The sequence below is a fragment of the Halichoerus grypus genome, chromosome 1 (assembly GCF_964656455.1).
Source record: "Halichoerus grypus chromosome 1, mHalGry1.hap1.1, whole genome shotgun sequence".
Taxonomy (NCBI): Eukaryota; Metazoa; Chordata; class Mammalia; order Carnivora; family Phocidae; genus Halichoerus; species Halichoerus grypus.
Window position 1 is genome coordinate 23,711,869 of NC_135712.1, and position 285,985 is coordinate 23,997,853.

The 285,985-nt window shown below is 35.1% G+C and overlaps 2 long non-coding RNA genes across 2 annotated transcripts; both read right to left on the minus strand.

The window, feature by feature from the left end:
* Nucleotides 1-23,821: 23,821 nt before the first annotated feature.
* LOC144379262 (uncharacterized) lies at nucleotides 23,822-242,428 on the minus strand. Its single transcript, XR_013441969.1, has 4 exons — nucleotides 241,802-242,428; nucleotides 134,043-134,153; nucleotides 28,189-28,287; nucleotides 23,822-23,939 (listed from the first exon to the last, which is right to left on the minus strand). It is a non-coding gene; the product is annotated as an uncharacterized LOC144379262 (long non-coding RNA).
* LOC118530270 (uncharacterized) lies at nucleotides 226,391-236,820 on the minus strand. The gene is made up of 6 exons (XR_013441963.1): nucleotides 236,667-236,820; nucleotides 235,189-235,290; nucleotides 231,090-231,264; nucleotides 230,318-230,387; nucleotides 226,752-226,836; nucleotides 226,391-226,464 (listed from the first exon to the last, which is right to left on the minus strand). It is a non-coding gene; the product is annotated as an uncharacterized LOC118530270 (long non-coding RNA).
* Nucleotides 242,429-285,985: the final 43,557 nt, after the last annotated feature.

Sequence of the window (285,985 nt, forward strand, 5' to 3'; positions counted from 1 at the left end):
TTTTTCAGTTAAAGATGCAGCCTCAAATTTACTTATAAGGAAGTCTAAACAGAATTATTTACAGTGATGCTCAAAAGTTAGAAAAGGTTATTCTTATGGGAAATAGCACATGATTTGTGTCTGAAAATATGTTTACAAGTACTTTCTTTTTTGAATATTTTTGATAGATCAATCCAGAGGTTAAAAAAAATAATGCTGAACAATCAGTGGAATGCATAAAAAGAGGAGACATTTATACTTTTGTCTGTATTATGCATAATACCTATTGAACTTGATACAAGCTAAAAACATGTATGTCAGTCTCATAATTGAGTATCATTATTCCTTTTTATGTTGAATCTCAACTATTATTTTCATGACAAATAAATGATTTTAAAAGCAAACAATACCATTCAACTAATGGTAAAGAGTAAGAAAAAACATAACTGTCCACATTACCAAAGTCGTTTTCAAGTAACAAATAATATGCTTTTATTTTTTTACATTTATAGTAATTATAGTTTTGATAACTTCATCATATTTTAACATGTGTCAAAACCCCCATATTATTAAAATTATTAATTTTTCATTCAATACTTAGAAAATTCTCTCTTTCATACACACACGAACACACATTCCAAATAACCAGCCCCAGGAACAAAAGCACTGCTTTTGCACTACTTTGAAAAAATGAATTTACTATTTATGTTTTAGTAAACTAAATTTGCTGCCCCCAAGCTAAAAACATTCCCTTAGTCAAATAAAAGTACAAAAAGCAATAGTTAGATCAAGGAGCAGACTAAGTTATTGTTTAAATAAATTAATCATATATTAATTTCTATCTTTAAAAATTGAACACATAAGAGCTTTGGGTGTCTGGATGGCCTGGAATTAACACTCAACTAATTGGTGGAAGCAAGGCTCAAATCCATGGCTCCTTCTCACTTCAATGTTTGCTTTGCAAGAATTTTTGCCTCTGTCAAGAAATCTGGCAGCTAAAGTCATGATTAACAGGGGCATGGAGGGGCGCCTGGGTGGCACAGTTCAGTTGAGCTTCTGACTCTTGGTTTTGGCTCAGGTCGTGATCTCAGGGTCATGAGATCTGACCTCAAGTTGGGCTCCGCACTCAGTGTGGAGTCCATTTGAGACACTCCTTCTCCCTCTGTCCCTCCCCCTTGCTCTTTCTCCCTCTCTCAAATAAATAAATAAATAAATCTTTAAAAAAAAATAGCGGCATGGAAATGTATTTGTCTTTCTGGGTTTTTCTTCCTTTGATTAGTGGACTTCAATTCTTAAAGCAGTTTAGTTTACTATACAGTACAGTTTGTTTATTTAGTGATTGAAAGACATCTTGGTTGCATCAATATGGGACAATTATGAATAAAGTGGCTATAAACATTTGTGTGCAGGTCTTTGTGTGGATATGTGTTCAACTCATGTGGGTAAATACCTGGGAGCGTGATTGCTGGATTGCATGGCAAGAATATATTCATTTTGTAAGAAACCACCAAACTTTCTGTCAAAGTGTCTGTGTTATTTTGCGTTCTTACCAGCAATGAATGATAGTTCCTGTTGCTCCACATTCTTGTCAGCATTTGGTATTGTCAGTGTTGTGATTTTAGTCATTCTAACAGGTGTAGCATGGTTATCTCATTATTGTTTTACTTTGCAAATCTCTAATGACATGATGCTGATCATGTTTGCATATGCTTCTTTGTCATCTGAGTATCTTCTTCGGCAAGCTATCTGTTCAGATCTTTTGCCCAGTTTTACAAAATTAAATTTCAGAGAACTAGACATGCAAGCAGATGAATTAAAGAAAAATTATGTTATAAAATCACATGTGTTTTACTTAAAAACTCACCATAGATATACTTTAATGAAGTGCTTTAGAAAATTCTAAATATTATCTGATTTATACACGTGTAAAACCTATCAGTAGCACAAAACAAGATGCAACTATATTACAAATTTAGACAAAATGCTCAGAAAATGTACCATTTCCTACTATGTTCTTCAAGAAAAACACAGTTATTAATTTTATGTTTGGTATTTGATATCCTAATATAATTCTTGATTTAATATTTACAAAGAAAATCACTTTGATTGTCCTCTTCTAGCCTGATTATCTCCTTATAGGGAAACATGAAGAGAAGATCCAGGGCTGGTCTTACTTCTAAGCTTACCCTTAATGACAAAAAGCTTTCTTTTTCTTTTTTAAAATTTTATTATGTTTAAATTCAATTAATTAAGATATAGTATATCATTATTTTCAGAGGTAGAGTTTAGGTATTCATCCATTGCATATAACACCCAGTGCTCATTACATCATATGCTCTCCTTAATGCCCATCACCCAGTTACCCTTTCCCCCCAGTCACCTCCCCTCTAGCATCCCTCAGTTTATTTCCTATTGTTAAGAGTTTCATGGTTTTTCTCCCTCTCTGATTTTGTCTTATTTTATTTTTCCCTCCCTTCCTCTATGATCCTCTGTTTTGTTTCTTAATTTCCACATATGAGCAAAATCAAAAGATAATTGTCTTCCTCTGATTGACTTATTTTGCTTAGCATAATACCCTCTAGTTCCATCCAAATCGTTGCAAGTGGTAAGATTTCATTTTTTGATGCCTGAGTAATATTCCATTGTATATATATGCCACCCCTTCTTTATCCATTCATCTGTCGGTGAACATCTAACATTGGGGTGCAGGTGCCCCTTTGGATCACTATGTTTGTATCCTTTGGGCAAATACCTACTAGAGCAATTGCTGGGTCATAGGGTAGCTCTATTTTTAACTTTTTGAGGAACCTCCATACTGTTTTCCAGAGTGGCTGTACCAGCTTGCATTCCTATCAACAGTGTAAGAGGGTTCCTCTTTCTCTGCATACTTGCCAACATTTTTTGTTTTTTGTCTTGTTAATTTTAGCAATTCTGACTGGTGTGAGAAACCACTCATTGTGATTTTGATTTGTATGTCCCTGATGCTGAGTGATGTTAAGCACTTTTCATGTGTCTGTTGACCATTTGTGTGTCTTCTTTGGAGAAATGTCTGTTCATGTTTTCTGCCCATTTCTTGATGGGATTCAAGATCTATAAAGAACTTATCAAACTCAACACCCAAAAAACAAATAATCCAGCATTTATTTTTCTTATGTGAGGATCATGTCTCAAGCCACCACAAACACCAAGCTTAGAAATGGGAGATTGGAGAAATACCTCCCATCCCTAGGGAATTCCTGAGAAGTATACAAGAGAGCCAAAGAGCAGAGGATTAAACTTAAAATCAGAAAACCAAGTTCAGGCCCTGCTATGTTTTAGTCATATAATCATGTTCATATTTACTCATATATGTTCATTGTAATCATATAACTGTGCTCATTTTGATGCTCTGGCTACCATTCCCTTATCATTCCCTGCCAGTTAAACTAGCAAGTATGTTCAATGCTTTCTAAGGTTTGCTAGCTGGTATTCTGAGATTCAAAATTCTTGGAGAGCTGCCCATATATAAACTGAGCCTTTTACTCACACTGTGGAAAATAAAAATATATGGAAATATGTGAAATATATATATATATCGTAATATGTGTGACTTTTTAGTATTGTGATTTAAAATATGATTTTTTTTTTATTTTTTTTATTTTTTTTAAAGATTTTATTTATTTATTTGACAGAGAGACGCAGCGAGAGAGGGAACACAGGCAGGGGGAGCGGGAGAAGCAGGCTTCCCGCCGAGCAAGGAGCCCGATGCGGGGCTCGATCCCAGGACCTGGAATCATGACCTGAGCCGAAGGCAGACGCTTAACGACTGAGCCACCCAGGCGCCCCTAAAATATGATTATTTTAATGCAATCTCTGGTATCACTTTTTCTGAGAAAAGAAAGCATAAAAATCAAGAAAAAATAAATTATAAAATACAGAATTATCACCAGATTATTCACAATGTGATCAGTAAATTGAGAGATGTTTTGAATATGGATAAAATCATTTCTCAAAAAATCATATACACACAAATATAAAGGTAAATGCACACCTCAGGCTTAACCAGTTCAATAAACGGTATCAAAAATAAACCCAACAGCTAAACATAGAAGCAACTCAAGTGTCCATAAACATATGAATAAATAAGTAAAATATGCTATATGTATACAATGAGATATTATTCAGCCTTAAAAAGGAAAGAAATTCTGGCACATGTTACAACACAGATGAAACTTGAGGACGTTATGTTAAATAAAATAAGCCAGACACAAAAAGACAAATGCTGTTTGATTCCACTTAAATGAGGTACTTAATGTAGTAAAAATCATAGAGAGAGAAAAAAGTAGAATATTGTTTGCCAGCGACTGGGGAGAGGGAGGAATGAAGAGTTATTTTGTAATGGGTATAAAGTTTCAGTTGCATAAGAAGAAAAAAATTATGGAGGCGGATTGTGGTGATATTTGCACAGCATTCTGAATATACACTGAACTGTTCACTTAAAAATGATTAGGATGAGGGGCACCTGGGTGACTCAGTTGGTTAAGCAGCAGCCTTCAGCTCAGGTCATGATCCCAGGGTCCTGATTGAGCCCCAAGTCGGGCTCCTTGCTCACTGAGAAGCCTGCTTCTCCCTCTCTCTCTGCTCCTCCCCCTGCTCATGCTCTTTCAAATAATAAATAAATAAAATCTTTAAAAAATGGTTAAGATGATACATTTTATGTTGTGTGTATTTTACTACAATAAAAAAATTGGAAGAAAAAAACAATCAACATATCCATTAAACTACTATATAGTAGTAGTTCAAAATCAAAATCACCAGAAACCCAGAATTTGAATTTATGTTCATAAATGTAGTCATGCATTGTTTCCTTTTCTTATTGCCTTTTCCGCCCATTATGTTTGTGGATTCAAGCATGCTGTTGTGTGTACCTATAGTTTGGTCATTTTATTGCTCTAAAGTAATTCACTGTATGATACTATACTACCACTGCTTACCCATTTTATTATTGATAGAAATAAATTTGCACTACATAGCTTTGTAAGTAATGCACTATCAGTGTTTAAGTTCATGACTTTGTGCACATTTTTGTTGGGCATACTCCTAGGAATAAAATTACTGTATAATTTGGCACGTCTATGTTCAGGTTTCATAGTTAATACCAATGAAGCTTCCAAAGGGCTTTTGTTCTGTATTAAGATTGACTTGTATTATTTTATTATTTAGAGAATGATAGTATATAATCTGAGACTACATATTTGATGATTAAATATGTGGGAAATGTAGGCCACCGCCATGTCCTGTATTTCACAGATCAATGATAGCTATTGATAATAACATGTCCTAATTTAGACATTGTATAATTTCTTCATGTTTAGCTCTTTTTATCCTGGTCAAGAAATGTTACCTTATTCCAAGTTCATGAAACTTTTTTATTAAGTTATCTGCCGGAAACTTTTTCGTATTATCCCGTAGAGTTACTTCTTCTACTTCCACCCTCCACCTGGAGTGGGTTTTTGTATATGATATAAAACGGAGTTCAGAGTCATGATTATTCATTGGTCTGTAGTGCCCTTTGTGTCATAATCAAAGAGTCTATATGAGTGTAGGCCTGTTTCTGGACAATCTTATCCCACTGAATTATTTTTCAATCCTTGTACTTAAGGACATTGTTGTAATTAGCCATGCTATTTTAATTAGGATAAATTTATAAGTATGTCATCTTGCAATGTGAGTACTTCAAATTTTGCTGCTATTTGTGATTGCAAATCACTTTTAAGATCAATTTGTATGATTTTACACACCTATACATGCACATGCGCACTCAGACGATGCTGAGATTTTGTCTGAGATTATAATGAATTGATATCGATTTGGGTATATATAGAGAGAAGCAATATCTTAAAATATTGAGTATACCAATCCATGAACAAAGTATATATCAAATTACTTTCAGGACTACTCTCAATTATTTATTTATATTTTTCTGTACAGAGATTTTGTATACTTCTTAAAATAATTTTAAGCATTTAGATGATTGTTGATTTATTAGAAATTATAATTTTATTTTGTTTTCTGATTTTTTGTTTTTGATAATATGGAAACAAAATTAATGACTGTAAACTGACCACGAATTCAAAGATTTTGCTGAATTATTTTATTCATTGCAATTGTTTATCTTTATTTTGTAATTTCCATGAAATATTTCCATCTGAGAAAAAAACAGCAGCTTTATTTCTTCCCATTCCATCATTATGTTTATTTCTTTGTTCTTATTCCACTAGTAAGTACATCCAGAACAATGTTGAATTGAAGTGATGATTGCAAGTATAACTAGATATGATTCCAGTTATAATTGCTGCAAAAACTAATAAACTATAGCAAACATTCTTATTAAAATCTAAGCAAAATAGTATTTTTAGAAGGAAACTAATGTACCAAAATATAATAGCAAGTAATATCCTAAATATTGGGATAATACAATCATTTCTCTGTAAATTAACAATTAAACAGGATTGTCCATTTTCACTGTTGTTATTTAACAGTGTTGAAATTACTAAAACATGCCATGAGAAGGGAATACTGATGATTTATAAACATTGCAAAATATAAACTTAAAAATTTTCTTTTACTAGTGATATATTTGTCCATCTAGAAAACTCAAGTGGCCTTAGTAAATAAGTTCTAGATAATGATAAATAAGTGATAGAAAATTTAAGTGTACAAACAATAGATTTCCTCTACTTTGGCAATAGGTATGGAATAGTTATATGTAAAATGAGAATAATAAGAGCACCTATTTAGTCAATAATTGTGAGAAGATAATAAGTTTAATGAGACAATGAGTTTAAAGTGTATATCCTACTTCAGACATAGTGCTCAGTGAATGTCATGAGTTTTAATAAGCCATATATTCAGGTTTATATCTCAAGATTTTCATACACATTGACTGTTCTCTTGGCCTAGCTCAAGCTAACTGCTGCCTATGGGCCAACAAACTCCTGCCTATTTTACTGGAAAACAGTTGTGCTCATTTGTTTATTGTGTATCATCAGTGACTGTGTTCCCCGGCAACGGAGACCATGTGGCCTGCTAAGTGGAAGATATGTATTCTATGGCTCTCTTACAGAAAAGCTTGATGCCCCTGGCCTATAGCGGTCTATCTCTAATTTTCTTAGCTGACTGTTATATTCTTTTGGTTTTATCTTGTATGTCACTCTCTTAGTTAGATTTTATATTACAAACTAGACTATGTTCTCTCTCCATACGACCCAGCAATTACACTACTGGGTATTTATCCCAAAGATACAGACGTAGTGAAAAGAAGGGGCACATGTACCTCAATGTTCATAGCAGCGATGTCCACAATAGCCAAACTGTGGGAGGAGTAGAGATGCCCTTCAACAGATGAATGGATAAAGAAGATGTGGTACATATATACAATGGAATATTATTCAGCCATCAGAAAAGATGAATACCCACCATTTGCATCGACATGGATGGAACTGGAGGGGATTATGTTAAGTGAAGTAAGTCAAACAGAGAAAGACAATTACTATATGGTTTCACTCATATGTGGAACATAAGCAATAGCACCGAGGGCCATAGGGGAAGGGAGGGAAATCCAAAGGGGGAAAAATCAGAGAGAGAGATGAACCATGAGAGACAATGGACCCCGAGAAACAATCTGGGGGTTTCAGAGGGAAGGGGGTAACAGGGTGATGGGTATTGAGGAGGGCATATGCTGTGATGAGCCCTGGGTGTTATATTTACTGATGAATCATTGAACATTGCATCAAGGACTAATTATGTACTATACAGGGGCTAACTGAACATAAAGAAAAACAAAAATCCTTGTAGTTCTTTATGAATTTTTATAATGTGTCCCGCCCATAATTGACTATAACTTTATAAGGACAAGGAACCTACCTTGTTCATTGCAAAACATTATCTAATTTCTGACATAGCCTTTAAACACAGTAGTTATTCACTAAACAATTTTTTAATTAATGAAGAATGAGTGAATGAATAATCTAAAACTGCAAATTGTCTTTTATAATTGGTTTAATCCAATTATTTTTATTAAAATATAAAAATAAAAACTAAAAATAAGCAAACTCATTCGAAGTTCCGTAATCCAAATGAATCACAGTTACCATTTCAGCATATGTATCTCTATATATCTATAGACACAGATATATCACAAAGATGGTTTCATAGTCTATAAAATCATACTGAATTTTAGCACATATATATGAGATACATATCTCACAAAGATGGTATTTAATTTTATAACATTATAGTGGATGTTGCTACTTTTTAATTTTTACTACCTTTAAATTCACTTTCTACTTTAGCAATATTTCTATTGCGTGAGCCTTGCTGAGAGCATGGGTCTTTCCATTCTACTGAAGAATCTTAAAGGGCCAGATAATGCTCAGCTGACTTGAGCATGTGGCCAGGACTCAGTAAATTGGATGTTCATCAGAGGTGGTGGCACTACGAGGTGAGTGGTGGTGAACCCACGTGACCTATAGCAATGCCACCAACATGATATCTCAGCCACTTGTTTCTGTGGGGTATCTTTGAATTTACTTCTTAGTGCTTGGCCATCTTCTCTAAGTCTTTATCTCTAAGTTTTTCTAAGATTAGCTTTTATCTCTAAGTTTCTCTAAGATTTCCAGACACTCTGTGACCTTTCTATTATCTTTCCAGTGATAATTTTTTCTACTTAAGTTAGCTGGAGTCCACTAATCTTATCTGCAGTAAGATATTTTGACTGATAATAGTATTCATTTATGCATCTATCCGTCCTTTTAAAGAAGTTTTAGCCATGTGCCAAGCACTGTGCCAGGTACTTGATATCTACTCTTTGTAATTGTGTATAACACTAATTAATTTGATTTTGTTCCTTTTGCTTGGGCAGGATCTCAGTTTGTGAATATGTCTCCACCACTTTGGAGAACTATTTCTGAGAATAATAGAGGAAATTTCGTTGTAGATTTCTGGATTCATGACATTTCTGACACTACCTGATTTTATTATTCCTAATTTTACAATAATAACTATGTGTTTAAGCCAACTTTTCATTCATTATCTGAGCTTCTGACTTTCATCTGTGACATATTTAAAGAAAGAGTAATGTGTTCTTATAAAGGAGGTTTGCTCCTGTCATGATTAGTATTTCTGAGGAAAGGTGTGCTTGGATTGAAAGTTAATGGTTACTGAAAGTCAATTAGAGGGCAAGGTATATAATCAAGATTTCTTGGCAAAAATTAAAAAAAAAAACACAGCACCAAATGGCTCCAATGCTACATGTCACCTACTTTATGACTCCTTAAAAACATCCTTTCAAACTTCAACAGCCACTTCCTCTGGAAGGTTTATACCTCTGAAATAGATTGGATCAAAAGAAAGGACCAATATCAGGAGCTAAAGAATTATCTTCTGAGGCCTTAAAATATTATTTCAAGACAGGTCTTTTTGGTTTGCTGACCATGTTTCGTTATCTCTGATTCCTATACTGCTTAGAACTTAGCTAAATCATTACAAACATAGCCTAAATTGCTCAAATTAAAAAAAAAAAAAAAATGGGGTCAAACACACACTTACATTCCGTTCCCCAAAAAATTATTTCCTTGCCTTCCTCTCAGACCAAGGAAACTCTTTTTCATTTATGTAGCATAACCCTAAAAATGGAAAGTTTTTCCAATAATTTTCATTTATATCTAATCTTATTAAATTGGTTTCTAATAGCGTCTAAAATCTTTCTGAAATTTAAACTAGTCTTAAAAACGTAATCTTTTCAAAATGTTCTTATAAAATAGTTTGCATACGTATGCATTTCAATTTGGGTTATTTCACTGGTAGAGATAAAGATTCTGAAAGACTGAAGTCCATGGCACATCTACCTAAGCCACTCCTTGGTAGCAATAATCTCACCCCAACACTTAACTAGTATTTAGACTGTCCCATCACTATCCCCTAGTGTTGCTACAAAATTCACCCAAGGCTCATTCTCTTTGGGGGCTCTTTTCTGATTTAAAGTGCCCACTCATTGGGGTAAAGAGTTTGGCCACAGCAGGATCTCACTTGTAAATTGTTGTGTTTGAAGTAGTGTTTTCACAAAACTGAATCAGTTGCCTATTTTTATTTTTATTTTTTTAAAGATTTTCTTTTCTTTCTTTCTTTCTTTCTTTCTTTCTTTCTTTCTTTCTTTCTTTCTTTCTTTCTTTCTTTCTTCCTTCCTTCCTTCCTTCCTTCCTTCTTTCCTTCCTTCCTTCCTTCCTTCCTTTCTTTCTTTTTATAGAGAGAAAGAGGGGGAAGGAGCAGAGGGAGAGGGAGAGAGAGAATCTCAAGCAGACTCACACTGAGCCCGGAGCCCAACACAGAGTTGATCGCATCGACCCTGAGATCATGACTTGAGCCCAAATTAAGAGTCTAACGCCTAGCTGACTGAGCCACCTAGGTGCCCCAATTGCCTACTTTTAAAATGTAGGGAATTCACATTAAAATTGCAATTTCTAGCTCTTGGAAAATGTCAGAAGATCTAGAAATGCTGTGCTGATGCCCTGATGAAATCCATTGGCTTGACCTCAGTAGCAGTTGACTGCTTAAGAAGGGGTCACTCAACCCAACATAACCCTATGCTTGTGTTACTTGCTTGGTCCCTGTTGGAAGTGGCATATTCAATCCCTAAAGCACAGAATATTAGTGAATGTCTCTAGAATCAGACTGCCCAGATTCCAGACCTGGGACTTTTGAAGCTTTAGTGTTGCAAGTCTATGTTTGTTTGTTTGTTTGTTTAAGAGGAATACAATTGGAAATGACCTTTGGGGTAATATGTGAATTTGTACCTTCCTCTTAATTAGACCTATTTTTACACTGTGAATTTTTAATAAAGATATCTGCCTTTTATCTTTCACAGGTGAATTAATGAGGTAATATATTAGAAAAGGTTTTTGTAAATGTCATAAAAAAACTGCATCAAGTTTAGCTGGTATAGGAATAAAAATGTAACATGGCTTGAGTTGCTTCTGTTCCATCACTTTTAACTTAAGAAATTTGTACACTGGGACCCAGGTCCTGGAGCCAGCTTCTGTGTCCAGCCGTCAGGAATGTCACAACTGAGTCAGGGTGTTTTATGGGGACATCCTCCCATTCCCTAGCTAAACCCAGGGTCTCTTTTCCATTGCCTGGGCCATCTATTGGTTGGACCTTGCCTGCCTTATAATAATTATTCTCTCAAGCATACTGAAAATTGAAACCAAGTTCCTTCTTGTGTTTCCAGGGGTTTAGACATTTCTATCTTTGCAATCATATTGTACTTCATGATCTTGTATGAGCATTGTTTTTGTGGCCAGCATTGTTCCAGAAAGTGCAGAGGACCCTGTCTGAAAGTGAGCCCTGGAGTGTTTCCAGTTCTTCTAAAGGGCAGTTGACGTTATAGCAGTAGCTGACATTTCAAACTGTAATACAAGACGAAGAAAACAGTATTTCAAAAACAGGGGTCATAATAATAGCAAACACTTCTGTAGTACTTTCTATGTGTCAGGCATCATTCTAAATTATTTCTAAGTCATATATATTAATTTAATTCACACTACAACCCTACAAGGTAGGTACCTTTAACCACTGTTGCAACTCTAGAAATTCACTTCCTCTTTTTGAATCTTGGTATACTAATCTGAATAATGACAAAGTGGAACATTATTGTTCAGGACATAGAAATACCGTCATTCAAGAGGAAAACAATCCCCTGTGAGTTTGTGTATGTTCGTGTATTAAGCATTTGAAATTGACTTTATGAACTACAACAGTAATTTAGTAATGCTGTAAATCAGATAAGGCTTAACATATAAGGGTTTGGTTTTCATTCTTTCATTGTTCCAATCCACAAAGCATACTGTGAACAAACCCGGTCTAGGTACTTATTTAGATGGCAACTGATTGGTATGTATCTTCTGCCAATACAGGCATTTGATAGAGAAAATGACATTGGGGAAATTAATTCTGTGCTTTTTTTAAACTGGTAGCACATAACAGAATAGCTAAAACAACAGATATTAAGGGCACTCGAGTACAGGTTTCTTTGCCTCGTGAATTGTTAACACAGACTATGGTCTATTGGACTCCACGGCTCTTTGTCGGTTAAATACAGGGTGAGCTGAGGTTACAGTGTAGATACTGGATTAAAGTGTTTGCCCACATGATTGGGTTGATTTTTCATTGCATGTAGGCGTCAACTGCTGATTCTTTCCTTAACAGCAGATGCTCCACTTTGTTCTCCTCAGGATCCTCAGATAATTACACACAGCTCTTGAATAGTCCCATTTTCTCTGGGTGTTATTGCCCAATTTACTTTTTTTTTTCTTTAAAGATTTTTTATTTATTTATTTGAGAGAGAGAGAATGAGAGAGAGCGAGCACATGAGAGGGGGGAGGGTCAGAGGGAGAAGCAGACTCCCTGCCGAGCAGGGAGCCCGATGCGGGACTCGATCCAGGGACTCCAGGATCATGACCTGAGCCGAAGGCAGTCGCTTAACCAACTGAGCCACCCAGGCGCCCTGCCCAATTTACTTTTTAACAGACTCATATCATTGTTGCCAAAAGATGTGCTATACTCCAGTAGTGAAATCTCCCTGACAAAAACAGACATACAAGGAAGAAATAAGGCACAGAAATTTTCTTGTTAATTGCTATTAAATGATTATAGGTCCACTCCATTTCTCCCTGACACTCTTATTAAATAGTGTAATAATATCAAGGATTCCCATAAAGACTAAAAAATTCCCCAGCATTGAATCATAATTCCCTTTATACAACTAATAATCTCAAAGATTCCTCTAGTTTTCCTTGCAGGCTCAGTTACAGAAAATCCACCATTTTTCTAGAGATAATGCCACAGAAAGGAATCATACACAGTACATAGAAGGGTATATTAAAATTACATGGCAAAACAAAAGGTGAATTGGGTAAGTCAATGTGACATTTAAAAGTCCTTGTTATTATGGCTTTTAAAAACTCAATTCTTTAGGAACATTCATTTTCAGTTCTCAGAGGAATAATGACCCAGTTATCATTATGCTAGTTGAGGAAACTCTAGGGGTATGACATGAAAATGATTTGCTTTTGAAACTGGGTGTATTTGTCATATTTTTTTAGTGCTAGTAGAAGAAATATTTCACAAAATTAAAAAAAAACATGAGCATGAAATGCCTTTGGATTTTGTTCTAGAAAAAAAATAAATAATCAAGAATAAGAATGGTTATGTGGTCTGTAGGCAGACCAAGGGGTGAATTTTTAGTAGGTGAGCAGATTCAGAATTGTGGTACCTTTGCTAGATATACTCAGGCAGTTGTCATATTTAGGTGTCATATCTTGACTGTCCATATTACCAGGAATCATAGGGGAATTTATTAACTCAGTTAATCCTGCCATTTGTAAGAACAGGGATGGACCCTGAGGGCATTATGCTAAATGAAATAAGTCTGAGAAAGACAAGTAATACTGTATGATCTCATATGAGGAATCTAAAAAACAAAAACAAACCAAACTCATAGAAAAAGAGATCAGATTTGTGGTTACCAGAGGCAGGGGTTGGGAGAAGGGAACTGGAAAAAGGTGGTCATAAGGTACAAACTTCCAGATGTGAGATAAACAAGTATCAGGGATGAAATGTACATGATGATTATAGTTAACACTGCTGTATGATATATAGGGATAGGTTTTTTTTTTTTTTTTTTTTTTTTTTTTAAAGATTTTATTTATTTATTTGACAGAGAGAGACACAGTGAGAGCAGGATCACAAGCAAGGGGAGAGGGAGAGGGAGAAACAGGCTTCTCGCAGAGCAGGGAGCCCGATGTGGGGCTCGATCCCAGGACCCTGGGATCATGACCTGAGCCGAAGGCAGACGCTTAACGACTGAGCCACCCAGGCGCCCCATAGGGATAGGTTTTAAGAGAGTAAATCCTAAGAGTTGTCATCACAAGGACAAAGGAAATTTTTTCTTTGTTTGCTTTTTTTTCTTAATGCGTTTATGTGAGATCATAAATGCTCACTAAACTTATTGTGGGAATAATTTCACAATATATGTAAGTCAAAACATTATAATGTTAAAAAAATTTCTCCCCTTATTTTTTGCTCTTTTTTTTTTTTTTTTTTTTTTTAACTGGGACTGTAGTCTACATGCAGTGAATGGACTTTACATACCTGTTCTATTCAATTTGGGTGGACATTGGTATAATCAATTTACAGCTGTAGGAAATAAGGCACAGAGGACTTAATAACTTACCAAAGTGACAAAACTAATGCAGTAAACCGCAGAATCAGGATTGGAAGACAGGCCACACTCAAAATCTGTAGTTTAGAACTTTCTGTTTTTTTTGTTACAGAATAATCGTATTCTATAACTATTTTAAGAGTTACATTCTGTATTTAATGTCAGAATAGTTATCTACTCATTTGTTACATTTCAAGTGAGAAAATAGAAGCCCAGGCCTCTTATCCTAGGTATTCTTTAAGATAAAATGTGAATATCCCATTTTGTGTTGACAAAACTCGTATCATTGGTTATCAATTTATAGACACATTACCAATGTTAGAGATAGAAGTCTTACGGTTTTAAGGTGTTTAAACACTAACAGACACCATTCTTATGTTTTTGCATGTTTACATGTGCCTGTTAGGACAAACAGTAAGTGCAACAGCCAGATGCAAGCTATGTTCAAATCTTCTTTTGCTCAGAGAACTTCTAAATGCTTTATTTCTAATCTCACTGGATGACTGTAAGTGATTGTACAGAATTGTGCTTTGAAGGTTCGAGACATTTTCAGGCATCTCTGGTTCCTGTCTACAATATCCTTTATGATGACAATACTGCCTTCTACCTTAGCCTGGTTATCCTGGAAAACAGTGAAGGTTAAGACACCCCCCTGCCCCTCCCCCCACGTTTTTGTGTTCTGAAAAAAGGCCAACTGTAATAAGTCATCCTTCCCCACATGACTTAGATAAGGTTCTTGGATGTTTCCCTTGTTTTCCTATGACAAAACCAGACACAAACTCTCCAAATTCCTATTCTTGGCTTCATAAATGAGCAGCTGAACTACTATTCCCCACTGGTCAATCAGAACAAAATGCTTGTTAAAGCAAAACAAAACAGAACAAAACAATTTGGGGCAAAGCTTCTCTTCTTCCCCAGGTCCCTAACTTTGGCTGGCATGCAACTCCTTAACTGTTCTTCCTGAGAACAGGTTGGCCTCAGACTAAAACATTCTCTGATCTCCTATCCGATCCTGCTTCTCTTTCATCCCACTTCCCCGACATGGTTCTTTTAGCCTTGTTCACCACTCTCTAGAACAGAAAATCTCTCTTTGCCTATAATCTTTGAGACACTCTAAGATCTTATGATCAGAGTGTTCTCATTATTGAAATTCTTCCTCTCCGCTCTTACAAGAGTCCTTTTTACCCTTGGAATAATCCTTTCAAGTCAAGTCTCTGCTTACTAAATCCACATTTGTTTTTTTGTTTGACAATGATGAAGAGAAAATGGAAACACGGCACCTTCATTCCCTTTAGTATGTAGCCTCTATGATAAAGTGTATGAAGAGGGGTGTTATGCTAGTACTGAAAAATAAAATGAATAAAATGAGATGCTTTCATTCAGATCAAAATTAGTAGGTGTCATGTAAGCCTGGCTTTAATGGTGGGTACTGGAGCAAGGCAGGATGCTTCTCTTTTTTCTGTGAACATAACTAACAATCTTTATGAATCTAAAGAGAGACTGCAGCTCATAATAAAACATGATTTCAGTAAGGATTTTCTTTACCTGCTCAAAGATGAAATTGTGGCTCCTGGTCCACAATAGCATTATAACTATCTTGTGTCATTTGTGATGAGCAGTTGACAGGTGGCACTTATTTTTCTGAATAACCACTCTGAAGGAACATGAATACCTTTCTTAATAAAATGGATTCATTTTGATAGCACCCTTTTCAAGGAATTTTACATCCAAATGTAGAAATAAAAGATATGGAACAATTATTTTGTGGTAACAGGAAACATGGATGTGGGTAGGAAATTGTTATAAAATTAGCTAAAATAATTCCACCAAATGACTCAGCAAATAATCTTTGACTGGATTGGGATTCAGTCAAAGAAGCTAAGTAGTCTGGAGACAAGTGAGCCACCATCAGTCTACTTTGTGCCAGTTACAAGAAAGAGAATTCCAGGTAATGTAAGAAGGCTATAAACTTTTCATCCTAAAAACTTCTGATCACTCATGGTCACTCAGACATTAAAAACTTCCCAGCAATCATGGCCTCAAAGGAATGTTGAAGAAAAAGAGGCCTCTATCCTAGGGCAGACCATCTCCGACACAGGATACTGCACAATGCATAAACAAAAGACATTTTCTAGAACTGTCAAGAGTGTGATTTCACAGGATCCTCAGCCCCTCAAATATTTTCCTGCTTTTTGCAGTAGCAGAGCCTTGCTTTGTGAAGCATAAACGTTTTCTTTTTATTTCATATTAAAAACAAAATATTTCAGGGGTGCCTGTGTGGCTCAGTCAGTTAAGCATCCAACTCTTGGTTTCCACTCAGGTCATGATCTCAGGTCCTGAGATTGAGCCCTGCATCTGACTGTGCTCAGCAGGGGATCTGCTTGAAGATTCTCTCCCTCTGCCCCTCCCCCCCACTCTCTCTCTCTCTCTCTCTCTCTCTCTAATAAATAAGTAAATAAATCTTTAAAAAATTTCATTAGAATGGAAATGCATAATTAATTCTGTCTTGAGACATTCTCAGGTGAGACTGATTTTTATATCATTGATTTCTCAATATTCTCTGTGTTTTCTCTTTTTGGAGCTCCTTCAATTTGGATGTTGGAACTTACATGATTTCCTTAAGTCTCGTACCTCTTTCTTTATACATTCCAGCCCCTTTTCCTTTTGAGAACAATCCTCAATGTTGACTCCACGTGCTTATTAACTTTTGAGCAGAACCCACTTTGCAATTTAATCTATGTATTGAGGGGTTTTTTTTATTTTTATTTTATGGTGTTACTCAATTTGTATGTGTATGTATGTTTAAAGTCTTACTTTAAAATCCAATCTTATAGTTTTGTTTCTTTGTGTTAAAATGTTTCTCTTCATTGAGCCTGTTGTTTTCTCTGTTCTAGTGTCTGCTTTCCTGTCTTGCTTCATCAGTCTCCATACTGTTTTGCTGGGATTCCCTGCTGAGAATGGAGACTACATTCACACAGCTTATGGTCTACATTAACAGGCCTTCACTCCTACACTGACTTCATGGACTTAATTTTAGTATTGCAGAAAACTCTTGCCCCAGAAGGTGAAAATTGCAAATAATTTCATTTTTCATTCTCAGATCTTCCTGAATGTGAAGACCCTTTGTAATACTCACCTCAAAATTCTCTCCTCCCTATGTGCACAATCCTAACCAATGTTGTTATGGTTCTACCCAATCTTAACCAAGCCTCCCCACTGAATGATTCACCTTATACGAGACTTTAAAATCTCATTAAGTGCTCTTCTGCTTCTGTCAAGGTGGTGCTCTTTACCATGGCAAGAAATGAATCCAGGTTTGTCTCATCAACTTGTTTTGTTGATATTTTAGAAAACCAGCACTGAATATTGCTTATTTATGAGCAAATCGTGTAGGAGCTAGGAAATATTGACTGCTTTGTGTTGTTTGTAGTGAGAAGAGAAGCAAGTTAGCCCTGCTGCTGGGTGGGATGTCCAGGCAGGGAGAAATATCCATTCCTTCTGCATGATACCACCTCTCAGGATCTGCCTTCCTCTCTCCTCTCTAGTCCCCCATTCTCACTGCTTGCCAACTGAAGTCAGACATCACAGTTACTGCTCACTCTAATTAGACTGCCACCTGTAACCAGAAATTTAGAAGCTATAATGAATTTATACCTAATTGTGAATCAATTCTAATTGAGTTTAGGCTATTAAAAAAAAGTGCAAATAATTGGATATCAGATTTTTTTTTTTTTTTTGACTTACAGACAGGGACTGTGACGGAAGCAGAAAAGCCCCAGACAATAGTTGCTAACAGAAAAGAAAATGATTGTAGAAAATGATTGTCAGAAGATAAGCCTCAAGGAAGTCATAACCTTGATTAAGGTGGCCCCAATTTATTTTAACTTCTTTGGGGAAAAAGGTACTGAGGGCTTTCCATTAAAAAAAGACTTATATAGACAGCTGTTTTCATTATGAAGATTCATTCTATGTTTGAATAAAATAATTTGGTTTTAAAGGAATCTATTCTTTGAGGAAATGTTTATTTTATACACTGATTATTTTTCTGAATTATTTTCTACAAATACTATATACTTTACTTTACAAAATATCTTTGAAGTTTCACTTTGCAATATGCATTGTAAAAAAAGCAAAAGTAAAACCAAAACCAATTTTTTCTTTCCATCTTCTATTTTTAAAATCTCAAGTTTGCTGCTACTTATTTTATTTATTGATTTACTGCTAAATGCCAGGTCCTGGAGATTTAAGATGGCTTATACAAGTACTTTAATGGAGCAGAAAGATTTATGTTTAATTTCCAATTCATCATTCTTTCTTAACATTAAACCATTAGTAAATGCTTAGATTAATACAGTTAATATTCCACATATTCACCTCCATATAACTCGGTTTGATCTTGAAAAGTGACAATTTAATATAGTGTCTCCAAAGCTGGAGGACTTGTCTGTTTAGATGTAATTCTGAGAAGGTCAGGATAACCTGAAACCATCAGTCTTCATCACTGGTAATTCTTATACTTGAAAGCAGTTTTTGATCTTGAACTAGTACCCTCCATACAACATTTTAATCCATATAATAGCATCATTTAAATACAGTTATGATGCTTTAGTGGAAATGAAAATTTTAAACAAATTGTCATTCACCCACTGTCTTACAACTTTCATCCCTAAATAACTGTCATCACATTCCAACACCTTTCACAATTTTATTTTTTTCATACTGATAAACATTTTGATATTTGAAGCAATGATTAAATGAATGAAAGATAAATAACGGCACAGTAAGGTTGCAAATCAGTGATGGACATAAGCAGCTCATATCTACATATTCCTCTACAATTTCTTAACTTCAAGATAGTATGCTTTCTTTTTTATTGAGCATATCCCACTGATGTAGGTAAAAATAATGGTACTCTTCCCACTTTCCAAATGTGTAAACTAAGACTAAAAAGACTATTTGATTATGATCAAATTGTTAGTCAATAGAGTTGGAAGGGACTTTTACATGTTAATATATATCTTAAAATTATTCAATTGTTACCATAATTCCTATATACCTATAGAAGTAAAAAGTATTTCTCTATTCTTGATGTTTTCAGAGTGAAGATTACTTGTCCTACTCAGAACTCATGGTGGTCTTTCAGTTTGAGAGCACATCTTTCTATATTTCTGGAAAAAAATTAATTCACTTCCTATTAAAGTATAGCCTCTCTTCCTTATCTCTTTCCTCCAATTTCTAGTGTTCCTTTAAAGACATATATCCAGGTTCTATCCTGTCTGCTTAACTCAGTCTTCATCTTTAAACTCACTGTGATATATTTTTGATATTTTCCTCAGATCTACTGACCAAATAATCAATTAAACAACAAGTAACTTATTAACTCTCTAATATATCACTTTTTTTAATTTAAACACCAATGTTATTTATTTCTGGAATTTATGTATTTTTAAAAATGTCCTCGGCCCATTATGAAATCTATTTCTTTTTTAATCTCTCTGAATAATTTAACTGTATTGTAAAATAAATTTCAGATTGTCCTAAATCTCTAGATTCTGGCTATGGATTTTCCCTTTTATTCTCCTAATTCACTTTTAGAGGAAAGGATTAATTCCCATGCTTTTTGATATTCTGCCTGAGCCCTTCTTTAAAGGCATTGTCTTCAGAAGGAGACAATGTGTTCCCTAGGTTCTAGAAGCATCTGGGGGGACTGGAGTGCATTCAACTCTCCTGGGCCCTGTGCCAATTTCCAGGGTTAAATGAGCATCAACTGCACACCCTTTTTGTAGTTTCCTCTTCACTGTGGAGGAGAAGCAGGGAACTACTTTTTTCTAGAAGCCCTGAGTTATAGTTCACCAATAAGAGAGTTCATATAATATTTAGAAGGTATTTTCTTCCACAGTTATGGGCAGACTGCAGTCACAGGGAGCTTCTCAGCAAGAATGTGAGAAACTCCCGTTTTGGTGCTGTTGATGAGCCAGTCAAGAAGAGCTCTCTACCTTTCATGCCAGCTCTTGAGAACCAACCGATTGAGTGCTTAAGATGAAGATTTTGAGTTTTGCTGTGCTTCCTTCCCACCTGCAATGGCCTTGTATTTGGTGACATTTCCTCTGATGGCAGCTCCCCTATCTCTCCCTACAATCATGTAATTCCAATGCACTCATTAAACCAATCATTTCATTAAAGGAACTTCGTTTTCCCAATGGAATCAAGACTGATAACAAGGTCTTATGGAAACTCTTGATGTTAGAACAATTTTCATGTTAGGTTTTTAAATAGAAGATCTGTCATCAGAAACTTTGGAGTTCAGACTTAGGTTTCTGTTTAGCCACAAATGACTCTTTCAATTCATAATCTGTCACTTCAGCCAGCTTTCTGGTAATAGTCAGCAGTGTTTTTCCCCATTCACAGATAGGATGATTTCTTTTGGTTTTGTCACGGTCATGCTCTTGTATCCACCATCACTTTCCAGGTGGTACTATTAATTATGGCAGCACAACAGACAATACCCTAGGACATCCCAGGCAAACCCGGTCACCTTATGCACACACCACACAGCTTCTGCCCCTTTTCCTCATTTGCTACTAGGTGACCTGAACATTCCCTTTGTCAATATCAAGCTTCTCTCTCTCCATATCTAAATATATTACATATTATACATATTGTTCATATATCATATTAGCACTTGTATGTCTCAGTAGCAGAAACCCAGCATTCTGTCTATCGTCTTAGCCAGATATCTGCTCCATGCTTCCTTTCATAATTATACTGCTTTTTCAGGGTAATATTAGTAATCAACAAAGACACTTCCTTATACAGTTGCTAATACAGTAAAGATTTAAAATAGTCCGTCACATCATTTATACTGATAACATATTTTAGTAGAAAATCCCAACTTATGATAACTATATAGAAAACTCTAAGCTGGAGGCCTAGAAACCTGGGTCCCAATTCTTGCTCTGCCTCTAATGAGCTGTGTGGCTAAGGCAAACTCTTACACTACTCAGTAGTTTCCTCTTTGTAGAGTATGTGTATAATAATTGCTAGTATTGGGTATCTCTTCCACTTTAAAGATTCAAGTTGATGATTCAAGTAAGTATATTGTTTTTTGTATGTACCCAAGGAAACGTATTTCAGAGGTAGTCTTGAGACTAGAGGAAATATTTGCCCTTTGATTATTAAAACATGACCTCTGAAGTTCTCTTGTTTCTCACAGCATCAAATTCTTTCTCGAGTATGGAATATTTGCCTTTGACAGCTCTGTCAGTTATGAGCTAGGCTACAAAGCCTAATCAGGATTCAAAGACTGACAAGAATGACAACTCAGACTCAGCAAAAGTTGCCGTCACTTTGGTTGACCACTGTCCTGGCAGATAAGAAATATAAAAGATATACAAGATGAGGATGTATGTGTGGGAAACAGCTCCTGGTGCTTTCCAAGTACCTTCCTGACACCGGGTGAAGGTCGTTGTTGAATGATATATCCCATGTAGAATGAAAAATTAATCAGGTCAGAAAAACAATGGGCTTGCTGCCTGTTATCACTTTCAGCTAATCAGGGACTCCATCTCTCCTAAAAAGCAATGCCTCCCTGCCAGAGTTTCATTCTTCAGTAAAATGATTCCTTCTGCCCCATTTGGGCTTAAGGTGGCCCTGATTATGGCCTACCACAGTATTTTTGATAGTCAGATGTCAGTCTGTAAAATAAATACACTTCTTTTCAGAAACAATTTAAAGAAGCATATACTTTAAATTTTAGAAGCAATGACAATGGTTAGCTTTGAGTCTTGCTGGGTAAGAACTACATATTAATTGTATTTTACTTTGGATTTTCTTTTGATTTATTAAATTAAGAAGGACACATTAAAAATGTGATGGTCTAGGTACTTAAAAGTGATGATCATTATAACAGTTATAGGTTCTAATATTAGTAAATAAAACTTATAACATTTACAACTATGTGAATGTTAGGTGCCAGAAACCACTAGTTATTAAAATGCTAAGTAATTTAGCTATAATTTAATAGGTCAATCATAACTATATTGACTATATTTAATTGAATTTGTATTAACAAAATAGTGAGGGATATGTAGAGAAGATAAACTGTATCTTTTTTATATATAAAATGTCTTTAAGGTATTCAAAATTGTTGAATTTATCCAAAGTCAGTTATTCACAAAGATGCTTGTGTACTTTGGAGACACTTAAAAAATGTTATACTCACATAAAATTGGAATGTACTAACTAGGAACACAGTTTGAAGAATAAACGTCTGAAATTAGTGTGTATTTCCAATCTGGCTCATCGGTTTTCCATTTAAGCTGCCTTACGTATTTTTGTGGAAAATTAAAGCTGGCCATAAATTCTTGACACTTTTCTACCCAGAGGTGGAGTTGATGTTCCTTCTCCTTGAATGTGGGAGGTTTGTATGACTGCTTTGACAGATAGCATATACATCAGAATAATACCATGGCAGCTTCTAGGCTCAGGCCTTAGAAAAGTAACAATCCCCACTTCATGTCTTTTGGAAATATCTCTCTTAAACCCACCATATCCTAAGAAGAGCCCCACTTCAAGGAGACCCATCAGGAAGGGAGCTGAGATCCATGGCTGGCAGCTCTGACTCAGCCAGCAGCCATATGAGCAAATCATCCTGGAAGTCTAGCCACCCCAAATATTACTTTGTAATATTTATAAAGTAAAGAGGATCCATCCCACCCTAGCCCTGGAGAACTGTAGATCTGTGATCAAAGTAAATAACTGTTGTTGTAAAGCCATAACTCTCGAGGTGGTTATCTACACAGTGAGAGAAAACCAGAACAGTAATGTTGACAACTTCTGACACTACTTTACTTACGTATGCTCAATGCAATTCAGTGATATACAGCATCCCTTTATTAACTTAGAATATATTTTCGGTCTCTATTTGTGGCTAACGTGTAGCTAAAAATAGCAGATTTTTTTAACAAGATTTTCTATATATAATTTATGTACTTCTAATGTTTGTTATTCGATATGAAGATGCTGGACATTTGCAAGAATATGTAAGGTTTTTCATTCTGAAATGTGGGCAATTTGGATAGATAAAATTTTTGTAGGAAGGAATTGGTAAGATATATCATATGATACTAAACATCCATTTTATGAGACCCAAAAGAATAATCAACAAAGTTCATAACTTTTTTGTTAATTTTGCCTAATCTTTACTAAGTGCTATTATAATAAACTTTGAAGTTGAACTTGGGAGAAATACGAACTTTTCTGAAATTTTATTCATTTCATCCAAGTTGCATTATTATAAGCTGATGAAATATCCCAAGGTAAATAAAGTTTCCTAAAGGTCTAGAGGCCAGACTATTTGCCAATACCATAAATTACTCTAGGCCTACTGACACAGCTTCAGCTAAGAGGAGAAACAGAAATGACAGAGATACGGATAGACATGGAGACAGAGGTAAAATAGATTGTGTCAGTGAGAGCACTAAATACATAGCTGGAGAAAAGGTTTTACTGAAATAGTGATACTGAACGATAGAGTTTTTGTTTGCAGCATCTTATAAAACTCACATGCATATTCAGGCACATCTTTCTGTCTCTGCCTATTATACACACACACATGACTATGCTGAATCCTTCCAGATTTTCAGGTTGGCTTTTAGCCTGAAGAATTGTAAAAGTGGTTCTCTACTGAGACACATATAGAGATCTGAAACCAAAGAACACAGAAATTCCTCATAAGAATAGCTAAAGCCTTGAGTTACTGTAAAGAGTTGATTTTATTTTAAACCTACCTCTTCTAGAACTTAATATTAAAGCTGACAATTGCCCATGGCCTTAATTGAGTACTAATTGATACACATTTGAGGTACCACAGATTCCTTACCCTGCTTTCAGATTTTTACACTCCTTGAAAGAAAATGGAGCACAAGATTTTCTCTCAGAACATATTTTCTTCAATAGAATTTTGGAGGACATTTGGGGCTTCTGAATCTTTCTTTTGCAGGACATTTTTTGAAGAATATACATTTTAAGAAGCTTGCAAATAATGTGAGTTTCCCCATTTTCAACATTCTTTATATTTTAAATGTTTTGTATTTTTTCTTTTCAGTTTCCAGCCCTTTCTATCTTTTCATCATTAAATTGTGGACCTAGCCAGTACTCTGGCTCTGTTTTCTGTTTTTCATTTGCTTCTTAAGCTTGTTTTCAAAAAACTAAAAACAATAGAAAATAAATGAAAGCACCGTTTTCAGTTTACAGCTGGGATTTTGCTCGGCATGTAATACTCACTGCATCTGTGCAGAAAGTCCACCATATGGGTGGGAGGGGAATCATTTAATTTAGTTCATATGCATGAAGTAAATGAAAGTTGACTATATTTTAGATTTTGCCAAAGTCAAGCAACAACAGAGCTAGGAACAGAATCCAGAAAGTTTCATAATCAATCTTATGCTCTTCTTGGTAAACTTCTCCATCTTTTAAGGCTGTTCACTTGTACACTACAAGTGATATATCCTTAGATTGAAACTGTATTTTTTTAAATGTAGTTTTTGCATATTAAACTGTGTAAAGAGTAGATTTTATCTACAATTTTTAACTTTTGATTATATGCCTTTGATTTCTTTATCAAAAAATGCCTTAAATTTAGACAATTTAGGCAATTCAGGCACATCTTTCTGTCTCTGCCTATTATATACACACACATGACCATGCTGAAATCCTTCCAGATTTTCAGATTGGCTTTCAGCAATTTAGAGGAGATTAAACTGTATATAATACTCAAAAATGGCAACCATTTCTGGAAAAAAATCAACATGTATTGTATGAATAAAGATATAATTTAACCTAACCCAAGTAATGTAATTTAGCTGCTGTTAAGGCTGTAGAGATTGAAGGAAATATATGAGAGCTGATACTGAGTATGGGACTTGGAGGAACATTTGTCAGTTAGAGATAAAAGGCAGAGAGAACTGAATGTAAGAAAGACTATCTCAAGAGCAGAGACCATGGACCTAAAGAGGAAATTTACTATCTCTCTCTTTCTCTTTTTTTTTAATTTACTGTCCTTATATTCAACAAAGTCACTCAAAATATTCCATTTACTTTATAATAATCTTTCTACAAATTATTTCAAGGGATCTTTGAGCATAAGTCTTCAGTTCCCTCATCTGTATTACGGAGATCATGGCTATCAGGTGGCATGACTGTGAATATTAAAATGAAGTTATAAGCATCTGTTTTATACCTACTTGGAGAAGAGACTTTTAAGGAAGGTGGATTCACTATTCTTTTTTTTTTTTTTAACTTTATTTACTGCTATGGAAAAAAAAAAATATGTCCTCTCTGAAGTCTTATTTAATTATGGGAACATCATCCAAACTATGAATTGAGTCATTACGTCAAAATAAAACTACGGGATTCACATCTATTAAACAAAAACAAAAACAAAAAAAAAGGAAAGGAGAGTACTTCTTATATACAAATAGGTACTGTTTTAATAAATTCCCCGTGTAGATGTTGCACATGGTAGTACCTACTTGCTATGAAAGCTCTCTCCACTAGGTGGCAGCGAGGTAGCCATTAGGATTAATCCACATTTTCACTGCCCCGTTCTTGTAATTACTAATTTAAATGAATAATTTAATAAACTAATGAAAAATGTTTGCAAATAGTCATTTATTTTATTCTATTGAAAATAAAATAAATGGTTAACTTGAAAAAGGTGAGTGATTTAATCAGTTGTCATGTTAGAATTAGACAAGGCAACTGTGAAATTTATAAAATTTACTGAATATCCAGATGTTTTAAAAAATCCTTGCTTTTTCGTTATTTCCTATTTGTCTAATTTCTTATTTAAACTTTTAATCAACATAATATGAGTGTGATTTATTAAAGAAAGATTGTATAACCTTGAAACCATTTAAAAACTTTAGACAGTAAATGAATAGAGGTACTAACTAGATAGACAACATATGCATCTGTCTTATGAGTCTCCATGTTAACTGATTTGCTGATGAATAAACTAATTACCAACTCCAATTATGTAAGAACATAATAAGGCTGCTTCTGTATGTTCTATAATGTATTCATGTATTATAAGTATTTAAAATGTATTTTGTGGGGCACCTGCGTGGCTCAGTTGGTTAAGCATCTGACTCTTGGTTTCGGCTCAGGTCATGATCTCAGGGTCATGAGATTGAGCCCTGCATCTGACTCCATGTTCAGCGTAGAGTCTGTTTGAGATTCTCTCCCTCTGTCCCTCCCCCTGCTCTCGCTCTCTCTCTAAAATAAAATAAATAAAATCTCTTAAAAAATAAATTAAAATGTATTTTGTGACCTACAGAGTCACAAAAGTTTTTGAATAGCATAAGACAAAAAAAGTTCTTTGAAGATTTTACTTAGTTTCAACTGATGATGATGTAGAAACTTTCAGCACAATATCCCTGCCAGTTAGTCATCAAAACCTTATTTCATGGAGTATTTAGGTCACATTTAGGGGATATGTTCCAGATTTTTGGTTGAGTTGTATATATTGGGAGGTAAAACCATGTTGTATAATTATGCATTTCATTATACTCAAACTAACAAATATTTGGGTACAAAGATGGGAGAAGAGGATAACATGAAAGTGTCTCACAGAAGTAGCTAATATGAATCTAGGTATTTTTTTAAATAAAATTCTGTGTTACTATTGTACTATTGATTTTCCTTAAACTAGTATGTAGAGTATTTGTAATTTAGTATTTGTCTATTCAAAGATTGAGAAGGATAGCTAAATATTTCCTAGTAACAGTACCATAGCATTTAAGGATACAGATGAAATGTACTAAAGTATTACTTTATTAAGAACTTTAAACCCATTGCTTCATTAGTTCTCACAAATTCCTATGAAGTCAATCTTACTATGACAACTTTAGAGATGTATCATTATTGATAGAAGATACAAAGAATGCACAGTGAGAGGATAAGAAATTTTGAAGACAATTATTTCTGAATTAAGGTCTAACTTTGTGGTGGCAGGCTTGTTAACCATTTTGTTGGCAGGAGTTAAAATAAGCAGAGGTTGGAAAATGGTACAGTGAGAGAAGCATTTTTTATTTTATAAGTTTTGATTATAATATCTATGTTTGAGCTGCATGGAAGAAGTCCAGGTCCTAGCTTCTATGATGTGACAAACATCAGAGTTTCAATAAATTGCCTAAAATTCTGAGAGCCAAAAAATTCTATGTGGGAGTTACTATCTAGAATCGAAGACTCTATTGCAAAGTGATCTTAGTAGCTACAAACATCTTCTAGTGATCTGGACAAAACTCATCACATGAAACAGCTTATTTATTTAATTTTTCGGATGATAAGAGAAATAATTGCATGGAATATTGACTATATGCTAGGCATCATATTAGGACTTTGCATATGTAAATATCAGTTATTCTTTAAAACCATTTTGTGAGGGGTGCCTGGGTGGCTCAGTCGCCTAAGTGTCTACCTTCATCTCAGGTCATGGTCCCGGGGTCCTGGAATCAAGTTCCGCCTCTGGCTCCCTGCTCAACAGGGAGCCTGCTTCTCCCTTTGCCTGCCATTCCCCCTGCTTGTGCTTTCTCTATCTCTCTGACATATAAATAAATAAAATCTTTTAAAAATAAATAAATAAAACCACTTTGTGAGACAAAGATTACTAAACCCATTGTAAAGACAAAGTCCTTAAAGTTCAGAAAAGTTTCATGGGATCGGAATTTGTGCACAAATATGTAATGACCTATGCTCTGTACCAGTTTAGATAGTTTAACCATTCTTAACCATTCTTTTGTGGCTGGAATGTGGAAAGGGAGTAATTCTCCATCTTCTCCCTCTCCATCTTTTAAAGGAACTTTTAAAGGACTTTTAAAAGAAACTCAGCTAAGAACAATTTGCAAGCCACATGTTGCTTATTGGATATGCATAACTCATAACCAACTTACCATTACCTCGCTCTCATTTTGTAAATACTACATGTCAAACACGTGAAAGCTGCTGGGGATATGCAGGCCAAGTGGTCATTGCTTTGAAGGTCCCATAGTCTAGGGGAGAAATAAATATGAAAGCAATGAAATATTATGCATCTCACGTACCCTTTAAGAAATAGGCATACATACACTGGATGGACAAAGAAGGGAACTGTCAATTTATTCAGGAAGCTTGAAAGAGTCATCATGCTCTGGGTGACCCTTCATGTATATCTTAAAGGAAGAAGCCTTGTGAGATTTTCAGTAGTTTTGCATTGAGAGTTGTAATACTTTCTGTAGCTTCTAAATAATCTCTATTTAGAGATATCATTATAATTCTGTTTCAATGACCTAAATTACATTGGAAGAAAAAAGTTCATTTATACACTAAAAGTCCTTCAACAAAAATTTCAAAATTATTTCAGGTGAAGTTGAGAAATTTTGGGAGAAGCTTTGTTTTCAGAAGTACAGTAGAAGTATTGATAAGTTGATTTAATAAGTCATGCCTTCTGTACAATTCATCTCAATCATTATTGAGTACCAATCTTTTTTTCTAGTTGCTGGGACATTCTAGTGCAATGAACAAAGGCTATCTGAACAGAGGAGGTAGAATACTAAATGCTTCAAGGGGAAAAAAAAAAAATAGTCTGGTTACTTAAGTAATGGACCATTCTACCAAAGAAGAAATTGGAGCTCAGTGAGATAAGAGACTTGCCCTAGGCCATGCAACTGAAATGGCAGATTTGAGATTGACTTCTGGTCTTCTCTTTCAAGTCTTGATGTTTCTATCACTGAAAAGGACCAGACATTTTCTCAGATTTTCATAAATCAGTGCGGCTTGGATTCTTATTTTTCCAAGATTAACCTTTTCCTGAAAACAATGTATATCACTAATGGTTAAATGTATCTCTCTCTCTCTCTCTCTTTCCTTTTAGGAAACACATTATGTGATCTACTAACCTTGATTTTACAAGTTGGATTTTCCAGAGGCAGATTTTGAGATGGAGTTTGGGGTGCAAAATATTTAATAAGAATCAACACCTGTGAAGAGAAGGATGCTGACTCAGGATTTGGCAGGAGAAGGCATGAAATTGCATTTACAGTCTTGACAAAGCCTAGGCCCATCCCATGGGAAGCTCTGGGGTGAAGACTGCTTGTCAGGGTGCCCACATTGAGCTGACACTGCCAATCCTTTATACCCCCTACTTGAAAAGTTACTCAATGCAGGCTGCTCAGAAAGGATGTGGCCTTGGAAAGTTAGCTTTCTGCAGCAGAGATAAGGTCCTTAAAGGAACTGACAGCTGGAGTCTATTGAGTGACTTCCCAGAATTGGCAGCAAGTACTCTCTTACAGGGACATCTGGGCCCCACATCTCTGTGTCAACCACATCTTGCATCCTGGCAATGACCTTGAGTCTCCTCTATTTCTTTAGAAACTTTTTAATTTAAAATGTCTAACCTTCTACTAGAATTATTTCTTCTATCATATTTTGCAATCACCCAGTTTCTCTAATGACTCGGTAAAAAATTGAGAGGAGCTGGTTTTCCTCAAACCCTTCTCCAGCCGACTGTTCAGAATGTATTCACAATGCATACACATAATGAGGGCCCTTGAGCCGGAAGGTCAACATGACCTACAGATGGCAGGTCCCTGGAACAGTGTCTTTGCCTTTTGTAACTTCGCAATCCCAATGTGACCTAATTGTACTTCTCCCAACACATTTCTAAAAGTTCTTTTTGCTGGTTAACTGTATGAATCCAGGTTCTTAGTCACACAGGTTCTTGAGGAATTGTGCCTTTGAGCTCCCCTGATGGCGCCCCACAAGATCCTTTTTAACCCCAGTTGAACTCCCGCACATTAGTGCTTGCTCAGCCACAATTTAGCCAAGACTAAAAATTCAACGAATCCAGAGACCTTTGACCAGTCTTCCAAAATCTCTTAGTTTATTACACATTTTTTTGCCCTACAACTTTTCCCAGCTGAATTCAGTATCACAGCCAAACACTACTTCATCAAATGCAGATGCTGCAACGTTCTTCACCTCATTTATCCAGGAGTGGGAATGAGGAAAGCCAGGGAATAAGCAAGCACTTGGCGTTAGTATTGTAAGTTAGTTATACAGCTTTTGCAAAGTACTTGACTGCTTTTTATTTTTGCTGCTGTTGTTCCTTTGAAAAGAGGGGTAATAATGCCCTATAGTAGAATACTGACGCGAAGGTTAACTATGATACTACAAAGTTCTTGACACACGTAAGCTCTCATACACTTTGACAACCTTTGCTTAGCGTTCAATTTCATTTTATTTCACTTTCCTCTCATTCAGACATTCCCACTGTCACATCTCCTTACAACAGTCTTACTGTAATTTTAAATGGTACTTTTAATCTTGCTCAGTAAAACACTGATTGAAAAAAGTAGAAAACAAATGAAAATATTCCACTTTATTCTATTCTTTTTAAATTTGGCCCTTTAATGTACACCTTTTGCCATTTATCTTTAGAGTATACTCCCTAGAGAAGAGCCATCATAATTTTTCTTTTCTTTTCTTTTTTACCACTCCAAAGTAGATTTTTCTCCGTTTCTCAACTCTTATACAGAACACAGTTTATTCACTTATGATTTTGACATTTATCATTGATTGTACTTTACTAGCATTACAAAAGCGATGACTATTTCAGTGAAAATGTAATGTTCTAGACACAAACTTCTGCCCACTTTTAAAAATTTAACTTCCAGTCTTTAAACAACATGGATACCCAGAAAGATAAGAAGATTGTTATAATTCAATTTTATTTAGAAGCATCCTTAAAAAGACGGATCTCTTCAGCTTTTATCTGCATTTTATTCAGATAGGTGAATAGTAGGCAAAAAAAAATATCTACATGACAAAAGGCTTGCCAATGTTTTCTTGACTAGGGAGTGAAACAAATGAAAGAATAGCCAGTTTACCACCATTTCTGTCTCTTTCAAGCTATTTGATAGAGTTGAAGATAGTAACTTTGAATTGAATTATGGACACACACACACACACACACACACACACACAACCTCACATAAATACATGCAGACACAAAAATAGTGCTTGTAAAGTCATAATGTAGTTTGGAGTGTATAACATCTAATATATCATTTAACTTCTTCCCCGTTTATTTCAACGCTTTCATGAGGTAAGAAAAACAAAACTAAATCTTGTTTATTACTCTTATTTATAGTTGATTAGATAAGTTTGTTGTTTGGTTTTGTTTACAACAAACTAATCTCTTAGTAGTTGCCTAAACTGCAGATTTATCTTGAAAAATTCTACTTGGAGTTATGTCTGACCTTATTGGTTTCATTATGGTCAAAATCCAATTATGGTCAGAGAAATACATGTATGTTTTGAAGTAAAACTGTCTGAGGGCTAAAACAGAAAAATTCCAAAGCATTTATTACTTTTATGCTTAGGTATGAATCATCTAAATTTATAGTTGAAAGTGTTTTAAAAAAATAGCTTGGCAGAATTATTTGAATATAATGATTATTTACTTTTAGAAATAAACACACAGGGATGCCTAGGTGACTCAGTCCTCTGCCTTTGGCTCAGGTCATGATCCCAGGGTCCTGGGATGGAGCCCTGGGTCAGGCTCCCTGCTCAACAGGGAGTCTGATTCTCCCTCTGTCCCTCCCCTACCCCACTTCTGCTTGCTCTCTCTCAAATAAATAAGTAAAATCTTAAATAAATAAATAAATAAACATACAAGTTAGATGGTAGTGTTGTCTTTTTTCTTTTCAAGTGACTGTGATAAAAAAAAAAAAAAAAGATAGTGAAGTCCCAGCCTTACAAAGAACTTACCCATCAAAAGGATCTTTTTGGGTAAAAGCTCTAAGAAGGAAACTATTACACAAGATGAACTTACAGATGTTTGCAACAAAAAAGCTTCAAACACATGATTTCAGAGCAGTCATGAATAAGCCTTCACTTAAGAGTAATATGTTAGAAAATCCAGTTATAGCTTTATCCATCTTTTTTAAATAAATAGAAAGATTTTTGTGGTAAAATATACATAACATAAAACTTGCCATTGTAACTATTTTAATTATACAGTTCAGTGGCATTAAGTATATTCACATTTTTGTGTTACCATCGCTACCATCCACCTCCAGAACTTTCTTCATCTTCCCAAACTGAAACTCTGTACTGTACCTATTAAACACTAACTCTCCAACCCCCACTTGTCCCAGCTCCTGGCAACCACCATTCTATTTCTGTCTCTATGAATTTGACAACTCTAAGTTCCTCATATGAGTGGATTCATGTGGTATTTGTCCTTTTGTGACTCACTTCTTTCACCTAGCATAATGACTTCAAGATTCACCCATGTTTTAGCATGTCAAAATTTCCTTCCTTTTATTTTATTTTTTTTGGTGTGTGTGTGTGTATGTATGTTTGTATGTGCTTTTTTCTTTTATTATGTTATGTTAGTCACCATACAGCACATCATTAGTTTTTAAAGGCTGAATAATATTCTAAGTTATACACATACACCACATTTTGTTTATCCACTTTTCCACTGATGGAAAATTAGGTCGCTTCCACCTTTTGGCTATTGTGAATAATGCTGCTATGAACATGAGGATTTCACAAATAACGTGGAAATTAAACAAGGTTGAAGAATCTGCCTCTCTGCAGGTTCCTGAACTGAGACTTGTGGAGGCTAAGCCCCTGGAGGCAGAGAGGGGATATCAGTACCTTTGTCTGTGTCCTTTCCTAAAGCCTGGTCACTCCAGGTTTTTGAATTTGGAAATATTGAGGAGTGTACGTCCTCCTATGACAGCAATATCTAGCTAACGTCAGGGGGCGTGCTCTTCTCTTTCTCTTTTCTTTTATTACTCTCTTAATTACTTGAGGAGGGCTTGGTCAAGATTGTAGGTTCTTACCTGCTTCTCAGTTGTCTCTTTGTGAAGAACCAGCACATTTTGCTGGATATTAGCATTCATTCTTTCCTTCTACTTTAGCTTTGTTTTCTGGGTAAGACTTTTTTTTTTTTCATGATATAATCTAGCAGCCATTGTCTTGTGATGGTGTATTGGGAAAAGTGTGCACACTCTGCTACTTCCTAGCTGTGTGAACTTTCTTTGACCACATTTCCTCAAGTAAAATAGGGGGGAGAGTTGCAACGTGTTATGAATTAATATGTATATACACATACAGCATAGATTCTGACACATGAAACTGATATTCTGTCTTTATATTTTAGTCAAATGATGTTCTCTCTGTCTGGAACACTGCTCACTTAGAACTTTGAGCTGCTCATCTTCGAAATTCTGCTTGGCTAATTTGAACTCTCCCCCCGCCCTTTTTTTTTTGGTTTCTTTTGTTTATGTGTTGGCCCAACTCCCCTACCTTTTGGAACCCAAGTGCAAAAACCTGGATCGATCAAAACCTTTGATTCATTACACACTAACTTCATTAGTACCAGTATGGGCATATGTTATTAATTTAGCATCTAAAAGATTTATTATAATGATCCGATGAAATCCACAAACACATTGCCAAAGAAGAGGCCTAGTTAAGGACGACAGCTCCCCTTGATCTGTGTGCCCCCACCTATGTATCACTCCTAGAAGTAATCCCTACTTTGAATGTGGAGTTTATCACGGCCCATTTTATTTTTTAATCAATATATATGTATCTAAAATATAATATTTTACTTGTATTTGAACTTTATATAAAATTGTCTCTTATAAATAGTTTTCTAAGACTTGCTTTCTTGACATAGTATTTGTTAGTGATATTAATTAGGTGGTCTCTTCATTTTCACTACTGTGTAATATTTACCTGTGTGATTTTCTACAATATGTTTACCCATTCCCTACTGGAGTAGTGTCTCATTTGGTCTGAGTGTATCACTAGAACAATCAGGGATCCTGTTCTTTAGATGCCTCTAGGTACATAGATATTAAATATTTTGTTGGGCATATATAAGAAAGAAATGACTGTATCTGAAGGTATATATAACTCTTCAGTCTAACTCTACAAATCTAAGTTGTTTTTTCCAAAGTAGTTTTACCAGCAAAAAACATCTTATCCACAGTCACTCCAACTCTTTGTGTCCTCAGATTCCTTCGTTTAAACCAGGTGAGTAGGTATAAAATAGTATTTTATTCTCTCCTCCTTTCTATTCTGATATTTATAATAATTTTTTTAAATTCAAATCCTCTCAGTTCTTTCTTGATTTCTGGAGCAAAATTGATTTCCAGGTTATTTTGTTCATTTTGTATGAACAAAAAATTTAAGTTCTTATTTATTTAAGTAATCTCTACACTCAATGTGTGGCTCAAACTCACAACCCTGAGATCAAGAGTCTCATGCTCTTCTGACTAAGCCAGACAGGCACCTCTGAAAAATTTCCTTTTAAGTCTTTGATTTGAAATAATTTCAAAAAGTTGTTTATCTATTTGAACCAAGGAATATCACATACAGTAGACAGGCACCATTGCTTTGAAAATTTGTTGTTGTTGATGTTTATACAGTGTTCTGCTTTTCCTTTCTGTAGGTAAAGAGAAAGTTTTGATGTCTGCCACCTAAATGCATATTCTGAATTTATGTAGCTAGTTAACTAGAGATCATGTGGGTGCTAGAATAATTTTTGCCTATGAGAAAAGCCACATGGATCGAAGAGGTTAACTTATTCATAGTTTCTTCCTTTGGCTCTGAAAATGGTCTAAACAACATAGAGAGGAAGTAGGGTTGAAGATGCTTGCCTGATAGCACTTACCAATACAGTGGGAAACCCCTAATGAAACATGGCTTTTTGTACTCATGGCTGAGAAACCAAGTCATAGATACCTAAGAGGCCTAGATACACAAAGACTCTTCCTTATAACTGAATCTCTGTTTCAGTAGTACCTGGTTAAGCCTGGTCAAAATGAGATTCACAAATTCTAGCCAAAGCAGTTGGTCTTTCTTACCTAGATGTTGTTTGCTCGTCAATTAAAACTAGTCAAGCAATCATTAAACAAAAACAAAAACAAAACAAAACAAACAAGTCAGTAGAAACTAACCATAAACCATCAGCTCAAACTCATTTGGCACACATTTAGAACCAGGTCCTATAACAGACAAAGATTCTAAGTCTCTGTATGTAGCCTTGCTCCCCCAAAGTAATCCCTTATCTATTTCTCATGGTGCCTGGTTAATGCACCAAAATGTGAAGGTCTAAGCAAATCAATGAAATAAGAACTATTCTTTCACTTCCACACTTCAGAACAAATTGAGAGTAGAGATTCTCCTAAGAGAAGTGCAAAATTAAGGAAACAGAGGCTTCCTGAAACAGTAGTTAGCAGATTAAGTGAATTTATTTGTCTTAAATGTCAGTATCTTCTGAGTTAATCATGTGGTCTTGATAGAAGAATAGAATATCTGAAGTGTCTTTAAATCCTACAACTTTCTGCAAACCAGCATGCCTTCATCTCTTGGGGCTGAATGAGTCCTAGAAGAGATACTAAACAATTTGTGGACAAAGTACAAGGAATCATGAATCACATTGTGAACCAGCACGAAATGAGGTCATCTTAGATATATCACTAAGAAGATACACACAGTACTTATTTCTGGGGTAAGCTGCTCTGACCTGGACATTCCCTAAAATATAGGATGTAAAGACTTTAGCTTTCTAGGCCAAATTGAGATATCTAATCACCTTAACTCTAGAGAAAATAGAACCTTAGCCCTGAGAAAATATGTGGTAAGTGAAAGAAAAAAAATATACTGAAACGTGTTTCTGTGTCATATTCATTTTGATAACCACTTTTAAAATATATTTCTGTGTTTTTGAACTTGAATTTTTCAAGTTAATTCCTTTTTAAGGCATTTAAAATAAACTATTTTCCAAATTAAAGTTATTCAAATACAATTATTGCATTTTTAAAAGAATGGTTTGTAACACTAAGTACTACTTTTCTTACAGGTCATTTTTTAAAGAATTCTACAAATAGAAAAGTAAAAATAGACCACTGCCTTGTAGCTTCTGTGCTGTTCTGGGGAAAGAAGAAATAGAGGAAGAAGAGGACAAATGGAATATCCTTGATTTTAAAAGTAAACATTTTTTAATAGGAAGCAAACTCCTTGCATTTTCAAGGTTCTTTCCTGAAATCTTTGTTTTGAAAGGTGATGTTTTATTTTTCTTTTCAGGTATACATGGTAAATGCTTTTATCTCAGTTCATACAGAGAAACCATTCTAACAAATCATTTCCTTGACTGATTTTGAAGATGTCATCAGTTATATATGAAACATCCACTAAGTGAATCAATTGTTTTAGTCGATTTTTGGCAGTAGTTCTCATCCATAGCTATGCATTTGAATCACCAGGAGTGCTTTAAAAAATATACTGATATGTGGGTATCAGTGCTTTTTAAAATCTCCTCTGGTTATAGGAATAAGCAGCCAGATTTGAAAACATTGCTTCAGGGAAGCCCTAGAAAAAATATAACACTATTTAAAAATGTGATATAGAAACATGCATACTTTTAACAATCTTTGTGAGAATTCATACTTATTTGATCTCTTTAGAGTATTAAACACTGGAAAAAATGAAAGATGGATACAGGGAGACAAACCCACATGTGATGGTACATAATATGCAAGTCAGAAGGTAGAAGGGCAATGAGAACTGCCACACAATCCAGGCAAAAATGACAAAGAGTGGATGTTTGTTTTTAGAGGTCTCCTATTTTCCCTTTATATGCTTCTTTTCTTTTTCCCAGTTACTTTGTGTCCTCAAATTTCTTTTTGAGTCAGTAAAATACTCCACTTCTCTCCCAAATTCACACACACTTGAATGTTCACTTTCTTTCTTCTATTACCATACATGTCATTAAGATGAGCATTTTCCAAATCAAAACCATAATGAGATATTACCTTACACCTGTCAGAATGGCTAAAATCAAAAATAACAAGAAATAACAAGTGTTGGTAAGGATGTGGAGAGAAGGGAACACTTGTGCACTGTTGGTGGGAATGCAAACTGAAGCCGCCACTGTGGAAAACAATATGGAGGTTCCTCAACAAATTAAAAATAGAACTACCATATTATCCAGTAATTCCACTATTGAATATTTATCCAAAGAAAATGAAGACACTAATTCAAAAAGATACATGCACCCCTGTTTATTGCAGCATTATTTATAATAGCCAAGATGCAGAAGCAACTTGAGTGTCCATCAATAGACAAATGGATAAAGAAAATGTGACACACACACACACACACACACACACACACACACACACACATTGGACTATTATACAGCCATAAAAAAAAGATAAGCTTGTGCTATTTGAAACAACATGAAACTAGAGGGTATTATGCTAAGTAAAATAAGTCAGACTGAGAAAGACAAATCCATATGATTCTACTCATAAGTGGAATCTAAAAAAATGAATAAACAAACAAAAAGTAGAATCAGACCTATAAATATAGAGAACAAACTGATGGTTACCAGAGATGAGGAGGGTGGGAGTTGAGAAAAATGGGTGAGGGCAAGTGGGAGATACAGGATTCCAGTTGTGGAATGAGTAAGTCATGGGAATAAAAGGCACAGTATAAGAAATACTGTCAATGATATTGTAATAGCAATGTAATGGTACAGATGGTAGATATAATTGTGAACATAGCATAATGTATAAACTTGTCAAATCAGTAAGTTTTACACCCAAAACTAATGTAACATTGTGTGTTAACTAAACTCAAAAATAAATGCCCATTTTCTTCTATTTACCTCAGAATGGTAGAAGGAAAACAGCCAACTAAACTAAGCTGTACAAAACAGACAGTCCTTTAAACTATCAGATTATTTATGTTAAAAAATAGAGAACTTTCAGCTTAAATGAAAATATAATTGGTAATATTTGAGCTAATGTGACCAACGTAAAAAAAAAAAATACATATTTTGGGTGGTTTAAAAAACAGTTTGGGTAAGGAACATTTCCTAATTTAAAAGATATTCATTGACTATTAACCTTATCTATTCACTAAAATAGATGATAATGATACAGAAATTAATAAAGGATTGTCCCTGGATTTAGGAAGTTTGTAATCTAGTAGGAAAAATATGTAAGTAAACAGTTGAGTCAAATAGAGCATACTTAATTCTGTATTGAAAATTTGTTAAAAATGTTACTGATCACATAGGAGCACCTCCTGGTGGAGCAATTCCAAAGAATACCAATGATCCTTTTATCCCACCAGTTAAACAATGGATAACATTCCTTCTATGTATGGATAAAACACATTTTGTGTTTCTTTAAAAGAAAATGATTAATGAAGCAAGACCACATTGTCCAGATTAAATATTTTTTGGAGAATCAGAGAACATGTTTATTTTTACATTCTTAAATTGAGAAGATACATTCAAAGTGTCACATATTTAATAAAGTACATTAATTAAACAATGTGATTTTGCTATCTTTAAAGTTATTTTATATTTCCCACTATAAACCTCCACCATGTTTCTACTTTTAATCTTCATAAGCTGAGAGAGAGAAAAATTTGGAAATACTGAGGTGAAGGAAGTGAGATGATTTGATGACAGGTAATAATATCTAAACTTTAAAAAATATGATTTATGTGAAAAGAATGTGTACTTTTCAATAAGTGTATGTATATTCATCAAAGTAAAAGGCAAGTTGTCATAATGAAAAAGAATACACACTTTATAGGGAGAAAAATCTAAGCATTTAATTTAGAATTTTCATTTTAAAGATTTGTTACTTTAATTATAATAAGGTAGATTAATAATATAGAGAAAATTCTGGTATCAAAGTAAAAGAGTAGTATTCAAGTTATATTCTTATACTTATTTGGATTTAATCACAGGGTTCTTTCAAATGCTTTCCCATCCTATTTGCATATTCAGACCTGTTTTATGCAATAAGGCACCATGTCCAATGAATCAGATTTATTTATAGACAATAAAATCCAAATAATAAAATGAATTATCAAAATATTTATGAACAAATTTTATCTATGACAGCTTTTGTTAGCCCTGATCAGGTGCTAGTTATTAGCTGAGATGATGTTCCCATCTCATGTCCTAATATAACTCTGGAATCTCATCGAAGCTTAAGGAGACATTTTTCATTTTGTTTGGAGGAAAAGGTTTTGTATTATCATTACTCTTTTATGACTCATATCAAAACTTTTTGTTTCACTTTAGGTAGCTCATGGTACTCTTGTCAGCCTGCCTCATCCAATGCATGTCTTACATAAAGAAAATACGGAGTGTCTTTTTGAAATTACAATTTTCTATCAGTATGTCACTCTTTTTTTTTTTTTTTTTTTTTTTGGTAATTGAGGTAACATTTATAGAAGACATACAATATGGTTCATCACCATGAGAGACTATGGACTCTGAGAACAAACTGAGGGTTCTAGAGGAGAGGGGGGTGGGGGGATGGGTTAGCCTGGTTATGGGTATTAAGGTGGGCACGTATTGAATGGAGCACTGGGTGTTATATGCCAACAATGAATCATGGAAGACATACAATATGATGAGTTTTTATATTTGCACAAACCTGAGTAACCCACTCTGGTACAAAGATAGAGAAAATTCAAAATTTAAAATCTCAGTTGGAACGATCTCTCAAGTCCCTTCCCAGCCAATCCTCACCTTCACAATTCCTCAACTAATGATTACTTGGATCCTTATCCTGTCCCCACTTTACATAGATGAAATCATGCAGCATTATTTTTTTCTGACATCTTTTGCTCAGCATGTTGCTGAAGATCACCCACGTCATGGTAAATATAGTTTTGGTTTTGCCTTTTTGATGATTCAATAATATTCCATGATACTGGCATATCACAATCAGTGCATTCCTTATTGTATTGCTGGACATTTAGATTGTTTCAGTTTGGTTTACCATGAAAAACATTTTTTTCTACAAATATTTCCACATAAGACTATTTCTTTTCTACACATCTTCATTGCTTTGGGGGACATCAGTATTTCCAATTTAGGTCATTTTCATAGGGGTTAAGGGTTCTCTCAATGTGGTTTAAATCTGCATTCCCCTGACAACAAATTTAATATTTTAGAGCAATAAGTTAAATGATACATGCTTAGTGGTGTGTAACAGATGAAGCCAAGTTAAGGGATGGTCATTAAGCACAGCTTTTTGTGTCTTATCAATGTCCTTGTGGTAGGTGTCCCCAGGAGACTGTCATTTTAACATTAGATAATATTTTGAACTTGAGTGGAGGGCTGAAACAGTAAATTAAAGTTACCCAAAGCACTGACACTGTCATCTTGATGAATCAATTATAGGACAAATTATTCCTGTACTTATAACATTTTAAAACCAATGCATATTATTTAATTCACTTTTCAACAAGTATTCTGTTGCTTCACGTTGAAAGGCCTTTAAGTTGGGGAGAAAGATGAGAAAGGGTGGGGCTTCGAGAAGCTTCATAGTTTGAGGTAGAAAATCTGTTGTAGCAAATAAAAGACTGGCCTTAAGACATAAAGTAAGAGCCAGACTAAGGACATCTCAGCTAATGCAATGGGTTGAAATGGCAATGTTAGAACCAGATGACATGACATCCCAACCATATGCGTCTCTTTGGATGAATATAAGGAGATATGTTGACCAGATATCAGAGGCTTCCCTGTCAATGCCCTGACTGTGCATCTGCCTTTTCACAATTTTTACCTATCCTGCAAAGGAGGGGAAGAAGGAAAAATGAGTTGCCTGAGAATACTCTTGACTATTTTGGTATCAAATTAACACACACATTAGAGCTGACTCTCACGTTAGCATTAATTCCAGGAAAAGAAATTCAGAGCTGTATTTTTGGACATATGTGTGTGCTGAGGTTTTTACTTGTGTATATTCTTTTTTAGTTTCTTTAAGACCAACTCAGACAAACACTTAGGTTTACCTCCTATTTCTAGATCTATCTATCATGTGTTTGACTGAAATTAAATGCATTAGGTGTGTTGTAACTCAGATGCTATTACATTTTTGATAGCATCATAAAAAATGCTAACTGCCAAACTTTCTTATTTGGAATTGAAAGGCCAACTGCTCATGTTTTACGTAGAAAACATTAATATAAATCCCCTTATTGTCTTTAATATTGTCAAAAAGAATATCCTCTTTCAATTCACCTTTTCATAAGTGAACTTCTTGCACTTAAACTATGAAAGCAGACTCCCTTTTTGAAATTTGAAGTGATGATTGCTAAGGAAAGATTCTGACACATTCTTAGTAGCTCACATTTAGCTCAGGTTAGACTGCCACTCTGTGCCCCCTAGACTGCTTATTACTCAGAAGGAACAAGAACATTGTCTAGACTTAAAATACTTTTCTATTTTCTTTCTTTTCTTTCTTTCTTTCTTTCTTTCTTTCTTTCTTTCTTTCTTTCTTTCTTTCTTTCTTTCTTTCTTTCTTTCTTTCTTTCTTTCTTTCTTTCTTTCTTTCTTTCTTCTTTCTTTCTTTCTTTCTTTCTTTTCTTTTCTTTTCTTTCTTTCTTTCTTTCTTTCTTTCTTTCTTTCTTTCTTTCTTTCAAGTGAAACCTTGCCTTGATAGCACCTGGGATTGTAAGAAATTGTCAGCCGATTCTTGAGGTATTCTTAGTACAGATTCATCATTTTCTTTCTTTTTTTAAAGATTTTATTTATTTATTTGACAGAGACAGAGATAGCGAGAGCAGGAACACAAGCAGCGGGAGTAGGAGAGGGAGAAGCAGGCTTCCCCCCGAGGAGGGACATGATCCCAGGGTCCCTTTGACCTGAGCCAAAGGCAGACGCTTAACAACCGAGCCACCCAGGCGCCCAGATTCATCATTTTCTATGAGTGATGTTAATCAGCAGAGGATATACAAAACTTTTGGACTGAGAACTCTGAGATAATCTGGTTGAAACTAAGTTATTCATTTTCAAAGATCTGTTTAAAATGAATTTAATGGTGAATTTATGATTGTACTTCAGTGAATATGTAATAGAGATCAGTTATTAGCAGCAACATCAGGAGCCCCTGAAGATTTTATAAAAATATGTAAGTTCTCTGATCTTCCATCCCATTGGTGAAGATTTCCTCCTTGCCTTTTTTCTTGTGTGCATACTTTCCTAATCTCTCCCCCCTTCTTCTGATTTCTTTAGCAAACCTTTGTGATTCACATACTTCCTTTAATATCTGCACTTACTCTCTTTCATTTTGTATTCTTTCTGTAGGTTCTGCTTGCTGCCAGTGAGTTATACTCAAAAGGAGCTAGAATCCAGGAAAGACACATGTCAGTAAATTAGAATGTGCAGTCCTCTGGTATAAATATGGAGTTATTTGGCCATTACAATGAAGACAAGCGCAAAAAAAAAAAAAATCCAATTCATTACATGATGTAACAAAAATACACTTATATCCTATGAATAGAAGTCTTGATGATGTGGGAAACAAAGACTGAAGAAAAATTATTAAATTTCCACACTACCTACAGCCTATTGACAAGTCCTTGAAACAGGAGAGTGACCTTCCTCTAGGGACTCAATTGTCTCAATGTTAATACTTAGCTAAGGTCAAAAGGCAATCTTACCCCAACCCCCAAGATCCTGTAAGTCTACTTTAACATATAAAAATTCCTTTGGAAACTTCCTTTATCTCTACTCCCCAAGATACATGTTGGCAATCATCCCCCAAGCATATGACCACCAATATATATCTGAAGGGTTTTGTTAGACAGTAATAAGTGACATTTTTCCCAACAATAGCTAGCCCTCTCAAGGTCTTGGAAACTTTGCTTCCGAAATTCCTCAGAGGCTTACGCTATCCCAAACTCCCTCCCAACTTGAAAGTCTATAATGGGCCACTCCTCATGACGATGGTGCAGCTCTTACTGTGCTTTAACAAAACCACCTTTTGGCACCAAAGATGTTTCAAGAATTCTTTCTTGGCCTTTGGCTTCAAACCCTAATGTTCTTTCCTACATCACTGATATATTTCAGAAATTAATATGAGACAGTAAAAGAGGAAGGGATTTGTTAATAGTTTTTTCACTAGTTTATTCACAATGTTTAAGATCTATTTATATAATGGAAGCTAGATTGGGTCCAAAAATAGGAGAAAAAGTTGACTCAGAGCCTAAAATAAAGTGGAACTACCTTGAAAATAAAGCAGAGTGTCATTTACCTCAATGTTTTTCTACACAATATATGTTTCACCTGGTTTCAATTAAAAAGAACTGTTAATGTTCTATCAATAATTGCCAAATGCCATGATCGGCTCTTTGGAAAGTGATGAAGTAGTGTCATAAAGAAATCATATAATAGGTTGAAATCCAAAAGGAATCGTAATTCATGCAAATAAAGTGAGAAACTTAGAGGTATTTTCAAATCCTTATCGTTCTATTCCTAATATCCTTTGGGATTTCTCAGTTCAAGCAGAGGCTGAAATGTTCCACTAGTTAATTAGAAAATAAAAATATTAGGACCAAATATGTATTGGATATCTATTACCAAATATGTATTGGATATCTATTATTTTCAAGTTACTATTATTTTCAAGGGTTATAAAAATTTTAGAAGTCGGGGATATCAAACATAAATAGACAATAAAATAATAATTAGATAGTATAGGAACTTCATAATTCAGTACATGGATTTTTGTTACAGCAGTGATGCAGAAAAAATGAGTTTTGATTTAAATGCTAGAGAAATCACTGTGAACTGGCTATCACGGGTGAGTGACATGGAAGGATATTTCAGGACTGACCTAGCTTACCCTATTGATTATTATCAATATTATCTTAATGAAATGAAAATGAGATTGCTTATTGTCCTTTGAAGTGTCTCAGTTCAAGCAGAAGCTAATTTACATTTGCCAGTTATATAATCTGACCATCTACACCTTGAGTATATTATTGACAAAAGGGGAGGAAAAATATATACCACCTTCAAAATATGCTAACCAGGAAGATTTACAGTCAACACTCTTAGCATTCTAAAAGGAAAATTAGATTTTACATTTTATATATTTTGAACTGAATTTTGAAAAAAAAAAAAAAAACTAAAAATGACTTGGATGATCCATTTCTTAAGTGTTCTATTTTCATCCACGAGAAGGGATTTTCCCTAAATCCTCCTGGCTGTTTCCATCACCCATCTTAGGAGTAGGATGTGTCACCTTGTAGAGGTCAGAGTCTTCATCTTAATTTTTCAACTAAGTGGAGCTATCTGTGAAGGCTGGTTCCATCAGGATGGCAAGGTGGGGACACTCTCCAGGTCAGCTTCTCTTCTGGTAGTCCACTTCACACAGACCTTCTGTGGGGTCACCGTGCTCTGGCAGGCTGACCTAGCTTGCTAGCTTCCACCATGCCCATGCTGACCCCCAGAAGACACTTGGCATTTAAAAAAAATCCCCAAAATAAGGGAAAGTAGCAACATGGGTCGATAATGTCTATTCTGTAGTTTCAAACATTCCTTTGCAGGGGCTATTCCAAGAAGAGTAAGAAGTTATAAAAACCACGTTTATCTCAAATAAGTTACATCTTTTATCAGTTAAACAAAACAGAGTCAAATGCTAGTTATACATCTGCTAATTCCTTGTTTTTTTTTTCTCACTTGACTCAAAACTTGATGGAAAAGAGTGATTCTCTGCATTTACTTATGCATTTTAATCAATAGTTTTAAATTCTTACAACTTTCACTACATTGCCCAAAAATCTTCATTCTGTAACTATCCCTTTTAATAACTTTTTGATTTGGGAATTAAATGCATATTTATAAAACGAATTGTAAAAGTTCAATGTCAGAAAGCATATGGTTATTTTCTGATTTGACTGCAAATCATTCCAGTTCCTATTTGAAGGGCTAACATTATTTTATATAAAAGGAATAAGGTTACTTTATTTATCCCACTAATATGGTTCATCTAATACCAAATATTGTCATAAAAATATCTGCATGCAGTTAAAATTTGCTAAGTAAAAGGAGAGAAATGTAAATAAAAGAGAAACCTTGAAAAATAGTTCGTGTCAATTAAAATGAGACTAATATCAGGGAAAGTGATCAGAGATAAAATTTACTTATCATTTATATCAACAAGAGAAAATGATCTATTTTTTATTAAAAAAAAAGGGATTTCCAATTAATGTTGTGGTCTGCGTGAGAAGGACCAATACTTTTATTTAAAAAAAATCTAGAAATGGTTGTTTGCTTATAGTTTGTATTATAATAAACAGTGATATTTTATTTTTTTATGTTTTTCTTTTTTAATTATTTATTTATCTGAGAGAGTGAGTGTGCATACACACAGAAGAGAGGGGCAGAGGGAGATGGAGATGGAGAAAGAGAATCTCAAGCAGACTCCCCTCTAGCGCTTAGCCTGACACCGTGAGGCTCGATCCCAGGACCCTGAGATCACGACCTGAGCCAAAATCAAGAGTTGGACACTTAACTGGCTGAGCCACCCAGGTGCCCCAACAGTGATATTTTGAACAACATAACATTAGAAACTATTACTATAGTATTTGGAATTCGTAAAACAGATATATTGCAATTATGTCATTATTCTCTTGTATGCTGCTAAGTCTGTGCCTTCTTTCTTTCCTTCTATCCCTTCCTTCTTCCTTTTCATGTAAACATTGGGATAATAATTCCTAGGTTACGGAGATGTTTTGAGAACCAAATGAGAAACTGCATACAACTGTAGTGCTTGGAATATAGCTGACTCTCAATAAATGGTAGCTTATGACAATTATCTTAAGTGGTATCACATGCTTGAATCTATTGTTTTAGCTATAAAAATACATAAGATGTTCATCTTATGGATAGATTTCTTATAGAAATAAAGTTCAGGTAGGATATTTCTTATTGATTCCATATGGCAGGATTTTATGTCCTGAATCATAAGAATTGAAAGTTTGAAATTTTATTCTAAATTATAGATCATAGGTGGTGACATTTGTATGTCAATCTTTTTTGTGTGTCTTTCGTTTTTAATACAGCTACAGAATATGTTTCTATAACTTTTCTTGGTACTCATTCTCCTGTCTACACACAAACATTTCTCACAAAACTATGAAAATTAAAATTAAAAAGTAATGAAAGAAATATGGCTAAGTGTTTCCATGCTTGTGATATCACTGTGGTGGTATAAATCACAGTAAATAATCTACAATATTTTGTTTTCTTCTCTTCAACATCAAGTGTGTAACAGTCTACTAAAATCTTACCAGGAAGTTGTAAAGATTAGTATTCTAACAAAACATTGTGCATTAACTTTCATTCAAGGTGATGCAAAAAATGGTAGGCACGTAAAAGTGGCATCAAATCTGACAGCATTTAAAATATTTTTTCACAAAGTTAAATATATGAAAGTATCAAATTATTTTGCACACATCAGTAGTTTCTAATGAACTTAGTGGTTATTCATAAACCTAGACAGAATTAGGTTAGAGAGACGGAAGCTTAGGAGTTCACATATATTTTAGAGAAATATATATTTTTCATATTACTATTAAATATAATGAAGTAGTGTAGCTAAACCAAGTAATATAATAAAAAATCCTCCAAACTATTTAGCCCTCCTGAAATGAAACTTTAAATTATACTCTCCTTCTCTCTCGCTCTCTTTTTATTTGCTTTGAAATCAATTATACCATTTTAGATAAGTTTGAAGCAGGTATTATTATTATTATTATTATTATTATTATATCACAAATTGAAAAATTAAGGTGAAAATACATTTTCTTTCCCAAAGCAACAAGCAAGTTAATGAAATAAAAAATGAAGGAAAAATACTGAAGAATTTTTATTGTTCCTCTGATACCGTATCCCTTTGCTCATAGTGAATCATTTCACAATTTCATTACCTGTTAATATACCTGAGTGAATAGAAGAAACTAATGGATATCCCTGAAAACTCAGTATAGAAAAGACTTCTTGAAAATAAAGAAAACTATTGTTAGGCACTATTACTACTAATTGTAATGTTTAAATTACATTATACAGACTAAGAGTAAGAGATTTACTTAAATGATATTTTATAAATGAAACATTTCCTATCTGATGAAATTATTTGCCAGTCAAAAAATGAATCAGAGATAACTTGTCAACATAACATTTCTTGAAATTAATTTCATAACTTTATATAACATTAAAAATAAATTGCTTTAAAACTATCTTATTTGATCTCTATGAATTCTATGGCCTCTGCCCTTACAAAATTGAAGGTCACCTATAGTTTCTCCTCCAGTATTAATATTCTTTTGTCACTACTTACAAAGTGGTCATTCCCTCTTTGCTGACTCTATTTTCTGTCTTGGTAGTTAGGCTCATGTACTATCTTGGAATCCCCTTGTCCTCCTCTGCTTCTTTTTCGCCTCTTCTATTTCTTTTTGGTGGATTATTTTCTACAATTTTCTGGAAGTCAGGTGATTCAATATTCAGTTTTTGGCCATTTGTGCTTTCATTTTTGCAACATCCTTGAGAGCTTGTCTTTTCTCACAGCTTTAGAAATCAACTCTCTACTTGGGATGATCCTAAATCATCTCTTGCATTCAAATTTTTTTCTAAATCCTGGGACTAAATTTTTGACTGCCTCATGAGCCCTTTCACTTGGAATTCTTACTACCATCCCGAACTCAAGGTACCTAAAACAAAAGTGGAGTCCATTCATAAAATTTTTTCTTCTCATCCATGCTATTAGTATCCAGATTTGTAATTTCTAAGGCCATAGTTCTAACTTCACAACTACTCTATCATTTTTTCCTGACTCTGTCAACTTCTGTATAACAATTATTTTTTCTAATTTTTTATTAACCCCTTTTTACAGTAAATGCTAAAATTGTAGTTAAACCACTGTCCCTGAAACACAAGTGATTAAATAACTTAGTCTCTATTCTCACTGTTATTAATAATTTAAAAATATATGCCATTAAAGAGTTCCTAGTTGGATATAAAATATGTACTCATCCATTAGTTTTAGCCTCCAGTCCTACAACATTTATTACTGCCCTCTATTAAATAACATCTACAATAGCCACATTATGGTAACAGACCAAGTGTCCATCAAGAGGGGGCATATATATGCAACGGAATATTACTCAGTTGTAAAAAGAATGAAATCTTGCCATTTGCAACAACGTCGATGGAGCTAGAGAGTATTATGCTAAGCAAAATAAGTCAGAGAAAGACAAATACCATATGATTTATACCATGGTATTAGACATAATACCATTATGATTAATACATAAGTGATATGTGGAATTTAAGAAACAAAACAAATGAGCGAAGGGAGGGGAGAGAGAGAGGCAAACTAAGAAACAGACTCTTATGTATACAGAACAAACTGAAGGTTACCAGAAGGGAGGTGGGGGGGATGGGTTAAATAGGTGATGGAGATTAAGGAGGACACTTGTGATGAGCACCACCTGGTATGGAAGTGTTGAATCACTATACTGTACACCTGAAATTAATATTACACTGTAGGTTAACTAATTGGAATTTAAATCAAAACTTAAAAAAGAAGACATACATACCATTTTATACATATACATATGTATATATATAATCTTACCCTCTCCCTTCACTCATATTTTCAGAGATTACCAAAGGTTAATATGGAATAATTATGGGACTAATATGGAGTATTTTCCTTCCTTCCTTCCTTCCTACTTTCCTTCCTTCCCTCCTTTCTTCCTTCTTTCTTCCTTCCCTTCCCTCCTTCCTTCTTTCATTTATTCCTTTTTTCTTCTTTATTCCCTTCCTTCTTTCCTCCCTTCCTTCTTTCCCTCCTACTTTCATTATTTTGGTCATTGAAAAGTAATCTATATTAATGCACTCAAAACCTACACTTGCTTTTTCACTTGTTAGGTCATGAACTATCTTCTGGGTAAGTGAATACTGTCTTTTTTTTTTTCTTTTTCTTTTTTAGCATAAGCAAAATCTATTTTATGTCTATACCACAACTTAGTTAACCATAACAATTCCCTTTCTAATGGACATTCAAGTTATTTTCAGTTTTTCTGTTTGTTCATTTTGAGAAACAGTGCTATAATAACATTCATCTGTGTGTGCATAAAAAAATAAGTAACATCTTTCAAGTATATGATCATTCTGACATTTTCACAGGGCACCTCGTTATGTAAATTTTACCCTAACTCCTTTAAAATTTTAGAATTTAAAATTTCACATCTCTAGAATGTAAGCTCAGTAGAGTGGAATTTATAGTCTATTTTGTTCAATTAGGGTCTCCAGTGCTTTAAAAAATGCCTAGCACATGGTAAGTGTCAACAACTATAAAGGCGCTGAGATTTTATTCTCCTTTCAAGCTAACAGAAGATTCCTACATCAGAAACAAAGGGGTTTTTACACACAGCAAAACAGATACCATGAGCTTCATGTTTGCTCTGGTTCCCCATGCTTCCCCAGGTCTCATGGCAATGATTCAGATGGGTCACGGTGGATGTAACACAGGAAGTATTTTTGCTCCCATCTGAAGAACTCCAATTTCAGAAAATACCCATCTTTTGTCAGGTGATACAATCAAACCCACTCAAACTTTGCCCCAGAGGGAGACATTAACCTTATTATTGTGGCTAGCAAACAAGTCTTCTCTTTGCTCTGAGAAAGACGCCGTCTCTATCTTTCTGGGTGGTTCACTGCATAGACAGCCTTGAAAATACGGTCTGGAATAAAAGCTGTCAGTGCCTTTGCTTCCAAGATGTTCAGAAACATAAGGGACCAGTAGAAAATCATCTCCCAAAAGGTGGTGCTCTAAAACTATTTTTAAACTGAATGAATAACAGAAACTCTTGAATTTACGTAAGTGGCCATTTTTATCTTGTTTTGTTCTCTTGCATTAGTCCTCTTTCCTATATATTTGGCTTCAATTTCAGCAGTGTCTTCTCTGTCCTCTTCCAATACTGAATCTTCTCTTCACTTTTTTAAGGCTGAGTTCAAGTTCAAGTTTAACTAGACATAGCCCGTTTTATTTCTCCTCTGAATTTTATAGAGATTAATACACAGTTCAACCTCCTTCACTTCTATAAATATAAATTTTACTATGTTTAGGGAAAACTGAAAGGGAAACAATGCATTATGACTCCAAAGAAATCCTTTCCTTAAAATTAAACTTCTCCCTGCACAAAGTTCTAATGCTTTAGCAGGAAAAAATTTCCTAATTAGCTAATGTGAGAAAGAAAACTCTAGATCAAGTATCATTCCTAATAAATTAATCAACCAATATTCTTTGTAGTTTAAGATAGGACAGTCTGTCAGAAATAAGCCACTGCACTTGCCTCCATCTGAAACAAACTAGAAGTTGATGTCATTGTAATGTGGACTGGAAAGAAGGGCAGGGACATGCTAGACTTATTAGAATCTTCCACTTATGATGATACATTACACTTTGGATTTTATAGATACGAGGTTTTCCACTCAACTGCCAATCTTTAAGCCTCTAGTCTAAGAAAAACAATGATGAAATCCAGTTCATTTTTATGACACCCAAGTATTAAAAGGGAAAAAAAAAATCCTAAATTTCATGGGGCATTATGTACCAGTTCTAATTTTCCTTCAGGTAAAGAAGAAAATATCTCTCTGATAAATCTTTTAAAATAAATTTCTCTTTGGTTCTTTATAAATTAATGTGGCCTTATATTATAGGTTACCTGCTAAATCTCTATTACAATTCTTCCTTATGTGATTAACTTCTAAAATGAGTTTTGTGTAATTAATGTTATCTTAATAATGTTTTTATTGTACTTAATAATGTTTTTCTTTTTTCGTATTGTTTCCTGAACTATTGTGTACTCTTAGAAGTAGAAAATGAATGATTAAACTCAGTATTTCTATTATGATCATATAAAAATATTAAATAGTGGTACCTGAATAAAATTAGGCTATTAATTTGTGAGTGGCAATAAGTATTAATGTAAGGCGATATAAGAGTAATTCACTTCAACTTACTGAACATCTTTCTCTCTCTCTCTCTCTATATATATATCAATATCTATATCTATCTATCCATCTATCTACTATCTATCTATATGATTAGGGAATGATGAACAAGCATTAATGCATTATTCCTTGACAGAAATCCTTTTCTTAAACTTCCTATTGTACAATGATTTGTTAATATGTACTAGTCACACCAGATTTGCTTTTCTTTTTTTTAAGATTTTCTTATTTATTTATTTGACAGAGAGAGAGCACAAGCAAGGGGAATGGCAGGCAGTGGGAGAGGGAGAAACAGGTTCCCCGCTGAGCAGAGAGTCCGACGTGGGGCTCAATCCCAGGACCCTGGGATCATGACCTGAGCTGAAGGCAGACGCTTAACCAACTGAGCCACCCACGCGCCCCACACCAGATTTGCTTTTAATTCTACTTCATTAAGGAAATTGCCTCCACATCTAGTGTATATAGTCACATATTTGGTAAATATATATAAAAACATATAAACTGATATGTGGTAGGTAAACTCTGGTTAAGCATGCATTATTTCTAATAAATACATTAGCCAATAACTTTTGTAGTTTAAGAAAGGACAGTCTGTCACAAATGAGCCTCTGTACTCTCCTCTTCCTAAGAATAAAGTCCAGTGGTGGGGCCCACCATGAAGGTCGGGGAACTGAGAGATTGCCCTTTTAATTGAGAGGGGACTTCTTTATTGACTGGTTGGGGAGAAAAGAATGTTACACAATAACTATGGCTTCTATTTTGTCTCTCTCTTTTCTATATTAATGTAGGATTCTGAATGGCTTTTTTAAGTTTTTGGATATAATTACATCAATAATCATCTGTTCAATATACCTTACCAATAGTATAATTTTCTAATATAATTAAACTGTCTGAAAAAAATCCTATTTTTATTACTTTTAACATAACTTCCTATTCAATTTCTATGTCCTTTTCATTTTTTTTACCAAAGATAACTTTCAATTGAAAAAATAAATTATTCATTTACTAATGAACATTGGATAACTAAGCAGGAATCAATGTTGAGAATAAAGGGTGAAAACTAGAAAGATTATCAACGTTAGAATAAACTCATGCAATTCACACTGTAATCGCGTTCAGGACTTTAAATATCTACTAATGCTAGACTTTTGTACCTGTGCTCTGGCTTGAAATCCTATGCAATTGGGGCGCCTGGGTGGCTCAGTTGGTTAAGCGGCTGCCTTCGGCTCAGGTCATGATCCTGGGGTCCTGGGATTGAGCCCCTCATCGGGCTCCCTGCTCCACAGGAAGCCTGCTTCTCCCTCTCCCTCTGCCTGCCTCTCTGCCTACTTGTTCTCTCTCTCTCTCTCTCTCTGTCAAATAAATAAATAAATAAAATCTTTAAAAAAAAAAGAAAGAAAGAAATCCTATGCAATTAACCTATTTTGAGTTTACTCACAGGGAGCCAGGGGCTGCAACGCAGTAACTCTTCACATAACATCATCGTCTCTCTTTTGGTTTTAACAAAAAGAAACTGCCTGTAACATATATTTTGAAAAGGCCCAGGTAGAAAAGGTATCATTTTGCATAGAGTTTATCTTATAAAAATAATAACGACTTCCCAAGGCATTTAATAGTTGAAAATTTAAGTAAGATGAAAAAAGGAAACAAAGTTGTCTTTGTTTTCCATTTAGAATAAATATAAAATATAAACTCAGAATGTTCTGCTAGTTTATCATTTATTACTCTGAAGTATTTTAAAACCTTGATTAGACAAATTAATATAACTTTGCATAGTTCCAAATTAAACACAGATATTTATGAGAAAAGATGACTGTTCTTAATATTATAACTCAAGATAGCTTTTGAGCTGTCAACAACTACACTTTTTAGGCTCATTTGGATTTATATATAATCCTTAATGAATGTGCAAGGACTGAAAGAAGAACTCAGTAATTACTTTCTCAAATTATCTATTTTAATTATATTCTAGCTATATGCAAAAGGAAGCAATCTAGCAGTTCTATATATAAAAAACACACACACACACACAAAAATCAAAGATTCCCTCTATATGGTTGCTTTCCTTAAAGATGGCTGAGTAGTGATTGCCTCAAGCTCATTAATCCCCTCTCCCACCAAAATCCCACCAAAATGAGATTTGACATATTAGTAAGCAAACTCTCATTTTAAAAAAGGTTTATTTAGTGGAAATATGGTGTGGCACAGCTCTGCCATCTTCCCAACTACTAAACATTATTTCTCAAGAATGGCACAAAACCAGAGAGGGAGACAAACCATAAGTGACTCTTAATCTCAGGAAACAAACTGAGGGTTGCTGGAGTGGTGGGGGGTGGGAGGGATGGGGTGGCTGGGTGATGGACATTGGGGAGGGTATGTGCTATGGTGAGCGCTATGAATTGTGTAAGACTGTTGAATCACAGACCTGTACCCCTGAAACAAAAAATACATTATATGTTAATAAAAAAAAAATGGCACAAAACATCAGCCTTGTTCTGCAACATATGAGCCTCCCATCTTCGATATATGTGTCATTTAATTGGGTTTCCAAAGAAAATCCATCTCTGCACACTTTACCATGAAACTGATTATAATTATCTTTTAATTTGTTCTAAGTAATAAAATAGTTAAATGTATAAATTACTTGCTTATAAATTGTTAGGCAAACTCATGAGAATTTTGAGTAAATGTTAAAATGACAAAAGCTATCAATTTTGTTGGCATATACCCATGTATATATTTAGTATAGCAGCAAGTATACAAAATTACAACATTTATAGATAATGGAACTTCTTAAAAGCATAATGTTTCCCTGAATTTAAAAATGTTCTAACAGAGCCTGGTTGATCTGTGTAAAGGCATACATGCACAATTATTGGGTTAGATGACTTCAGAGATCCCTTTAACAAATATATAAATCAATAACAATAGTAATAATAATAGTGAAAAAAATACAACTGCCATCCTTGAACATTTACGTCTTAGCATTTTATTGAGTACTACACAAGTATTGCCTAATTTAATACCCATGGTTACACAAATGAAATCTTCACTAGGCTGATTGTTCAAGTGATAGAATTGAAAATTAGGGAAAATCAATTACTTGCTGAAAATTATACAGATGGTAGAAGTGGTATTCAAATTGAGATAAGCATTTCTATAAGCCCACACCTCTTTCTCTAACTCTACTCATTATTCTTCTCATTTGCTCAGATTTCTAGTAAATAAGATTTAGTTATAATATGCATCAAATGTACACATATAAATAGTATGCACAGAGGAGTAATATGCAATATTATGCATTTCTAAATCGTTTAGGGTTTTGGTTTTTCAACATCTGAAAGAATGAAAATAAAACAAGCTCTATTACCACTTTTTAAACATTTTAAATTACTTGCTTCTTAAAATTACTTTTCAAAAATCTCTCCTGCATTCTGACATGTTATTGGAGATAGTCTGAAAAATTAAAGCTATTTTAAATCACTACCAACACATAAAATTTTAAAAATGTACCTTTTTATTATTATCACCAATGCTATACCATGTTATTGTTCATGCATTTGTACACATCTAAATGATTTTCCTCTAGGTGAAATTTTCATAAGTGGAACCACTTCATCAAAGTGCTGAATGCACATATCAAATATTGATACATACTGTCAATTTGAATGCCCTTGATTTGTATAAAGGTATATTTTCACCTATTTATCACCTTTACCAATCATATAGATAAAATAGCTCTTATAGTATTAGACCATAGACCTAGTTTTGGAAGTCACAGATTTAGTATAGCTGAGTTAATGCTAATCTGACACCTCATGTTCCTGGATAATTTTATGGAGCAGAGAAACTCTGCCAACATTAGAACATTCACCACTGGCCCTTTTTTGTGAAAGAAATACAGTCTACAACATTTGAGCAATTGAGCATTGTTCCTTTTGGACTCTGAATTAATAAGGGCCTCTCAGATTTATCTCCAGCTGTTTGGATCATTATAGAGGCTCAAACTTGCATTATGCAATGGTACTAGTATTTGCTACCCAAACCCCATCAATGATGAGAGCTCCTTTCTGTTTCAGCTGTGTATGTATCGGTTTTTTAATCCCTGAAATGATGTTTCTTAAATGATTTGGGGCATAAAAGGGAATTCAGAAGATGTTTGCTGTAGTTCATCTACTATCCATTTGTAAAATAGTAAAAACCCTTCAGCATATTTGCTCTGCCATGCTCTCCCTAACACATTTTTCTCTTTGTCATTTGTTTTTAATCATGTATTTTTAGTTAATGCTCTCTAGTTTTTGAAGATTAAAAACATTATTTTCCTTTTAGGAATTCAGACAATAAAATATTATCTAGTCAGTGGAAACAAAAAGGGAGAGCTTTGAATCCTCACATGGAATAGTCGTCTTACTGATCTCTGTCTCTAACACACAGGCTTGCACACACACTCACACACACAATATACACACTGAATACAGAGACACTTTGGTATACAGCACCTCATTTTTCTCACAAATATCTATGTTTAATTTAAGGTGGGAAATTTCTAATAAAATGAAATAAATATATGGAAGGTTACAATTAGGGGATCTTAGTTTACACTTTATGCATTCTGGACATTTTACATTTTTTTAATAAACATTACTCTTTTTTTTGGTTTAGATAAACACAAATGTTAATATTTTGAAATAAAGGTTTTGCTTCAAAATTCAGTTTAATTCCCAAATATGCAATCTTTTTTTTTTTTTTTTTAAAGATTTTATTTATTTATTTGACAGAGAGAGACACAGCGAGAGAGGGAACACAAGCAGGGGGAGTGGGAGAGGGAGGAGCAGGCTTCCTGCTGAGCAGAGAGCCCGATGCAGGGCTCGATCCCAGGACTCGATCCCAGGACTCTGGGATCATGACCTGAGCCGAAGGCAGACGCTTAACCACTGAGCCACCCAGGTGCCCCCCAAATATGCAATCTTTTAGACAAGTTATTTAACATAACCAAGCTCTCTTTAAGCATAATTATACTTAAAATATTTAAGAATACTATTGTCTTCCATAGGCAATCAATTTACCATGTAAGAACTACTATATAACTTAAAATCTACTGTTTGGAGGGGTGCCTGGGTCTCTCCGTCTGTTAAGCATCGGTCTTCAGCTTGGGTCATGATCTGGGGGGCCTGGGATCAAGCTCCACATGGTGGGGGAGCTCCCTGCTCATCAGGGAGTCTGCTTCTCCTTTCCCTCTGCCTGCCACTCCCCCTGCGCTCTCTCTCTTTCAGATGCTCTCTCTCTCTCTCAAATGAATAAATATGATCTTTAAAAAAAAATCTGGAGAATCAAAATTTTAATTTCCACACGTTTAAAGAACTGATGTCTGCACAAAAACAGGCTGCTCAATATCTTTTTTTTTAAATAAAATTCTGTTCATTTTATTTGCTAAGTACAAAGCACTGTTTCACCATATAATAGTTTATAAAGTTTGTAAAGAGTAAGTAATAACATGGATCATAAAGTAGTTTAAAAAATAAGTTAGTAAAGGCTAATGATGTTTATCTTAAGGAATATAATGATATCTTGATGATCTGAGTAATTTTCATTTAGAAAATGAGTTTATAGAAAGGTAAGAGAGATTATAATTAGAACTTATATAATGCGGGCGCCTGGGTGGCTCAGTTGGTTAAGCAACTGCCTTCGGCTCAGGTCATGATCCTGGAGTCCCGGGATCGAGTCCCGCATCGGGCTCCCTGCTCGGCAGGGAGTCTGCTTCTCCCTCTGACCCTCCTCCCTCTCATGCTCTCTGTCTCTCATTCTCTCTCTCAAATAAATAAATAAAATCTTAAAAAAAAAAAAAAAAAGAACTTATATAATGCAGTGTGAAATAAATTGATTATGATATACTTGAGTGTTCAGTAGTTTCATACATACACAAACACACACACGCTTATATCAATATGCCCGTCCGTGGTTGTTCATTTGCTTTTGCTTTTAAATAACTAAGTGTAACTTACAATTATTTATTATTACTTGTATTTATAAATATATAATAATCACTTACTGCCTGTTCTTTTTGACTCCTGCTCAGATACACAAATTAATGGATTAAGTGCACAAAGGAATTTTCTCCTTTGTGCTGAAACTGTCAATAAATCTGTAATTTAAAAATCTAATGTTTCAAAGAAGATATAATTTTCTAAATATCTGAATAAACTTATGATAATATGTTCCTGGCTACAGTGGGTAAAATATTTTATTAAGTTAGTACTCAGGCTAAAGAACCCAAAATATTGTCCTATAAATGATAGGGTTTGTTTTTATTTTCTGATATAATATCAGTCTATTCATGTGCTCTTAAGATCCTTCAACTTCTAATTATATTGAAATTTACAGAGTTAACTTTCATGGATATAGTCAAGAAATTTTAGGATAAAATGGCTTCCTGAAGTGCAAAGCATTAGGGAGTCAAATGAGCTTTATTCTAGTACTATATGAAGCATGCAGCCAGAATGAGCTCTTGATCATTAAATGGAAAAAACAAAACAAAAACAAAAAACAAAGTCAAATCATGCCACCTTTCCTCCTTCATTTTCTTTGATAACTGCCTATTTTAGATAAGGACTTATTACTAAAACAGAAAGAAAAAATTATATCCACTTCAGAGTCCCAGTTAAGACAATCATGCTATAATTATCATTCTGGAGTTTACTTCTGAAAACAAATTTAATATGGGGAACAGGAATTTGTAGACTGCAAAAATGAGATTTGGGTGAAATACAATTTCTGGAAATGGACATTTATTTTCTCTTCTAATCCTTTTATATAATTGGTTAGCCTGTTTTTTGGGGGGGGCTGCTAGATATAAGGTAATTCATATGTAATAATAAAGACTGCGTGCACAATAGTAAGAAAAAATGCAAGCACAGTACACCTAATGGAGATCTGGCATAATGCTTTGTCAGAAAATGCTTGTGCTTAAAAGAACGATGCACAATTTATTGCTCATTACAAGAATTGTTAATGTTTTTGATGTTTTCCAAACAATCAGAATATGTCTTCAAGGAAATTGTCCTTGTTTATTCTTTGACATTAAACATGCATTGAAGACAGTAATGCCTGTTAGAAATGTGTTCAGAAATAAGGGTAAATTTCAAGGGTTTATGCTGAAACAAACTGAAGAAATAAATGCCACATGTTCTGCAGTTTGCAGACTTCACAGTGAATTTCATGTGTCCCTCAACTTTGATTTAAACAATTGCAACTGATAAATGGAATAAGATCTTGTAGGCAAGGGAAGAGACATTTCCCCAATTTCTAAACAATTTAGCTGCTTACAGGCTTTCTTTGGAAGAGACATTTCAATTTACACACTAGTTCCTATTCAAGAGAGTTGGATGATGGCAGAAATATTTTAAAAGACTAGAATTCAAGATTATTGATAGAAGTGTGAAGTGGTTAATTCAGAACAAAATACAGGAGTGCAGTTTAGCTGTAGAGTGCAAAGGAAAAGGGATAAATCCCGGTTTCAAATTTGCCTCTGGCTCTTAAAAAAAAAATCTCAGCTTCACTGAGGTATAATTGACAAATAAAATTGTAAGATATTTAAAGTGTACATCCTGGTAATTTTATATACATATTCATTGTCAAGGATTTTCTTCATCTACTTAATTAACATACCCATGTATGTATGTATGTTTGTATGTATGTATGTATGTATGTAAGAATATCTAAGTGCTACTCTAAGCAAATTTCAATTATACAGTACTGTGTTATCAATGATAGTCACCATGTTTTATAGACCACATTCATCTTATAGCTGAAAGCTTATATCCTTTTACCACCCTCCCCAGACCCTGGCAACCACTTTTCTATGAGTTGACTTTTTTTTTTTTTTTTTAGATTCCACATCTTAGTGATAACTATGCAATATTTGTCTTTCTCTGTCTAGCTTATTTCACTTAGCATAATGCTTCAGGCTCATCCATATTGTCACAAATGGCAAGACTTCTTTCTCTCTAATGGTGGAAATACAATCCATTGTGTATAGATACAACTTCTTTATCCATTCATCCATTGATGGACACGTAGGTTTTTTCCATAGCTTGCCTATTGTGACTAATGCTGCATTTACCTCTCTTAATCTTTTTTAATCATTTCAAGTTGTTTGTCCTCTTTGATCCTCAGTTTTTCGCTCTTAAAATGCAATAACAGAACCTTTGCGGGTTGTAAAAATTAAAAAGAAATCAGGTTTATAGAAAGTAAAATTTAAGATAAAAAGTATTATATATTTTTAAATAAATTTTATTTGATCTATGGTGATTAGAAATTAGTCTGATAGCAAATAATTTCAAAAGTCTTTAAGAGCCAATCAAATCAAATCTACTTGGAAAATTTTAAGAGACCAACCAAATGTTTGTTTTATTTTTTTTTTAAGATTTTATTTTATTTATTTGACAGAGAGAGACACAGCGAGAGAGGGAACACAAGCAGGGGGAGTGGGAGAGGGAGAAGCAGGCTTCCCGCTGAGCAGGGAGCCCAATGTGGGGCTCGATCCCAGGACCCCGGGATCATGACCTGAGCCGAAGGCAGACGCTTAACGACTGAGCCACCCAGGCGCCCCCAAATGTTTGTTTTAGAATAGAAAAATAGAAAATATCCATAATACTCTAAGTAAACAATGGTTTAAAAGAATGAGATAGACCAGACACACTGGCACTGAATTCTATCAAAGATATATTGTAGTTATACACACACAAATTATAGAATATATGCATTGTATGACTACATTCTTATAAAAGTGTATATTTTGGAAGTTGGCTAAGGGGTTTTAATAGTTACAATGATTGAAATGGTGCTACTGACGTTCAGGGAATGGTAGTGAGAGATGTTAAATATTCTGCAGTGCAGTATGCAACAGAAAAAAACTTACCAGAGACTTCACAGCTTTAAAAATATCTCACTACATACCCATGTAGGCTAAAACAAAACAAAACCAAAAAAAATAGTTAATCCTTATCTGAGCCTAGTACTTAAATCTAATTTGCATATACATAGTGGGAAATATTTAGTTTAGTTTAACATGCATTTAAAAAAAAAAAAAACAAAAAAAAACTAAACTAAACTAAGGGGAGCAAGAGGTTTCCAGAAGGTTGGAATAAGGAGTTCAGCAGACACTCTCTTCAGCAAACAACAAATTAATTCATGAATTTTTAAAGTCATTTAAAAAGTCTGAAGAGTCTGAAATAACTGTAAGTGGCAGGCCTTCCTTGTGCTTCGACTCCTGCCTGCATTGTCTCTTCTTTTCCTTTCCACCTGTCTCAATCTTACTCTTTCGGCAAGGCTCAGTTCCAATACTATCTTTTCTGTGACACTTCTCTACAAGCTCTCATTACTCTCTTCTTTTCATCCTTAGTATAGTTTTGTATCAGTAATGACTCATGGCCTGTTCAGCAGACGTGTATAGGCATTGTCTATGAGAAAGGCTCTGTGCTAGGCATAGTGAGATATAATGAGAAGACATGGTTCCAACTTGAAGGGATCAGAACTGGTTTCAGGAGATATTTACAACTCTTGAAGTATGGGGCATGATGAGATAAATGCAAAAAGTAATAATAATAATTGATTTAAAAAATAGGAACTCTGGAAATTGTCCTAAAAACAATGTAAATAGAGGAATGGTCATTCAAGAAAATATAATAAATCCCTTCAAAGAATGGCAAGAATCTGTGGTCTTTGAGCCATGACCTCATCCCTTACCACCACTCTCTAGCAACATGCATGCACCAGAAGCTCTATACAAGGCATCTTACTACAGGGAAATAATATCAAGAAGATGGGTTCCTCCTCTCAGTTATCATTCTGGGGTTGTAGTTTCACCCTGGGAGGGGTAGGCTGCCTGAATTTCTCACTTACTGCCCCAGCTCCCTGTTACAGAGGTTCTTTTCCATGTAGGTGCCCATTTGATAAGACCAGTTCTTCATTCGCCTGACACTCCACTTATATGGTGGAAATTCTTACCCAGGCATATCAAACCAAGAATACTAGGGCCCCAAGTACCCCTGCCTTGGCTCACTTTCAAGTTGTAGGGAGAGGAGCAAGCTGAGAAAACCAGTGGTTACCACACCTACCCCGTGTCAACTCATGGAGAAAGGGTGTCATTCCAGCAAAAGTTCTGCCTGAGGGGGCTGATATTATTTGGATCAAAGAATGGAGGCCTCCATGCCTAATGGTATTGTCAAAAAAATAGAGATCTCATTGGAGAGAAAATAAGAGGAAGGTGATAGGTTAATTATACAAGCAAAATGGCAGAACAGCCAGAAGTTTAATAGATAAGACAAAAGGAAGAGAAAGTCAAGAATAGGCTTTTAGGGATCATTGTCAACTCTGGGAATTGGGAAACTTGTGTACATGCATTTGGTGGAACTTAGTCAGGCAGGATGTGGGGTAGGCTTGAAAGCATCCCCAAGCCACAAACAGACTTTTATAAAAAGATGTATCCATTTACTTTAGAGAGAGAGAGCATGGGAGTGAGCAGGGGGAGGGACAGAGGGAGATGGAGAGAGAGAGAAAATCTCAAGCAGATTCCCCACTGAGCGCAGAACAGATGTGGGGCTCAATCTCATGACTCTGAGATTGTGACCTGAGCTGAAATCAAGAGGTTGGGCACTTAACCAACTGAGCCACCACAAACAGACTTATAAACACAGGGTGGAAAAGCCACTGTTACAAAAGGTTTAAACAAAACCTCTGGCCAAACACTGACTGAGTGATAAACTATTCTAATGAGTTAATTCAAAAATTCAGAGTGAAATGCAAATTCACCCTCATCAGGTTAGAAGACTGCATGCCCGAGGCTAAACCTTCTTGGGAGTGACCAGAGAGGATACCTCCACGCTAGTGATCTTTGGCTGAAACTGGGGGCGAAGTAAGCCACAGACATCTAACAGGAAATGGTATAATCTAAATGGCCAAGAGGACTTAAGTAAAACCTTTGTAAAATGCAGCTTATACCAACTCAGGGATGACCCATAGGTAGCTGGACTAAAAATAAAAGCAAGGGGAAATGATCTGAAAGGGGACATCAGAGGCTTCAAAATGTAGGAAAAAGTGATTTCACAGAATTAGTTTTGCAAAAATCACTAAACAAAAATTGACTAAACTAATAAAAACAAAAAAAAACCTCTGGAAAGGGGCAATTGGTTCTCAGAGTGGCTATACCGTATGAACTAAACTGTCCGCTTTTTACCAGAAAATGACAAATCATGGAAATAAGCAACAAAAAAGTATGACACATACAGGGGGAAGAAAGCAGCATTAGAAACTGCCTGTGAAGGGGTCCAGATGGTGTATCAGAACTCAAAGACTTCAAAGTACGTGTCATGAATATGTTCAAAAACTATGCTTTAAAAATGAAAGAAAGCATAGATACAATGTACCATCAAATAGAGTATCAATAAAGACATTTGTATTATTACAAATAACAGAATGGAAATCCTGCAGTTGAAAACTATGATGACCAAAATGGAACATTTGTGAGAGAAACTTAACAACCATTTCCAACTATAAGAAAAAAAGAATAAGCAAGTTTAAAGAAAGATAAATAGAAATTATGAAGAACTAATAAGAGAAAGATTGAAGAAAAATTATAACGTCTAAAGGAAATGTGAGACACTGTTAACTGGACAACAAACGTGTAATTGGACCAGAAGAGAAAGAAAAAGAAAAAGAAATATTTGAGGAAATACTGACTGAAACCTTTCCAGATCTGATGAAAGGTTAATGTGCTGACTCACTGAAGAAGCTCAATAAACTCTAAAGAAGATAAACACAAAAAGCTATACACTCACATGCATCATAGTTAAAATATTAAAAGTGAAAGGAAAAGAGAAAATCTTGAAAACAACAAGAGAAAAACTAGTCATTATTTATGAGAGTCGCAATAAGAAATAAGCTCACTTATAATCAAAAACAACAAATTCAAAGAAGCAATAGAACAATCCCATTTACAATTGCACCAAAGACCATAAGATACCTATGAATAGATCTGCACTCTGAAAGCTGTAAACTGATGAAAGAAATTGAAGATGACACAAAGAAATAGAAAGAAATTCCATGCTCATGGATTGGGAGAACAAATATTGTTAAAATGTCTATATTACCCAAAGCAATCTATACATTTAAAGCAATCCCTATCGAAATATCATCAGCATTTTTCACAGAGCTAGAACAAACAATCCTAAAATTTGTATGGCACCACAAAGACCCTGAATAGCCAAAGCAATCTTGAAAAAGCAAAGCAAAGCTGGAGATTTCGCAATTCTGGACTTCAAGTTATGTTACAAAGCTGTAATGATCAAAACAGTATGGTACTGGTACAAAAACAGACATATAGATCAATAGAACAGAATAGAAAACCCAGAAATGAACTCACAGTTATGTGGCCAATTAATCTGCAAGAAAGCAGGAAAGAATATCGAACTGTAAAAAGATAATCTCTTCATTAATTGGCATTGGGCATGCAAAAGAATGAAACTGGGCCACTTTTAACACAGTACACAAAAATAAATTCAAAATGGATGAAAAACCTAAATGTCAGACAGGAAACCATCCCCAAAATCCTAGAAGAGAACACAGGCAGCAACCTCTTTGACATTGGCTGTAGAAACTTCTTACTAAATATGTTTCCTGAGACAAGGGAAACAAAAGCAAAAATAAATTATTGGAATTTTATCAAGATAAAAAGCTTCGGTACAGCAAAGGAAACAATCAACAAAACCGAAAGGCAACCTTTGGAATGGGAGAAGATATTTGTAAATGACATAGCTGATAAAGGGTTAGTATCCAAAATCTATAAAGAACATATTAAATTCAACACCCAAAAAACAAATAATCCAAAGAAAAAATGGGCAGAAGACATGAAGAGATATTTTTCCAAAGACATCCAGATGGCTAACAGGCATATGAAAAGATGCTTAACATCACTCATCATCAGGGAAATATAAATTAAAACTACAATGAGATACCACCAGTCAGAATGGCTAAAATGAATAACACAGGAAACAACAGATGTTGGCAAGGATGTGGAAAAAGGGGAACCCCCTTGCACTGTTGGTAGGAACGCAAACTGGTGCAGGCACTTTGGAAAACAGTATGGAGGTTCCTCAAAAAGTTAAAAGTAGAACTACCCTATGACCTAACAATTTCACTACTAGATATTTACCCAAAGAATACAAAAATACTGATTTGAAGGGGCACATGCACCCCAATGTTTATAGCAGCATTGTCAACAGTAGCCAAATTATGGAAAGATCCCAAATGTCCACCAACTGATGAATGAATAAAGAAGAGGTGGTATATAAAGAAGAGGTGGAATATTTCTCAGCCATCATAAAGAATGAAATCTTGACATTTGCAATGACTTGGATGGAGCTAGAGTGTGTTATGTTAAGTGAAATAAGTCATTCAGAGAAAGACAAACACCATATGATTTCACTCATATGTGGAATTTAAGAAATAAAACAGAAGAACATAGGGGAAGGAAAAAGAAGAGAGAGAAGCAAACCGTAAGAGGCTCTTAACTAGAGAGAACAAACTGACGGTTGATGGAGGGGAGGTGGGATAGGCTAAACAGGTGATGGGTATTAAGCAGTGCAGTTTTGATGAGCACTGAGTGCTGTATGGAAGTGATGAATCACTGTTCTATACCAGAAACTAATATTACACTGTATGTTAACCAGGTGGAATTTAAATTAAAACTTGGAGAAAAAGAAAGAAGCGATAGAACAAAATGATGAAAGTAAAAACCAAAACATAAACTTGTCAATCAAGATTCTGTTATCCATCTTACACTAATTATAACTAATTTCCCAAATTATGGTAAATGAAGACATTTCCAGATAAATGAAAATAGAATTCATTGCTTGGAGACATATCTTACAAGAAATTCTAAAGGAAATTCTTCAAGATGAAAGCAAGTGACATCAGAATGAAATCCAAAACAATGCGTTCTGTTAAAGATAATTATATAGGTAATTACAAAATGCTGTATAATTACATTTCTCCTCTTTTCTCTTGACTAATTTAAAAAGCATTTGTCTAAAACAATATTATGTAATTGTACTGCTGGACCTATAACATATTGACATGCAATATATTTGACAATAACAGCACAGAAAAGGTGGATGAAGAAAAGCTGTATTGGCATAAACAAATGACACCAATTAGCTTCAAATCCACAAGAAATGAAGAGAAAAGAACAATGGTAAATAAAAATGTTATTATAAAACAAACTCTGTAAGTACATATTTACTCTCTTCTCTCAGCTTCTTTAAAATGCATAATATAATAAAAAGTAATAATGTAACAGTGGATTGTCGGATTTAAAGCAAATATAGACATACATATGTATACAAATAATAGCATAAAAAGTGGAGGAGGGAATGAGCAATAGAGGAGGACAGTTTCCATATCTCACTGGAACGAAGTCCAAAAGCTGGAGTCCAAAAAGTTAAGATTTATATTGTAAGCCCTACTGCAATGACTAAGAAAATAACTCAAAAGATAACTTTAAATCATTAATTAAATTAAAAATTTACATGACACAATATTCATTTAATGTAAAAGGAAGCAGGAAATGATAAATAAAAGAATTAAAAGATAATAAATATATAGAAGACAAGAAGCTAAATGAAAGATACAAACCAAACCATAACAGCAACAACATATGGATGAAGTAATGTCCAAAGGGCAAAAGTTGTCAGGCTGGATAAAATAACAAGATTCAGATATAGGCTTTCTACAGGTGACATATTTGAGATTTAAATATACAAATAGATTGAGCGGCACCTGGGTGGCTTAGTCGTTAAGCGTCTGCCTTCGGCTCAGGTCATGATCCCAGGGTCCTGGGATCCAGCCCCGCATTGGGCTCCCTGCTCAGCAGGGAGTCTGCTTCTCCCTCCCCAACTCCCCCGCTTGTGTTCCCTCTCTCGCTGTCTCTCTCTGTCAAATAAATAAAAAAAATTTAAAAAAAATACAAATTGAAAGTTAAAGGGCAAAGAGGAAATGCTATGCAAATCACATAAAAAGAACTGTAAGACTGATGGATCACAGACGTGTAACTCTGAAACAAATAATACATTATATGTTAAAAAAAAAAAAGAAGATAGTAGGAAGGGAAAAATGAAGAGGGGGACATTGGAAGGGGAGATGAACCATGAGAGACTATGGACTCTGAGAAACAAACTGAGGGTTCTAGAGGGGAGGGGGGATGGGTTAGCCTGGTGATGGGTATTAAAGAGGGCACATATTGAATGGAGCACTGGGTGTTATACGCAAACAATGAATCATGGGACACTACATCAAAAACTAATGATGTAATGTATGGTGATTAACATAACATAATAAAATTAAATTAAAAAAAAAGAACTGAAGAGACTTACCCTAATATCGGACAACAGTTTTTTTAAAGAAAAAATGTTACTAAAGGGATATTTCATAATGATAAAGATCGATCTATACTTTTATCTCGCTAGCTGTGAAGCAGAAAACCCAGGAATCCCATTCCCTTCTCTTTTCCACTGATTGAAATCACCCTCTCAAACATTAAGCACAATGGTTACCATTCTAAATACCTTCCTGATCTTTCCCAGTTTTCTCTACCCCCCTTACATGGTCTTCTATGACATAAACTTTTTGAATCTCAATTGCCTTGATAGACAGCAAATAGTTTCTTTTGGTTTTAATTTGCATCTCCCTCGTAGCTAATGCAATAGACTTTTAATTTGCCTCTCCCTCGTAGCTAATGCAATATGAATGTTTATGCTGCTCACCCCCATATTCGTATGTTGAAATTTAAACCCCATTGTAATGGTATTTGGAGGTGGGGTCTTTGGAAGATGGGACCCCTAATAAAAAGACCCCAGAGAAATCTCTTGCCCCCAACTATATGTAGTTATAGTGAAAATACAGCCACCAGACAAAATCTGTTGGTATCATCTCAGGACTTTCCAGCCTCTAGAACCATGAGAAATAAACTCCCGTTGTTCATAAGCTACCCAGTCTATGGTACTTTTGTTATAGCAGCCTGGATGGACCAAGAGAGGTTATTCGTTCAAATCCATCTAAGATTTTTGTGAAGTGTCTGATCAAGACTTTGAGCCCTCCCCCCTTTTGGTTTTTAGAATTTTTTGTTTCTTCTTTTTTATTTGTCTTACAGTTATTGATTTCTTATATTCTGGATTCAACTTCATTGCTATATATATATGTAACATACATATTTGGTGAATGTTTTCTCTCCCTTTGGGGCTTAACTTCTAAATTTGTTTTTTTACTGTGTTGTTTTATAAAAAAATTATTTGATTTAAATAAAATCTAACTGATCATTTAAAAATTGTTTTTGTTTTAGAAATATTCGCTTGTCTATAGATCAAAAACATAGTCTCTTATGTTTTCTTCAAGAAGTTTCAGAGTTCCACATTTCACATTTAAGCATTTCTTACAACTCATATTAATCTTATGCATTGATATAAGGTAAGGCTCAGGTGTCATTTTTTTTTTAAATTATGGATTTTAAGTTGCTCTTAGTACAATTTATTAAAAATGTATTCTTTTCTATCTTGAATTGCTTTGATAGCTCTATAAAAATAAATTGGCTGTATTATAGATATATTTGCTGGCTTTCTATTTTTTCCATTGGTATACTCATCTTTTCTAATACCAATACCGCACTTTCTTAATTAATATACCTTTACAGTAAGTCTTGAAATCAGGTACTGGATGTTTTCCAAGTTTTTTTATTCTATTATTTTTAAAGGTTATTTTAGCTAAGTTTGTTCTTTCACTTTTTTAAAATAAAATTAAAAACAAGGCTATCAGTTTCTAAAAGAAAATTATAAAAACTATTTGAATTTTCTGTTGATTAAATTGAATCTATAGGCTAATGCAGATAAATGACATTTAAAAAACATTGAATCTTCTAATTTAGAAAAGCTCTTCATTTATAAAAGTCATCTTTCAGAAATATTTTTATACTTTTTAATGCAGAAGTCTTGCCAATTTATACCTTGTTATATATATAACAGTTTTGTCTTTTCCAGAATGTCATGTAAATGAAATCATACAGTATTCAGCCTTTTCAGACTGGCTTCTTTTACTTAGCAAAATGCATTTAAGGTTCCTCCATGTCTTTTTTTTTTTTTTTTTTTAAGATTTTATTTATTTATTTGACAGAGAGAGACACAGCGAGAGAGGGGAACGCAAGCAGAGGGAGTGGGAGAGGGAGAAGCAGGCTCCCCACGGAGCAGGGAGCCCGATGTGGGGCTCGATCCCAGGACCCTGGGATCATGACCTGAGCCAAAGGCAGACGCTTAACGACTGAGCCACCCAGGCGCCTCCCTCCATGTCTTTTTATGGCTTGCTAGCTCATTTATTTTTAGCACTGGATAATATTCCATTGTCTGCATGTACCATAGTTTATTTACCCATTTACCCTTTGAAGGACATCTTGTTTTCTTCCGAGATTTGACATCTTACAAAGCTGTTACAAATGTCTGTTCTTAGGTTTTTATGTGGACACAAGTTTTCAACTTTTTTGAGTAATAACAAGGCGTGTGATTGTTGGATCATATGGTAAAAGAATGTTTAGTTTTGTAGGACACCATTGAAGCATCTTCCAAATGTCTATACCATTTTTCATTCCCAACATCAATGGATGAGAATTCCAATTGCTCTACATTCTCACCAGCATTTGGTGTTACCAATATTCTGGATTTTGGCTCTTCCAGTAAGTGTGTAGTGGCATCTCACTGTTTAAATTTGCATTTCCCTGATGACATGTAATGTGAAATATATTTTCATATGCTTATTTAGCATCTGTGTATCATCTTTGGTGAAGTGTCAGTTAAAGTCTTTGGCCTCTTTTTTTGAATTGGAGTGATAGTTCTCTTATTGTTGAGTTTTAAGAGTTCTTTGTAAATTCTGGATATCAGTGCTTTAGTGGATATGTCTTTTGCAAATGTTTTCCCCAGTCTGTGGATTTTCTTCTCATTCTCCTGACAGTGTCTTTCACAGGGCCAAAGTTTTTTAATTTTAATGAAGTACAGCTTATTAATTATTTCTTCCATGGATCATATCCTTGGTGTTGTGTATTAAAAGGCAATGCCATACCCAAGGTTATGTAGGTTTTCTTCAATGTTATCTTCTAGGAGTATATGTTATAGATTGACTATTTACATTTAGGTCTATGATCTGTATTGAGTCTGTGATCTATATTGAGTCTATGATCTATATTGAGTTAATTTTTGTGAAGGGTGTTAAGTTCTGTGTTTAGATTCATTATTTTGCCTGTGGATGTCCAGCTATGCCAGCACCATTAATTTAAATAAAACTGTCTTTGTTCCATTGCTTTGCCTTTGACGTTTGTCAAAAATCAATTAACTATATTTGAGTGGGTCTATTCTGGGCTCTCTATTCTGTTCCCTTGATCTATCTGCATATTCTTTCATCAAAACCACACAGTCTTAATTTACTATAACTTTATAGCAAGTCATAAAGTCAGGTAGTGTCAGTTTTCCAACTTTGTTCTTCTTCAATATTGTGTTGGTTATTCTGGGTCTTTTGCTTCCCCATAATAAATTTACAATCAGGTTACCTATATTCACACACATACCTACACACACACAATTTTTCTGGGATCTGGATTGGGATTGTACTTATCTTTAGATAAATAACTGACATCTTGACAATATTGGGTCTTCCTATCCATCAATGTGGAATATCATCTCATTTATTTAGATCTCTGATTTCATTCACCAGGGCTTATTATTTTTCTCATATGGATCTTGTACATGTTTTGTTAGATTTGTACCTATATATTTCATTCTTTGGATGTTTTATAAATGCTGTTATGGTTTTAACTTCAAATTTTATTTGTTCACTGTTGATATATAGGAAAGTGATTAAATTTATGGATTGACCTTGTGTCCTGCAATCTTCTGTATATCTTTTATTTCCTTTTCTTCTCTTATTGAATTAGTTAGAACTTTTAGTATGATGTTGAAAAGAAGGGATGGAAGTGGACATCCTTGACTTGTACTTTCCTTGAAAAAGCAATAATTTCATAGTTTAGTTTCTTAGGTTTGGGTTAGTGATCTAATAAGATTTCTAACTTTTGTTGTTATATGTAGCACAAAAAATTAATCATTGTGATAAAAGTTTGCGTTATATAAAGTAATGAACATGTTTATGAGTATTTACATGATTGATACTACATTTGGTACTTCTTGTTAAGACATAGACAATTATTTTTCCAATGTTTAATAACACTTTCCATTTTGTTTAGTATTCAAAGACTATAAATAACAGTTATATTTATCAATTATAATTTGATTTAATTTATCAGGTTATTACATATTCTTGGGAATTGTGTAAATATAAAACTCTACCATCAAAGTTTTAAATGTTCAAGGATATTGCTCCTTTTGCATTATAACATAAACATTAATACTCACTGATAGCCATTCTGAACAAAAAATAAAACAATACAGATATGGTTGAGTCTTTTTTAACCAAATTTTCTTTGCTCATTTTTTGTGGACACAAATATTTTCTAATCATCCTTACAATTAGATGTGGCCATATCAGTGTGTTCCAATCAAAGGAATTAAACAAGTTATATTTTGTATTTCTAAGTTAGGACTTCTTTTTTTTTTTTTCAGGTCTATGCCTCCTATATACTCCTTTCCTTTTGTGGAAAATGAGGATGTAAGAGATGACAAAGCTGAAAGATCAAAGAACTCACCTTTCTGTGTCACAAAGTGGGTTAAAGTCTTTGTTACTGCCCTGAAAATATAAATTGTCACAAGAAGTCAATCTTTTATTCCATGGAGCACTCATTGTCATTGTTTCTACATTTGTAATCTAAAACAATCTTTTTTGATATAGAACATTTATGTGGAAAGAAAAAAATCCTAAAATATTTTTATAAGCTTTCTCTGAAAAGACATTTCTCTCTTATTTGAATTTATCATATTTATCATTAAATTTTAGGGAAAAATAGTATAAAGAGACATACTGACAGAAAATATTTCATTTAAAAAATAACTCTTACTTGTTCCTAGGAAAATTGGCACTAGATTTTTTTTTTTCCAGAAACTCCAAAAAGCTGCAAAAGTAATGGACATCCTTAAAATATCAAATTCTAATATATGCTTTTAGTATTTAATGGCACACATCTTTTTTTTTTAATGTAGAGCAATGCAACATAATGGGTTTGATAATACTTAACAGAAAACAGCTTCTTAGAACATGAATATAAAACTAATGAAGATTGTTACACTAAAAAGGCAAACATATATAATACAGGCAATAGAATATTCCTCCTGTTACAAATATGTATTAAGCAATTTTTACATAATCCCAAATCTCTCTTCAAATTACTTGAGTGAATTATTTCAATATAACAATGTATTGAAACATTTGGTTTGGGAAATGTTTTCCTAAAAGTAAAATAGTGGTAAATAATTTTAATATCTCTACTTAAATCTTTTTTATTTGCAGTACATGTCTTTTTAAGCATGAGCCTATGAGAGAGAAGCTCTGAATTAGTATGCACTAATTGGCATGTTTATCTCTATTGACTTCATTCTACTCAAACTCTGCTAATTTCATGTAATCATAGCTTATTATAGCCTGAGGGGACCTCAAAGATCAATTTGTGATGCCTAGACTCTCCATTACAGATCTGCACACTAAGGCTCAGAGAAGTAAAATAATTTTTTCCCAGGTCTCACAGCTTCTTAGCAACAGGACCAGTACTAAAAACTAGGTTGTATCTAATTTTAAGTGCTAAGATAACATTTATTTTTTCTTAATTAGATATCTTTTGTTAAATCATAGATATTTCCATTGGGCTGTCTAGAGAGGCATTGAAATAACTAATAATATTCTCTTTATGTCTTCCATACAAACAAGGGCTTTAGATAATTTTTAGTGGGTAAAAATGAAAGTTCTTTTCCTCTTATTCTATTTATCTGTATAAACATATTATAGCCTGAAAATCCTGCAACATATGTTTGGAATAACCATCAGAACAGTCTTCAGTTAAAAGCCTGATTATAATTTTTTTTAAAGATTTTATTTATTTATTTGTTTATTTTAGAGAAAGAGAGAGACTGAGCACGTGCATGTGTGGGGGGAGGGGCAGGAGGCAGGAGAGAGAGAATCTCAAGCAGACTCAGTGCTGAGCATTAAGCTCCATGTGAGGCTCAATCTCACAACCCTGAGATCATGACCTGAGCTGAAACGAAGTCAGATGTTCAACTGATTGAGCCACCCAGGCACCCCAAAAGCCTGGTTATAATTTTATTCTACAATATAATACTGGCTACCCACCTGTACCTATACTATACCTATACCTTATTTACTTCTAAGTAAGGTCCTGTGCTTGGAACAATGATTTAATAATTTACACTGTGAATATGTATTGTCTAGTCTAAAAGCCCTAGTGAAACCTGTAAAACATGATGTTTGTAATGTACTTAGCATGTAGATTAGGAGAACTTATTCCTAAATTTAGTTTGAATCCTGATTTTGCCCATTAACTGCAACAGAATCTTTGGGAAATTTCTATTTCTCTTTGTACTCAGTTTCCTTACCTATAAAATGGGTATGATAGCAGATCCAACCTCACAGTATCATTGTGAGGGTTTAGTGAATTGGTTATATGTAATGATTTCAGAAAACTGCCTATCACATAGGGCTCAACAGAGGTAACCTTTTAAAATTTATCATTAGGTATGAAAATTAAAAATATTACTTTTGGCTTATGAGTTCAGAAGACCATATTAAAGCAAGGCTGTTTAGTACAATAATATGAGTATTACACTCACAGGAAATACCTTCTTTCCTGTCAACTTTCCTATTGTTTGTGAATTTCTTTTTAAAAAGGAATACTAAAATTCAGTCTACTTAAAAACTCATATTTTAAATGGTGTGTTCCTAATTTAATATCTTCTAAAACCTGAAGTCAACTGGAGTAGTAAAGGGACTTGTAAAATACAGCAGAATCGTGATAGTACAAATGTTTCCTGATTCCTGTTCTGCTGTCTTTATCCTGAAACACAGTATCAGACTACATGTGCTTGTATGTGTGTGTACATTAATTTAATGTAAAGTACTTTTCCTTTTCCAATTTTGCAAAGACTGTATTCTATTTTCTTGAAGCTTCTATAAGACTTGTAAGATTTTGACACAAATAAATGGAATGATAGGTCATGCTCATGGATTGGAAGACACAGTACTGTTAAAATATTCATAGAACTCAAAGAAATCTATAGATTCTATGCAATCTCTATCAAAATACCAATAGTATTTTTCACAGAACCATAACAAATAATTTTAATATTTGTATGGAACCACAAAAGACTCCAAATAGCCAGAGCAATCTTGAGACAGAAAAACAAAGCTGAAGGTACCACAATCCCAGATTTCAAAATATACTACAAAACTATACTAATCAAACAGTATGGTAGTGGCAAAAATATGGGTACATAGATCAACAGAACAAAATAGAGATCCCAGAAAAAAACCCACGCTTATTTGGCCAATTGATCTATGACAAAGGAAGCAAAAATATACAGTGCAGAAAAGACAGTCTTTTCAATAATGGTGTTGGAAAAACTGAACAGCTACATGCAAAATAATGAAACCTGACCACTTTCTTGCATCATACACAAAAGCAAGCTCAAAATGGATTAGAGACCTAAATGCAAGGCCTGAAACCATAAAACTCGTAAAAGAAAACATAGGCCATAATCTCTTAGATATCAGCCTTAGTAATATTTTTCTGAATCTGTCTCCTCAGACAAGTGAAATGACAGCAAAAATAAACACCTGTCAGAATGGCTAAAATTAGCAACATGGGAAACAACAGATGTTGGCAAGGATGTAGAAAAAGGGGAACCCTCTTGCACTCTTGGTGGGAATGCAAACTGGTGCAGCCATTCTGGAAAACAGTATGGAGGTTCCTCTAAAAGTTTAAAGTAGAACAATCCTATGACCTGGCAATTGCTTTACTAGGTACTTACCCAAAGGATACAAAAAATACTGATTTAATGGGGTACATGCACCCCTATGTTTATAGCAGCATTATCAATAATAACGAAATTATGGAAAGAGCGCAAATGTCCACCAACTAATGAATGAATAAAGAAGAGGTAGTGTGTGTGTGTGTGTGTGTGTGTGTGTGTGTGTGTGTAATGGAATATTTCTCAGCCATCAAAAAGAATGCAATCTTGTCATTTGCAATGATGTGGATGGAGCTAGATTATATTATGCTAAGCTAAATAAGTCAGTCAAAGAAAAACAAATACCATATGATTTCACTCATATGTGGAATTTAAAAAACAAAACAGAAGAACATAGGGGAAGGGATAATAAAAGAGAGGGAAGCAAACCGTAAGAGACTCTTAACTATAGAGAACAAACTGAGGGTTGCTGGAGGGGAGGTGGGACAGGGATGGGCTAGATGGGTGGTGGTTATTAAGGAGGGCACTTATGTTGAGCACTGGGTGTTGAATGTATGTGATGAATCACTAAATTCTTCTTCTGAAACCAATATTACACTATATGTTAACTAACTAGAATTTAAATAAAAATTTGAAAAAAAAAATAAACAGTTGGGACTACATCAAACTAAAAAGTTTTTGCACAGTGAAGGAAACTATCAACAAAACAAAAAGGGAACCTACTGAATAGAAAATATTTGCAAATGATATATCTGATAAAGGGTTAATATCCAAAATATATAAAGAACTCATGCAATTCAACACCAAGAAAACAAATAATCTGATTTAAAAATAAAAAGGGGCAGATGACCTGAATAGACATTTCTTCAAAGAATACATACAGACAGCAAACAGACACATGAATAGATGTTCAACATCACTGGATCATCAGGGAAATACAAATCAACACCACAATGAGATATCACCTTATATCATTCAGAATGGTTGGTATCAAAAAAGCAAGAAATAACAGGTGTTGGTGAAGATGTGGAAAAAAGTGAACCCTTTGAGCACTGTTGATGGGAATGTAAATTGGTATAGCCACTATGGAAAACAGTATGGAGGTTCCTCAAAAACTAAAAATAAGAATACCATAAAACCCAGTAATTCCCCTTCTAGGTATTCACTCAATGAAAACAAAACCACTAATTTGAAAAGATATACACACATCTATGTTTACTGCAGCACTGTTTACAATAGCCAAGTTATGGAAGAAACCCATGTGTCCATCCATAGATGAATGGAAAAAGATGTGGTATATATATATATATATATATATATATATATATATATATATACACAATGGGATATTACTCAGCTATAAGAAAGAGTGTATCTTTCCATTTACAACAACATGGTTGTACCTACAGGATATTATGCTAAATGAAATAAGTCAAATAGAAAACAAATACCATATGATTCACTTTTATGTGGAATCTAAAAACCAAAACATATGCACAAATAAAACAGAAATAAACTCATAAATACAGAGAACAAACCCGTGATTGCCAGAGGGGAGGAGAATAGGGGATGGACAATTAAGGTGAAGGAGATTAAGAGGTTCAAACTTCCAGTTATAAAATAAATATGTCACAGGGATGAAAAATACAGCATCGGGAGTATAGTCAATGATACTATAATAAGATTGTATGGTGATGAATGGTAACTATACTTACTGTGTTGAAAATTTTGTAATATATATGACTCTGTTGTACACCTGAAACTGATATAATATTGTATATCAGCTACACTGCAAAAAAAAAAAAAAAAGGACTTGCAGATTTTGCTGCCATAGTATTTATCACTTTCTATTGGAATTACCTGTTCATTTCTCTGTCTACCTTATATAAACCGTTTTAAGAAATATAGCTGTCTTATTTCTCATACCATATGTTTCTAGTACAAGATAAATATATGTGCAATAAGTATTCAATTGCAATTCACTGACTCTACTAATAATAAAACTCCCTCTGTTTAGTTCTGTATGTATCTGACAATTTTTATATCCATAGTCTTCTGACTATGAAGGGAGGGTGAACTAATGTGGGCTCTTTCTCATATAAGCCATTCAAATGTTTGCATTTCTTTCCTTTTTGGCTCATTACCAAAGTGTGTTTTATAAAAACATCTCAAAACTATGATATATAAAACATAGCCCATGCTCCTATGGAATCCACCTTACTACAAAAAATAATTAATTTATAAATAAATCTGTAGGTATAGAAATAGATGCCATTTTCCCCTATATACATTTAATTTGCTTTTTTTTTTTTTTAAGATTTTATTTATTTATTTGACAGAGAGAGACACAGCAAGAGAGAGAACACGAGCAGAGGGAGTGGGAGAGAGAGAAGCAGGCTTCCCGCAGAGCAGGGAGCCCGATGCAGGGCTCGATCCCAGGACCCTGGGATCATGACCTGAGCCGAAGGCAGACGCTTAACAACTGAGCCACCCAGGCGCCCCACCCCTATATACATTTGAAAGTAAATCTTTGAAATTAAATTTGTCAACAAATGAAATGTTTGGTTACTACCACATATTACACTTCTTCACAGTAACTCACTGATATTGCATAACTTTAGATAAATGACTTTACCTGAGGGGAAACCCAGTGTTAATTCACCTTATCAGAACACAGTATTTCCTCAACTCTATTTCAAAATAAAAAGCAGGAGAGGAAGAAATTTTACAGAAGTTTATTTTTTTCTTCTAAAAAATTATCGTAATTGTCATTATGATCTGTGTAATATCAATCATAATAGCAAGAATTAAAGTTTTTTATAGTTATTTCCAGCCCCACATGACATAGAATGTTTTGTTTTATACACAAAAGTCTCTCCAAACCACCCTTAGATAGACAAGCTCAGAAAGGATCCTTAGTGAACAGAAAATTCTGATTATTTGTCATATGATTCCTTTCACTGATATAAGACAGGAGTACATGCACCCAGCCATGTTCTGATATAGTACATCCATACTGAACTGTAATTTATGCACTGTGGTCAATTCTGGATGTACTCTGGATTCATTTCAATTACAGTTTTGTTATATACCACCAGGGAGTCCTAAATTTTATGGAATTTTTATTTTTAACAAAATGAGATTGTCTTCACACGTCTCTCAAATGACAGTTACCACTTACTGAGTTATGCTAGACATTGTGCTAATTATTTTGCCTTTATTATCTCAATCTTCATAACAAATCTATCAGTTGCATAATATCTCTATTTCACAGATAATATAACTAAGGTTTACACATTGGACTGCTCTGTACAAGGGTTATGAGACAAATCCATGGAAGGGCTATAATTTAAACCATATCAGTCTGCATCAAAAGCCCCTAAATATTTCTTAAAAATTGAGATTATAATTAAAATAAAGACAGAGTAGATGGTTTAAGTATAGATATATCTGCTATATTTGCTTATGTTATATGGTTTTTAAGAAACATTTTCAGTTATATTCTATAAATATTAAGTATTAATATTTAAACTTTAGCACTTTAAGTCAAAATCAGTTCATAGATTAAAATACCAAGCAATTAAAGATTTATCAGGAAAAACAGATCCTCTTCCATTCTACATTCATGTCTGTTTTACTTGCTTCTTTGAGATCATATGCTAAAATAATTTCACTTTCAATACATTGTCGGATTTCCACCTTCATTGCAAGTAAACTCGTTGTCAGAACAATTGTCAACATTTTAAGCTCCTCCTGTTATTGAAACTATTAATGTATATTAAAATTATACATTTCAGTGCAAAAACTTCAAACAAAGCCATCGACTTTATAAATCCTAATTAGTTTATGCTTACAGTTAAAGTACTTAGAACAATGTCTAGCACATAGTAAGTGTCACATATATGTTGACAGTTACCTGCATGAACATAATTATATGCCTGTTTGTATGTGTTAATAGTATTATAACATTGACAGGTTAAAACACTGAGTATTGTTAAAAGCAGTGTGCATGTATGTATGTGTGTGAGACAGAAGGAAAGAGAGGGACAGAGAGAGAGAGTATGTGTGCGTTTTGGTTTACTCCATAGTTGAACTGAAATAAGGTTAAGAATGTTTGGCAAAGAAGTAGGTGGATTCACGTACTGTGAAGCTCTTTTCTGAGATGATGTGCTCATCCTTGTATGTTCAACTCTCAGCACATAGAGATGCTGAATAAATGGATGAAAAAGAATAATAAATCAGTGGAAGAAGTAATAAACTTTTATCTTTCTTGTGATTTCTAGCATTCATCACTTATGTAAAAGGGGTGGGTTTCAAGACCAAATTTTGAGACAGTTCTATGATGGAGGACACTGGGAATCTGGATGGGTCTGTCTTAAAACTCAGGGCAAAGGTTTAAAGTTGTGGTTGTGGGAATAAAGAAACAAGTAGATCACCTATATGGTGCCTGAGAAAGAAAAAGACCTAAGAACAGTGACTAATTCTGTAGTTTTTAATCCACAGAAACCCTGGAATTCTTCCACCAGGCTTATTTTGCCCTTAGTATTCATCACACAGTAAGAATAAATGCACAACATACTTATACGGGATAAACACAGAGTATGTGTAACTTTTCTTGTGGAGACTGTTTGCTGCAGCAATATAATTTCTAATAATGATCATTTTCTTTTTGAGAGATTGGGTTTATCATACCACCCCGACCTGAAAATTATGTAAGGTATTTTTGTGAGCCATGGTGTTTGATTTAAAAATCAATCATTATTAAAAAGAAAAATAATTAGATAATGATATAAAATTAGCTTAGATATTAGTATTGTCACATTAGCATATTCCCAAGTATCAAGAAAACAATCAGTTTAAATAAAAATACACTAACAATGACTAAAATAATTCCCACTAAGGAACCATGGTTGGCATTGTATATTGCTGGGCCTTTATTTCAGTCAACATGGTAATCACATGGGATAAATTTATTTTCAGACAGTGGATCCATACTGCTGTCAATACTATTCCAATGATTTATTCTAGAATCCAAGTTTCTATGAAGCATCATGCTTTGCTCCCAGGAGAGGATAATTGTTCCTGTGTCCTAAGGCTTTGACTCTCTGTCTCACTTAACATTAGTCAATAAAATAACAATTGTGTTAAGAGGGAACTCAGCCTCCTTGTTCCTTAGTCAATGTAGTAATTGCCCAGATAAGCCTGTTCCTCTCAGAAGCATTTTTTTACATATGTGATAGGTTCAGTGGCCTCTTCAGAGACAGAATCAACAATAAGAATTTGAAAATATTTTCACAGGTATAAAATCACATGGTTAAAATGGCCTACAATTCAGAGGATTGTTTTTCTTGTTTGTTCACACACACACACACACACACACAGAAAAAAATTTATATTTTATTTAATACACAAAAAAACCAGTAAATTAGTCTAAGGCTATATATTGAAAGAATCTAAATAATTACTTTTTTTTAGTTAGTCGACTGATACATATTCAAAATTTTAGTAGTTGTTTATCTCTTTTTATTTTATTATTTTTCTATCCCTGCTTATCTCTCACTAGTTTTCTAGACATATTAAAAAAAGAAAAATGCATAAATGGCCACAAAAATTTTGTTAATTCTTTCCTGGGCTGGTATTCTAATACTTTTCATATTAAATTCATTAAAGATGTAGACAAATATATTTGATCACAGAATAACTGACCCTACCCTGCTAAATAAAATACTTTAGATTCAAATTTTTCTCTTTCTGAAAACAGAAGTTTTTAGAAAATGTAATCAGTTAAAATTACAAACGATTATCCATTTAAACGTAAACACGTATACAGAGAGACTTTTAAATAAACTTACTGATACATTTCTTATAAAAAATGTTCAAAAAATGTTATTAAACACTTCACATACTCTCTTTTCTATTAATCTATTTAACCTACCTCTTTTTAAAATAAGATTTATTTATTTATTTTAGAGAGATTGGGAGAGAGAGAGAGCATGTGGGTGGGGGGAGGGGCAGAGGGAGAAAATCTCAAGCGGACTCCCCCGTGAGCGGGTAGCTGGATGCAGGTGAATCTCAGGACCCAGAGATCATGACCAGAGCCGAAACCAAGAGTCAGACACTTAATCAACTGAGCCACCCAGGCACCCCTATTTAACCTACCTTTTGGTTTGCAATCTTACACACACTCTTCCTTCTATTTATATCCTATTGTCTCTGCATGATTTCACTTACTAGAAATGTAACTAGCAATGATTGTTACATAAATTAAGTTTAACTTTGATAGACATTTCAGTGAACTTTATAAACCCTATTTAGGTTATGCTAAAAAGTACTAACAGCAATTGGACATATGTTAATTATATGCACAAACATAATTGTGTGTATGTTAATAGTATTATAACATTGAAAATCATCTATTATTCCATGCCAGGCATTGTTATAGTCACTCTGCATATATGGAGTTACTTAGTCATCACAAGACCCTTCTGAGTTTACAAAGATGGAAAGTGAGGCACAGAGAGGTTAAATAAATTGACCAAGGTAACACAGAGGGTAGGTAGTAAGCCAGAACTCAGCTCCGGGAAACTTGGCTCCAAAGACCATTGAGGATATAAGACCAAAGTAACATTTTCAGAGTGGAAGTATTTGTGTGATTTATTTGGTTTCTTCTTTATATTTTACATGTTTATATATGTTGTTCAAGAAGACTAATCATAGAATTTAAATGCTTGAAGGGATCTTAATTTAAACATAGGGATTTATTTTTATAGTTTTATTGAAATTTAACTCATACAATTCAGTTTACCCATTTAAGCTATGCAGTTCGATGTATTTTAGTATATTCACAAGGTTGTGCAACTATCATTATAATTTAATTTTTAAATATTTTCATCACTCATAAAAGAAACTGCAGAGCCATTAGCAATCACTGCCATTCCTGTTAACTGCCTCCTCCCACTCCAGTCCCACGTTCCACAAATCTTCCTTCCCTATGAATCTGCCCTTTCAAGACATTTCACATAAAGGGATTCACATGGAATTTAATCTTTTAAATATGCTTCTTTGACTTAAAATAATGTTTTCAAGGTCTTTCCAAGTTGTCATCTGTTTCTGTGCTTTATTATTTTTTATTGCCAGATACTACTTCATTGTATTGGTACACAATATTTTGTTTATCCACGTATAAGTTAATGTAATGTGTTGTTTCTGTTTTGGGGTATTATAAATAATGCTGTTATAAACATTTGTACACAAGTTTTTACGTGCATGCATGTTTCCAATTATCTTGGATAATCACCTAAGAGTGAAATTGTTGGGTCATATCGTAAGTCTTCAACTTTTTGAGGAACTGTCCATCTGCCTTCTAAAGTAGGTGTACCATTTTATATTTTCACCAGCAACATGTAGGGTTCAGATTTTTCCACATGCTCATCAACACTTGTTTTGCTTGTTTTCTAAGTATAGCCAATCTCATGTGTGGGAAGTGATATCTTACTGGAATTTTGATCTGAATATTTCTAAAGACAAATGATGTTGAAATTGCTTCATGTATTTATTGGTCATATCATTATACAGTATTCATTGGAAAAAAGTTTATTCAAAAATTTTGATCATTTTTTTACTTGGGTTGTCTATTGTTAAGTTGTAGGAGTTTTGTTGTTGTTTTTGTTTGTTTATTTTTTATAAAATCTGGATGGCAGACCCTAGGAAGCAAAAATTTTTTCCTGTTATTTGGATTGTATTTTCATTTTCCTGATGGGGTCTTTTAAGCATAATAGTTTTAATTTTTAATAAAGCCCAACTGATTTTTAATGTTAGTATTATATTCTATTTTAAATATGGCAAGCTTATTTATTGGTCTTAATTGTTTTGTGGACTCCTTACAATTTTTCCAGATACAAAATCAAGTCACCTGCAAATAGAGATAGTTTCACATATCCCATTCTCTCCTTGGTGAATATTATTTATTTTTCTCTTGCCCAACTTCCATGGTAAGAAACACCATAAAATGTTAAATAGAACGGCATGAGCCACTTGTGTCCCTGATGTTAAGGAGAAAGTTTTCAGTCTTTCACCATTGAGTATGATGTTAGGTGTTGGGTTTTTATATATACCCTTTATCAGATTAATAAAGTCCCATTTTGGGGCGCCTGGGTGGCTCAGTCGTTAAGCATCTGCCTTCGGCTCAGGTCATGATCCCAGGGTCCTGGGATCGAGCCCCACATCGGGCTCCCTGCTCAGCGGGAAGCCTGCTTCTCCCTCCCCCCATCCCCCTGCTTGTGTTCCCTCTCGCGCTGGTCTCTCTCTGTCAAATAAATAAATAAAATCTTAAAAAAAAAAAAAAAAAAAAAGTCCCATTTTATTTCTAGTTTGTTGAGTGTTTTTATCAAGAAAATGTGTTGGATTTCACTAAATGTGATTTCTACTTCTATTGAAACAGTAATGTGGTTTCTGCCCTTTATTCTGTTGTTGTGATCTATTACATTGTTTTTTGTATTTTGAACCCCCTTGCATTCTGGGAATAAATCCCATGTGTTTTTGTTGTATAATTTTTCTTGTATGTTGCTGGAATTGATTTGCTAATATTTTGTGGGGGATTTTTACGTCTCTAGTCTTCAGTGCAGTGGGTTTGAGGATTTCAGGTCTGATCAAGGAAAAAGATACGACTACAAGGTGGCTTTATTTGGGGAGCACTTTGACAGGTTTGCCTGTGAGGATAAGTCCTTCACAGCAGAAGACCTTCCAGAGACAACGATACAGGGCCACTACCCAGAAGAAGAGGACAGGGTACTCTGGGACACAGGCGAATTGCAGAGGGGCTTTACCCATCCAGGGGTTGTAGCTCAGTAGCATAATGAGACCTTCCAAGTCAGAGAATTCTTAAGGGCAGCAGTGGCTTGGGGATTTTGGGGGTTTTTTGTAGCCCCAGGGTTTTATCTATAGATAGATTTGGGATACAGTTTTGTGGAATATGTAAAGTTAGGCAGGCTCTAAATGCCTACGAAACTGCTTGATTGGGGGGTACCTGTCTGGCTCAGTCGGTGGAGCTTGTGACTCTTGATCTCAGGGTTGTAAGTTCAAGCCCCACATGGGGTGTAGAGATTACCTTAAAAAAAATAAAATCTTTAAAAAACAAAAATGAAAAAAACATGGCTTGCTTGGGCCATATTTAAAGCAGCTAGACCTGTAAATATTTGAGTTTGTTTTCAACAGGCTTTTGAGCTAGCAGTCCTAGCTTCCTGTGAAGACGTAAACACCACAGGGCCAACACACAGGAACCAACTTTGGCTTATTTCTATAACGATAAGGAATATCAATTTGTAGTTTTCTTTTCTTTTGATGTATTTTCCTGTCTGGGGTATCAGAGTAATACTGGCCTGATGGAGTTAGTAAGTATTCCTTCCTTTTCTTCATTTGGAATAGTTTGAGAAAGTTTGGTAGAAATCACTAGTGAATCCATCTGTTTTGGTGCTTTTCTTTGTGGGAAGTCTTTAATTAATTTAATATCTTTGCTTTGCAAAGGTCTTTTCAGATTTTCTATTTCTTTTTGGGTACACTTTAATATTTGTGTCTTTCTAAGAATTTATTTCATCTAGGTTATCTAATTTGCTGACATATACTTGTTCATAGTTTGTCTTTGTAATCATTTTTATTTCTGTAAGGCCAGTAACAATACCCTATTTTCATTTTTCATTCAAATTTTGTGAATTTGAATCTTCTCTCTTTTTTCTTGGTCAGTTTACCTAGATGTTTGTCATTTTTATTGATATTTTCCAAGAACCAACTTTGGTTTTGTTGTTTTTTCTTTTCTATTATTTTTCTCTTTTCTATTCCATTTATTTTCTGTCCAATCTTCACTATCTCCTTCTTTCTGTTTACACTGGGTTTAGTTTGCTCATCTTTTTCCAATTTCTTGAGGTAGAAGTTGAGGTTACTGATTTGAGCTATTTCTTCTTTTTTAATAATGCCTTTTATAGCTATAAATTCCCAAATAAGCACTCTTTTTCCATATTCCATTAGTTTTTATATATTGTATATTTATTTTTATTCACCTTAAAGTATTTTCTAACATTTCTTGTGATTTTTTTTTCTTTGAGTCATCATTATTTAGGAGTTTGATATTCCTTATTGTTATAGAAATAAGCCAAAGTTGGTTCCTGTGTGTTGGCCCTATGGTGTTTACTTTTCACATATTTATTAATTTCTTAATGTTTCTTCTGTTGTTCTGTTCTGATTTAATTTCACTGTGATCAGAGAACATACTTTGTATGATTTTAAAATGTATTCAAGCTTTTTATAATAATAATAATAATAATTAATAATAGCTTTTTGTAAAATAATCATCTAACTTATGGTCTATCCTAGAAAACATTAGATATGTGCTCGAGAAGAATGTGTGTTCTGCTACAGTTTTGTGGAGTGTATTCCTGCCATTATGTTATTACTGTCATACAAAATACATCTTAAACATTGTAAGTCCATCAACTACATTTTAAAGTAATTGTTTATGCAGTTGTTTTTAAAATTGATAGAAAAAAGAGTTGCACCAAAAATATATTTATACTCTATAATACCTATGCTCTTTGCTTTACTGTTGCTTTTTATTTCTTTGCATGGATTTGAGTTACTCTCTGGTTTCCTTTCATTTCAGTCAGAAGGACTTCCTTTTTATTTCATTTTTTAAAAGATTTATTTATTTATTAGAGAGAGAGAATGTGAGTGGGGAGAGGGAGAGGGAGAGAAAGAGACTCCCCGCTGAGTGAAGCCCGACAGGGGGTTCCATCCCAGGACACTGAGATCATGACCTGAACAGAGATCAAGAGTCAGATACCTAACTAACTGAGGCAGCCAGGTGCCCCAGAAGGACTTCTTTGAGTATTGCTTGCACAGCAGGTCTACTAGCAATACGTTCTCTCTCTCTTTGTTTATCTGAAAAAGTTTAAATTTCTCCTTTAATTTTGAAGCACCGCTTAGCAGGATGCTGCTTTGACACAAAAAAATGTCATGTCACTGTCTTTTGGCCTCCACAGTTTCTGATGAAAAGTCAGCTCACTGGGGTTTTTTTGTAGGTGATAAGTCATTTTACTCTTGCTGCTTTCAATATCCTTTTTCTATCTTGGTCTTTAAATATTTTGAATATAATGTACATAGCTGGATTTATTTGTGTTTATTTACTTGTATCTCACTAAGCTTCTTGAATATGTAGATTTAATGTTTTCATCAAATTGAGAAAGTTTTCCACCATAATTTTTCGAGTATCTTTTCTGCCTTTTTCTTTTCTCTTTCTGAGCCTCCCAATATCCACATATATAGATGCACTTGAGGGTGGCCCACAATTTTCTGAGGTTCTGTTCATTTTTCTTCATTTCCTTTCTTTGTACCCCTCAGCCTGCATAATCTGTATATGACCTATATTCATGTTTGCTATTTTTTTCTTATTTGAGTTCAAACAGTTATTGAGCCCTTCTAGTGATAAGTGTGCTTGTTGTTGTTGTTGTTTGTTTGTTTGTTTTTAGATTATTAATTTCTTAAAAAATTCAGTTATTCAGTTATTGTACTTTTCAACTCACACATTTTTGTTGGCTTTTTTTTCATAATTTTATCTGTTTATTGGTATTCTCTATGTGATGAGACATAACTGTCATACTTCTCTTTAATTCTTCAGACTTAAGATTTCCTTTCTTCCTTGAACATCTTTACAATGTTAATTTATACTCTTTGTCTCCTAAATCCTAAATCTGGGTCTCCTCAGTGAAATTCTCTGTCGTAGCCTTCATTCTACTTTATATGTGCATACCTTCCATTTCTTTGCATAACACGTAATTTATTGTTAAAAACTGGGCATTGTAGATTTTAGATAGTATTTTGTAACAATCCTGGTATCATATTCTTTTATCTCCAAAAGCTATTTTGCCCCTGTTGCTGAATATCTATTTAGCAACTTCCCTGGAATAAATTATGGATTCTGTATTTCCTATACTGTGTGGTCACTGAATTTTTGGCTACTTTGTCTTTGTATTTTTTTTTCAACCTGCCTTCCTGAGGTTAATATCTGCCATTATCATTTAGTAGTCAACCAATGACTGGTCATATTTCTTTAAAGGTCTTGACTGTATGTCTTCAGCCCTTTGACAAGAGGACATGTGTGAGAAGACACAAACATTCAAGCAGTTTGCAAAACAGCCTCAGATTTCATTTCTTACTTTTGCAGCCAGAGGTCAGTGGCTGGTACTTTTTCTTTCTGTAGGTATTCTCTAGGCCTGTTTTCAGTCTTGTACATACCTTCAGGCTTTTAGATCAACAGGAATATGGTGGAGCTTTTCAGAATTACTAATGGTCCTGAAATTTAACTTTTTTGTGTCTTCAGTATAGATAAATGATGAATCTGAGAAGATGAAAAGTTTATTTAAATAATCATTGGTAGTGGGGGAGGGAAACTGAAGCTGAATATTGAAATAGAAATCTAAACATTCTTTCCTTTAAGTGTAAAAATGCTTCATGGTATAATAAAAAAAGTTTGTTATTAATTGTTACCTTAAAGATATTTATTTGATAGATTTGCTAAAATTTAGTGGAAATATGAGATGCCATATTTTTTTCTGACAGAAAAAAAGCTTTCCATTACATGGACATGAAAAAATTAGAGTTTATGTTTAAAATGTTGATATATCAGAGTCAAGTAAATGATTTTTCATTAAATCACCTGCTAAAAAGATGTAAAATATAAACCTATTGGTTATAATGTATTACTACTGAGGGAATTTGTCAGTACAACTTAAATATTACCTTTGAGACTCAAATTATTATTTATAATACTTGGCCATTATTTTTAACAATGAGTTAGAATTTTTTGTCGGTAAGGTAAGTAAGAAAAGTGGAAATGTAACCTAACCCTAAGCCCTGCAACTTGTTAAACAAGTTAAAAATTGTTTCTAAGAAAATATTAAGCTCAAGCTGTTTTAAACAAATTCAAAATATTCTTTAGAATCTAGCTAGATTACAAAATACATAACTTTTAACCATAGATTTTTATACTTATTAGAGACCATTACCAAAAGGAATTAAAAAACTATTAATTTCACTTTCCAGAAGCAAAAGAATAATATGTCCAAGGTACTTAACCTTTTGTTGATGATCCATGACAGGTAAAACAGACCTTGTACCCATGAGAAAGTTTTATTCTTGAGGATAAGAACAAACTATCCAGTAATAAAAAGGTACACATATACACACTTGCACATACAAAGCCAACATTTTGGTAAGAAGCATTTATTAGAACCAATATATCACAGATGGGCAGTGTTTTCACTTTTCAACAGACTATTTGGTTTTTCTATACAATCTACTTTGGTAACATTTTTGCAAAACATAAAAAGAAAACAAATTGAGAATGCGTTCAAGGTCTATAAAGCATGTGTTTTGTCATGATTAGTGTTTTTGTAGATCTTAGAAGTATGAAATATTTCAGTTGATAGTTTAGAAATGAAAAACAAAAACATTAACATAATTGAAGAGATGTAAAATAGTGATATGTTCTAAAATTTGCATATACTTTGAATTCTCCATGCATTTGGGACAAGATGATTGACTACATATAACATTCTATAAAATTCAATTTTAAAATAATGTATTTTATTTCTAATTTATTCAGTAAAATGAATAGATTATCTCCTGTTTAGAAACGATATTCTTAAGAACTAAAAAAATAAGTATGCATTTATGACAGCTAGCAGGATTATAAATAATATGTACAACAATGAAATCCAATGCACATGAGACATGAAGTCCACATCTAATTAAGTAAATTCTATAAAATGAAATTAATTGTGTTTACCACCAAAACACCATCTGTTTCTAATAACTGAAAATTGTGAAGAAAATGGAAGAGCTGTATTAGGCTGAAAAATATTTCTGGTATTATTTCACTGTGGAAAACCCAAACAAGACTCTCCTAACTGTTTTACATATCATTACAGAATTTTTATAACCAACTATCAATTGTTAGACATAAACTATTTCTGTCAAGTTATTTAACTATGCATATATGTGTGTGCATGCACATTTATATCTATATTCTTTTCCATGCCTATGAATCAAATGCATTTTGCTCTACTAGTGGGAAGGACAATTTAACAAATTATTATTGTTTTCTGCATATTCTGATTTTTTACTCTCACATGGTGAGTATGTAATTTTCTGGGTTAAATAAATGGTACAAGGGTATACCAGTGCTGAATTGCTTAAGATAAAACTACCCAGGCACCTTGGTGGCTCAGATTAAGTGTCTGACTTCGTTTGGCTCAGGTCATGATCTCGGGGTCCTGGGATTGAGCCCCTCATTGGGCTATCCACTCAGCGGGGAGTATGCTTTTCCCTCTTCCTTTCTCTTTTTTTGCTCCTCCTCCCACTCAGGCACACAAACTCTCTCTCTCAAATAAATAAATAAAATCTTAAAACAATAAAATGACCAAAGAGCTTGTATAATAGCTAGAAAGTGGATTCTGTAATTTTGACAGTTATTAATTGGTAAAGTGAAGGACACATATAATTTAATTCTATAAAATGAGACAATACTTTGAGGAAAAATACTATTACTATGATATTTACTTGTTTTTCTGTCTCAATAGGACTGGAGATTAAAGTTTCTAATTCTATTAATATTTTCTCAATTGGAAAGCCATATAATCTGCTTTGCAGTACCACAGATACAGTTCTTGTGCTACTCAAATTGTTTTACAAAAATAGTTTAAGAAATCCCTGGAGTATTACCTTGATAATAATTCTGAGTAAAAATATTCTTAAATTGAAATGGGAATAGGTTGTACTACCTTGGCTCCATTTCTTTTCTCCTTCCATCAACTGGATATTAATACATTACTTTAAACTTTACCTGGAGGAATTTAAACTAAGAAATTGTAGAATTCTGAAAAGCAGGAAATCTCATGACAATTTTTGAAAGAGGTTGCCTTTTGCAATCTGTGAAAATATAGCTCCTACAAAAATTTTGCTTCTGTGTATTTCTAAAATGAGAGTGAGTGATTATAGTACAAAGAATGTGTTTAATTAGTTGAGAGTAAAATAATCCTTTTTGAACTAATATTATTTTAGCTACGTTGACATATAATGATAAAAAAATAACACCCAACATCACTACATTAATTTTTTTCCATTCTTTTCTCATGCTTGTGTGCTTTTATTTCCTATAGCCTTCTAAATTTTGTCATCTTTATTGAGAACTTCTGGGACTCTGGCATCTTATTAAGATAAACAGGATGTGATATAAGAACAACATTCACTGGAAGTTTAGTGGAACCATCTACTTCTGCTAATACTTCCAAAAGCATAGTGTCTATAAAACTCTGTGTATAAAGTTACAGTAAAAATGGGTTAGATTTCACTGAGAGTTTCAAATGAGATAAAACCTGCTTCACTGTGGAGTATGGAAGGAGGTAGGAAATCCTTAACTCTTGGATCATGTAGATAAGTTGATAATGTAAAACCTATGGTAGAAGCAGAGAATAAACAGAAAGGGCCAAGCAGTCAACATGCAGAAGTATCTCAGTATAATTTGCATGGATTAAACCACAACAACTCTATAATCAGGTTGAATATACTTTTTTTCAACCCTGGGGTTTCTGAACCACATAGACACATTAGTCATATATTAAAGATGGCCACAAATTCCAAATTCTTGCTACTTTTCCCATTAAGAGGTGGAGTCTAACATGTGATCTCACTGATATGAGGAATTCTTAATCTCAGGAAACAAACTGAGGGTTGCTGGAGTGGTGGGGGGTGAGGGGGATGGGGTGGCTGGGTGATAGACATTGGGGAGGGTATGTGCTATGGTGAGCACTGCGAATTGTGTAAGACTGATGAATCACAGACCTGTACCTCTGAAACAAGTAATACATTATATGTTAAAAAAAAAAAAAAGAAGATAGCAGGAAGGGAAAAAATGAAGGGGGGGAAATCGGAGGGGGAGACGAACCATGAAAGACTATGGACTCTGAAAAACAAACCGAGGGTCCTAGAGGGGAGGGGTTTGGGGGGATGGGTTAGCCTGGTGATGGGTATTAAAGAGGGCACGTACTGAATGGAGCACTGGGTGTTATATGCAAACAATGAATCATGGAACACTACATCAAAAACTAATGATGTAATGTATGGTGATTAACATAACATAATTCAATAAAATTTAAAAAAAAAGAGATGGAACCTAATTCTACTCCCTTTGAATCTGGGCTTGCCTTAACTATTTACTTGATCAGTTGAATGTATCGAAAGGTACACCAGGATTTCCAAAGCTACTTCATAAGAAACCTTGCAGCTTCTGCCCAGACTCTTGGAATGTTGCCATCAGGGGAAGCCAGCGCTGTGAAAAAAGACCAACAACCTGAGACTGTCATACTGAAAAGGGGGAAGAGAAAAGAGAAGAGAAAGCTCCTGCTCAAGTAGCCTCAGCTGGTCCAGCCAGTCTAGCCCATGGACCAGGTGTCAAACATGTGACTGAACATGACATTTTTGGATCAGCCAACAGCAAGAATCAAGATCCCAGACCTGTGGCTCCAGTGAAGCCCTCACGGCCATCTCAGCTCCAACTGTTTGAACCGCCTAAGCTCAGATGAGTGCTCTGTTATGAATTGCCCAAATTCTCACCCATAAAACTATGAGCACTTTAAAATGGTTGTTGTTTTGTGTAATTACATTTTTTGGTGTTTTTTTTTACAGCATAAATACCCCAAACAAAATGAAATAGAAACACTATAGTGAATAAATATAAGACACATAAAAATGCTTTTGTAGTCCCACATTTGGCAGAGGGGAAACTGATGATATTAACACTGATCATCTTTGACCAGAGAGAGAGTGTGTCAGTTTGTGTGTGCTGTGTGCGTCCGTATGTGTGTTGGGTAAAGGGATGTTAATTTGGATAGCATGGGGAGCCAGAACTTCTATTATCATGTTGCATGTAGGAAATATGAGTTTTTTCCTCAATTATTCTGTTTCTAGTTCCTTAATTTAAAACCTTCAGCATTACCATAATACAGAGAGAACTACAAGAACAGATTTTTAAAAGGCAGCTGACAAGAACAGATAGGGCTCAAAATAGAGTAATCCATAGAATAATATGAAAACCAGGCAGCATGTCACAGACTGTGCAGTACATCCTGCCTTACACATACTTAGCATTTGTGATTTTCACTATACTTGGTATAACCTGAAGTGAGGAGGAATTGAACTGAGGGGTGTATGTTGGCACACTCTTCTGGGGGAGATTATCTTTTAACTTGATAACCAATGATTTGACCAGACTGTATCCACATGGATGATATTTTTGAACATTTCTTTATTGATCATTGTTTTTTCTGCCATGCTCTGTAATCACATTCTTGGAGAAAGTGTGAAAGTCACCTCAACAAAGAAAAAGGGATATGAACAAAGGCTACAGGGATATGGAAAAGAAATGTGGGCAGAAAAGAAGGTCAAATTAAGGGAGCAGCTCCAGGGGGCTTGTTTATTCCTCTGTTTCATACTTGAGGGTAGAGAAATATCCAGAATGATTTTCCGATCTGTGGCAATATCACCAAGACAGGAGAATTTGGAAATTTTTCAGGTCTTTTTCACCCTGAATAAGGGAATGATTCTGGAATATAGTGTGATGTTAAATATTCCACAGGGCATGAATAAATCTGGCACAAGAAAGATTTGATCTGCCCCAAATACCAGGAGATGGTATTTCCCTACTCAGCAGTCTGATTTTCTTTGAAAATCTGGGTAAAAACTCATGATTCAAAGAGAGACCTTGTACAGTTGACTCTTGAGCAAAACAGGGGTTGGGGGTGCCGGCCGACCACACAGTAGAAAATTCTCACTTAAAGTTTGAGTCTCCAAAAACTTAACTACTAATAGCCTACTGTTGATGGGAAGCCTTGCCAATAACATAAACAAATTTTTCCTGTTATATGTATTACAGACTGTATTCTTACAATAAAGTAAGCTAGAGAATAAAAAAATGTTTGGAGAAAATCTTAAGGAAGAGAAAATACATTTGTAGTACGGTGCTGCATTTATTTTAAAAAATCTGCGTATAAGTGGACCTGTGCAGTTCAAACCCATGTTGTTCAAGAATCAATTATATTTGGCTTTCCCAACAAGATGTCTAGGTTCAAAACCCTGACTCCATTCCTTACTTTCTGATTGATTTGAGTACACCTTAACTTATTCATTTTATTTTTCTTAAAATAAAGATCAATTGTAATCACTTCAAAGCATTTTGTGAGTATTCAGTAATTTACTGTATAGAAAGCCTGTAGAATAACTCCAGTCACAGAAACACTTTCCAAATGTTAGATATAATAATGATTATTACTCTTATTATTATTTCTTTGCAGGACTGAGAAAATTATATGCTTAGGGACTCTTTTTTATATTTGGAAATATGTAAAGATCTTGGGGTTTAATCCTTCACAATTACCATTACATTATATCTGAGAAGTCAGCATTAATTAACAACATTAAGCCTTGGATGCAAACTATAGAAGCCTTTTGTTTAGGAATCCTTAATCTGCTTATTGCCCTCTTAATGTTCTAAACAGCTTCTTTACATCTGTGTTAATCAAATATGTGGGAAAAATTTAGCCTGACTACTGCAGGCAATATTCCAATGTCATTAGAAGACAGAACAGATCAATAGCCCTCATCTTATTCTGTTGCTTTTGCCAAACTTATCTGTGTTTTTACATATGTTTACATATATTTTGTATAGTAAAATGGAGATTTAAGGAAAAATTGCAACAATGGGGCCATGGAAGTAACATGAATGAATGAATGGATTCATTGCCCAAAGTTGTGTGTGTGTGTAGGAGGTATGCATGAATACATATGTGTATATGCACATACATAAATATGTATGTACATGAATTTATACAGGCCTACTGTTTTGCCTGTTAATGAAAATGAAATCTCATGTTATGCATGTCCTTCACAACTCAAAGAACCAAGACATCATTTCCTTTTTCCTAAATATATCATGACTTCAACAATAGTTCAAGAATTGTGAGAAATGACTGAAACAAGCTGAGCCGTGGGCAGTGAGAATTGTGGTAAACAGTAGACAATAGGCCCATCTAAAGGGAGCAACTCCTGCTTATCTCTTAACAATTGCCCCTGGAAGTTGAAAGTATTCTAGAGATCGTGTTGACAAGCTTAAAATTCTGTTGAGAAAAGCTGAAAATTGGAATTTTATGTGAAATATCACAATTAATAAATGCTGAAAACTAAATATGTATTTTTAAAAACCACAGGTACCACCTTTACACCAATGTCTTTGGAATAAACAAAACCCCATTTTGGACTAAATCATTTTTGAGAGTCTGAAATTGGCTACATCTATAAAGTACAACAACGAAGGGATAAAAAATACGTATTGAAAGTTGTCCACTTTATAATCCTTCTAATGAAGATTGGTACTTATATTTATAAGATCCAAATAGAATTTTTAAAATGTTTGTGTAAGTAATACTTTAATGTAAATTTTTCCTTAATTTTAAAAGGTTGAATAAATGACAGGATTTCTATAGGACATTCTTTTGCTTTGTTCTATAGCTTAATGCTTCACTCTATCTGTATCACCCTGGTATATGATTCCAGACAGCTAACGCTCTCATGTCACAGTAGCACTTCTAAACCTGAATCCCTCTCTTGATATGAAGTTGTTGTCCTTTTACCTCTGCTCAAAACATCTCAGCTGATGACCCAATATCTCATGTCTTTAAGAAACTCGGTTCAAATTTCTCCAACATCCTCTATTCTACTTCTAAATGTATAGTTATTTTTATCTGTCTTTATCTCCTCTACTATCATAAGGACAAATATTGTTTGAACTCTGGGTAAGCTAACTTTTCTACACATGTTTTTTATTGTAAACAACCTCACATTCTTTAATCATTTATTTCAACAATTCTTACCACTTCAAGATTTGCATTCAATCATTCTTCAGTAGGGATTTTCCCCCCTTACATCCACATACAAAATAACTCAGACATCTTAAATTCTGAATGTTGTATATTTCAACATATTCCCTCCTTGACATATTATACTATTTCTATTCTAACCATTAAAAATAATTTTAAAATATTATTTGAAAAACTAGTCTATACTTCCTAGTTCTATTTCCATACTTTCATTTTCCTTCATGTATGTTATAATATTTCAGTGTCCTGATAGTTCCAAGCAAGCTACAATAGAAACAATCACAGCCTCACGGGGTTTTAAAATTTACCTTTAAAACAGATATCTTTCATGATAATATTTCAGTATGAAACATTATCTACATTCCCTTGTATTCAATGTGTAACCCATAATTTATGTAGAAATATATAGCTTCACTGCCAAATACTTGAGGATTTTCTAGATATCTTATATTCAGTGATTTCTAATTTAATTCTATCACACTCAGAACACAAACTTTGAATAATATCAATCTTTTGAAATTTATTGCAACTTAGGCTCAGAATGTCATCTGTGCTGCTGAATGTTCCATGTTTATTTAAAAAAATGTGACTATAGTTTTTGGATGTAGTATTTTATTAATGTCAATTAAGCCAATGAGATCCTTTCTTCTAACTAATTATTTGTCTAGTTGTTTATACATTACTGATAGTGGAGAGTTAAAAATATATACTTATGGCTGTGGATTTGTCAGGTTTTCTTTTTTTTTTGATTCATTTATTTGAATCTTTACCATTAGGTGCTCACCAATTTAATTTTGTTATGTCTTCTTGATGAATTGACACTTTTTTCATCAGGAAATGCCCTACTTTGTCTCTAGTGAGTTTTTGAATATTTTTTCTATTATAAATACAGTTACACCACTTTCTTACAGTCGGTATGTATTCTTTCAATATTTATTTTGCAATCTCTTTGTGTCTTTGTATTTCAAATTTGTGATGCTTTGTATGTGTGTTTGGTTTTTTGCCCTTGTAGTCTTGCTTGTTTATCAAATCTGAAAATGTCTGTCTTTTAATTGGAGTGTTTAATTTATTTATATGATCAAATTATTGTATGTGTGTAAGTCTAACATCTTCATATTTGTTGGTTTTTGTCTATAAAAGTTCTTTGTTCCTTTTCTCCCTTATTTCTCTCCCATTTTTGGAATAATTATCTTTTACTATTTCCTTTTATCAGAGAGCTATACTTCTCTGTTTTTAATTTTAGTGGTTGCCCTAGATCTAAATTGACCAATAAAGTAGCAACTAGGCACATATGGCATTTATTTATTTATTTTTTTTAGACAGAGAGAGAGAGGGATGGGGAGGGGCAGAGGGAGAGGGAGAGAGAGAGAATCTTAAGGTCCTTGCCTAGTCACACATGGGGCTTGATCTCATGACCCTGAGATCATGAACTGAGCTGAAATCAGAGTTGACGCTTCACCAGCTGAACCGCCCAGATGCCCAACATTTAGCCATTAAACCAAAATTTAAATTAATTAATATTACACATCATTAAAAATTCAGTTCTGCTGCTGATCTAGCCACCTTTAAAGGTTTACTAAACATATGTGGCTAGTGGTTACAGGATTGGACAGCAATAGGTTGACAGAATATTTCACCTTCACAGAAAGTTCTAATGGATAGTGTTATTCTTAAGTGCATAGTATGAATATTTAACTTGTCATATTTGATCTTCAAATAATATTATACTATTTTAATAACAATATATGAACTTCAGAGATAGAGAGTATGATTTCATTTGTGCCTTTCTCTGTCCTTTATGTTTTTATTCCTACATTTTACTTCACCTTATGGTATAACCCCCAGAATATATTTGTATCATTTTTGATCTAGTCAATAATATTTGAAATAAATTTTTGTATAAGTGAACATACATACATGCTCATAAAAGATCATATAAAGGTCATTTATGGTTATCATCAACTTTTGCTTTTCTAGTGCTCTTTCTTTCCGTGGATCTGGATTTGGGCTAGACACAAATTCTCTAAGGCATTTCTCTGAGAAAATGCTTTGGTTTTAGCCTCATTTTAAAAAACTGTCCCACTAGATAGATTTTTTTTTTTTTTTTACTTTCACAAGTCTATAAACGTGTTATTCCATCATCTTCTAGTCTCTACTGATTCTAAGGAGAAGTCGACCACATAACAGGATTCCGCAATATCTAACACTCCCTACACTACCTGATTTTAAGTGTGCTCTTTGCATTTCTGGGGTACATATAAGACAAGGGGCACTGAGGTCTGATGGCCTAGATTTGAGTACCAGTTTGGAAATTTCAAAATGCTGTAGCACAAGCAAGTTACTGGGCTCTCAAGTTGTTGAGTTTTTCCATCTATAAAGTAGCACTAATCTTAATAAACCACAGTGTACTAATTAAACAAAGAAATACATTTGATTGCTTTGACTTGTACATGACACTTGTCAAATGATCAGTGAATGATAATTATCATTGCTATCCTGGAAGTGTTTATCCATATATATTGTTCACTGTGCAGATTGTGAGCTATTTGAGATTTTAAAAAACACCATGTGTTATTCAGTTTCCTGTGTTTGCAGTGCTTAAAAATTTCTTCATTCTATCAGTATTTCTATGGAGAGTAAATGTAGAAATTATCTGTGGATTTTTATTTCCATTAGTATTTATTTTGTCAAAATGAAACTTATCTTGAAGCATATGTGTGCTTAAGTGTGTTCCATTTTTTGTTTAGTAAATACATTTGTATTATATGACAGGGTTTACTGGAAATACTGTCTTTTTTGTCTAGTTGATTTTCAAGGTCCATATGTTAAAGAAAGAGTAATTTTCCAGTGAGGAGACAAATATTTTAATGTACAAATATGAAATTTAAAATATCTGCATTAAATGGAAAGAGGTTATTTACAAAAGAGGAAGCAAAAATAGGTGTTCAATAAATATTGATTCACTTATTTAACAATGATAATTTTGTACCTATTATACCCAGACACTGTCTAGGTGCTGACAATGTATCAGTGAACTAGACAAAGACCTTAGAAGTACATTAGACCCTAATAGATTATTTTTTCATTGTAGGAGATGAAAAAAACAACAATAATAATAAACATGTAGAATGAAGTTCCAAAATTCATCACCTGACAACTCTGATATGCAGAGAAAATACTCCGGGCTTTAATTTGTTGATATCTTACATTGATTTTCTTAAAGGCTACCACTGGATGGTTAATAGGAAAACAAGTGTATTTAGTTCTGTTCAATAAACTAAACTTTTGACAATACGTTCTTTTTATCCCAAGTGAAGACTAAAATCCCTTCAATACCCATACAATAGCATGTGGCTTAATATTAATCTTCTTTCCTTTTAAAAGTAAATATATAATTGATAATACACAATTGATTTCTTGTGAAATGTCGTACTTCAGTTTTAAATCTTCATTGCCTTTATTTAAACCAAAGATAAGGCCAATTTAAACCTATAGCAACCTATAGCAACAAGCCAAATCAGGTCTATTTTAGAGATGATTAAAAAAAGAATGCTAAATGATATTGCTGATAAATACAGTCAATTAGCTGGTAAACAGGGTATATACTTTACTAGGGCTGCCATAACAATACCATAGAGTTTTGGCTTAAACAACAAAAATTTATTTTCTCACTGTTCTGGATGCTAGAAGTCCAAGATCAAGGTGTTGGCAGGTTCAATTTCTTTTGAGCCCCTCTTTTTGTCTTTCAGATGGCCATCTCCTTGCTGTGTCCTTACATGGCATTTTCTTCATGTGTATGAATCCCTGGTGTGTGTGTGTGTGTGTGTGTGTGTGTGTCAAAATCTCTTCTTCTTATAAAGACACCAGTCAGATTGGATTAGGGTCCATCCTAACAGCCTCATTTTAACTTCATTTTCTTTAAAGGGTGTACCTCCAAATACAGTCACATTCTGAGGAACAGCGGTGGTGGTTAGGGCTTCATATGTTGAAATATGAATTGGTAGGGAGGCAAGAGGTAGAATACTGTATTCTAAAATTTGACATGGTCAAACTTATCCCACTTACTATTCAGTTGCTCTGATATGTGCAGATCTATGCTGAACTACTGACAAACTTTGATTGGTCTGAATATATTTTTCCTGCTATCTTTCTTTCTTCTGGAAAAAGAAGAAAAATAGAACATCACCCTGGTTACTAAGAAGCAAGGAGAGCATCAGTGTTCCAGAGGGACTTAGGGAACCCATTCCCTCATCCTCCTCTCTTCTCTCTCAGCCCCTCTGCTGTCATTACAGATAACTGAGAAGTGCCAGACTGTAGTTTGCTGCTCCATAAATCACTTCCTAGGTTATGAACTTTGGACATAATTTGTACTCATATTTAGAAACTTTTTGCTTTTTCTGAGCTGGAACTTTAAGTAGATAGATGGAATCAGTCTCAAAGCTTACTTCATTTTTAGAATACTACAAAGGGTCTTCCTTATGCTGTATAAAAGAATCAGAGGGAAATTTAAAATCCTTTCTACAAGTTCTGGTTGAGGACTTGAGAATAGTGCTCTAGAGTTTTCTGACTAGGAGTGTTACAAGGAATGGTGCGAGGTACGATGAATTGTTTCACTATTGGTTTTGTCTTCTTTTATCTTCAAGTTTAAGAGGTTATTTTGTGAGTTTGGATAGAATTTTTAATGGGCCCATCTGAAGCTGAAAATGTGTTCAGGCCCAACATCCCCGCCCTTATCAAATGAATTTTTTGCCCACAAGAAGTCCAGCTAACTTGATATCTTTAATTTGGGCTTGATTTAGGCATAAGAGTACTGGTAAGTTCATTTCAAAATTGGCTTTGACCTCTTATTGATAGGGATTTCAAGACAGAGAACTTCAGAAGTGCCCTATTGTGGCAATTCTTATTTGTACAATGGATCCCTCCTCACTAAGGTAGTAGATGTAGTTTCACATAGGAAGGAAGAATATTCTCCAGTTAAGGTCTGGCATGGTACCTATTAAGCCCTAGGACTATTACCATGTGTGAAGTTTCTTGATTCTGAGTGAAAGGCTGTGTAATGGTAGATTTAAGTTTGATATTGTAGTACCTGTATTAATAACATTTTGTAAGGTTGTATTTTAATATTTAGAAAATTATCTCCTCATGAGTTTCAGGGTAAAACAGGAAAATGGGTTCTTGATTCCTCCTCTGAGTAACTTCATTGATCAAAAAAAATTTTTCCTTTTAGCTTCATAATAATGCAGGTTGATCCTTTTTTTCAAAGTCCTTTCTGTTTATATATCAGCTACAAGAATCTTTAACAAAAGAATCCTCTATCTTGCTGTATTTACTGGCTGGAGTGGGGACATCTAGTTTTTGTTTTCTATAGGCTCACAATTCTAAGACTTACTCTAATTTTGTTTTTAGTCTTTTTCAAAATGTTCAGCTTGGTACTGCAATTCTGGTGATGAAACTTTTTTTCATTCTAGTTTTTGCTTATGTATTAAATCCCCTTTTCTGGTTCAACACTATTCACAGAAAGTGGAGAAAGCCAGTCACATATGGCTCAGGATCCACTCCTGAATTTTCTCTCCAAATGAGCTTCTATCTATGATTTCCCCAAAGCATGTACCCTTTCGCTGCTTGTGGAACTGAAACAGAGGAAAGGCTTTGAGGGTAGACTCTGAAGACCTTTCCACAACAGCTTTTCTAAATAACTCTGGTAGCCTATGTAGTTTGAGGTCTTTTAACTCATCCTCAGTGTCTTCCTGTTCTGTCCCCCATTCTAAATTTTTCAACCTAGATTTTCAAATACTGCTGCCACAAAAACTATCTGTTCATAATACAAAGTTCAGTTTATTTTTACTGCAACAAAGGAGATCACTACATGACAGAGTCTTGTAAGTAGCCAGAAGGTGGGAGGGTACCTCTGGGGGACTTATGAGATTTTGGAGTCTGGTTAAAGTCCAGTATCTAAAGGATATAACAATTTAGGATTGGTGAACACAGAAGGTAATGATCTTAAGGTGAGGGGGTTGATAGTCTTGGGAAGTAACACTGCCATTTCATGTTACCTGTTCAGGTATTGTTTATTCAAATGGAATTTTCTGGATGTCCCAGGAATGAACATCAAGTTATTGGCAACTGCCTGGAGTAGTAAATGCATGATGATAGAGACAGGGAAATTGGAAAGCCATTGTTAATATAGACTATAAAATTAGTAGATACAGGTAATTTCAGTTCTCAATTTTCATCATTAGGGAAGATAGCAGGCTATGTAAACTTTATAAATCTGAATATTTAGAAAGGAATCATTTGGCCAAAGTAGAAAAGAAAACTGCTCCTTGAGATTCTTTGAAAAGAAAACTCATCACTGAACTCACTGAGGTCCTCAGTGCATTTCCAGACTTGTAAAACAGTGCTTTGATTTTGTGTTAGTTCCCCAGAGCCGCCATAACAAAGTACCAAAAACTGGGTGATTGAACAGAAATGTATTTTCTCACAGTTCTGGAGGCCAGCAGTCTGGAATCCAACTGTCACTAGGGCCATGCTTCTGAGATTCTGGATAAGATCTTGCCCTGCCACTTCCTTGTTCCAGGAGTATCGTTGGCTTGTAGTTGCATCGTTCCAAATGCCCGCCTCTGTCCATATATGGCATTCCTACTGTTTTTCTTCATATCAGCTTCCCTCTGTGCTTGTCTGTCTCTGTGTCCCTTTTCATTTTACAAGGACGCAGGCCGTATTGAATCAGAGTCTGCCCTACTGACCTCAGCTTAACCTGATTACATCTGCAATGACCTTATTATCAAATATGGCTATATTCACGGGTGCCAGGAGCCAAGACTTCAACATATCTTTTATGAGATACACAATTCAACCCATAACAGGTTTAAAGAGACTTTTGGTACCTCACAGACAAAAAATGAAACTCAGAACCAACCAAGGTTGGGAGTTGGTTAGCATAATGTGTGATGGCTCAAACCTTTCAAGGTTATTTCTCATATGTGCAGTGTAATGGTGACAGGAGGAAGGGACACGTCAAATGCTGGCAAACAAGGGAAAGCATGGAAGGCTGTGTGTGGAAATTTTTATAAGCATTGTTAGATGTCACTTCCATTAATGTTTTATTTACTCAAATTCAGCCACATAGCCACATACATCTAAATTTAAGACAGGAGGAAAATATATGTAGTTATGTGCCCAGGAAAAATATTAAAAGCGTTTGGTGAGTAGCTGCTACAGAAATGATTATGTGTGTACTATTATCTAAACACTCAGAACTACAGGAGACTTCAAAAAACTTTTCTTGGAAAACAGGGGGAAAAAAGGAAAATCTGTGAAAGGCTGAATCCTCAAGCAGGTGTACACGTGGATTTGAAGCCCCTATTCACCATTTGGATGATATAAGAAAACATAAAGTAACCAAGTTAATTTAAAATGATTCTAGATGGGTAGTGTACTAGGGACGTGGCAGTTGAAACACATCCTTCTGTAGGAATCCACCATTATTGGTGGCAGCAATGGCCGAGTGGTTCAAAAATCCACCATTATTGGATCAAATAATTTCCACAAATTTGCTAAATAAAATGAAGACTTTACAATTAAAAAATAATGATCATACACAAGAAGATTACCAGCAAAAACAGCAGAAAGTCATATTTGCTTCACCTGGCTCTAGGGATATGTTAAAATGTAAACTCTAAGGCACTCTTGAGACCTACCCAGTCAGAATATGCATTTTATCAAGATTCCCAAGTGATTCTTAGGAATATTAAATTTTGAGAAGAATCTCTCTAACATAGTATTTTCCTAGGTGAGCTGCACATCAATCACTTGGGGGGAGTTAATTCCTGAGTTTCATCCCTCAAATTCGGATTTAATTGGACTTAATTATGACCTTAACTTCAGGATTGTGCAAGAATCCCCAGGTGCCTCGATTGTGCAAAGCTGAGATCACTCACTCGAAGAATGTTGTTTCCTTTCTTCCTTGGTCCCCACATTGTCTAGCAGAATCACTTGCACTTAGTAGGTTTTCAATAAGTGCTGATTCCATTAGGCTTCTTTGTGCAAGCAGATTATTTTCCTTAATGAAATTGGAATAGTGTTCAATTCTTTTTAAGGACAGGATTATTCTTATCTTCAAAATACATCACCTGCTGTTCACTGCTTTGCCAGTCATGAATTGAATGTTTTTTTTTAAGATTTTATTTATTTATTCGACAGAGAGAGAGACACAGCAAAAGAGGGAACATAAGCAGGGGGAGTGGGAGAGGGAGAAGCAGACTTCCTGCAGAGCAGGGAGCCCTATGTGGGGCTTGATCCCAGGACCGTGGGATCATGACCTGAGCTGAAGGCAGACGCTTAACGACTGAGCCACTCAGGCGCCCCATGAGTTGAAATTTAGATAAGATAATTGAAGGCAAACGTCTTTCAACTAGTCGTTTTAACAATGGCTGTAATTTAACAGACTTGATTCCGATACAAATTTCTCCTCTAAAAGAAAAAAGCTTATAATAATGATATCATAGAATTTTAAAAATTTTACTAGCTATTAGCTACCTAGTAAATAAATCCTCAAGGATTTATACCAAGTTTACAGTTGGATAAACAGGCCATTGTTAACAGGTGTATTTATGTATGTGCTAATAAACACACACACACACACACAAGCCTATACCTCCAAGTCTAGAACTTTAAATTTTTTAAGTTAAATCACTCTTTTTAGAGATGCAACTTTTCCCAGCTGGCTGTGTTTTCACTCCATAAACACTGCAATGTTCTGTACTGTTGAATGATTCTGAGTTGATTACATTTCCCCAAACTCAAGAGATCCTGACTTTCTAGAAAAGATGCATTAAAAGGGAAAGAGAAGAAACCATTGTAGAATATAATATGTAGCAATATGCCCAAAGATTTATATAGGAAACAAGATAAAATTTGAATTTTGTTCAAATCCAAGTCATCATCTCTGACAGTTATTATTTTATCCTTGCTGTTGTAAGATGCTGTTCTTTCAAATTTTTAAGAAACAAGGGTAGGATACCTTGTTACGCACTTCATCTCATTTCAATGACATAAGCTGTATAATTTTAAGTATATTCAAATGAGGGTTCTTTTCATCGCCACATCATTTTAAAGTGGAAGAAAAGAACAAATCCCTATTCTAGGAAAATATGAAAAGATAATTTTTGGTGAATAATTGGGAAAAGCGAAGAGGGACATTTGTCTTGTCAAGGTTTACATGTTGCATAGTGCTACTTCGGGCTTCTCCAATAGTTTCCACATAGCATTATAACGTATTATAATCTTAATTTCAAGATTAATTCTTCCTATTTGGTATATCAAAGTTAATTCTTCCCCTCATGGCCTGTCTCTATAAAAGGCTTCCTAATCCATGCTAAATGATTTGTTGTTTCAATAGAACACAATCAATTATCATAAGCACTATAATAAATTCTAATACAAAAATCTACCCTCTTGGGATATCATGTTAGTTTGGGGATTTAACCACCTGAAACTTGCCTAGGCAGTTTGTGGGCATTTGGCTTTAGGCTGCATTTCTGTACTTGTTTTGTCTGTAAACAAGGGACTTCTGCCTTCAAGGCAGTCCATCTGGCTATTGCTGCAGACCTAAATTGCTTTGCATATTTTGGATGTGCAATGAGCCAGGCTTTCCAGTGATAGACGAAGTGTAAGCACTTTAGGAAGCTGCATTAACTCATTCAGCCACAGAGGTGTTCTGTTAGCCTGTCCTGAGGTTTTGCACTGGATAGACAGATAACCTGGAAAAGTTGGAAGTGACAGGCTCAAGGTCCCTGGGACGTTGCAACTCAGTAACTTGAGGCCTGATGCATATTCTAATCTGCATAAAACATTGAGAAAGTATAGTTATCTTGTCCAGAATTTACAAAAGAAAGTTTGACTCCTTCTCAAAGAACATATTATGGAATTTATTAAGGCCAGAACAGACCAGTTTCTGCATGACTTCTTGGTTCTTACTCAATGTTTGCCATTTGTGTGTATAGAAGTATTTGCTTTTTAAATATTCTTATAATTATTTAATATTTTCTCAATTTATTTATAATATCTCTGGCTAATAGGAGGGAATAGTAGTCATTATGAAACTAAAAATATGTCCATTTTAAGGCTACAAACTAATTCCTTGTAATGTCCTTGATTATCTTCATTATTTCTAATATTTATAAAAAGAAAACAAGATGTTTTGTATTTCTTTTTAAAATAAATGGCTCAGACAGCTATCACTGGAGGGTATATGTTTATATGAGGGAGGGAGAGTAGGAGGGAGGGAAGAGGAGAAATAGAGAAACAGAGACAGAGAGAGAGAGAAAGACAAAGAAAGAGAGATTGAAAACTGTTACAATAAATATTTCAACTGGTTCTAGACAGATGCGTTTCTCTGTTGTGTGACCAAACCATTTAAGTTGATTGACTCCACAGGTCCACCACTGGAGCAACTAGTCCATCAAAAATGACCCAAACTTGTTGAACTTATAATCCTCTAATGATTCTACATATCATTTATGATAACTTGTACCATCAACTTTGTACACAAGTGATTTCATCATCCAATTATTGCTCTTATTTCTTATTTCTCCCTTATTTCTATTATCTCCCCCATATGTAGTATTTGCTCTAGGCTGATGAAACCAATGTAATAACCCAAAGGTCACATCTACTATCCATTCCAAACAAAAAGAAACCTTCCTCTTTCTTTCACAAGGGTATGGATGATCCCTATTCATTGTTTGGAAATCATTTCAAGAGGTAGTAACCTCTGCAAAAATATTCTGAAATCTTCAGCACAATGGAGACAATTTCCTTTATGCCTACACCTCCAAACTTTTGCAAAACTGTCATAAAACAAATTACATTATCCTGGTTTTATTGATTTACTCTCTAGATAGTCTGTAAGACCCTCATAATAGGAAACAGATTTGAATCTGTATCCCAATAACTGACACTGCAGATTGCACATTGCAAAGGCTAATAAATATTTGTTAATTTGTTGTAGATGATTTTTTTGCAGCATTGTCAAACAAAATGACCCTCCTTATAATAGCTTTTGTGAAAGAGGATAATTTAAAATTTTTTAATCAAGAGAAAAGTGTTGTGAGGCCCCTGGGTGGCTCAGTCATTAAGCGTCTGCCTTTGGCTCAGGTCATGATCTCAGGGTCCTGGGATCGAGTTCCACATCGCGCTCCCTGCTCAGCGGGAGTCTGCTTCCCCCTCTCCCACTCCCCCTACTGGTGATCCCTCTCTCGTTGTGTCTCTCTCTGTCAAATAAATAAAATCTTAAAAAAAAAAGAGAAAACTGTTGAGCTTTGACATGGTTTCATGTGTGAATTGGTATAAAGATCACTTTTACAAAGAATATTAATAATCAATCCTGGTAGCAAAGCACAGTATGATTATTTGGAAATAGCTAAGTTTTGAAAAGCTGTGACGTTTATTGTAATGTCCTGGGACTAAGTCAGTACTAATCATCCTTGAAAGATCTAGAAATTTAATATAGTGCTTTTACTGATAAAAGATAGTTTGGAACTCTATTTTAAACATGATAGTCTCAATAGCCCTTTCTCTCTCCCAACTAAAAAACAAGTTTTCAATTTTTTTCCACCAAACATGTAAGTACAATTTTATCCTATTCATTGTTTCATAGTAAGTTTCTTATTAAAATCACAAACTTCTTTTCCAATCAGCCAGTTTTCTTGCAGAGACTGGCTAGTCTTATAACAAGAGAAAAAACATTCTATCCAAATTTACATTAAAATGAATTAAAGTAATTCAGAACATTGACTTTTGGCAGGATTTTACTTATTATGAAGAGGAAAAGAATAGGATCTGCCTATCAAAATAATGAAACTGAGCACGCATCTGCCAAGTGCACTCTGTATGTTGCTGAAATGTATTATTAACCTTGAACACAGTATGTTTTGTCAAATAAAAGAAATCCCATTAAAACTCCCAATTCTAATATCAGTGACATAGCTTTATTCAAAAAAAATCCATGAGGTTTTTATAAATCACAAAAATGTGAGGTAGATGCATATTATTTGGCAAATCCAGTGACTTAAATATACATGAATACATGATGTGACCCATGGAATTTTTTTCCTAAGAGGGGCTTTTGTCTGATTGAAAAAAAAAAGTAGCCAAGAGCCACAAAAAAAGCACATTTATTTTTTAGCAATCTTTTAAAATTTCAAAAATACTGTTGAAAAATTATTTAAAAATATTTTGATAAGCCAAGGCATCAAAATATTGTTAGTCCATTCACAACTCTATCTCATGGAAACCACAGACTACTTGTCAGAGTATTCAGAGTTTTGTTGTTGTAGAGGTTTATAAAGATGGGCACATGGAAAGAAGTGGGATAACCTGTATTTTCAACCAGTGTATGTGGTAGTGGTAGATAGGATAGATTCCAATGTTCTGTGTTTTTCCTTAGAAATTTTTGGTCTACTATGGGTATTTGTTTTGGTTGCTATCACACACCTGCCTCCTTTTTGTTTCCTGGTATTTTTTTTATAATGGATAACTCCATTTTGGATGGTTTTGTTTTTCCATTCAGTATTTTTCGCTATAGATAATTCCATGTTTAGGTGATTTATTGTTGAAATAATTGTTATTGAAATAAAAGCCACTATGTTTCTATGGAGGATAAATGTAATTCTAATTTTATTCTTAAATGAACATAGAGAGTATTAGAATATGGCAGTCATAAAATAAGAAATATCCATGATGCAAACATGTTGGGAGTATATGCATCTTGAATGCTAGTTGGACATGTTTTATGTCCCCAAAAGCCAAGACCCTGGACTCAGAAAACTGGGCCAATGATTAGATTTCAAAAGAAAGCACCCTTTTACTGCCATTCATGATAAAGACCTCTAGTGTTGACTCAGATATGAGTTTAACATGACGTAGTGAGATGAACTATTTTAAAGTCAGATTTGTAACTACTTTTACTGTAACCATATCTATCTGAGTACAGCCTGTAATGGTGTGATGGAAACTGTTATAAATTTTGTAACTGGGGACTCCTGGATGGCTCAGTCAGTTAAGCATCTGCCTTCGGCTCAGGTCATGCCAATCGCTGTCCTACGTGTTTAGCGTATACAAAGAAAACAAAGCAAAAATAATGACTCCCAAACTGTGACCCTGTCTGGTGTACACATGGGACAGCAAGGAGAGCATGGTCAAAACAAAGTGAACAAGGCAGCTGAAGGAGCAGGCTCTCCAATGAGACCCAACATGTCCAGAGCCCCCTCTGTTCTAGCATTCCAGTTTCTCCAGCCTTAGGCTAACAACAACCACAACCACGTTATATTCTGACCTACTATGTTCTGTATCAATGCTTTATCTTCTTTATTATTAATAATTTTTGCTGGGGATATAGAGACGATACCATAGGGGAAACAGAGTTGCAGGCATGCAACCTAATCTACAGCTGAAATCCTGTTAATGATTGGGCAATGTGCCCCAATCTGATGATGTTTGGTAAGGGGCATTTCATTTCTTAAAATTTTGGTTTGCCTTTCAAGTTCAGAAGTCTTCCTTTTAAGATCAGACATTCTTGCTCTGCCTTCACTGCCCAACTATCATTTTCCTTTTAAACAATGCAAATAGTGAACATCCTATTTGTAATTTTAAATACAGAATTCCAGAATGTAGAACTAAATGTTAATCAAGAACAGAAACAGGTATCTGTTTTGATCAATATCGGAACATAAAAATAAGGAGATGGTGAAAATAAAGATGGGCAGATAAAGAGAGAATTTTCTCTAGCTGGAGTGCAGAGAAGTAAGATATTTCAGGACCTTTGAAGACATGGCAATATATCCCAAAAGATTTTAACTATTTTTAGTTTCATAATGCAAGCTGGGATCTCTCTCTGTCTTCTTTAGCAACTTAGACATTTCTCACTAGAGTTTTTCATATCAAAACAAACTGAGAAAGTAAGTGTTAGATAAATGGAAGAGGCAAATTCTAGTAAAAACAATAATCCTGTGGATCCTGAAAGCCCCAAGCCCCACTGCCCACTGTAAAAGTTGAGGGAACCAACAGCTCAACATGGCTGTTGGAGCCATGCTCTTTTGAACATGTTAGTGCCTGGAAAGTTCTAGGCTGGTGGTAGTGTTTGCAGTTGCATTAGCCTTTCTCTCTGCACACTTTCTAAGTCTGATGATTTTACAAATGACCTCTAAATTCAAATATCTACATTTTTATCTGCTGTAAGTAATCAACGTATTTTACATGTTGGACCAAATCCTATTGTACTACAGGTTGGTTATTCCACTCTTGCTCTAATCATTCCAATCATTTTGTTTTCCATTTTGTTACATTGAAACAAAAGTCAAAACAGTGAACTATGCCACAGAGTTGTACTTTTGGCTCATGCTGTGACATAAATATGCAGGTAAAAATCTTTTAAAAATTAAGCTTCTTTATGTGGGTCCATAATATAACCACTTTAAATTTAATTTTCTCATACAGTGAATATTGATCTACTCAAAATCCAGTACACATTCTTGATTTTAAAAATACATAGAATTTCAAATGATTGAAATATCATCACTATATGCAATTATTTTTCAAAATGCATTTAAAAGACATTTGCAACTGAAATAAAATTGCATTTCCAAGGGAACCTCACCTTACACTTTAAGATATATGTAGGTAATATAATATGTAATACTAAAGAGCTTTATTAATTGAGCACTACCACTTTTTGATTAGTAAAAGATATGTCTGCCTTATATGAAATTCCACTAACCTGATAACACATAGTCAAGTTCCTTTGTATTCAGGAATTTTTTCGTATTTTAGTAATCTCCAACAGCATTGGCATATTGTAACTCAAACATAAACACTGAATGCATGTAAATTATTTACTATAATTAATCACATAATACATTAGTAGGTAATTGAGACTGGAAGTCCAAGAAGAAGAAATTGTGGGAAACTGCTGATGGTAACCTCAGAGAAAGGTCCAAGTTTTTATTTTTATTTTTGTTTTATTTTGAGAGCAAGAGTCTTCATATTATTCACCTCTTTATTCCTATTTTATCACAGGGTAGAAGACATAAGAAGGGCTTGTTCTTACTTAAGCACTTAATGGTGCTCCCCTTTCAAACAAGGCTCTTCGCCACTATTTTATACCATCTGAAATGTACCTTCTGTAATCAAAGCCAGTCTGCCAATTATGTAATTTCTGCTTTGTGATTTGAGAGAACTTTCAATACAGGTAATAGAATGTGAAATTTTGAATTGTAATTTCAATTGAATTGCATGTTATTGAAACATCTTTTATATTTTGGCAAACAGATTATTTTACATTCTGTAATGTAGTTAAAATTATAGCTTGAATAGTATGTTTCCACTCTACTGAACACAGGATAACAATTTTTCTTATTAAGTGAAAACAAATATTAGCTGTATTTACAAGCTAGGATATGTCATCACAAGATGGTATGAATGTGTTTTCTACTATGATCTACTAAGTATACAAAAAGAAAACATTTTTAGTTTCCTGCAAAGCAAAACAAGATAGGGTCATCAGACTCAGATGAAACTTAAAGTAGAAAAAAATTAAAATACACATTTTAATTGGTACCTTGGAAACATGGAATAACATTTTGTTTTCTTTCTATGCAAGGGACCCTGTATTTTAAGATATTTAAGCGACTGTTAATCTTTTGATTAGATTCTAAAAATTGATAAAGCTTAAAAATGTGCTCTAATTACACAAACAAAATGTGCACTAAATAAAGCAAAATAACATATTATCTCTTTACTCCTCCTCTGATAATTACCTTTTTCTATTAGTTACCTAATATACATGTCAGGTGACAAAAAGGAGTATTTCCTTTCAGTAAATAAACTGTTATTTTTCCCAAATTTCTGTTCCCAAGAAGGTGATGATAATTTTAAAGACAATACTAAGATTTCCAATGCCATATTTGCGTGGCTGGTCAGAGAATTAATGATTAACAAGAGGAGAGAAAGATACAAAGCTTTGGTTAAACAAATCATAATACTAGATGATGCTGGGACAGGATAAGATTTGTTATAGGATTTACGAGTTATAGGAATAGGGATTTTCTTTAGTCATTAGATGGCTAGCGCACACACTTGATTTAAAGTAAAAGAACATGTGATAGTATGGCACTCTCCTGCTCGTATTTTCCATACTGTATAGAAGACAAACACTTGAAATTCTGCTTTTTAATATGATGATTAACTCTAAGTGTCTAAATTTGACCCCAATACTGTATGCTCATAACATCATGATTACTGAGGAAGGATGGGATACATTTTAAAAACAATAGCATATTAATAATTCCATGCAACACACAAATTATATAACATAAACTCTATGCATATAGCAACATAAAACACAGTGTGTTGCACACCAGCCTTTTACACAAATTTTTGGTTGGTCCCCTCCTTGTCGGTTAAGACTTTGCTCAAATATGGCTTCTTTAAGAAGGGTACACTTCTTGCCCATGATCCACAGTTGGAAATGACAACTTGTAACCGAACAGAATGTCCTCTGGCTCTCTGTTCATTGCTTTTTCTACCATGCCATACAGCTTCATAGCTGGAATACTTGTTCTGATGCCTGAGAACGAGTGCCCCAAATGCCAAATGTACTTTAGAGATAAGTAGGGCAGAACATTAACTTTTGAAGATTTAGAAGCCTGAGATTTATTCTTAGCCATATGTAGAGCAATCACTTAGACATAGGGTATCATGGATTCCTGTGAGTATGGAACACATATTTTGTTTTCCCTTCAAATAAAGAGATTTTAATCTAAGTACTTTGATAGGTGTATAATTGAGACCCAAGATTTTGTTCCAAATGCCACAGAAGAGACATTTTTTGATTGAAAATGCTTAAGACATAAATTAAAGAAACTGCATTAATTTAAAAACAATCCTTTGTATATTCTTAATGCAAGACCTAATTGTGAGTAGGTCTGTCTTTTGAGAAACCCACCAAGATATAAAAATGGAAAGTGTTCCCTTAACTACCTCAGTAGTTACCTCAGGTCTCTATTATTTTCAGTGGATACTCGTGGTTGAGATAAAATGACAATGTCATCAGGAAGGAGGAAAAATCTCTTGTCTGTTGCAGCTGTCCTGAAACCACCTAATTTATCTAAAGAATTAAGTAAAGTAGGTAATAAAATGTTAAATATTCTTGGAAAATGCATTTTATTCTTTTTATTAGAAATTTGACCTTAAAAATGTTATTTTTAGGAATTTGGTCCTAGCAAAGTGAAATGATGCAATTTTAGTTAATATGTTGAGTTAGATTGCACAATTTGAATCATACATGATTTATATTTATATTATCAGGAGCTTTCAAGAAATAAGTGAAAATGATAAGACTGTTATTTCTTAAAAATTCTCAAGCTGATACAAGAGAATAGAGTAGTTCTCAGAAGTAGTCTAGTTATTCATAACACTTGGCTCCTTCTTATGGTCCATTATATCAGGGATTGGAGAGTAGCTAAATAAGTTTTTCTATCTTCTGTCTTCTCCAGGAGACTCTCTTGAGTTCTGGTCATTTGATTGGCACTTAATGTACTTTTTTAGATCCCAGATAAGAATAAAGCTAAACAACGGAATTGAATTTTACATGCTATGTGAGCTTCCACATGTTTTCATCCATTTATACTATGACATGGGATACAGTGCCTCTCTACTTATACAATGGTCTGATACCTGAAAGTTCAAACTTTCATGTACATTCTTTAAAATATATTTTTAAAGATCTCTAATTTGGGTAAAGTAACGAATTTTAAACTTTTATGAAGGTTTCCTTTTCAGAATGTGATGAAATAATTTATTTACAGAAATTGCAGAATAACTAAAGAACATAGCCTACACCTTGGACATTGTAATGATGCCCCTTCATCAAAAACTGATTTACATTTTCAATGAAATCCTAAATAAAACTCCAGTTGTTGGTGTTGTGGAAATTGATATGATTGAAATGATTGTAAAACTCGCATGAAAATACAAATAGCCAAGAATAATCAATCTAAAACTAAGAAAGAAAGATTAAGAAAGAAAACTTAAAGCCAGAACCTATCAGACATTGAGGATTAAAAAGCTAAAGAATTAAGACCACGTGGTAGTATGGTATTGGCATCAGTAGGCTAATGACACAGGATATGATCCAGACATAGACCCATGCCTATATTACAAATAGATTCATGGCGATGACACCGCAGAGCCATGTAGAAAGGATGGTAAATAGTGTTGGGGCAACTGGCTAGCCATATGTGAAAAATAAAACTTGTACTCGAACTCACAAAGAAATATCAGGCCCAAGTGGATTATTGATCTAAAGGTCAAAGATAAATAAAGCAAACTTTTAGAGAAAAATATGAAGATATTTTCTTGGCTTTGGGGTAGGCAATACATAAAAACTAGACAGAGACTGTGATCCATAAAAGTATAACTAGATAGATTAATTTCATTAAAATTAAGAACCTCTGATTAAAAGAGATCACTGAAGAGAAAGGAAAGCCACCAGTGGGGGGAGATATTTACAATACATATACTTATATAAGCTTCAATACTATAAAAAGACTATTTAAAAAACTCCTACAACCATTGAGAAATAAAAGTAATTCAATAGAAAAATAGAGAAAAGACTTAATCCGCTATTTTAAAAAGAGGATGTCAAGGTGATCAATACACATTAAAAGGTGGCTAAATTCATTAGCCACCTAACAGAATGACTAAAATGGAACCAACAGAAAACACTAAAAGTGAATGAGGATACAGAGCTACTGGAACTTTCAAATACTGTTGATGGGAGAGTAAAATTTGTTAAAACAACTTTAGAAAACAGTTTGTCAATTTCTTCAAAATCATACCTTAAGAAACTCAGGAATTTCACTTCTAGTTACATACCTCAAAGCAATGAAGAAGTATGTTTACCAAAGTACAGGTATATGAATGTTCATAACAGCAATATTCATAATAGCTATAAACTGGAAGGTATTTAATATCCATCACTAATGGAATAGTCAAGTAAATTATGGAAAATTCATATGTGAATTCATAAAAATTAATGTGTTGCTGAAAATGAATGAATCACTGCTACATGATATAATAAGTATGGATTTGAAAACTTAAGCTTTAGAGAAAGAAGCGAGAAGCAGAAGAACTATTTTATAATTCCATTTATATAGTTTTAAAATAAAACCTATTTAGAATTTTGGAAGACAAGTTAATAAGTACTTTTCCCTGGCTATAGTGATTGAGAAGAAGCTTGACAACTCTTCCGGGTCGCTGATAATATTGGTTCCTAATGTAGGTGTTAAGTATATAGGTGAGTTTGTTTTCTTAAAGAAGACTGACCTAAAAATCTATGATTTGTATACTTTTCCATCAGTATGTTAAACTTCAAAACAAATAAAAAATTAAAATGTAAAAGGATTTATGGATTTGGAGATATGAATTTTATTTAAGGTATTATCTTTTTTTCTTTCTTAATATATTTTAAAGAACAAAAAAAGCATTCAATCTTTGATTGCCCAAAATAAATATGGAAGTCAATGTTGGTTTCAGGTTATCAGCATTCTGTTGGCTTTCATTTAAAACCATACTTGACCGGTGACTGGGGGTGCCTGGGTGGCTCAGTTGGTTAAGGTCCAACGCTTGATTTCAGCCCAGGTCCTAATCTTGGGTTCGTGAGATAGAGCCCAGCATCAAATTCCACACTAAGTGGGGAGTCTGCTTGAAATTTTCTCTCTCCCTCTCTCTCTGCTCCTCACTCCTGAACACACTCTCTCTCTCTCCAAAATAAATAAATAAATATTTTTTTAAAAAAATGAAGACACACTGGATGGAAAGAACAGTTTTAGTAAACAACTCTAAAGTTTTAGACCTTAGAATATTGATTTGGGAAATAAGTGGTCCTTGTTTTATATTACTATTCTTCTCCCCATAAATTTATATTTCTTTTTCTGTGTGTGAATTAAAATGGGTACATTAATATTTGGCAGTAAAATATGCTTAAGTGTAAAATGTCCAGCATAACTTTGGACAGAATGATAGAAGAGAAAATAATTTTTAACCAATAATTTTGTTGCCTGATGACTGTGAATGTTCCTTTAAACCTATCTTACTTCTATTTTCTCTACTCAGTTGTGGAAATAGAAGTGCGAATCCCACTTGTTTGATGAAATGATCACTAAAAATTAGTCCATGGTAAGATCTTTTCAGTGCACTTGGAGAGTCTGTTCACATATTTATTTTATATGTGTGTGCATACTTACATGTACATCTGTAAATATATGTGTGTGCAAGTGTATTTGTAACTGTTGCTCTCATCAGAAATTAGAAATAGTATCAGAAAAAAAACGGTCCTTATTGGCTCAGCATCTATAACTCTGCTCCTCTATTGTTATTCAATTTCTCGGCTAAAAGCCTGAAACTATAACCATTACCATATGTCATTTCTAAAATTTAGCTCATTTATAAACAGATAATGACAAGAGAGCAAAAAGGTTAAGATATTTGATGAAATCATCCTGAAATATTCTGGGGAAAACATCTCCTATTGTGATGCATGTTTCAAAATAATCATTGAATCAGAAAAATAAGCTTTTCCTTTTGTGATTAAAAGTAGGAGTCTATATCTTTTGAAAATTAAAAATTGATAGTGTGGGTGTTGGACTGGCTTAGGTCATATTCTTTGGAAATGAGTATTCAACTCTGTTATGAAGAAATGTCAGAATTCCAAGATGAAAATAATAATCTATGACCAAGTTTCAGAGGATCACACTGAAGGATTGGGATTTCAAGAAGTGAAATACAGGAAAATTATACTTGTAGGTGTTTTTACCTATTGCCAAATCCATAGATGAAGCAATGGTCTTGATTAGATGGAAAAGTGAAAGAAAAATTGGGAAGCATAGTTGACAAAAATGTGACCTAGAGAAAAGAGAGTATGTTTATGATCTGATTCTGTTTTATTTGGTTTACTGTGAAGTGGTTCAAAAATACTCTAACTGGAACCCTTTTATTCTTAAGAGGGCATACTTTAGTGGTCTTTATCAATTGACCCTGTATAACAAGGCTATTTTGTTTACAGTTGGAACTTAATTTGATTAAGGTAAGTCATGGATTTCTTTTTTTTTTTTTTTTTTAAGATTTTATTTATTTGCGAGAGAGAATGAGAGACAGAGAGCACGAGAGGGAGGAGGGTCAGAGGGAGAAGCAGACTCCCCGCCGAACAGGGAGCCTGATGTGGGACTCGATCCCGGGACTCCAGGATCATGACCTGAGCCGAAGGCAGCCGCTCAACCAACTGAGCCACCCAGGCGCCCAAGTCATGGATTTCTTATTCTTGAAAATATTTGGAATTCTAGTTAGGCACTGACTTTCAGAAGAATTTTTTACCTTGGTGTTTTATTAAAAATCATTTCAAAGTATATGACCATAGTTCCTATAAAGAGTAATGTGGTGATGTTTTCAACCCCAGGCAAATTATCTCCCCAGCTTTCATGATGAATGCAGGGAATCAAGTATAATTAACAACAAGGAGAATAATTTCTGAAATCTTGTTTTGAAAATACTTGGATTCGACGAGTTAATCTTAGTCGATTGTGAAAACTATGTAGCATTGTTTTACTCTGCTTTCTCAGAAGTTTCACTGATGAGGTCATGTATTTCTAGAATTAAAATTGTGCAAGTAAATTCTTTCTAGACTATTCCTGCCCAATTATGTCAATCTAAGTTAATAAAATGCTTTGAAAGTTTTAGCAAATATCCACCAGCCACCTAGCTAGGATCATTAATTTTAAGTCAAAGATTTTCTAATATGGAGCAAAAGGATTTCAAAGAAGTGAAAGGAAGATACAGAACCAAGACATGAATTCTATCTGGACATCACAGAGTACACATCTCACCAGCAACATTGTAACTTCCTGCCAGCAACACTGCTTAGAAAATACCTATTACTTTATTTAATTTTTTATGGTTCCTTCTTCCATCACCTCAGGAGTGTGTGTGTGTGTGTGTGTGTGTGTGTGTGTGTGTGTGTCTGCTTATACTCTGGGCTGATATACAAGGTCTTTTCTTGACAAAACAACAAGATTGAGATTATGCTATATATATATATAATTCCTAGTACTTTGTAGGTGCTTGGAAAATAGTTGCATGGCTGAATGTAGCTATCAAAACTAAAATATGCACAACTGCTGAGGTTCAAAATGAAGAGAGTGAATATTAGGGGCTGAAATCAAATAAAGATAGAGATCAGATACTAAGCCCAGGAAAAGAGAACTACTGCAAGTAAGTAGAAAAAGAAAAGAGGAGAATAGTGGAGATACAGGAATTAACCTAGGGCCATCTGTACTCTTTTACCCATTTATTGGGCCACTCTGGGTGGTATATAAAGTAACTGACCTGGCTTTCAGGAACAGAGACTGGGCAACTTGCTGGCATGAGGTATATAAGACACATTTTAGTGAATTGTCAAGAACTGTAATTCTAAGAATGATTTAGAGACCATTTGAAGGGCATAAAAGCACTTTTAAGAAGGTAAATATAAGAAAAATAGGCACTTATTAAGCTCTTAATGGTCAAAAGCACACATTTTAAAAATTGTCACCTTCTAGGGGTGCCTTGGTGGCTCATTCGTTAAGCGTCTGCCTTAGGATCAGGTCATGATCCCAGAGTCCTGGGATCGAGTCCCACATCGGGCTCCCCGCTTGGCAGGAAGCCTGCTTCTCTCTCTCCCACCGCCCCCTGCTTGTGTTCCCTCTCTCGCTGTGTCTCTCTCTGTCAAATAAATAAATACAATTTTTTAAAAAATTGTCACCTTCTAATTGCTTTCTTTGGAATAAAAAACAAATGAACTAAATATTTGAAGTAGGAGATAAAATAATATACTTGATGTAATTAAAAAAAGAAAAAAATAATCATGTAGATCTTTTATAATGAAAATTAAATATCCCAGAATATCAAAGCCCATCTTCTGACCCAAAAGAAAAGAAAGCTGTAAACAAACCTCTGGGCATAAATGGAATTTGAGCTTGAAGAAATGTTCCTGATGGTAACAGGTAATTATTGATCAAAAGGATATGAAATCCAATGAGTTAGAAATTGGAATGTAATATTAAAGGACTTCGGGTAAATACCTGAGATTGCTTAGAATTATTATATATTTTCCTGCAACCAAATAACATCTGTGAATTGATCATAAAGATTCTTAGATGCAACAATGCTTCAGAGAGAATAGATCATATATCCTATACATAATGTATTTAAATGTCAGTTCATAAGCCAGAAACAGCTATTTACAACTGAGGGCTCTAGAGTTCCCATTTACAACATACATTAATTTCTGAAAAAAAAAAAAAAATGAAAGAAAACTAGATGACTAGGGAACTATTTGAGCTAAAGCAGTCACAATGTAAATTAACACTTTTCTCAGGTGGTAAAAATGCATGATAAGGATGTTGATGGCATTGCACAATGAAATATTGCTACTAAGATTGAATATCAGTTGTCACACTCTCTCACTTGGGTTCCATGACACTGAAATTTTCTTCCTACTTCATTTCCACATCCAACCCCATAAATTTCTTTTTTTCTTTCTTTTAATTTTTTTTTTTTATTTGAGTATAGTTGACACACATTATTACATTAGTATCAGGTGTACAAGATAGTGATTCAACTTTTCTATACCTTATGCTCTGCTCACCACAATGTAGCTACCATCTGTCACCATACACTGCTATTACAGTATCAGTGACTATATTCCCCATGCTGTGCCTTTTATTCCCATGAAGTATTCATTCCATTCCTGGAAGCCTTTATCTCCCACTCTCCTTCACCCATTTTTTCCTATCCCCCTTCCCTCTGGCAACTATCAGTTTGTTCTCTATATTTATAGGTCTGATCCTGCTTTTTTTTTTTTTAAATATTTTATTTATTTATTTATTTGACAGAGAGAGACACAGTGAGAGAGGGAACGCAAGCAGGGGGAGCGGGAGAGGGAGAAGCAGGCTTCCCGCGGAGCAGGAAGCCCAATGCGGGGCTCGATCCCAGGACCCTGGGATCATGACCTGAGCCGAAGGCAGACGCTTAACGACTGAGCCACCCAGGCGCCCCCTGATCCTGCTTTTTGTTTGTTAATCCATTTGGGTTTTTTTTTATATCCTACATATGAGTGAAATCATATGGTATTTGTCTTTCTCAGTCTAACTTATTTCACGTAGCATAGTAAGTGCTCTAGGTCCATCCGTGTTGTCACAAATGGCAAGATCTCATCCTTTTTTTATGGCTGTGCAATATTCCAGTGTGTGTGTGTGTGTGTGTGTGTGTGTGTGTATACCACATCTTCTTTATCTCTTCACCTATCAATGGACACTTGGGTTGCTTCTATATTTTGGCTATTGTAAATAAAGCTGCAATAAACACAGGGGTGCATCTATCTTTTAATATTAGTGTCTTTGTTTTCTTTGGGTAAATACCCAGTAATTGAAATTATTGGATCCCATGGTATTTCTATTTTTAATTTTTTAAGAAACCCCCATATTGTTTTCCATGGTGGTTGCACCAATTTACATTCTCATCAACAGTGCACAAGAGTTCCTTTTTCTCCACATCTTCACCAACACTTGTTGTTTCTTGTCTTTTTGATTTTGGCTACTCTGACAAATATAAGACGATATCTCATTGGGGTTCTGATTTGCACTTTCCTCATTAGTGATGTTGAGCACCTTTTCATGTGTCTGTTGGCTATCTGTATGTCTTCTTTGGAAAATATCTATTCAGGTTCTCTGTCCATTTTTTTTTTTAAGATTTATTTATTTATTTATTTGAGGTGGAGGGGCAGAAGGAGAGGCAGAGAGAATCCTCAAGCAGCCTCCCCACTGAGCATGAAGCCCAACGGAGGGCTTGATCCCAGGACCCTGAGATCATGACCTGAGCCCAAAATCAAAAGCCGGCCACTTAACCAACTGAGCCACCCAGGTGCCCCTCTCTGTCCAGTTTTTAATTGCCTTGAATGTTTTTGATGTTGAGTTGTATGAGTTCTTTATATATTTTGGATAATAACTTTTTATCAGGTATGTCATTTGCAAATATCTTCTCCCATTCAGTAGATTACCTTTCTGTTTTATTGATAGTTTTCTTCATTGTGCACAGGATTTTTAGTTTGGTGTAATTGTTTATTTTTCCCTTTTTGCTCTGCAACACTTTCTAGAGTATATATATTCCATAAATGTTTGAATTGACTCCCTTCATAAGTGCATCTGAGGTTGGAAACTTTCTTCAAAGTAATTTTTTATAGGAATAATTTGTTTTTTCAATCTATGGGTATTTGTCTTAAGTTTTAAGTAAATATTTCATATTTCTACATAAAAAATGTACTTTATCTTAACTTTTAATACTTTAACTTAGGGGTGCATATAAGATTGTTTTAGATAAAGAAAATGTAGTATATACACATACAGAATATTATTCAGCCATAAAAAAAGAAAATTCTGAAATATGCTACACCAGGGATGAACTTTGAGGACATGATGCTAAAGTAAATAAGCCAGTCACAGAAAGACAAGTACTGTATGATTCCACTTACATGTGGTATCTAAAATAGTCAGATTTGCAGAATTGATTCACATCTGTATACTTTTTATTTCATTTTCTTGTCTTATTGCACAAGGTACAAGCCAGTGAGTGAAAAACACTCATTTCTGGAAAACTAGACATGGAAATTTGGTTATTTCTGTGACACACAACATTTTAAGATGATAACTGGAATTATGACTGATAACATTATACCAGGATATACCTTCCTTTTTTTTTGTTTTGTTTTGTTTTCTTTTGGTTAACCTGGCTAGAGTTTTTACAAATCCTTTTTTAAAAAAACTTTTATCAGAAAAAAAAAAACAAAAAAACTTTTATCAGTTTTTAAAAAATCTTTTCAAAAATCATCTTTGATTTTCCTGTTTTCAATTTCATTGATTTCTGTTGTATTTTTTGTTTAAGCTTAAATTGCTCTTCTTTCTCTCGTTTTCATGTTAGAAGCTTAGATTACTTAATTTTAATCTTTCTTTTTTTATAATATATTCATTGAATGCTATACATTTCTCTCAAGCACTTCTTTGCTGCATCCCACAAATTTTGATAAGTTGTATTTTTATTTTCATTTAGTTTACAATATCTTTTAGTTTCTCTTGGAATATCTGCCTTTTTCATGAAAAGAAAGTATTAATCTCTGTCATATTTAATTTTTCAAACTTGATCCAATAACATTTTACCTAGGAGTAATTCCTGGACATCACTCCCTTGTGGTGAAATTCTTACCAAGATATTAATGTTGGTAAAATATTTCTTTTGTTATTTTATTTGAACATAAACTACAAATAGATTCTTCTTGAGATTTACACTTTTAATTATTTTATAATATTTATGATAAGAAATATAAGGAGAGATGAACACTGATTTTATTTTGGATGTGAAATTACATGCATGTGGAAGACAGATTAATGCATCTACAGAGCACAATGCTAACTGAAATAAGCCAGTCAGAGAAAGACAAATACCATATGATTTCACTCATGTGGAATTTAAGAAGCAAAACAAATGAACAAAGGAAAGCAAACACAGAGAGAGAGAGAGACAAACCAAAAAACAGACTCTCAACTGTAGAGAAAAAACTGATGATTACCAGAGAGAAGGTGGGTGAGGAGGTGGGTGAAATAGGTGAAGATAATTAAGAGTATACATCATAAAGAGCACTGAGTAATATATGGAGCTGTTGCATCAGTATATGGTACACCTGAAACTAATATAAAACTGTATGTTTACTATAATGTAATTAAATTTTAAAATACTAAAAAAAAAAGTAAAAGCAAGAAAAGAACCATGCCTTATTGTATTGAATTGTCACCTATGTTATTTTTATAAGTAAAAATATTTCATAAAATAATCAGAAAACCAAAATGTGTTCTTAAATCTGTGGTTATGTAATTATTTACATACAAAATGAAATAAAATTGCCTACCCTTTATGTAAGTTCACAAAGATAGATATTTTATATTTTTCCCAGTTTGCTGGCTTCAAGGTTTTTCAACATTTTATATTCTGGAGTTCTGTTTGTAAACATATAATTATATATATATATATATATATAAAACACCTTTCTTTTTTTTTTTTAGATTTTTATTTGTTTATTTGACAGAGAGAGACACAGAGAGAAGGAACACAAGCTGGAGGAGCGGGAGAGGGAGTAGTCTCCCCACTGAGCAGGGAGCCTGATGTGGGGCTCTACTCCAGGACCCTGGGATCATGACCCCAGCCGAAGGCAAACACCTAACGACTGAGCCACCCAGGTGCCCCTAAGATACCTTTCAATATCCTCTGACAGCCCTTTTATACTCTGTCTTCATTTTAAAAAGAAAATTTCAACTGACTAGAATATGTAATGAAGACATGTTTTTTTCATGAAGTTTATGTGGATGATATATTTTCTGAGATTTTGCATATCTAAGGAGTATCTTTTGATTACCTTCACACATGAATAACAAAGCAGTTGTGTTTCGAATTTTTATACCATAAATTTTCCCTCTCAAAACAATATAGCAATTTCCCTTCTGCTCTTCAACATTTTGAGTGACAGAGGATAAACCCAACATATATTTTCTTTTCCACATAAATTGATTGGCTCTTTTGGAAAGTTGGATATTTTGGCATTATTTAAATGTATTCATTTTACCCAAATTAATTGAAGTGTTTTCTCTTGATATTAATCTTGTTTAATCTTAATGAGTCAATTATTTAGCAAATTAAGTCTTCCTCACATTTTATTTTTCTATGTATTCAATTTCTTTTTCAGTAAAACCAAGCATTTTGCTCTCAATCTTAACACATATCAATTTCTCCTTTATGATTTTATCTCTAACCTTTTCTTCTCTGAGAAATGTCCTTTCCTTTGTTTTAGTGTTTGTTAAGTAGAATACACTCTACTATATCTAATATATATAGATTTTAAATGTACTAGGTCATTTTTGTAATCTTGGTACAGTTTATTTTTTTTAATTATTTATTTATTTATTTGAGAGCGAGAGAGAGAGAGAGGGAGAGGAGAATAAGCAAGGGGAGGGGTAGAGGAAGAGGGAGAGAAAGAATATCAGATTCCCTGCTGAGCACGGAACCTGATGCCAGGCTCAATTTCAAGACCCTGAGATTATGATCTCAGCTGAAATCAAGAGTCAGAAGCTGGGGCGCCTGGGTGGCTCAGTTGGTTGAGCGACTGCCTTCTGCTCAGGTCATGGTCCTGGGGTCCTGGGATTGAGTCCCGCATCGGGCTCCCCGCTCAGTAGGGAGTCTGCTTCTCCCTCTGACCCTTCTCTCTCCCCCTCTCTCATTCTGTCTCTCAAATAAATAAATAAAGTCTTAAAAAAAAGGATCAGAAGCCTAACCAACTGAGCCACCCAGACGCCACTCATTATTTTAATTGCTTTCTTTTTAATGTCTATCCTTCTTCATCATGTCCCTTTTTGTGTTCTGGATGCTGAGTTATTATTATTATTATATTTTTTACTGTTTTATAAAGTCCACATATTCTTAATTATTTTTAAAGTCATAGAACCAGTGTTGACATTTTTCTTCCTTTACATTAGGTTTATTGTTGTTTTTTGTTTTTTAATGATGCAATTCCTCTCTCCCCTAAAAAGTTATTTCCTACTCTCTGAGGTTGTGGAAATTTTCCCATATCTCAATTTTTTTGTCTATTTCTCATCTTCTATTTTTACATCTTTCTTCTTCTTCTCAGCTTTCTTTCTCCTCCTTTTTTTCTCTTCTTCCTTTCATAAGCATTCTTCTTTAGTATGCGGGAGAAAGGGCCAATTTATATTGAACTGTTGCCTTCAGAATCAGTTGGGATTTTTCTTTCATGAGTATAAAGAAACTCTGCCATAGTAGGAAAAACTGGTTTGAAAGGAAATTACCCAAAATCAAATGATTTAACATGGGCAATCAATATTGGTCCTACAAGTATGTATTGCTGATAATCTAGTTAAATGAGGTAAAATTTGTGTTGGCTGCAAACAGACAAAAAGAAAATAAGCAGATTCTATAGTGTGACTATTTTAGAAATTGGAGCTTTAAAATATGGCTTTGATAACAGCTTGCACATGACTACAGTTTCTTATCAGTACCATCTAATGTCAATTGATGTCACAGGCTTCTACCTAAAAAAAATCTATCTTAAAAAAATGATTAAGGAAGACAATTTAGATGATACAAGCAAAATTTATATAACACTGCATGAAGTGGATAGTCTTCTTTCAGAGAACTGCAAAATGGGCCAGAAGGTAAGAAGCTTTTATAGAATAAAGAACATCACAGAAAATCCAGTCAGTTGAAGGTTGGATTACCCCCCACTGCAATGTCTTAAGATATGTGAACAATGGCATTTATCTTCCCAGGCCAGGGCAGGACAAAAGGTGGACAAAGAATCATAAAGGCCTTAATAATAGAAGGATTATGAAAAGGATGGTCAGAGAAGGAAGGAGAAATGGAAAGAAATATTCTTGATCTGATGTTTTGGGAGGAAGTAATCTACCTCAATGTTAGCTACTTCTCTTCCTAGTCAATTTGATTTTGAGGTTTCTGGCATTTATGCAAGACCAGAGGTCAGGTGGGGTCTTCTTCAGTTGTGAAGTATGCACCCAAGATTTGACATCTTGTAATTTTGCAATAGTGTAAGTGGGAAAAAGTACTGATAGGTTCCTTTCTGTGAATCTGACTTTTACAAAAGCATCAAAGTAAGATAATTACTGCCTATAAGTGATGAAAGGTTTAAAAATGCCCATTGTTAAAGATCTGATGAAAGTTTATTATAATGGAATTGACAAGGAAATTTGGTTATTACTGTGAGACACAATATTTTAGATGATAACTAGAATTATGACTGGCAATATTATACCAGGGCATATCAGATTTTTAGGAATTTTATAAAATTTTTGGAGCACTTAAATTAATAACATATACACATACAAATACAATCCAAGAAGGTTACACATCATTACTTAATTAACAATGCTGTTGGGGCACCTGGATGGCTCAGTCCATTAAGCATCTGCCTTCGGCTCAGGTCATGATCCTGGGGTCGTGGTATCGAGTCCCACATCGGGCTCCCTGCTCTTTGGGGAGCCTGCTTCTCCCTCTCCCCCCCCGCCACTTGTGCTTGCTATCTCTCTCTCAAATAAATAAATAAAATCTTTAAAAAAAAAAAACATGCTGCCGAAAGTATCTAACTTACTTGAATGGAAATATTTTCCTTATTTAATGAATATCCATCATTCAACTTACCTCATTATAACTTTAAAGTTTCAAGTTACCAAATATTTTTTTCAGAACTATTTTTATGTAGACATACCATAAAGCATAATTATTATTGAAAAGTACATTTATAAACTTTTGTCTTGCTTACATCTATTTAATTTACTTGTTCTTAATAACTATGTTTAGATTACTCATGAAAATTTCCTGAGACATTAAGTAGCTAATCATCTTAAGTTATCTTTTTGGTTGACAAATTCCTAACAGAGAGAACATGAGCTTGTTTGACTTTTAGTAAACCTAGTAGAATAAAATTATATGTCTGCGTTATATTTAATATTGATAGCTCTAAAGGCATGCTGTTTTAATTAAACCAACAAACTTAGCTAGCTTTTATTTATTGAAGATTACCATCGATCCTGTGAACTTGAAAAACATTTGGGTTAGTTTTTATATTTCTTTTTTTTTTTTAATTTTATTATGTTATGTTAGTCACCACACATCATTGGTTTTTGATGTGGTGATCCACGATCCATTGTTTTTGTATAACACCCAGTGCTCCATGCAGTACATGACCTCCTTAATACCCACCACCGGGCTAACCAATCCCCCCTCTCCCCTCCCCTCTAAAACCCTGTTTGTTTCTCAGAGTCCATGGTCTCTCATGGTTCATCTCCCCTCCAATTCCCCCCCCATTTTTCCCTTCCTTCTCCTAATGTCCTCCATGCTATTCCTTATGCTCCACAAGTAAGTGAAACCATATGATAATTGACTTTCTCTGCTTGGCTTATTTCATTTAGCATAATCTCCTCCAGTCCCATCCATGTTGATGTAAAAGTTGGGTATTCGTCCTTTCTGATGGCTGAGTAATATTCCATTGTATATATGGACCACATCTTCTTTATCCATTCATCTGTTGAAGGGCATCTCGGCTCTTTCCACAGTTTGGCTATTGCGGACATTGCTGCTATGAACATTGGGGTTCATATGGCCCTTCTTTTCACTACATCTGTGTCTTTGGGGTAAAAACTCAGTAGTGCAATTGCTGGGTCATAGGGTAGCTCTATTTTTACATTTTTGAGGAACCTCCACACTGTTTTCCAAAGTGGCTGTACCAACTTGCATTCCCACCAACAGTGTAAGAGGGTTCCCCTTTCCCCACAACCTCTCCAACATTTGTTGTTTCTTTCCCTGTCCATTTTTGCCATTCTAACTGGTGTAAGGTGGTATCTCAATGTGATTTTGATTTGGATTTCCCTGATGGCCAATGATGATGAACATTTTTTCATGTGTCTGTTAGCCACATGAAAATACATAACATACAACATAGTTGTATGTCTTCTTCAGAGAAGTGTCTTTTCATATCTTCTGCCCACTTTTTGACTTGATTATTTGTTTTTTGGGTGTTGAGTTTGAGAAGTTCTTTATAGATCTTGGATACCAGCCCTTTACCTGTAGTGTCATTTGCAAATATCTTCTCCCATTCTGTGGGTTGCCTCTTTGTTTTGTTGACTGTTCCCTTTGCTGTGCAGAAGCTTTTTATCTTGATGAAGTCCCAAAAGTTCATTTTTGCTTTTGTTTCACTAGCTTTTGGAGATGTATCTTGAAAGAAGTTGCTGTGGCCGATGTCAAAGAGGTTACTGCCTATGTTCTCCTCTAGGATTTTGATGGATTCCTGTCTCACATTGAGGTCTTTCATCCACTTTGAGTTTATCTTTGGGAATGGTGTTAGAGAATGATCGAGTTTCATTCTTCTGCATGTGGCTATCCAATTTTCCCAGCACCATTTATTGAAGAGACTGTCTTTTTTCCATTGCATGTTTTTTCCTGCTTTGTCAAAGATTATTTGACTATAGAGTTGAGGGTCCATATCTGGGCTCTCCATTCTGTTCCATTGGTCTATATGTCTGTTTTTGTGCCAGTACCATGCTGTCTTGGTGATCACAGCTTTGTAATATAGCTTGAAATCGGGCAACGTGATGCCCCCAGCTTTGTTTTCCTTTTTCAACATTTTCTTAGCAATTCGGGGTCTTTTCTGATTCCATACAAATTTTAGGATTGTTTGTTCCAGCACTTTGAAAAATGTCATTGGAATTTTGATCAGGATGGCATTGAAGGTATAGATTGCTCTGGGTAGCATAGACATTTTAACAATGTTTATTCTTCCGATCCATGAGCATGGAATATTTTTCCATCTTTTTGTGTCTTCTTCAATTTCTTTCATGAGTATTTTGTAGTTCCTAGAGTATAGATCCTTTACCTCTTTGGTTAGGTTTATTCCGAGGTATCTTATGGTTTTTGGTGCTATTGTAAATGGAATCGTTTCTCTAATTTCTCTTTCTACAGTTGCGTTGTTAGGGTATAAGAAAGCAGCTGATTTCTGTGCATTGATTTTGTATCCTGCCACATTACTGAATTGCTGTATGAGTTCTAGTAATTTGGGGGTGGAGTCTTTTGGGTTTTCCACATAAAGTATCATGTCGTCTGCGAAAAGAGAGAGTTTGACTTCTTCTTTGCCAATTTGAATACATTTTATTTCTTTTTGTTGTCTGATTGCTGTTGCTAGGACTTCTAGTACTATGTTGAACAATAGTGGCGAGAGTGGGCATCCTTGACGTGTTCCTGATCTTAAGGGAAAGGCTCTCCGCTTTTCCCCATTGAGGATGATATTCGCTGTGGGTTTCTCATAGATGGATTTTATGAACTTGAGGAATGTTCCCTCTATCCCTATACTCTGAAGAGTTTTAATCAAGAAAGGATGTTGTCAGATGCTTTTTCTGCATCAATTGAGAGGACCATATGGCTCTTCTCCCTCCTCTTATTAATGTGTTCTAGCACATTGATTGATTTGTGAATGTTGAACCACCCTTGCAACCCGGGGATAAATCCCACTTGGTTGTGGTGGATGATCCTTTTAATGTATTGTTGGATCCTATTAGCTAGGATTCTGTTGAGGATTTTGGAATCCATATTCATCAGGGATATTGGTCTGAAATTCTCCTTTTTGATGGGGTCTTTGCCTGGTTTGGGGATTAAGGTAATGCTGGTCTCATAGAATGAGTTTGGAAGTTTTCTTTCTGTTTCTATTCTTTGAAACAGCTTCAGTAGAATAGGTATTATTTCTTCTTTGAATGTTTGGTAGAATTCCCCAGGGAATCCATCAGGCCCTGGACTCTTGTTTTTTGGGAGTTTTTGATCACTGCTTCAATCTCGTTATTGGTTATTGGCCTATTCAGGTTGTCAGTTTCTTCCTGTTTCAGTCTTGGCAGCTTATAGGTTTCCAGGAAGGCCTCCATTTCATCCAGATGGCTCAGTTTATTGGCATAGAGTTGTTGATAATAATTTCTAATAATTGTTTCTATTTCCTTGGTGTTAGTCGTGATCTCTCCCCTTTCATTCATAATTTTATTAATTTGGGTCCTTTCTCTTTTCTTTTGGATAAGTCTGGCCAGTGGTTTATTGATCTTATTAATTCTTTCAAAGAACCAACTTCTAGTTTCGTTGATCTGATCTACTGTGTTTCTGGTTTCTAATTCATTGATTTCTGCTCTAATTTTAATTATTTCTCTTCTAATGCGTGGCTTAGGCATCATTTGTTGCTTTTTCTCTAGTTCTTTAAGGTGTAGAGTTAGTTGGTGAATTCAGGATTTTTCTATTTTTTTTGAGTGAGGCTTGGATGACTATGTATTTTCCCCTTAGGACTGCCTTTGCAGTATCCCATAGGTTTTGGACCGATGTGTTTTCGTTCTCATTGATTTCCATGAATTGTTTAAGTTCTTCTTTGATTTCCTGGTTGACCCAAACATTCTTGAGCAGAGTGGTCTTTAGCTTCCAAGTGTTTGAATTTCTGCCAATTTTTTTTCTTGTGATTGAGTTCCAGTTTTAGAGCATTGTGGCCTGAGAATATGCAGGGAATAATCTCAATCTTTTGGTATCGGTTGAGACCTGATTTGTGACCCAGTATGTGGTCTATTCTGGAGAAAATTCCATGTGCACTCGAGAAGAATGAGTATTCTGTTGTTTTAGGGTGGAATGTTCTGTAAATATCTATGAGGTCCATCTGGTCCAATGTATCATTCAAAGCTCTTGTTTCCTTGTTGATTTTCTGCTTAGATGATCTGTCCATTGCTGAGAGTGGAGTATTGAGGTCTCCCACAATTAACGTATTGTTATCAATATGACTCTTTATTTTGGTTAACAGTTGACTTATGTAGATGGCTGCTCCCATGTTGGGGGCATAGATATTTACAATTGTTAGATCTTCTTGTTGGATAGACCCTTTAAGAATGATATAGTGTCCTTCTGTGTCTCTTATTACAGACTTTAGTTTAAAATCTAATTTGTCTGATATAAGAATTGCTACCCCAGCTTTCTTTTGAGGTCCGCTGGCATAGAAGATGGATCTCCATTCCTTCACTTTCAGTCTGGATGTATCTTTAGGTTCAAAATGAGTCTCTTGTAGACAGCATATGGATGGGTCCTGTCTTTTTATCCAATCTGCAACCCTGTGCCGTTTTATGGGAGCGTTTAGGTCATTCACGTTGAGAGTGATTATTGAAAGATATGAATTAATTGTCATCATGTTGCCTGTGAAGATGTTGTTTTTATAGATTGTCCCTGTAGATTTCTGTTGTATATCACTCTTGGGGTCTTTTTCCTTTTATAGAACCCCCCTTAATATTTCTTGCAGCGCCGGCTTAGTGGTCACATATTCTTTCAACTTCTGCCGGTCGTGGAAGCTCTGCATCTTTCCATCCATTCTAAATGAAACCCTTGCCGGATAAAGTATTCTTGGCTGCATGTTCTTCTCATTTAGTACCCTGAATATGTCTTGCCAGGCCTTTCTGGCTTGCCAGGTCTCTGTGGATAGGTCTGACGTTATTCTGATATTCCTCCCTCTGTACGTAAGGAATCTCTTCCCCCTAACTGCCCTTAAGATGGTTTCCTTCGTTCTAAGATTTGCAAGTTTTACTATTACATGCCGGGGTGTTGGCTGTTTTCCTTGATCTTAGGAGGGGTCCTCTCTGCCTCTAGGACTCGAATGTTTGTTTCATTCCCAGATTAGGGAAGTTCTCAGCTACGATTTGCTCAAATACATCTTCTAGTCCTCTCTTTCTCTCCACTCCCTCTGGGTTTCCAATTATTCTGACATTGGAACGCTTCATGGTGTCACTTATTTCTCTGATTCTATTATCATGGATTCTGAGTTGTTTTTCCCTGGCCTCCTCTTTTCCCTTTTTATCTATTATATTGTCTTCCACGTCGCTTATTCACTCTTCTGCCTCAGTTACCCTGGCTGTTAGATTATCTAGATTGGATTGGATCTCATTGATAGCATTTTTAAGTTCTGCCAATTCACCTTTCATATCTGCCCTTAGAGACTGTGTTGCCATTAATTGATTTCTCCATTCTAGCCATTGTCTTCACAATTGCTAGCCTGAATTCCATCTCCAACATCTTGGTTATATCTGCATCCATTTGTAAATCTGCAGCATAAGTCATAATCTCTGAGTCTTTTCTGTTTTGGGGGCTCCTCCTCCTAGTCATTCTGTTGATGGGTGTTTGAGGGAATGTATAGAGTCCAAATTATTGACCAGAACCCAAGCAAGATGCACCTGTTTTCTTGGGACCTTAGGGTTGCTGGCCTCTTGTTTTCCCAGCCTGTCTTCTGTGGGAGGGACCTGCCGCGCTGTTACTCAGGCAACCCTGTTTGGGCGAAGTTGCCCTGCGTCCCTGTGGCAGGGGATGGGCTCAGCGGGAATCAGTCTTTGGGGCTTTTGTTCTCTGGCGGCTTTCCCTGGTGGCTTTCTGCGTCTCTTCTGCGAGTCAGAGCAGAAGAGACTGTTTCCAACCCTGGGCCTCAGAGCAGAGAGACCTCAGAACTGAGTTCTTCAGTGAGCTCTCCAGGCCATACTGTCTCCGTTTCTGTCTGTGCTGCTATAAACTGCAGCGTCCTGGGTTGTGCGCCCCTCCGCAGCACTCCCAGTCCTGCCTCCAGGTCAGGGCACGTCTCTGCCCTTTGTGCTTCTAAAACGGCCAGCCGCTCCCAGTTCATGTGCGCTCGACCCCGCCGATCCGAGTTTCCACCCCAGGAGCTTCCCTAAAGTCCTTTCCCCGCCGCTACCGGTCTTCGAGTCTGTGCCCTGTCCGCAGCACGCGAGGCTGTCACTCACCGGTGGTGTAGGATCCCCGCGGCCAGGCACCCTCCCGCTGCCGTTTATCCTCCCGATATCTGCCCGCAGAATCACGGCTCTCCGCTTCGTACCTCAAAACCAACTGCCTGCGATATTCTGTTTGTAGAGATCCAGATCTTCTTACAGCTCAGGCTGGTTTCGTGGGTGCTCAGAGTGGTCTGGGAGATATCCAGCTCAAGTCCGTGACCAGTTGAAATAGGGTCCCCTACTCCTCCGCCATCTTTCCCCCCTCTAGTTTTTATATTTCTGAAAGTATACTTGATCATTATAAATGCTTAATTTTTTAAAGCCATCTAAAAGGGGCTGTTTATAAATTAATTTTGACAATACCATCTGGAGTAGAAACAAATACCACATATCTATAACATACATACATGGACATACATAAATATATAAACAAATACAAACAAAGATCTTATTACTTTTGTTTTAAAATTTTAGCCATGAGACAGATATGATAATGCAAAAACTCACTAGTTTATATAAAAGGAGAGTTGGATCCAAACTGTGTTTCTGGCAAATGGACTAAGTTAATGGGTTAACTTTTTCACTAATATTTGTGGCAAAGATTTTTAAAATTTTTCATTTGCCTATTTTTTTAAATAGCCTCCCCTATTTTTATTTTTCTCTGATAAGATTTATCTCCCTGAAGTTTGGATTTCAAAGAGATGGCCCTCACTTTCTAGAGAACACCAGGTAGAAAATTTATATCTCAAAGGCACAGTGAAAGATGCAAGTTCCTCCAGGAAGGATTTTCGTTTGCCAAGTCCAGAATTTTTACAATGCTCTTAAGTTTTTTTGAGATGAATAGTGGGTGTTTGGGGATTGGTAAAAAGGATAAGTGGACATTTTCTGTTCTTGTAAAGACTCAATTTGTAAAACAAATGGACCTCAACGAATTAGGTTGCAACCTGAATATCAACCAACTACAGTTGGCTTCTTTATTTCAGAAAGAAGATCTTCAACTAAATAGAAATCAAATATTCCTAATGTTCTAGTTGTCTGTAGAATGTTTATTTTTCCCTTTGGGTACATAGTTTCATTTTAGCTTAGGGAAGAAGGCCTAAAAAGAGTTCCTGCCATGCTCTGAGTATCAGCTTCTAATTTGGTCAATTTCTGACCAGAGAACTACAAACAAACAAACAAACAAAATCAACTTTCAAATGCCTTGTCAAGTTTCAGCTGGGACAAAGAATAAACATTCCTGGCAATATTGAAAACCTCGTGTGCACAAAAGACATCCTTTAAAGAGAGTGCAGCAGATTCTGCCCTCCCAAGATCCAGAGTCACTCCAAAAGAGAGCCTAAAGAAAGAGACTTCCTCTGAGAGCTAACAGTCAGTAGGACCCTAGCTGCAGATTGAGCGTAACCTACATTTCTGTCCTGCCATATCTAGCTGCAAATGAAGTGCAATCCACATTTCTGGCTGGCCATATTTCTGGGCACAACCTGATGGCCGAGCTGCCTGCGTACGCAAGAACCAACAACCAGGGCAAGCCAAATTTTCACGACACAAAACAAGAAGCAAAACAAGAAGGCAACAGCTGTTGCTGGGAGAAAAACGATCCATAACCAAAGAGTATGCCAAGCCCAATTTCACAAGAATACAAATTTGGAACTGAATGGATAATGTAAAATTTTGCCTTCCTTTCTCCACCAGGCACTATACAGATTCAGGAGAGCTGACTCTGGTAAGAATGCTCACCCTTTTCCAGCTTCAGCCACTTTTTCCAGCGTTCTATCAGCAGGCTCCAGAGCAAGTGAATTTAAGGAGAGAATATAGCCCCAAAACATAGTATCTCCCCAAATTTGTGAGATATTACATTAATTTTAATTTTAGTTTCCCCTTGGCTCTTTAAGGGAATAACTGGTAGCGGTTTACCATAGAATATTTTGGAATCCTTCAACCCTAAAAAGGGCTTATATGGGGGACTTCATTTGAGGGTGGTTATGGGGGCATTTGGGTTGGTGTAGAAGAATTTGATAAAAACTTCAAGGACAGTCTTTCTTTTAGTGGCCTAGTTGATTACAAATGAAACCCCAATTTCTGGGCCAGTGTTTTTATGATGGACCACTGGAGGGTATAACAGAGGAGGATGGCCTAGGTGTTTCAGGATTCTGGCTTCGGCACTATTATAGCTGTAAGCCCACTAAGTTGGTGGATTTTTGTTCATAGTCTTGTGGTCTCTTCAGAGTGAAAAGACAGCTCAGATAGAGGATTAGTAGACTGTGAGTGCTCAGGTAAAGGAGGATAGTTAGGAGTAGTAGGAATCATGTCAGTCTTAGAGTCTTTTGTTTTAGGTACCACATTTGTTTTTAATTTTCATTAGTCTCTTACAGTGAAACTTTCAGTAAGGATATTTCAAAATCCTAAAGACTTATGGAGACTTCTGCATGTCAGTTAACATAGTATCCTATTCTCTTTGTTGACTTGGGAACGCTTGCACTTCTTAAATGAACAATTTGTCTAATTGGAACATTCTCCATAATGGCCATTGTTAATTCTATGTTGTCTTAATAAGATTCTTCCATTTTGTAGATATCTACAGCTTCCACAATCACATATCTTAGACATAACATAAGCAGGTATGCCAAAAGGTGGTGTGCACAATTCTTTGAAACTTAATGATCCCATTTCTTTAGCTAAGCCTTGGGTTTCTCCAAACCAAATTAACACCTGAGAGGTATTAACTGGTTGGGGATTTGGTAGCATTTTACAGTGTGTACCTCATTGCATGGAAATTTTCTTAAGGTTGGCAGGTGACCTAGTGTTAATCTAAACCATTCCATGATAAACTTATCCTAGAACAGGAGTCCTAGAGTTAGGTGGTGGGCACTCTATCTGCTTTAAGTGCTCCACCCATGCCCACCAATTTCGTGTCTTTGTCTTCTGATATTCCCATTAGCAACGGATCTATTATTCCTTTCACCTGAAGATTTCTTTATAGCAGCAGACACCCTAATGGCTTCTAATAGTCTGACTTGTACCTACTTAGATTTTGATACATCCTTGGTCAAAACAGTTCAAATTTCTTGTCTTATTTCCCCCAAGTGCTCCAGCAGTTTATGCTATGGACTTACCTCAAACTTTGTGAATTCCTTAACGACTGCCAGCTGTTGCAGACTCCCACTATAACTACCCCAAAATCTTTTTGTGATCTCAGAACCTTTCTGGGAACTTTAACAAACCCTGTGAACCTTTTGAGACTCCAGAACATTAATGGGAACTAACTAAACACATATATATACACACACACATATAAATTTATATAATATATAACATATATAATTAACCATATATATAAATTAATATATATATTAATTAATAAAGTTTGTTTGGACTGGAGAGCTACACCCAATGGAGTGAGGCTCAAATCCAACAGGGACTTACCCATGGCCCTCAGTGATGACAAGAACGGGAACTCAAAAGAATCTGCAAATGCCTCGCGTATGCCTCTCATCCTTCATGCCTGCTTCAGATGCTGTTCCTTGTCACCAGAAACTTAAAAATGGTTAAAGAAGACAGTTTAGGTGATGCAAACAAATTTATTTAATACTTTATGAAGCAGACAGTCCTCCAAAGAACTGCAAAATGGGACAGAAGAAGCTTTTATAGGATAAAAAGTAAAGAACAAGGAAGAGAAAAAGATAAAATTTCTGATTATCTGGGGCCAGAGTCAACTTTGTTTAGAGTGAGAAGTCCAGAGTTGGCTGGGTGTTTGGAGACTGGCTGACTGGGTAGACTGTGTTTCTGGTCAAGTGGAGCATTTACGTGGACACAAAAGTTATCTAAATTTCCGTTTGCTGGTGTAGAATCCAGGCTGGAGGGGCTCCATTTGGGGCCTAGAAATTTATTTCCAACATACTGATATATCTAAAGACATTACAAATATATTTCTATGTATAGCCAAACTTTAGCCTCTTAAATTACTTTAGGGTCTTAATCTTAGCATCATCTAGAGTTCATTCGGGCAAACCGAGCCATTATGATGGGAATAAGGAGAGATTGGAATTAGACCTTACTATCCGTTGCACTGACAATCATGCTGGCCTCTGAAATGGGAACATGAAGGAAATGTTCATGGAGAAGTCTGTGGGAAGCTGTTCACTGTAGGGAACTGCCTCTATGGATCTGCAGGGAAATATCTGGTATGAGCCTGAGGCTGCTTGGTGTCACCAGCATCATAAGGAGGAAGATAAGCTGAGTTTGGCATGAACACTCACCTGGTACTTCACATTTTACAGCATTAAAAAATTTTTAGAATAATTTACTCAATAATTTAGAAATTTATTGGTATTTGTTTTCATGAAAAGACCAACCTATATAATTCATGTATATTAGGCATTTCACAAAGTAAATTAAAAAAAAAAAATCTTTCTCAGTTCTCTAGAAACCTCTGTGAGGAAGGCTATTTAAGCCATAACCTGACTCTATTACCAGTACATTGTGCAAGAAAATCATTTTACTATCAAAGCTCTGACACTAGTTAATATATAAATAGCTAAATTCTTCTATCTGGTGATGATTATTCAGTACCTATGTTTTAAATGACTTGGACTCTTTGGAGCAGAAATAAGATTGCTAAGCAAACAAACAAAAAATATTCATGAAACAAGACATGGAATTCTTCTCATTAGTAAAACACTGGGAACTAAGTGCTAATAATAATTAGACATCTTATAAATATTCCTGTGAATGAAAAATAAAATAAAAAAGATCGCATATGCTTCACCCACATACGTATGAACAAATATCATTGAAAGGTAGGAATGGAAACCTGCCAAAATTTTATAAAGCCAGCATTCTTTGTTTTGCAGGAGATTGCTGTAAAGGTCTCTACCGTAAGAGAGTTGATGTCCACAGTCTGGTATAGCAATAAAATGCTGAATGCATCCCTTGGAAATTCAGGTGTATTAGGAAGATTCTGCTTTGGCTCTTTTTTCACCTCCAAAACAATTCCCCTTAATTTGCTTATATAACATAAATTCTATAAACCCAATTTGTTTATTTAATTTAAGGTTTTGACTTGTTAAAAGATGCCTCTCTCTCAACTTCCTTCTAAACTTTAAGCCATTATCAAATATTCAGTTATTCATATATGTGTAAATAAGTTTCAAAATCCATTCCAAGAGTCAGTTTTTAAAGAAGCAAGTTGCTAAAACAAGGGTAAAACAGAGATGGCATGGGATAGTCACATGCCTCAATTTATCTTGCATAAGTGACTTGATAAAAGTCACAGGCTGGTAAATGATAATGATTACATTTCTATTTTTAAAAATAAAGCTTATTATTATTTGTCCTTTAAGATAATGCAGCCCCAATGTAAAAATCACAAGAATGTAACTTTGACCCAGTAACTTCACTTCCAGGAATTTATTTTACAAATATTCTCGGATATGTGGGAAATGATCATTTTATAACGTTATTTATAGCAGCATCATTTGTAGTGCCTAAAATTGGAAGTGGACTAAATGTCACGTCTAGGGATCTGGTCAAACCGATTTGCTACATGAATAGATAATGTGTATTTATGGGAAAGATGATGAAATCACTGGCTACTGATATGGAATGATCTCCCAGGTATATGAAGTTAAAAAACAAGGTGCAGAACAGTATGAATGATACTGTTTTTTGTTTTTGTTTTTTTTTTTTCAAAAGGAGGAGAAAAATATGTGTGCTATTTCTTTATTTTGCATGAAATATCCTTGAAAGTTTACTTTTAAAAAAGGTAATTTGGATGCCCTAAGAAGGGAAGAAAACTGGGTGATTTGGGGAGCAGATATAAGCAGGGAGATATTAACTGTTTACCCTGTTTGGATTGACTTTGAAACAGGTGAAAGTATAACCTATAAAAAATATACAGACTTATAAACAACAAAAAACAGATGAAAAATAAATAATCACCTAAGTTTATAATCTCTTTTTTTTTCCTTTTTAGCCCAAGGCTGTTTTTCAGTGAAGTGCTTGAAAGTGCCATATGATACTAAATGTTTAGTAAGATTTTCATGCAAGTTAAGTAGTAAAAGTACAGGACAGACTAACAATGAAGGGATCATGTAGGTGGGGTCTAGGCCACAAAAATAAACAGATAAACACAACTATATATGCCATTTGAGCTGAAAAAGATAAGTAAATTCCTTAATTATAGGATGAGACATAAAAGATTTGGAAGTTAAGATTCATCATATGAATTTGGGGTGGGGACACAACATTCAGTCTACAGCAATAGGGATTGTTGAATCTATAGTAGATTGCTTCAGGAAGTATGGGCATTTTAACAATGTTAAGTCTTCTAATCCCTGAAAATGAGGTACCTTACATTTATTTAAATCTTCCTTAGTTCTTTCATTATATTTTATAGTTTTCAGTGTGCAAGTCTTTTCAACTACTCCTAATAGGAATAAATCTAAATATATTCTTAAGTATACTATTCTTTTTGATGCCATTGTAATGGGATTGTTTCCCTAAGTTCTTTTTTTTTTTTTTTGGATAGTTCATTACTAATGTATAGAAATACAAGTGATTTTTGTATGTTGATTTTGTGTTCTGCAACTGCACTGATTTTATTTGTTCTAAGAGCTTTGTGTGTGGGTGTGATCTTTAGGGTTTTCTACATTTAAAATCATGTTATCTGTAAACAGAGGGAATTTTATATTTTATTTTGGGTTCCTTTTGTTTCCTTTTCTTGCCTATATTTTTCTGGCTAGGACTTCAAATACTATGTTGAATAGAAGTGGTGAGAGTGGATATCTTTGTCTTGTTTCTGATCTTAGAGGAAAACGTTCAGGTTTTCACCATTGAGAATGATGCTAGCTTGGAGCTTTTCATATATATGGCCTTAATTATATTGAGATAAATTCCTTCTATATCTAGTTTATAGTTTTATCATGAGTGATGAATTTTATCAAATGCTTTTTCTGTATCTATTGAGATGATCATGTGATTTTTATCTTTGATTCTGTTGATGTGGTGTATTCATTTGCACATGTTGAATCATCCTTACAACCCAGGAATAAATCCCAGGTGGTCATGATGCATGATCCTTTTAATGTGTGTTTGAATTGGGTTTCTTAGTATTTTGTTGAGAATTTTTGTGTCTATGTTCATCAGGGATATTGGCCTGTAGTTTTCATTTCTTGTAGCGTCTTTGTCTGGCTTTGGTATCAAGGCGATGCTGGTCCCATAAAAATGAGTTTGTAAGTGTTCCTTCCTCTTTGGTTTTTTTTTGGAAGAATATGAGAAAGATTGATGATTATTTTTTAAATGTTAGCTAGAATTCACCAATGAAGTGAACTGGCCCTGGGCTTTTCCTCATTGGGAAATTTTGGATTACTGATTAAATCTCTTTCTTCTTTCTTGTCTGTTCAGATTGTCTATTTCCTCATAATTAAGACTTGATAACTCATGTGTTTACCAATTTCTCCATTTCTCCAATGTTATCCAATTTGACAGTGTATGATTGTTCATAGTAGTCTCTTATGATCCTTATTATTTCTGTGGCATCAATTATAATGTCTCTTCTTTCATTTACAAGTTTATTTGAATTTTCTCTCTTTTTTCTTAGTCTAGCTAGAAGTTTGTCAATTTTTTTTTATATTTTCAAAAAACTGATTCAGTTTCATTGACTTTTTTCTATTATTCTTTATTTCATTTATTTCTATTTTATTCTTTATTATTTACTTCCTTCCACTAACTTTAGGCTTGGTTTTTCCTGTTCTAGTTCCTTGAAGTATAAAGTTAGATTGCTTATTTGAAATCTTTTTTTTTTAATGTATGTGTTTATCACTAAAAACTTCTCTCTTAGTATTGCTTTTGCTGCAATTTGTAAGTCTGATATATTTTTTTTTTATTTGTCTCAAAGAATCTTTGAATTTCCCTTTTGATTTATTCTTTGACTTTTAGGTTGTTCAGAAGTATTTTGCTTAATTTACACGTATTTCTGAATTTTCCCATTTTCCTTCCATTTTTAATTTCTTATTTTATTCCATTGTGGTCAGAAAAGATATTTAGTATTATTTCAATCTTCTTAAATTTGTTAAGACTTTGTGACCCAACATGTGATCTGTCCTGGAGAATGTTCTGTGTGTACTTGAAAAGAATGTGTATTTTCCTACTGTTATGTGGAAGATTATATGTCTGTCAGGTTCATTTGGTCTATAGTGTTGTGCAAGTCTGATGTTTCATTATTGATTTTCTGTCTGGACAATCTATTATTGAAAGTAGCACATTGAAGTCCCCTACTATTATTGCATTGCTGTCCCTTTCTCCCTTCAGATCTGTCAATGTTTGTTTTAAATATTTAGGTGCTCTAATGTTGGATGCGTACATATTTGCAATTGTTGCATCTTGCTGATGAGTTGACTTTTTTATCATAATATAATGACCTATTTGTCTCTTGTGACAGGCTTTGACTTAAAGTCTATTTTGTTTGATATAAGTATAGCTATTCCTTTTGCATGAAATATCATTTTCCATCTCTTCATTTTCAGGCTATGTATGTCCTTAAATCTACAGCAAATTTCTTGTAGATCGTATACAGGTAAATCTTATTTTTTTAATTTATTTAGCCACTCTATGTCTTTTGATTGAGGAGTTTAATTCATTTACATTTAAAGTAAATATTGATAAGTAAGGACTTACTATTGTCATTTGTTAATTTTTTTCTGATTGTACATCTTTGTCCTTTCCTTTCTTCCTATCTTCTATTAGGTTTTCTTAATTTTTTATAGTGATATGATTTAATTTGTTTCTCTTTTCTTTTGTGAATCTTGTATAGTTATTTTCTTTGTGGTTACCATGAGGCTTATATGAAACATCTTATAGCAGCCTGTTTCAGGCTGATCTCAACTCAATTTCAATCACATACAAAAAAACTCTACTCTTTCTGTTAGGTGCAGGCTGCTTATTTTGGGTGTTTGTTAGTTTTCAATTTTCTGGATTCTTCTTAGGAACAGCTTTTGTAGCACATAAAGGAGTACCAACTCATAAGTATCTACTTCTGTGGCAAGTGATGGGCCTGTGAACCTTTCAATTTCTCTGATCTGCTATGGTGCAAAACCTAGTGCTCTCCAGCTTCAGTGGAGAGGAACAACGCTAACTGTTCTCTTGCAGATCTTTGGAGAGCAGGAGACTTTCCAATACCATCTATCCCAGCTTTGCTACCCTTGTCTATGTAGTCCACATGTTTTCTGCCATGATCTCTTCTCTGACTATAGAGTTTGATAGTTTCCAGATGTTAGACTCTGTACTGGCAGATAATGTCTACAGCAAAAATAAATATTGTTTTCTGCCATCCATCACATTCTACATCTAGCCAGATTTGTAGCTTTCCTCACAGTCTACCTCTCTTTATCTTCAGTATTTCTTTTGTTGTTAGGATTTAGTGGCTGGTTGTAATGAATTTGAGAGAGGTTTGTAGGATATCAGTTTAGGATTTGACATTTTCAGATTCCCCATGTAGGTTTTAACATACAACTCTTATTAATCTGCACATAATATCACTTACTTCTCAGAATATAAACTGATTTTCTACTAATCAAAAAAAGAGGCTGTGCAAAAAGTATATACACAAATCAAGTAAGTATATAAAAACATCACGTGTCACTAAGGAAACACAAATTAAAACAAGATACACCTGCACACTTATTAGAATGGATAAAGTCCACAACACTGATAACACTAAATGCAGACAGGAATTTAGAGTAACAGGAGCTTTTGCTCACTCATCTTTGATAGGAATGCAAAATCCTACAGCCACATTGCCAGGCAGTTTGACACTTTTTTTTTTTAATAAAGCTAAATATAGTCCTACTATATATATGATCTAGCAATCAGGCTTCTTGGTATTTTCTCAAATGAGCAGAAAATGTATGTCCATACAAAAGCCTATACATGAATATTTATAGCAGCTTTATTCATAATTGCTATATAATGGAAGCAACCAAAATTTTTTCCCAATAGGTGAATAGATAAATACACTGAGTGCTTCCACACAATGGAATACATTCAACTTTAAAAATAAATAAGCCATCAGTCCATGAAAAAGACAAAGAAAGAAACTTAATTGCATACTGCTAAGTGAAAGAGTGAAGTCTTAAAAGGCTATAATAATGTATGATTCTAACAATATGACATTCTGGAAAAAGCAAAAGTATACTGACAGTAAAAAAGATCAGTGGTTGCAAGGTGTTTGGGGAGAGGAGGGAATGGATGAGTAAATGGATCAGAGAAGATTTTTAGGACAGGACGGTGAAACTATTCTGTGTGATCTTATAATGGTGGATACATGAATTATACATTTGTCAAAACCAACAGAATAAACTCTAATGTAAACTATGAGCTTTAGTTAATAGTAAAGTATCAATATCTGTTCATCAATTGCAACAAGTGTACCACACTAATGGAAGATTTTAATAATAGGGAAAACTGTAGGGGAGGAGGGGAGAATGGAAAAGCATATGTAGGAGCTCCTTGTACTTTCCACTCAATTTTTCTGTAAAACAAAAATTACTCTAAAAAATAAAGTCCATTAATTAAGAAAAGAAAAAATGAAGACTGGGGGAGGGGGAGGAGAAGGAGCTGTGATAAGTCAAATAATGACTCCTGTATCCCCCAAAGATTCTGTACTGTACTCTCTGGAACCTGGGACTATGTGATCATACATGGCAAGAGGGACTTTATATATGGGATTAAGATTAGGGATCTTGAGATGTGGTGATTATCCTGGATTATCCAGGTGATTCCAATCTAATCACATAAACTCTTAAAAACTAGAGAATATTCCCTGGCTTGAGTCAAAGAGTAAACCCAGAATAAGAAACGAGAAAGATTCAAGCATGAGAGGGAACCAACCCACTGTTTCTGGCTTTGAATGTGAAAGAAGGGAACCATGAGCCAAGGGATGTAGGCAATCTTGGCAACTGGACTTCTCTAACAATCTGAATGAGCAAAGAAACAGATTCTCCTCTAGAACCTCCAGGAGGAATGCAATACTACTGACACCTTGATTATAGCCCACTGAGTCAGTGTTGAAATTCTGACTCAGAGATCTGCAATATAATAAATAGGTGTTGTTTTGAGGTGCTAAATATGTGGTAATTTGTTATGGCAACAATACAGAACTAATACAGAAACTAACTGAATTTGTTCTATAATTCTCAAAAACACAAAAGGTATCAATTACAGCAATGTGCATCCAATTTCAGCCCTTCTCACTGGTACTTTACCTTTTTCCCACAACACATTTTTGCTATATTTTATGTATTTTTTTAGTGATGTATACCTAGGATAAAAAAAAAAAAAAAAAACAAGCAACATTCTCTAATCCAAATATCCTTTTTTGTTTAATTTAAAATACAGGAACATATTTTCTAATAAAAATAGCAAATTTATTTCAAGGATAAATAGGTATCTAAATAAATGTATAGAAAAATAGGTTGGAAGAAAAGCTTCAGTGCACATGATGGGCACCTCAGAGGATATGAAGATATGAAATTGGGAATGAAGGATGACAGGGAAAACATGGTAATATAAAACAAATTCAAAACATCGGGAAATGGAACAAAACCCTTGCATGGACTGATGCTTACTTCTGTTCAATGCAACTAAAGACCTCAGGAGTAAAATAAAATAAAAATGAAATTATATTAAAGTTGGATTTTTATTTTTATTTTTATTTTTTTTTAAATATTTTATTTATTTATTTGACAGAGAGAGAGACAGCGAGAGGGAACACAAGCAGGGGGAGTGGGAGAGGGAGAAGCAGGTTTCCCGCTGAGCAGAGAGCCCGAAGTGGGGCTCGATCCCAGGACCCTGGGATCATGACCTGAGCCGAAGGCAGACGCTTAATGACTGAGCCACCCAGGCGCCCCTAAAGTTGGATTTTTAGATGTAGTACCATCTTGAATGCTGGCGTTGTGGTCACGAAGTGTGCTCCCAAGTTAAATTATGCATCTTCATTTATGAAGATTTTAAGGCACAGAACAAGGAACTCTCCCTTCTGGGTAATACATTCAACTTCTAAAAAAAAGATTAATATATGAATTAGCTCTCTAATGGTTTCTTCCAGATGCTTTATCCTGGGGTTAAGTATATTATTGTGTTAAAAACAATGTTTGTAGTTAAAATTTTCAGGTTAAATACTCAAATCTCCCCTTGACCAAAGCATGAGCTCAGTCAAAAGTGCATTATAGACTATAACATTCTGAGCACTTGGTAAGTGTAATTCTTTATATCAGGCAATATGTGAACAGTGACATTACTGGAAATGAAAATAGTTACTTTATATTTTCCTTCTCATTCTGCTATTAAACTAATTAATATCTCCCCATGGTGATTAATTTCCAGCTGATCCAGGACATATTTCATACTCATAGTTAATGGCATGCTAATTTAGGGGGCATGTTTCTACTTCAAATTTTCTGTTAAGCCACTTTTTATCAGGATAAATGGACAGCAAATATGGGAATTTCCTTATTTCACCACTCCCAGCCCCATCTCCATGTAAACTGTATTCCCCCATGTAAACACAGCCGTGCACTGTTATTGCAATCTAAAATTATCTTATTTATTTACAAATTTTGCTTACTAATTTGACTTCTTCCTCATAAAAATGTAAACCCCATAAGGACAGAGATTTTTTTTTTAGTTCTGGCCAATTAATAAATGCATGCAGAATGCATGTCCCATGTTAGGCAAATAATGAATATATATTGAATGAATAAGTTATTCCTTAAAGTTTCAATGCCCAAAAATATAATTTGAGTATATATTTGTCAGGGTTTGTTAAAAATCTGGTATCTAGACTTAACTCTGTCTATAAGTAGTGTCTTCAGATATAGTGAAGTCAGCATTCAATTTTCTTAGGTGTAGATATCACTATTGAAACCAGTGTTGAATCAGAGAGTCTAATACCCTTTCTAGCCTTTAAATGCAGAATCTTTGATACATGTGGCATTTGCATGCAGGCTTAGAATTTTCACCCATAAAATACTATGGAAATAAATACTGTATTTACTATCTGATGGCAATAAGGCTTTGGGTCTAGAATAAGTTTTCCCCAACTCTCCTTTCATTTAATCAACTGAATATCAAGAATTGTATTTTATTCATCTAATATTTTTATTCATTGACTAGTATTAAAAAGAACTCTCATTTTCAATAATTTATTTTGTACCTGCCACATTTTATATTCATTATTACATTTAATTTTATTTAATTTTCAAAACAATCATATGTTGCAACCTTCTATCATCATCATCATCATCTATCTCTCTATCAATAACTCCTTTAAGGCTTTTATTTGAACTATTTTTTTAATGTACTCTGTGTTGATACTTTGCTTTTTTATTTCTTGGGACTTGCCTGAGAAAAAGACTTTTAAGGTGATGATTTGGCAGTGACATTTTAACCATGATAAATATGTTGCTTTCCTTCTGTTAAGTGTTTTGCCTTAATGAAGCACTGCAATCATGAGAATGTTCTGTAAATGCATTGTCCATCATGAGGCTACTAAGCACTTGAAATACAGCTAGTGAACCTGAGAAGGTAAACGTTTAAATTAATTTAACTTTGCTTATTATAGGTGCAAATTTAAACAACCACACCTGGCTAGACACTATCGTATTCTGCAGTGCCATTTTAATGTATACTTACATTCCTTCCTTTTTTACTGAAAAGTCTTATCTGGTATTTGATTTCCTTCTATTTCATTTTTTTTTTCTTAGAAGGGCCACTGATTGCATTTGTTTTTTAGAAAGACTTCCTAATATTCTTACTAAAATTTTGGATATATTTACAAATCTTGAAACTAGCTAAACAGTTTTTTAAAGCAATTGTTTTGAAAAGTCTAAAAATGTTTTATATGGTTTTTCATTTGTTTGGTGAAAACACTTAAGTCCTCTCTTAGTGAATTTCACTTACACTATATAGGACTATCCACTATAGCCACCATGTTACACATTAGATCCTCAGACCTTATTCATCTTAGAACTAAAATTTTGTATCCTTTTACCAACCTCTCCCTATTTCCCACACCCCCCAACCCCTGGCACCCACTTTTATACTCCCCGTTTCTATAGCTTGACTTTCTTTTTAGATTCCACATATAAGTGATATGATACTGTTTCTCTGTCTGTCCTATTTCACTTAGCATAATGCATACCAGGTTCATTTATGTTGTCACAAATGACAAGAGTTTCTTCTATTTTAAGTCTGAACAATATCCCATTGTGTGTGTGTGTGTGTGTGTGTGTGTGTGTGTGTGTGTCAATCACATTTTCCTTATTTCCTTATCCATTCATCCATCAACTGACATTTTGGTTGTTTCCGTACCTTGGCTATTGTGAATCATGCTGCTATGAACATGGGTAGACAGACATATCTTCGAGATATTGATTTCATTTCCTTTGGACGTAAACCTAGAAGTGGAATTGCTGGAACATACAATGGTTCTATTTTTAATTTCTTGAGGAACTTCTATACTGTTCCATGGTGGCTGTACCAGTTGACATTTCTACCAACAGTGTATATACAAGGTTCCCCTTTCTCCATATCCTCGTCAACACTTGTTATTTCTTGTCTTTTTGATAGTAAACAACCTTAGCAGGTGTGAGGTGATATCTCATTATGGTTTTGATTTGAATTTATTTGATGATTACTGATACTGAACACCTTTTAATATATCTGTTGGCCATTTGTATATTTTTGCAAAAATGCTTATTTAGGTCCTATGATCATTTAATTGTTTTTTTAATTTTTAATTTTATTATTATTATTTTTTGCTGTCAAGTTATATGAGTTCCTTATATATTTTGGATATTAACCTTTTATCAAATATGTGGTTTGTAAATATGTTCTCTCATTCCACAGGTTGCCTTTTCATTTTTTTGATGGTGTTTTTTGCCGTAAAGAAACTTGAGTTCAATGAACTCCCACTTATTTATTTTTTCTTTTGATGCCTTTACATTTGGTATCAAATCCAAAAAGTCATTTCCAAAACCAATGTTAAGGAGCTTACCCCTATGTTTCTCTTAAGATAAATGGAACCTAGTAGGACAGTTTATTAAAGCAATTGCTTTAAAGAATCTAAAGAATGTTTTACATTTTTTATCAACTAATAGAAATTAATTCACAAATCATTGGCTAATATTAAGTAGTAGATGTTAAGAGCATATCACTGGCCTTTTAAAATCTCTTGTAAATCTCTTTTTCAACCCCCTTTAAGGTTTTGTTAAAATTGTGTATGCCATTGAAGGTGGGGTCCTAACTATTGCAGGGAGAAACATCAATACGTAGAGGCAGAAAATATAACTGGCTTCAGACACATGAATATCTTGGTTTGAGTCTAACTCTGTTGTTGCTAATTATATAACTCTGAACCATGTTGTTTCAGATATGCAAACTGGTCTTAGCACATACCTACTTCATAGAATTTAAGTAATATATGTCATGAATATATAATATTAAATTATAAACTTTCCTCCATCGTATTTACTTTTTATTCTAAGACATTCTCCATTTTCCAAATGAGACATAGATTGACAAAATACGTAGTCTGAAATAACCTTACTAATAAGCAGCAGTGCTAGCCTTAAAACCTGGCAGACTATATCCAGAAATCATCTTTAGGCATTGGGCATTGATCATCTTGCTGTGGTATTAAATAAATAATTGGACCCCACTGACTTTTAACGGTCACATCTCTGTGCTGAAATAACACAGACTATTTACAGATTAGTTCTCTGCATTAAAACAAACAAACAAACAAACAAACTCATTAAATGGATAAATGTCTTTTAGTGGAAAGCTAGTATCACTATATGGTGATGGGAAATAAGTTTTCTCATATACTGTTGGTACAAGTATGAATTGTTATATTTCTGAGAGCAATTTGATAATAAACATTAAAATTTTTAAAATCTAGATACTTTTGTACAACTAATCCTCTTTTAAGAATTTATCTTCATCATGATTAAGCATAGGTGGGGAAATGCTTCTTTAATATTGTCCAGCAAACACTGTTTATAATAGCAAAAACCTTCAAAGAATCTAAACCCCCAATAATGAAATACTACTTGAATTAAATGAATTAATTCTCTTTTCAATATCCATGAAATAGAATATTACATAGCTTTTAGAATGAAAATGGAGACATAATTATTTTGGCATGTAATGTGTTTAATCAGTGAAAATATATGTTGCAAATCAGAAGGTGTGTGCGTGTGTGTGTATATATATATATATATATATACATATAGACATGACATCACCAGCACATTATCTTACTGACCTTTTAAAATACATTTCAAATCATGTGAATGCTCTGGTATATCCTACATCAAAATGTTCTCTATGGATCACAATGTATTTTAAAAATTTTAAATGTCTTTGTTCTATTTTATTTTTATTAATGAAGTATTATTTTTAAAAAAATGTATAAAATTGGGGCGTCTGGGTGGCTCAGTTGGCTGAGCGACTGCCTTCGGCTCAGGTCATGATCCCGGAGTCCCGGGATCGAGTCCCGCGTCGGGCTCCCTGCTCAGCAGGGAGGCTGCTTCTCCCTCTCATCCTACCCCCTCTTGTGTTCTCTCTCTCTCTCTCTCTGTCTCAAATAAATAAAAAAAATTAAAAAAATGTATAAAATTAAAGGCAAATACAGTTAATTTTGATATTTTTAATGAAATAGCCACCTGCCTTTTCAGGAAGCTTGACCATGGTATTTACTGATACCCTTTGGCATTTGTTTGAATTGCAGGATAATTACCTTAGACTATGTAGAAGTAGAAACAAAACACACACACACACACACACACACACACTAACAACAATAACAAAATTGGTTTGGGAAGGATTCTCAAACTCAAATCTTTAAGGGGGTCTTGTTGGCTATTTAAATGGGTGAAATTAGCTGGGTTTAAGTTCAGATGCATTTTCTATGTGACTACACACTATAGTGGGTGGGCACTGTCGACTAAGGCAAAGCAGTTGCTACTCAACTGGAGCCAAGTGTTGTCAGGTTAAAATTAGCGTTCTTTGCCACCAACACTTGCAATTGCTCAAGAGAAGTTGTATTTTTATGCATTTATGTGAAATCTTCCAACTTTTAAATGTTAGTTGTAACTTCTTTTAAACACTATAAAAGCCAAACTAAACATACCAGTAAAGGAGATATGTCCCTGAATCCGGCAGTTGCGTCTCTTTGTTAAACATCAAGGCCAAAGACGTAAGCCACAAAGGGGCAGCCAACAAGAAAATGCTTCTTGAGGCCATTGAGGAGGATGTGGCGCTGGATTGGCTCTATAATGATTTCGCTTTATTTTTCTACAACTTATGTTTCTGACTGGAAAATAAAATTTGCTTCAAAGAAGATTTTGGATTGGTGTTTATTTATAAATATTCAAAATATCAAATATAACTCGAAGGTAATTTATAGACAGGAGAGCTGAGTGTGTGAAACTGTAGAAATAAATCATAGTTACGACTAGAGCAAAACGGCATAGGAAAAAAATAGAACCATGTTGTTCAACGGAATAATATTCAAAGGTATCAAACTTTCTATTTTACTCCAATAGACCTTAACTTGTGCAACAGCGTTTTATTGCATGTTATCTCTACCTTTGTATATTTTTGTTAGTGTTTGAAGGAGGATAGCAAGAACAGTGTTCAGGGCATGTCATTTACTTCTAAAAGGGGTGAAAAAGGCATAGCTTCTATATGTGATTTCTTAAAAATATATATATATATATATATATATATCATATGTTGGCTTACTGAACATAATAAAAAAATTTTAAAAATCTACCATAGAAATACATGATTATGAAAGTGTTCAGTATAATTAAGGGGTCACTGAGTGCTTAATAACGCCTAATTGAATGAATAAAAAGAAATTAGAATACTTTAGAGGAAATCATCTCATTTTGGTAATAAATGCACTTAATTGCTCTAAATTATGTCTCTCATTTTGACGTCTATGGTTCTTCAATACGTGGGTCTTTTGACCCATTTACAGTTTATCTAAATGGAGACAAAAGTACCATAGGGAAGGAGAAAAGGAAACCCCGCGCAGGTTTTTGCTGGCAAACATTTTAGTAGTCTACGAGTAGAATTCCTCCCTCCCATCACACGGTGGCAGGTGTTGCTTTGTCTGAAGCCACGAGCTGCGGTGGATCCCCACGGCACTATAAACAAAATCAAACCTGGCACTGTTATCACAGTTATAGAAACACCTATGCTAAAATGCTCTGTGTTGTGAAACTGGTTAGTCTATATGCAGAACCTTCGCTATGTTCAGTTTTTTAAAACGTTGATTAATTTGCCCTTTAAAGAAAGAGCCATGGTAACATAGGAAGACGAACCAGCCTCAAAGAGCTGGAATACACAGTGAGCACATTCTGCACATGGTCTGTTTATTCCCCTCCCTTGACAGAAGAGGCATGATCAAAACTCAGCTTTTAAAAGTGTATATATGCAAATATTGTAAATATATGTACATATATATATAATCAAATGAAATACAAATTTTATATTTGATTTATGCTCACAACCATCTATTCTTCCCCCAGGAGATCTTATATTTAACATCAAAGAACTATTATTCCATTGTTCCTTTCATACTCTATTGTCTCTCTCTTTTTTTAAAGATTTTATTTATTTATTTGACAGAGAGAGAGAGACAGCGAGAGAGGGAACACAAGCAGGGGGAGTGGGAGAGGGAGAAGCAGGCTTCCCGCTAAGCAGAGAGCCCGATGTGGGGCTCGGTCCCAGGACCCTGGGATCATGACCTGTGCCGAAGGCAGATGCTTAATGACTGAGCCACCCAGGCATCCCTCTATAGTCTCTCTTTTGAGTATTTTTGTTTAAATTGAGTAGCTGAATATATTGTCTGTATTGAGTGTTGATTCTGTGCATTTTTTATTGTATTAAGGTGGACGTATGCTTTACTTTTCAACTTATTAGCCAACATTTGTCATAGGCAATTGTTGAATAATTGGTTTCTTGGTTTCTTCGAGTGACTGACTTAATGCATACTTAAGTTCCCCTTAGAAAGCAGCCCCCTTCGGGGCGCCTGGGTGGCTCAGTTGGTTAAGCGACTGCCTTCGGCTCAGGTCATGATCCTGGAGTCCCTGGATTGAGTCCCGCATCGGGCTCCCTGCTCGGCGGGGAGCCTGCTTCTCCCTCTGACCCTCCCCCCTCTCATGTGCTCTCTCTCTCTCATTCCGTCTCAAATAAATAAATAAAATCTTAAAAAAAAAAGAAAGCAGCCCCCTTGAAACAATCATTTTCTTTTGCTAATAACTTTGGTGTCCCTACCCGCCTATAAAACCTTTAGACAATTCCTTGGAGGCCCCTCTACTTGCTAGATGGGATGCTGCCCGATCCATAAATGTATTTTTGGATATATAGCAGCAATATAAAGATCTAGTTGGCTGATCTTTAAAATGAACAAAAAAACGCATTTTTAAGATACACAGATTATCGTGTACTGTTAAAGAAGAATATTTAATAAAAATGCTAGCATGATTCTGTTCCCAACTTCAGGGTCAGATGTCTAATATAAGAAGATATTTCAAACTCAAATACATTTTTCTTCCATTTTTTTTTTCTTTTCCTCAGTGGACCACTGCCATTGTCTTTTGTCTAGCAATGTTGTTACTGTCTTGTGATTAAGGTACAGTTACATAAATAAGGCTGAGCCTCTTTATCTTTCCCCAGTTTTATGGAAAAGAATTTATGATTGGTTTGTTTGACATTTGGATAATATCATGTGATGTGGGATTTATGGGAAGTCTGGAATGAATCTAACAAATAACATTTGAAACAGGATTCTGGGAAGGCTTGCCTCCATCTATTTGCAAATTTTTGTAGTGGCAAATGATTTCTGCTATATATCCAAAAATACAAATTGCTCACCAGGGTAATCATGACCTTTAAGGAAAACAACTCTGAAATCTTAGTCAACTTCATTTACTACTCACTCCTTCCGTTCTTCCTAATAGCAGATATTGTTGATGCCCCACCTGGATTTTCTTTACCAGGCTAGGACTCCCACTACTAGCTGCTAAAGGTGTGAAAAGATAATGGTTCGTACTTTGATCCATCACCAAGAACTGCCTGTGATGGGCGGTGCTTGGGAGACTATACTGCTCGTACTTTCTCTCATTGATAGGCAGCATCTAGTCAGTGACTAAACTCAGCCCCTTCAAATATAGGTGGGATTTATGCTCCAGAACTACTCAAGGGATCAGATGAGGCTAGAGGCTAGTCTTCACCTGAACCCACATCTTAGCTCAGTCTCTTCTTGTTCTCTACTTTTCTCTCACCTCTTTACAGGTGAGAGGATCTATGGCTCAGGATTTGCTTCTGAGGAACATGAACTTGCACCTCCTCATATAACAAATGTTTATTAAAAAGATGGGGGCTATTAAAGTAAGTTAGTGGGGCTAAGTTAGGAATGGTTATAAACACAAATAATCATTACTGTAGTAGAGTTTAAACAATGTAATTCTTGGTAGGATAAACATTTTTGATTTTCACGTAATGTGGAACATTGGGTGAAATAATTTTCTTGAGGTTCTTAAAGCCAACAGATCTTGATTTTCCTCACCAACCAGGAAAGCAACAGCCACTGGGATTTTATAAACTACGGGATTGGGTGCTTATGATAAAAGAGTTTATAAAAACATGAGAGAGTTGTGATGTGATGCCTATGGTAAAAACCAACTCCATCAATTTATCATACAAGGTTTCTAAGACGATTACAGTTAAGCATTCGTATTCTCAGAACCTTTGCTGATAATGCCATTCTCTAGAATCCAGAGTCTAAATAAGCAATGGAATTTAGGTAAAAGCTGAGAGACTTGAGAAAACTGATGTTTCAGCCATCTTTACTTTCATTCTTCTTAAGGATTCCATTTGGAAAAAAAAAAATTAAATTTCAACTCCTACTTTGTCTTTTCCCCTCTTGCTTTTTTCTACCTTGCCTTACTGTCTTCTAAATAGCAGCAGGTGTCTTTATGTATAGATTCCAGTCTTGTCCTCAGTTGGTTACTCTTTCTCCCATTCTTAGCATGTGTGATATTTCTGCAGTCTCTATAAGTTAACCCAGGTAATATAAACACCCTCCATCAAACACAAGGAAGTCTGTTCCCAAAATCAGAAACAAACTTGTTTCTGAGGGCAGTCATCAACTCCGATAGGGTCTTACCTGGGAAGAGGTTAATTCTAGATCTGGGAAAATCAGTGGTTGGCTTTGTGGCAATGACAAGAGTAAGCAGCCTGGGAAGCAGCAGCAAAGCTCGTTCCAAAGATGCATTCATAGAGCCGTATATTCTTTTTTTCATTTTTGCTTAATACCTTGCTGTATAATTATAAACATTTAAATGATATGTAAAAATTAGTTTGGAATTTTGTGGTGTCAAGAAATGAATCAGGTTTATTTTAAAAATACGCAATATAAGTAATTTAGACCAAATTTTCAATCTGTCAAACCTTTGGTCTAATGACCGTCAGGGAAGAATGAAGGAACCATGGTTTTTAATTGATCTTTCCTAATGGGGTGATACTGTAAGGCTCATAGTTTTTATATGGTACATGCAATTTTAACTGCTGCTCTATTGTTTTATGTATTCTAATTTAACACTTTACATGTTTCACTTGCATCCTTAAACTGATCTAACCATGAAGGACACAATATTATAAATTGAAGATTGACTAAGAGGAACATATAAGGAATTCAAGGGAGAAGCAGGGAATGCAAGTATATTCTGGAAGGTTAAAGCTCAGAATTAACTGAGACCTTTGAGGAAAGGGAAGGACAGAGCAAAGCAGCTAGTGTGGCATTATTCAGAGCATGAAAAAAAAGTACTGTGGTATGAGTTATGTTTTTAATGAAGGACAGATATAAAGCATTACTTGATTGCATTTTGTTCTTCTTTACCCAAAATAATTATTTTCAATTTCAAAATGATAGAATAAACATAATTAAGAGGAGAACACTGAAGAACGATAAAGGTATAATATACATTTTGGATGGCAAAATAAAGGTTTAAAAAGATATTGATAAGGAAGAAGATTACATTAAAAATAATGAGACAGACTTAAATAGGGATCTAAAAGACTGCATATTTTTAAGAGACTCATGTGGTGCTTTATAACTCTTCACATGAATTAACAACAATTAACTCTAAAAGATCAATCACATCCACTGATAACTGAAAAGCATACAGAGCTATGTAACACGACTACCAAATTATTTTATTTACAGAGAGTAGTAGAAGAGGATTAGTACCTCTAAATGAATTCAAATCTTTAGAACCAGATGAAATACATTCGAAGGCCTAAAATTATAAAAGACCTAATCATAGAAACACTTCATAAATCTCTGAGACTTCGTGGAGAGGAGAGGAAGTTATGAGAACATAGAGGTGGGTGAGACTGGTAAAGATTCTAGTGTTCAAAATGAGATAGTCCCTCCATTTGGTACCATCTGACTTGGAATGGGCAATTATTCTGTTGTTTTTAAAAATTTTTAATTTTTATCATTGTTTGTTGAAAGTCAGCAAGACCAAGATTTTTTAAAAGTGAAATTTGGGTTGAAAATCAGAGGTTGTAGAGAAAACCAAATTAACATTATTAATTTACTACAATATTCCAGAAAGAGTAATAAAATAAAATGACATGAGAAAAAAAATTAAAGGAAGCATTACTCTCTGGGGGCTCACATGAAATCATGTTGTAAGTAAAATCCAGGTTCCTAAATGAGATTAATGGGTGCATTTTTCCTTGATTTTAGCAATAAATCTGAGACAATTTTCAAGAGGATTATAAGGGAAAAACAATATGAACAAACCATTGGCTGAATTTACTGAGCAATTATATGCAAGTTATTTATTTATAGATAAATGTTCCCAAAAATGAGGCTTAGGTCTTCATCCAATAATCTATTCGGTGTTGTAACCAATGCCATGTTGGACAACATCGAATGACAACATATTACTGTTTTTTCCAATATCATTGAGTATCTGCTACTTACAAAGCATTTTTCTAGTTGTGTTCACAGTAGTGAATCTTTACATTTTAGAGTGGGTAATTTTGTATTTTTCCTTATAAGTGGGCCTAGATGGAAGTCTGGGGATACCTGAAGGAGAGAAGAGCAAAAAGAAAAATAAAAAATTAAATAAATGATTAAGTCTAAATAAATATTACCTGTATAAAAGAATAATAATTTTGTAGGGCTTTAAGTACAAGGATAGTTAAAATATATAATAGTGCAAGGGGAAAGAGAACAAATTGACACGTTCCTCCTTCCTTGCATTATCCAAGAAGATAAAATTACTAATTACTATCACAATGTGATACTATTCATTAATGTATATCACAACCACTTACTGTACCACTAAATAGTAAAACAGTATATAACACTGAAGGTAATAAAAGGGAAATACAAAGTAAAAAATAATATGTGTGAAAGAATCAAAACAAATAGAATGATGGTAAATTATAAGGAAAAACTAGGAATCATTATTTTAAAATGTCAAGATAGTAGTGAAGGTATGAACAGTTTTCAATTCTTTGATCTAGGTGGTAGCTACTCACTTTTTCACCTTAATACAAATTCGATAAGATGTACACCTTTTCTTTTTTCTTAAAATTTTATTTTAATTCCAGTTAACATACAGTGTTATATTAGTTTCAGGCATACAATATAGTGACATATACACCTTTTATTTATGTATTTTTATCTTATATATGTTCAATAATTTTTTTTAAAAAGATGCAAAAACCAAAGGAAACTGGAATGTAAAGCTGAAAATGTAAGATAGGACTGGACAAATTATCATCAAACATGAGTAAGCCTGTGATGTAGAAGAATTTTTTAAGCAATTCTAAGATTGATGTTTAAAATTAAACAAAATTTAAAGAAGTATCGCTCAATATGGAGTAAGAAAATCAGACCCCAAAATCGCTTTTGATTTAAGCAAATATAAAAGGAAAAATCTGAACAGTTAAATGGCATTTCCAAGGTCACCGGGGTATGTAGAATGACAACGCTGGGACTAGAGTGCAGGTTTTTGCCTCCTATTTCATTGTTTATGACATGACACAGATGTGTTTTTAAATTTGGAGTTATTAAAAAAAAAAGTTAATGCTCCTTAGACATGTCCTATCAGAAGAGTTTTTCATCTAGATGGAAAAAGGTTCTAAATGATGTCTTGCATTTATTGAACATTTGAGATCAATAACTTGTTAACTGGTTATATGTGATGATTAATTTTACGTGTCAATTTGACTGGGCTAAGAGATGCCCAGATAGCTGGTAAGACATTCTTTCTGGGTGTGTCTGTGAAGGTCTATCTGAAAGAGATGAGCATTTGATTCTGTAGACTGGGTAAAAATCTGCCCTCATCAATGTGTGTGGGCATCAGCCAATCCATCAAGGACCCAAATAGAACAAAAAGGTGAGAGAAGGGTGAATTCCATCTCTCTTCTTCAGCTGGGATAGCCATCTTTTCCTGCCCTTGGACATCAGAGTTCCTGGCTCTTAGGCCTTCAGACTCTGAAACTCACACCAACAGTCCCCAGTTCTCAGGCCTTCAGCCTTGGACTAGGAGTTACACCAATAGCTCTCCTGGTCCTCGGGCCTTCAAACTCAAGGCTGAATTATACCACCAGCTTTCTTGGTTCTCCAGCTTTCTTGGTTCTCCAGCTTGTAGACAGTGGATTGTGGGGATTCTCAACCTCCATAACCTCATGAGCCAATTTCTATAATGAATCATTTCTTTCCCTCCCCCCCCTTTCTCTCTCTCTCTCTTTCACACACATGCACCTCTGCCTCTATCCCTCCCCACTCCCTTGCTCCCTCCTCCATCCCTCTTTCTGTTCCCCTGGAGAACCGTCACTAACACATTATATGATACCCATGTGTATCTTTATGGAATTTTACAAAAAATATGATGAGACTCAAAATCAAGGGACAATATGCCAATTTAATAACCTGAGTTCATTGGCACAGACTTCTATAATTCTTCTCTCTTTCTCAGTAGTTTTCACAATAAACAAGATGTTTATTGTTGGTAGGTGGTCATTTTGTTTCACACATTGAATAACTTAACAGAACCATTTATTGTTACCTGTAGTGATATAACTCAATAACTTTTTGGAATCTTAACTTCTTAAACTAAAATTTTTATTATAGCCCAGAAAATTCTTAAGTGAATATATTATTTTTCAAAATTGTTCTTTAAACAGAAAGTGATTTTTGACTTTTTAATTATTTCAAATATTTTACTCTGGTAACTGCTTTTTATTAGTTATGTTGTTCTCAAAACACTGTGCATCTTCAGATTTGTATTGTTTTGTCTAATATGGTAAGAGGTGCTCTAGACTGTCTTCTGTATTTTAGAACAGATAATCCTGAAAATCCAAAATTCCACAGAAATTTAAGAACCACACTTCAAATCAGCTTTGAAGTTTCATTAATTTAGATGCCAATTTTTCTCTGTCTTCAAGAAATATTTTGCATATTTGTCATTGTGTCCAAAATGTGCCATAAATTTAAACCTGAAATAATAAGCTGTGTTGCAGTACCTTATGATTCATTATACTGATTTTACAGTAACAAAGCTATAAATTACATGAAAGGTAGAATACAAAAACAAAAGTAAAATATCAGTTTCTTCTGTACAATAAAATGGTAGCCATTCTGAGATACATAAAAGGGATAATTCTTTAAAAAGCATTATCAAGTTAAAGAAATTAAAAAAAAACATTTAACATAGGCCTCAAAAATTTAGTCTCCTCTTTATTCCTTTTGAAGTCCCTTTATAATTACTGCCTCCCCAGCTACTTCCCTTTAGAGAGGAAGCGTAAGAAGCAGGTTCTTGTTATGTCTTCCTCTTTTCATAATTCTGTTCCCTTGTAAACAGAAACAGAGGGGCACCTGGGTGGCACAGTGGTTAAATGTCGGACTCTTAGTACTGGCTCAGGTCATGATCTCAGGATCCAGAGATCCAGCCCTGCCTCTGGCTCTGTACTCAGCGTGGAGTCCACTTAAGACACTCTCCTCTGCCCCTCCCCCGGTCACAGCTCCCCCCCACACACACCCTTCTCCACTTTCTCTGTCTCTCTCTCTCTCTCTCAAATACATAAATAAATCTTTAAAAAAAGAGAGAAAGAAACAGAAACACGCATAGATATATTAGGAAATATAATCCAGTTTTTCTTATTTAGGAGTGAGAATAAACATATGCCAATCTTTTTTTTTTTTTTAAGATTTTATTTATTTATTTATTTGAAAGAGAGAATGAGATAGAGAGAGCATGAGAGGGGGGAGGGTCAGAGGGAGAAGCAGACTCCCTGCTGAGCAGGGAGCCCGATGCGGGACTCGATCCCGGCACTCCAGGATCATGACCTGAGCCGAAGGCAGTCGCTTAACCAACTGAGCCGCCCAGGCGCCCCAACATATGCCAATCTTTTAGTGTGTTCCTAAAGATTCTGGGTTATAACTTTCATAGCTTCAACAGTTACTGAAACATGACATGGGTAATTTTGGCTGCAGAGTATGCTCCCAATTTTATTGCTAACAAAGTAAAATCATTTTCTTATGAACAATTTTCATGTCACTTGGCTTATTACCTAACTTACAATTTCACCAAATATTTTAACAATTCTCTTTTCCCTTACCGCCTACCTCATACTGCATTGTTGTAGGTGTGTGTGGATGTGTGCCTGTTTTAACATTTTAACATTTTCCTTCTTCTCCATCTCTTGTAAGTATTAGTGGACATTTGGGGAGTATACTGTTCAAGTTAAACTATGTATTTATTGCCCTTGTATCCTTTATGCTTTCTCCTCAATCACTTGTGATAGTCTTCAGTTTCCCCAGTGCATTTCGATAAGTAAATCATCAATCTGAGAACAAGACTAGGGCACTTATTTTCAGTACCTCAGATAACGTTGATCATCTGTCTCAGCTCAGGTTATTCTTCTCTAATTTCATATTTTCATCAACAGCTGTCAAACTCAAGAGAAGACCCCTCACAGAGTCAGAAATCACCTCCAAAATCAATGATACAGTGGACAGATGGATGCATTTGTCAAATGCCCAACTCCAAATGGTAGTATTAAATAAGGGCTGAGGGTATTGTTTTTCAAATACATGCCTCAGAATGTTGGGGTATTTTTTCTTTTTCCCTTAAATGGGGTTGTGTTTCATTTCTTTAAAACTCATGTGAGGGGCACCTGGGTGGCTCAGTCGCTAAGCCTCTGCCTTTGGCTCAGGTCATGATCTCAGGGTCCTGGGATCGAGCCCCACATTGGGCTCCCTGCTCAGTGGGAAGCCTGCTTCTCCCTCTCCCACTCCCCCCCTGCTAGTGTTCCCTCTCTCGCTGTTTCTCTCTCTATCAAATAAATACAAAATCTTTTAAAAAAAAATCATGTGAGAGTCCTGTACCCTCCAAGACTATATAATCTTAAGTATTGTGAGCTGTATGCTTAAAACATAAATAATATGCTTTTTTAAGTTAGGTGAAATAAAAGAAAAAAATATTGTTTATGCACGCTTGATGACACAACCATCATTATACACATGGACAGTGTTTGCTATTTATTATACTTTGGACTGAAAAGTAATGAAAGAGTAAGCACAATCATTATATTAATGAAATGTCAATGAAGCATGTTTGCTTTTCCCACTTGTTATGAAAATAGTCTTGCTTCACCTATTAGATTTTAACAGAAGTCAGAGAAAACAGTCTATGTCTTGCAAATTATTCTAACTATCATATTATAAACCTCATTCATGACTCAAGAACTAGTTAAATTCTACACCATTTATGGAAGGTGCATTCTAAAATCGTACCTAAGGGGCGCCTGGGTGGCGCAGTCGTTTAAGAATCAGACCCTTATGACCCTTCAGCTCAGGTCATAATCTCAGGGTCTTGAATTGAGCCCCTGGTCAGACTCTGCGCTCAGCACAGAGTCTGCTTGGGTTTCCCTCTCCCTTTGCTTCTGCCCCTACCACACCACCCCCCAGCACGCTCTCCCTCTCTTTCTCTGTAAAATAAATAAATAAATCTTTTTTAAAAAGTAAAAATAATAAAATTGTATCTAAGAATCTTTTTTAAGATTGTCCTGCTGCCTAATTTACCAACTAGATTTGCCTTTTTGAAAACTATACTAGCATCCACAATAAGATCTTATTTGAAAATAAGATTTATGGGGAGCACAAAGCCCATTAGACCCAGCATCACTGTAGCAATCACTAGGGCTTGGCAAGCACACGCGAAGATAGCAGTTTGACTTAGGTAGGGTTCCCTCTTGTCCCAATTCTAACACATACACCTGCTTCTCTACAATTAAGCAGAAGTTGGAACAGGTGGCATGTGTGTTCAAGTGATATTTCAGATTCTACTTGAATTCTAATATTCTTTTCTTAAAAGATTTTATTTATTTCTTTATTTGAGAAAGAGAGAGAGCGAGAGAGAGAGAGCACGAGCGGGGGGGGCGGGGAGGGAGAAGCAGGCTTCCCGCTGAGCAAGGAGCTCGATGCAAGGCTCGATCCCAAGACCCTGAGATCATGACCTGAGCCGAAGGCAGACGCTTAACCAACTGAGCCACCCAGGTGCCCCTTAATTCTAATATTCTAACAGAGAAAGCTATTACATGATTTTACCCTTCAGAATAAGATTGGGTAAGATTGTGGTTGGTCCTTTTCTTCAGCAAAAATTTGAAGATGGCCTGACTAGTTAGGCTAAGTCTTTTTCTGCTCTTGATGCTGGGAAAGCATTACCGTCATGAGCCGTTGTATGTCTTCCCTCTGCATCTTTATCATGACCACTGACCTCTGACCGCTCTACAAGCAGGATAGGCCCCCACTTCCAGGAATGGCAATACTGAAGCTATGCTGCATCTGGTTGTGGCCAATATGGGGCAAACCAGAAAGAAACTCTCCATCACGAGTACTGAGCAAAAAAGAGGAAGGAAGAACAAGCAGAAGATAGAGCTTCTGGAGGGAACTGCAGAAAAATTTCTGAAAGATTTTGAAACAACCAACAGTGTTTCTGCTTTTCATTTTCTTAAGCAAATTTACATATCTATAATTTGTACGTAACTGATATCAATGGAAATGATAATGGTCTACAGACAGGACTTTATGTGACTTAGTCACTGTCGAAAACTAACGAAGTGGCTCAAAACACCATGAAGGTCAAGAGAAAAAAAATCAATAAAACAAAAAAACTGGGGTTTTTTTTTGAAAAATAAATGAAACTGATAACCCACTAGCAAGATTCACAAAAATAAAAAAGACAGAAGACACAAATCATCAATATCAGGAATGAAACAAGATCTCACTAGAGATGCTGTAGTCTTTAAAAGAATAAGATAACACTACGAACAACTTTATGCTCATAAATTTAACAACCTAGCAGAAACAGACCAGTTTCTCCAAGGCCATGCACTATCAGAACTCAACCATGATAAAACAGATAATCTGAATACCTTATAACCATTAAAGAAATTAAATTTACAATTAAAAAGATCACCAAAAAAAGATAAATATATGGGAAAAGATTGTTTCACTGGGAAAAAATTGTTTTGATGGATAATTATACTAGACATGTAATGAAGAATTAACACCCAAACTGACAAGATGAAAGATTCAAATGCCTGCTAATAAAGCAAATTATCAGCCCCCAAAGACCAGTTGAATCTTCAGAGGAAACAGTGGAGAGGTCAGCAGAAGAGCTTATGAGGGGTTTGTTTATGGGAAGTTATTTTTTTTAAATCTGGGCAGGCTGTGTATGGTGCTCAGCACCAGGCTGTCCTGGAGTATGGGATTTTGACATCCATTCTACTCTCTACCTCTGTCTGTCCAAGTTCTGAACACTGTTTAGCTTAGATCTCATTCTGAACACAGGAGACAGTGATGGGGCTTGATGGATAGTAAAAACTTGCTCCATGACCAGTCAAGGTGAAATTGAACAGAACTAGTTGTGAATTTTCCTACAAGAGCAAAAAACAGTGGTCATACTGACACTGACATGCATTCATTTATTCAGCAAAAATGTACTGAGTGCTTACTGTAGGCCAGGCACTATGCTCAGGCCTGAAGTTACACAGATTGATCCCTTTAAACCCAACAGAGCAGAAGAACCGGATCAAAAGCCATCACAGCAGAAACATAGAAATGTGGCATAGCCTAAATCTGAAAGGAATAAGGAATCATTCCTGAGTTAACACACAGTTACAAAAACTGTTTTGCAGTTTTGTGTGTTAGAGAATAAATCTCCCAAGACTCATCTTTGACCAAATCTCTTCTAATCATGTTTTCCTTTTTCTGAACTACCAGTGTTTAGAATCATAAAGTTAATGAAGACTATATCTTTAAAAACTGAATTTTTAAAAATTCCTAGAGAGACAGACCACAAATTTGCTACAATATAAGTACAAGTACCATACTCTTTATAAACTTATTTGATAAGATAAATATATTCAGAAAATAAAAAATGAAAGATAAAAATATTATTTAGGAAGGCATTTTGATATGCCACTTTGGATAAGGTAATTCCATGGTGAGTAGAGAATGACATTGTTTTCAGAGCCAACTTTATTTAGGAATTTACTATAATATGATATAGAATGTAGACCGACTATATTTGAAATTCAGTTGTGCAGTTTTGAATCGTTGTGGTCCTCTGTTAAGTGTATATATGTGTGTGTGAGTATGCATTTGTGTCTGTTTAATAGAGAGTGGCACAAAAAATAAACCATTACAAAAGTAGTTATGTGAGGGGCGCCTGGGTGGCTCAGCCGTTAAGCGTCTGCCTTCGGCTCACGTCATGATCCCAGGGTCCTGGGATCGAGCCCCACATCAGGCTCCCTGCTCGGCGGGAAGCCTGCTTCTCCCTCTCCCACTCCTCCTGCTTGTGTTCCTGCTCTCGCTAACTCTCTCTCTGTCAAATAAATAAATAAAATCTTAAAAAAAAAAAAAAAAAAGTAATGTGAAAGGATTTCAATCTAAAATGGAACCATAGGGACCCCTGGGTGGCTCAGCTCAGGTCATGATCCTGGAGTCCCGGGATCGAGTCCTACATTAGGCTCCCTACTCAGCGGAGAGTCTGCTTCTCCCTCTGACCCTCTCCCCTCTCATTCTTTCTCTCTCTCATTCTGTCTCAAATAAATAAATAAAAACTTTAAAAAAATAAAAAATAAAAAAAATAAAATGGAACTATAGGATATGAAATGGAGGCATGGGACTTCAGGAACACATCCAAAACTTAAGAACTGAGAGAATGATTTCCATCAAATGCCTGATTTACAGAAGACCAAGACTTCTCTCCTGACCAGTGAATATCCACCAAGAATCTCTCCTCATCCTCAAGCCAATAAACAGTGCTTGGGCTTTAGCTGCATGTCCTCCTCTTTGCACTCCCTGCCCATAAACACAGCCTGCCCTAAACTCTCAACCCTATAGTTTGCTACCACATTCATTACCCAAATTGCAATTCCTCTGCTATTTCTGAATGAACTCAAATTCTGGTCATGTGACCTTGCCTCAGTTTATCACCTTATTTGGGTTGACAGTATATGTTTTTACTAGATGGATTTTAAGTAATTATAGAAAAATGTCTTTAAGCCTCTTTGTTTTTTCACATGATACATTATGTAGCAAATTATTATACACAAAGTCCAATGTAGTTCTAATTTTCTTAGTTCCTTCTTTCTAACATCTTTAGGTTCTTGGAATTTCTTTCTCTGCTATTTTAGAAATTTTTGAGATTAGATCATTTATCCATTGCAATAACAACATCCAAGAAAGTAATATTCCTCACTGTATTGAACTTTCAATTAAGCCAAGTAGTGTAAGGTCAATCAATATTGTAATTGGGAAAAGATTATATTATTGTTGGCTGCTTTTGGCATATTGCCCATGGGCTATGTGCCAGATTAATAAAAATATCCATTATTTGGTGTTCCTGATATTTCATATCTTTTCTGTCCCTGAACTAGGGTCAGGATGTTCTCTTTGAGGTTTGTAATTCATTTTTCCCCCTAAGTCAAATTTCAAATTGATCTACCTTGACTGTGATTAGTAATTTATAGAATTGACGTTCATCAAGTAGATTGTTTTTGGCATATTCATAAAATATTTATTATATTTTAAAAAAGAGACAGAATCACATTTTGTTTCTGGTAGAAAAAGGAATTTCAATTTGTTATTTTATGATTGAGTCCAACAAACTACAGCTCATGGGCCAAATGTGACTTGCAGCCAGTTTTTGTATTTAACATTTTATTGAAACACAGCCACACCCATTTATTTGCATATTACCTGCGCTGTTCTGGGGGTGGGGCTACAAGGTCAAAGCTTAATAGTTGTGACAAAGCCAACATTTACTTGCTGTTTGGTCTTTTATGGAAAATGTTTGCTGACTCCTGCTATAAGAAAAAATACTTTTGAATTTTAGTTTGTTGCCTAGCAACTTTCATTAATAATAATAAAAATAATAATAACTAAAAATTACTACATGGCAGGCACTGTTCTGATCACTACATTGTTTAAGTTATTTCAGATTCACAACTTATGTTTCAGAAGTGTAGGTTATTTTAATATTAAAGACGACAGTACTGAAACATATAAAGGTTAATCCACTAGTCTAGGGTTGCACAACTAACAAGTGGCAGTGCAGGGTTTAAAACCCTAAGATTTACCTTTACTGCCTACACTTTAACCACTATGATTGCCAGATGTGATCTTCCTTAGGATTTGTTTTTTTTTCTTGAGTTCACTGTCATCCTGATGTTTTAAATTCGGTTATTACATTATACTTTTTAACGTGGAAAACCACACTATGTCAAGAAAGATTTTTTTAAAAGATTTATTTATTTTGAGATAGAAAGAGAGAGAGCAGGGTGAGGAAGGGCAGAGGGAAAGGGAATCTCAAGCAGATTCCCTGCTGAGGGCAGAGCCTGACCCAGGCTTGATCCCACAACCCTGAGATGGTGACCTGAGCAGAAATCAAGAATCGGACACTTAACCAACTGAGCCACCCAGGCGCCCCAAGAATGATTTTTTGAATATTATATTATCATATGTACTAGTAAAGTGACTCTTAAAAAAAAAAAAAAAGATGCTGATATATTTAAAGTTCACCTGATTTTCCACAATTCTAAATATGAGGAAACTACTCACTTGCACTTTATCCTTTCAGCAACAACACTATAATAGTTGTAAATATCATAACTCTGTGGCACTTTCTGATGTTATATGGTATCGGTTTATTTGTACTTTTTAAGTCCTCAGCAATTCAGTAACTAACCAGAACATTTGCTTAGCTAGAATATTTCATTTGCAACCATTTCAACAAGTTTTCCCCCCTTTATATACAAAGTGGGACCATTTGGTGAGTTTAAGGAATAAGTCAGTCACATCAGGCCCTGCAGCAGATACTGCTGTCACCCACCCAAATCCCTTCAGATCTCTTTTACCAACTCTCTGTACTCATTTCCTAGGTTCTGGGTATTTTGCTGCTCAGAGTTGACACCTGGCCTTTAGTGATGTGGCCCCTAGCACTAGAACTCTCTCACCTCTGTGTAGAGAGAAAGAGGGAAGGAACTAAGATACAGTCAAAAAGTAGGATGCACTCTAGGCTGACAATTACAGATTAACAAATCTTAAATAAAGATGGGGGAAGGCCATAAAATGACAAGAAGAGCAACCAAAACTGTAAGCAAAAAATTTGACACTTTTATTTCTATGATCTTCCCATATACAGCAGTAAATGAAGAAAAAGAAAGGAGGGAAGATAGTGTGAGTCTCTCTGGCAGAAATATCTCCTCAACCTCTATGTTCTTTTTGATTTTTCTTCCACATTCTTTACTACATTAAAGCTGCCTTGGCCTGGAGCATCTGGGGAGCTCATTCAGTGGAGCATCTGACTCTTGGTTTCGGCTCAGGTCATGATCTCACAGGTTGTGAGATTAAGCCCTGCATCAGGCTGTGAGCTCACTGGGGTATCTGCTTGAAGATTCTCTCACTCTGCCCCTCCCCTACTCATATGCTCTCTCTTTCTCTCTCTCTTTCTCAAATAAATAAATCTAAAAAAAATAAAAAGCTGCCTTAGGCCTAATTTAACTTGAGTTTGTGTGTGTGTGTGCATGTGCACTTCTGTGTGGCCAAAAGTATACAAATATATGTGTACATATGTGTATATATCTACATAGAAACACTCATTCACACATATTGGTTCTTCGTCTTTGGTAAAAAGAGTTGAGTAAGAAAGAAAAGAGAAAAGTGTAATTTTTTCATGGTCTTTATTCGTCAATATTCTCAAATTAAAATTATAATATAAAAAATATTGCATTCAACATTCATTGGTTCTTGCCAAACTGAAGTAGATTTTTTTTCTTTTCTTAATTAATTATAACATGTAGTTCAAGGTATAGTTTCACAATTACTTTGATTTCATAATTTGCTTTTAATTACAAATTTGAGTATCCTAAAACACTAAAGAAATCCAGGACCCTCAGCTGATGTATGACCAGTGAATAAATTCTCATAAGATACTTTGTAATCAGGGGAAATCAAAGGGCTACACACTGAGTGAATAGAGCATTTCCCTTTCTACCTTACATAGAATGATGGTCTTTAAACTGGGGCATCTATAACCTTAGGAGTATATAAAGTTCAAAGCATATAAAAGACTATATCTTTATGGTCCAAGTGTCCCATTTCTGAAAGTTGATCTGCATCAGCTAAGATCTTTGGCCCAGTGGCATTCCCTTTCTCACATGTCCTTCACGAAGGGACTTTTCTCCTGATTTTCAAAAGAATGTCATATTTTACTCAGATTATATTTTGTTGTTATGTCCTATAGCACACAATCCTGCACAATGTGATAATTCCTGTCAATAATGAATTTACAAGGAAGAATTGAATGAATCAAATGCCAAGCAACAAAGCACTTTTCAATTTAGGATATTCTCAGATTGTTATTTAAAAAAAAATTGAAGGAGAACTTAATCTAGTTATCCACTTATGAATAACTAAACACTTTTTATGATAAATCAGAGTAAGCTCTGAATGCAATAGCAAAACTTTGAAGAAATGAATTATATTGCTATAAAAAAGCTTGTTCTATTCCTTCTACTTATTTATGGAGAGAAAACTTTTTAGTGTTTATATTTTTTAAGAAACAAAGGAACAGGGGTAAAATTAATACTGGAATCATATCTCATTCTAATAATCAATAACTTGTGCTCATGAATTGTATACTGATTGGAAAAACCAAAACTCTCATTCCATTAAAAGCTATATTTTCAGTAAAATATTTTCTTTTAAGATTTAATAAAGATAAGAACTTATAAAATCTTTGTCTTATTTTGATCAATTGTGTATAATTGCACATTAATTTTTTTAAGTATATGTATTTAAGTAATCTCTACACCCAACGTGGGGCTTTAACTCATGACCCTGAGATCAAGAGCTACTCATTCTTCTGACTGAGCCAGCCAGGGGCCCCTGAACATTAATTTTTTAACAACTAAAGGACTTGCAGCTTCTTACCAAGATGGAGTTACATACATGGGTCTATCTCTATGTTCTCTATTCTGTTCCATCATTATTTTACTAATACCACCTTGATGTATGTGGCTTTATAGTAAGTCCTGAAATTAGATAGTGTGGATGCTTCAGCTTTCTTTTTTCAGAGCTCTTTAGGCTATTCCAGTTTGCCTTTCCTTATCAGTCTTAGAATTCAGATTCAGTGGTTTGTCTACAAACATTTTTGCCACAGATTTTGATTGGTTTGTGTTTGCTCTTTAGATGGGTTGAGGAAAATGGACCTCTTGATTGAGTCTTCTTGTTGAGTCTTCTACTTCATGAACATACTATATGCTGAAAATACAAGCAAGGTGTTTTCCATTTCCTCTTTTAATTCCCTGTTTTCCCTTCCCTACCTGGCTTGGTAATCCAGGACACCAACCTCTATAGAGTATATCAAGGGCTTCCTTATCCTCTGCTTCTCATTGGCTTGTGCCAAAGAGGGCACCCATAAGAGATCAGAAGGCAGAACGTGAGGGAAGGTGAGTTTCATTACCAAAGGCACAGCTCCTATTGAGCAGCCTTCTTCCACAATTACAACTCTTTCTGGACTTTTCTCCTTCAGGCTTACCACTGGCAACAATATCCACTATCCTTCACTGATTCCTCTTACGTCTGCCAAAACCTTTGAAACTGACCCCTATTAAACTCTCTTAAATTGTTCCTTTGAGATATACCATCACTTTACTGCCATGGTCATAACATTGTGTATGTGTTTTCAAGTGACATTTAAAGACATCATAAATTTGATTACACACACACACACACACACACACACACAGAGTCTCTAATACTGGTAAATATATTTACATGTTTGTGACTTAAATCAGATGACCAATATCCTTTAATATGTATTTTCATTTTGCAGGACACAGCTATGTTTGTACATACAGAGGGATGTTGGCTTTCATTAATAGATTTTCATATTCTATGAGCTTTCTCACAAATAAAATGTGATATGCTATGAATTCTGAAATCATATAGTACATATAATAAGTAGATAAGATGAAATGATTATTTCTCCCTGAATCTAGAAACTTTGAACTGTAAGATCAAGAATTTTTAAATGTAATACATGTTCTAAAAACATTGATTTTTGTAGGTGTAAAAACAAAATTTAGGTGTAAAGTGTATTATTCTACTCGTAGTTTAAAATGTGGTCTGTAAAATTTAGCTTACTAAAGTGTATATTACAGAGTCACATTTGGAAAGGAGAAAATTGTGATGAGATCCATATAATGTGTTCCTTTAAACAAGAATATATGTATTGCATTGAAATGGGAAGTAGTAAATATTATAAACTATCTTCTTTGTTATCAGAACTCTGATAAGACAATGGAGTACAAAGTAAATTACCTTAAGAAGATAAAAAGCTAATGCCACCATTTTTCCATATACCTGAATTATCACTGATGAGAAATTTCTAATTAGCATTTTGACCTTTAAGCAGATAATTCAGTGAAACTTTCATTAGTAGTAGATCAAGAAGAAACTGCAAATTAAAATGCAATTTTCTGACTTGTTAGAAAATCTGCTTACTGGGGCGCCTGGGTGGCTCAGTCCTTAAGTATCTGCCTTCGGCTCAGGTCATGATCCCAGGGTCCTGGGATCGAGCCCCGCATCGGGCTCCCTGCTCGGCGGGAGGCCGGTTTCTCCCTCTCCCACTCCCCCTGCTTGTGTTCCCTCTCTCACTGTGTCTCTCTCTGTCAAATAAATAAAATCTTAAAAAAAAAAAAAAAAAAAGAAAATCTGCTTACTGAATTTAAGGACATCCATATATAATTATATGATTTTCATTATCAATGGAACATGCTGATAAGAGAACCATTCAAAAATATGTCACAAAGGATATATAAATTACAAAGTTTAAAAATTTAGATACTACTTTTTCTACATTACTAAACGAATCAATTTCATGTAGAGTTGTTTAAAATGAGCTAAGGAATAATATGTACTATTTGCCCTTATTTCATTAAATTTTAAGTAATGCTTTTCTTTTGATATTCAAACACTATTATTGAGGTTAGCAGTGAATTTTTTTTAAGAATGAAATGGACAAATTTTCCCTTCTCACAAAATTTTCCACTAGTTTTTGGAGAGTGAGAAGTAAGAAAAAAATAGTTTTATTGTTTCTAACCACTTTTTATGGGGAGACATGAAAATCACCAATTCCATATCTGACCAATTCTTCTATCTTAATTGTTTTGTGGAACTATGTAAACAAATCTTTACAATGTCAAGCTTACAATGTCCTTACACTTATCACTAGCAGCCTTTTGGAAAACAGCAATAGATATCCTCCTTTTACAGATTGATTTCTTGTCACTGAACAAATTAAAGTGTTACTAATGATGGCAATGATTCTGGCCCTCAGGACAACTCCAGTGACTACATGTGTTTATGATGGCTATGTTTGCTACTCATGCCCTTTTGAAAAGCCCAAGGCTTGCTCCCTGGCATAGATAAGATCATTAAACGCATCCCCCGATTATAGTCTCTCTGCAATTGCATTGTGGGATAGAGCAACACCATGAGAAGATTAAGAGTATGACTGTCATTACTGCAAGTCTTATTTGCACAAATTTACTACAAGAGAATTAAAAAGTAAAATCCATTTCACATCAAGACTAATAGCCTGATATTGACTAATAGTAAGAAATCTTACTGTGAAATCTAGAGCCAGTGTATCATTGAGGTGGATTACCTATGTGAGGGTTAAAGGTACTACAATTTCTAACTATACTGGAATTAAAATTTTTAAAATGTATTATAAAGGCAGCCATGATTTTAAATTGTACATTTTCAGAACTTAAGTTTCACAGGTTGTGAAGTGAGAGACTTAAATCTATTTAATACATTATCTATAAGTCTTAGTGAACATTTGAGAATCATTTCCTTTTTCTTATATGGAAAACTTTTAGTAAATGCCTACTACATTCCTAACAATGAAATATAGTCATTATCTGGTGTTCAATCCTTTATATGAAACAGGTTGCAGGCATTATATATAATTGGGGAGGTTATTTATATGATTAGGAGTCCAAGAAAATTGTATACCATGCCATCATAAAAAAAAAAAAAACTTTTCTTAATTTATAGCACTCAAACTTAAGTATCTATTTCTTCTGCTGCTTGTTTGTGCACCAACGTGATCAGTATGTGAGTTTGAACTGGGTTGGCAAAGCTTATGGAGATGATACACAGCATAACATTTTAATGATTAAATGTGTTTGTCAGAAATAGCTAAATATTCTTAAAGAAGAAACACCAAACTCTAGATGTGGTCTCAATGAAACTAAGTATGATGTATAAAAATTACATTTGCTTTAGAAAATTTTCATTAAAGTGTGTGCCAAGCCTGTCTGATGAGACAGTAAATTAGGGAAGGATGTCGCTGAAGACTGAAGTCTGAGAAAATGATACTCAAAATACATGACAAAGTTAAAGAACTGTGAAGCTAATAATAATAAGAGAAGAATGAAATGCGAAAATTAGAAGGGAAGCGAAAGAGACTAGTTTTAAAAAGGGTCAATCTGTTAAGCAGTCAGATTTGCAACTATGTCAGGCATATTACAATTTACAATTATTTAAAACTTCTGTGGGAAAGGACCCACTCAGTCACTTTATTAATGGAGATACATTGTGTGTGTATATAATGAAGGAAGAAGGAAGGAATAAGATCAGTTGCTGCAAAACTAGAGCTCACAGAAAACTGCAATAGAATAATCACCCCTAGCCCTAGGCAGCAACAATGGTTCTAAACAAGTATTCCAGTAGTCATATCTGTGGCCACAGAGCCTCTCTCTCTGTCCTGTTCTTTATTCTTCCTTACTACTTTACTGCAATGTTCTCTCTACTGTAACTGTTCTCTCTGCTTCATGATCTTTTTCCTCATGACTAATTACACTTCTTGGCTTCTCCTTATTTGGTTTTCTATGGCTCCCCAATTTCGACCACTCTATTCTCTACTAACTCTCCAGTGTTCCATGTTCAATCATTAAAAAGAGATATCTGCTCGGGGAGCCTCGGTGGCAGAGTTGGTTAAGCGTTAGACTCTTGGTTTCAGCTCTTGTGTTGAGTCGTGGGATTGAGGCCCTCCTCAGGCTCCGCGCTCAGCAAGGAGTCTGCTTGAGGTTCTCTCTTCCTCTCCCTTGGCCCCTGCCCCCCCACTCTCTCTCTTTCTTTCAAAATAATAAATATAGCTTTAAAAAAGAGAGAGAGGGGCGCCTGGGTGGCTCAGTCGTTAAGTGTCTGCCTTCGGCTCAGGTCATGATCCCAGGGTCTTGGGATCTAGCCCCGCATCAGGCTCCCTGCTTGGCGGGAAGCCTGCTTCTCTCTCTCACTCACTCCCCCCTGCTTGTGTTCCTGCTCTTGCTATCTGCTATCTGTCTCTCTGTCAAATTAAATAAATAAAATCTTAAATAAAAAAATAAAAAAATAAAAAATAAAAAAGAGAGAGAGATCTGCTTGAACCAGCCAGTCATGATCCAGGTTAAAGTGTTTCTGATGGGCTGAACATCTTACTATTTCATACTCTTTAAGCATGAGTGTGAGTCTCAGGTACCAGTTATTGTCAGAATATCTAGCTCCATATTGTACAAAGCATAGAGTAATGTGTAATTCTCTGTGAAAAAGTCAAAAATTATAATGGACATGAGAAAAATAGGACTTTCCCTCTGGCCACCATCAATTTAGATGCATCTATCTACACATGTCCAGTTGATTAATTAGACTAACTTATGCAATGTCCCAAATTCCTTTAAATTCCTTGTTGCTGTTTTTTAAAATAATTCATGTGTTCTAATAAACAAATTTAAACAATGAAAAAAATATGTAAAATAAAAACTGGAAATTCCCCATAATTCACCCTGAGAAAATCGTTATTAACAAATGGCTGTATCTGAACAGACAGTTCTCTAAAGAAGACATACAAATGACTAATAGACACATGAAAAAATGCTCAACATCACTAGCCATCAGGGAAATACAAATCAAAACCACAATGAGATACCACCTTACACCAGTCAGAATGGCTAAAATTAACAAGACAGGAAACAACAAATGTTGGCGAGGATGAGGAGAAAGGGGAACCTTCTTACACCATTGGTGGGAATGCAAGCTGATACAGCCACTCTGCAAAACAGTATGGAGGTTCCTCAAGATGTTAAAAATAGAGCTACCCTGCAACCCAGCAATTGCACTACTAGGTATTTACCCCAAAGATAAAGATGTAGTGAAAAGAAGAGGCACATGCACCCCAATATTCATAGCAGCAATGTCCACAATAGCCAAACTGTGGAAGGAGCCAAGATGCCCTTCAATAGATGAATAGATAAAGAAGATATGGTCCATATATACAATGGAATATTACTCAGCCATCAGAAAGGATGAATACCCACCATTTGCATCGACATGGATGGAACTGAAGGGGATTATGCTAAGTGAAATAAGTCAAGCAGAGAAAGACAATTATCGTATGGTTTCACTCATATGTGGAATATAAGGAATAGCACAGAGGACCATAGGGAAAGGAGGGAAATCTGAAGAGGGAGAAATCAGAGAGGGGAACAAACCATGAAAGACTATGGACCCCGGGAAACAAACTGAGGGTTTCAGAGGGGAGGGGGGTTGGGGGATGGGGCATCAGGGTGGTGAATATTAAGGAGAGCACGTGTTATAATGAGCACTGGGTGTTATATGTGACTAATGAATCACTGAACACTACATCAAAAACTAATGATGTACTATACAGTGCCCAACTGAACATAATAAAAACAAAACAAAACAAATGGTTGTGTCTTCCTTGTTAGTTTGCTAGGCATATCATAAAAATATTATGTTTTCTAAAGTGGGATAATAAAACAATTTTCTATAACTTGGGAGATTCATAATAATGGGGTTACATAATATTCTATATAATGTATATTTGATTATTTTTTGGCACTTTATTATTACAAAAAACACTTTTATATACATCTCTGTAGTAGTTATATATGTGTATATTTATGTAAGAATTTCTACAGTATAAATTCTAAACATAAAAGTATTGGATCAAAGAGTTTCTATAGATTAAGTCTTTATTATTTAGGTAACTTAAAATGTATTACACAATGATAATACAAAGATGAAAGTATTATATACCTTACACTCTTTCATTTCTCTTCTGCTATCGTTCTGGTATTTTCAACTCCATACTTCAATGCTATTAGATTGCTTTTCTGTAAAACAATCTCACTCTAACTGTATCTAACCATCAGCCATCTCTGGACTTTTCTCAAGAGAATCGTATATTACAGAAAAAAAGAATTGGACAAATAAAGAATGAATGAGCCAATGTACTCCCTCGGTTACCAAATTCAGTAGTTCCTAAAATATGCTGCCAAATTCTCTCTAGTTTTTCCTTGTTTTGCTCTACTTCCTGGCAATTATTCTTCACATTCTTCATAGAAATTATTCAAAATGATTCCATTCTCCATAAATTTTGAAATCCATACCCTCTCTTAGCAGATCATCTTGCCTTCTCCATCATATAAAAGAAGCCATGTGATCAGACCTCTCTTAAAATCCTGGTATGAAACCATATTCTTTACCCCTTCCTGTAAAAACAAGAGTGCTATCATTTCCTTAATCTAAAGTTTTAGAGATTCCAAAAGCAAGGTCTTGTGTTTCCTGAAGAAGAGAGGTGCTGGCTGGTAAAAGAAAAAAAGAGAAGGGAAAATCAATAGGGCCTAACCTTCTCTTTTGTAGATTCAGAAACTCAATCTTTTCATTACTCCTGAGATGAGCATCTCTGGGGTGCACGCACGCACACACACACACACACACACACACACACAGCAAAAAAATAAATGAAACAAAATAATCCTAAAACAACAATGTGTATTTAATAAATCAGAAATATATATTTTTATAATAAGAACTTCAACAGCTATAAGAACGGAGATTATTAGCCACCAGTCAATGACTGTTTTACTTATACTGAGATGTAAGGAAAACAGAACTAAAATTACAAGTTCAGTTAGCACAGAAACAATAAATGAAGTTACTTCCATGCTTAAAATATCTGATATATCTGCCTTCACAGTAGGAATATAGAGGAGAGGGATACCCTCTTCCTTCATAATTAATTTTCTTTTAATTTCTGTTTTTACTCTGGATGTGGATCAATTCTCAGTGAGAATTGCTATTGCCTGTTTTACATACCTTGTCTAATATAAAGTTAGGAGTGACTATTCAAGAGTACCTCATGCTATTTGCATAGGACCTCAAAAGTACCAAGCACCTACTATTTTCTATATACTCTTTCAGCCATTAGAACAATCCTTGGCCTTATACCTGTATTTCACACATATATACTGAAATTATGAAGGCCCTATGTAAAGCAGAAACTGAAAAAACAGAAACATATTTGTCTTTATGTTTTATGAAATTGTATTTCTTTATTTTCCTCTGATTATTGACCTATGTTAGTTTTGGAGCATACTGAATCTCTATAATGTTGTTTCATTTGTTGGATGAAAGCACTGAAGAAGAGACAGAACACATGGCAACTCATTACAGTGAATTAAATATCCTTTAATCTCTGTGAGATCAAATAAACATTAAATCTGAGTGTGTTATTGCAGCAGGGTCTGAGGCAAAAGCTGAAGTCTTTTGCTAGACAAATTTTTAAATGTCATTGCTTTAAAAATAAAATCCTCATTATGTCTAAGTTAAATGAAAAAGCTAAGTAAGATGTGAGAGGCTATGCTAGAAAAAATATGTTTCCTGGAATTCTTGCTTCCATTGGGCAGCATAGTCAATCACTGGCTCAGTTATAAGATGAAAGGTCAGCGGGTATTATCAATAGAAGAAATAGAAGGTGGAAAGAAATCCACGTATCGCTGCAAGCACTGGATGATTAGATAACTGAGAAATAAACCTTTTTTTATAATACTGGTAAAAATACATAACATATCTACCCTCTTAATAATTCTTTAATGCACAATGCAGTATGAATAAAGAACATGTGCTACATCAATACAATGGAATATTATTCAGCCTTAAAAAAGAAGAAAACCCTGCCACATGCAACAACTTGAAAGAACCTTGAGGACATTATGCTAAGTAGAATAAGCCAGTCACAGAAAGAATAAACTTTTAAGCCATTCAGATTTGAGGGTTTGTGTTTTTAGAGCAGCTAGTTTTGTCTTCCCTAATAAAGTGAGTACGTGCATTCATTCGAAAATGTGCATTTCTTCTAAGTGGTCTTCTTGAAATATTGAAAAAATGAAGGACTCTTGACTTCATAAAGCCTACATTTTAACAGAAGAAGAAAGGCAAAAAAATAATTAAGCAAATAAATGGACATGCCTGATTTCTTAAACACCTAAGCATCAGTAAGAATAGTGAACTGAGAGTGACTAAGGATAGCACGGTTGTGGCCTTTAGAAAGGAGGTTGCAGCGATTCATATGTGAGCACGTAGTGTGGAGGGAACACCATGCCAAAGAACAAGAGCGTGAGCAAACACCTAGGGCTTGGGTGTGCTTGGCTGTTCAATTAGCAGAAAGGTCAGTATTTCTAGATCCTAATGAGATAAAAATGGAATGAGGAGGTGCTATAAACTGAGGTTTGAGTTGTAGCAAGAGACAACAAGCAGGACCTTCCAGTAAAGCAGTTTGGATTTTCATCGAAAGACAATGAGAAACCATTAGAATGTTAAACAAGGATGTTAGTGACTTTGTTTTGTTCTATGGGTCATTCTTGTCTCTGTCACCTGGTTGATGATAAATAACAGTGGAACTTTGGAGAAGAAGAATATGCTTCAATTTTCCAGGTAGGAGATGAAGATGGCTATATTCAGGATGCTCATAGTGCAGGTAGAGAGCACTTGCTGGATTCATCGCAGTAATTTCTATGGAAAGCATATTCACAGTGGAATTTGCAACTTCATTTCCTCAAATATTATTCAGACAGAACTTCTATTATTAGTAAATGGAAATATTTATCAACTACTGATGCCCTTCTGATGTGTTTTGGTACAGATGTAAGAGTTAGGCATATTAGGTAATCTTCTCATATTAAAAATTAAACAATAAATTTCAAAAGTGAGCAAAAGTGTATATGATTTTAAAACTCTTAAACAAAAGGCAAATCAATGGGTAAGTGGTTCTTCAAATATCTGTATGCCTTCATTGGCTCTATTTAATTGAGTATAATGAAGTCTCATAGATTTGCACGATGTTTTTGCCTGTCCTTATTGAATTGTATTTACTACAAAGTGCTCTTAGAAAATGACAGTTTGACAGACACAGGAACTGCACACGGGAAGCTTCAAGTTGTATTTTTTTTCCCAACTAGAATGTTATCAGGATTTTTATCTCTACATGAAATAAGGCATTAATACTTTGGTACTCTATTAAAATGTAGTGTCACTTTGATAAATTAGGTAATGGGGTGACAGCAACATATCAAAACAATGAGTTTCAGGAGAGATTCAAAAAGCATTATGAGCTTAAATCCAAAGATACTGAATGTTGGATGCTAAGTAGTACTTAGCAACAGAAAATGGAATTTGAGAATGTTAATGGGTACACATGAATTAAATCTACAGTGGCATTAGAACTCTTTCCAAGGTTATGTTTGCAGGACACTATTCTATATGTTAATTAATATCAAGTAAAAAATCAAAATAATTATATACGTATGAATAATGGAATTTCTATCAAAAATCTGTGTTACTAAATTTGTTTTTATCGGTTTAAAGACCATGGTTGTGTGAATATGAAATCACGTAGTTGTCTAATTACACAATATAAAGTAAATCTACAAACTAATTCCTTTGAATAATACAGAATCTGAATTTGAGGGGTTATTTTGCTTTATGAGCTACAGTGATAGAAAGCATAGTCCTGATCACTGGATGACTATACAACTGCTTTCATGATTGGAAGTTTTCCTTTTCTGCCTCTTGTTTTGATTGACTGGCTCTAAGATCTCTTACAGCTTGGTTTATTGGAAGTCTCCATAGTCCTCTCTGGAGAATGGAATAATTCACTATTCTCCATCTTTCCCTAACTTTAATCTCCATCTTTTCCCTAACTTTAATCATTTGAAATTGATAAGGTGTGGCCCATAAAATGCTGTAGTGTAACTATGACATAGCTTGACAACCTAACAAAGGCAATGAATTATGCTAACCCAGATGTGGCTATTAATCTCTTATAGCTATGGTAAAAATGTTGAATAAATTTGTGTTCCTAGAGGAAGTGTATGTGTATATATTTATGTTTTCATGTGAGTGTATGCAGGTGAGGTAAGAGCTCAAAGTTATTTGAGTCCCAGGATGAAGAAATGAAATACAGTCGATTCTTGTTATCTACAGTAGTTATGTTCCAAGAACACTGAATTAGTGAATACTAAATCCTTATTCCTAAGGGAAATACAGGGTTGGATTTTTGGAAGACTCTTGTCAAAACATATTATCAATCCATCAATACATAACCTTGTGTTACGTGAGTTTATCTTTAAAGATACCTTATTTAATACATATTGTTGATTCGTTAACACTGAACTCACAGCCAACATGTTAACTCATGCTTCAGTGAAGCTTACCTAAACATACTTACTTTCTCTGTAGGTACATCATACTTTATTGCACTTAGGAAAACTACACAGTACCTCAGCACTACACTTAGGAACCATCTTAAACAGCTGGAATCACAATCAACAAAAACAATGAAAGACAGAAACATGCAGAATTGTGACACTAACTATAATGCAAAAGGGACATGTTTACAATATGAAAGCTGAAGCAAGAAGGCAGAAAATGGCCTTGTTTGACTTCAGCTGGGAACATGAATATTAGGTCACATAAATTTTTCACTATTCTGTGCATGTGGCATGTCCACAAATGACCACAAAACACTCCAAGTATTGGGTTAGGATTACAAATACATTTTAGCAAAGAGGCAAATTCACAAACACAAAATTACTAATAATGGGAATGGACTATTCGGTGCTGGAGAGTAGACATGTTTGTGAAAATAAAACACCACCATAAAACAAGTTCCTGTTTTTATAGAGGAAACCGACTTTTCTGAGGTAAAAACTTCCATCTTAGGCTTCAAGCTCAAGTTCAAGAAAACTATGACTATATGAGGCTAAGCTTTCTAATGTTCTGATTTGAAAAGGTTTGAGAACATTGGTTTTCTGCTATATAAGGAACACTGGACTAAGAATAATAATAATTAAAAAAAAAAAAAAAAAACCTTTCCTTAATGTTTATTTACCCTCAAATAAATCATGAAGTGGTTTTGAGGGATTTTTTTCCCTTACCTGTGAATTGGTGTAAATAATACTTGTCATGTCTATATGTCAACTCTCCTGATCATTCAAGACAAAGTCACTGATGACCCATTACAAGTCAGCCCAAATGGAGTGGAGTTATGACTCCCTGACTCCACCTATGTTGACTCATGTCAGTCATAAATTCTACTATGGGACAGAAATTGGAGGAAGTATGTTACACATCAATTCAAAATATTTTGATTTAGCAACTATGCTACATTAGGCACTGTTAATTGCCGGTAGGGACCAGTGAACAAAATAACCCTGGTCTGCTGACTTCGGGGAATAATTATTTATGGTGCCTCATCAATACAGTGTACAAATAGCTGCTGGGTTTTGTACATACTTGTATGGGTCTACTCAGATTCCTCTAATGAACATTAGGAAAATTCTTTTATTTAAACAGAAATATCCACTGGCTTGAAATATTTTGTGAGTAAAAATATGGCGGTCATTTTTAAATCAGTTGAGGAAAGGAGATTCCAAAGTAGCAATATCTCATCATTGAAATAGCCTATTAATATTATTGATATTGAAATATTAATCACTGAATGAGTATTGATATTTCTTAGTTCCACAAAATTTTCTAAATACGAATGACTGCTGCAGAGGCATAAAAAGTTCACCACATCTTTATAACTGTATGGAAAGTAAAAGGACTTCCTGTCTATATTTTTAATTTAAAATATAAAGAGGGTAAACTGATCGGGAAGGAAAATTGAACAGGCTGTAAATTGTATACATACAATACATACCCACAGAAATGAATATATACAGATATAGATGTGTATTTGTGTGCGTGTAGCAATTTAAGATGCTTTTATGTTTATAGAGCATATTTTGGGGATTTATAATATGTCAGTTAAGTTTTTCTCTTTTTACTGGTGTACAATTTACCAGGATTACTTAAACCTGAAGGCGGGAACATCTGTCTAACTTTTACAGTCAGGTTCCATGATCAAAACTGTACCTCTTTTTCTGTTCATATATTTTGCTAAGCCATGTAACTGGGAATATGATTATTATACATAAACATATCATCATTATTCCATTATTGTTATTGAAAATGAAAATAGTCTGAGGGTTGGTCAATCCTATCATCATCTTATACAAATGTCAGAGTCCAAATGAGAAATTGCATGCTTGAAGAATTTTCCAACCCGGCGCCTGGGTGGCTCAGTCGGTTAAGCGTCTGCCTTCGGCTCAGGTCATGATCCCAGGGTCCTGGGATCAAGTCCCGCATCGGGCTCCCTGCTCTGTGGGGAGCCTGCTTCTCCCTCTCCTCCCCACTTGTGCTCTCTATCTCACTATCTCTGTCTCTCTCAAATAAATAAAATCTAAAAAAAAAATTAAAAAAAAAAAGAATTTTCCAACCAAGTACCACATTCAGTTTTGGTGGGTATGCATCTAGGAAATGTTTGGAAATGTTTGGAACATTTAAGCATTTTTTTCAAAGGAGATCTTTAACTGATAAACTCAGAAATCTAAGGGACATCTGATTAAAATTTATAATATTCTATTGTGTGCTCTGGGATTAATATTACTTTAGGAAATGAAATGGAATTACCGTGATACTTCAGAAATTATATTTCACATTAAATAAATACATAAGGGGCGCCTGGGTGGCTCAGTCGGTTAAGCGTCTGCCTTCAGCTCAGGTCATGATCCCAGGGTCCTGGGATCGAGCCCCGCATCAGGCTCCTTGCTCAGCGGGAAGCCTGCTTCTCCCTCTCCTTCTACTGCTTCCCCCTGCTTGTGCTTTCTCACTCTCTCTGTCAAATAAATAAAAATCTTTAAAAAAATAAAAAAAATTAAAAAAAATTAAAAAAAAATACATAAAGTTTAATGAAGATAAACTTACCTATCTATTACTCTAACTATCCAAACTCTATATTGATCTCACACTTAAACTTCTTTATTTACGTAATATGAAGAAAGATGTGTTATTATCAGAGAGGGGAGCCAAATCATTTTCTAAAGAACTTATAGGTAATTTTAAGCAAAAAAATACTAAATTTCAGAGAAGTCAAACATGTTTTTTAAAAGCTAAAGATTAATATAAATGCTCTTCTATACTTTCAATGTTTATGAATGAGCTTATACTTAATTTGATAGAAGTTAATAGAAACAAAATTATTAGTACAAATTCTATTTTAAAACCGATTATATTATCTAACTTTGCACAAATTACTTTCTTCCTGTTGTCTATCAACCTCACCTCCCTTCTCTGTGGGAAAGTTCCTAAATTCACCTTATAAATACAGTGGTGACAACACTGACTTAAAAGATAAGCACAAAATATGTTGTCACTACTGATGTGTTTATACTATGCCTGCATTGCAACTGGGACAAATATTTTTGTCTTGAAAACAAAGCCAGGTGAGCTTGAAGCAACTTGTCTGTTTTAACCACTGAGCCATTAAATTTTTAATGACTTTAAGGTTTTAAATTATAAACAACTTCTCAAACTCTTTTTGGATCTCTATTAAAAAAGCAGATTGATATGAAAAAGACATACAAAGAAGAAAACAAGGAAATAAGACAGTCTTATTTTGGCTGTTTATATTGACATTTCCCAAGTAGTATCAGTTGATATTAAAATATGTTAGGCTGTTCAAAAGCCTTAATGGAGAGATTGGCAGAAAAAGAAAAAGTGATGACAAAGAATTTAAACCTATTTCCTTTCAGAGCTATCTTATTTTTTTTTTTTTTTATTTATCAAGGTACAGTCAGGTAAACAAACTCATGCCAGGTGATTCAGTGGAGGAAACTTAGTATGGAAAATTAATTCCAGAATTTTGTAACAGGAAAAGGGCAATTAGGGGAGAATGAAGAAATGTCCTTTTTTTTTTTTTTTTTTCATTTCAAACATATTTATTGAGGAATCTTTGTATTTAGAATACTTTATTTCTCTATATAGGTGACTTAAACCAATAAAATGCCTGAAAGAATTGTTTAAGATTATTGCATTCTTTTTTTTTATTTTAATTTTTTTATTGTTATGTTAATCCCCATACATTACATCATTAGTTTAACAACCCCTGGAGGCTACCACCACTCTTAGAGCTGAAGAAACACAGGGAGGAGACGGCGGTACCAGTCTCAGGAGTAGGGACTCAAAGTGAATGGAGGAGCTAGAGCGGAGGTGCCTGTCAGCTGCTGGGGCCGTGGCAACATGGTGTGGTGAGAGCTGACGATGTAGAAGAGATACAGCTTCTGCCAGAGATACTGCCCGAGGGAGAAATAGGCGAGAAACACCTACTCTTCAAACTTCCTTCCATCCCCAAACCCCCGCCTAGTGTGTTGGCTGAACCTAGCCAGAAGTGAATAGGCACGAGAGTTTGGGAAAAGTGTGCAGCCCCCATTGTTATGCCAAGAAGAGCCCAGATGAGGAAGTAAATGACACTGAGAGCAAATGACTAACACAGTCCTATTCTGAAATCTTTGATCTATTTACTGTTTCTTGAAATTTGTAAAGTCTCTAATGCATCCCACCACCAACAGTAAAAGAGTTAATTAACCCTCTTCAGCAAGACCTTCAAGTATTTTTTTTAAAGATTTTATTTATTCATTTGACAGAGAGCACAAGCAGGGGGAGCGGCAGGCAGAGGGAGAGGGAGAAGCAGGCTCCAGGCTGGGCTGAGCAAAGAGCCAGACGTGGAGCTTGATTGATCCTAAGACCCTGGGATCAGGACCTAAGCTGAAGGCAGACACTTAACCGACTGAGCCACCCAGGTACCCAGCCTTCAAGTATTTTGCAGTCTGGCACCAACCTAATTTTCCAGCTTATCTTCTGCCACTCCCTAACTTTCAGTCTAACATAGAGGTAAATAAACTGACTGCCAGGTCCTTAGTACATAGAGTAACTTCAGGTCACTAAACCTTATTCATGTTGTTGCTTTTGCCTAGAATGCCTTTGCTGGTCCTCTCCCCAAACCCAACACCTCTCTATTCCATGATTCTTTATGCCTTAGGAAGTCAATTCAAATATACTTCTGTGGAGTTATTGATATGCTCATAAATTTAATTACTTTATAGTGACTAACTATATTATTAGTATACTATTTATAATATTATTATTAATAATATATGTTTCTATTAATGAACTGAACACCTTCAGGGCAGAGATAAGTCAATAAACACAGCAAATAGGTTATTATCAGTTCTCAGTAAATGTTAAATATATGAATGGATTATGTTTTCCTAGAATCTAAAAATTATATTTGAGTTCCAAGAAAATTTCCAATGTATTAATCATTGCGGTGACTTTCTTTTTGCACCTGCAAGGTTAATTCTCTGCAATACTCAAGGTTTACACTGATATACAGAAAAGCAAAGTATTTAATTTTCTCACTGGTGATCTCTTTCTTAATTAGTATTTTGTCAAACTTTCTCTTTAAAAACACTATTTTCCCAATAATGTAATATTTTCAATCTCACATGACTGGTTATTATTGTCATTTACAAACTGGTAAATAATCAATGATGCCTGCAGGATCAAAGAAAAATGATCATGGACATTGAGCGTATTGGTGTTAGCCATTATTTCTTTTCCACTCACATCCATTTCTACTCTGCCCAGAGCTTGAATAAAGGAGTCCTATATAGTATAAGAACCCAATTCTCTAGCTGTAAATGATTGAGTCATAGATAAATTATTGATAAATTATCTGAATGAGCCGATGCACAGCATCTAACCAAACAACATGGAGATTTGGAGTTAGGAAACACAGTGAGATGGTAGAGCACCTTGAAGGCAACAACATCTCCCTTCTCTGCCACATGCAAACCACATTCTTCCAGGTAGAAAGTAAAACTTCTGCAGAGCAAAGTGCTATGCAGAGATGAGACTAAAAAGAGAATGGAAAGGGAAAAAGACCACATGGCTCCAGAGTAAGAGATAGAGAACAGCTGTCTGATGTTTCATTTGCTAAGCAATCCAGCTGTAATTTCAGTAAGAAGATACCCAAGATTCATTAGTATCTTCAGAAAAACTTGTCTTTACTTAAGATGGCTCAAAAGGTATTTTTGTTTGTTTGTTTCTTTACGGTCAAGTTTCCTGATTTATAGAGGAGCTGAGATGGAGAGTAACATACGTGGAAAGTCTGGCAACATCTGCCCTATTTCTTCAATATGTGCCCTGTCTTCATAGATTCTATGAACATACAAGAAAACCCATTCAATGACTATATGTATGACATTCTCTATTATCTTCTCCATTTAAAATTATCAGCAATCTTGTAAAGAACCCTTTTAAAGGATAGCTTTCTTCAACTATTGAAACATTTAGCTAATCATTTAGCATTTAATGGGAATCCGTCAGAAGCAAAATTAAGAAGTATGAAATGCGGTGAAACATCTGTACTTATTCTACTTACCTCATGATACACTCCTTATGGTTAGGATCTGTGAAAATGCAACTAGGGATTATTACTAATCATTCTGCTAATATGATGTATTTCTCCTGTTACCTGATATGCTTCATTTCCGTTTGATGCTGAACTCACGTCTATGGGATATTAGGGAATTTAACAGAGATATGCATTAATCCAAACATTACCTGGCAGATTTTAACAGTTCTTCCAATGGAGTTCATTTCTTCCTTGATGCTTTTTCAAACATCTTTCCCAAAGCAAAGCATATGCTTCTAAGATCAATACATCTTTTTGAAAAAAGGCATCTGATTGCCAGGTACAAAGTACATAAAGTGAATTTTAAAAATATATAATCTGTCAGAATTGTGGAATAGCTAAAAATGAATACAAGAGCCTGTTTTTTTTTTTTAATAACTTAGTATGATTCAATATTTGGTGATAGATAATACCAAAAGAGGGAATTTTATTTTCCTAAGAGTTTTGCTTATTTTGTATCACTTTTTATGATATTAAGCATGCCATGTGCAATTTCTGCTTAAATTTCACTCATTAATTATGCATCCTACAGATATATCCCTCATATATGTCTGCATATGTAATACATATTTAGCCTAGATCACTGAATTATGGATAGAGGATAAAAGAAAAATATTTTATTGTTTTCTTCTAGGACATCAAATGGCAGCTTTAAAAATGACATGGTAGTATCTGAAATATGTCTAATCGTTTCATGTATTTAAAAACATGAAGTCACATAATTTCTGTGAGTTTCTCATCCTAGAGTAATAATAGCTAGAGATTTTAAAAATATGTATTATATGCATTAAATTCATATCCAACATATTTTCAGCAGCTTATTTAAAGAGAAAGAGCTCAATGAGAGAGTTCAGGATCTTTTAGAACCACACTATCTGATGTTCTTGCTAAGAAGAAATTATTAAATATAAGAATTTCTGAATTGTTGAATTAAAAAAAACTTTTAATATTTAAATTGAAACAATGCAAGATTTCAGATTTCTGTGATGTAATTTTTTTTTTTTTAAAGATTTGATTTATTTATTTGACAGAGAAAAGGAACACAAAGCAGGGGGAGTGACAGAGGGAGAAGCAGGCTTCCCACCGAGCAGGGAATCCAATGTGGGGCTCAATCCCAGGACCCTGGGATCATGACCCCGGCCAAAGGCAGACGCTTAATGACTGAGCCATCCAGGCGCCCCTGTGTGATGTAATTTTTGTGTTCACTAAGAATGAAAAGGGAATGTCAAACAGACAAAGTAGTATGAATAGCAAAACCTTACTTTATGCTAATCAGTAGTTAAAACACATCCTGAAACATAAACATTACAGTTTCAAAAAAAAAACCCCAGTATTTACAATATTTAAAAAAACAAAACAAAACAAAAGCAAATGTTCTATTTCAGAAAGTATGTTTTATTGCTTTTGAATATGCACATGGAAAATCGGTAACTTAAAATAAAAAAGAGGGCACCTGGGTGGCTCAGTTGTGTCTGCCTTCGGCTCAGGTCATGATCCCGGGTTCCTGGGATCGAGCCCCGCATCGGGCTCCCTGCTCCACGGGAAGCCTGCTTCTCCCTCTCGCACTCCCCCTGCTTGTGTTCCCTCTCTCACTGTGTCTCTCTCTGTCAAATAAATAAATAAATAAATAAATTCTTATAAAATAAAATCTTATAAAATAAAATCTTAAAATAAAATAAAATAAAATAAAAAAGATACTGTGACATGGACTCTCAAGTGGCAAACTGAAGAGTTCTTTCTCCTTTGAGGATTTTTTAAATATGGTTCAGGAATTTGAATTCAAATAGTAGTCTTTCATTCAACATTTCTTTATTGTGATCCTGCTATATACTACACATTATGTATTAAGGATAGAACTGTGAATTACGTAGGACACAGTCCCTACTTTTATGATGACCTATGTGATAAAAGAGGTGAATCTGAGAATACTTAGAGTAAAACTTAGAAAACATTTGGAATAAAGACAAATAAAAATGAAATTTCCAATGTGAAAAAAATAGATTAAGGTCTTATGAGAGGGAAGGATGTTGGGATGGAGGGAAGACTACTTTGGGAAGGTGACAATTGAAGGAGCTGGTCATATGCAAATCTGAAGAATTTTCTGAGCAAAGTAAATAACTGGGTAGATATCTTACCCTGAAGGAAGCTTTGCACATTTCATAAACTGAAAGGTAGCTGATGTGGCTGAAACTTAAAGTAGTGTGAGTTGAGTTCCCAGAGGTAAGCAGGGACCTGATTATCTAGAGCATTGGAGGCCATGGAAAAGATGTGAATTTAACAATATATATTAAAAGCCTTAAAATAGGCATGTATTTTTACTTAACAATAGCATAAGAGTCAGATATAGTTAAGAGGGAGCAAGTAAAGCAGAATAAAATATAAATATTAATAAAAATATAAATATGATGAACCATTAAAGAATTTTAGATTGAAGACATAAAGGATTTACAATACAAAGTTTAGCAAAACTATGAATGGTGACGGTAGTAAGAAAGACCAGTTAGGTAACCATTTTAGTAATCTAGAAGAGAAGTCATCTAGGTCTTACTTCAGGAAGGTACAAAGGAGGACCCCATTTGAAAGACATTTAAGAAGTAGAATTTAAGGCAGTAAGATACTGAGTTCCCAATTAGACATAAGAAGAGAGAGATTATATATATGTATATCAAACTATAAGCACATAAATAGATAAAAACAGTAATTGCAAATTTATACATGAATTTTGAAGGAGAAAGGATACATTTTATAGAGAATAAGATAGAGAATAAGTTTCATAACTGTGTAGTATGTGAGTGGGGAGATACTCCATACGTTGTTCATAACTTTTCAGAAAAGAAGATATTTCAGCTGAGACTAGGAATAAAAGAGAGGTACATCCACTCTCTAGGAACAGGATGAACTCCTACCCAAAATGTGGTTCAGATGTCAAGATTGATGAAGCCACACACATACCAAAAAGGTATGAAAGGTTTTATTACTTACATGATGGGCCTCTGTGAGAGCAAAGCAGGCCTCCCAAACTGATCTAAAAAATTGCTTGAAAGAGCAAGGAAAGCGGACTTGTTTGGAATAATAAGTGGGGCCATGATAACAGTTCCTGTGCAGAGAAAGGGTCTGTAGTAGTTTGAAACTCCTACTGGTGCCAAAAGAATGAGCACCTGGGCTTTCTTAATCAGTTTGTCCAGATGTGGAGCAAAAGAGGAAGGGGAAAGGGTGAGGCTTAAAAATGGTCAGAAATCAAACATCCAAAAATAGAGACTCTCTTATAGAAAGCTCCGTTTGGACAGAGTTGTACAGTGGCTGAGGAGAAGGTTGGTTTAATTCCAGAAAGAAGGAAAAGTATGCACTTAGACCTTGAAGCCAGAGAGAATGGAACATGATCAAAGCAGAATGTTAATGTGGACAGAGTGCGGTACGTAAAGGTGAGGATATTTCTAAAAATTCCTATCATTTTTTCTACATTTCTCTGCATTTTTTTTCAATCTCTTAAAGATGTTATTCATAATAACATAATCAGAATTGACACTAGCCTTTGCTGTAGGGTAGAATCCTACAGGCTTCCTGTGAGCCACAAACTTTTCAGTAGTCAGATTACATAAATGTCTATGAGGTCTTGGAAAGAGATGAGGAGCCCAGGTCAGTTGTCACCTACTTGGGAAGCTCAGGGCAGTGGCTTTTTCCCAATGCATACAAAATCTTTCAGTCCTTTAAAATTGGTATAGCACTAGCACTAGCTGGCATAGCACTCATCTTACTTTTAATATTTTCTACAACTAAAAGATATGAAACTGAAACTTTTGATCGAAAGTGAGAATAGAAATGTAAACATTTCAAATAATAACATTTCTTAAATTTCAATGTAAAAATAAAGCATAAAAATAAAAGGTATTAATATATGACTTGCATTCTCTTAGTTTCAAAATCATATGGTATTATACAGGAATATGATTAGCCCATGTATAAAGTCATGTAAATTTTAAAAAGATTTCTTTTCCTCTGAATGCAAATATCTCCATTCCTATTCTGATTCTGTGAGCACCACAAGCTGAATTTCAGCTCCTCCGTGCTACTCAGTGTATGCCCTTGCAATGAACAACTTGAGGCAGTGTAGAGATTGATCTTAATGTTACAATTCTTGAAAAATAGCAATGTAAATGTTATTTAATATTTTGAAAATTAGGGAAGAATAGTTGTCTCACATGTAATAGCAATGAGTTATTATATATGCATATCCTATTCTACTCTCCATTCTATTCTTTATATATTATGTATAGTCTATATCTATATATTCTACTCTAACATATATATATTATAACTTTAAGGCATTCAAAAAATATTTGAATATTTCAGATTATTAACATCAGGCTCTGCAAAACAAGAAACAGTAGTCACTAGTCTTCTGTTTTGAGGAAAGGAATTGGTGAGAAAAATAACTTCCTTCATCTTATTCTTTTAAGTTGTAGGTTGATGGTGAAATTATCTCCAATTTAAGAAAGGAAGGACTCTTTTGGATATTTCCTTTAAAATATCATAGAAAATCCTTCATTGCATTTTTTTTTCATAGTTGATGGACACAAAGCAATGACATACATATATGTATGAGCATAATTATCAGCTTTCATTAACTTTTCTTTCCCTGTGGGAACATAACAGAAAATAGCTTGGAATTTCACTTTTTACTTTTTTGTTTTAGGGTTTTTTTTAATGAAAATTATTTTTTTATGAAAATATTAATTATCCTCAATAAGAGCTCTACATTATTTAATCTTTTTTTTGTTGAAATAACTCAAATACTGTCAGACTATTCAAAATAGTTTTGTCAGATTTTAAAAGGCAGTCTTTCTGTCAAATGTGGGTAGAGAGGTTGATAAAATTAACTGACAAAATTCATTGGTAAATAATAATTCATTTTGCAATATTAAAGCATTTTTAATTTTACAGTTGTGATTAAAAGTCTTAGCGTTCTCTTTTGCATCTTATGATGTTTGGGGAGTAAATACGTAAAGCCACAAAGATTTTTTTTTCCCCATTGAAAGAATACTTTATATAAACATATCTTAAGCAAAAAGGAAAATTCATTTTTATGGTTGATTTTTCACAGTGACTCACGAAGACAGACTTTTTACTACAAGTGTATAGCATATTTGAATAGAGGAACCCATCTTATCTAAGAATTGATTTTCTCTTTTCCACAGTACTTTTTTGTGAATCCTCTAGCTGTCTGTATTTTAATGAGAACGCTTATGACCAAAGGAATATACGGATTAATCAGGCACAATAAGCCACTTGAAAGATCAAAGTAAATGCCTTTCAGTAAAACTATGTGCCCAGACTGTGTTGAAAAGTGAAGAGTTTTAGTTAAATAAAAACTGCTGACTTACTTAAAAGTCCATTTTCATAAATCTGCTTTCCCTAAGATTTTGAAGAGCTTCTAAAAAGAATACTATACTGATAACTTTGTTGAGGATATTTTATTTTTTAGCAAAACGATCTAATTGGCCAAATTTCCTTTTAACAGAGTAGAATATATATATATTTTTTCCCTTGTATTAAAGTGTTTCAACATATATTTGTAATCAAAAGGAACTGAATCAGCATTTTGCTTATTTTGACATACTTCTAATGTTGAAATTTTTAATTGATAAAGGTTAAAGATTCAGACATTTTATTGTGAGAATGTTATAAAAGTTTAAACCTATATATGATAAAAATATATGATGAATTTTAAAGGTTTTTGAAAATCAATTGCTTGATATTTGCCAAATGAATTTTTACATTCTCCCACCTTAAACGGCTATAAAAATGTTAATTGTTCATCTAAGATTATAAAAATATGACTGTACAGAAGTAACAAATATAAGCTCCAAAATTAAAATAGGTGTGTTTAATATTTTATAGTAGTATTGATTTATAAAATAATGAAAATATTTTAAAATGGGAAAAATTAGGGGGAAATAATTATAATATCTGTTCATTATCTAAAATAGTGGAAAACATTTTATTATAAGATAACACACGTATTACCAAATATTTCTGTTTAATCACAATATACAATATTAGTTTCAAAAATTAAAGTTGCTTCAATTAAAATTTAAAAGAAAACTTCCAAATTTTATTTGCAAATGCATAATTTTATTGTAAAGCCTTTTGTATTACATTTATAAAATAAATTTTTTAAAATTTATTTTTCCTTTCTCATACTGAAAAAATATAACTATGATTCTCAAAAATTGAGATGAAATAAACTTAATCAGAACAAAATGTGATAAAGAGTGCATTTATTTTGTTAAAGGAGATTCAGTCATACTTCTTTTATTTATGTAATATTAAATCAACATTATTAAACATGAACCTGAAATGCAGAGGGTTGAATATATACATAGAAGAATGTAAAACCTTAGAACTAGAAAGAAAATGGACATTATAAAAGAAAGTGCTTGGATATTTAGGTCAAGTAGGGCTTACATACATCTTAGTTAAAAAAAAATATCAGGGCGCCTGGGTGGCTCAGTTGGTTAAGCGACTGCCTTCGGCTCAGGTCATGATCCTGGAGTCCCTGGATCGAGTCCCGCATCGGGCTCCCTGCTCGGCAGGGAGCCTGCTTCTCCCTCTGACCCTCCCCCATCTCATGTGCTCTCTCTCTCTCATTCTCTCTGTCTCAAATAAATAAATAAAATCTTTAAAATAAAAAAAAAATAAAAAAATAAATAAATAAAAAAAATATCATAATCACAATCTCATCTACTTTGTACATCATATCATTCCAAGCTCCATTTGGCATATTAGTTAACTAGGGTTTGGGTAGCTTACTTACTTTAGCACAAACAACCTTGTTGATGATTCATTCCTATGGCAGATGGCAGATGCTATCCTTGTCCCACATATAACTCACAGATCTCTCAGTGTGCAATTTCCAAATGCCTGAAGGCTTTTGTTTCTGGAACTACTGCAAACAGAACCTCCAAGGAATAAATACTATCAACAGCCCTGAAACAATGACTTTTCCTATTTCAGGTTGGATAATTTTAAGATGTTTGTTGTTGTTGTTGTTGTTTTGCATTGTTTCCACAGTTTTTCCATGGGATTAAGTTCCTTGTTCTTTTTTTTTTTTTAAAGATTTTATTTATTTATTTGACAGAGAGAGACACAGCGAGAGAGGGAACACAAGCAGGGGGAGTGGGAGAGGGAGAAGCAGACTTCCCGCCGAGCAGGGAGCCTGATGCGGGGCTCGATCCCAGGATCCTGGGATCGACCTGAGCCGAAGGCAGACGCTTAACGACTGAGCCACCCAGGCGCCCCAAGTTCCTTGTTCTTAATCACTGTACAGAAGCCTGAGCTGACCATGACTGGTAACCACAAGAAATACATGAATACAATAAGTTAGTTCTCCACATTCTATGCAGATTATTTAATTTAAAATAACTCACCAGGTTTACAAATTCATTAGTTTTAAATTTATTCATTTTAATTCAATAGGGTTTATTAGTACTAATAGGAGCTCAGTGTTGTGGCACTTACAATGATGGGTCTCAACTCCACAGTGTTAAAAAATAATTATATTTTGGGGCACCTGGGTGGCTCAGCAGTTAAGTGTCTGACTCTTGGTTTCTGCTTGGGTCATGATCTCAGGGTCCTGGGATCAAGCCCCACATCAGGCTCCGTGCTCAGCAGGGATCTGTTTGAGGATTTTCTCTCCCTCTCCCTCTGTTCCTCCCCCAGCTTCTGTGCTTAAATAAATACACATTTTTAAAAAATTACATTTCTATTGGAACATTCATATAAACAGACCACATAAAACTCACTGGGCCATAAAACTCACCTTAATAAATTTAAAAGAATAAACATCGTAAAACTCACCTTAATAAATTTTAAAGAAATAACATCATACAAAGTATGCTTTGGAAATAAACTAAAAATTAATAACAGAAAGATAGCCAGAACACCCCCAAATATTTGGAGATTAAACAACATACTTCTAAATAACACATGTAACAAAGAAGACATCTCAAGAGAAATTTAAAAAATTTTTACACTAAATGGAAATGAAAATATAACCTATGGACATTTGTGGGATGCTGCAAAGCAGCGTTTTGCAGAGAATTATAGCACAGAATGAATATATTAGAAAAGGAGAAAAAGCTCAAATCAATAATCTCAGCATCCGCCTTAAAAATTAGAAAAAAAAAACAGCAAATTAAATCTAAGCAGGAGAAAAGAAATAATAAAAGAGCAAATATCAATGAAATTGACAAAAGAAAACCAATAAAAAAAATCAAAGAAACCAAAAGTTGGCTCTTTGAAAAGATCAATGAAATTGATAAACTCCTAATCAGGCTAATTAATAAAAAAAGAGACAAGACACAAATTACTAGTAAAATAAATGAAAGAGAGTTATCATTACCAATCCATGGATAGCAAAAGGGAAATAAAGTAATACTATGAAAAACTCTATGCCCACAAATTTGGTAAATTAGATGAAATGGATCAATTCCTTAAAAGCCACAATCTATTAAAACTAATTAAATAAGGAGAACTAGATCTTAAAACATATTTATATTATATATAATATAATTTAATATATATTTAATATATATAATTTAATCTATAATCAATCATCAATAACCTTCTGAAATAGAAAACCCCAGGCCCAGATGGTTTCATTGCTGAGTTCTACCAAATATCTGAGAAACAAATCATTCCAATTCTCTGAAATCTCTCTGAGAACACAGAAGCAGAGGGAACACTTGTCAAACTCATTCTGTAAGACCAGCATTACCCTAATACCAAAACCAGACAAAGATATTACAATAAAGGAAAACTACAAACCGATATCTCTCGTGAACATGGATGTAAAATTGCTAACAAAATGTTGACAAACTGAATTAAAATGTGTATGAAAACAATTATACATCATGACCAACTTGGATTTATTCCAAGAATGCAAAATTGGCTCTGCATTCAAACATCAATTAATGCAATCCATAACATCAACAGGCTAAAGAAGAAAAATTATATGACCCTATAAATAGATGCAGAAAAAGCATCTGACAAGATCCAACACCCACGCATGATAAAAACTGTCAGAAATCTTTTAAAAAAAAAAGGCACCTGTGTGGCTCAGTTGGTTAAGCGACTGCCTTCAGCTTGGGTCATGATCCTGGAATCTCAGGATCCACTCCCCCATCGGGCTCCCTGCTCAGCAGGGAGTTTGCTTCTCCCTCTGACCCTCCTCCCTCTCATGCTGCTCTCTCTCTCTCTCATTCTCTATCTCTCAAATAAATAAATAAAATCTTTAAAAAAAAAAACTGTCAGAAAACTAGAAATAGAGGGGAACTTCCTCAACATGATGAAGAACATCTACAAAAAACACAGCTAACATCATATTTAGTGATATTTAGTGATATTTTTGATGAGAAACTAGAAGCTTCCTGCTGAAGAACATCTACAAAAAACACAGCTAACATCATATTTAGTGATATTTAGTGATATTTTTGATGAGAAACTAGAAGCTTCCTGCTAAGATCAGGAACAAAGCAAAAAGACCTCCCTCTCACCAATCCTATTCAACATCATACTGGAAGTCCTAGCTAAAATTAGAAAATAAAATAAAAGGTATATAGATTGAAAGGAAGAAATAAAACTACATGATTATAAATGTATAAACCACAAAGAATCAACAAAAAAAACTTCTGAAATGAATTAGTGATCACAGAAAGACTGCAAAATATGAGGTTAATATACAAAATCAACTGTTTTACTATACGTGAGCAATATAAATTTAGAATTTGAAATTTAAAAACACAGCATCCTTTATATTAGCACCAAAAATGTGAAATACTTGGGTAGAAATCTAACAAAATATGTACAAGATGTATATGAAGAAAACCACAAATCTCTGTGAAAGAAATCAAATAATATCTAAACAAAAGGAAATATATTCCATTTTCATGGATAGGAAGACTTGATATTATTAAGATAATAGCTCTTCTCAATTTTATTTCTAAGTTCAATGCAATACAAAACAAAATCCGAACAAGCCATTTCATGATATAAAAATTTAAAAAAAAAAAGAAGCCATGAAAAGGAAAAAGAGCCAAATAGCCAACACAATATTGAAGAAGGACAAAGTTGGAGGGCTGGCATGACCCAACTTCAGGTCCTACTAGAAAACAACAGTAGTCAAGGCAGTGTGATGTTGGTGAAAGAGGAGTCATTGGAACAGAATAAACACTCTAGAATGGACCAACGCACACATAATCAATTGATCTTTGAAAAAAGAGCAAACCCCACTCACTGACTGGAGAAATTTCAACAAATGGTACTAGAACAACTGGACATCTTCATACAAAACAAAAACAAAAAAATCTGGAAACTGACCTTACTCCTTTCACAAAAATTAACTCAAAAATCAACTCATAGATTTGTATTCACAGACCTGTATGCAAGACATAAAAGTATAAAACTTTTAGAATATAGTAAGGAGAAAATCTATGTGACCTTACATTAAGCAGCAAGTTTTTTAGATGCAACACCAAAAGCATGACTGACAAAAGAACAAAGTGGTTAAGTTAGACTCCATTAAAAAAAGTCTGCTCTGTTAAAAAAAACAATTTCAGAGAATGAAAAGAGAAACCACGGACTGAGAGAATATATTTGAAAAGTACATATATGATAAAGGACTTGTTTTACACACGCATACACACATACACACACATACACACTTTTAAAACTCAACAGTAAAAAATCTCAAACAACCCAATTGAAAAGAGGGCAATAATCTGAACATACACCTACTAAAAGCAGGTATTCCAGGGTCCCTGGGTGGTTCAGTTGGTTAAGCATCTGCCTTTGGCTCAGGTCATGATCCCAAGGTCCTGGAATCGAGTCCCTCATCAGGCTCCCTGCTCAACAGGGAGTCTGCTTCTCCCTCTCCCTCTGCCCTGCTCGTGCTCTCTCTCTCTCTCTCAAATAAATAAATTAAATCTTTAAAGAAGAGAGTATACCAGTGGCAAATAAACATATGAAAAGATGTTCAACATTATATGTCATTAGGGAATTGCAAATTAAAACAGTACTAAGATACCACTAAACACTTATCAGACTGGGTGTATTAATAGGGCTAAAATCATGCACACTGACAATACCAAATTCTGGTAAGGATGTGGACCAACAGAAACTCTCATTCACTGCTGGGGAAAATATAAAATAGTACAGCCACTTTGGAAGACACACAGTTTCTTACAAAGCTAAACATAGTTTTAGCATACAATTCACTCTCCTAGGTATTTGTCCAGATGAGATGAAAACCTAGGTTCACACAAAAATATGCACACAAATGTTTATAAGCAGTTTTTATCATAATTGCAAAAATTGGAAGTAACTAAGATGTTATTCCATAGTGAATGGGTAAACAGACTACGATACATACATACAATGGAATATTATTCAACAATAACAAGAAGTTATCTCTCCAGGCCAGAAAAGACATGGGGGACCCTTAAATATATACCACTAAGTGAAACAAGTCAGTTTGAAAACCTCTTTGATTCTAACTGTATGACATTCTGGAAAGGAACCAACGATAGAGAAAAAGGTCAGTGGTTGCCAGGATTCTGGGGATAAAGGGCAAGGGCTGACTAGGTGGAGCAAAAGGGATTTTTAGGGAAGTGAAACTCTTCTGAATGATACTATAATGGTGGCCACAAGACATTATGCAAAGAACTGTACCACAGAAAAAGTGAACCATAATGTAAACCACGAAACTTAGTTATTATTGTATCAGTATTGGTTTACCAATTGTATCTCAAATGTACCACGCCAATACAAGATATTAACAATAGGGAAAACTAAAGACAAGGAATGAGAGAGTATTTGGAAACTCTTCTGTTTAATTTTTCTGTAAACCTAACTGTACTCTAAGCAATAGTCTATTAATTAAAAAAAAAAAATCAGGGGCGCCTGGGTGGCTCAGTCGTTAAGCGACTGCCTTCGGCTCAGGTCATGATCCCAGGGTCCTGGGATTGAGCCCCGCATCGGGCTCCCTGCTCCGCGGGAAGCCTGCTTCTCCCTCTCCCACTCCCCCTGCTTGTATTCCCTCTCTTGCTGTGTCTCTCTCTGTCAAATAAATAAATAAAATCTTTAAAAAAAAAAAATCACCAACCTTCCCACCTCCCCCCAACAAAATATTACATTTCCAAGTCATCTGCTTATGGTTAACTTTTTGAAAATATGTCAGATCAATGAACCATGTTTAAAGTTAATTCATGTAATAGCTAGAGAAACTATGATATTATATGTTAAAAATTAGCACTACAGTGAACTGTACAAAGAATAAACTATGGATTTTATGTAACCTTCCCAGATCACCTTGTTTAAAGTTATGTCTCCCCAAACCTAGAACTCTTTGGGTTTGGGAACGCAAACTACCATTTTTACCTACTCTATATTTTACCACCTCTCTGCCCTCACTAGAATGTAATTTCCTTCAGGGCAAATATTTTTGACTGGATTATTAACTGCTGTATCTCCAGGGCCATGTGCAGTACCTAGAATACGGTCAGTGCATTGTAGGTGATTAGATACATAAACTGATGGGAAAAGATTAAAATGGACACATAATAATAGAATATTTATATGATAATAAATAATAGAATACATATCATAAATAATAGAATATATAGAGAGAAGCACAGAGCTTCTAAAAACCTTGTAATTTCCTAAGTTATAAGAGCTCTAGGAGTACTGTTTTTTTCCCTAATATTCAGTCTTTGATCCTGATTCCTAATACAGAGCTCCTAAATCACTTGGAATTTCCTGGGTGATAGCAGTGTCTTTTGTTCTTATGAGATGACACTTGGTGGCCTCCTGGGTGGGGACTGGTGATAGAAAGGATTAGAACCTTGGAACTTACTGCTCCATTCCCCATCCTATAGGAAGGAGAGAGGTGTTAGAAATGGAGTTAATGATCAATCATGCCTCCATGATGAAGCCTCCATAAAAACCCCCAACATACAGGCTTTGGAGAGTTTCTGGGTTGGTGAACATATCCACTGCCAGGAGGGTAATGCACCCTAACTCCATGGAATCAGAAGCTTCTCTACTTTGGGACCCTTTTGGACCTCACCCTATGTATCTCTTCATCTGGCTCTTCATTTATATCTTTTATCATATCTTTTATTATATAATAGGTTGGTAAAAGTAAGTTTCCCTGAGTTCTGTTGGCTGTTCTACCAAATGATGGAACCCAAAGAGGGGATCGTGGGAACTTCTGATTTAGAACCATTCTGTCAGAAGTACAGGTGACAACCTAGACTTTCAACTCTCTTCTGAGATGTGGGGGTCAGTCTTGTGAGACTGAGCCCTTAACCTTTGGGGTCTGTGCTTACTCCAGTTAGTGTCAGAATTGAATTGAATTTTAGGACACCCAGCTGCTGTAGCAGAGAATTTCTGGGTGTGGCGAAAAAACCCACATACCTGGTGTTAGAAGTGTTGTGAACATGGTAGTAGAGGGTGAGTATAGGAGAAACGGAATTTTTCTGAGGTAAGATAATCCTTATCAGCTGTAAGGGAACAGCCTATTAGTCACTCCCAGGTTGCATGATAAGAACCCTGTCATCTGCTCTGGCTTAAAAGTCACACCGTATTACTAGATTCTAATGCATTTCAAAGTCTCCCACAACTGTTTGTTCACAAAATCAACAAGGTGTTTTAGGTAATTAATACCCAATTTTGGGGGGGGAACCACACCTCCAATGTGTTCTACACATAACCATTTCAGTATGATTTAAACTGAAGGGGGAAAAAAAAGGAAACAAATACACACAACCATACAGCTAGAAAAAATCTGCATTCAGTGCTTTCTCCATCAGATATATTTTTGAACACACAAATATGGACTTGAGAGGGTAAATATTATAAAGAATGGGATATGTTTTGTAAGCACAATTAAATTATCATCTCTTTTGTGTACACATCACAACAGACATCAAGTCTTAACAGTGAAGAAGCAAAACACATTAAAAATATGTCCAAAATAAGATAGCATGGAGAAATAATATAAAATTACAGACGATTCATAGACGTAAGAAACATTACATATTGTGATTCAAACAGCAGGTCTATTTCATAGTCAGTAGACTTTAAGCCAGTACTAAAAGATAGAAGAAAACGAGGTCCAGAAAGATGGAAGGTGTTCCTGAGAGGCTGAGATTCCCCACTTAAATTAAAATTCATCTTGTGCTCCCATAGTTCTTCCCACTTAATCTGACCTAATATACTTCACTTTACAGCAGAACTACTTAGCAGATATATGTCTCTCAGCTTTTCAAAAACTAAGGATTGCCTTATTCAACTTACAACCATGGGTTCTTAGCACTGTAGTTTTTTCTTTTGTTTTGTTTTGTTTTTAATTTCCTAATTTGAGTTTAATGGATGCATGCATTTAGGGAACTGGAAGACATTTTAAATAATTAAAACCTCACTAGGAAGATACATTTTGGGGCTAAAATATCATCTGGTAAAGTCGAAAGCCATTTATAGATGGATTTTGAAATATTCACTGTTTTAAGTTACATTCTAGCTTGCTCTAACACTATTTCACATTGAGCAAAATTATATTCTACTTTATTTCAGAAGAGCCAAGAAATGCATTATATAGCAACAGGATAGAAACACTTATTGAAGATTTATAACATGTATTAAAAATTTGGCAACAAATTCTTTTTTTTTTTTTTTAAGATTTTGTTTATTTATTTGACAGAGAGAGACACAGTGAGAGAAGGAACATAAGCAGGGGGAGTGGGAGAGGGAGAAGCAGGCGGAGCAGGGAGCCCGATGCAGGGCTCGATCCCAGGACCTTGGGACCATGACCTGAGCTGAAGGCAGACGCTTAACGACTGAGCCACCCAGGCATCACCTGGCAACAAATTCTTGAGGCAGTTTTTATTCTCTTCTTGTTAGATTTAAGAAAACGGTAGTCCACAGCGTCTCAGTTACTTGCCCAAGGTCACACAGTAAGTAAATGGCAAATGGTATCTCCATTTCTCCAAAGATTCTTCTTTTCATATATCACATTAACTAGTAGAGAATAGCCGGGGGGGGGGGGGGGGGGGCAGAAATGACTTTTTACAAGCCATGAGAGTATTTCGTGTCACTCTCTATGAAAAATTTTCAGCCGTGTGTTTCCAACGCAGAGTCATAAGGAATAAAGATAAGCTTCTAAAATAGCACCAAATAGCAGAAGAACATGAAATTTCTTGTGCACAATTCCCACCTCTATCAATCATGAGTTGTGTAACATATAAGTCATGCTAACCTCTCTAAGCCACCAAACTCTCATCTGTCAAATGAAGGTTAAAAAACCACATTCATAGTGTTGTTATGAAGATGAACTAAAATAATAATTTAACAGGCCTGTTAGCTTCTGGCACAAAGAAACATTCCCTGGGCAAGACGGATGCTCTTTTTTACTTTGTAACTATTCCTCCAGCCCCTCAACACATTGAATAAAAGTTAATGGAGTATTTGCTACGTGCCAGACCCCACATCTAGACACTTGATATCTACAAAGATCTACAAAAAGATAATACCTTAGCCTTGATCCCTTAGAGAATGAAGCCTAAAGCAAATAAAAACACTGATGATTTATTTAAGCGTGAGAATCTAGGGTATCAGGGTGAGAAACAATAAAAAGGTAAACAAACCAATGTGTACTGATGCACTCTTTTGTTGTTACTATTTAGTAAAGTACCCAGAACTGACTCACTTCGGCAGGTGACTCAGCAGGTGTAGTACCAGTTGGATCATACAGTGCCAGTGCTGGGCTGTTTGGTCGACAGGAAGAATATGTGGACAGGCTGCAAGGTGAATGCATGTCTCAGAGAGGTCAATCAGAGAAAATAAGGAGAATTATGTGTTTTCCTATTTCCTGTTTCTTACTGGTCAAAATTTATCCCACGAGAAAAATACCTCATACCCATTTCTGGAATGCAATACCTAGTGACTTGGGCATCCTTCAAGGATTCCAGATCCCCCAATTTGTCCTATGGTGTTTCATCCAAATGCAAGTGAGTGGGAAGTCAAAAATTCCATGATTTTACTGATGGACTAGTTGTGCAGAAATGGCCAGAGAAAAGACTCAGGACTCCCATAGCAAGTGAACTGTTGACCCTCAAAAATTGTAACATCTTAAAGGAGGTGAAAGTAAGTTATCAAAGTAGTATATCATAGGCACCAATAGAAACATGCTTAGAAAAGGAGAAATTGTAAAATGTGTGTCCACTGCTGCTGAGAGAAATAGCTAGACAAATGTCCATGAGATAGAATAGCATGGACAACCTAGTTAATATTTGAAAGCATGTTCTTTAAAGGGATCCAAAAGACAAATTAGAATGAAAAGTAAGCACAAGTGCTATCTATCCAACATTCAGTGCCAGCCAAGAAATACAAGAAAATATAGGATGTACTGGGGGACTAGAGGGCTAGGATCAGAAAATAGAAATGGTATTTTGATGTATAAGAAATATTGAGGCATCTCCTGAAGGAGTGAAAATACACTGTCTCTGACTAAGAAAAAGTTGCAATGGAGGCCACTAATTGCAGAATATAGAATACAATAATAAAATTAAAAGTAGCAATACTCGAGAAATATAAACAGAATTATTGGTAGAAGTCATAAAGTTGCAAAAAACTTGAAAGAAAATAAGACAACCAAAGAGAAAATATATACGTAATGACATGAGTCATTACAGAAAGACAATTGCCAGGGGCGCCTGGGTGACTCAGTCGTTAAGCGTCTGCCTTCGGCTCAGGTCATGATCCCAGGGTCCTGGGATCGAGCCCTGCATCGGGCTCCCTGCTCCGCGGGAAGCCTGCTTCTCCCTCTCCCACTCCCCCCGCTTGTGTTCCTGCTCTCGCTATCTCTCTCTCTGTCAAATAAATAAATAAAATCTTTAAAAAAAAAAAAAAGAAAGAAAGACAATTGCCAGGAAGAAGAATAAGTAGCAGTCAAAAATATGAGAAGCAGAACTAAACTGAGAAATAAAGACATATACAATTGGGTGCCTGGGTGGCTCAGTCGTTAAGCGTCTGCCTTCGGCTCAGGTCATGATCCCAGGGTCCTGGGATCGAGCCCCGCATCGGGCTCCCTGCTCCACGGGAAGCCTGCTTCTCCCTCCCCCACTCCCCCTGCTTGTGTTCCCTCTCTCGCTGTGTCTCTGTCAAATAAATAAATAAAATCTTTAAAAAAAAAAAAAAAAAAAGACATATACAATTAAAAATAAGAATTTTTAAATTTAAGTATGGATGTGAAAAGTTTCAGTATTAGAATTAAAATACTGGAATTCAGTGTATATCTTTCCAAGGAGTAGAATGGAAATATATGATTAATAAAAGCAAACAATACAAAGGAGACCAGAAAGAAGAAATTAAAAAGGGAATAGAAAAAAGGCAGGAAATATAGAGCCCGGAATCAAAGAATATATACATATTTTCATATATATATCTTACATATATCTATAAAATATCTTATATAAATATGTAATAAATGGCTGAAATGGATTAAATTTATAGATACACATATACATATAAATATTTTAGTAATCACAATAAATATAAATGGAATAAACATTCTGGTAGAATACAGAAATTATCAGATTGAAATTTTAAAAAATCTATGATACTTAGAGAAGACAGACATATAAAAAAGGAACAGAAAGTATAATGTAAACATAGGATAGAACTAGCAAATGAAATCTGATATATAGATATATAGATAAATATTAGACAAAATTTATTGTGAAAAACATTATTAAGAATAAAGAAAGCCTCTATTAAATAATGATTTAAATATCCAAAGTAAAGTTAAAAAGCCAGGTAAAGAGACTAAATTAAAAAAAAAAGAGAGATAGAAGAGGTTAAGCAAAAAAAAATATCATTACAGGCAGATAATATGTACATAAAACTTTTAGAATTAATGTGTGCAACCATGTTCTTATATGTAAGGTTAAAAAATTCAACTGTATTCCTCTTTCTCAGTAACAAATATCAAGAAATCAGTTAATAGATGATATTTGTAAGAAAGAAAGAAAGAAAGAAAGAAAGATAAAGAAAGAGATAAAGAAAGAAAGAAAGAAAAAAGAAAGAAAGAAAGAAAAGAAAGAAAAAGAAAAGAAAGAAAGAGAAGAAAGAAAGAAAAAGAAAGAAAGAAAGAAAGAAAGAAAGAAAGAAAGAAAGAAAGAAAGAAAGGAAGGAAGAAAGGAAGAAAGGAAGAAAGGAAGAAAGAAAGAAAGAAAGAAAGAAAGAAAGAAAGAAAGAAAGGAAGGAAGGAAGAAAGGAAGGAAGAAAGGAAGAAAGGAAGGAAGAAAGAAAGAAATTATAATGTGTCCTGGAGTAAATCTACAAAAGATGTTTGAGAACTCAATAGAGAATATCGTAAAGCTCTATTAAAGTAATTTAAAGATAACTTAAATTAAAAGGAAGATAATTTGATCCTATCCAACCTCATATGAAGGCTAATTTTAAAGCTATAATAATTAAAACTGAAGCATAAACATAATAATACCTGCAGAGGCCAGTGAAATAAAATAGTCTATAATTTGATAAAGCATACTTAATGGTATGAGAAAATGGTAATATTATATTGTTAAAGAGAAAGAAAGAATTAAAATGTTACATGATAACATGACCACCACGATCCCAAATGCACAGAAAACATACAACCAAAGGAGAACAGTAACATGTTCAATGATAATGATGTGTCAATGTACGTTCATCAGCTGTAACAAAGGTACCGTGCTGCTGGGGATGCTGAATAATGAGGGAGGCTGTGCATGTATGGAGGCAGGGGGTATTTGGGAAATCTCTGTACCTTCTACTAAATTTTGTTGTTAACCTAAAATTTATCTAAAAAATAAAATTTACTTAAAAAAAAGAAAAAGGAAATCAGAAAAAAAAAGGGGGGGATCAGGACAATAATCCACACTTTTCTCCATCGCCTTGTAAGAGATGGAAATATATTCCCCAACCTTTACCACTCCTTTCACCGATTAATGCCAGTTAAAATCATCTTAAGTTTGTAAAACTGGAAGAAGCAAATGTTCTTGCCCGTATTGCCAAGAAAGAGACGATGTTATGATAACTAGGACACATTCTGCCAGTTCGTAAAGATCTTTAAAATCTCTCCAGGAACATTTGGATATTTTGATTGGGTATTATTTTCCATTAGCAAAACCTGCAAATAATTTGTTTGCTAAAATTATCTATTGTACTTCAATTTTTAAACCACTGATCCATTTAACTGGTATCTTTTACATGGTCTGTAATATTTGTATTAGACTTGAAGACAAATTTCTGAATGTTTTCAATCTGATTAAATATAGTTTTGTGAAGCAGAATAAAGGACAAATAAAAACATAATTAAATCCTTTTAACAGCATTAATACTCAACCTGAGGAGTCTGAGTCCCCCAAAAATTTAAAATGCACACACACATGCACACACACAATTTTTTTTTCATTGTCTTGGTTACAATCTATTTGGGAAATAGTTCATGAACAAAAATAGTAGAAGAAAATAAATGGATTCTTAACTGATGGAAAACATTAAAGTTAACCACTTCAAGTTAAAAATACTCTTGTCTCAGGGTGCCTGGTGGCTCAGTTGGTTGGGTGTCTCTTTATTTCAGCTCAAGTCATGATCTCAGTATTGTGAGATGGAGCCCCATGTTGGGCTCCACGGTGGGCATGGGGCCTGCTTGGGATTTTCTCCCTCTCCCTCTGCCCCACCCCTACCCCCAACCTCCAACCCCCTCCTTGCCTTGTGCACACATGCATGTGCTCTTTCTCTCTCTCTGAAAACAAAATACTCTTGTCTCAATACCACATAATTTAACTTATATGTGGATTCTAAAAAACAAATAAACAAATGAAAAAATAGAAACAGACTTATAAATACAGAGAACAAGCTGGTAGTTGCTAGAGGGGAAGGGAGTAGGGTAATGCACAAAATAGGTGAAAAGGATTAAGAGTCACAAACTTCCAATTATAAAATAAATAAGCCACAGAGATGAAAAGTACACCATAAGGAATATAGTCAATAATATTGTAATAATGTTGTGTGGTGAATGAAGGTAACTACACTAATCATGGTGAGCATTGTGTAGTGTATAGAAATGTCAAATCACCATGTTGTACATCTGAGAGTAATATAATATTGTATGTTTATTCTTCAATTAAAAATTTAAAAAATACTCTTGTTTCCTATTTTACTGATAATGAACAAAAATGCTTCCATCTGCAATAGCTATAATAAATAAAGTTAGGTAATATGTAAAATCTAATATTAGCAAATTAAAAAGAGGGTTACTGCATTGTAATATCTGGTAAATTAGATATTTTTTCTACTTGTCTAATTTCAGAATGAAGGAAACTTTTTTTTTTAATATTTTACTTATTTATTTATTTATTTTATAGACAGAGAAGGGGGAAGATTAGAGGGGGAGGGAGAGGGAGAGAATCCCAAGCAGACTCCCCATTGAGTGTGGAGCCCAACATGGGGCTCAATCCCATGACCCTGAGATCATGACCTGAGCCCAAACCAAGAGTCAGATGCTTAACCAACTAAGCCACCCAGGTGCCCTGGAAACTCTTTTATTAAAAAAAAAAAAAAAAAAAAATCCAGGCTCCCCGCTCTGCGGGAGACCTGCTTCTCCCTCTCCCACTCCCCCTGCTTGTGTTCCCTCTCTCGCTGTGTCTCTCTCTGTCAAATAAATAAATGAAATCTTAAAAAAAAAAAATCCCAAATCCTACCATGAGCTTTATTTTTATGTTTTTTAACTTCAGCTTTATTTTTTTTCTCTTTTTAATCTTATGGTTTAGCTTCTTACATCTCACCAAATCAATATTAAATTCTTATTGTTTGAACAATCTTTATATATATATTAGTTTTTTTATTTGTTTTAAAACCATATCTATTTTTTTCTATTTTATTCTTTCCTTGTATTTCATTTGATGTTTAATTTCTACTAGACTTAATTTTAATTATGCAAAGCATAGCTTTTATTTAAGTTGGGGCATATAGGTATTTCTGACATTTTGAAATTTGATTACAAAAAATAAAGATACAAGTGTGAAGAAAGCTCTATTTTTTTTAAGTTTTTATTTATTTATTTGAGAGAGAGAGAAAGAACACAAGTGGGGTGAGAGGCAGGGGGAGAGGGACAAGCGGACTCCCCATTGAGCAGGAAGCTCAATGTGGGGCTCAATCCCAGGACTCCAAGATCATGACGTAAGCCTAAGTCAGATGCTTAACTGAGCCACCCAGGTGCCCCAAAAGCTCTATTTTCCTATCCTGTTCTGTTACACTTTGCAGCCCATTCTCTGGCTCTGAAGCAAAGGTTGCAGATTTCCAGTAACAAATATGCATTATGCAATTTCAATGTTTGGGGTACTGTTTTATATACATTTTCTAGTTTAATTTTTTATTGAGAGAAAACATTTCAATACATTACCCTTTGCTCCTTTAACATTTCTTATCCCTCCTCTTTTTTCTTTCCCTCATCTTGGGGAGTTAGGCTTTCTTCATTCACTGATTCAGCAAAGGGCTAATCAAAAACAATCACAATCTTAGCTTTTGTGTTAAAAGTTTAAGACATAAGGTATAATCACTAAATTTGGAGATGCTATTTATCAAAGAAAGGTTTTTCCATCACTCCCCCTATATTTTATCACACTCCCCCAAGCCCCCCCACACACATACATATATATACCTTAGGCATTTGATTTGGGGAATGGGAGGAACATGAAGAGAGAAAGAAAAAGAACTCAGACACTGAAGAATCCCTGAGAAGGTACAAATGCTGCAGCCTATGCTGGAAAGCAACCAGTGGGAGAGAGAATCCTGATACAGACTCGATCCAAAGAGCTAAGGGATCCTCTGCCTCTGGTATCCAAGAAAGTGTCAGAATCCCAGAGTTTTCCTGAGTCTACCATGGCTTAAGAGTCTCAGGATTAACTGAGGTGTCTGAATCCACAAGCCAAAGAGAGCTCGGGGGTATGCAGAAGTCTTTCTCTTGTGCCAAGAGCCACAAGGCCAGCACTGAGAGACAGAAACCTAAGGAGAATGACATGGCAAGACACTGGTTAACTGGAAGTGAAAGCCTCTGCCTGAAACGAGAGAGGCTCACTCAGCAGATGGCATGATTGGGACATGATGTGGTGTGTCTCCATCCCTCAGCACATGAACACACAATTGCCATGAAAGTGTACGATTTTTCCAATCACTCTCTTATCTAGAATTTAGGGGATGGCTCAGGAAATAATGACAAAATCGTGACCTAAGTGAGATTTTATTTATCGGCCAGCAGAATGAGGAATTTAATTAAAGCTCAGTTATAAATGAAATATTTGCACATGAGCGTTTGTAACAATATTTGTATATACATCTTCAGACTGATGAAATATTGTCATCTGTGTTTGGTGGATGAAAAACAAAACAAAACAAAATGAAACAAAAAAAAAAAACAGAAAAACAGGCCCAGTATGATTTACTAACTTCCCAAGGCTACATAGCCAGAACACAGCCAGAACTGAAATGCCTATAGGCTGATCCTGAGCCTACACTTTGAAATGATGTGTCTTCTCAGAAATTATCTTTCTAGTAAAGGTAGCCTTTTTTTTTTTTTTGAGGGCAGATGCATTCTGCCAAACCAAAGACTATCAGGGTGGATTATGTCAATAAATATATACATTATGTGTCCTAGGTTTATTATCTATCTATATGTAAAATTTGAGGAGTTTTGCTTAAATGCTTAATATATTTTCTCACTCCCGTTTCATTAAAAATAAAGGAAAAGTTGAGTGGTATTTTAAAAGTTTACAGGTTTATGAGAAGTCATTCATTATCATATTAAAATAAATAAACTGACACCTTCTTTGTCCAAAATATTATGTAGCTGAGGTACACAGTTCCTGATCTTGAAGAATAAATGTGGAGAGATAGGTTTTACTTTTGATACCATGTAGTAACTCAAGCATGTATTAAAAAGAAGCTACAGTGAATATGTTGCTGTAGTTCTCCTCAGGAATAAATGTTTCTATCTCAGAAGATCAGTGAAGGAGATGCCATTTGTGCCAAATCATGAGGCTATATTGTAGATTTTCTATAGGTAGAAGCACAAAATAAGAACAATCTAGTTTTGGCATAATCTATCAAAGCCCAAAGGCCAAATGGTACAAGTTGTATCTGGAGTATGTGTAGCATAAAATAGGGAGTGAAAGTAGTCTTGAAATATCACTGGAAGGCTGATCGGAGGGTATAGCATAAAATATTAAGGAGTTTGGACTTTATTCTTAAGGAATTAAATTATGTAACCTAAAATATAGTGTGTATGGCTATTTAAAAGCTGTGCCTCTTCACTGAACCACCCAAAGAGGTATGTGGCATCCACACAAATGACACCCCCTAGAGGTGTGCAAAACGGTGACTCTGAAGATAACTGCAAAATAAGAAATACATCAAAATAGCAGTGGCGATATAAAATGAGACCTGGAAATGGAAAATGAGACCTAAAATTTAGTCCAGTGAGAATCTGAGATAGTGGTTTTAGAAATATTTGAATCAGAGAGCCAACGAAGAATGTTCTAGATATCAGTGGGTTGCTCTTGGCTCCAAATGCATCTTTCTTTACTGGTTCTGTAATAAAAGAGCTCTGTAGCAAGTACAATACTAAGTTGTGTCAGTAGCAAACTCTGGAAAGACCTTACAGTAGTAAGGTGTTTTTCTTCCTAGGTCTATTTTGTTGCCATTTTTGTTTCTTCTCCTTGTCACTGTGCAGCTGTACAAGGGATTCTGCTTAAGCCCAGAGCATGTAGTTTCTTAGCAAGCTTGCAGTCCCCACCGTGACCTGGTGACCACTTTTCTGTTGCCTTCATGAAATAGACACTGTACTCCCCAGACCCTTTTGCTCCCCTGGCAGCCAGCAGGTCCCAAAGTTCCAGCTCCCTCTCCACCCTTGCTTGCCAGCCTCAGTCGGCCCACACTTCGAAGGTAACAGAGCAGCTTATGCAACCCTAATGACAGCACACTGTGTGTGTATTCCATGCTCCTGACACCCCAACTACTTCTGTATACCTTTCTCTGCCCACCTGCATAAGGAATGGGATGCTTTCAGCCTCTCTGGCTGGGGCAGCCCAACGAACTTTTTCTGCCATCCAATGGGATATAACTACAATTCCTCAAAAGGAGATCTTTATCCCAGTCTTGGATAGGGGATACACTCACCCAACTTTGTCCTTCCTTCCTTTTGTACTTTAAAATTCTCTTTACGTATTATTTTTTTGCTTTTATTATTAATAATTATTGATATTAAGCTTCTCTTGTTCAAATTATAGTTTCTGTCTCCTGAATGGACAAAGAGGATCAAATAAAGGCAGAGGAAAGAGAAAATTGGATGTATTTGTGTTTGTTACAATGTGACATATAACAATAGAGATAATTTCTGGGAAAGTGATTAGGGAAACCAGAGAAATATTATTAGAAAACTTCTTTCAGTGTCTAATAAAGAAACTGCTTAATAAATACTTGACTATCTCGCTGAATAACTAAGTTAATGAGGTGTATCATGACATAGTCACTACATTCCTTGTTCCATTCCTCAGTTTCTGGTTTCTAGAGTTTGAGGATTTTAATGTATGCAGAGATGATTACTAGCTTACATTAATCACATTCACAATACATTTCTGTCCAATTAGGTTTTAATTTATTTACAATAAAAATATAACTCTTTAGTATGGCATAATGTTTTTGACAGCTTATCAAGTATATGTTAAATACATGTATAAACTGGCCAATCAGTACCTCTTCTTCTATCTTTGAAGCTACAGAGAATTTCCTGATAACAATTTGCTTTTTGGTCCCTGTGTTGCTAGTTTCAACGGCATATCCTCTTCTTTTATAGCTTTTTCTTTAGAAGGTCTATGCAATTGCTTAGGTATAAACTTATTTATTTATTTATTTATTATTTATTTACTTATTTAGGATTTTATTGATTTGAAAGAGAGAGCATGAGTTGGGGGGAGAGGCTGAGGGAGAGGAAGAGAGAGAATCCTCAAGCAGACTCCCCACTGAGCACAGAACCCAAAGCGGGGCTCGATCCCAGGACCCTGAGATCATGACCTAAGCTGAAGGAAGACACTTAACGGACTGAGCCACCCAGGTGTGCAGTATAAATTTATTTATTATGTCCTGCTGTTAGATCACATTGGTTAAAAATTGGGTATTTCTCAATATTTTCAACTATTTATTTACAAATTATTCTTTTGGTAGAATAATTGTTATAGATGGTTGATTATAATTATTATATATCTTCATTTTATTTATAGTATGTACATTAATTTCCTAGGGCTGCTGTATGTAGTAAATTACCACAAACTATGTGGCTTAAAACAATAAAAACTTATTCTCTCACAATTATGGAGACAAGAAGTCTAAAAATTGAGATGTTGGCAGGGATAGGCTTCCTCTAAAGGCTCTAGGAGAGAATCCTTTGTTCTTTCCAGATTCTGATGGCTCCTGATATTCCTTGGCATTCTTTGGTTTATAGGAACATAATTCCACCTCTGCCTTTGTCTTCACATAGTCTCTTCCTTGTGTGAATGTGTTGTCTTCTCTTAAGGACACCAGTCATTTGATTTAGAATCTGTCTTACTTCTATATGACTGCATCTTAACAATTACATCTGGAAAGATCCCATTTCTAAATAAGGTAACCTACTGAGATTCCTAGAGGATGTGAATTTTTGAGGTACACTATTCAACCCACTATGGATATTTAATTTTGTAAGGATGTTTCATTTAAGTTTGGGGAGATTTTCCAGGATGGTTTCTGAAAAAAAAAAATAAGGAAATTAGAGATAATTTCAGCTAGTCTTAAGCTACTTTTACATTTGGAATATATTATTTATACCAAACACTCAAATTAGAGAGAAAAACCAATATATTTGGATACATTCACTTAAGTCCCAACCCCTCTTCTGCTTCACACTCTTTTAGTAGGGATATTGCTTTGTTTAAGCCATTTATGGTCCTTGATTCAGTTGGGCTAAATTTCTGCCAAGGTTCTCATAAGAGTCTGAGTGGTACTGTTCAATCTCTAGATGTTACCCAAATAAGAAAGCAGTAAAGTCAGTTGGCAGAGCGGCTATCTGAGACCATTGCCCAGATATATCATAGTGGATTTCTCTTAATTTCCTCCCTAAAATATCAAGATGATAATCTCTGGTCCTTCTAACACAGACTGGAAGTACAACTGATTAGCTGATAGCCTCTCCAATTCCCAGATAAATGAGTATTTGTTGACATTTAGTTTATGAGTTAAGTTCGAGAACATTATTCTCAATAAGTCTCAGTAATATGTACAATAATTAACTGTCATGATTTAAGCCAAAGCATTCATAATATCTAATAGTGTATACATCGTGGTATTCAAATTCCCATTCACGAGCTTACATATTTGTTTAAGTATTCTCATCCTCCAAAGAGAAATAATCATTAGTAATTAATTAATAATCATTAAATGGCCTTTTAAGAATCTCCATGGAAGGCAGGACACCTGACTTGTTCCCAGGGATTGCCTTCAGATTGTGAGGATATTATATCATTCTGATAGATAGATGATAGATAGGTAGATAGATGATAGATAGATCGATAGATAGATAGTCCAGATAATGAGCATATGAATAAAAATAAAAGAAAAGCAAGGGAGATTAGAATTTTAAGGCAGAGCTAATGGGGAATGACAATATTTGAACAAAGGAGGAGATGGAAAGATCAAAAAATGATAGCCAGAGATAAGCTTTCCAGAGAGAGAAAAAACCAGTGCAAATGTCTTGAGATGGGTGTTGCCTGATATGTTTCTAGGACAGCAGAAGAGATCGATGTAACTGCAGCACAGTGAGCAAGGGAGAGTTGTAGAAGATGACATCATGGAGCTACAAGGTAGCTATGGAGTTATGGAACAGAAAACAGTAAGGACCTCCCTTTAGTGTGAGCAATATCAGGCCACTGGTGGGTTTTTTTTTTTTTTTTTTTTTTTTTTTTTTGCCACTGGTGGGTTTTGCCAAGAAGAGTGAGATTATCTGATTTAGATTTTGAAAGATTACAAGATATGCTGCATTACAAGTAGTCTAGCTTGGGGAGGGACAGAAGAGCAAGCAGTGATAATAAACAAATAGAGAGAGCTGATTACAATAATCCAAGTGAGAGATGGCTGTGGTTATGACCAGGGTGTGAGGAGTACATATGGCGACATTTACCAGCACTTGAAAATATTTTTTATATATCCACTTAAAAAGACTCTGTGATTTTGCAACTCATACGCCTTTACATAAGTAAACTGCCTCTTGTCAAACTCCGCAATGACTTGCACATTGCCGAAGCCAATGGTTAAACCTCAGTCTCCACCTCACAGGATCTGCTCCTTGACTGTTGTTCATACACCATGGTGCCGAAGCCTATGGGCTCAAAAGTTTAGGGGAAGGCAATGAGGAATTCAGCCAGTTGTGTTGAACCTGAGATATCTATATGCCACCTGGATGGGTATATTGTGTGATAGTCACATATATAAATCCAGACCCTATGGGGAAGAGAAATACGTTTTAGAGAGGGATTGTGGGTACTTGTAGTGATGAGGCAGAGAGATCAACAAGGGAGCAAGTCTATCTGAAAACACAAAGGGGGCATTTGATGTTAAGAAGACAGAAAGAAGAGAAAGCAGCAAGAAAGGGAAGGGAAAAGTCATCAGCTACTGAGGAAGGGAAAAACCAAAAGCAAGTGGTGTTCTGGAAGCCAAATAAAGGCAGTGTTTCAAAGATATGGGAGTAAATCATGAGCTGTGGTAAATCTTGCTACCAAGTCAAGTGAGATGAAGACTGAGATTTAGTCAGTGGCTTAGCATTGTGGAGGGCATTGGTGATTTTGATGAGAGACAGTTTACTTAAGTAAATGGGAACAAATCACAAAAGTTCTCAGCTTCTATGTCTGGATGTATAAATTGTAACATTAAGTGAGCCACGTACCCCATTAGCCTGTGGCTCAAATAAGAGATCATTTATATCAGAAGTGCCTTAAAATCAGTAAAAGATTGTACAAATGTAAGATAATATACCTTCTATTATTAATTATAATTGACATTCATGAATCTCTTCTCTTTGTCAATTAACTCTGTTAAACAACCATTTGCTATACTTTTTGGTTTTGTTTTTTAACTTCTTTTCATCAATATGCTTTCACCCTATGTCTTAAAAGATAAAGATATAATTTCTGTAAGATAACAGGTATTAGAAGCTCTTTACTAACCCTTTTTCTTTGAACCATGCCAATTATGTGTTTCTGCTAAAAGCTCTATTACACTTAGGTTTAAATCTCATTTTTATAGAATTCCCACACATCCAAAAGAGGTGTCCAATATTAGGCAGTGAAAAAACCATTTTTTAAATAGTGTTGTGAATATGTATTGTCTCATAAATACAGATGTGGAGTGCACGTATTTAGTGCAGATTTTTGAGTTTGAGAATAAAGTGTTATGCAAAGCGTATGAGGGTGTGATTTTGCCGCTGTTACTAAATTTGTGGTCAGAAGATAAGACATTTGAATCTTTCTATGTCAAATCTTCATCTAGGCAAATAATGCATTAATTTAGATCTTTCTCTAAATTCCTTCCTACTTCTTAATTACTATGATTCATCTCTCAGAATGATGCCCAAAGATATTTGCTCCTCTATTTCTAGTTACTTCCTTTCTTCCAGCTTTCCTGGATGTCTCATTTTATCTTATTATAAAAAACTTTTCAGATGCACTATGCCACTCTTTTTCCATAAAATCCTTAAGTGTGTCTTTTAATCTCGTTTAAATTTAATTAAAAAAAAAAAAAAGAAAGAAAACAACCTAGAAGCCTCCTAAGACATTTTATTAAGGCATTCATCGCCTAAATATATACGTAACATACACAAAAACTGGTTGGGGAAAATAATTAATATTGAATAAGCAACATAAGAAATTTTTAAATGAAATCCAAATATTTCACTGACCTGCCATTTAAAAGCCATTTCTGAAAACAGTATTATTGATATGTTAGGCATAATCAGAACCTATCCAAAGTACACAGGCTGATGAGTTAATAACTACACTTTATGTAATTCCTGAAGCAATCAAATTTCTATAGGTGTTCCAAAATTTGACTAAGTATTTTAAGAAATTATTTAAATTATTATGTGCAATAATTTAATAATAAGTGCAATTATTATGCACTTATTGTTAGGTAAATAAGAATTTTCTGAATGCTACGGTAGAAACGATGTTGCATAAAGCACACAAGCTACCTTTAAGTGATTAATAATGCAAGAAAAGAGATATGATCAAAATTATTTATAGTGATTCTAATCCACAGTAGGTATTGTCTTATTCCTGGGGATATAATAGTGAATAAGATAATATTTCTTTTCTTTTGGAGTTTACAGTCTACTGGGGGAAATACGTGAATAAGTACATAATTAAAATAACATCTAATAAGTGTTATGGTATAAATAAAAAGAGTGCAATGGGAATTCAGGGAAAAGCCACTTAATTCAATTTACAGATACAAGGAAAGTGTTCTAGTGAAAATGACATTCAATTCCAATCCTGAAGGAATGGAGAAGGATGAAGGAAAGTGAAAACTAAGAAATAATATTAGACAAACTTAAATTAAGTAAGAGCACAGCATATTTGGAGAAGTAATATAGTTCACCAGATTTTAAAGGTGGCATGTATTATGGACTAATTGATGTCCCCCCAAAATTCATATGTTGAAGTCCTGACCTCCAGTGCCTCCAAATGTGATTGAATTTAGAGACAGTTTTCTTTACAGAGGTAATTAGGATTAAATGAGTTCATTGGCTGGGCCCTAATGCAATATAGTCAGTGTCTTTATAAGAAAAGGGCATTAAGACACAGACACTCAAAGAGGAAAGACCATGTGAAACAGAGGGAGAAGGTGGCCATCTACAAACCAAGGCAAGAGACCCCCTCTCCCCCAAGGAATCAACTCTGCTAACACCTTGATTTGGGGACTTCCAGCCTTTAGAACTGTGAGAAAAGAAATTCTGTTGTTTAAACCACCCAGTCTGTGGTCTTCTGTCACAGCAGTCCTAATACTTTAATACAACATGCAATGCAGTTTAAAATATAAATCATACCATAAGGAGTTTTTTGAGCTATTTTACAATTTGGACTTCATAGTGAAGTATCTGTAAAAGGTTTACATTGCTCTAATCAGTGAAGTTATGACTTCAAAATGTCCCTCTACCTTCAATCCTTAAGAATTGACAGGAGACATGACTAAAGGTGGGAGAATAGGAGGATGGTGCAGGAAACCCAGACAATGGCAGTCTTAACTAGAACAGATGAGAGGATGGCAAAAGAAGTGAACTGCGTCAAGAGACATTTGAAAGGTAGAATTGCCAGGATTTTATTGACTAGTATGTGAGTGTTGTCGAAATAGTCAAGCATGCTTCCCACTATTAGAAGGTGGAACAGTGGTTGGAAGGAGATGCCTTTCATTGAATGGATGACTATTATGCATATGCTGGAATATGCAACAAATAATTTCCTTTTCAGGATGGAGGGACATATTTCCTTAGATCTTGGGAGTACTGGTAGGTGATGGTTTTCATCTGAATTGCTTCTAGGAAATGCCCTCAGCTGAAGGAACATCCTTTTACAGAGGCATCCTTTTTTTTTTTTTTTTTCCTCCAGAAAGTAGCCCACATTCAATGGCTATTTAATGCAGTTGTGTAAAGGCTAAGCCCCTTTCCGTCAAGGAAGACAACTCTGAAAGGCTGAAGCTCCAGAGACCTTGGAGTATCTGCTGTGATCTATATTCCAACTATATTTTTCTCAATGTTCAAATTCTCCAATTGCCCAGTTCTGCTCCACTCATTCTTGCAGAGGTGTTGTTTCTTAGACACTATACAGTGAACCCCTTGCCTGTACATTTTTCTTTCAGATTCTATTTCTAATTGACTTAATATAGTTGAACCAGCAATTATCCAATTTTAAAATAGGAATTTTGGACCTATATCATTTATTTTCTGGCTAACTGACAATGAGGGCCAGCATATTGGTAGTATGTGGAATAGTGACAGCCCCAGGTTCAGTAGTGGTACAATTTGACTACTAAGGAATTCAGATGGGGTACTAATGGAAGGAAATGCACTGATTGGCATAATAGCCCAGACATTTGCAAGCTATGTGGGAACTGATGACCATACGGATTGTGGAATCAGTTGGTTATAACTAAGTGCTACCAATATGTCAAAGAAAGACAAGAAAAGGCTGAGATTGTTAATCTCTAGTTTAAGCGGCTGTGAAAGTTAGAAGACCACTTTTAAAAAGACATTTATTTTCTGTACTCAAAGGACAGAAACTTAAAAATCAGGTCCAGGACTTAATTATAAGTGCAGAGCAGTCCCTGGAGAGGTTGGACTCTCTACTTCCCAATTCTATTCTTCTGAAGTTAGAGCACTGATTGGAAAGGCAAGGGACTCAGCTGGCGTTGGAGTGGGGACCTGTGAGTCAATGTGCTTAAGAACCATGAATCCCAAGATTTTCCAAAACTCCCTGGGCCAGGAGAAGTGGTACTCTCCTCTAAGATAAGCCTGATACTTAACTTTGCTAATAGAATGATGTAGGGACCTCTTCTCCTTGAAAACACAACCCACCCCTTCCTCAGGATCTCTTCAATCTTCTCATCCTAACCACCAGATTATAAGGAGGGTCAAACAGAATTAGTGCTGGGGTCTTTTAGTTGCAGAAAGGGACCTAGTCAACCTATGCTGGGAGAAGCCAGTTTTGACAATGGATTCTAAGGGGGGGTATGTCAAAGGGAGAGGGTTACATTGTTAGAAATGGCCATTGTAGAGTGAACATAAGGCCAGAAAACTCACCATCTAACTATGTTTTACAGGAGCACTGGGAAGATACTTTGTTATTAGTGAAGGGGATAACAATCTTGCTGAGAGGCTTGATGGTTGCTATCTTCTCTGGGACATGGATGACAATATAAAATGCTATTACAGAATTGATCTCCTTAGTAGCATTAGGGCAGAATAATGATGATAGACTCTCAAAATAATAGATATCAGATGACTATGTTAAGCATAAGTAGAAAGCAGAAGTACAATTAAGTACTAAACAGCAATGTCAAATTGGCAGCCAGAAATCCTGAACTACAAAGATTATGGAAATAGTGAATAGAACAGAGTGTTCCTGGGGAAAAGAAACGGACAGCCAATAAAAGTATTTCTGATTGTATAGAATTAAAAAAAAATGTATATCAAGAATGAATGAATAGTGGGTGAAGGCAGGGGATCTAATAATATTCATGATCTCTTGCTCAGTTTCAGGACCTGACCCAGTACTCCGACTTGGAACCCAGTGATTAAAGTAGAGGCCAGGTCCCCTTGAAGAAAAATGCCATAACACCTTGGCAAGTGTATTGAGTAATTCTTCCCCAAATGCACTTACTGCCAATTTGGTGGTAATCATACACAGGGTGAATTGGAATACTCAGACACATCAAAAACTATTGAAGTTGGCATTGATACATGGGCCACAAAACATCATCATGGATTGAATAATAAAAAATGGACCCCTGTTTCCAGCTCTGACTCACCATGAGTCCACTAGATCCGTAAAACTACCTGGGGGTCATTTTAGCAAATGCACAGCTGGAATAAACATACCTGATAATTAGCAGAACTACCACAGTGGTTCCTTGGCATACGGGTAAGAGATACCTCATTGGGAAAGCCACATGGAATCCTCTAAAGCCTCATGCCCAGCCAAAACATAAATCAAAGACTGTACTGCATCTGGGAAGCAGGGAGAATAGCAGAGATTATTGAAGTCTTAAAATATGCAGAGGAAGTTGTCTCAGACATATCCCTATTAAACCAGCCTGGCTCATACAAAAACAGGCAGATTCTGGCAAAAGAGCACTTTAAAAAATAATTGCCTCAATTGCATCTGCTCTGCCAGATGTACTATCTTAGCAGATTAACATATTTTTGTTAATACATTTTCTTTGCCATCCCTGTCAGAAATGAGAATCAGAATCAGCCATTATTTATGTGACACAAACATTTACTTTATGCCCTGGTTAAATCTCCCATTTTCTGACATTGACAGTGCTGAACAACTTGTTTTTTGTTCAGGGCACTGCAAATAAATATTTAAAAAGAGTGGGGATCAAGGATACAGAAGTTTCAAGAAATAGCATGTGGATGGCAGTGAGCACAAAGTACAAAAGATCTTTGAAATGCAAGGTAACAGCCACCCGAGGGTATATTCTAGGGAAGAGGCACTAACCAGCCAAGTAGATAGAATGGCATAGCCGATTGACAGGAGCAAATTTCTATCACTGAGCAATGGCACGATGATTCATAACAGAGTAGCCATAGTGGCAGGGGTGATGGCTGTAGATAGACCCAACACCGTGGGCTCCAACTCTCCAAGCCTGATGTCCAAATAACCAGGAGAATAGACCAGGGCTGAACTCGTAATACCTACTGTTACATTTCTTATGTAGTACCACTTCCAACCTGAAGGGACAGAGATTCTTCTTGACTGGGACCAATATACATTTCAGCTAAGGGTCTATCTTTCCTACAGGACTTTGGCCAGCATAAAATTCAGTCTTGCAAACATCTAATCCTACATAAAATTGCTTCAGACTATGGAGCCCACTTTATAGCAAAGAGCTATGCTAGGGAGCTCATGACCATGAGAGCTCGGTTGCACTGCAAACCATACCTCCCAGAAGCTGCTATCCTGATAGAGCAACAAAAGAGATTTTGAAGGTGCAGATGATAATGTCATTTGGAAAATGATGCTCTACAGTGATAGGGTTCCACCACCCATACCTCAGGAAACAGCATATATCCTAAATCAATTATCATATTATAGTGTTGGATCCTGGACAGGTAGAACAGGGATCAAGAAATGAAAATAGAAGTGTTCTACTTATTGTCATTCCACAAATGGGGAATTCATGCTTCTTGCCGTCACAACTTTAGGCTTTGTGTGTCTAGAGGTCTTGGTTGACTGAGAATAACACCTTTCCCAAGAAAGAGAGTAAGAGTATCACTGAACTTTACGGGCTGTCACCTGGTCATTGCATCTCTTCATTACCAAAACAAGTGTCATCATACGAGCAAGATGATCTTAACATGGTAGGGGCAGGAAAAAACTCATTTGGCAATCACCTGTGGTCTCTCTTGTTATTCCCCTGTCCAGTTTTGGTTGCAAATGAACAGATGCAGCAGCTACAGCCTGAGAAGGACATGTTGAAAATGGGCAAACACAGATAACTCTGGGATCTGGATCTGGATCATCCCACTCTATCATCTACCTAGGCTAACAAAAGTACTAGGAGACGGCGTGGGATCTAGACTGGGTAGTGGGAGAGAGAAATGTTAGGTGTCACCTTGAGAATTACAGCGTTAGTGGAAGCATTGCTTTGTCCCATTTACCTTCCTCTTCTAAGTTACTCCAGAAAAAGGCGAATAGAATCTTAAAGGATCTATACCTAGCTGGGGTTCATGCATGTAATACGTCATGACCTACAATGGATTCTTTGCTGAGCCACCCAGACTACCCTTCAGAAACAAGGCAGTTATTCATCCTGCTACCAGAAATGCTGTGAGCTCCTGGCTCACCACTGAGACTTTCAAAGGAATGGCTCTTGACCAAGGAAGATGCATCTCCTGAGGTAATTAATTTTCCTTCAAGGGTCAGTCCACATCTAGTGACTACTGACAGTCATGGTAGAAAGGTTTAACTCCCTTGCCTCAATTTGGGACAACCCCAAGAGTCCATCCCAGCTCCAGAGCTCACTGTGTTACTGGCTAAAGCCACTATTGCTACTGTTGTTACAATTCACTCCCTCTTTCAGCCAACTCCACCTTCCTTACTCCTACAGGAGATGTTCCCCAATTACTTTCCCTGAAATTTCCTGCAGGCAAATTTTCATTCTCGAGCCTGTTTCCAGGGAACCTTACCTAAGACAGGAATCATGAGTAAAAGCAAATGAGAAGAAACATGTAAAGAATTTAGTTAATTTTATGGTACTTTGGAATCTCCAGGAGCCTGGTGGATATATGGACTTAAAGCTCATTAAAGTGATCTCGGCTGGAGGCGTATTTGGGAGACAGAGACCAGAGATGGTAACTGAAGTCACAGGAATAAAGGAGATCACCCAGTGCAAGTGTTTAAGTGAGAAGAAAAAAAAGCTTAGGAAAAACAACAAATTCAATGGGTGGGCAGAGGGTTAGATTCTGGCAAAGCAAAAGTGGACACTGAGGAAGGAAGAAAAGCCATTTAAGAAGGATCCTCAATAAATACAAGTAATCCTGAGAAGTCAAGACAGCTAAGGTGTGAAAATTCACTTCTCACAAAAACGTTAGCCCTTATGTCCCCGACAAGAACAAAACACAGTGGAGGCAGAAGCCAGATCACAACAGCTGAAACAATGTGTGGTAGAGATCTGGAGTCATGAACTTCAGACAAGGCTCTGAAGAGGTTTAATTGTGAAGGAGAAGAGAAAGATGACTGAAGCAAGATCCAGGATTGAAGGAGCCATCTTAAAACTTGTTTTATTTTTTTGTAATGGGAAAATTGTGTGAATGCATAAACCACAAATTCCTAAGTATAAATAATTCTAAAATATTCCAAAGAAGGAGATAAAGTGCTATGGTAGTTGTATATGGATATATCCCCCCAATAAGAAATTCTAACAGCTTTGAAAATAAAGCTCTTGGGTAGCAAAATATGTGTGGGCAGGTTGAAGACTCTTTAATTCTCTTACTATTTATTAATGTTTGGGTTGTTGCTTCCTCCAACCTTGGGTTGTTCCACTCCTGTCAGAAGTGACATTAGCATTTTGCTGAAAGTAAAAGCTATGAAAATCTGCTAGTTAAGGGAATATATAGTATGTAATATATAAATTATATATGTATATTATATAACTTTTTAATATAATATAAATTATATAATATATAATTTTAATATTTTAATATTTAATAAATACAAATATTTAAGATTTAATGTGCATTTAAGTTACTGATGGTAATACTGTTTTCAACTAACATAGATAAGAGACCTGCTTACTAGCTATTATGTTTAATAATAAAAATATGTCTTTTAGTTTGTCCATAAAGAACTAGGAATTATGTGGGGCACCTGGTTGGTGTAGTCAGTTGAGCATCTGACTCAGTTTTGGCTCAGGTCGTGTTCTCAGGGTCATGGGATAGAGCCCGTGTCCAGCTTCACACTCACTGCGGAGTCTGTTTGAGATTCTCTCTCCTTCTGCCTCTCCCCCCTCCCCACCCCTGCATTCGCTCTCTCTCTCTCTTTGAAATGGATAGTTGAAGCTTAAAAAAAAAAAAAAGAACTAGGAATTATGTATTAAAAAATTTGATGTTCACATAATAGGAGGAAAAGAAGTTTAGCTATATTAAAGAATTGATTCCACTAAATGTTTGTTTACTTTGAGCCATATTTAAGTTTTAAAGCTCTAGGATGTAGCTAGGGGCTAATTTAGTTCAACGTTCTAAACAAAGTGTTAGTATTTACATTGCTGTGAGTTATGCCTTCATGGATTTCTAACAGCTGAACTTCTATTGACTCCAGGTGCCAAATCACCAGGTAACCAGTCAGAAAAGCCTGTCCAGTAGTGGGGGGGGGGGGCTGCACAGAGAAGAAATGTAATCAGATGCATTCTGTAAAGCAGAAGTAAAATGCTAAATAAACTCCAAATCACTAACTGCATTATGAAAATTGGGGGATTGTCCTGAAAATGGGGATTATATTGTGAAAGAAAATAAAAGGATGTCAACTTGTTTTGAAATCCACTTTTTGAGCAAGCACATCCTAAGTGTTTGAATTTGTTTTGAAAATATTATCAAGAACATGTATCAACTTGAAGATTAGATATCTAGGTTAAATTCAGTTTAACAGTGTCAAATAAATGTGAGGATGGGAAAATTCATGTTTGGTTTGCATAAAATAAAGGCAATATTCCCTGTGTTGATTGAATAGATATAAAAGGATGAGTTGTGACTGGAAATCAAATGTAGAGGAAACAAAATAGAGCAGTGATAGATTTCTGTGCATACTAGATCTTCCTATAGCTACTTCGAAAAAAAGTGCATTGATCTTTTCTTTATGCTCCTGTGCCTCTCAGCTGTAGATAATGGATAAATAGGTATAAATTCAACTCGGTGATAAGCATTCAATAGCTTGGTCAGCTATCTGGTTTGTGGCTTCTGTTGAACAGATAAACTGAACAGACCATACGGTACTCTATGGACTTGAGAATCTAAGGAATCAATTCCTCTGGTGATAGGTGCTGAAACTAGAAATGCAGGGACTCTGTTGGGGGAGTACATACTGGAACACAGGCAAGGCAGAGAAATCAAAGGCAGATGCTCAAAATGGGGATACACATGCACAAAGACATGGGACCAGAGAAGATGAGGAAGAGAACACTGTAAAGAACACTTGGTCTGCAGATGTTCCATAGATTCTTCCCCAATTGTGGCCTATTCGTCAATTTTTTTCCTGACTTATCAGGCATCTGTATCTTTTCATATACTTTCCCAAAGACATTTTAAGTAACCCTATCCCTTATAATTCAAAGTGTCTGGGCGGGGCAGAAATAAAAGTTTATTTTTGTAGAAAAGGACAGAGGAATATTAATTTGAAGGATGTGCAAGAAGAATAAATGGGAGGGGCGCCTGTGTGGCTCAGTTGTTAAGCATCTGCCTTCGGCTTGGGTCATGATCCCAGTGTCTTGGGATCGAGTCCCACATCCGGCTGCCTGCTCAGCGGGAATCCTGCTTCTCCCTCTCCCACTCCCCCTGCTTGTGTTCCTTCTCTTGCTATCTCTCTCTGTCAAATAAATAAATAAAATCTTAAAAAAAAAAAAAAAAAAGAAGAAGAAGAAGAAATGGGATAGGAAAACAGGAGGCCAGGGCAAATTGAAGTTAGCAAGTGACAAAATTTTCATAAATGTAAGTTTAAAAGGCAGTGCAAGATTTTGTAAACACTTTTGTAAACACTTTGATTTGAATTTTGATCCCTATTGGTAGGTTTGTTCTTTTGCAGTTCCTTGAACTGCTTGTTCAATGATATGAAATAGATATTTCCCAATGTTGATTCAGAATTTGCAAATAGTACTGTTTATTTGTGCAGTGATACAGGTCTTTAAGTTTCCAGTTTTAAATAACTAAATATCAGTGTTTCTGTGTTTCTTACTCTTTTTACTAGAATATACTATATGGTATACAGCCCAACGTTTATCACAGAAACGCAAAGGAAATATTCTTACCATCTTTGAGCACCTATTTTTGGGGGCTAGTATCAACAGTTTATATATCAACAGTTTATAATTTTGATCCTGGCCTTTTTATTTCTTCTCTATTTCCAACAGTGCAAATATAATGTAATATAGTCCTTTGGATTGAATTCCCAGGCTATGCATGGAATATATTCCGAATGCTATCATCTTTTACTGCATCTACTAGATACATTCACACTTGACATATGATATGCTCGTGAAAATGATGACCCCAAAAGAGAAAATGAGACACCAAATTCTCCTCCACACAACAAAGAGAAAAAAGGCAGGAAAGATACACACGCAGATTATTTCTGTTACACCAAGTAATTGTGTGGCCATCTTCAACTCCCTAGCAACTGCTAGATCTGATTTTCATTTCATTTTCTGAGAATATTCTTGTTCCATGTTAAATCACGATCTCCTGGGATATGACATGTTTGATGCATCATGTTTTAAAATAATAAAATATAACATGTTAAGGGTTATTATGCACCAAAAAGCAAATAAAACAAAGGAGGTAGGAATAACAGGGTGCCCCCAAGCCTCCGGAGGACTTATTTCTTGGGGTTTGAAATATTAGTGACTGGTTCAGTGCCCTTCAACTTGAAAATAAAGAAGACTAATAATATCGTTATTCCAGGCTCTCCTTCTACTTAAGGGTTACCTTGGACTGCACTATAACAAATGAGAAAGGAGAAAAATGTAAAAGAAAATGTCAAGCAAACTCACTATCAACAGATTTTCTCATAAGTTTTATAAAATCACAACCTGAGAATTGAAATGATCTAATATTCTATTGTATGAGGTCGTGTAGTTGAGATTTATAATCGATCTATAACCTGTTTGTGTTTAAAATATATTGTACGTGCACTCACTTAATAAAATTCTTGAACACTTAATGTGTGTTTGAATGTCTAGATGGAGAGATTAAGTCGATCTTCTCAGGCTAATGAGGGAAAGAGCTTTGTAAACAGAACCCAAGTTCAACAGATCTGAGAGAGGAGGGAGGCTGGGGGTAGGGGGAGGATGGAGAGATCGAGGAGAGGCAGGCAGGGGGAGGGAGAGGCGAGCATGTGTGCGTTTATGTATTACCCCAATATTTAATAGGAAGATGATAATTCTCAGTCCATTTATTTCGGTAGACGATCAATGCTGAATGCTTACTGATTCATCCTAGTCTTGATTTCATGTTTTTGCCTTTGTTTTTTCTTGGCTAAACATTTGTTTGTCCCTGATTGAAACATTCTTCATCATAGACATTGATTCTGCTATAGACTTGAACCTGCCCACACAGGTAGTCTTTTTCTGAAACAAGATCCTGACCTCTTTATTAGAGAAAACTGCTCAATGACCCATTTGTGCATTATTGCTTGGAAGTATTATACTTTACCCAAGGCTAAGTCAACTACTGCAAGTTGATTTTCCATGGTTCCACTACTAAGTTTTGGGAGGTATCCCACTTTACTGCTTAGAGTAATGAATGCTCTAATAGAGGTAGGAAAATTGACCTCTGCAGCATGGAAGAGAAATACATTCTGAATGCCATTATTTCTGATGGATTGTGCTAAAATAAGACTTTCCTATATGGAGAACTTAAAAAAAAGTCACGGTGTCTGATCCAAGTTGGGTATTCAGTAAGGAGAAGTTGGGAAACGGCATTCCAGGCAGAAGGACAAAACTCAGTGAAAGCACTGAACCATGGAAGTTTATTCTGACTAGCAACAATGACAAAAAAATCACTTGGAAGACACATGACTGCCTTCTTGGAAATCAGAGTACACATTTCCCTCTCTGTCTGTCCTTATTCAGGACAAAGATTCATCAATTTATTCCTATTTTCAATAAGATCAATTGTGTGCCCATCACCTTGCTATAAGCAAGAAGTTACACTTATGGATAAAGTATATTGCCTCCTTCAAAACACCAACACTTCAGAGGAGGAAGAGAGCATTTAAAGATAATTATAATAAATGTGATCAAGATAACAAAGGCAGCTTCCAGGAGCGAAGAAAATAATCAGTAAGTAAACCAGCCTGGTTGAGCAGGACAGGGTAGGTGGGGACGAAGCAGGCAAGGAAAGCTTCATGTGGAGAAGACAAGATTCCTGACCTATTTTAAAAGATCAGTAGGAAACTGAAGAGAAAAGATGAAGTGAGAAAGTCATTTTAATTAGAGAAAATGACAGAGCTACAGAGATGATAGGTGATTCGAGAATATAAAGTGTCAGCCTCGGAGCAGTGAAAACTATGAATGAGATGTTGAGAGATCATAGCATGAAGGCCCTGCATGCCTTGTTCAGGAGCTGCACTTGGATACAGAGACATAAGAGCAGGTGCTAAAAATTTAAAAAGAGAAGGGACATAATCCACTATACATATGAGACAGATCCCTCCATAAGGCTATGGATGATGGATCTGAGAATGTATTATTAAAGGGAGGGAGACCAGATCACAGTGCTTAATTAAGAGATGATGAGAAGCCTAATTAAGGCAGAATTATTAGGGACAGAGAATAGTGTGTGTTGATCATAAAAAAAAAAATTATGAGACTACGCCTGGCTTTGTGATTAAGCTATAGGAATGACCAGGGGGAGGAAACAAATTTGAATTTACTTTCAGCTTTGTAGCGCTGGTAAGATTATGGACAGTGTTGTCAGCAAATAGAATGAAATAAAAAGAAGAGAGTTACTATATAACTTTTAGACAGGACAAGTTTATCTTTGTTGCATTTCAAAACACTGCTAAAGTCCCAAGAGACATACAGGTCCATGAGAACCAAACAATGGAGTGAGAGAGAAAAAAAAAAAAATGAAGAAAAGAACTGCATATTTAAAAGAAAAGAAGAAGGGATGGACATTTAGGAGAACAGAGAAAGATGGAACTTAAGTTATAAGAGGGATAATGATAAGAATAAAACCAGTACAATTATCCTGAATCTTTTAAGTTTGGGATTTGGAGGGACCTTGGGGGGCAAGTGGAGAACTAGAAGCTGAAATTAGAAGGACTGAATGAATAGCTGTATCTTTTCCTCCCCCAGGGTCCTAGAGGAAGTTTATTCTCTGAAAATACTGAATTCGAATGTTTTAGACTCTAGGATATCTGCCACTCGGGCAGATAAAGATGAAGCAGTGGACAAAAAAGAAGGACATAAGTAAAACTCTTCACTCTGTATCTTATGACCACCTCCCCCCATACCCTTCCAGAACATTCTTGGGCTCTGTTCCCAGAATACTCTCCAACATGTATATAAACCGTGTCCCACTACTAGGGTTGGGAATTCTTTTCTGGAAAAACCAGTAAGGAATAGAGGAAATATCTACACATCAGAAAAACCTACTCATTGTTTAATGATTTTAGAGTAAATTCCAACATCTAGAATCTCAATGCCTATTTCCCTTTACACCCTGTATTAGTTTCCTAGGGCTGCTATAAAAAAAGTAGTACAAATTTGGTGGATTAAAACAATAGAAACTCTAGAGGCCAGAAGTCTTGTAATCAAGGTGTCAACCCACATTTCATGAAGGCATTTATGGAGAATCTTTTTTTCCTCTTTCAGCTTCTTGTGGCTCAAAGCCTTCCTTGGCTTGTGGCAACATAGCTCAGATCTCTGACCACCATCTTCACATGACTTTCTTCCTTGTGTATTTATCTTCTTTCCTTCTTTTCTCTTATAAAGATACTTGTCACTGGATTTAGGGCCCACCCTAATCCAGAGTGATTGAAATTCTTAATTACATGCATCTGCAAAAAGCCTTTTTCCAATAAGTTCACATTCACAGGTTCCAGGGGTTATAGGATATGAGCTTATATTTTTGGGAGTCACAATTCAATGCACTACAGACCCCACACTCCCAGAGCAGAGCATGTCATTGCCATTCTTAAATATGAACGGGTAGCCAAGGAACGCTTTGAAGCAAGTTGAGAAGCGGGGGAAGTTGGTGAAGAAGTAAAAGAAGGGAGGAACAATGAGAAGAGATGGGATGAAGTCAAGTTCCATGCAAAGGAGTTTTATTGTTGTTGTTGTTGTTCAAGAAGAAAAACCAACTCATCATTTGCTGTTAGAAAAATGGAGATGAAAACCGATAGAAATACATGATGGTTTTTGCACAGAGTGGGAAAACATGTATGGTGGCCTTACTTGGCTTGTTGATGTAACGTGTCAGTTGCATTCTCCAGAAAGCAGACACGTGGCCCCAGTCAGGTCTTCTGGTGCCTGCAGCCCCAGCTGACATCCTGATTCCAATCACACGAAAGATCTTGAGTGTCCCAGCAAATCCAGTCCTAAATTCCTGACCCACAGAAATTGGACCATAATAGATGTCTGTTCTTTTAAACCATTACATCTGGGGTCATTTGTGATTTAGCAATAGATAGATAACACTGGCAGTACCATGTTACACTTAGGGGAATAAGTGGGAGGACCTTCTGTGAAAACTAAGAATGTTGAGGTGTTTATTAAAAATTACATAATTCTAAAAAAATCACAATATAAAAGGTGAGTGAATATTAGAGAGTCTGGAAGTACGTGATTTCACAAAAAGACAAGAATATGACTGGTAAAAAAAAGACCAACAGATACACACAATATTTTCATTAGAAACACAATATATGAACATTTTGAGAGATGTTTATGTACATTAGGAGAGAACACTCTGTGTTTCTAGATGGTGATGTAGCTTTGCGAATCCTCAAAGTTTCCCATTAATTTTTAAATAACTGGCCCATATCACCTCAAGTCATAAAGGTATTGCCAATCATGAAAACCTTTATTGCCATCCTCACAAGTGTTTTTATATGCTGCCCAACCCTTAACACAGACATAAAGGACACACACACACACACACACACACACACACACACACAGATAGAGCAACTGAGTGATATCTGGTTCCTTGGGGGCCACTAAGCGGTGCAAAACAAAACAAAACAAATCTCCCAAACCTTCCTAGTTGTCTATTCTCATACGGGTGAAGCAAAACTTTATTCTTTAGGGAATATTTTTTGGTTCGTGCAGTCTTCAGGCTTGACTAAGGGCTACTCCTGCAAGGGCAAAGAAAGCGCTGGTTGGTCAATGGACAATGAGAGGAGAGAAAATAAAGAGATTGGTGAAAGAGGGTGGCTGTGAAGAAGGCTGTGGTTGGATACGACCAACCACAAATACTTAACTTTGACACCATCACTTGGGCAAGGGGTAATTTATGAACCAAGTTTATTTTGATATCAATTCGGTACTAAAAATAATTTTAACAAAAAAATGTGTTTCTATGGGAAAATATTTAACTTGGGAATGCGAGATCTTAGAGAATTTTGGAACATAATCTGCTCACCTGCCAATCTATAGCTGCTCATGTAATAATACACAGCATGCCAATATAGGTGTTACACCACCACGAGTCATTTCACTCTGTATGCCTATAGAAAAAGTCATGCAGCTCAAGAGACAAAAGAAAAGTGGGAAGGAAAATAAATCCCTCTTTCCTCGGCTAACCAACAAACTCCATTTACTTTTGGGTGAACACTCACCCCCCACTCTTCTGGAGGAACACAGTGTGCCTGCATGCTGTTCTAAACTCTACAACCTAAACCTGACCTGTATACACTCTTATCCACCAACACCCCCCCCCCCAACCAAAGTGTTCATAATCGTGGGTCATCTTATATTGGGAGCACTGAATTTGGCTACTGCATCTAAAAACTCATGAGCATTTGTTATCCTAGCTCTTTTTTGCTTTGCTTTCATACACAATATAGATATGCACACTTATGCAAAGTGTGAAAGAGATATACTGTTTTGAAAGAAAAGCTTAAGACTGAATAAACATAGTATCTTGAATGAGAAAAAAAAAAAACACCAAAATTGCTAATAAACAAGCAAATAAATGAGAGAGCATACTGGGGACAGCTAAAGAAATATATATAAAGGTCACCAGAAACTACCAGGAATTTGAAAGTAAACATATTCAGCTGGAAATCAGGAAAGAAATAAAACTGTAAATTAGAGATTCAGATTTCTTTCAACTGAAAAACATTTGTTGCAAGTCTGACATTCCTGCTAGTGAACTAAAGTTCTTTTGTAACCAATTATGTCTATCGCTTGCAGTAAAGTCATAGTTCTTCACAGGTGTAAAATGTTGAAAAGCACAGACTTCTGTTGACAATGCGAATATAGTAAACCAATTTATGAACATGACAAAAATATCTTCAGGTGAAAAAAGTGGGTTAAAAAGAGCAGCTTTTGTATTTTTTTGTAAAATGTTCACATAGCAGTCCAATACAAGGGCAAAGAAATCCTATACACTAGAAAGCTTTACAAAAATTCTCACCTACAACTAAAGCAATATAGTATGGCTTAATTTTCCCTATAGATACCTGTGTGTACATATTAATTCATATCATTCTATATGTATAAATGTGTGCATGTATTACTTCAGATAATTATTTTTCCTTACATAAAAGAGAAAAAAAAAATTGAAACTGACCAAACAATATCAACTGCTTTTGAAGAAAAAAAAGTGTTTCACTATGAGAAAGAATAAACCTTAGTTGCATGAATTCCTTTACAAGATCAGGAGGTACGTGTTAATGCCACTTAGGAAACACCCAGTTTCAGAATTCCAAGTTCAGAATTCCCACTACACCTGTATGGAAGTGTGCCAAGCCATTCTAAGGAAATAGAAGTAGGTATCTTCCTGAGAAATGTGAATGAGTTACCACAGAGACACAAATAGAATCAAAGGGGGTAACTGACTATAGTGATAATTGTAGGTCTGTAATACCTGTCCTTTTGAATCTTCAAATTGTGTAAGATTACTCTTGATGCATGCAAGTAACTTGTCCAAAGCTAAGCTTCTGCAGGAGATACTCCTAGACAAAGTGCTGATCACCCCCAAATCCATTACTTAAGGAAAGAATTAATGTCAATTTCAAAGCTTAGATCCCCGTCCCAAATCAGCCATGAACAACAATGTGACAAGGAGTTTGTCACATAACACAACTGCAACAACATGTCTTGTGCCCCAGCTCACAAACATATCCTCCCAGGGAAGAGTTTTCCACCTCCAAACTTCAGTCCCTACTTACACTGAGCTGGCAACGGGTTGCTTGGATTCAAGGTTCTAAACCATCAAATTACTTTTTTATGTTGGCCCCAGCTACCATTGGAGGAGACGCTCTCTAGTTCTTTCCAAAAGCCCCACTGCCCAAGGACTGCTATCTGTTTCCTCAAATCTCACTTCAGATCCCATGAGCTGACTTCAGGTTTGTATCAGCTCCCCCAGAATGTGGCGACAAGGCCACAGGGACTGCGCGCCTGTCACTGATTTTCATCTCTGAAAGTTGCAACAATAAATGCTGTTACAGCAAATCTAATATTTCTGCTTGACTCTGATCTTTTTTTCATGAGAGTAAGAACACTAATTCCTGAAACAGAATTTTAGCATCTAACGATGACTGTAAGTCTTTCAACAAATTCTAGTTGAACAAAAATGTTCTTTGTACATCTTTCACTTGGATCGGAATAAACACACTTAAATAATATAAATAAATATAAATAAAAGGTCAAAATATTTAGTGTATACTCATATTCTATTTGCTAAAAATGATTTACTTCTAGCTATCATTTTGTTTTGTTTATAAATAGAAAAGGAACAAAAAAAAAAGATTCAGGTAAGTGTTTCAAATATTAACTTCTCTTTTTAACATTTCCCCCCCAGGGCAACTAAGTCTCTCTTACAAATATGTGATAAATGAGAAAAAGGGAAAAAAGACTTATTGCTTTGGGACTAAGAGAGCAGCCATGTAAGTGAACTCATCATTTTTCATCTTTTCTTTTCATGCTGTGCATTTTTTGTAGGTTTGTTCAAAATTGAAAGTTAAGTGGAACTAAAAACAACATGTAACACTTGTTTTACAATCAATATATGATATTCTGACAAGTTGAAAGAAACAGTTAGTTTAAAAACTATTAATTTAATGCAGGATTCTAATTTAAGATGCAAGCAAATCTTTAAACTCTTCATTAAAACAATTGGACCTCTATATCTTATCAATATCTCAGCTGAAATATTAAATAATGTAATTTATCATTTAGGAATTACTATATGGCACGAAAATGGATTTAAATGACACCATTAAAATAATGTCACCACAGAGAAGCACTATAAATGATCTGACTCTCAGTCCCTTCAAATACCTGAAATTAAGATGGAATAAATCTTTACTTTGCTACATTCCTCAACTGTATTGATATTTTATGAATCATTACATTTTAGATGCATTATGCTACGGGACACTCAATACCCTGGAAGAAAAAGCAACTTTAGTTTCTCTAGTCTAAATCATCTGATTCCTGGGGTGACAGAATTCAGGTCTGTTGAAAAAGTAATGATTCCCAAGTAATCACTCAATAGACAGTTGCTGAGTGAATGACATTAAGAGTAAGGCAACATACCTGGGAAAGGCGTCATGATGTCATTAAGAAAGTTTAATATAATTCTCTCAATGCAGACTGCAAGTGACTGTATGGTTCTAAACTCCATGCCATGAGAAGAGCCCAAGATGATGTGCACTCAGCTCCCCTCTTCAACCTCCTCTCCTTCCATGCTTTCCTCATTCTCTGTGTTTCACCCAGGCTGGCCTGCCTTCACTGTCATAAACACCCAGTGCTCCTTCTTCTTTCTAGCACATGGGATGGGCTTTATCTAGATGTTCTTCTGTTTTGTCCCCTGTTAATCTATTCATTCTTTATAATCATGCTTCAGATCTCACTGGAGAGAACTTTCCTTTCTTTCTCAGACCAGGTCAAGCACCCCTCTTCTACCATTTCTTAGCCTTGAGCATTTTTCCTTTTCCAGTTTTGCAGTTACATATTTATTTATACCACTTTTGAACTTACTTTTGTCACCTCCTTAAATGGTAAGCTCCATGAAGGCTGGTATTATTTCTTGTCTGTTCAAACTGGACCCCTAGAGTACAATGGCAGACAAAGAGAAAGTGCTCAATATTTGCTGAATGAGTGAATGAATGAATGTGTGGATGAATGGGAATGGATCGCAATTTGCTGTGTAGTCAATTATAATGTTACAGATCAAATAATATATCTTAGTATTTTAGTATGCTCATCCTTGTGGTTACTATTACATTAGTATATTTGTAACAAGGCAAAGAAATGTAGAAGGGAACACATTATGTCCAACTACAATGAAGTCCCTCAGGCCTTTATCACTAACACCCATACACATATTACACCCTGCCTCAACATCATAATATGAACTCTGGACATTTGGAATGGGGTAGATAGAAGGTACTTGTCCAAACATGAGAGTGAAAATGAACATTTATATATGAATATATTACATGAATTCTGAAGCATAAGACTTAGTTGTCTTCGTATTTTGATTTTCCATCAATAAAGAAACTTAAATTTTCAAAAACAATTAGAAGTATATTCCACTATCATATTTCCACATATTTCCATGATGGAAATATGTGTCCACATATTTCCATCATCTTCATCAATTTCAGTCTCACTGCAACAAAGAAAAACAAAACTAAAAACAAGAAACCAAAATAATACAAAAACAAAGGATGGCAGGGAATAATCATAGTCATATACATATGTGTATATATATATATATATATATATTTTTTTTTAATTGAAAGAGTACCATTAAAAGAATGTTAATTCTGTTGCTGGGGTGGCTCAGTCGGTTAAGAATCTGATTCTTGATTTTGGCTCAGGTCAGTATCTCTGGGTCGTGAGACAAACCCTATGTTGGACTCTGGGCTCAGCAGGGAGTCGCTGGAGATTCCTTCTCTCTTGCCCCTCTCTCCACTTGTGCTCTCTCTAAAAATAAATAAATAAACTTTTAAAAAAACAATGTTAATTCTATCATCATTTAAAATCAATGTAGTATATTGCTATCTTATACATGGCCGCTTTGCAGGGTGTCTTAGGGGACTGAAAACTCCCTTGCTCCCAATAATGAGATATAATATATTTGTGTTTCTTTAGAGTAAAATGATCCAGTGATTTGCCCCTTACTTTCACTTCACTTTATGTTGTATAACTCCCCTTGGTAGAAAAGAGAATAACCAAATAAGAATTAGAACGTTTAAATCAAGTTTTATGTTCCTTATCCCCCTTCCTTTGATTTTGAATATGTAACATTTGGGATGCCAAGATAAAACTGAAGCAACTGACCTGCTTTTCTGCAAGAAACTCTTCTAAACATACTTAAAAAAAATTCCAGTCATATAAAATAATTTAGGAAATGGTACCCCAGATTTCCTGAAGATCATTAGAGTTACTTAAAAGTCATCTGTGATAAAATAAACAGATTCTGTACTAAAGTTGATAAATGTTAATATAAATTTTAAAAAACCAGTCTCTTGTCATTGAGTCATTTTTGAGTAATTTTTACTACCTATTTCCACCAAAATTTCAAAAAATTTTACACCATGTGCTCCTTATAATTATATATATATATATTGCTTATCATGATAATGACCCTTAGATGATTTTATAGGGTAAATCATAATGGATACTGCATAATAATTGAGACATGGAAGGGCAATTTAAAAGCATTTAAATAAAAACAAGTCTTGTTTGATAAAATACACTAAATAATAACTATTAAAAGTCCCTATATGTTCTTTAACTTGCATTTAAAAATTATTTATAAACAAGAATTGTAAAGGAAGTACCTGATCAGTGACTATAGTTTTCTTGGAGCCATCAGAGTCCATCATTTATTTCAAAAGTTCTCATGTATTCACAACAACATCAGGTCTATTTCAGAGATAACACATTCACTCATTTATTCTTCTCTGGCCAATGGAGAAATATTTGCCCTTGTAAGCCAATAAAACTTGTATAGTATACCATAAGATATAGATGTATACTTCATTGCAAAATACTTAAGGTTTTTCAAGATTTCTTTCAAGTATTTGAGATTAGTTTAAAGCAGTTGAATCCCCGCCTCACTGGCTATCTAATTCTTCTGCATTGATTAAAAGCAATGGTCTAATCATGGAATATTTCATCAAAAACTAATGATGTACTGTATGGTGACTAACATAACATAATAAAAAAAGAGGTCTAAAATTTTACTATTAAAGGTTAAGTAGATTTTTTTAATGAAAATATAGTATAGTAAAACTTAGTGCTCATTTATGCACATGTTAAAGTTCATAATTAGTCCAACAGAGTAAAAATGTGCAACTATACACAAATATCATTAATTTTATCAAAGGAAATAAAAATGTAAAACAAATAGGAAATTAAGTAGGAAATTAAAAGATTCATAGTGACTTTAATCTGTTGTCCAATTCTGAGTTTTTTTTTTTTTAAGATTTTATTTATTTATTTGACAGAGAGCGAGACAGCGAGAGAGGGAACACAAGCAGGGGGAGTGGGAGAGAGAGAAGCAGGCTTCCCACTGAGCAGGGAGCCGGATGCAGGGCTCGATCTCAGGACCCTGGGACCATGACCTGAGGCCAAAGGCAGACGCTTAATGACTGACCCACCCAGGCACCCCCTCAGATTCTGAGTTTAATTGCCAGTTTCACAGTAAACTCAATTATAAAATCACTCTAATAAAACTGACTTTTTAATTTTAGTTTAATTTCATGGGTATGGTTGGAGCCTTGGTTGAAAAATCGGAAGAAATAAAAAAATTCCTTGATGAAAGTGTTTGCTCAATAAGCACAGTGTTCCAGCTTTTATAAAGTCAAATAGATTCTAATCAAAAAACCAGAAAGTACTGATATGTAATATATTTCTTTTGTTACCTTTCAAAATGTACTGTTTGAAATTTAGGTGAATGAACTTAATCCCACAAATCATTCACTTAAGCAAAAATAATATTTAATGATAAGTTAATTATAAAAGAGCTCTTGAAAAAAAATTTATGAGAAAATATTGTTTAGCAACCCAACTGGTTTGAACTGAAGCAAAGCACCACAGAGTATAAATTGAGTGCACATCTTCCCATGGAATAACATTACAATGTGATAAATATTTGAATGTAATCTTTCTACCAAGGCTGTTTTCCAATCCATTTGGGTGGGGGGAAGTATTTTTCTCGTTACGTTCAGATTTATTGTATGAAAAAGACTGTTTTGTACAACAGAAATGAAATCACTTATGTGACTTATTCTTCAAGACAATTTTCTGGTTTATTATTTGTTCATTCTTTAGTTGTGGCTTAACTGCATGTACGATCATCCTACATATTGATATTCCAAATTAGGTGTGTCAAATCCCTCAAGAATTAAGAATCATTATAGTCAATAGTTTTAGAACTCAAGTTTTTACTATTTTGATGTATTTTGGAGCTCTCAGTGCATGACCTTGGTTTTTTGATCTCTTAAAATGTTTGATTTTGAATAACCCTTCCATTTCTACTATTAACATTACAGCTCAGCCATATGTTGACTTTATTTTGATTTGACCTAAAGTAAATTTGATTTTTAAGTTTTTACTTATAACACATTTTCTCCTGTAATCACACATAAAATTTGTTTGCATATACATATATATGAAATTATACAGAATTCATTTTGTAAATATATCTACAAATTGGAATAATTTACTATGTAATCATACTTTCACACATATATATGAATTTCAGGAGAGGGAGATAGCCAGGTTCATATAATGTTTAACATTAAGAAGTCTATTTAGAAAAACCTATATCTTTGTATATTTGTTCTGGGATTGATCTCCATTTCTTTTTATCATTAATAGCCACCTCCCAAGCTACATGTTATAGGAATCATTCTTAAAGAATCATTTCAACTCCCTGATCTTTGGTTCCTGCTGTAAATTGATTCTACACACAGCAGTCTAATGAAACCATATAAAAAATACTTTTGTGATTCTAAACCATAGAAACATGTGGATGTCCCTTCCCTGAAAGATGAACTTAAACCCTGGTGTGATTCTTTATCTATTCACATTATTTTTCAGGAATAAAGTAGCAAAACCACAAAGCCCAGAGAGAGTGCTTGGGTTAAGTGTTTGTGTAACTCTTTTTCTCAGTATGCAATTTCTTATTCTCCTTCTATATTTCTTTAACTGACTCTCTCAGTATGTCCTCATTATATCTTGCTTTAGCAATGCTTCAAAATACTGTCATTAGTGAAAAGGATCTTTGCTCTGAGAGCAAGTGATGAAGGTGTAAATTACATGAGTAGAAGAAAAGATGTGCCCTAGGCATTTAAACCCATTTTGCCTTCATGATTCAGACAAATTCATTCAGTGAGCTAATGAGCTATGAGAAACGAGATACATTTTTAAACACACTGCTTAGTATAGAGAATGTTTCACTAGACTTGGTTCTATCATTAGAGTTGTGGTCTCACACACTGCATTAGGGAATTCAGAATATGTTTAACTAATGTCTTTCATTTTTAGAAAGAGTAATAAAAACAGTGAGAATTACCAAGAATTTTTTTTTCTTTTTTGAGAAATATGATGTATTTAATATGTTTTTTAATGGCCAATAGTATTTTACTTTCTGTGTATTTGTTTTTATACAACCTGCTTTATTCCAAACAATTTATTGTGGTTGACCGTCTTTATAAAAAACAAACAAACAACCTGTTCTAGAGTTGGAACTGGTGATAGAGAGAAAAATAATTACTTAGGATTAATTGTGAGACCAAAGCTGAAAGCAATGGTAAGGACAGGTCCAATGAAATGTTAGGTACCACAGATTAATAAAAATGTAAACATAACACAGAGGGAAACAGAGAAAAGACTTTCCTGATAATCTCATGCGTTCCAAGGAAGGAGCTCTGTAGTATTTCAAAGATTATTTTACAGAAACATGTGAAGTAGCTGCTCCATATTTTCTGTGAAGTCTGAAAGACAAAACCATCTTTTATGTGCAGTAAATTTTTTTGCTAAAATAAAATTATTTGACTTAACAGTAGCATGACATGATTCCATTATGACTGAATCACTGTGATCATATTATTTGTGTAAAATACTGCATTTTAACCATAACAAAATATTAATTTTAAAAATTTATTTCCAAATAATTTATGGAACATTAAAGAGGTATAGCTTCCCATTTCTAGATGACTATGCAAGTGACCAATGAATGCCTTGTTCTTATCACCAAGTAGTGCAAAGTGAGATCCAGGTGTGGCTGTGCCTTCGATAAACGATATAGGCAGTGAGGAAATAGTGAGAACATATTATACTTAAAGTGTCCCAAGTAAATAAACCTTTGATTTTTCTATGTTTCAGGAAGAAAAAAAATCCGTCCTGTTTTCCAATTGTATCATGTTAATGTAGCATTTTCCTTTTTCATATACCTTTTCTCTTTTAGGTAAAAATAAGAATAGGTGATATTTGTAGAACATGTACTATGATAGAGTTTTTGAGTCTTCCACTAAATCCATTCTCCTGTTCTTACCTAGGAAGAGGGCGGTTCTAAGCATGATGTTTTCTAATTAGAGAATTCATTTCTTAGCCCACTTTACAGGTAGACATAGTATAGGGGGCCAGATTTTCTCCATGAGAGTAAACAGCAGTGTGCCACGTGGGAGCCTGAGTCTGTAGGACAGTGAGCTCTCTCCCATATATTCTCTTTCTCTTTCCCTGCCTAATGGAACTAAACTGAGAGAACCACTTGGCAACCTGCAGATTACCACAGGCTATTTGCTAATGCCTCCCAGGAAAACTGTCATTGTGAAAAAAAATACATATATATGCTTCCTTGTTTCTTTTTATTTACTGTATCGTAAAATGCTTTAAAAAAATGTAATAGGTTACCTTTTTATTCCCCCTAATAAGTTTAACATGTGCCATGCAATCATCTAAGAGCTTTATATAAACTGTATAATTTAACCATCAGAAGAGTTACCTGGGTACTTTTATTGCCACTTTTTAGAATAAAGAAACTTAGTTTTATTTAGATGAAGTAATTTGCTCATGTTCACTCGGCTACTGCCATATTCCATCAACTCTAAGATGAGACTTTTTTCCATATCATAACATCTCCGAAATCAAGATGTATCTTGAAATAATTGGTATCCTACAAATCACTTGTAGGGGTTGCTTGTGTGTGTCTAGGGGAGAATATAAAATAATGATGTATGCTCTAAAAAATGATGTCTTGGATTTGATAAAAATAAGTAAACATGGTTGTAGGTATTCAAACCCAGATAGTCCTGTTCCAGAACTTTTGATCTGAAGTACCACTTCACTTAAAAAACAAAACGGGGGGCACCTGAGTGGCTCAGTCGGTTAATCGTCTGCCTTCAGTTCAGGTCATGATTCCAGGGTCCTGGGGTCCAGCCCTGCATCAGGCTCCCTGTTCAGAGGGGAGTCTGATTCTCCCTCTCCCTCTACTCCTCTCCTTCCACCTGCTCATGCTCTCTCTCTCTCTCTCTCAAATAAAGAAGTAAATTCTTAAAAAAAATAAAAAGACAAAACAGTTTCAACGTAACACAAAAATGGCATTTAGGAAGGACAGAATTTTGTATATTTTTCAAGTTGGTTTGATTCTGTTTTCCATATCTTTTCCATTTTTGATGTTAATAAATAAATGACTTTTAATCTTCCAGCATAAATTAACTGGTTTGCTGAAATACCCAACCAAATAGTGCTGGTGGGAAGGTTTTTGCAATTTTTTTTCAATATTTCCTTGTTGATGTAAGAATAAAAAACAGGACTAAATCTCATCTCCTAGGATACGTCCTGCCATAATGGAATTAAAAATTAGACAAAGTGCACTGTTTACAAGTAAGATACTTCTGAAAAATAGTCTCGATACAGTATATACAGCTTCTCACTAAGTTCCTGCCCAGGTGATGATGCATTTGTCCTTTTTGCTTTCTTGCCCCTCCCTCCAATCAATGAATCTCTCTTTTTCTCTGCCTTCTTTTTTTATTTTTATCTTTCTGGGGGAGCAGGGCAGGAAGAAAATTCAACTTTAGCAGTTTGAAAGGTTTTGAAATAATGAGAAGTGGTAAAATATGTGATTTATTTTGGTTTATCAATTAGATTATGAACTCCTTGAAGAGATGATCTATGATTTTTATCACTCAGCTCCAGCCCTTGGTACAAAGTCTACTGCCTCCTAGCCCTGGAGAATCTGTTAAATTTCACCACATTTTGAAAGAACAAGATGGTAAAATTTTTTCAATTACTTAATTCAATACTATCAATCACCTACTGTGTACCAACCAGTATTTCTGACAGAGTTCAAGTATATCTATTTAGATATATATGGATATAATATAATCCACTGGATTATATCCAGTATGGATTATATCCAATATATCCAAATAGATATAATATGTAATATAATATAATAATATTAATATATAATATTGTGTTAATATATAATATTAATATAATAATAAAATATGTCTTAATATATTAATATAATGATATAAAATATATTTTTGTGAGGGGAAAAAAGCCTTTATTGATAAATAGTTTACAATGAAATAAATAGAGTGATGGTTTGTTGGGGAATAAAAACGGGGGCAGGATCTCTGTGTCTCTGCCCCAGCTTTTTTTTTTAATATTTGTATTTTTATTTCTATAATACAAACTTCCAACATTTGAATTTTGGGGTCAATGGGTATGGGCAAATGTTTTAAAGGGAGCTGAAAAATTAGGGAGGGCATAGGGGTCCTGCGAGCGGGGCTGCCAGTGTGTGGGGAGCAGGACCATGGAGAAGCTGTGGGGGGTCCTGAGCGGCCAGGACGACGAGGAGCAGGACTGACTGTGTAGGTTCTGGATGCTTCTTCTCTCCAGGCTGGAGTGGGTCATCATCTGCTTTGTGTGCAACATTTTCTTCTCTATTCTCGGGGCCAGATTGCTGGGATTTCCTGGTGGCATGAAGCTTTTTGCAGTGTTTTGTCCACTTGGAAATTGCGCTGCATTAGCCAGTATGTGCTTTTTTTTTTTTTTTTTAAGATTTTATTTAGTTATTTGACAGAGAGAGACAGCGAGAACAGGAACACAAGCAGGGGGAGTGGGAGAGGGAGAAGCAGGCTTCCCGCCGAGCAGGGAGCCCGATGTGGGACTCGATCCCAGGACCCTGGGATCATGACCTGAGCCGAAGGCAGACGCCCAACGACTGAGCCACCCAGGCGCCCCAGCCAGTACGTGCTTTTTAACGGGACCTATGAAGTATATATATATGTATATGGGGTTATTGTAAAGTTAATGATTATTTATGTAAACTTTAAAAAAGACCAAAATTTTCCATTGTGTATTTCTCTTAGTGTTTTTAATTTCTCTCATAAATTTGGACTGTGCTCATAAAAAAACCCCATAATTCCCAATAATCCATTTTTATGTGACTTAAACATATAAAAATACGATTTCAAAAGAACCATTTTACCTCACAAAATATCTTCTAAAGAAACGATCCCAAACAGAAAAATATATGTATATATAAACATACGTTAAACATAAATGTTTATAACTGGATTTTATAAAGCAAAAAATTAAAACAACTTCTGATTTTATATAGATATATAGATATATAACTATATCACAATAAAAAAAGTAGCTGTCTTCAAGTTTTGATAACAGAGTGTATTTTTCTCTTAATTTTATTTTTCTGTGATTATAGAAGTCTGTTATGTATAGATCTTGGTACTACTGAATAGAAATAATGAAATATAATGTAATGCTTTTTTGAGCACTTCTGAAGGCCAATCACCATGCAACACAATTTATAAGAATTATTACTTCATTATTCATTACAAGCTTATGAGATATTATACTATTATTTCCATCTTATTACTGAGAAAACAGCCCAAGCAGATGAAATTATACAAAAGCTACAAAATAGAGGATCTAGTACTAGACCCCGTGTCATTCTGAAACTGTGTTTTGAACAATCAGTTATACCATTTTTCCTGAGATGTAATGTCTGTCTTCTCAAGTGGTAGAGAATATCATATATAGATATGAGACAATGTTAAATACTGTCTGTAAAGAAAGTAAAAATCGGCTTGAACTAAAAAAGACAAAAAACCCTCTCGTTAATCAGCCTGGGGAAAAGGGTGTGAGCAGACACAGAACATGACAGCTACTAAATTAACAGGAAGTGCTGTATCTCCCTAGTCATAGAGAAGCTGTAAAATGCATTAATGATCTCCTTTTAGAGAGATACCTTTTCTTACCAATCACACTCCCAGCCTCTCTTTGCTATTTATATTTATAATTAGAAATACCCAATTACTAAGTCATCTTCACTTTAAGAGAGCATGCAATGACTAATTGATCTCCACTTCTAATCTTGCTGCAGAAAAAAGTGACTGATCCAAAACTCATGCTTTCCTTAGACCTTTCTCAAAATCATTCCATGGGAAGCCGAACCTTACAAAAGATACTTCTCTGGTGAGTCACCCTTTCTGCATAAAGTCACTATTTCTGACTTGATTGTAGGTTGGCCCCTGTGTTTTTTTGACCACATGGATTTAGGCTTTATTGCATGGATTGCCTTAATACAAAGCAGAATGTGATAAATGCTATTATACAAGTTTAAATATTCTGTAGTTCGAGCGGTGAAGAGGAAGTGATTACTTTTGGGTCAAAAAGACCAATGAAAGTTTATACTGAGTGCTTCTTAAGGCAGGCTCTAAGTTGGAGACCAATCTGGTTGTAGGATTCTATCTCAGGATGAAGGAACAGTTTGAACATGGGAAAGATATTGTCAGAAAACATCAAAGCATTCTGCTTGGTTTGAATTAGGTTTAAGGATACTCGGTCTGGAAAGCAAAGTTGGAGATACAATGTGAAATGTCTCAAATATTATAAAATAAAAGTTAGACATGTCTTTTGCAGGCTATCAGGTTGGACGCGAAGGAATTTGAATGGTATATGATGGAGAGATCGTTGGATTAAGACAAGAAACAATCTAGTGTCAGTTATAGAATGGATTTGGACATCTGAAATTTGAGTCAGGGAGAACATTCGGGAAGCTACTGCAAAAAACTGAGTGAACGTTCCATCGCCAGAATAAAGTAAGAAAGAATGCATGTGTGACAATGTTTGATGAGATATAAAAGAGAAAGAACAAGAAAAAATGTGGTAGATTTTTAGTAGAAAATAGTGGCAGGCTCAGGAGTTGCTGATATTATCAAAGAGGGGAAGATGAATAGGTTTTTGTTTGATAGGCTGCCAAGAGCAGACACCATACTAAGATGGAGCCACAAGCCAAGAGATGAAAATAAGTATCTAGAGCCGGAGCAGAGCATCTGAGAGTTGTCAATATTGAATTTGAGAGCTGTCAATAGTGAAGTGAATTTTCAAAGTACATCAGTAGAGAATTTAAAAGAAATCATGAGAGGGGGCGCCTGGGTGGCTCAGTTGGTTAAGCGACTGCCTTCGGCTCAGGTCATGATCCTGGAGTCCCTGGATCGAGTCCCGCATCGGGCTCCCTGCTCGGCAGGGAGCCTGCTTCTCCCTCTGACCCTCCCCCCCTCTCATGTGCTCTCTCTGTCTCAAATAAATAAATAAAACCTTTAAAAAAAAAAAAAAAAAAAAGAAATCATGAGAGGAATAAATCCATTTAGGAGCCATGTTTAGGAAAGAGCAAATAACAAAAATCTGGTAAATAACAGAATAAAAAAATGATGAGGGATAGAGAACAAAATAAAGACTCTCAAGATGAAAGAAACTGAAAACAGGGTTACATCGCTCGTCAAGTGTGAGGAGGAAGAAAATAGGATTTGGTGGTTATGAAATCACGATGTGCAATTCCAAAAGTACTAAGGCATTCTAAATCTTTTTCCAAAGCTCTTTCTTATTTTGAGGGAGGATATTAGATAAGGTATTACCATATTGAAATTTATAGAATTTCCCCCCAAATCTATACCCCTTCCTAATTTCTCATTTATTTTATGATCTTTAAAGTCCTACATTCCTTTAAAGTTAGAAGTTCTTAGGAATGAAGTTTCCGGTAGAATGTGGCAATGCAGTGATACTGAATGAACAGAGATCTGTGTTGGGAAATATAGAGCAAATGGCACCTGGCACGAATCTCTAAAGCAACTGCTTGTATTCAAAGCTCTATGCTACCCCCACTGTTCTATGTATCCATTACTTACGAACAATTGATTTTCTATTTAAGTATAAACTTTCAAGGTCACTTAAACCTAAAGAGTATATATCATACATTTGAACGCCGTGGGTAACTTCAATGAATGTTTCATCTATAATCTCTCCTTGGCACACACATCTGATTTATTGTCACTTCATCGCTAACCAAACAGGTTAATTTTCCCTGTGAATGTGAACATTTTTTTCACTTATCATTTTTTTGCCAGTTTTCCTTTTTCCTCATACAGGTATACTGCTCTCAAGAAGGGAGCTATATAACATTTTATAACTTACCTTTTATCAGTTGAGTCATTCCGGAAGCTGCCAAGAACACCTTTAAGGACAATGCTGGGTCAATTACCATAATCACTTCCCGCCTCTTTCTCTAACAGACATTTGCCATTTAAGTGACAGCTTCATTCTGAATGGTCTCTTGATTTTAAACCTCTTATTGAAAGATTCACTGACTTCTCAGATAAGAGTCAATTTATTAATTTTTTCCAGAGCTTTTGACATATTTGAAAAAGTCACCTTCTCTTCACTTTAAATATCATTTTCACCAGGTAATCACTTTTCTATTAATTTAAGTGGAAAAATCCTCCCTGATATTCCTCATAAAAACTTTATATTTTTCCATTGCCTTAACCTAAACATGCTGCATTCTACAACCTACTTACTGATGCATTCTTCATGTTATCTGTATTAGGTAATAATCATCTTTGTTTTGTTTTGTTTTCTTGCTGGGTTACTCTTCTCTACTTCAAATCCTTTCTCAAAATTCACTTATTCATTACATTCTGAGCTCTCCTATGGCAAATTCATAATCGCTAAAGAAAAAAAAAATGGAGGGAGGGTTACAAGTTGGGCCCAAATTGATTTTCTGTTACCTGAGTTAATGACAATGGGAAAAAACTTGCCTTCCTAAACATATGTGAAGAAACTTCTCTTTAAAGTATCCAACAAGTATTTTTACATGTTTTGATAACTTGTGCCAATCTATAGATACATAAAGCTATTTAAAATATTTATAATGAAATTACTTCCTTCCTGTGCCCATGTTTTATTTACATCAAATTATGCCTACTTTCTTGAATATACTACTGGAAACTTTCTTATACTTCTCCAAAAAGCTCTTTTCAAAGCTCTACCTTCCTGACTTTTAATTATATATATTTTTTATGGACTGCATCCTTTTGTCCCTGAAAAATTCAAATGCCAAAATTCTAACCCCCCAGGAGATGGTATTTGGAAGGTGATTAGGTATTGAGGGTAGAGTCCTCTGAATGGGATTAGTTCTCCTTTAAAAGAGACCCCAGTGATCTCTCCCCCCTTCCTTTTCTCCCATGTGAGGATATAATGAGAAGACAGTTGTCTGCAATCCAGAAGAGGGCTCTCATCAAAACCAGGCCTCTCTGGTGCCCCGATCTTGAACTTCCAGGCTCCAGAACTGTGAGGAAAAAAAAAAAATTCTGTTGTTATAAACCCCTTAGTGTATGGTACTTTGTTATGACAGCCCTAACTGACAAGGACAAATTCCTAAATGTACGCCTAAAGTATCAACCCCCCAGGAAGAATTTCCAACCCCCAACCTCTGCCCTCAATCCTGTCCTGAGCACCTACTGTCCTTTTTTTTTTTTTTTAAGCTTCCATAATATTATTCTGTGTTAAACAAGAATTACAACTTTATGAAAAATATGTATGGCCACAAAAGGAACCTGGATCTTGTTAAACAAAATGTGGCTTGTCTAAATCAGCTCATTTTCTGATAAATTCTTGGATTCCTGTCTTCACTATCACTTTGCTGCCTATTCCTTTGCCTGAACCTATAATCGTATTACATGTTAGTTTGCTACACACATCTATTATGCTTTCAATGAATATTTTCACCATTTTTCGGGTAGGAAACAAAAATCTACCTTTTCTGTTCCATGACCACACTACTCAGGGAACATCATTTCTATCATACCTGTTATTTGGAGAGCTTCATTGTCTCAGGATAATTGCCATTCCTGGAGCTATTTCTGTCCAAAACCTCTCCCAACAGCACTAATAAATTAACATAGTATTTTTGAGCACTTACATTTATATAGAATGATATCACTTTCCATATGATTCATTCGTGCGTTTTTCTCTTCAAATCATTTTTCAGACAGTTAATATGGAGGATATGGACTTTAAATACAGGTGTGCTTTTTACAGGTGTATCTCCCCTTTGGACTGTAAATTTTATGAGGGGTCCCTAAGTCGATTTGTCTCTGTATGCCTCAGGACAACTAGCAGTTAAGGTTTCCTTATAGTTTGTGCTCAACGGAGATTTTTTTTTTTCCCCAATACCATTGCAGAGGACTCTGTATTGCTGAAGAAGCCAGGACAGCCAGATGATAAACTCTACTACAGGGCTGTATACATACCTCCAGAATCTGTGGATACTAACAAGAGGGTTAAAGAAGCAGAGCGACTGCTGATCACTGATTGGATAATGAGTTAATATGAGGGAATTTGGGGCCTTCCAAACATCCAGGAAATTTTTTCCCCTTAACTTGTATTTTTTAAAGATTTTATTTATTTATTAGAGAAAGAGAGAATGTGAGAGAGTGCACAAGCAGGGGGAGTGGCAGAGGGAGAGGGAGAAACAGGCTCCCCCACTGAGCAGGGAACCTGACCTGGGGCTCCATCCCAGGACCTGGAGATCATGACCTGAGCTGAAGGCAGTCTCAACCAACTGAGCCACCCAGGCGTCACCCAGGCACCCCACCTTAACTTGTATTTTAAACTGTATCATTTTACTAAGGATCTCTTATATAACCTATTTAGATACAAAGTTGCATTCTAATAAGAAGATTTCCCTAGCTCCCTCCAAAAAGAAAATACCCATCTTAAACTTGATTATTCCATAGTTAGTGTTCAAGGTATTGGGCCTGTATTTTAGAGATTCTCTACATCGAGAGGGCTAGGGAGAATCCATAAAAATATCTAAGTTTTAAATGAACGTGCTTAGCCAACTTAATCCTGTTTATGAATTTCAAATACAACACTACCAGTATCTAAGACACTAAAGAAAGCTCCTCTCTTTAAAAATAGCACACAGAAAAGTTGATCCCTGCTTTGATAGCATTCTGTATTTAAAAATGTGAAATGGTAAATAGCATAAAGGACCACTGGTTTCTTCAAGTCCTGCCCTCCTCTTTGCATTCAGAGAGATAAAGAATTTCACATTGTTTAAAGCCATCTATGAGTGAAGGGAAACAGAAGGATGAATTGACAGGTAGGCAATTAGCTCATTTCAGGCTAGGCAGGTGGAACGCTTGCCCTTCAAGTCGGGTCTCAGCTGTTTTCCTGAGCTGCTGAAGAAGAGAGATGGTCATCAATTCCCATTTACCCTTTCCCTAATGTCTCCCCCACTAGGAACTCAATTTTGACTGAAATGTGTCTGAATATATTTGGTATTTATAAATGCCAATATAATATTCTGAAACCACAAATACATACAAATATACTTAGATGCAGTGGTTGAGATACTACAGAGTTAAATTTCTGTGCTTTTTTATTTTTTAAGGCATTTTTAAGGCAAATTTAGCTTTTTGTGTGTGTGTTTTTTGTTTGTTTTTTTTCTTTAAGAGGGAGAGAGGCAGGGAGGGGGAGAGGGAGAGAGAGAATCTTAAGCTGGCTCCACATGGAGCCTGACCCTGACATGGGGCTAGATCTCAGGACCTTGAGACTATGACCCTGAGATCATGACCTGAGCCAAAATCAAGAGTCAGATGCTCAACTGACTGAGCTATCCAGGCACCCTTTAGATTTTCTTTAATCATTCATAACATACCAGTAAGAAATCTGGTGGAAAGAGGCAATTCTAGGGCATTTCCTAAGAGTAAAGAAAATACTACCAAAATAGGGAACTCTGTTGTAGCAAATTTCTCTAAACAAATAATTACACCCAGCTCCTTGTTATCATTATGAAGTCAAAACCAAAATCAACTAAACTCTGTGCCGATATGAAATTAAACTAAACCTCATTGTCCTCTATTTGTAACCCCTTCTAAGATTATGTTAACAGAATTGTAAAGCGGTAGTGAATATTATAAACAGAAAGAGGTGATCTTTCATTTTTGCATTTCAAAAGTGGCCATTATATAGTATTTCTTCTTGGTATTCACTCATTTGTGATTTTTTTTTTTATTGAATAGCTTCCAACATGGTAAAATATAATGCTAATTGGAGATTAATTACCCTTTTTACATTTTGCCTTTAACCCAAAAATATGATGTGGCTATAAATCAATTCATTCTTTCAGATGAGTTAATCTATAGACCCATGTGGCAAAAAAAAATTGATGACTTAATGACATTTCACTGTAGATATTAATATAGCACTTTAATGCTATCCATTTTCTTTTGCCCCTACTTCTACTCTTAATCATATTTTGTACCCCCTTTTGTATTATATGTCCTGTGGCTCATGGTAATAGGGAGAGCATGTTTACTTCAACAAAAAGAAGAAAAGGAAAGATTCCTTTCACTATTTTTTTAAATATGGAACTGAATTTGTTTTATAAAATAACAGTATTCTTTATACAATTTATAAGATGATAATTATTCCGAAATATTTAAAATGCAATATAACTACATAGTTTGTTTTCTTATAAACCTATATTTTTTCTCTTAGTGTGAATTACTTCTAATAGGCTATCAAATAGATTTTAAAAACTGATTGAATGAAGGACTTGGAAAGGACACCAGAGATCACTTAGTCTCACCTATCTTCCTCCCTATCCTTCTATGCCTAAATTCTTTTACAACATTCTTGACAAATGATTCATGAAGATTCACCTTTCTGTCTATTTCTAGGATTATTTGCTCTAGAAACCAACTATTCTATGGTGAACATTCTACATTAATTTAATTAAAATACATTCATAAATTAAATAACTTCACATTATAGTACTGAAAACTGAACAAAATTATCATATTGGCAATGTTAACCCTAAAAATAAAACTGTCAGTTATTTTACCAGCAAAAATGGATTTATTTGAGAATTACAATTCAGGACATGCAAGCTAAGGCAAAACCATAGGCAAGTCTGAAGCACAAACAGGAAAGATCTTCTTTAGAGGAAAGGGGGAAGTTGGGAGGGGTGTTATAAACAGAAAGTCCTTTGTAGTAAACTGGAGGCTCAAAGTGTAGTGGTTTTTCATTGGCTGAGTTGTGACAAACTCTCATTGGCTAAGCTGTTGTTGGAGAAGGAAACGTTTCCTCCTGCTGCTGGGGTAGTCAAGTAATATTGACTTGCAAGGTACCACTTCTTTCCTGTTGGGGTCTTCCATTGATGAGGAGTGGTAGGGCATGAGAACTCCCCATTCTGGCATTTCAACTCCATTTTAGTGAGGTTTCCCTTCATTAATTTTCACAACAGCCATAATGGAACTATCTTACTTCCTCATAAATAATTATTCTTAGTCCTTAGTTTGCATTAGTATCATTATTATTTTATTTTTCTGTTTTGTTTTACAGAGCCTAGAGTAACAATGGTTTTTGAAGTCTTCCCTGCTATATTTCTCTCAAGCCAGCTCTCCTTGTTTTTATATTATATAGTCGATTATTTGAACATACAATAATGCATCATAATAAGAGGACTGTTTCTACTAATGTTGGAGAAATGACATGCTGAATCTTACCATAGATAACAATTATAAAAAGTAGATAATACTAAAAAAAAAAAATGTCAATAGCAAGTGTTGGTGGGTATATACAATAACTGAAACTTGCATACTTTTTGCTGGTAATCTAAGATGGTATGATTTATTTGAAAAATAATCTGTTAGTTTCCTGAAAACTAATATAAAGTTACTATGTGGTTCAGCCATTCCAATCTTAGAAACTTACTGAAGGGAAATGACAAGTTCATGTAAAATCTCATACACTTTTATTCATAAAAGCTAAAATTGGCAGCAGTGCACATATTCATCAAAAGAATGGATAAGCAAATTATGGCATATCCATTCAATGGAATACTACTCAGCAATAAAAAGGAATACATTAATGATACAAGCAATATAACAGATGAATCTCAAAATCATTATGCTGAGAGAAAAAATCCAGTCACAAAAGAGTAGAGAGGAAGCATAGCAATAATTGAGGGATGAAGAATTAGGAAATGAGGACATGAATGAGGAAAGAGAAATGACTGGAATATTTTATATCTTAAATGTGACTGTGATTGTACAAATTCATAGATCTTTTAGAATTCATCTACTTGTAGACTTTAAATGGACACAACTTACTGCTGATAGATTATATCTTAAAAAGTTATTTAAAATAGTATATCAAATGTAAACCATCTACAGAGATGCTTAATAATCATGAGTGCTGATTTTGCATGCAGTTCATGAGTTATCTCTTACAATGAATATATATGTATATAATCTTATATATATATATACATATATATATATATATATAACAGAAAACCATGCCTTCAATATTTTATTCTAAGCCCACACTTCTCCAATGTGAATATACTCATATTCTGAAAGGGTAGTGGTATGGGTTTAGTAGAAGGGTATAGAGGTCCTGCAAAGTTGAATAAAATTGACATCTCAAAATGATAATTTTAAATAATTAGTCATCTCAAACTTAAATTGTAGACACTCATATATTCTGTATTTAGTAATAAAAATTCTTGTTAAAGGAGGCCCTGCCAGATTGAAGTAAGCTCCATTAGAGGATATTCACAGCCATTCAGAAGGATAGTTTCACTCTTTTCACATTTTAGATTTACTTTAGTGGGACAATTTGACACACATTGTGGGAATTGCCATTTTAATGCTCGACAAATTATTTCCTTGGCTATCATAGAAATCTCAGTCCAGTAAATCATCTATGTGTAAATCAGTAATCCTTGTTAACATTTCCAAGAAGTACAAATCTAACTTTCTCTGTTGTGCCCACAAGAGAGTTCTGGAGAGATTTTCTAAATGTCTTTAGAAATAGAAAAAAATAAATGATTTCAAAGTATTTTACTTATGAGCGTCTACTTTTCTAGAGGGGATATATATCTTATAGGTATAATTTATTCTGAGATATAAAAGGAAAAGGGAATATTAGGCAAGAACAATTATCCTCCTCATTTTAATAAATTAAAAAAATATATGGAAAATAAGGATCCAAGGAAACCTTGTCCTCTACTTCTGGTATAGATAACCTCTGATCTTTGATAGTATAAGATATAAATAAGACTTCTTATATTATTTCTCAATTGTTAAGAGGGTTCTGGGCTTGAACACTGGATATCCAACTCACTATTTTTCTGAACATGGACAATTAGTTTAAACTATGTGTATCTCATTTTCACCTTTTGTGAATTGGAGTTATAACTGATATCTACCTCCTAGTAAAAAGGTCAAATATGTTACTATCTGGAAAGAGCTTTAAAAAGTACTTGAAACAGAGTAAGAACTCAATAAATATTATCTATATTTATTATGTTTAATTTTGCTATCTTATCCCTAAGATCTGTGAACATTCTGTTAAGCACATCAAATATTTTTTCATAAGTTTCTCTTTTATTATACTTGCTCATCTAATGCCAAATAAGAGCTTAGTCTTTAAAATGTTTTGTTTTTTTTTTAAGATTTTATTTATTTATTTGAGAGAGAGAGTGAGAGAGAGAAAGAGCACAAGAGGGGGGAGCGGGAGAGGGAGAAGCAGACTCCCTGCGGAGCAGGTAGCCCGATGCGGGACTCGATCCCGGGACTCCAGGATCATGACCTGAGCCGAAGGCAGTCGCTTAACCAACTGAGCCACCCAGGTGCCCCAAGAGTTTAGTCTTTAAAATATATTCAATTTAGAAAATGCTTTCAAACCTTACTTCTGCCTTTTTATTTGTTTGTTTTAATCTACTCTTATTTCTAAGGTGAAGCTCTCCTGCTTCCCCATAAAAAGTACTAGGGATTGACTTTCACTCATTACTCCACACTCTTCCTTCATATTATCAGACATTTCACTGGGAGTTAAAATCAGACTAGAGAAGCATTTCCCTTTATGTTTCCGTGATATTCTGAGATAAAATACTATTGTATTAAATCAAGAAATTTGCCAAGTATTCTGCTTCCAACATATAAAAGATGTTTAGACAGTTCAAGTGGAATATAAGAAATAATCCAGGTATTTGAGATACTATTCTAGATCTCGTTTTGAGGAAAATATACTGTTTGAGAATAATTTTTTTCTTTGACAATCATAAAATAACAATATTTAATTTTTATTTTTAATGTTTTTTTTAAGATTTTTATTTAGTTGAGAGAGAGAGAGGGAGCAAACACGAGCAGGGGGAGAGACAGAGGGAGAAGCAGACTCCCCACTGAGCAGGGAGCCAGACGCAGGGCTCCATCCCAGGACCCTGGGATCATGACCTGAGCTGAAAGCAGACGCTTAACTGACTGAGCCACCAAGGCACCCTAACACCTTTTTTAAAATTAGTAATATTCACATCCAAAAACACAACCATATTTCCCTATCCTAATGTGGTTTTTGTAATTTTTTAACTTTTCAAAACGACAGCTTTTAGTAAAGATACTGATGTCTATAGGATATAGATAACATGTTCATTGAATAAAAGTCTAGGATGACTCACATAACTAAAAATAAATAGGCAGATAAAGGTGTTAATTTTCTTTTTCTCTGACAAGACAGAATAAATATTAAACCCTAAAAGAAAGTAAAACTATAGTGATAGCAGATCAGTGTTTTCCAGCAGCTGAGGGGAGCAGATGTCCACAAAAGGGCACAAGGTAACATTTTGTGGTTAGCAAGATATATTTTTTATTAGGATTTGATTGTGCTGGTAGTTATAAAACTATGTCAATGAGTGTCAAAATTCATTGAATCATATACTTAAAACTGGTGATGGTTAATATTTTTTTGTGTATACTGTTCAAAAAAGGATAATAATTTTTAAAATAACAAATCATATTTGCTATGCAAAATTATTTAAAAGAGAAATTGCCCAACTCAAAGTCTGGTGGAGGATTCAATCTTGGGTGACCAAGTTCTTGCCACAAGATCTCATTTGACAAAGCTTGTAGAAAGACAATCCAGGTAGTACCATAATCTCTAAGGTGGCCTATCTATTCAGAGCTGATAGTTATTATTTAAGTCAGATTCTTTCAATTCTTACATTTCCTTAGCAGGAGGATAACAATTTGATTCAAAAGGTTAGAGTCAGAGTGGCTGAGTATGGATGGCATGTTGAATCTTTATGAGTGTCCATTAAGGATTGTTTCTGAGATCCTTAGAACTACTTTAGACACAGAGCATCAATTTCCAGTCTCCTTGAAACTTTCCAATCCTATGATTTCTATTCTTGATTTTCCTGTAATTGTCTGTCTCCATTATTGTCCCAAATGTATCCTTGAACAAATTCCAGTCCCTCTTTCTAGAAATAGCAAGTGTAAATTTCTTTTTACAATCAAATAAAGCCTAAACAGAACTAGGATTATATATTTATTATTCAAACTAATGTTCATGTCAATTGCTGCCTGGGGAAATCCATCATGATTTCAGTCTTGGCCAACATTTTGGAGACTATCTTGGGATGTTATGGAGCATTTGATAGAATTATACTGCCTGGATTATCTCACAGAACACACTTTAGAAAAAGTTGATGGTGCTTCATCTCAAGGTAGTGTCACTTTCAAGTGTCTCGTTATGAATGCTTTATCCTACCAGTAAGAGCAGCTCGTGGGCCTATCATTGGCTGGTCTGTAACTTGCTCTCCCACATTAAAAAAAAAAAAAAAATAGTAATCTGAGGGGTGCCTGGGTGGCTCAGTTGGTTAAGCATCCAACTCTTGATTTCTGCTTGGGTCACCATCTCTGGGTCATGGGAATTGAACAAGCCCCCACACAAGATTCTCTCTCTCTCTCTCCCTCTCCCTCTGCCCCTCCCCACAAGCTCACTCCAGGGCTCTCTCTCAAAAAAAAAAAAAAAAAAATAGATAGATAGATAGATAGATAAATAGATAGATAGATCTATCTACATATATCTGCTATTAGTCATTTATACCAGTTGATGAACTAGTTTATGTTCTAATAACAAGTGCTGATTACATAAGGTACTGCTCTCCTTGCTTTTCAGGTCAACTCATTTAATCTCCAAACAGCCCCCTTTACACACATGAGAAAACTCAAGATTAGCCCAAAGAAAGAGTGCAAGTGCTATTCTACTCCAGGCAGTCGGGCTCCAGAGTCTAAAATACAGTATTCCTACAAATTAAAAGATATGATTTAAGTGAAAAAGTAAAGTAGAATAAGATATATTCTTCTATGACATGAATTAATATTTCAGTCAAAATTGTTGAACTTTAGCTTATGATTTGTAGAAAAGTATAAGGGGAAGAAATTTTACGCATGCTCCACAGAGTCAAAGTAAGTCCTAGTTCATACTGCTTTACCAAATGACTCAGATCTGAGTAGTTGTGCATTTAATAGTAATTACCATCAGATGCGACATGGATGCTGCTTGCAGAATTTGTTGTGTCCAGCACCATAATACACATGCACACACATGTATATAAATACCCATGTAAGTCCATTATTCTACTGAAATAATATGTTCTCAATATGTACATGCCCATTATATCTTTCACATTTACAGATATTTAGGATATATTTTATATCTGAAAAGCCACTGAGATCTCTAAAGATCAACATTGTGCTTCTCTCTAAAAAGTGAAAAACAGAAAAATCAAGATAGTAAGCTACAAGTAAAAAGATATTTTATATTTTAAAGGATTAGGAGCAGGGTGAAATTTTAAGTAAAAACTTGTTTTTCTTCAAAAACCTTTGTGTACTTCGGAAGTTGAAACTTCCTGAGGACAGATGGACACCTGCTAGGATTTAATAGTTCATTCTGAGACACTTTTCCTTTTAGTTGCAAATTTCCGCTCTTCATTTCAACTTTGTGTTTTTACTTTTAAATGAAAATTCTTCCTACTCTTTTTGATATGCTGATATCTTGTGATATGCACCTTTTATTCAAACTATAGTGAATACTTCCTCCCTAGTCTCCTTTGCCTATTTTTTTTTTTTTTTATTCCCCCAAAGGCATCTCCTTCAATGTAATACATGGCTTTATAGTCCTTCATAAACCCATGGAATTTAAAATCCTTTGTACCTATGATCTCATTTCTTTGATTCTTTCCCACTTTCAAGCAATTCTTGTATGGTTGTGAAACACACATTTAGAATAATTCCTTCTTGTTGAATTCTCTGGTTTAGACAATGTAATTGACCTCCCAGCAACCAGGAAATCTTTTTGGTCTATTTTTAGCTATATTTGTCACCACCAGCTGTCGAGGTAGTTAAAATTCCCCTGGAGAACACTGTTAAACAGTTAGTGAGTGCTGCATTTCAAGTGCAGAATTTCACAGCGTTGGAAACTGTGCTGCGTGCTTAGCGGCTCCATCTCTCAACATGGATCAATAATGTTCTTGTTCTGCTTTAACTTAAACGGAAAGCGTGCCAGCAAACTGATCAAAACCGTATAAATATTATTTCTCCTTTCATCAAATCAAAGTATGAGCAATATTTCTGGATAACAGTAGATAAGCAACACAGTGACTTTAGAAATAACAGCAACATTTTTTACATGGTATTCAGGAAATTCTTCCTCTCGGACTACAGAAAATGTATTTGGAAAATTACTGAAAGCAGGAATTAGGTCAACACGCAATATAGATACTTTGTATTTAAGATTAAATACTAAAGTAAAAAGAATGAAGTAATTATAATTTTGAAATAAGTGGAAAGACAAAAATTTTAATGCTTAAAAATAATTAAATGCTTTTCCATTTTCACATAAGATTCAATATCACTATAATTAACTTTTAGGAAATAGTTTTTAAAATATTATATTGTAATTGGTTTACAGTTTCTAAATTTCCTAAATGAATTACAAAGGTGAAAAACATGTATAGTTTTCAACTGCTCTTCCCCCACTAAAATTAATTGACTATAAGTTTGTTAGCAGTTGGACTTTGAAGTGGGATGGAACTAAGGCTCTGGTACATATTATTTAATGAACAATGATGTGTGAAACGAAACATAGCTTTGTCAACAAGATGATGGTGAATTACAGCCTATTCGTGGATGAAAGGCTGTGTGACAAGCACATGAGGTAGTTTGTAAAAGATGCCAGTTGAATTTTATACTTGAAAAAGGAAAAACTACAGGAAACTTGTAGCTTTCAGGGCATACCCACACAGCAAACACACTGAAATCCTGTTCTGAAGACTTTGGATGAAACAGAACATTTTGCAGGTTTCCCATTGTTGCTGTAACAAATTTACCATAAGCAGTAGCTTTAGACAATACAAGTTTGTTATTGTATGGTTGTGTAGGTCAGAAGTCTGACAGGTGTCCCTGGACTAAATGTTATGGTCAGAGCTGCATTTCTGGGGGAGAACTCATTTTCTCCTTATTTGGATTGTTGAAAAAAATTCGGTCTCTTGTGGTTGTAGGTCTGAGATCAACTTTTCCTTGGGGCCGTCAGCTGAGCATTGCTCCCAGGTTCTCGAGGCTGCCTTTGTTCCTGACTCATTGCTCCCTTGCCCCATCTTTAACGCTAGTGTAAGGATAGGTGGAGTGCCTCTTCCTCTACTTGTAAAAGTTCATATAATTAGGTTAATTAGGCCATCCAAGGTCTCAGCATCCCCTTAATCACACCTACTAGTCTCTTTTGCTATGTAAGGCAACATATCCCCAGGTTCCACTGCTTAGAGGTGTGGACATCGTTACAGGAGACATTATTCTGCCTACCACGACTTTGATTTTTGACATCAATTACTTTATCCAGTATATTCGTTTGCTAGGACCGCCAAAACAAAATACTGGAGACTGGGTGGCTTAAACAACAGACATTAATTTCCATCACAATTCTAAAGGCTGCAAGTCCAAGATCCAGGTATCAGCATGTTTGGTTTCTTTCAAGACCTCTCCCTTGTGGTATCTAAATGGGGTGTCTCTCCCCATCAGAAGGGGGCCCCAAATGTGGGGCCACAGTCTGGTGGAAGCCAGTAGCATGGGACGTAAAAGAATTCGCCAGAGGCCGAACAAAGGAGATAGAAGTTTATTGAAGACACTGCAAGGGAGCGGCAGGAAGAACAGAAGAAAGGTTGTCTCCACCGAGGCAGCAGATGGGGGCTGTTGTTATAGGGAGAAGAGGAGGAGATATGGCGACATTTGGAATTCTCCCTTGTTTGGTAACTGTGTCTGGCTGTAAGTAGCCCATTGGTTGTTTAGGGCCCTGGATATTTTGAAGTGGGTCATCTGATGGTCCTGTCTATATTCAACCAGGTGGTCACTGTGTATCCTTTCTACATTCCATCCCTCAAGCCTACCTGCCTAAAAGTGGCCTCCACATCCCTTTGATTTGTAGATGGACATCTTCTTGCTGTGTCCTCACATGGTCTTTCCTCTGTGTGTGCATATCCCTGATACCTGTTTATGTGCTCAAATTCCCTTTTCTTAGAAGGAGACCAATCAGATTGGATTAGGGCCTACCCTAAAGGCTTCCTTCTAACTTAATCACCTCTTTAAAGACCCCATCTCCAAATACAGTTACATTCTGAGGCATCAGGGATCAGGGATTCAACATATAAATTTTAGGGAGACACAATTCAGCCCATAACAGACAGTAATTTTAGGATTTTGAAAGCTAGAGGGGACTTTAAAAAGCCATTTTCCCAAAATGTGCCTGAGGAAACCAGTGATCAGATCAGCCAAGTAGCTGAAGGTTAACCAGGCAACATGTTGGATGTCAAGAATTCTAATCTGAGACACCATATTTATAGTGTCGATATAATTTTCCCAATCTGCCATGTTCCCTCTCCACACAGAGTCATATAATGTTATATACATATATTTCCAGATTTCAATAGCAGGGTTTGATTTTGTAAAACAAGAACATAAAGGAACAGTAATCTATACCTATAGTTCATACTGTGGTTTCTGAACATATATGTAACACTCTTTTTTCCTTTTTTTGCAATTCATAAATGTTCACAGACTTAAACTTCTGATTAATCTGCTCTCCTGAGGTTTTGTTTAGTTTTGCCTTTTTTTTTTTTAAACCAGGAACACTTTTTTTTCAAGACTCAAGGAAAACACTACCTCTTCCTATTAAATATAAACTCCATTAATATTAAGATTACACAAACAGGGCGCTTGGGTGGCTCAGTTGGTTAAGCGACTGCCTTCAGCTCAGGTCATGATCCTGGAGTCCCAGGATCGAGTCCCGCATCGGGCTCCCTGCTCGGCAGGGAGTCTGCTTCTCCCTCTGACCCTCCCCCCTCTCGTGCTCTCTCTCCCATTCTCTCTCTCAAATGAATAAATAAAATCTTTAAAAAAAAAAAGATTACACACTCTGTGTGTGTGTGTGTGTGTGTATGATCTAACATAAAATAATTAAATAATTCTGGTCCTGACTTTAAGTAACAGTGAATTGACAAGGAAACTGGACATCTCAGTACACTGTGGTTGTACCCTATGATCTGGGGCGGGACAGGCTTCACACAGGAAGCACACACAGAGAAGGAAACAATGCAGTAAAGGGAACAATTGGACAGCTTACTGGAGGAGGTAACACTAGGTCTGCCAGGTGAAGGAAAGGAGGTGAGTGGCGACAGATTGAAGGGAGCAATGGGAATTCAGCAAGTACAGGACTCAGAAGAGAAACAACATTGCCAATTTATTATTAATTTTTTTAGATTTTATTTATTTTTGCGAGAGAGAGAGCACATGCATGCGTGTGCACAAGTGGGGGGGGCAGAGGGAGAAGCAGAGTCCCCGCTGAGCAGGGAGCCTGATGTGGGGCTGGATCCCAGGACCCTGAGATCATGACCTGAGCCGAAGGCAGACGCTTAACCCACTGAGTCACCCAGACACCCCAGCATTGCCAATTTAAAGACTTGAATGTACGTAGTTCATTCTTTCTAGAATCTGGAGTACCAAGAGTAGATCTGGCAGGTGAGGAGAAGGGGCACCGGCTGGAAGAGGGTACATTAGTGGACAGATATGAAACTAGATATATATATATATAAACAAGGAGTTCAGGATGAAAGGCCTAGCATGCTCTTAAAAAATACTAGGATTTCATCCTGCAGGCAAATGGGATTTCCTGAAAAGCTATAAGTAGATAAATGGAATGATCACACTTACACCTTAATCAAAACAAGTCCAGTTGGTGGGTGAAGGATAAATGGGAGTGGACTGTACATGAAACAAATAAAAAGGTACAGCAATAATACCAAATAATTAATACTGATTGTTATTTCAGTGGATGCTAAAATGACACATCTCCTTTAGACTTAACTTTTTGAGTAGGGGTTCTTTTTCACCTTTACTAATGATGAAACCCAATTATGGAGAGTTTAAATGACTTTTCCCAAATGAAGTATCTGCTAAGTAATAGTGGTATGGTCTGAGTTCTGGTACTCGGACTTCTTTTTTTTTTTTTTTTTTAAGATTTTATTTATTTATTTGAGAGAGAGAATGAGAGAGAGAGCACATGAGATGGGGGAGAGTCAGAGGGAGAAGCAGACTCCCTGCTGAGCAGGGAGCCCGATGTGGGACTCGATCCTGGGACTCCAGGATCATGACCTGAGCTGAAGGCAGTCGCCCAACCAACTGAGCCACCCAGGCACCCTGGTACTCAGACTTCTGAGCTCACTCTCTTAAATGCTACACAATCCACATCCTTAAAGAAGGTAAGACAATGAAATAGAGAAAAATCCAAAGAACTCAAGACCATACATAGGATGGACAAACCTGTTAATAAATTGAATCTGAAAAGTGAAGGGGAGGGAAAAAAAATGGCACATAATTTTCTGGCTTAGGAAATCCATCTTTACAGAAACCTGTGTTTTCAACGGCAATTTGTATATTCTTCAATTGCAAGTGTTTTCATATTCCTTTTAATATTAGGAGTTTGTTTTCTCCTTTCTATATTTGACTTCAATTTCTTCATGGATAAGGGTTAAATTTTATTTTTCTTTATAAACTCTAAACCTAGCTCCTAGCATGGTTCTTTTCATGTAGTAGTATATAATAATGTTCTTGATGGGAAATCAGTCTAAGGTCTTTTATTCCAAGTAGCAAAACCCCAATTTTTACTTTGAAAGAAAGAAAATCTGGGGTGCCTGGGTGGCTCAGTCGGTTGAGAGTTCAACTCTTGATTTCAGCTCAGGTCATGATCTCGGGGTCATGAGATTGAGCCCCATGTTGGGCTCTGTGTTCAGCTCAGAGTCTGCTTAAGACTCTCTCTCCTTCTCCCTCTGCCTCCCCCTGCTCTCTCTTTCTCTCTTACTCAAAAAAGAAAAATAAATAAATATATAAATAATAAAAAGAAAAGAAAGAAAGAAAATCTAGTAATTCAACTTTGGCAAAACAGAAATTTAGGAGGATGTCAGGGCAATCATATCACAGGATTAAAAACAAACAAACAAAAAAAAACCCCAAAATTCCAGGAGTTCCTTTTTCTCATTTCTCACTGGATATGAGCTGAACTACATACACTGTAGACTGGTTTTTTGCATGTAATGTGGACCATGATATTGTGGCAGAAATAAAACAGTTTTGCCAACCAAAGACCCTCTTACATTAAGATGAAAAGAAATTCCCAAAATAAAGGATTATATATTTTTTCCTTGAAGAAGGGAAAGTATGTATATAAAATAAAGATGTTTGCTAAAAAGGATTGTTAGATATAAACATATCACTATAGTGAGAAGACACATGTGTTATTGCTTGATCAAGATATTTTTATTTTATAAATTAATTTTTTTTACAATAAATACTTAAAATATCTCCTTTAAGTATTTATTGTAAAAAGATCAATCAAGCACAAAATATTTGAAAATGAAAAATTAATTTGACATTTGCCAAAATGTAAGTAGATGTTCTTAAGTCATGTAACCTGACAAACTCATTTAGACACTTAAGAGTACATTCTGCAGATAATTTATTCTGAAATATCCATCAAGATGTACTTCTACCTGAAAGCAGATTTTCAACTACCATCTTGCTCCTGTATGGACATAATGGCCAATTTATAACACCTGTTCTTAAATATTTTTAGTTCCAGATGGTCTGTTGTAAGCTTTATGGGGCTGAACTTTGGATCTCAAACTGCACGTCAGAGTACTTAACTAAAACTAAAACTCTTTTTTAAGGGAAAAAAATAATATATGTGGTCTAACCGCATGTACTCCCGTGTCCTATGTCCCTGTGAAAATGAACTAGCCATCTGTCTGAAGGAGAATTCAAGTAGATGTCCTACATTTTCAGAACAGTGTATAAATAACACTACCTACATATATCTTCTATAAAACACATGAATTTCCGTTTACTCACCAATATAGAATACGGACATATCAAGCTCTTGGAAGGAACTTAGCCATGAATTAATTGTGACCTTGTGTTTCCTAATGCATTTAAGATCTTAAAGCATTCTATTTCTTGCTCTTTTTTTTTAAGATTTTATTTACTTATTTCACAGAGAGAGAGCACAAGTAGACAGAGCCAGAGCGGCAGGCAGAGGGAGAGGGAGAGGGAGGGGGAGAAGCAGGCTCCCTGCTGAGCAGAGAGCCTGACGCTGGGCTGAATCCCAGGGTCTTGGGATCATGACCTGAGCCAAAGGCAGAGGATGTTAACCGACTGAGCCACCCAGGCGCCCCAAAGTATCCTATTTCTTTAAGTCTTTGAAGTTCTAGCCCTCAAATAAGCTGTATTATTAGAAAGCAGTTTATATACATTATTTATGTTAGTCTCCATAGAAACACACTCATTGAGTAATGGTTAATATTTCATTTTTAGCTTTTATAGAGACATGAGAAACTAGAATATTTGCCAAATTTTGTCATATATGATCAAAAATAGCTTTTATGGATGTCAAGTTGATAAAATTCTTCCAGAAATCATTTCTAGTTGAAAAGGCCTCGCTTTCATAAGGTAATTAACTACTCTAATCAGGCAGTATCTAATCTGAAATGCAGCATGCCTCTCTTACTCGCTTTTTATCAGGAGTCTCAAGCTATTTTCAAAAAATACTTTTTCTAATGATTTTTTTAAAATATATTTTTAATTAGGTTTTTTTCCCCAAAAAAATACATGTTTGAACTTGTGATGATTAATTTTGTGTCAGTGTGGCTGAGCTAAGGGATGCTCAGATAGCTGGTAAAATATTTCAGGCTGTGACTGTAAAGGTGTTTCTGAAAGAGGTTAGCATTTGATTCAGTAGACTGGCTCTCGGGCTTAGGGCTGGGACTGAGTAATACCACTAGCTTCTCTAATTTTCCAATTTTCAGAAAGCAGACAGTGGGACTGCTCGCTCAGCCTCTGTAACCACATGAACTAATTCTTATAATAAATCTCTCATCTCTCTCTCTCTTTCTCCTGATGCCCTCTCTCTCTCTCTCTCTGTTTCTTTAGAGAACCCTGACCAACAATAGAGCTTTTCCTAATTACTATTTTTGTTGTTGTTTGAGTCAAGTAGAGTGGATTTTGCAGTTAGACATTATCCATTCATTACCTCATTTCACCCTGAAAACAAAACTGAAATTGGTATCACTTGGCTTATAGATGTGATAATAAATATAGAGGGGGTAAGTGACTATCCAGACATCGCCAGCAAGTTTCAGATCCTGACTTGAGTACAAATCATGCCCACTTCAGAAGTTATGTGGCTACTATATCTCCAAGATGTTGGAAGTGAAGGATGAGGTCAAATGCTATGGCCTTTAAAGACTCAAAAGTATATAAATACTACCCTGCCAATCATTCCATTCTTCTAGCTGAGGACAGAAGATACACTAACAAAGCAGGAGTCAAAATACAACTTTATAAGATCTCAGTATGCTAATGCAGAGCTCAGTAAAAGGAGATTTAGGTTTAAAGCATAGTAGGGGCCCCCAATGTAAATTGAAATCATCGTCTGAATTAATAGAAAGTTGACAGAGTGAGTGAGGGGATTATACAAAATAAATAAATAAATAAATAATAAAGAAAAACAACAACAATAACTGTATATCACAAGGGAGAAAAACAAGAGAAATTCATGGGCTTGTGTTTTTTAACATATAGTATGTGCCCTGGGCTCTAATCAATCATTTTAGTAACTTCTCTTCCTTTGGGAGATACTAGAAAAAGAAAAGATGGTTAGCATGCATGGTCTGTTAGAGGAATGATCAGAGAAGCTTCTCCTTCCTCATATTAAAACAAATATGGATCTTGATTCTTAATTAGTTACCTACTGAGAGTGTGATCCTTTGACAGGTTACTTAATTTTATTAATTATTTCATTAATTACACATGACTCTATGATAATAACGAAGATTTAACCTTAGGATTTATGAGTCTATATAACTGCAACATCTAGCACATACTAATTGGTTAATAAATGTTAATTATCTTTGCCTCATTGTTTTGGTTGAGAAATCCTCAATCAGAAGATAAGTTATCACCTAATACTGTCTAATAGGTCTCCAATTTTCCCATTTCTTTTTTTAGTTGTATTTATTTATTAGAGAGAGAGAGGGAGAGCACAAGCAAGCAAGCGGGGGGAGGTGCAGATGGGGAGAGAGGAACAAGCAGACTCTGCGCTGAGTGTGGAGCCTGACGCAGGGCTTGGTCGCATGACCCTGAGATCGTGACCTGGTCCGTAACCAAGAGCGGGATGCTTAACTGACTGAGCCACCCAGGCGCCCCAATTTTACCATTCTAAAAAGGAAAGATACAGTTGAATTCAGTATTAAACGGAGTTAATGAAAATATAAAATATTATAATATTAAGCTATTATTCAACTAGGTTCTTATGTAAATAGCTTCTGTGTCAAAAACATTTGCTCATAGAAGCACAGATTGCCATCTTAGCGCATCTTATCACACTTAGCATCACTCCCAACCAGGACCTGTGGCACCAGCTTGCATGTGCAAGGTCCTCATACTTGGTTTAATGCTCTGCTGTTGATGTCTTGAAATGTCTAATAATTTTTGAACAAGGGACCTTCCTGCATTTACTTTTTATTCTGGGCCCTACAAGCTATGTAGCTGGTCCCACTCCCACCTACTATAATATAGATAGCTGGTACTCTCCTCCTTACTCTTTCAGTATTAATTAAAACCAACTAAATAAAAACCCAGTTAATTCTATTCATTACACATAGAAATTGAGAATTCCAGAAAATCACAACCTTATAAATGTTTGTTAACATTACATACATTTGTCAGAATTTTTTTAAACTGTTCTGTGTCCCCAAGCAAAGGGGTTTTCTCCAAAAGTCTAGGCTTCAGGAGGAATTTGGTTTTTGACTGAAAATTTTACCCCTAGCAATGTCGGATTCACATTCTAAATATCTCCTCTGTCCCTTATGCTTTCTCAAACACCTCAAAGTCAGGTGATATTTTATGGTTCATATGTAAAGAAAGGGAAAGTGAGCAAGACTTTCCATTGTTTTTCCTGTATTGTTACTGTTTTTCTTCTATCTGAAACATTCTCAAAACTTTTATGGAGTTTTCTCAAAATTTTTTCACACTGCTCCTAGTGGTTATCTATAATTTGTTGGGTTAGGAAGTCTTTCACTCATTCACAATAACTTTATTGAATCACTATATTTGGCTTAGCATTCTTCTTGGTGCAGGGGATATAGTGATGAGGGAGCTACAAAATCCTTTCTCTGTGGGAGCCAAATTCAAATGTTCATTTCTACCTTTTAGGTAACTGACACATATAGTATTAGTGATACCAGAACAAAGATAAACCCATCAGATGGCTTAGATACTTTTCTTTCTAAATACAATAAACATTTTCATTTTCCATGGGCAAAAATATCTGAGTTCTTTTTGAGCTGGAAGGAAATTTTGAGGTTACCACTCTCAAGAATGATAGGGTTTGGGGATAAAGCATGCCTTTAAATATGAATCCTCTTTTAATGTGAATCCACTCATTTACTTATTTCACAGTATTTTCTGTATAGCTTCCAGAGTCCAAGAAAGGTACTAAACATGTACTGAAATTACAACTGAAAAGAAACCTAGTGGGGAGTACGGCTATGATTAAATCAGATATCAGCTGAGGTTACACGGTCTTACAAGTTTTAATGACATTTATTTGTGTTTCCTAAGATATGTCCTATGGAAAACTCAATACCTTTTTCCAAGTACTATATGAATTGCCTCTTCCTTAAATTCTTGTTCCCATTTCTGCTTCCAAGTTCGTTCTGCTGAGTCATGCATCTCTTTTTACAACTGTTTCCCCTTAGTCTCTTGCTAATCTGGTCATAAAATACTGCTGTCTTTAGTGGATGCAGCATATATTAGTAGTTTGCAAACCACAAAAGTCTTTTGCACCATACAACTTACAAGGGCATATGAAAAATCTTATGATTATAATTAGTTAGCAAAACTTTGTAACTTACAAGTTCTATGTAAGTTAGTTGGTCATTCTATAAATCAAACCTTTTTCCTAAATCAAATTTTCTCATAAAGTCTAGCTCCAGACGATGATTCTTACACTATTTTCACTTTTACATTTTCTGCTCTTTTGGTATTTAAGCCAGACCCCAAATTCCTACTTATTTCTTACTCAACTCATTCATTTCTTACCAAAGTAGTTTATCTGGTTTCTACTTATCTTATAATCACCTAAATCAAACCATTTTTTTAACAAAAAAGTCATTTTTATTTCTAAGAAGTAATTTGCCATAAGAAGTTAAAATAATGTTTTCAAAAAACTCTGTCAGCAATTGGATGACTTAATATAAAAAAAATAATGTACAAAGGCAGAGAAGTGCAGAGTGCTGTGAGCATCCACAGGGGAAACATTTTTGGAGAATTAGGATAGGTTAGTTTCCAGGTGAGGTGGCAGTTAGGTGAGAAAAAAATGAACTATATGCTATAAATACATTAAGGAAAGGAGAGCATTAAATATCTAAAACCAAAGAGGAGAAGGAATACTTGGAGAAGTGACAGGAATTCAATACCCCCTGAATATAGAGTACAGGAGATGGATGCAGAAAGGAGGCAAAAGTAGAGCAAGGATATGATTACTAGGAATATCAAAAAGTTTAAGCTTTTTTCCAAAAATGAAAACATTGAAAGAATTTGAAGCCAAGTGGTAACAATCAATGTTCTACTTCAGATATTATACAATGGCTACAATATTTTAAAAAAATGGATTGGAGGAAACAAATGTGAAAATTCAGAAACTAGGCAGAAACTAGAAGTACTGTGGAAATTCAGATGATTAGTGATTATGGTTTGAAGCAGGGTAATAGAACTGGGAATGAAGAAGCAGGACGAGGTAGGAAAAAGCTCACCGTAAGCCGATGTTAACAAAAGTTCACTGAATTTTGAAATTCACTGCACATTGGAGAAATTTGTTGATTGATGTTTTTGACATTAAAGGCAAAGTCTACCTAGCTAAACTGTCTGTTATTTAAATGTTTTTTGTTGCCCAGCCCTAAGATTTGATCTACACTTTGGAAAAGACAGAAAAATGCCTCTTACAATTTTTAATTTGATTTCCTTAGACAAGATACCAATAAAGAGAAACAAGTGAGTTAAATAATTTTTTCCCTCAAAGAAGAGAAACGATAGAATAAGGGATAGGCAGATTAAATGCAAATTTAAGATTTGTTTCTTTTATCCTCTCAGAGAGTCCCATCCAGTCTCAGGCTTGGGAAGGGCTTTAAAGAGTATCCTTTTCATTTCCATATTTGATCAGAGGATTCCTTTTAAAGCCTTTCTTATGAAGGTCACATAACCTGGTCCTTCTCCAATTTACATGTGTATAGGATCTTGCTTAGGATCTTGCTAAAATGCAGATTCCAATTTCATAGTTCTTGGGAGGAGCATTTTTAATAAGTTTTAATATGAAATTCTACATTTTAATAATTTTCCAACTTGCTGATATTCTTGTTTGTAAGCTATCTTTGAGTACCAAGGATCTAACTTATACATGAAAACAATTCCTAGTTAAACCCAATTCATTATGCAACATTATGGCAACATAAGAGAGTACTGTTGTGTCTAGAACTTAGGTTAAATGACTTGTCTCTATTTTTTATTATACGGTTTGCTGAACTACTCAGAGAGTCCACTAAAGGTCAAGTTTGCCCCGCAAAGTGAAGGGTAGATGGTACCTTTTCCTTCTGTAAAACTCCTTGAACTAATTTGGGGTAACTGATTGATGTGTGCAACTCTCAATACCTCTTAGTGAATTAACTGACCAAAATAAGCATCATTCAGTTTAGTTTAAAAGTGCCCATGTAACATGTCAGTATCTACAAGCAAGTCTCTTCACTCATCTTTACATATTTTACGATTAATAAAAACACAGATGTTTACAGTAGCATCACTTCACATTCAGAAAAGCTGCTCCTATTGTTAAACTAAGTTAGAAATTTAGAGTGAAGGTCAAACCACAGTGTATGATTTTTATAAACAACTCACAGAATCACTAATGAGTCTGAATAGTTTCACTTTGAATATAATTTTCATTTAAGAAGCTCTCATGGTTTTTTTTTGAATGTTTCATGTCCGGTATTCTTTTGAAAAATAAGAAACCACAAGATAAATATTACTCGTTAAGCTTGTTTCTGGCCATAATTTCAAAATAAAATATTTGATTTAGCAATAATATGTGAATTATTACCAGTGGTGAGGTCATGAATACAAATGATCTGGAAGAGCTCCACATGACATACAGTCCATTTAGGAAGAGTGAGAAAATTGCTAGCCTTGTCATTTGAGAAATATTCATGCAATTGGGTGTATTTTTGGTGTATTTATTTTATACTTAAAATTTACTAACTGATCATTTAAAAACTTTATAACATTTTTTCTCTGTCCTTTGTTCATGCTTCCTATTTAGCTATGCAAGGGAATCAAAGACACATGAATGAGCATAATACTGTTTTTTAAAATTATTTTTCCATTTGCAATGAGGATTCTAGTTTTCCTATTATTATGAAATTATTGGTTTGATAGAAGTAATACATAATGACTTTACTAAGTCAGAAAGTGACAATTTAGATGTCCTAATAGAACATTTTTGCTTGGACAAAATGGTTTTGAAGAAAAGACTAACAAAGGGCGCTTGGGTGGCTCAGTTGGTTAAGCGACTGCCGTCGGCTCAGGTCATGATCCTGGAGTCCTGGGATCGAGTCCCGCATCGGGCTCCCTGCTCAGCAGGGAGTCTGCTTCTCCCTCTGACCCTCCTCCCTCTCATGCTCTCTGTCTCTCATTCTCTCTCTCTCAAATAAATAAATAAAATCTTTAAAAAAAAAAAAAAAGAAAAGACTAACAAAAACAAAACAATAGAAAGAGTGTTTTTTTCATTGCCTTTGTATTTTCAAGACTTACTTAATTTCCTATTGCCATTAAATAAGCATTATCAGAAAAATACATGTGTTTAAATTATATTATAAATATATATTAAATATAAATATTTATTATTAAAGTTAACATATTTAATTTCCAAGTAACCAATTTACTAACATTAATTACTAACATCAATTTAGTAAGCAGAAGACTATTAACTCACATGAAGTAGCTAAATCCATTTATATAGCTAAAATGCATGTAAAAGTCAACATTCTCACTCACCATATTGTTTTATCACACAAATCTTCAGTGGCAAAAAAAAAAACTCATCTTTAATGAAATAAGTAATATTATTTTCTAATTTGATGGCTCACTGAGGTAACACCTAGAATTACTATTTTAAGGAGGAGGACTGGTCCTCCTTAGTCTATAGCTCTCTTACATAGACCTTGAAACATGGGATATATTGATTCCAGATAGCCTTCTACTAAAAAAAAAAAAAAAAAAATAGGTGCTTGCTCCAGCAGCACATATAATTTTAAGGAAATTTTCCTTGGTACGTAGACAAATGTTAATTTTTTTTAATAATTTTTTTAATGTTTTATTTATTTATTCATGAGAGTCAGAGAGAGAGAGAGAGAGGCAGAGGCAGAGGCAGAGGGAGAGGCAGGCTTCCCGCCGAGCAGGGAGCCTGATGCGGGACTCGATCCCAGGACCCTGGGATCATGACCTGAGCAGAAGGCAGATGCCCAACCATCTGAGCCACCCAGGCGCCCCGACAAATGTTAATTTTTAAATGATGTGTTTTTATCTTTCTTTCACTTCGAGCTCAATTTATGAAAAGTACCTTAAAAAAAAGCACTTTCATAAACTCACAAAATTATCCAGATTATCTATTTTGTATTGCCCAAGTTTATGATAGACTTGTTTAATTCTTAGTTTTACTTTGTCTTAGTAGACTTGGTGCTGATATTGTCATCTGATATAATTGTAGCATTATTAACATTTTGCCCCAAATAAAAATGCATCCAGGCTTAGATAAGGAGAGATTTTATTTGAAAAGACTAATACGATAGTGAGAAATATTTGAAGCTCAGAAATCTGCAAGTGTATGAAAATCAGACTGAAAAAGACTTTTCTTTTATAGAGGTAGGCAGAGCTAAGCAGAAACTTTTAAGGGTAAGTTGGACAAGCAAGGGGGGGTGAGTAAAAGCATAAACAGGTGCCATCTAACAGGAAATGTGTCTGCAGAATCACCCGACTTGGGGATCAGCTGCTGAAAAGGACGTATTCTGCATCGCAATTCTTGCCCAGGGCTGGAGACAAGCCAAAGTTCAGGGGCCTGTGGGGAAGAGCGAAACCTGAATAAAGTTTGGTCAAGACAAAGCAGAGGGTAAGAAATGGGCAATTGTGAATACTTGGTCAGGAGCTGTAACACACGCTTGTACGGGTGTGTATGTGTATGTTGATGGGGTGGTGATAAGCACATTAATTGGTAACCCAGTGTTTCACTTTGCTGGTGGTAAGCTAATTCAGTGAGGGTAGTATATAGTCGTGCTGGTGTAGAAAGGTATTTGGTCTTTGTCCTCGTTCCTGGCTCCTAAAAACAGAGTTCCTAAAAACCTTGAAATTTCTTTAGTGATAAGAGTGATAGTCTTTTGTTCTAAGGAGGCAACTCTTGATGAGTAGACCCCTAGATAGCCCATTTAGGATGGAGCTCGTCACCAGAAAGACCACACTTTGATTAAAAGCTTGGGAATTTTAGCTTCATTTCCCAACCTCTGAGGAGGAAAGAGGGACTGGAGATTGAGTTAATCACGAATGGCCAATTAAATCTCTATACCAACCCCTGAACAACAGGGTTTGGAGAGCTCCTAGGCTGATGAACACTTGGGGGGCTGGGATTGTAGCGTTCCCAGAGAGTGCAGGGAAGATCCGTGCCACCAATGCTCTCTTCCATCTTGGCTGTTCCTGAGTTGTAGCCTTTATAAGAAAAACCATCAAATTAAGTAAAGTGTTTTCCTGAGTTCTGTGAACCATTCTAGCAATATTAAATTTGGAGGGGGCTGTGGAAACCTCCAGATTTATAGCCTGTTCATTAGAAGCTCACATGGCTTGGGACTTGCAATTGGTATCTGATGGGGGGCAGTCTTGTGGGATTGAGCCCCTTTAACCTGTGGGATCTGATGCTAACTCCAGGTAAACAAGGTCAGAATTGAATTGAATTGTTAGGACACCCTCTCTTGGTGTCAGAGAAGTAGCTGGTGTGAAAAAGAAAAACTTTCAATAATAAAAAGTCAAGGATTCAGTCTGTATTAAAGTTAGACAGTTTAGCCTTTTTTTTCCCCCACTTATAAACGTATCATTAATCCTGGCCTCTTACATAAATTCTACTGGTTATAAGAGGGACTGAATGAAAGAATGTTTAAAATTGTTTAAAGGTATTCTCACCATTGAGAAAATACTTTAAGCACAAGTTTTACTGATGGGCCAGTAGTTTTAAATTTGCATATGAAGGACAGCATATTATTTTCACCTTTCAAGTACTTGGAGACTATTATCATATCTTTGGACAACTGATGCTTAACTAAACAACGCATTTTCAGTTCCTGCAATCTTTCTTCATAACTCGGTGAGTTGATTCCATTAATTATTTCTGCTCTTCTCAGAACTCTTTCCAAATCCCTGTGTGTGTCCGGTATTAAGGTAAATAAAGCAGAAAGAAACAAATCTGGTGTCCTCAGAGACACAAGCTCCAGGTAATAGATTCATTCTTATCCTTGACTCAGGAAGCCACATTAGTGGATCAGTGGTGATCAGGAGCTTCATGGTTTTCAACTGGAGTGCAGCCCAGCTCTTGGTAGATGTGGGGCAAAAAGTACCCGCTCCTGTGGACTCAGCTCCACTTTCAGGAAAATCTAAATCTTCACCTTTGGCGACACATGGAAGGAGCTGTTGTTTCAGATCACTCTTAGTAAAGACAGTCTTGCTGTCAATACCCCAAACCACTTACCCCAACTTCTCTTTTCATGACTATTTTCTCCCTTTTTCTAATCTAAAGAACTAGGCTCTAACTCTGCCCTGTAATTTTATGACTGGACCTCAAGCCCTTGTATTTGTGCTTCTATTCTTCAATATCAAGGCTTTTCTCCCAAACAAACAAACAAAAACTATGTACCTACTAAGCACCAGGCACTGTAGTACCTTCTATACATACATAATTTCATTTAGTCTTATAGCAAAAATATGGTATAGATTTTATTTTCCCACTTTTTCTGGAGAAATTAAACGAATTAACAACTGTAATGAACAACTATTTTAGTGGTTTCTCTAGATCTGAACTGTCCAACAGGGTAACAACTAGGCACATATGGCCATTTATTTTTTTATTTTTTAGAATTTTTTAGAGAAAGTGAGCGAGCGGGGGAGGGGCAGAGGGAGAGGAGGGAGAGCTTGGACCCTGACATAGGGCCTGATCTCAAAACCTGAGATCATGATCTGAGCTGCAGTCAAGTGTTGGACATTTAACTGACTGAGCCACCCAGGTGCCCCAAAATATCCTATTTTTGTAAATATTACACATTTTTTCCTGAGTTATTCACTTCACATTACTTTTCTCAATCATAAGTTTTAAACATCCTTACTGATATGTAGTTCACATGTAATTCACCCACATATAGTATACAGTACAATGGTTATTAATATGTTCACAGAGCTATGTAACCTTGACCACAGTTTAAATTTAGAACATTTAATCAATCCAAAGAGAAATCTTAGATCTACTAAGATTTATCTACTCCCCCTGTAATCCCCATACAACCCTTGACAACAATTTATATTCTGTCTCTATAGACTTGTCTATTCCTGACATTTCATATAAATGGAATCATATAATATGTGGCCTTTTGTGAGAAGCTTCTTTCTCCTATAAATTTTTCAAGTTTTATCCATGTCATAGCATGTAATAGTAGTTAATTCCTTTTTAACAATATTTAATAATTATCTATCTATCATCAATATTTGCTTACCCATTCATCGGTTGATGATGGGTATTTATTTTTCCACTTTTTGGTTATTATTAATAATGCTGTAATGAGCAGTTGTATACAAGTTTGGGGTTTTTTAGGGGACGTGTTTTATTTCCCTTAAGTGTCTATGTATTTATCCTCATGCCATTACACACTGTAGCTATGTAGTTAATTACTGTAGCTATGTGGTTAAGAAATCCTCCAACATTTTTCTTTTTTTTTTTCAAGATTGTTTTGACTCTTCTACATTTTCATATGAATTCTAGGATCAGCCTGTCAATTTGTACGCACACACACACACACACACCTAGCTTGAGTTTTAACTGGAACTGTGTTGAATCTGTAGATCATTTTTGTTTTTTGTGTTTTTTTTTTTTTGGTTAAAAATTTATTTATTAATCTTCAAGCAGACTCCCTGCTGAGTGGGGAGCCCCATGTGGTACTCAGTCTCATGACCCATGAGATCATGACCTAAGCTGAAACCAAGAGTCGGATGCTTAACCAACTTAGCCACCTGGGTGCCCCTGTAGATCATTTTTGAAAATACTGCTATCTTAAGACTATTAAGGCTCCTGATTCACAAGTATTGGATGCCTTTCCATTAATTCTTATCACTTTATTTTTATAATAAAATTGTTTAATTTTATTTCTAGATTGTTCATTGCAAGTGTATGGATATACAATTAAATTTTGTAGATTGATCTTGGTTATCCTGAAAACTTGCCAAACTCATATATTAGTTCTAATATTTTTAAATGGATGCTTTAAAAATTTGTATATACAAATTTTATAAATAAATAAGATCTAGTATATATGTGAGGAAGCTCCTATAGTTTTCAAAGGATGTTGTCTCTGGAAAAAGCTAAATAAAATAAAGGATTAAAATTATTTGTTAAATTTAGGGTTGGGGGATGAGTGAAAGAGGTGATGGGGACTGAGGAGTGCACTTGCCATCATGAACACCGGGTGATGTATGGAAGTGTTGAATCACTATATTGTATGCCTGAATCTAATATTATACTGTGTTAACTATACTGGAATTAAAATAAAAACTTACCAAAATGAAAAAAAAATTTGTATATACAAGATCATGTCACTTATAATCACAGGGGTGGATATATCTCATTCATGATCTTAAAGGGAAATCATTCAATTTTCAACCAATAAAGATGATTTAGCTCTGGAATTTTATAAATGACTTTATCAAAGTTCCTTATTTTCCTAATATGTTCAGTGATTTTATTATGAAAACCGTTGGATTTGTAAATTGATTTTTCTGATTCTATTGAGATGAATGTCCTTTATTCTATTAATATAGTATATCACATCAACTGATTTTTTTAATGTTAAACCAACCTTGTACTCCAAGGATAAATCTCACTTGTTCAAGTTGTATAATCCTTTTTATATTTTTCTGGATTTAACATATTTTTTTTTTTTTTAAAGATTTTATTTATTTATTTGACAGAGAGAGAGACAGCGAGAGAGGGAACACAAGCAGGGGGAGTGGGAGAGGGAGAAGCAGGCTTCCCGCCGAGCAGGGAGCCCGATGCGGGGCTCGATCCCAGCACCCTGGGATCATGACCTGAGCCGAAGGCAGACGCTTAACGACTGAGCCACCCAGGTGCCCCAGGATTTAACATATTTTGTTGGGGATTTTTATCTCACAAGGAATATTGATCTTCTAATGTCCTTGTCTACTTTTGGTTTCAGGATGGGATTGGCCTCAAAGAATATATTAGGAAGTGTTTCACCTTCTATTTTGGGGACATTTTATGAAGGATTAGTATTAATTATTCTATATATATTTGGTAGAAATCACTAGGGCAGCCATTTGGAACCAAGCTTTTCTTTGCAAAAAATTTAAAAGTTACTAACTCAATCATTTTACTTTATAGTTTATTCATATTTTTTTAATTCTTTTGGAATAAGTTTAATAATTTGTGCTATTCCAAGACTTTGTTAATGTCTTCTAAGTTCTCTAACTGCTTGACATACAGTTGCTCATAATATTCTCTTACATTCTTTCATTTCTATGAGGTCTGTAGTTATGTGCCCTCTTTCATCACTGATTTTAATAATTTGAGTTTTTTCTTTCTTGGTCATCATATATAAAATTTTGTTGAATGTGCTAATCTTTTCAAAAAATGACTTGATTTCACTGAATTTCACTATTATTTTTCTATTCCAAATTGGACTTATTTCCATGATAATGTTTATTATTATCTTTCTTCTTGCTTTGAGTTTGGTCTCTTCTTCTGATTTCCTAATTAAAGTGAAATATTTGGCTATTGATTTAACATCCATATTCCTTTTTTAGATAAGTGTTGGCAGCTGTAAGTTTCCTTCTTGATATTTTTCAGCTGAAACCCACAAATTTGGTATGTTGTGTGTTTGTTTTATTTACCTAAAATTATTTTCTAATTTTCTCTTATAACTTATTGACTCATTGGTTATTGTGGAATGTGGTGTTTAACTTCCATTTTATATAATCATATGTGTTTTAAAGAAGGGGAGAGAAGAAAGAAGAACAGTATATATTTATAACATTTATTATACTAGTATTTTCATTTACCTTTTTTCCATTTCTTTGTGTGTATTTGAGTTCTCATCTAGTGTCATTTTCTTCTCTACATAAATTTGTTGTCACTTACCCTTCTGTGCTCTGTCAAATATATAATGTTTCTAAATGTTATAAGCCCAACAGTACAATTATATACATTTTAGTGCAGTTGTTTTTTAAGTACGTCAAGAAAAAAAAATGAAGATCTGCTAGCAACAGATGCTTTAAGCTGTTCTTTATATAAGAATATTTTTATTTTACCTTTTTGAAAGATAGCTTTGCTAGCTATAAGATTTTTGGTAGACACTTATTTTTCTCTTGTTTAGTGCTTTGAATGCCATTCTACTGCCTTGTGGAGTCATTGTTTTTTATGAGAAGTCAGCTATTAATTACAGCAGGATTTCCTTGTGATGAGTCATTTTCCCTTCCTGCTATCAAGATTTTCTCTTTGATTTTCAAAAATTTGACTATGATATGTAGATCTCTTTGAATTAATCATACTTGAAGTATGTTGAGATTTTTGGATTTGTAGAATGATATTTTTTCAGATTTCAGAAATTTTTCAGCCATTATGTCTCTGAATATTTTTCATGACCCTTACTCTCCAAACCTGATACTTCCATTCTGCATGTGCTGCTGGGCTTAATGCGGTTTCATATTTCTCTGAGGCTCTGTTCATTTTCATTCTTTTTTTTTTCCTTGTCATATTATATAATCTTTATTACTCTAGTTCAATGTTGAGGATTCTTTTTCTGCCAGCTAAAATTTACTGTTGAGCCCCACTAGCACATTTTTATTCTATTTATTGTAATTTTCAACTCCAAACTTTAATTTGGTTCTTATTTATAATATCACTTTCCTGATATTCTTTGGTGAGATAGTCTTCAGCTATATTTACCTTTAGTTCTGCGAACACATTTTTAGTGGCTGCTTTGAAGTCTTTGTCCAGTAAGTCGAACACTGGGGCTTCTTCAGAACAATTTTCACTGACCAATTTCTGTTTATGTTTTCTTTGCTTGTTTCTTTCTTTCTATTTATGAGCCATGCTTTTTAGTTTCCTTGTCTGTTTCGATTTTTTATTAAAAGCTGTCTCCCCAGAGCAGGGCAGGGGTAGTCTGATATTGTGTTGTTATTGTTTCCTTGGTCATGTGTTTTTTTAGTAACTTGACTGGACTATGTCTGTGGAGTCTATGTCCCCATAGTGTGCAGGCTATAATGACTCTTGTTAATTTATTTTATTTTATTTTCTAGTCTTTTGGTCATTTGGTCACACCTAGGTCAGTTAAGCCACTTTTTGGTCAAAGATTGTGCTTAAATATCCTTAGCCAGCTAGATCTGTACCCTTCACTGTTTTTACCATTATGTATGTGTCCGACATAGAGGGTCTTCACATATTTTAAGGAGTTTATGATTTTGTCTCATGTTCACCTAGCACCTAATAGTTCGGGTTTTTCCTCTCTGAGTATTCCTAAGAGGGCACAGCCTAAGGCATACACATCGTCTTCCACTCTGCCAGTTATGCGTGTGATTTTATTTTTAAGCCTGGCTTCCTAAGATGTGCCCCTGAGTCAGAGGAGCTTACTGTTCAGCCAATGTTTTCTCAGAACTATCCTTAATTTATTTGTGCCAGTGAGGATTCTGCCCTTTATTGATGAGTTTTTCTGTGGTTTGGGAATGTTTTCAAATCTACCTCATACTCTGTTCTGATTGTTCCCAGGCTGGTACAACCTAACATACACACAATATTCCCAAACCCCATGGTTGACTGTGATTCCAAAGAGGGTTCTTCAAAGTTTTCTTCTCTCCTGGTTCTCTGTGTTGAATTTCTGGTTTCTCTGCCATGTCACTTGATGATACTAGTACATGGTGCTATCAGTGTGCTCTTAACTGCTTCCCTTTAAGGTCTTCATGGTTTTTGGCAACAACGTGAGACATGGAATTCTTTGAGATCTGTTCCACTTAAAGTCAGTCTCTTCAGGCAGAGCTGCGGAGCTCTGAGTCATTATGGCCTGTCTCTTCCCCTGATCAGAATCTTTGCAGGTCTGCTCGGAAGCTGGACATGAGCCAAGGGTCTCTTCCATTAGAATGGCATTCCAGCTCTGTAAGTTGGCACTGCGGGTAGCTGACAGCCCCTGGTTTTCTTGGCTTGCCCTTCCCTCCATGGAAACTCTGCCCTCTGAGCAAACTGGAGATGAGGCAATTATGCCCAGTAGTTTTGGTCTATCATATGTCGAGTGGAGTCTGCATGCTACAATTGGAGCTTGAATAGGGTTAACCGACCTCAATCTTCTCAGTTATGTCTGTTTTGAATGGAGCTCTATAAAATAGGACTAATGATTAGAAATGTCAGCTGCCTACCTCTTCTGAGGTGAACCCACAGCCCTCAAATGGAGCAGGAATGAAGAGTCCCATCTTTATGGTTGCACCCTCCTGGGATGGAGCACCAAAAAAAGAGTTTCTATAAATGGAACTGGAAGTAGGGAAACACAGGAGGTTTTGACTCAAATGTCCCAGGCTTCTGCTATTTTTATTGAGCTTTAATAGGCTTTCTTAAGTAAGTGTTTTTCCATTTGCTTTATGCCCTTCAGATAATTTACAGAGACCTTAAATGACGGGCATTTTGTTGTGTTACTGGTCTTTTATCATTTTCTCTAGTTAAAAGGTGGTTTTGTTGGGGGTAGGGTTCACTGCATTACTCTCCCATTCCCAAAACACCACTCCCTTAATCATAATTCATTGCATTGATTCTGTAGGGGCCAAGGATAGGACAAGATGGGCCACTTTAGCATGAAGATTATTTTGAGTTACAAAGTAATCACAACCCAGCAGATTCAGGAAAAAGGTCTAGCTCTTCACCTCCACCCTCAACTGCCTAAAAAGAATTTAGAGAACCTGCTCCAGGAAGAGAGCAAACACCAAAGATAACTATATTATGATATGGACTAGGTATGGTAGAAAGTCATTTGCTTTTTTTCATCTTCCTGTGAATTGCATTCCTTCCCTTTGAAGTCTTAGGCCCCCTACCCCCTTTCTCCTTAGTTCAGAATGACGTATATACCTCATTTTGCCTGTCGTTGGTATTTCCATGTCTGTGTGGACTCCCCACACATATACTATTGAATTTGATTTTCTCCTGTTTCTTCTGTCTCATGTCAATTTTATTTTTAGTCAAGTTAGAAGGATCCTTGAAGGGGACAGGAATTCTTACTCCCTGATAATCCCATATTACCAAACAATTTTTTAAACACATTGAAATTTATTTTTCATTTAAATTTTATGTTGAACTGACTTAAAAGAAACTTTAAGCTATCAAAAATTGATGGTGGGATATTACTAAATACATTTAAGAATTTGTCTACCAAAAATTAAGAATATGTAGGTTTAAATCTTTAAATACACATTTCACAGAGCTTTATATTTTCATTAGGGCTCTTCTGAAACATTTAATATCTCATTTCTTTTTTTCTGTTTTTACTTTAGTGAAGTATATAATTTTCCAACTCTATTGAGAAAATAAGCTGAAATATTTTCTCCTGCAATCATTGTGAAAAGTCAAGAATTTGTAAAGGCACAATAGGTCACATTAAGAATTTGCAAAACAGACTTTAGGCTAGTAGTAATCACTGAATTGGGTGGGATTAAAATAAAGAAGACTAAGTGTGTAACAGTTAATCTTATGTATTATATTATGCAACATTTTCATAGAAAATTCCCTATGTACATTAAGTACTTATGCATTTATCTGGAGCCTAGACGACTTGTGGGGATCTTTGTCACTCTGTCCTCATTCCTCTGTACTGTTTCCTAATTTTTCTGTTAAATGACAGAGTTACAGAAATAAAAACCAAACAGTAAAATCATCTAATCCAATTCTTCACGTTACAAAAGTGAAAAACTATGTTCTGGAGAGAAAAATCAAATTAATGTGGCTTTTAATGCACATTGGAAACCTGGATGTTTCAAACTCCTCCCCAATGAATGTTCTACTCTGCATGCAGCTGGTCTCAAAAAGCAGCAGAAGGTGGTGGGAATTGAACTCATGCTACTAGAATCAACACAGCACCTCCCTCATTTACTTCCCTACCCTGCTGTGGTTCTAGATGTAGTGTTCTGAAATGGAGGTAACATTTTAGAATGGGTTATTTCCATGTTGGACAATTTATGTTCACATCTTCTGAACACCCCCATCTCTTTCTGGAAGATTATTTTCTCCTAACTTTGTTTAAAGAGAAAGAAAGAGGGGCACCTGTGTGGCTCAGTTGGTTGGGTGTCTATCTTCAGCTCAGGTCATGATCTTGGAGTCCCGGGATCAAGCCCCGCATCTGCTCCCCATTCAGTGGGAGTCTACTTCTCCCTCTGCCTCTCCCTCTGCCTCTCCCCCTGCTCGTTCTCTCTCCTAAATAAATAAAATCTTTTAAAAAGAGAGAGAGAGAGACTGATTTTCCTAGGACATTGGTGATTCTGAATAAGAATGAATAAGAATGGCAAAGATGTCTTCATAATTGAAAGCTATCTCCCAAAGGCCACAAAGTCAAGTTAAAACAGGAATGGATAAGGGTTACAGAGGACAGAATTCCTTAAATTGGGGCATGCTGGATTTTTACCCTAAGATAACAGTAAAAGTATGTATTTCTCACAAGTTAAAATTTCTTTCCACTATTACAAAAAAAAAAAAAAAAAAGTAAAACTTTCATACAGAGAAATACTTTTGACCAGTGTTTCTAGTTCATTTAGTGCAATTCAACTATCTGGAATAATATGCATGTTCTACATCATTTAAAAACATTTTATCTACAAATACTTGTAAACAGATTAGCTCTGACAATGGTGCATATTATTCACTGAAAACCTGACTTCTTTTGGTATTTTTAAAGAAAAATATAAGCAAATAATCTTTAAACAATTTCCAAAGTGTGTTTGGGGCCTATCAGTGTAACATTGCATGATGCTTGTTTCTTTCCTTAAAATCTCAGTGGGAATCCTCAGTCAATTGTTGCAATGATTAGATCTTAGTTTTGTGGCATGTTGAAACACTTCAAATCAGGACAGAGGAGGAGAAAAAAGCTCTCTTAAACAGATAACTTGTATACAGCAAGGCATTCTTTTGTTTATGGACTTCAGAGAGAATTCTTTGTAAGTTATACAAGTCCACATTGTGAAGAACAAAGATGGGATTTCAAAGACTTGCCTCTTTTGTGGTAGAAGAAAAAGCATTTCTCCTCTCCAGGTGAATATTTCTAAGAAAGATTAATAAGTAGAAAAAAATCATCTTCAGAAAAGATCAGAGCTTGAGTTCTTCTATTTGTGCTCTGTGGTTTTATACATCCCCTCAGTGAGAGTGGGCTGTGCATGGAAGAGGGTTTTGTTTTGTTTTGTTTCAAACTTTCCATTGCCTCAGATTAATTGACAAATTTAGCCACATCTGACAGAGGGAAATCTTCAATTTAGTGGGATACATATTGTATATATTCTACTTTGTGCAAATATTCCCTAAATGCTTTAATTTTGCTGTTGAGAACATACCTTCTTCTACTATCATTCTCTTTGACTCTTCACGAAGTCATTTTTATACCCCCATATATGCATTTTCAAGTGCTTCTGAGGAAAGACTTTGTCTACAATATGTCCTTGTCTCAACAGGACTTCTCCCAGCCTCAACAATTGGACTCTGCCTTCCTTTTGACCACCCACTTCGTTTCTTCTGCCTGTGAAGATTTTAAATGTTCTATCCTCAGTCATTTCATATTTTTTTTTTTTTTTTTAAAGATTTTGTTTATTTATTTGACAGAGAGAGATACACAGCGCGAGAGAGAACACAAGCAGGGGGAGTGGGAGAGGGAGAAGCAGGCTTCCCGCAGAGCAGGGAGCCCGATGCGGGGCTCGATCCCAGGACTCCGGGATCATGACCTGAGCCGAAGGCAGACGCTTAACGACTGAGCCACCCAGGCGCCACCAGTCATTTCATATTTCTATGTAATCTATTAAAAGTCAAGATTCTCCTGACAAATTTCTGTAACAATAATATTCTATTTCCTTCTCTTTCAAAATAATTACCAGCATGAATTATTTCATGCCTTATATCTGTTACCTGTATAATGTATGCCTGTCAGGATTGAATTTCTAAATATATATTCTCTCTGTAGAGTTTAACCTACTATTAAGTAGGTTGCTTAGCACTGTCATTGAATTTCAATTTTATAAATAATATTCATAAATAATCATCAATAATGCTTCTGTAGATCAAGGGCAATTTACAGGGTCTTGAAAGAACTTAGTTGAGTAAATAGTGCTGTGAATATATTATATAATCAGCTTATGCTTTTTTATGTTTTTGGAAAATATTTTTCTAGGATTTCTAGAAAATTCTACAGAATGTAACATATGGTCCTAAAAGTCTTCCAATCAGAGAATTAAAAAATTTCCCAGATTCTTGGGCGCCTGGGTGGCTCAGTCGGTTAAGCGGCTGCCTTCGGCTCAGGTCATGATCCCAGGGTCCTGGGATCGAGTCCCGCATCGGGCTCCCTGCTTTGCGGGGAGCCTGCTTCTCCCTCTCCATCTGCCTGCTTCTCTGCCTACTTGTGCTCTCTCTCATCTCTCTGTCAAATAAATAAATAAATAAAATCTTAAAAAAATAAAAATAAAAATAAAAAAAATAAAAATAAAAAATTTCCCAGATTCTTATTTGTATAAAAATATTTAGAATTAGAAATAATTTAAAGATAGTAGGTAAATAGCAGCCTCATGACTAAAAGGAAGTGGGCCAAAAAAATTAATTTGATACACAAAATTAAATCACATATACAGAAGTAGTATGTCCAGATTACACTAAGAACACAACACAAGATCTTAAGAGAAAGGTGCTGGAGTGGAGTAGCATGTACTCTGCTACTTTGTCTCTTCTTCCTTAAATGAACAAAGTTATTTTCACAAGGGGCATCACTGATTCGCATTTTTCTTGATGATAGGCAACTGTCTCAGCAGAAGGCATTTAAACCCATCAAAACAAAATGTTTGAAAACAAATCAGTATAGTAAGTAAAATATATATAATGCTAGATTGAAGTTTCCAGGGAAAGACAAAATAAGAAACAGAGGCTGAGGGAAAAAAAAGACTAGTTTTCAAAGTCTAAGATTTATATGTATAGCCAGTTCACAGATTTACTCGTGAACTTCTATGTGCAGAAAATATGTATTTTACTTAATTTTCTAAGCATTTTCTAAGAACAGCTCAAGCTCTGATCTTTTCTGAAGATGATTTTTTTCTACTTATTAATCTTTCTTAGAAATATTCACCTGGAGAGGAGAAATGCTTTTCTAAAATTTCTCTTTTATTTGCAGTCTTCTCACAACAATCTTCTAGGTATAGAAAGAATAATGAGGAACATAAGTTTAGCAAAAATCAATTAAAAACTTCGTCTGACTGGTTAATTTAAACAGGATCTTGAGGTTAAAGTCAGCATCTCCGAGATAATTCAATCTTAAGGTTTTCCCATCTTCCCCTTGTTGCTCTCACAGTTGGCATGAGAGATATGAGGAAAAGGTTTATATGACTTTGAGGCATTAGGGGAAAGTGAGGCCTCTCACCTTATACCCCAGGCTAGTTCTTGGATGTATACTGTCAAATAAAAACAAATCCAGACTTCAGTGAGGAGGAACTTATTAAAATATATATATATTGCAGTAAAGGGAGGAAGGTTATTGTGATGGGGCAGGGACACCCAGATGAGAGAGATACATAGGGCAAGGTATAGGGAAAAGGCACAGAGCTTCCATGTTCTTTCCAAGTGCAACACTCTCCCCAAATTTCTTGCAATAAAGCTGGGGGATGATTGCCATATGGCAAATCTACTGGGAGATCTGCAAGTGTATCCAATGGCACCAGGAAAAAAAGGCTTTTCTTTTGCAGAGAGGAGTAAACAAGGCTAGGAATAACCAGGTGTGGGGCAGTGGGATAGGTGACAGTGTGACAGGACAATGGATGGGGGGGGATGGGGCATGTTCGCCTGAGGTCAGGCAGTTCCTGGGAGAGGCTAGGAAAGAGGACCTGTTCATTATCACAATGATCAGAAGTGCGTGAAGGTTCAGAGACCTGGGGAAGGAGAAGCCTGAGTAAGGTTTGGTCAATTTAGTGAGCATTTTGTTCAGATTGTTCAGTGGCTATAAACAGTTGAGTTCAGCATTCAGGAGACAAATAATGAGAATTTGGAGACTTTTCATTTGGCCTTCACATAGGAAAAGCAGGGGTTACCGGTGGGTCTTGCTGAAGTCATCATGGAAAGAATGATTCTTTGCAGTTAGCCATTTCAATAACACAGAAAGGTTGGGAGATTCCTTGACTGTTGCTGTTTTGGGGTACACAGGACTCTGCTAAAGTCAAACAGGGTCACCGTGAAGGTAAGGAAACTCCCCCAGATCTAAATTTCCAAAACAAGCTGGGTGTTCCACAATTCAACTCAAATCTGGCACTACATACTTGGAAATAGCACTAGATTCCACAGATTAAGGGCTCAGTCCCACAGGACTGCCCCCACCGCCCTTCAAATACCAGACCCAAGTCCAGGCTGTCACCTGTGCTTTTGACCAATTGGCTATAGATTGGAGGTTCCAAAGACTCCCTCCTTTGGTTCAATTAACTTGCTAAATCAGCTCACAGAACTCAGGTACACATTTTACTTACTAGATCATCAGTTTGTTATAAAAGAATATAATTCAGGGACACCCAGATGAGAGAGATACATAGGGCAAGGTATAGGGAAAAGGCATAGAGCTTCCATGTTCTTTCTGAGTGCAACACTCTCCCCAAATTTCTACCTGTTCACCAACCTGAAAGCTCTCTGAACCTAGTTCTTTTGGGTTTTTATGACGGTTGCGTTAAATAGGCATGATTGATCAAATCTTGGGCCATTGCAATTGATTAACCTCCAGCCCATCCCCATTCCCCCAGTTGAGGGGGCTAAAACTAAAAGTTACAACCCTTTAATCACAAGTTTGGCTCCATTGGCCACCAGTCCCCAACCTTAGGTTTCTATTTTCTAAAAGTTACCTCCTTAACATAATAAAAGACACTTGTATTGCTCTTATCATTTAAAAAATTCCAAGGGTTTGGGGAGCTTTGTGTTAGAACTTGGGACAAAGAACAAATCTATACTTATTATAAATCATATTATCACAATGTCATATTCTCACTTTGGCTCCAGAGAGTCTCCCCAACAACAATGCCTCAGCCACAGAGACTTACAAATTGTATCTGTCAATTCTCAACTAAACACACACACCAGGAAGGACTTGAAAGTGTGCAAACCAGAGGAACTGGCTGCCTGGCCATGCTTATTTATGCTCTTAATTCAAAACAAACAAAAATGTTGGTACTGGATCGTTCCGAACAGTGACCTTTCCAAAGTCTGAAATTTGAAGTAGTAAACAGCCTCCTTGCTCACAACAGAGCCTTTCTGGCATAAAATGTACTTCCAATGTGATGTCTATCTTAGGCTAACCAGAGAGACAATAAATATGTGATTATATGGGGGAGGTGGGGAAGGCAGGGAAAAGACAAAATATTTTTCTTGCAAAAGTATTACTTACTTACTCTTAGAAAGTATATATTCAAAAACACATAAACTAAAGCCAGGTTTGTTATATAAATCACCTTCCAGTCAAAAAAATCAAGAAATATAAATAATTGGACATCAATGGACAATATTGATCAGATTAAAGGAAACTATTAATTATTTATTATACAGCAAGAGTCAAAGGAAGTAATCAGACACTCATCTAGGAACAGCTTTTTGGTAGTCAAGGTATAGAACTTGGTGGTGACAAGGGAATTGAACCAACCCGACAACTGCTAATTAGGAAAGATTCTCCGTTGTAAAAAGCACAGGAATTGACATGGGTGGCTGAGCTTCTTTATTTGATTCTTGTGCACCCAGGAGAACTGCATGATGTAATCGGTTACAAAACTTACCAGGAACTAACAGAGCTGAAAATTCAAAAGCAGAATGGGGTTGGGGGTTAGGCTCTCCTTCCAGAAAGTAGATTTAAACAGGCTTAAAGAACAAGGTTTTTTTTTATAAGTCCATAGGATAGAGAATGTCAGGGGTACTGAAGGTTAAGATACATGCTTTTAGAAAAGAAGGGAAGATTTTTTTTTTTTTTAATTGGTGAAAATAAGTGAAAAGACAGGGAAAACTTAATGATCTGAAAGAGTTGAAAAATAAGCAAGGATACTTCAAAAAGGATAGATAATCTTCAAAAGGGATAGATAATCAGACATGGATGACTCCCCTAAAAATATCGCAAAGAAGTAAGGAAATCTTACTTCTAAAATGATCTTTCTTCTTTCTAAAATAGATATTGGCTCTCTGCTAAAATCTTTCCACTTTGTCCATAACATTTGGACTCAAGTCTGGATGCCTCACTCTGGAATTCCAGATGATTCACAAGTTATTCCTCCCTAGCCTCTTCATCAACGCATGTTGAAGCTCTCTGCACCTCACCATCTATCTCAGCCATGACAATCTCATTTAATTTCTTTAACCAGACATGTGCTCAGGGGGCCAGTCCCTTTGCACACATTGTTCTCTATGGTTATAATGCCCTTCCTTCTATCTTTCATCTGCTAATTCTCTACTCATTTACCAAAACACATCTCATGCAGTTCTCTTTGTTCCAACTCAGCCAAAATAAATGATTTCCTCTAGACCCTTACTGGAGAATTTCATCTAATGCTCTTTGATCAGTGTATGCATCATACATTGTCATAAAAGTTGCCTGTTTAGTTTAGTTTCCCAGGAGCACATGAGCTCCATTAGATGAGGGTCTTCATCCTGGACCTCTCTCTTTACCCCCAGTACCTGTCCCACTGCCTGGTATCAAGTTAACCTTTAATTTCTATTTTTTAAACAAATGCTGAATGGAATGATGGGCACGGACTAACTGACACTGTATATGCTGTAATGTTGACTCCAGGTGCATGAACTCGCTCCGTTCTTTTCAAACTAGTCTGGGGAAAGGGGCGGTTTTACCTATTGTCCTTCTTGAATTGTCCACTTAGAAGCTGTCTCAGCCTCAAGGGTTCCTCTTAGTTCCACGCAGGCCTTTCATGTGCCCGCTTCTCACCACCTTCACTGCCCCTCTCTTTAACCTCTGGGTACGCTACATAAGAGGATGCTGCTCTTTCCCCAAGGGTGGTCAATGAACAGAAGGCAAGCCATACTTCTTTTTTACAGCTTTTCATCTTATACCATTATTAGAAGGACGGATCAAGCTTTATTGAATTTCTGATTTAATGAAAATTGGGGGAGGAACGCCTGGGTGGCTCAGTCAGTTAAGCATCTGGCTTCGGCTCAGGTCATGATCCCAGGGTCCTGGGATTGAGTCCTGCATCGGGCTCCCTGCTCCGCGGGGAGCCTGCATCTCCCTCTGCCTCTGCCTCTCTCTCTCTCTCTGTCTCTCATGAATAAATAAATAAAATCTTAAGAAAAAAATAAATGAAAATTGGGGGGAAATTTTTTTTAAGTAATGTGAAATAAGATTTTTAAATATAGAGTACAAAGGAAATTATTCAGAAAAATAAACATTTGACGGGAGGGGGAGGTATTCTTCATAAGGCCATTCCCAGTTCCTCACCTCACTCCCCTTTTTGGACCCATGTTTCTTTGTGACAGCGTTTCCTACATTTAAAATCAACTATGTGTCTATTTGACTTTGGAGAATCCACTTCCTACCCAAAAAGGATGAACTCAGTCCAAGTTACAAACTCTAGGAATTCATCCATGACCTTGAGCCCTCTATCCAACCATTGGCTGCTGAGCTGTGTACTGCTCCTTTCACTGTTCAAAGTTGGAGCTGACATTTGAATTTACTAATCATAAATGGCCCAAGTTCATATCCACCCCTTGTGAACATTCTTCAGTAACTTTCATTTCCCTCAGTCAGATGTCCTAACAAGCCACCATTCTGTTCTCACCTTACATTTTTCCCCCCTATTTACTGAAGAGTCTACAGACATTCTGGCCTTGTTTTTGTTCATGGAATCTGTCAAATTCCTTCCAGGCTTAGGGCCCTTGAATTCCTATTTTCTTTGCCTGGGACACTTCTCCTAATTTTTACACATAATTTCTTCTCTTGCATCAGATATCACCTCAAATGCAAACCTCTTATGAGGCTTTTCCTGAACTTCTAACATAAAGAACTCTGTTAATTTTGTATTCTTTACTCATGGCATTTGTCATTAATCCTAACGATCTTGCCTAAATATTTGCTTATTTGATGAAGTACCTATTTTCTTTGCCTGGAACACCTCTCCTCCTAATTTTTACACATAATTTCTTCTCTTGCATCAGATATCACCTCAAAAGCAAACCTCTTATGAGGCTCTTCCTGAACTTCTAACATAAAGAACTCTGTTAATTTTGTATTCTTTACTCATGGCATTTGTCATTAATCCTAACGATCTTGCCTAAATATTTGCTTACTTGATGAAATATTTCATCACTGGTAGTCTGTGAGGTAGTCTGGAGAATACCTGTATTCTCCCCACAGCAAGAATATAAGCCCCAAAGAGCAGGAAACTTGTCTTTCTTATTTGCTGTTAGATAGACACAGTATACAAGATCACCTAGCATGTTAGAGTCACAAACTAGATGAATAAATGAATAAATGAGTGGTAGATAGAGAAAATACTTAGCCATTCTCATATTCATTTTCTTTCTAGGAAAGCAGGAAGTGTAACTTTATTCTTCCAGTAACAACTGTAATAGCTCTTGAATAATAGATCAGTCATAATTAGTACATTTATTATAACAACAAAGTAAGCATCATTGCCTGCTGATAGATCAATGGATAGATCTATTGTCATAAGGTTTAAAGACTATGCAGAGAATGTTTATTCAAAAGTTGTATGAGAATACTCCTGAACCAAATAATTTAACTGAAATTTATAAAAAAAAATTCCTTGATAAGGAGACTATTTTTCAAATTTCAAATCTGTTAAGAATAGCAAGTCATTGATTGACAAAACAACTTAAAATGAGATGAACTCTAAAAGTGCTAGAACATTATTCTGTCACAACTTGATGTAGGACAGCAATTCGAGGAGCAGTTAATCAGAATGTATGGACCAAAGGGCACAGGGCATCTGAACTATCAGCATATGCTCTAAAATACAGCCCCATTTATAATGCAAAAGTCCTATCTAGTTGAATAAATCCAGAACTCATAAAGTAAAATTTAAGATATGTCCCCAGAACATACAAAATGAAATTTTTAGCTAGCTACTTAATCTCAAAATAACATCTCTGTAATACATGGCCACCTTTACTCATAGATACATAGATACACAATATTACTTCTTAAGTTCCAACATGTCACAGGTTGCTACACTCACCAGAGGAATAAATTAAAGCAGGCATAACATGAGAAGCATATCTCTTGCAATTTTTACAGAATTTTCCTGAGAACAGGTTCATGAGTCTTTCTACAGAAAAGCTGTCTGTACTGGCAAAGATTTT